This window comes from Eretmochelys imbricata, chromosome 3, assembly GCF_965152235.1.
Source record: "Eretmochelys imbricata isolate rEreImb1 chromosome 3, rEreImb1.hap1, whole genome shotgun sequence".
Taxonomy (NCBI): Eukaryota; Metazoa; Chordata; order Testudines; family Cheloniidae; genus Eretmochelys; species Eretmochelys imbricata.
Window position 1 is genome coordinate 195,954,553 of NC_135574.1, and position 243,793 is coordinate 196,198,345.

The following is a 243,793-nucleotide window of genomic DNA, read 5'->3' on the forward strand; positions in this document are numbered from 1 at the left end:
ACACAGACCTGAACTGCAGACGAGAGCCAAACTATAGGTAAAAACCATGGGATTTTTGCTCCTGTTCTGTGTGTGGGTGTGTTTGGGAGGGGTACGTGTGTGTATATATATATGAGAAAAGCAAGGGGATGGGTTAATGTTGTATGATTTTTTATTTAAAATCGCTCGGTATTTGATACCCTTTGGAACAGAAATTAATTTGAAATGTTTTATTGTTAGTCAAGTGCTCTATTGACATGGGATGATAGAAACAAAGAGATTCTAAGAGCTTTGTTACGAAGGATCTGATCCTGCCCTCATTGGCCAAACGCCCATTGACTCCAATGAGTCAGGCCTGACAATGATTTTTATAGCTACATATGTAGTTGCGAAAGTTTATATATAGGGGAGTGTGTGTGTGTGTGTGTATGCAAAAACTCTTAAATTACAGAGGGCCTTGTGGTCTCCTCTGCCACATATAGCAGTGGGAGCAAAATGGAACAAGAAATTCTCCAGGTATGCAATGGGGAAAAGTGGGGCCAGCAGCGCTTCTGTAGCATGTCCTTTCTGACTCCAGAGATTGTGCAAGCCCCTATTTGTGGGAACTGTACTGTCAGGGCTCTGTGGATCTGGAGGGAATGGACTGAGACAGGAGGAGGTGAGACAAAGGAGACCGTCATTCTGCACCCCATCATTCCCATGAACTGGGCAGGTGTTTCCCACTACGATTATAATGACAACATCAGCATTAGTTTGTCCTGGTTGTTTCTGCTGTGGTAAGAACTTCTCAGATGGTGCAGCTGGTTGTGTTCAGAGGCAACTACAAATGGGTAGGCCGTGTTAGCCTGGATGCTGAAGGTATGAGCTGGCAACTAATTAAGAGGCATAGGGCCTTGGAATGAATAGCTATTGACGTTTTCTGTTCCCAAAATACTTGGCTGGTTGCACTGTGGTAGCAGATGTGTGTGTGCGGGGGCAGAGCTGGAAAAGTTCTCTCTTAACTTTGAAGCATCACTCAGACAATTTTCAGAAGCAGGTTATTGGATTAGTCAGTGCTGTGCACTGGTATGACTGGCACTCCCTTTGCTCCTATGCAATTTGTCCCACTGTACTGAGTTGCACAGCCATTTTCTATAATAGGTTCCCAATCTGCACCCCCAATGAGGTCACCGGCAATTGCCTGGGAGCCATGAGCCAGTTTACACTCCCAAACCCAAGACATCCTCTGAAGCCGAGGGAAGTGGATTAATGTGGTATCACAGTGGGATAAAGGGCGGGGAATGTGATATGTGTTTACCAAGAGGTCCTTTTGTAGACAAAAAAATTCTGGGATTAAATAAAGGGTTTTGCAGTGATAACATCTTTTTGGCAACTGTACAAAAGTCCCTTGCATTGGACAGTCATTCCTAAGAGATAACGTGTTGCATGATGTCAAAGTAAATAAATCATGCACTGCAATGGGGCAATACAGCATGCACAATAGGAAAAGCGTTTGAGAGAGAGCACTATGAATCAAAAAGTGAAGAACAACAATTTTCTACTTAGATAGGACCAAGCAGTAATCGTGATTTTTGGAACCTTTCACAAATAAAAGCATTGAGTTGTGGAGACGAGGTGGGTGAGGTAATATCTTCCGAGACTTGAAGAAGACCTCTGTATAAGCCTGAAAACTTGTGTCTCTCACTAACAGAAGTTGGTCCAATAATAGATATTACCTCACCCACCTTGTCTTTCTAATATCCTGGGACTAACATGGATACAACACTGCACATAACAATGGATGATGCTGAATTTTGACTTGAGTCATATTGTACATTTTTCATACACATTCAGGGAACTGCTTGGTATTCAGGAAAACATGTAGGAATCCCCAAAATGTTATGAATTCTAGGAAGAATTAAATCAGAAAATATATACCTGAAGCGTCATATTTATTCATGATTTCCTTTTAAAAACGTGTCAGTCCTCTGATCACAAAGTAGAAAAGATACAGTGAGATGTAAGTAACCAACCATTTTACCATGAATAATGAATATCAAATGGTCAAAGTGCCATTCACAAACAAAGCTTAATCTGATAATAATTCATCTGAACTCTTTGGTAAATACTTAAAGAACAATAAATACAGACAAAGAAAATGAGGATCTGTTCACAAAATATTCACTTGCTCCAATAAGGGGATACATGCACAAGATATTATTCATAAAAAGTATCTCAACCAGCTCTACTTAGGCTAAAGATTTGCCACTTTGACTATGTAAAAATGCATTTTGGGATAGGAATAAGTAAAAATCATATACATCTTTGCCTATATTTTAAACAGTCAATGACATACTCTAGTTAGAGAATAACTGGTCCCTGCTAGTAGAATCCGTACAGTGAATGTATTGTTGAATTTCATTTACAAAACAATATACAGTATTCATAAAAGTAACATGCAAGGAAAAAATTTTCAATAATAACCAGTATCTGGGAAAATTGCTCACTAGTCAAGCTGAAATTACAGTACAATGTTCTTTCAAGCCTGTAGAGGATGATGATTGAGATCTCACAGATTAACAAACATTACTTATTGTTGTGGCATCTTTAACTACAAATCAGCATCGGCCTACTTGTCCTTTCTTCTGCTTTTATTTGCAGTGTTAGCCCGGTAATCTGCTTTGACAAATATCGCTGAAAGATTTCTTTCCATGTTTTCTGCACAACAGTGTAACTAGTAAAAATGAGACTAGCAGCTTGTAAACAATAAAATAAACCATGAATGGGGTGCAGAGGAATCCTGAATCATAATATCTTACTATCTTTGTGTCTGTGATCTTACTGGGCATTTTTTCATAGTCTCCTTTTGTTGAGAGTAAATTGGATGGTAATAGGCCAGCTGGCCATTCCTCTCAGGTCTAATCCATAGCCTGAGTATGCTCATTACTATCCAGGATAAAGCTTCATTCACTAATGGACAATGGGCCTGATTCTTCTCACACCAATTTCACTCCAGTGTAATTCCGTTAGCATTACTCCTAATTTACAGTCCTTTACTTATTTGTTGTAATGTGGGTGCATGGAACTCGTGACTTGAATAACTACTTGGAGTTTCCAAATAAATCTTGGTTCATTTCCTTAAAAAATCAGGTCCCTACATTAATTGGAAATAGGCGAACAACCAGCAAGCAGACCCTTGTCTGGTCTGCGGCCACTTAAAAAGCCCTGTTGGCAGACATCCATGCAGGAATGGCCCTAGGCATTTTTTCTGCAGCCTCCCTGGAATGGTTGAGGGAGAGGGAAAAAAAAGGCCCTGTAGCCATGGAAGGATTAGCCCAAACCAGATCCTCTGATGGCATAGAACTGGAGTAGAGGCACTTGTGGTACCCTCTTCCTAGGTGCTGCTATTGTAGGAGATGAGACTGGGGAAAGGATGTGTTCTCATGCTTTCTGGCAATCCTCCATTCCTAAATCAGGCCCTCGGGGAGTGGGGACACTTGGCAGCTGGCCCCGGGTGGCATCCAGAAAGAGATCTCTTCCTCCCTGAAGCTGACTATAACTACAGTGTGTACCGTCAGACTTGGATCTGCTGCTTAAGTCTCTTTGGAAGATCCTTCCCGAAGAGAGCACAGATATGTAGTCTCCCAACTGAGTTTACTCATAGATTATTTAAAGAAGACCGTTATATCTCTGGCATCTAGAAGTCACAGTGTTTAATGGAGGTTGATGTTAGATGTCCGCATCAAAGTGATTAATATAATCAATAGGGCAGAGAAATGGCAACATAGCTGTGACCCAGCAGTCCCATGGTAAAGGATCCCGTTCTGTAAAAACAACTCTCGTCACAGACCTCACAAACTCACTACACCAAACACATATCTTGAAGGGTATTTATGCACAAGAGGTGATTTTCTGTAGATAGCTTACAAGTTATGAGGATTCATAATCAGTGTGAAATGTATGTATGGGGAATATTTAAGGAATAATGTTAATATTGAAAATGTGCTTTATGGTCTTAGAGTAAAAGTTGGTCACCAGGGAATAACAGTTCTCCGTGATGGCCCATTCAAGCAGGAGGGAGTTGTCACCCCTCCCTGGTTATCTAGTGATGCAATACAAGGCTCAGTTGCACAGGCAGCGGGTGGAGCTCCACTTCAGGGAGGCTAGCCCCCCCAGCTCCACCCCATCCACCCATAACCCCCTGTTCCCCCCACAGTTGGAACCCCAAGACCCTCTGCTCCCCCTACGGCCGTAGCCTTGAGACTCCCTGCCCCCTCCCCCATGGCTGGAACCACAAGCCCCCTCCCCTGCCCAGAGAAGCCCAGAGCACCCCGCCCTTGGCCAGAAGAGTGCCGGGATGGCCAAATCCCCAAGCCCCACCCCCACCTGCCTGGAAGTGCCCTAAGGCTGCTCCCCCGCCCCAGCCTGGAGGAGCCTGCACCAGCCATAGCTGTGCTGTACCTCCTTTCCCCAGACCCCAAGCCTTCCCAGGGAAAAGCGTCTCTTTCTAAGGATGCTTTTGATATGCCCCATGCAGGTTCCGGGGCAGCCGAGGAGGCAGTATTTGCTACTCAGCTTCCTGGGTTCACCATTAATCTCTCTGGAGTCCAAGGAGATTACTGAGGTACCCAAGAAGCTGAATAGCACATACCACCTCCTCAGCCACCCTGGAACCTGCATGGAGCATAATAAAGCCAAAACTTCATTGCCAAACCCCTGAACTGGGGGTCTGGGTCCGGTGGCCTCCAGTAGACCAGGCCAATAGGCCTGGCCTATTATACCCGCCGCCCATGCTTAGCTGTCTAGCTTTGCTCCATCCCAAGACTATCAATGGAAAGCCATCGGAGACAAATGCAAACAGTCAAAACCACTTGGATGTAAAAAGGGAACACTACAACAGACAGGGGATCGTCCTGTCTATGAACAGAGAAAATAGGATGTTTCTGTATAACAAGAGGGAGAAGCACTCTTTGTCCATTCACCGAGAAAACAGCCTGTGGAGTAGGGGTGTTTTCATGAAAGTTTGGATCCTGGTTCCTGGGAAGCCAGCCAGCTCTGCAACAGACTTATCTTTGGGGTGGGGACTGGGGACCTACTTTATTAGACAAGAAAGGTAACTCGTAATAACAGTAGGCCCTAGTTCATGACCTGTGATTTTTGTTTTATATTGTTACCATTTTTTTCCATCACTCTTATTTCTAGTAGAATCTCTAGCCTTTCTTAAATAAACCTACTTTTGTTTTATTTTAAGTGCTCTGTGTTATACAGGAGCGGTGATTGAAGGTAAAACTAGTAAACTGGGACACACTGCTCATTTGGGAACAGAGGATCTGGGATTTCTGTGAGTAGCCCATGATAAGGGCTGGATATCACAGGGGATCACTTCAAGGACATTATGGTGCACCTCTTGTTAACCTGCAAGGCAAAGACAGGACTGGCACAACCCAGAGGAGAGTGCATGAGCGGCTAACAGGCTGGTGGTGTTAGGGAGCTAACACCTAGCTACCACAGGCAAGGCTCCCTCTCACAAGAGGAAGGAAGTACCATGGTAACTCACAGTCCTGGGTACTCTGAGAACTGTCACAATGGCCAATAGAAAAATCCCTCTGACCTGGGGAACAACTGAGATGTTTTCATTGGACTGGACTGGGAACAGGCCACTTCCTTACAGTCTCTGCATGTCCTGATTCACTGGTTGGTTGGTTGTTTTTTCCTGCATGAACTCTCTTTTCTCTGGTGCCGTCTCTGAGTGTGTAAGGCTGGGGCCTTTTCCTGCAGCCATATTAGGAAAGCAGAGACATGAGCCAAAAAGCAGGAAGTCACATCCTCACATTCCATCTAAATTACATTAAAACAATGTAATATTGGGCTGTTCAGAAGGCGATCCTATCCTAATACCATATAAAGAAACAGATGGTAAGATGGTTAAGGAAAACTTTGTTTGATAGCATTCTGTCTGGCAAGAAGCCACTGATCAACAGTTGTGGTTGTGAAATCCCTACTTCTTTACTGTTTTCTGTTTACGGTCCCCACTTCTCTAGTGTTTATCTGTAGGGTCTTTGTGGTTCTGTGATTGTTTCTGTCTGTTACATAACTAATTTTGCTAGGTGTAAATCAACTATGGTGTTGAGGTCTGATTGGTTAAAGAACTGTTTCATAATGGGCTAGAATGGGTGAAAAATACTGGTTTGCAGGACTGTAGTTTACAATGATTGGTTAAGGCACAGCTCAGCAAGACTCAAGTTTCACTATATAAACTGGGATCCAAAAGGAAGTTCTTTGGAACCAACTCCAGGACACAGCCCCAAGATCAGAGCTGCTAGAGCTCAACACCCTGCCAATCATACCAGGCAGAAGCTGGAGTCCCCGCATGACCTGATCCTGACTGGCCAGCAGGAAAAGTTCATCTGCCTTATTGGGAGTGGTGAGAATTGTATGCTTAGCATGTGCATTCTGTTTTGGTGATTGCTAATAAATAGAGGGTAAGTAGGATATTACTGTGTAAGGCTCTTTCACTGGTAAAAGATCCTGTGAACCCACAGAAGATTACACCCTGAGCCCTAGGAACTGCATATGGGTATTATACCCTGAGCCTACGGAGGGGTAAAGCCCTGAGCCCATGGTGGAGTAGAGCCCAGAGCCCATGGAGGGATAAAGCTGGGTGCCTTATACCCATAGCCCTAGGAACTGGGAAAGGGTGGGGGTGCCTAAATTAACAGGGTTATGGTTTGAGCCCACGGAAGGGTAAAGGTGGGTTCCCTAGGGAGAGTGCGGGTAACAAGTGCTGCTTTTAAGTGTTTTGGCAATCACTCTTCCAAGGCGGTGTTATTTGCTTCTTTTCTGGTACTGCTGGGGCGGGGATGTGTTTCCCATGAGGTGAAATGGGTAAGCACATTATTTCACTTAACAGGAACAGTGAACAACAAGGATTTCCTGAGGAGAAAACAGATGCTACGTGAGGTTTCTCTCTTCCCTCACCCCCCTTCTCTTATGACTACAGTAAGATTTCTCAACTCTACCAATTATACTGTCATCCTGGTAGAATCCCTCCCACCCCCAAAATCCTGGCAGCAGAGTTATACATCTTTCAGTGGGAGTTAGTTTGTACACATTTTCTATCTTGAATGTATGATAAAAATCAGCTGAAAAACTTCATATCAGTGCTTTCCTGGGGCCTGATCTAAAGCCCACAGAAATATATGGAAGATTTTCAGTGAGTTTTGAATCAGCCTCCCGAGGCCTTTTATTATGGCCCCGCAGTGGAACAATGTGAGAGAAGCTTGATGTGTATACTGTATGAGGGAAAGAGAAGGAAAAAATGGCCTGAACGCACTGCTAGGAACCAGGAGTTTTGGCTTTTGAATCCTAATTCTGACGCTGTGACCTTGAACAAGTCACTTTATCTCACTTTTTGCAATCCATAAAATGAGAATGAAAACATTTAGCTTGCTCCCTGACGGGGTGTTGTGAAGATTAATATTTCTCATGTGCTTTGAAAACAGCCAAGTATTGTTGTTATTACATAACAACTGTTGCTAGGTAGGGAAAACTTATGGTGACCAGATCCAGACGCAGACACTAGGCCTGTGTTTGATGTCCTTTGACAGGTCAAAGTGGTTCTAGCACGGATATAGAAAGATCCCAATTTTGTATTTTCTTCCTCTTTATTTATATGCATTTTTTATTTTCCTGTACAACCATTTGTATGGCAGGACATAGCATGCAGCCAGCTGAACATACAAGATACACTGTGTACCAGCTAGAATGTGGCCATCTGTGTGCTTGAGTGCAGATTTCAAATAGGAGAATCCTCCCAATGCACAGCACTTGCTGTCTGTAATCATCTTCAAAGCACTGTACAGACATTAACTAATTAGTCCTCACAACACCCCTTTGAAGTTGGTAAGTGTTCTCTTACTTCAAGAGCTTCTGCTCCAATCCTGTGTGCAGGTTGCCATCCATGCACCCCACTTTTTTGGGAACATGTCTATTCAGACTCCTTCAGGCTGCTAAGCAACTGGAGTGACAGCTTCCACCAGTGGTAGTGCCCCGGAAGTAGCTAGTTTCACTGTATAGGAGGCCTCCTTCAGCAGTTTGTACATGCTGATATTCCCTGTGCGGCCGCTTCATGGGCCATGAAAGAGGCCCCATCTGCACTGGGAAATTGGCTGAATTCAGAAACTGTTTTCGACATCTGGTCTTGAAGACTGTTTCAGCTCATATAGCTGAGCCAGAAAAGGCAGATCAAACTAATCTAGATAGTTTCTTATACCATCTGAATGCCTCACAAACAGCTCAAGGGTGGGGGGTGAGAGCAGAGGGGAGAGGTCATTGAATTTCTCTTCCCCCTTTCCTCACAGTTGGGACTATGCTTTTAAAAAAATGATAATTTTCCTCTCTATTTTTGTCTATTTCCTTCAGTTTTGTCTTCTCCTTCTCCCTTTCTCTTCACTCTTGGCTTCATCCCTTTCTCTATTTCTAAGTATTATGGATTAAGAGAGTATTTAATACAGACAGATTTTGCTACATCTGCTGCCTTGCGCCTCCCTTGGAAGCATCTGGTGTTGGCAACTATCCTGATAGAGACAGGACATTAGACTAGCTGGCTCCTGGATCTGGTCCAGTATGGCAATACCTCTGTTCCTATGGCTATGTCTACACTGCAGAGTTTTGTCGCCAAAAGTGATGCCGCTTTAATTAAAGCGTTTTAATTAAACCGCTGTTGCATGTCCACACTATGCTCCTTGTGTCGGCAGAGTGCATCCACACTAGCAGCTCTTGCGTCGACACAGAGACCAATGCACTGTGAGTAGCTATCCCACTGTGCACCTGGCCTCAGGGTGCTTTGGGAAGGGTTTGCAATGCCTCATGGGGCAGGTACAGTGTCACATGATGCAGGTTTCTCAATCCCATCGTTCCATGGGCATCCTACTAAACTACCAGCCACTTTTCAACTGAAGTGGGGTAAGAGTGTGACAGGGAGCATATGTGGCGGGGAGAGACAAAGTGTGTGTTGGGGGAGAGTGAGAGTGTTGGCGTGCTGTCTCTAAGTTCAGACAGCAGCTGAAAGAAACCAATCCTGAGGCAGGGCAGGGAAAAGGGAACACACCAACATCAGCCCCCGCCTCCTTCCCGGGCTCTGCACAGCACAGCAATCTCTCTCATACACATACATCCACCCCAGCCTCTGTGTGTTCCTAGTGTGGGACGGACAGTCCCATTTTGGGGGACTTTTTCTTATATTGGCGCCTATTACCCCTCAACCCCTGTCCCATTTTTTCACAGTTGCTATCTGGTAACCCTAGGAAGAGAGCAGGAGCATTCCACATTGATGATTTGCTCTTGGTTCCCCGAGCAGAGCCCCATGCACGGCTGTCGGAGCTTCAAAAGGGGAGGGGTGCTGAGTCCAAAACAGTGAGCAGCGTGGCCACGGCGGGCATTGTGGGATACTGGGGGAGGCCAGTTCTGGTGATATAACAAATGGCAACGTCTACACTGATGCTTTGTCGTTTTAATTTTGCTGCAAAAAGCCCTGTGCCCCTCGTGGAAGTGGTTTTATTTTGTCGCCAAACCTGAAGAGTTTTGTTGCCAAAAATGGCATTGCAGTGTTTTGCAAAACTCCACTGTTTTGCCGCCATAAGCTGCCTTTTGCCGACAAATCTCTGCAGTGTAGACAAGGCCGATATCACTTCATTTTACCCCGTTTCAGTGTTTGCCTGCTGTCCTTCATCCAAGTGGTGATCTCAGACAAGCCAGGGGATGGCGTTGCTTGCATTAGCAGTAAAGGAGAGGTAGAGCTGGGTACCACCTGCATAGACCCGGCATTTGAGGCCCTGGCATCCCACAATCCATACCCCAAAAAGTCTCATGCTTAAAAAAATTAGCATGATATAAAATTAACATGGAACCCATTAAATGAATTAAAGACAAAGTAACTGATAGGTCTCAAAATGTAATTGTAACTGGGGAATTGTCATTTAGCGGGCGTGTTTCCATGGGGGTCCCACAGGGATCGGTTCTTGGCCCTATGTTATTTTTATTTTTATCAATGATCTGGAAGAAAACATAAAATCATCACTGATAAAAGTTTGCCGATGATACACAAATTGTGGGGAGAGGTGAATCATGAAGAGGACTGGTCACTGATTCAGAATGATCTGGATTGCTTTGTAAACTGGGTGCAAGCACACAATATGCATTTTAATATGGCTAAATGTAAATACATCTAGGAACAAAGAATGTAAGCCATATGTACAGAATGAGGGATTCTATCCTGGGAAGCAGAGACTCTGAAAAAGATTTGGGGGTAAATGTGGATAATCAGCTGAACATGAGCTCCCAATATGATGCTGTGGCCAAAAGAGCTAATGCAATCCTAGGATGCATAAACAGGGGAACATTGAGTATTTTACCTCTGTATTTGGCACTGGTGTGACCACTGCTGGAATATTGCATCCAGTTCTGGTGCCCACAGTTCAAGAAGGATATTGATAAATTGGAGAGGGTTCAGAGAAGAGCTATGAGAATGATTATGGGGTTAGAAAACATGCCTTATAGTGACAGACTGAAAGAGCTCAATCTATTTAACTTAACAAAGAGAAAGTTAAGGGGTGACTTGATTATAGTCTCTAAGTATCTACATGGGGAAACAAATATGTAATAATGGGCTCATCTGTCTAGCAGGGAAAGGTATAACACTATCCAGTGGCTGGAAGTTGAAGCTAGACATAGTCAGGCTTGAAATAAGGTGTACATTTTTGACAGTGAGTGTAATTAACCCTTGGAACATGGGTAATGGTGGATTCTCCATCACTGAACATTTTTAAATCAAGATTGTGTGTTTTGCTAAAATATCTGCTCTAGGATTTATTTGGGGAAATTCTATGGCCTGTGTTATACAGGAAGTCAGACTAGATGATCACAATGGTTCCTTCTGGACTTAAAATCTGTTTATGCAGATAGGTGTTAAAATGTTGGTGAGAGAATCAAGCCTTGTGGTACCCCGCAAGCAAAGGTGCAGTTAGTTATCCATCACCACTTGCTGAAAGCATCCTGAGAGAAAGGACTGGACCAATTTCAGAGCGTTCTCATTACTCCCTGCTATTAGTATTATTGTTATTTATTTGTATTTCAGTAGCACCTAGAGGTCTTTATTGCAATCAGGGCCTGATTGTGTTAGGCACTGTACAAATACTTAGTAAGTAACATTCCTTGACATAAAGAGCTTCCAATGTACACAGATCAGACTTACATAAGATGGAAGGGGAAAGAAAGGCAGAGAGAAAGGAAATAACTAGCCCAGGGTCACAGAGCAGGTTAGTTCATAGCTGGACATTTGCTTGGTTTTCTTAAAGCCTAAATCTTGCATTTGCAAATTTGTGCCAACTCCCCATTTAGGACTTGATCCAAAGCATATCGAAGTCAATGGGAATCTTTCCATTCTGCTATAAATTACACCTGTGTAATTCCATCAAAACACCCCAACCACATGTAAGCCCCAACTCATGTGGAATCATTGAACCTCAATGAAAAGCTATGGAACTCAATCCCAAATGGGACTGCACAGGTTTGACTGAGGGCAGAATTTGTCCATTACGGTGTAATCCCATAGGCCTGATCCAAAGCCTATTGAAGTCAATGGAAGTTCCTCTTATAGAAGAACTACAAGATCAGTCCTGTAATTGAAGTCATTCTTATTTTCCTTTTAGCTGTACACATGCCGCCAGAGTCATCCCAACCAAATAAGCATTAAGAGCCTGATCTGAAAACCAGGGAAGTCCATTATTTCCTTGGGCTTTGAATCAGGCACAAAGTGGAAAAACTATTGATTTTATGTTTTTGGCAAGAGAGTCCATTTTTGCTGGAAAGAAAGAAATGCATCCTTATTGGGACATAGATTCTATAGAACAGAGCCCTAAGTCTTTGAGTCATAAAGGTTTAGCTGTCTTATCAGAGCAAGCTTCTTCAGGCCACTTAAACATGAGTACTTTAACTGCATTCCCTTTCGTCCTTCCAACACACCCTATTGCCTTTGCTCGGACAAGGAAAAGAGAGTTCTGAAGGCTCCCAGCCCCCTCAGCTGAACTAAACTTGCAGTATTTGGTGAGCATTTGAAAGCCTCATTTTCTGCAGTCACATGATCGGTTAAGACTCTCAACTTTCTTTTTTTTTTTTTAAGTACATTTCTAGCCTCCGTGGTTCAGAGAAAAGTTTGGAAATGTGAACTCTCCCACCCAAGAACCAGAAGACCAAAAAAAAAAAAAGCCAACATTTATTATTTTCAAATCTCATGATTGTTAAGCAAATCTCTTAAGTTTTAGGGCCTGCTCATGATTTCTGAACCTTTGGCAAAGCTGTAAAATGAGCACTGAAAAGCCAGTGGATATGGTGTGGTCAGCTGTTGATATCCTTGTCAGTTTACCACAAGCCATAATTTCAACCAAGCAGTTAGCTCGTTCCTTTTCTGCCTTGCCAACCAAAGAAATGCAATGATTCTGTTTACAAGTGTAATCAGGATTGAAATAAACTAAATCTGTTTTCAGAAACCGATTATTGGCCTCCTTGTCTTTAACTACTTTCCTTGAGGTAGCACCTGCTTCCCCTTTGTAAATTCAACCAGCCAGAGGATGTCGTGTTAGTCATATTTTGGAGTAAAAAACGAGTATTACTCTGTTACTGTTCAGCCAAATCCCATGGCTTAAAATCATAGTTTTAACAGGCCTTCTGCCATATGAGGTCTCAGGCTGAGCGTACAAGGTTTTTTCCAAAATATGAAGAAAAAAATGTCTTTGGCTGCTTGTAAATTGAATTCAAACAAAAAACATGTAATAGTCTGATTTCATGTGCTTTCTTGGGATTCTAGAACTCAGAAGCAGCTTTGTTACTTTAACTTTGCACAGAGTGGGCTCCATTATTGTGACACTCCATACCTCAATGTAATACCCTGGAACCTCCATTTTCACTGCTGTGATATGATTAGGATATGTTTTGTACAAAGTATGCCTTGTGAAGTATCATTTTGTAAATCTCGATCTGTTGAACAATAATCTGTTGGATTGTATGTGCTGTCATTGTATGTGAAGTTATGAAGTTTTGCTATGTGTGTGTTACTGAAATATGTTGTGAGGTTGGGAACACCCACAACCAGCCTTTCAGCTACAACAAAGGAGTAGCCATCTATAGCCAGACCTTCATTAATGGCTCATCAACAAACAATCCACTATCCCAGAGGCATCTTGGAAAAGGCGCAATGGAGACTGCTTGACCAAAGCGGACTGCCTGACTCCCACCTCTCCGGATCTTTCTAGCAGCTGGAGGAAGGCATAAAAAGAGAGACAATGACATCATCACTTGGCCTATCTCTCTCCTCCACCCCCGTAAATCTCAACACCTGGAAGAAGGTCTGGAAGAAAAAGACTTTGAACTGAGGGAGTTTGGTCCCAGACTGGAAAAGGGTTCAGCCTGTGTACTGAAGAACTGTAAGCTTCTTGTACCATCTGTTGGGGTGAGAAAAACTGTTTGATTCAGCTCTCGCTTAGTCTAAAAGTTTAGGATTTAGAATGCGTGTTTATTTTTTATTTTCTTTTGGTAACTATTTCTTAAGGTAACCTTTGTGCCTACCACTTATAATCACATAGTCTATCTTTCTGTAGTTGTTACTTATTTTAATGTTTTGTCCTTACCAGTGAGTTTGTCTAAAGTGCTTGGGAAATCAGTGAAGGTTACAAAGGCTGGTGCATGTCCATTTTCATCGGATGCCGATGAAGTGAGCTGTAGCTCACGAAAGCTTATGCTCAAATAAATTTGTTAGTCTCTAAGGTGCCACAAGTGCTCCATTTCTTTTTGCGGATACAGACTAACCCAGCTGCTACTCTGATCCCTATTGATGGTTCATGAGTGGCTGGGAGTTCATTCATGCGACTCGGTTGGGTGTGTCCCTGCCTGTGGATGTCTGTGTGAGTGCAGTGCCTGTCAGAGGCTTGTAGCTTGACATCAGCATCACAGTGTGAGAGACAGCCCAGGTTGGTGGGTTGGGAGGGCTCAGCTGTCCAACAGTCCAGGTTGCACCCCAGCGACCCAGTGACAATTACATAAACAATGGACCAGTATATCAGCTTAAATTCATTTGGCTCCCTCAACTTCAATGAAGCGACTGCAAATTATATCAGCTGAAGATCATCCCCTTTTCTTTGCTATTTTCAAAAACTGAAGGCTAAGCAGAGTGAAGATTAAAAATCATCCGTACTGTGCGCACAGCCCAAATGTCTTCATTAATTTTCATAACATTTTAAAATACAGATAATACACAGCATCATGGCTTTAATTCATGATAGAGGCACGCCTAGTCATCTGAACAGAGGATTTCCTGTATTCCTATCTGGGCTCTGAAACTCACTCGCTGTGTGGTATTGGACTAAGTCATTTCACTTCTTTGTGCTTTGGTTTTCCCATCTCTGAAAGAGGGGTAATTCTTGCCAAATGTATACTTCCTATAAGTATGGTGAGGATTCATTAGTTAATGTTTATGAAGTGACTTGATTATAAGTGCTAAGTATTATTACATAACACAGCAGGCTGATATGATAACTCAGAGGCATAATATGTGGTTTTTATTTCACCTATTATACTTCTTAAGGATGACTTATTGAAGTCACACCTGCCCCTTCCACTCTGCCTGGGGTGCTGTGGGTTGTGTGAGAACATTATCAGCATGTCCTCATCTCCTGTGGTTCATTCTCTGAGGGAGGATGTGTGGAAATGCAGTAAGCCAATTCCACACATTCAAAAGTCATGCGTCAGGCCCCCCAGAAACCTAAGACTGGCTTAAAAATTAACAGAGTTTAAAAGAAATAACCACTTCTCCCCCCCAATTTTATTGTTTGTTTTCAGGTATTTTGAGCCTTTAGTGTTTACATTTTCAAGCTTTTCTCTGCAATCTTGGGGGCTAGAAACTTACTTTTAAAAAAACCTGAGTCTCATGGAATCACATGACTCCAGGAGCTGGGTCCTTAGAAAAACACCAAATATTGCAGGACTCTCAATAAAATCATGAGTTGGCAACACTGTTTGGTCTGTCTCTAAAGACATGTTCTGTTCCCAGGCCTGTCCTTGGGACACTTACTACAAAGAGGTTCTCTTTCTCAAACTCTGAGATACACCTAAGATATGTTCATCAGTGGATTCCTCTGCTGTTGCTGTATGTACATGATGCACACCTACTACTCCCATGCAAATTATCCCTCCTGGCGGCTAGGTGTTATAGAATCTACACTAGGCATTACATCACCCAGGTGACTTGCATACTGACGCTCTAGCTGGGGAGGCTAATTGTGGCTTGTCATGGCCTGTGGCACATGTGCAGTTCACCCAGCGCATGCCAGCGAGGTGATTGATGGCCAAGCCCCTCCCCATTCTGAATCATTTTTATAGTGTAATGAGTGTAACATACAGATGGTGTGAGGCAAGCTGACTGTGTGTGATGAGACAGATGGTTGCAGTCCATTGAAAGAAAGTGTGACCCTTGAATAAACTTTAGATCTGTGCCCACGTGACAATGAAATGTACTCGCAGGCCTTTGAGGGCATACTCTACACAGCCTGTGGCAGTGAGCCTCCCAACCCAGACTGGGGCTTGTGCTTCTGTGCTAAAAAGAACTGGGTAGACAGCACTTTTAGGTTGCGGCTCGGGCTGGGGCTCAGACTCTGAAGCTCACCGCCACCCTCCCAGGTGTCAGCACCCGAGCCGCAACATCAACACAGCCATTTTTAGCGTGAGCTCTGCGAGCCTGAGTCTGTGGATCCAGGCTCGGAGGCTCACTGCCCTGGGCTGTGTAAACATACGGCAGTCTGCAAAGGGGCAATCAACATGCCCATTATTCTATGCACTCTAGGTGAAATTCATCTCTCTGCACAAAGCCAAATAACCATTTAAGCCCTACTTGGCCCCTGTTTTGAAGTGGAAGAATGCAGCCACTGAGTAGCTGCACAGAGTAGCAATGATTCATGGGAGCTTGTCTATACTTGAAGTAAACTGAGCTGGTACAAATTGCGGCTTTCCATGACTATGTTTGGAGCCTGCATCAGTACACAGACACTGTTTGCTGGCCACCAAGGACTGAATCCCAGGTATCGGCAGAGCTTTAATTCAACCTGCTGTAACTCCCAGGCAGATTTCCAAATAAAAATCCACCCCAACATGAAGGGAGCAAAGTGTGGGAAATGTGGCCCCCGGAATCTTCTTTGCAGCTCTGTCCCTACCCCCTTCCCTTTCCTATGGATGTGAAGCCTTGAGTACAGAGCTGAACTTCCATGGTGCCTGGGCTGAGTGAAGAGAACACAGAGGAGCCACAGCACTCCCCACTCAATGGGTTTGGGGAAGTGTCCACCTCAATTTGCTACCTCCCCACCACATGGTGTGTAGGCCTTCGTGTGTGTTTTTGTGAGTGGTTTATTACATTTCCCAGTACTGTGAGAGCCTGGGCTAGATGATCCAATGTATTGCAAAATTAACCCACTCACTGTACTTTGCAACTGTGTGTGAGTTACAACCAAAGGCCAGTCCTGGTGTTTTTAAAGGGAAAAGATTAGGATTTGACTTATATATTGTGGGTAGGGTGACCAGATGTCCTGATTGTATGGGGACAGTCCTGATTTTTGGGTCTTTTTCTTATATAGGCTCCTATTAACCCCCAACCCCCGTCCCGATTTTTCACACTTGCTGTCTGGTCACCCTAATTGTGATTTAGGCAGTCAGGAGCCTAAGGCTAATTGAAAATCAACACAACTTAGATGCCGAAGTGCCTCAGGGCCAAATATTTAAAGGCATTTAGGCACCTAGTGGGATTTTTAAAAGCACCTAGGTTCCTAACTCCCTTTGATTTCAGTGGGGGTTAGGTGCCCGTGAAAATCCCAGTAGGCACCTCTAGGGGCTGCTGTGGCCAGCTAACCCTGCTCTATGACACGGCCCCTTTAAGGAACAGGTGTTTAGGGGCGCAGCAGACAAGCTGGTGAATGGGGTCAGGTGTTAACCAGCGAGCTATCTCCTGAACAGGGTAAAAACTCTGGGGAGAGAGAAGGGAGGCTCTGTGAAGCAGGGCTGGAATGTGGCTACTGCTGGGTTGGAAAAGCTGGCTTCAAACAGTACACAGCCCCAGAAGGAAAGGCTGTGGAATACCTTGACCGGGAGAAGGGTCTGGGCCTGAGAGGCCACAGGGGACTGCATCTTTGTAGAGAGTTTAATAAATGGGATCCCAGGAAGGGGAATATTACTATAAGTCCTTTGGGCTGTGAACAGGTTTGTTGAGAGAAGCAAGAGGGAATGGAGGGTACTGTGCCTGCAGGGTCATGTTGTCCCATGACCGGGAGTGCTCTGGGTTAGCACCCTGCTACAGCACCAATCAAATACCTTTAAAAATCTGGCCCTTGAGCACTTTTGAAAATGCGATTCATCCCCACCTCCATTTTTTTTGCTTGAAAGAGTTCTGGAGGCACTGTGGTAATGATGGCCACTGTGGTAATGATGGCCACAGCCAGCAGAAATGGCAGGCACGATCTCCACATACTATGATGATGGGTGCTATATAAAATGCTTAAACAGCAGACATTTCCCACTTCTGCCTTTTCCTCTAAGGACCCATCTTGGGGAGGAAATGGGAGCCATTGTTATGTTCACACAGAGAGAATAAATTAACAGTGTCGTGGAATGTAGGGATTCTTGCAGCAGAATTTGGTCCCATTGTGAATTAGGACTTCAGCATCATGCCCCAACTTTCTGACTAATGTACATTGAAATGGCTGAAGTATTATTCACCCAGCAGACTAACAGTTTCCAATGCAAATGCCAGCACAACTGTAACTAAATGCTACTGATGGCACAGCAGCAGAATATACGTGCATTGCTCTCTCAATCATTGCAATTTTCCATCATAAAGTTCCCTTTGAATTCATATCTCTGCAAATAGACCTCAAGAGGTTGGATGTTTGCTTATTAACTTACAGCAAATTACACTTCTAACAAGTTGAGAAGAACGTAATTTAATCCTCATTTGTGACCAGACTGATTGATTGCAATGATTACACATCCACCTACTTACCGGGTATGAACACTGCCACAGCTGCGGTACACATTCACGTCTGCTAAAAAGTAATGGTAAAGATGAGATTGACTCGTTGGTTTGGTGTGATTTCTAGTTATGAAGTTGAACTGTTAAGGGACCACATACTCTTTTGGGTTTATAATATACTCTCTGAGTCAGGCAGTATCATATTTTTTAAACCAAATATCTGATAACCATTGTAATTACTGTGCTCCTTAGCTAGCCTTTTGTTACAAAGCTGCAACCTTACACCAGCCAACTGTACTGTAAATCGTGACTTGCATGATGACACCTCTATTAAAGAGTTCATCTTTTACTTGCAAAGTAAAATATTTTCTTGCATCTGAACTCTGACTAATGATTTAATTACAGATCACCATGTAGAACTGAGGTGATTATCTAGTTAAGCATGAATTGCAGAACATCACTATAATGGGAGCAGTTGTCCACTACGTCAGAATATTTAGTTTCAAAGTTTCAGCTCCTCATAAAATGTTTTCTGTAAACTTGGTTTAGATTTGTGCTGTTTTAAATAGAAAATCAATTAATATAAAATAAGGCAGGCAACTCGAAGCTCCCCTGGGGAGCTGCAGGGGTCCCTTTTGAAGTAGAAAGGGTATGTTTCCACAGCACGAGGCGGAGGCTGGATTGAGGGAGCTGCAGGAGGGTCTGTGTACTCCCATGGTAGTGTGAAGTTCAGTTCCAGAAGAATGACCGCTATAGCATTGCACAGGGGGTGAATAGGGGCTGTGCCAGGGAAGAAGTAGGGGCTGCATGATCTGGGCAGTGCAGTGGAGAAGTGTTGAGGCCATACAGGGTTACCTCAGCCCTTAAACTGAATTAGTGGAACCACTTAAGGTGTATCTACACAGGGATGATAAACTGTGACAGGCCCAGGTCAGATGACTGGGACTCTCAGGGCTTGGACTCCAGGGCTGAAAAATCGCTGTGTACACATTTGAGCTCAGGACCCCGTAAGGTGGGAGGGTCCCAGACCTCGGGCTCCAGCCCAAGCCCAAATGTCTACACAGTGAATTTTAGCCATGCCACAGGGCTTTTATCCCCATGTAGACATACCCTAAGTGGTATGTCTAATACTGCAATTAGACATCCCAGTTCCCTACCTCACAGGGTCCTAGAGCCTGGGTGCCAGCCTGAGCCCAAATGTCTACATTGCAATTAAACTGCCCCTCAGCTTGAGCCCAAGTCAACTGGCACAGGCCAGACCCGGGTTTTTAATTGCAGTGTAGACATACCCTTAGTGACTTGAGATGAGGACTCCTTTCCTCTAGCCCCCTCTGGCATCCAGTGCCTGGTCTACTACTCAGAGTTTGTACTGGGTCCCAGATTCTGAGTTGTAAAGCAGTTTAGAAAGACATAATAGCTGAACAATAGTCCTTACTGCTTCTTACTCACCCTCTGTAGCTGCAGAAAGATCATAGAAACATATGTTCTTTGCTGGGAACAATAGAGGCTTCCATGTGTCATTTTATGTTGCCTCTGACTCAAAAAGCCTGTTAGACACAAATGCCCGAACAGTATGTGGCTGTCAGAAAACAGAAACTGTTCATTTAAATATCAAAGACAATTTCAGTGCAGTGTTTTCCCATGTAACAACTTTATATTCCAATGCTGCAAGGCAAATGGGTCCCAGATGAAATGGCTCAGCAGACAGGGTATTCCATATAAGAGAGCTGGTCTAAAATTAGACCCACAGAACCAACTTTATTTTGGTTCTGGGTGTGCTCATCTTGTCTGTTTTGTTCCTGGACAAGAAAGATTCTTATATATTATGGCACCATGCTGTCTAGCCAGAGTGGAGCAGGCTGGGGGGGGGGGAAATAATGTGAAATGTACCACGATTACAGAGAAAATCAGCCCCCCAGGCTTGTTGCTGGCAGGTAGCTCAGTTAAGACGTTGGACTTTAGCGATGACTTCCATTGAACTTAGTGGTAGTTTTACCATGGACTGCAAGCTTCTTTTTCAGGGGGAAGTTGTTAGGTGTTTTTCATGGTTAGGGAGACGTCTTTAAAAGAATGAAAGAAACCCCATTTTGGGACTGCCAAACTTGACTATATCCTCAGTTTCTTTTAAGCCTCTATAGAAAACCCTTTTGAGGATTAGGACTGAAACTGTTCCTCTTAGAACAAGAAAAGTTCTGGAAAGTTGACTGGTTCTTAAGAAAATGAATAAGCAAATTGCCAGGACAATGGAATCAAACTGATGAATGAATAAGGGTTTTTTTTAGGCTGATACAAAGGCAAATGAAAGGTAGCAGTGATGAAGTTCACCTAAAACTTAACCATAAACTATTTGCTATCTAATAGGGAATTAACCCAGAACAGAACTGTGAGCCATATGTTCCTGTGGCTTGTAGACTGAAAACATAGCAGAAGTTACTACAAAACCCAAAATTCTATGCACAAGATGATAATTTTTACTTGGTCTGGCTGCCAAAGCAACTTCCAGCATAAAACTGTCCCCATCCAGAAAATCAGAAAACTCTCCAAAAAGGGATGCGAGTTGAATAAAGTGTGTGGGGAGTCTAGCAAAGGCCAAAGTGCCACTTTGATACATTATACAGAAAAGTGACAGCAAATCAGCGATGCTCTGAGCAGCAATGTGCTGTCAAAATCCACACTCACTGTGGCAAGATATAAGTAATTAATTCGGTGGATACCTAAGCATGCAGGGGCCATTTGACAATGGTGTGTGTATAGGGGTGCAAACATCACAGATTGGAGGGGTCAAGGAAAAGATCTGTCCCCCTACTATAGACACGACATGCTGGATCTTCCCACACACACAATAAGCAGGTTTCTTTAAATCTCTTCTGTGGCTGAGATTTTACTTACTAGAGCATCTCAACTACTAGTTACTATATGGTCTAGCAGACTGAGCACAGGACTGGAATCTGGGATCTCCTTAATTCTTGCTAAGGTTCTGCCCCTGAATTGCCTAGGGACGGTTTTCAACTCTCTTTGCCTCGGTTTCCCCTGCATAAATTGGGGGTGATAATACTATATGTTCATGTATCTACTTCACAGGTATACGGTGAATGATTCATTATTTAAGGTATGTGCAGTGCTTTGAACTCAGATTATTATATAAGCCCTAAGTATTACGAATAGTTATTATAACAACACAAGCATTATTTTCCCATGCTGCAAACTAACTTATTCAGCAGATTTTTGCAGCTTCTAATCTTTCCCTTACCTGTTTACCACAGAGAGAAGCACATAGCCCAGTGTAAAGAACAGGGGAAGTTGTCTACTTAATATTTTGCCACTGCCCACTTTTTCCTGTCCTGGTGGCAGCACTTAATACAACAATCTCTCCCTACCCCTGCCTGACTGCAATCATCCTGGTGTCACACGGACACACACATGTTCATTCAGTTAGTCACATACATTTTGTTCTTCCTCAGTTGCACATGTGTCTCTCCCTGACAAGATAGAGAGGCATGTTCTCCATGGAGTTAATGGGAGTTTTGTCACAGACTTCACTGGGAACTGGGAACTGGGAACTGGTCCCATAAAAACAGGAAGTGAGCCCTGTGGAAGATATGGAAGTATATCATCTCTAGGTCTCTCAGCCTCTCTTTAAAAAATCCAACACAAAGTAAATTCAAGATCACAATCATTAGGACTGTGTCTACCCTAGTTTATGTCCTGAAATATGATCCACAAACGCTAACTCCAGTGGTAGCAAAATAGGAGTACTAGTACAGAGAAGATACCACTGGCCACAGGTGTTTTCAATACTATGGGATCAGTCCTGCAAGGTGCTGAGTAAACTGGCTCAATCTAGCCAAGCACTTAAGCATAACTTAATTTTAAAGGGACTAATCAAGTGCATAAAATTAAGCATGTGCTTAAGTACCTTGTTGGATCAGAGCCAGACTGCTCAAACCAAAGGGTCCCACTGATTTTTATGGGCGTGGGTCCAATGTCATCTAATCTCCCTGGTCAGTTCTACACAACATGGTGCTAAAAATACATGTGGCCACCATGTCAATACCAGCCCTCTGCTGCTGCTACATCAAGTGCTAGCAAAGATGGACATTTTTTAGGAAAAAGCCCACTGTAGAAAAGGCCCATAATAAAAGGCACACCTGTATATTTGTTCCCATATACAGTACCAAATTGCACAGTTAGTTTCACTGTGTAATTCACAGTTATCAAATCATAATAATTTAGTATACAATATATTACATATAATATACTAAAATAATTATTTGTGGTGCACCTAGGAGCCCAAGTCTTGGACCAGAACCAATTTGTGCTATAACCAGGGTAGTAAACATGTAGTGGGGAGATAAATAAGTGCTATATACTGTTTAATTTCCCCCCTCCCTTCAATTATTCCATCAGGCGTTTCCTTCAGACAAAATAAAACATGTTATTTGAAATTAATTATAAAACAAAATGTTCCAAGGAATTTTATTTTTTTTTTATTCAGATTTTGGTAGTGGTTTTCTACATATGAAAAAAATCTGGTCCATTGAAATTTATTTATATATATTTAAATATATACAAGAAAGAGAAAATAAGATCAGAGGCCACATTCAGTTCATGATTTCCCGTAAGCTGGGGAAAAAAATAGAACAAAGTAAACTGATGTGTTCTTTTTTTCCACAACCACAAGGGTACTTCAGGTGAAATAGTACTCTAGTCATTCAGAGTATGAATTTTGCCCAGACCAAGTGATCTATGAAAACTGATATAATAATCATCAGCAATAATGCTAGAGTAGTGGTGTGATATACAAAGGCAGAGACCTTTAATCTCTCTCTCTCTCTGTACTTTCTGTATGTATGTCCCTGTGTATATATATACACACACACATATACACAGACACATTTGGGCAGGATTTGGCAGCCTGCCATCGCCATGATATCCACCATTATTCATTTCGCTCATGAAAAGAAGTAAGATTGGGAAAATACAAAACTACAGGTCCCAGTTCATTGTGTCTTAACATGAAATGCGTTAAGCTTTTTTCATTTTTCATGGTAGTTGCTCTGTTCAGTGTGTAGATTTGAATCACAAAAAGAACTTTCAACTCTACTACATAGCTCCATTTAGGAAAAGGTGAGGAAAGTATCTATATTTATTTGGTCATAAGGAAACACTCCCTCGTTGTCTATGCAAGACTCTAGTGAACATTTTAATGTAGAATCCATGCAATTTTGTACACAGTAACATCAGTGAAAGAGGAAACAAAAGCTCTGCCATGTAAATAGCCCACAGAAATCAGAATCTCCCTCACTAACCTAACCAATGCATACAACAAAGTAGGGTGTAGCAGCTGAAATCTAAAGATTTTCACCTACTTTATCTTTCTGGGTCTGTCAGCCACCCTCACACACCCCAGCCCTCACTCCTGACTTCAAATATATCTGCCATATGTAACCCAAGTTCCTCCTCTGTATCTGTAGCAACATGCTAGAATCCTCCCTCTTCCTCCCATCTTTGGGATGAGAGTAAACCAAAGGTCTTAACTGTTTATGCAAAAACAAAAGGAGTTCTTGTGGCACCTTAGAGACTAACAAATGTATTTGAGCATAAGCTTTGTGAGCTACAGCTCACTTCATCACTGTTTACGGTAATTAAAGACCCTAAGGCACTTTTTACACAAAAGAGAGGGTTTAACCTCAACCAAATTACAGCTTGGGTAAGTTTCAGAGTAGCAGCCGTGTTAGTCTGTATCCGCAAAAATAAAAGGAGTACTTGTTAGTCTCTAAAGTGCCACAAGTATTCCTTTTCTTTTAGCTTGGGTAAGGATAGTCTTCCTACCTACTTTTCCCCCTGTAGTTTCAAATGAATAAAATATCCTTCACTTCTCTCCCAAACTGCTGTGTAGTGTAACTCTGTGCTTTGGCACAGTTGATATATTTTGTCTGAGGGATAGTTATATTTAACTGGTGGAAGAAGTGATTCCTATACATGGCATGTACTAGTTCAGTTCAGTTTGCTCTGGGATAAAAAATGCTATACAAATACGGGTTAAAGTATAAAGGAAAGTGAAAACAATGCTTCCCCACTCATTGTGTGTTTGTACAGCATCTAGTACAATGAGATCTCAACTAGGCACTCTGGCTACTGTACTATACGTAATTATTAATAATTGATATTCATACATCGGTAGTTGGTATGTACATATTGCTCTCCAACACGAGTTTCTACAAGCCATTACCCTATGATCCCACTGAGAGTTACCAAAAGCAACTACAGCATTTGCTCAAGAAACTTCCTGAAAAAGCACAAGATCAAATCCGCACAGACACACCCCTGGAACCCCGACCTGGGATATTCTATCTACTACCCAAGATCCATAAACCTGGAACTCCTGGGCGCCCCATCATTTCAGGCATTGGCACCCTGACAGCAGGATTGTCTGGCTATGTAGACTCCCTCCTCAGGCCCTACGCTACCAGCACTCCCAGCTACCTTCGAGACACCACTGACTTCCTGAGGAAACTTCAATCCATCGGTGATCTTCCTGATAACACCATCCTGGCCACTATGGATGTAGAAGCCCTCTACACCAACATTCCACACAAAGATGGACTACAAGCCGTCAGGAACACTATCCCCGATAATGTCACGGCTAACCTGGTGGCTGAACTTTGTGACTTTGTCCTTACCCATAACTATTTCACATTTGGGGACAATGTATACCTTCAGATCAGCGGCACTGCTATGGGTACCCGCATGGCCCCACAGTATGCCAACATTTTTATGGCTGATTTAGAACAACGCTTCCTCAGCTCTCGTCCCCTAAAGCCCCTACTCTACTTGCGCTATATTGATGACATCTTCATCATCTGGACCCATGGAAAAGAAGCCCTTGAGGAATTCCACCATGATTTCAACAATTTCCATCCCACCACCAACCTCAGCCTGGTCCAGTCCACACAAGAGATCCACTTCCTGGACACTACAGTGCTAATAAACAATGGTCACATAAACACCACCCTATACCGGAAACCTACTGACCGCTATTCCTACCTGCATGCCTCCAGCTTTCACCCTGACCACACCACACGATCCATCGTCTACAGCCAAGCTCTGCGATACAACCGCATTTGCTCCAACCCCTCAGACAGAGACAAACACCTACAAGATCTCTGTCAAGCTTTCTTACAACTACAATACCCACCTGCGGAAGTAAAGAAACAGATTGATAGAGCCAGAAGAGTTCCCAGAAGTTACCTACTACAGGACAGGCCTAACAAAGAAAATAACAGAACGCCACTAGCCGTCACCTTCAGCCCCCAACTAAAACCCCTCCAACGCATTATTAAGGATCTACAACCTATCCTAAAGGATGACCCAACACTCTCACAAATCTTGGGAGACAGGCCAGTCCTTGCCTACAGACAGCCCCGCAACCTGAAGCAAATACTCACCAACAACCACATACCACACAACAGAACCACTAACCCAGGAACTTATCCTTGCAACAAAGCCCGTTGCCAATTATGCCCACATATCTATTCAGGGGACACCATCACAGGGCCTAATAACATCAGCCACACTATCAGAGGCTCGTTCACCTGCACATCCACCAATGTGATTTATGCCATCATGTGCCAGCAATGCCCCTCTGCCATGTACATTGGTCAAACTGGACAGTCTCTACGTAAAAGAATAAATGGACACAAATCAGATGTCAAGAATTATAACATTCATAAACCAGTCGGAGAACACTTCAATCTCTCTGGTCACGCAATCACAGACATGAAGGTCGCTATCTTAAAACAAAAAAACTTCAAATCCAGACTCCAGCGAGAAACTGCTGAATTGGAATTCATTTGCAAATTGGATACTATTAATTTAGGCTTAAATAGAGACTGGGAGTGGCTAAGTCATTATGCAAGGTAGCCTATTTCCTCTTGTTTTTTCCTACCCCCCGCCCCCCCCAGATGTTCTGGTTTAACTTGGATTTAAACTTGGAGAGTGGTCAGTTTGGATGAGCTATTACCAGCAGGAGAGTGAGTTGTGTGTGTATGGGGGTGGGTTTTTGGAGGGGGGTGAGGGAGTGAGAGAACCTGGATTTGTGCAGGAAATGGCCTAACTTCATTATCATGCACATTGTGTAAAGAGTTGTCACTTTGGATGGGCTATCACCAGCAGGAGAGTGAATTTGTGTGGGGGGGTGGAGGGTGAGAAAACCTGGATTTGTGCTGGAAATGGCCTAACCTGAAGATTACTTTAGATAAGCTATTACCAGCAGGACAGTGGGGTGGGAGGAGGTATTGTTTCATATTCTCTGTGTATATATAAAGTCTGCTGCAGTTTCCACGGTATGCATCTGATGAAGTGAGCTGTAGCTCACGAAAGCTCATGCTCAAATAAATTGGTTAGTCTCTAAGGTGCCACAAGTACTCCTTTTCTTTTTGCGAATACAGACTAACACGGCTGTTACTCTGAAACCTGATATTTGTGAGTGTGTATCATCGTTCCCACTACAATGATCAGTTACTTGTCATATCATACCACCATCTCAGGTGTATCTCATGGGAATTCTCATACATCACTGAATAATCATTTAATAATTTCACTCTCTCTGTTTAAATATGTAAGTCGCTGAAGCTGTTGTCGATGAATTACAGCTGGTGCCTTTTGTATCTGAGTCAATTCTTTTCCTACCTTCTATTTCATTGCTTCATTGTGGGGTGCCTAACCTATGTAATGCTGAAGGGTCTATTAGTAGCATTCCAGGATCCCAAAAATCATGCCTAATTTTTATATACATATACATCCATTTAAACCAATTACAGATACGCACAATCATTGTATTTACTTGTATGTTCCTTGATGGAAAAAGGGAAAAGTTAGTTGTTTGTGTTCACCAGGAATAAAAATCTGGAGTTGATCAGCTTTTTATTTTCTCTCTATAACTATAGGGAGATGAGAGTCATGGTGGGATGTATTTTAAGACTTCATAGACCATACCGGGCCTTGGGATGCACACTGTGTCTCTGATTAATTGGATGGGGGAAGGAACCTATAAAATCGAATCATAATATTTTGCATTTATATAGGGCCTTTTGTCTGAGGATCTCCAAGCTCAAACATTTACTAAGACTCATAACCCCTCTGTCAGGCAGGTAAGTTGTTCTCCTCAGCTGTGGGTGAATTGTGGCACTGATAAATTAAATGACCAGCTGCTGTTCTGGATTTTTTTCTCTGGAATTGTCCAAATTCAGCAAAAGCAACCCAGGGCTCAACAGAGTCCTAACTTTACTTTTGAGAGTCACACAGCATCATCATCACATGATTAAGTTTGTATCATAGCGTGGCATTTGCCTCAGATGTGACTAGGTTGTTTTACATCCAATCCTTGTGGCTCAGCAGCTGGATTCGTAGCTCTGCCATGGACTTGTTGTATGACTTTGGACAAGTCAGTCTCTTTGTCCCTGTTTCCCACTCTATAAAATGGACATCGGAGCAATAATACCCGCACCCAGGGCTAAGACGACCGCCTTCTTTTCAAGGAAATTAATTACAACTGCACAAAAATATGAACCCTCCCCTCTCTGAGGCCAACCCCCACCCCTGATTTATTTATTTATTTTAAACATGATTATTAAGTCAATTGTGATTTTTTTTAGGCTTGTTTTGTGACTTTCAAGCGCTTGACTTTGGCAGTGCTACTCCAGTCAGGCATCCCCAATTGGTAGTTGCTTCACAGTGCATTGCTCTGAGACTCCCGTGGGCAGATGCACTCAGCTAGTGTGGCATCAGGCTTCTCAACCCACTGCCCTGGCTTCCCTGGGCAGATGCAGGTTGGATACAAACAAGAGGAAGTCTCCTTTTTCACTCAGTGCACAACTAACCGATGGAACGTATTTCCATGGGATGTTCAGAGGTGGATTAGGGATTTGTGGGGCCCTGGGTCAGAGCAAGTGGGGGGCCTCTCCCCCTCCCTTCTGCCTGCAATCCCCCCCCCCCCCGCCCACCTGTTGGGGAAATGGGGTCAAAGCACAGGGGCTTTCCCCACCCTGTCCCCTCACCCAGTGCTCCAGGTGGGGAGTGGGGTTGGGATGCAGGGATCTTTCCCAACAGGAGCGCTGGGTGGGTGGAGCTAGTCGCGGGGACACCCATTTTTCCAGGGGGCCCCAATTGGCCGGGGCCCCTGGGCACGGGCCCCGTTGGCCCAGTGGCTAATCCGCCACTGGGTGTCATGGCCAAAAAGCATAACTGGGTTCAGAAAAGAAGGAGATAAGCTCACAGAGGAGAGGTCCACCAAGAGCTGTTATGGTGTGGGGGACACCCAATGCAGGGGGATTGGGACGAGACCCTCCGCCTCTGACTGCCAGGAGCGGGGAGTGGAAGACGGGATGGATCACTCCATAGCTGCCCTGTTCTACAGGCTTTCCTGAAGCTCTGGCACGGGCCAGGGTGGGAGCCAGCCTGATGGGCTCCGCTGGCCCACGGCCTGCCCCACAGCCCGGCAGCTCCTGCACCCGCCACCCAAAGGGCTGGGAACCTCCTCTGGCAAAATCAACCCCCCCCCTCCTCCCCCCCGTGAGGGCAGAGACTAACCACCCAAGGGGTGGGGGAGAAAAAAAGAACTACAACTCCCACGACCCCCCGCGCGATGGCGCGGGCTGATGCGGTCACCGCGCCCCGCCCACCCGGTGGGGTGTTGGAGCCGCCGCCACCGCCGCCGCAGACCCAGAGCGCTGGAAGCTCGTTGGCGGTCGGCAGCTCGCGCTCGCGTCCGCCTCGAAGCCGGCCACAAAGGGAGCTCCCCGGTCCCTGCCGCAGCCCTGCCGGTTGAGCGGGAGGCGCTCTGGGCTCCGCGCCCCAGCCCGGAACTTCTCCGCCCTCCCCCCTTGCCGGGGGTCTGGACCCGTAGCGGCGGGGGCGCGCCTCCGGCCGCGGGGCTCTCTGCCGGGGTTCGAGCCGCGCGGAATCGCGACGGTGGGCGCCGCTGGTTTGGGCCGGGTGAGTGTGGCGCCTCTCGGCCGGTACGTGTTAGCTGGGGGTGGGGGGGCAGGGGGCAGAAATCCCCCCCTCCCCCCACCGCCGGCTGCCTCTGGTGCACCCCAGCCGTCCCGGGCACGGTGACGGGCGCGTGGGTCTGTGCCGACACCTACCTGCCTGGGGAGCGCTGTCAGTGCCGGTCCTCACGGGAAGTTCCCCAGGCACCAGAGCGTAGCCGCCCCCCGCCTCCCCTGGCCGAGCTGGGTGTGCTGCGGAGCGCGGCCCTTTGTCACGGAGTTGCCGCTGAGCCCAGCGCCTCCGGCTTTATTTGACTCTTTCTAAACTTGACTTGGTTTTTTTTGCCCCCAAAACGAGACGCGCCTGCTGAGCTCGGACTTCATTTCCTTTTGCACACATCCCGGTTTGAAGCCAGTTAGTGGAGTGGCATGGGAGCAGACGGGTGAAAACAAAACAAAGGGGGGTTTTGTTTGCGTGTGTTAAGCTGCAAGTCTTTATTTTCCTGTATGACAAAATATTTCGCCACTGTTTACTTGGGACGATTCCCCATAACCGATAGGGAAACTGAATTGGTATTCTATTCTTTCTATTGTTAAGCTTCCTGAGAACGACAATGTACAGACCTATTTTTCTGTGCCCTTCTCCTGTGTTTTATGGCTCGTTTACAAAGGATCTGTGATCCAACACAACTTTAGTTTGCTAGAAGAAACAAAATTGTGTGGCTTCCATCCTCACACTTTTTACAGGGGTAAGCAGTGTATTTGCAGAGGTAACATGATATCGGGGAGACTGGACACTATTATAAAAAAGGAGATAAATTTAAAAGGCAGAGAGGAAGAACAGCTATATTTTCAGATGTGATTCCTTCCCATTCTCTCCCCCCCCCCCGCCCCCAAAATATCTTTTAACAGGAAGAGTGGCCAATACTTTTATACTGATGATTTTTGGCTTTCGTTTAAGTAAATTTTACTCAAAACCTGCAGTTACCTTGATCTCTGCTACACACAGTCCCTCGCGTGTATACACGCCTGCTGATGTTTAACAGTAGTACTTTTTTTCCCCCCCTTCATATTACCTTCAAAGGTCTTGGATTTGTTTTTGTTTTATTGCTTGGACTGACAGTTTAAAATCCACCGCTTTGTAGTATTTTGTCATTTTAGTTGGCAATAGACAGAACTGCAAAGGTTGCCCCGAACATGCTCAGCAAAATGATGATTTTTCCCCCAAATCTTGAATTTGCAAGGTGGGGGAGGGAGAAGATTTGAGTTTCCTTTTTTTGTGCACATAAAATGTTGCAAAATAGAAAAGTTGTAGTGTCCTGCTACCATGATTGGATTTAGCACTTTGTATGCTGTAGATGTGTTTTGGGAAACCTACACTGAAGGTTTCCTGTGCAAGTTTCCTGGATTATTTATTTTTATGAGTAGAACATGGTTCATATTAAGAAATTAAAAAAAAAAAGTAATCTTTTATTTGTAAATCCTCTTCTAGGCCCAGATTTTCAAACGTGACTAGTGATTGTGGTTGTCTCAATTTTTGTGTGCCCAACATAAAATGTCTTTTAAAAAAGCCCAATTTTCAAAAATTGCTGAGTACCCACAGTTTGAAAATCAGGCCCCTTTGAGGCTCTCAAGTTGGACATCTAAAATAGTTAGTTACTCTTGACCGAAGTATATAATATGGTTAATAATGAATTTTAATAATCTAGAATTAGCCAGCAAAGAGACTTAGTTTTTATGCGCCAGGTTTTAAACTAATTTTATTTTAGAGGACGTAGAATATTATTACTGTTGTTTTTGGGAAGTGAATAATTGGGGGGCATTAAATCGGATATAACTTGATTTGATATCTTCCTTATGTAGCTAAAGTATTCAGGTCTAGGAGGTACAGCAAGTTAATGGTTTTCTCCTGTCAAGAAGCCCAAAACTGAAAACAGGACTGTTTAATGTCTGGGTTGAGGTACAGTGGTAGAGCTGTGTAGGACAAGTGAGCACAGCATCTGTTTCAGGCCAACAGTATTTGTACCTCCCTTTTGTGAGTAGTAAATCTAGTCCTAATATTTTTTCTATAAAAAGAAAAAAGCCTTGTTTAAAAAGAATTGTGGAATACAACAAGTAAGCCAGTTTGAAAATTAAGGCCATGTCTAAACTACAAAATTAAGTCGACCTAACTTACATTGGTTACTAAATCGCTCATATGGGTGCACACTGGGCTTCTTGTTTTGGTGGTTCATGCCTTCACCAGGAGCACTTGTATCGATTGTATTGTTGGTGTGGGGCATTGTGGGACAGCTCCTGAAAGCCAGTAACAGTTGACGTAATCAACACAATGTCAGCGTAGACACTGCATCGACCTAATTACATCGACCATGACCATATGCCGCTCAGGGAGGTAGTGTTACTAAATTGGCATAGAGAGCTTCTTACATCAGCGGGAGCCAAATTTAAGGGAAGACTCTTCCACAGCTAGGTTGAAGCAAAGCAGCGTATGTTGACCTAAACCTGTCGCGTAGACTAGTCCTAAAGCTGTTTACAGATACTGATCTCTTCATTGATTGAAAAATGGGATGGAGAGTTAACATTGATTTTTCTAGTTAGGGGCAGTGTCAAAAATCAAACTCCTCCAAACATTCATTTCAGAGTGCAGTAAAGTAGTATACAGCAGTTGCTTCAAGGCTTAAGCCTTTTGCAGGACATCAGCTATTATGAAGTACTGTGTTGTTTGTACAAAGAGGCTACTCTGGCACTGCGTACCTTATTGCTTAGATCACAAAAGCTCTCTGACTGTAGATGGTGTTAACAGAGAAAGCCCAGATCGTTTGTTTCCAAACTTTCATTCCTTAATCTCTATATTCACAACTGCACTGACAGATTGTCGAAGGAAATGACAGCAAAAAGCTGGTGTAGGAACTAGGTCAAGCACTGCTAAATACTGCTGAGCCAGTTTCAGTGGAACAAAATGAGCATGTTTCCATCTGATCTAGTTTTTCATTTCAATGTACTTGTCACAAGATACATGTGTATATTATATACTGCAACCAGAGGCCATTAGTTTCACTAAAATTGGTGTTGCACCCTTGATTTGGTACTTAGTGTATCTGGGTAGACAGAGTAATGGTGAAGGAGGTAAGAGTTTTTTCATTTGTCTTAAGGGCCAAATCTGATGAGATTCCAAGCACCCACAACTCCCGTCAGAGTTGAGGGTGCTCAGCAGCATACAGACTTGGACCATATGTTCCTTCTTTTTCTTCTCCTCTACGCTGCCACTACTCTTCTCCTTGATGTTACTAGATTCTGAGATATGTTAGTTGCGGGGAGGAGAGAGGGACAGGGAATTGACAAATACACACACCACCCTCATGTTTTCACCCCACCACAGAACAAAATATATTGGTATTCTAGATCTCTCTAACATTTTTCCAATAGACCTGACATAATTCATCAGCACAAACTGCTTTAAAACAGTGTTTCTAGTTTAACCTACAGCTAGTAATGATGCATTCAGAAATCATGTCTTGTGTTTTTATTCTGTTTTTGTTGGTTTTTTTTACTGGAAATTCCTGAAGAAACAAAAAACTCCTTTATGACAGGCCCAAAATAATATTAAAAAACTTAAAATATAATGATAAAAGAACCGAATCTTGGTCTGTTGCCTTTTTCAATTTAAATGGAGGAAGAATCCTATGTTTCCAACATAGAAAAATGATGGTCTTGAATGAACCCTTGGCAGATTCAGAAAAGAACATATTAAATATAATTTGAAAATAATTAAATGTATGGTAAGTCACTTTCAAAAACTGTGTATGCTGTCATGGATCCCATTGGTAGAGAGACATATGCCACCTGCATTCTAACCATCTTCCCTTTTGCTTCACTTGTCTCAAATCTGAATATGATTGGTCTGTGAGGAAGAGTATTTAGGAGTCAGTGTCTTGTTGGCTTTATAAAGTCTTACCAAACCTTTGATAGAACTGTTGTGGGGGAAAATAGTAATCTTCTTTAGAACCCAGCATGTTCTGTTTGACCTCCAATAGTGCTGAGCCAAATCAGGCCCTTGCTCTCAGTGGGAATGGTGCACCCCAGCCTCATGATGAAGTGTAGTGATGTGATATCCTTCCCAAGGGCACAGTTTACACACACACCTGTGATCTCTGACCCCATGCCAATATCTAGAATGTGGCCAGCTAGCTGAAGTAAACCACAAACACTCCCCTTCTGCTCTCTAGTGGAGCAGGCTGCAGCAAATTTCAGCTATGCATCTCACAGAGGCTGATGAGACTCTTGGTATGCCCCTCTGCATATTGGCAGTTCAGCAATTTCAGCCAAGTTGTGTTTTTTCCAAGTACTAATATTTAGGCCTGTAATTCATTAATCACATAAGCCTCCGTCTTATCAAAGAGAGGGTTAAGAGGTGACTTGATCATGGTCTGTAAGTACTGACATTTCTGATAGTAGAGAGCTATTTAACCTAGCAAACAAAAGCATAACAAAATCCAGTGTCTGAAGCTAGATAAATTCAGGCTAGAATTGAGGAGCAAATTCTTAATAGAGAAGGTAATGGACTATTGGGACAGTTTACCTCGGGAAGTCTTTAAATCAAGTTTGATTGTCTTTCTAAAATGATTGTCTAGCTCAACCACAGGGTGGTATGGCTTTGATACGGGAATTGCTGGGTGAAATTCTATGGTCTGTGTTATTCAGGAGGTTAGACCAGATAATCATAATCAGGGGTGGCCAACCTGAGCCTGAGAAGGAGCCAGAATTTACAAATGTACATTGCCAAAGAGCCACGGTAATACATCAGCAGTCCCCCAGCGCCTCTCACCCACTGGCACCCCCACTGATCAGCGCCTCCCCTTCCCTCCCTGTACCTCCTGGTCAGCCGTTTTGTGGCGTGCAGGAGGATCTTGGGGTGGGGGGGGAGGTGAAGGAGCGAGGGCACAGGAAGGGCTGGAGTGGGGGCAGGGCCTGTGACAGAGCCAGGGGTTGAGCAGTGAGCACCCCCTGGCACATTGGAAAGTTGGCACGTGGAGCTCCAGCCTCTGAGTTGGTGCCTATATGAGGAGCCGCATATTTACTTCTGAAGAGCCACAGGTTGGCCACCCCTGATCATAATGATCCCTTCTGGCCTTAAAAACTACTAATCTATAATGATCCTTGCTAATCAAACTTGTCCCTTTAAGCAACTCACCATAAATGATTATAGTCTCCCTTGTGCACTAATTCTTCCACTTGGACATATTTAGCCATTAGTCTTTCAAGTATACTTTACAAACATTAAAAATCCCCACCTTTTCCTTGAGATAGGCACCCCCATTTTACACATGAGGAAGGGGAGTGGAAACTGAGGCACAAAGAATAGGGGCCTGGTATTGTATCCATTAAAATCAGTATGTGCGTCCCCATTAATGGGGGTGTGGGGGGCAAACAGGGATAGGCCTTAAGTGCTTTACCTCAGACCATTCATTAAATTAGTGCCAGAGCCACTATTAGAATTTAAGGAACCAGAAACTCCAGATCTTGTTTGGATCACACCTCTCTGGGGAAGACTGTAAATTTGCACCATCTTTGACTGTTTTCTCCACCCTGAATCATTGTTCAATGTGTTTTTGTCGTCAGTAGGGCCTTAACACATTTGTGATTCATTTTGGTCAATTTCACAGTCATAGAATTTTTAAAACAGTAAATACCATGATTTCAGCTATTTAAATCTGAAATGTCATGGTGTTGTATCTGTAGGAGTCCCTGACCCAAAAGGGGGTTCTGTGGTTTGCAAAGTTATTGTAGGGGGGTTGCATTATTGTCACCCTTGCTTCTGTGCTGCTGGTGGCGGCAGCACTGGCTTCATAATTGGGCTGCCAGAAAGTGGCGGCTGCTGGGTGGGAGCCCAGCTCAAAAGGCAGACCTGTCAGCAGCAGCAACACAGAAGTAAGGATAGCATAGTATGGCCAGCAGCCGCTGATCTCCAACCACCCAACTCTTAAGGCAGTGCAGCCGCAGTGCCCCTACAAAAGCTTTGTGACACCCCTCCCCCCATAACCTCCTTTTGGGTCTGGACCCCCAGTTTGAGAGAGACTGATCTCTCCTGTGAAATCTGTATAGAATAGGGTAAAAGTACCGAGAAGACCAGATTTCATGGTCCGTGACACGTTTTTCACGGCCGCGAATTTGGTAGGGCCTTAGTCATCAGTAGTGTTAACAACTTAAATGCTGGGTTTGTAGCCAATATAGTTGTAAACTTGTCTGAGTACTTCACTTAGATCCTCTGCTTTTAAAAATAAAATTCATATTAAATTATAAAAGAAGTGGCCTCTAAGGAATTCCCAAGAAGGGTCGTGGGCTTTATTTCGGTTAGTGCACTTTCAGGTTCTCTGCACGTTGATTGCTACTCTTTTGTATCTTTAATGCTACCTTAATACACCCTTTCCATTTTTCTAATGTTTTTACATTTCACTGCCATTTATGCAAGGATGTGGATTGTTTTAACAGTGTTTTAACACAAGGTTCAACTGGGAAAATATGACAACAGAACTGTCACTTCATGTAGCTAAACCAAATGTCTGGTATGTGATTAGGAATCTTTTTAAAATGCATCACACATGTGGCTTACTATAGAGTAATTCACTTCCTTTTAAAGAACTTGTAGCTTATTTTCCTTCTATTATGCATCTCTTGGGATAAGCTGCTAATTCTAAAAATATGTCAGTTCTGCTGTTTCCCATCATCCGCTGTAACTTTTTGCTTCTCCTTCATTTGGCATTAGTTTGTTTTTGTCCCTGAGCTGCTTTAAATACTCTAAGGAATGCTTAAACATGGTAGAAAATAAAATGCAGCTTGTAATTCAAGTTGTTATGATTGGATCATTGTTACCTTTTATTGGATAATCAAAGGTAACTTTAAATGTTCATTGCTAAATGTGGGAGTGTACAGTATGTTTAGTGCAGTAGACATTACTTAACTTAAGTGAGGTATATTTTTGGTTCCTTTTTTAAATGGACTGCACAATACCTTTTTTTTTTTTTTGGAAGGCTAGGGCTTGACACTTGTTTCTGAGTTGGGGGTGAGACTGTTATGTTGTCCAATAACTCATGAGATTTTTAAAATCTGTAGCATTTGTTGTCGTATGGAAGAAAATCCTTGTATTTCCAGGTGTGAAACCAAAGTCCAGTATCCACTGAGCCATTGCTTCTGCATTAGTGTTACTGAGTAATCCATCATTGTAATTCAGCTGCAGTTTTAGAAAGCCAAACACCACTTTCAGAACTCCACAAAATACAGACAGCTTTCACAAATCCGTGTGATCATTCCATGGGCCAAACTTGTTGGTTGCATATCGACTTGGAAGGTAGTCTTCCTATCTCAGAAAATGAATATAGTCTGGCATTCTTTCTTCTGTAATTTATTTAGTAGATAACCTGAGCTCAATCCTAGGCTACAGCCTCACGCTCCTACCCCAATTTCTGCCATGAGTGAATTGTAATTAAGGGAGTTTTGTGTTTGGATGAAGGGTGGATTAAAAGGGAACTGTATATACTCGTTCATAAGCCGAATATTTTTGGTAAAAAAATGACGCATCAAAGTGGGAGTTGGCTTATAAACAGGTCTACACCAAAATCTGATGATTTTAAACTCTATGAAATCATCAGTTGGGAGCATTGGCTGGGAACGACGACCTGCAGCCACAGGGAGCTCAGGGGCTCTATGCCTGCAGACGCTCCAGGTAAACAAAACGTCCCAACCCACCAGCGGCTTACCCTGACAGGCCGGGAGCCAAAGTTTGCCAACCCCTGAAATATAGGGTCGACTTATGAAGGCGTCGTACAGTTTTTACTATTTTCACCTATCCATCTTGGGGGGTCGGCTTATAAATGAATGGGCTAATGAACGAGTATATACAGTAATCAATCTCAACCTCTGGTGAAAGCTCTAGAGTACATGGACTCATGTTTGCTGTGCCACCTTAAACAAATGTGTCTGTAGAGTGACATTTAAAGTGCTTTTGCCCCCTTTATTGCTTCATAAGAGTATAAAGAGAACCTCACACACCAGTGCTGCCTTTTTCCAGAGAAGTTATTTTCAATTTGTTTTTTACCTGAAAAATAACAGGTATTATCTACTCAATTTTTGAGAAAGGATTGGATTATTGGAGAACTAGTGAGATTATTACATCAATAGTGACGGAAAACAGAGCAATTGAGACTGGAAGGGATAGTAGCCAAACCAATTAAAATCTTTTTAATACCTATACATCAAACTTCTGAAATACATCTGTGAGGAAATACATTTGTTAAAGATTCACCCAGGCTCCTTCAGTTAAGGGCTAGGAGATATTCTCTGGACCTCCAAGGAGACCACAAGCAAAAACAGTGCAGACAATTTAATGTTCTCTATATATTTCTAAGATAAGATCTTTCAGGCCTTTTTTTAAGTAATCATTGACAATTCTTATGTTACCTGTTCTTCCAGCATGGGTCATAAAGGAGATCAAAATTCTTGAGCTGTCATAAAATGGGCTTGCAGAAAGAATGAATTTGCTTATCTGAACTATGTAGATAGGAGCCTCATCCTTTTCCTACCTCCGTCCCTTCCTTCCTTTCTGAGTAGTAATTTCAGTAATCATGCGATTAGAATGCTAACACTTATTGGATAATGACAATGTTTTATGTCATGTTTCTGTACATGCTAATATGAGTAAGCATATTATCATATGTAATTGTTCTCTTTTTATATTCTGGAGCTGGTAGAACAGGTTACATAATGTATCTACATTAAAATCCTAGACAAACAACTGATCACTCATTTCTTTCCCTGGTTCTGCCCACAGCTTTCTGAGTAGCAGATATGAAACAGAGTAGATTCTTGTAAATATCACACTGTTGCTGGGGAAAACTATAGGGACCCCATGAAGACAATCTAGTCAGCTTCAGTAAATATGTAGCTTTACTTGCTGCACCCGTTTGAGTCCTGCTGCCAATATTGGCAGTTTCGTAATTGTATTTTTCCTATTTATAATATTTCCTCGCTGCTCTGAAAGACCCACACATTCAGAACGGGAAACCCCTGACTATATAGGGGAAACTGTGTCTCTAAAAATAGGGAAACAATATCTTTTTCTGATGTTTCCGTTACTGAAATCTTGAGTTACACTAGGTTTTGGAGAGGAGCTGATTTAAGTTGGCAGTGTCTCTATGAACAGCAGCAGAAATACCTATCTGATCCAAGATGGTGGAAGGAGAGTTAATCCTTGCCTTTTCTTACAGCCAGGAGAGGCTGGGAAGACTAATAGAAGTGCATGTGTGGTAGGGAGAAGCAAAGAGCTCATATCTTCCAACAGGTAGGGTGACCAGATGTCCCGATTTTTATAGGGACAGTCCCGATTTTGGGGTCTTTTTCTAATATAGGCTCCTATTACCCCCCCACCCCGTCCCGATTTTTCACACTTGCCGTCTGGTCACCCTACCAACAGGCCATGTGAACACTAACACTCTGTGGCCTTAAAGGGCAAGGTTGGGTCTGGGTTGGCAAGGAGAGGGGATGGTTCAAAAAGCATCCTGTCTTGCATCTTTCCCACTCTGGCTAGGTACACAGGACCTGGTCTAAGCTAAAAAGTTAGGTTGACCGAGCTATGTTGCTAAAGGATGTGAAATCCACACCCCGAGTGGTGTAATTAAGCCAACCTAACCCCCCGATGCAGACAGTGCTAGGTCAATGGAAGAATTCTTACATCACCCTAGCTACCACTTGTCGAGGAGGTGGGTTACCTATTTCCATAGGAGAACCTCCCCCGTCAGGCTAGGTTGTGTGCACACTGAAGTGCTACAGGGGTGCTGATGCAGCTAACTCCTGTAGTGTTTCAAGTGCAGAGAAGCCCAGAGTCTCCTCACTTCTAGCACCCCCTGTGGTGCAAGGTACCCCAAAAGGAGGATTCTCTACACCTTGAAGTCTTTAAACCACGATTTGAGGACTTCAGTAGCTCAGACATAGGTTAGGGGTTTGTTACAGGAGCGGGTGGGTGAGGATTCTGTGGCCTGCGTTGTGCAGGAGGTCAGTCTAGATGATCATAATGGTCCCTTCTGACCTTAAAGTCTGTGATTCTATTTGGCCATGATATTTTCCTGTACTAGCCTCTTACGTTGGCTATGGTGACAGTGTGGACATGCTCCACTGTAATTCCCTGGGAGCTATCAGATGGATTGTTCTCTCCGTTCCTGTGTAAGCCACACTGAGCCCTATATATTTTTATCTCCACCTTACAGATGTGGAAACTGCGGTGCAGAGAGACTAGGTGACTTGACCTAAGTGCCTTGCTGTGTGATAACTTAGGGTTTGTCTACATTTAAAACTGTTAGTGCTTCAGTGTAGATACTACCTACGCCAGTGGGAGAATTCTCCCATTGGCGTAGGTAATCCACCTCTCCGAGAGGCAGTAGCTGGGTCAACAAAAGAATTCTTCCATAGCACTGTCTATGCCGGGGGTTAGGTCAGCTTAACTATGCTGCTCAGGGCTGTGTATTTTTCACAGTCCAGAGTAACACAATTAAGCCAATTTAATTTTCTAGTGTGAACTAGGCCTTAACCTTAGTGTGCCTCAGTTTCCTTATCTTTATTAAAATAAGGCTGATGGTAATTCCCTCAGGATGTTGAGGCTTAATTCACTAGCATTTGGAAGCTGAATAGAAATGCAAATTAGTATTCAATTATTAACTAATCTTCAGAGCACTGCTCTGAGGTATGTAAACTGAGGTACAGATGCATGAAACATGATATATGAACTGATAAAGCACTTTAATTGAGTGTCTTCGGCCGTGTCTACACTGCCACTTTCAGCGCTAAAACTTTAGTCATTCAGGGGTGTGAAAAAACACCCCCCTGAGCGACAAAAGGTTTAGCGCTGAAAAGCACCAGTATAGATAGTGCTTTATAAAGCTATCACCGCTCGTTCAGGGTGGGTTTTTTTAATCGCTGGGAGAGCTCTCCCCTGGCGATAAAGAGTGACTACACTGCCCACGTCACAGCGCTGGGCACAATGTGGGCAGTGTAGACATACCCTTGCATTCCAACTGTCTTTCTGTTTGCTCTGTTTTTCTTTTATATGCAGTACTAAACAATTGGTGGAATTTGTAGAAGTGTGTGCTAGATGCAAGCCAAAGCAGGGCACTGAGCTTCTGTTGAACATCTGCCTGATATTGGGAGGAAAACTGCATTTGTAATACGGTGAAGTTTAATATCTGTATATATAAGCTTTGTCACTATGGGAATGGATTATAAAATGGCAGGCGTTGATTCCCTTCCAATCAGCATGTATTCATTACAGCATTTACTAAAGCATGTCAGCTAGTTCTAATGCAGTCATGCCCGCAGAAGGATCACCTTGATTTAATTTTTTTTTAAGTGCATTGAACGGAAACAGATACTATTTGTTCTTCAAAGCCTAAGTGCTATATTTCTAGCTCTTGGCAGACATTGTGCACAAGTACTTTATGTTCCACTGGATTTATGCCAGAAACATACTGCATGTACTGAAAGCATCAAAACCAGACCTCCTTTAATTTTAGACTCTACAGCTAACGTTGATTTTTCTTAGAATTCCTACATCCTAACTACTATCATTTTAAATTCTTTCCTTGAAAGACTTTGGGAATGTTCTGTCAGTTCTTACTCAAGTGCCTTGCACCATAGAAGTCAATGGGGCTACTCATGTAAGTAATAGCTGCAGGATTGGGCACCAAATTACCTGCTTCCCAATTTGTAAAGTTAAATGAACGCAGTGAATTATTTTGTTTAACTCCTGTCTTTCATGATGAAGCTGGGTGCTTTGTGACTAAGGGTAGTCCTGGAGTCACAAGCCCATCAGCTATCCTGCATTCTGAAAATCTTGAGGGACCATTCTGATTACTTAATCCGACCTCCTTTCATTATTTTTATTGTAGTGCCTAGGAGAGAACCAAGAACAGGGCTCTGTGATGGTACCTTCACCCACTGTACAAATGTATAATGAGAGCCCCTACCCCAAAGAGCTTGCAATCTAGATAGACAGCACAAAGTATATGAGAAAGGGATAGCACATAAAAGTGGAGTGAACAGGGATTATGGTAGGAGGGGATTAGCTAGATGGACAGCCAAAGGTTGGGAAAGAGTAGTAGGGTTGGAACAGACAGCCAGTCTGTGCCAGAGATGAAGTGTTCTGAGTGAGAACTGCAGTCATCCTCCATGACTACTGGTCCCTGCTTCTCCAGCTGTTACTGCTGGGCGTAGTCTCTGACCAGTTCATCCCCCCAGTTTCATTCCTGAGGCCATGTGGCTGGGGGAAGTAGGGATGCCACCTGGCTCCTAGTGCCTGCAGGAGCAGGGGATCTCCCCTCCACAGTTCCAGGTCTGGCAGGGTTGTAGGGGAGAGGTTGTTTTAACTTGACCCCCTTTTTACAATGGTCCCTCAATGCAGCAGTATCTGCTTTCATGTACTCAGAGATGCTGTGCACCCTCAACTCTCATTAATGGAAAATGAGGGTACACAGCATCTCCTATGAGTAAGCCTTTAAAGAGGAGGCAGTTCAGTTTCTCGGTTCAGTGGTGGCTACAGGCCTGAGGATCCTACAGGCCTTATTAACACTAGTTATTGCAATTAAAGTGCATGGGAATGTATTGGCAGGAGTAAAGGATTGCAGTTTGGCCCCTAAGAGTTGTCACAGTGTACCATATTTTAAGCTATGAGGTGGTTTTATTAAGCTAACTAGAAAAAATTCCTACTGTGACAGGTTCGTTAATGTTAGTGGACAAATTCAGCTTAGACCAGTTTTCACAATTATTAGCCTCCAAATAATTTCTGGAAATTATTTGTCCCCCCTGAAAACCAGAATTGCTGCTGCAAGGTTTCAGAACTGATTAGGCTGGAAATGATTGTTTGCTTCGTCCCTCTTTCCCTTCCATCTCCTAAATTGAGATGTTCTTCAGAGCATCTAGTTATCCTGAACATGGCAAAATTTAACAGAATGATTAACATATGGGAAAAGCTTATAGGACATGACTGAAATCTGCAGAAGGCAGACTAAGAATCAAGACACAACAAATTCTGCATTTTGGCTGGGGATTAGACTAGATGACCCTTGCTGTCCCTTCTAACCTATGGTTCTATGATTCTAAGAGAACATTGTAATTACACTGCTGTAACCTAGAAACTGAATTCAAGAGTTTAGTTTACTGCAATACTTGAACATCTGTTTTTTGTTTAATTTGAACACTTTAACCCTTCAGATAAACTAAGTATTAACCTTGGTATGCATCCTGACTGTGTCTTTTAACTAAGTTCTTTACTTTAGTTACTCATTAAACTGCTAATAGAATATTTATGGTTGTACAATGAAGCAAGTAAGAGTAAATTAGAGTTAAGTTTACAAGCACAACCTTAACTCTGTCCCCTTGTATGCAAACTTGAGAGCAAGGTTTATAATTACGTGTTATTTCTCAAATAATGCAATAGAATTCTGTGATCTGTATGTCCTTGCACTGTGTGTGTTACCCGCATACATTTTAAAGTCCCAAACCAAAATGTTAAAAACATTTAGATTGCAAAGCCAAGCACTTAAAAGTTGGAAATGTCAGTTTTATGGTTGCAAAAGGAGAGAAAGGGAAATAGTGATTCTTAACAGTCTCTATCTCAGCCAAACCTGAACAGAATTTCATAGTACCAAGAAAAGGCACCATTCCCCTGCCAAGAATGGAAAACTTCTCCCCTGAAATTTTTTCTTGTAATAGTGCCTAGTGTTGGGCAAGCTAGGTATAAGACCTTATCTAAAGACAAAAGTTGCACTGATTGAATTATGGTTATTTTTGAAATAAAAGTTGTATAGACAAGGTCTTGGGGTCACTACCAGCTCCCTCTATAATGCCAGACCTGCTCAAGTATGTGTGGTAACACTGTACTGTCACAGCTGCAGTTTATAGAATGTATAAGCATTCCTATTACTACACAAGAAGGGATGCTTTCCATGTGACCAGCATTCATTCCCACCTCAGTTGTCCAGCACCTTGATGCTGTCCTATTTCCTGTGTGTGCCAAGCTTCTGTCAGGCCTGTATATGGAACCTGGATCTTTCGCATGGCCTTGCAAAAGCATTAGGCCATTGACTCTGCTGACAATATTTTAATTGTAATAGTTTTGTTGCATTTTCACATGTGTGAAGCTGTAACATGCCACTATTTCCTGTCTTTGAAAAATACTACTTATTGTAGAAACTGGAGTAGACTTAGTTACTCGGCATTATTAGGATTGGCAATCATTTTATGGCAGGGTTTTTAAGTTTCAGAGTCTGTTTGTAAATTGTTAGCATGTTGAAACTGTTTAATCAACTGAACCATTTTGGATAACTGAGCATTTGAGTTTGTGGAATACCACTGCACTAGACTAGTGATAGAACACAAGGCATATACCATGTTGGAAAAGACAAGCTAAGTACCAAAATGATGACTTTGTTTTCAAAGTCGTGTGTGTGTGTGTGTGTGTGTGTGTGTGTGTGTTAGCCTTCGGTTTTGTGAAACCTTAGGCCCCATTTGCACATAAGAGAACAGCTCCTTGCTGACCGTTTTGAACAACAGGCACCCCTAGCTGGTACTCCTCTCAACTGGTAGTTCTGTTTAGCTGCTAGAGTGGATGGGCATAACAGCGTGGATGGGCATAACAGCGCTTCCTGTTATGGTGTTGAAAATTATTTTCTTCTGTCTACACTAACTAAACTGAACTCAACAATAGAGGGGACCTATAGTTCAAAGTTTTTGTTATAACAGCAACAGGCCATTTTCCCAAAGCAGATGGGGCCTCAGATCACATACCCTAGATCCAACTGGAAGTGCAGTCTCCAGTCATATTGTTTTTGGACATGGTGAGTTTACATTCACATGCAGCCTAGCAGCATGCAGTGCTATAACATGTCAGCTAGCACCCACGCTTTTAATCTTTTCCTTCATTCAAGTTTTTAGTTTAATGTGATAGACATTATTATATTCATCCAAGATAAACAGTTTTGTCCATTAACTGCTGTCCAAGTACATATTAGAAATAATGCTCTCTGATTAAATGCACTCCTACAGCTCCATTGGCAACAAGTCTTTCTTTCAATTACCTCTTAGGATTTTAATTGAGATGGTATCATTTGTATACCAGTATAAGTGTTAGATCTACATGTATTTGTATTGCCTTATTACTTGTGGTCTTTAACCATACTTAATCCTTGGCAAATATTATAGTCCTGTATGAAAGGAGGGTGTGTGGGAAAACTAAATGGAGAAGCCAGGGGAAGTATCATTAAAGTTTATTCCTTTAAACTTAAGCTAGTATAATACAGCAGGTTCTATAAAGCATACAGTGTACCTGCAAGTGGAAGACCCCCCCCCACCCATGCTGATATACCCAAAAGATGAAAAGGGGAGGCATATTATGCTGAACAGGACTGACAACCCTCTGCTGCCCTCCTTTGTGCTTTGATAATGGACTGCCACGTAAATCTCCTACACTGGTTGACTATACAGTGGATCCCCTTTGCCAATCGTATTTGGTTCAAACTTCTTGCCCTTGCCTTCAAGGCCCTGTGCATCTCTGCCCCTGTCTGGATCTCTGGTTTCATTTCTTCCCATATCCCTCTGACCTCCTTGCTCTGCCAGTGATGCCAGCCTTTGCATCCCCTCTGTCCGATCTGTTTGCTTATAACTGTTCCACTTGCTATGGTATCTGAGAGCCTCCCAAAAGGGAACTAAAATCACAATAGGTCACAGGGCTGATCTGCAGCCTTAATTCCACTGGGGAAGTTGAGGTTACATGGTGATTTTGCCACCCTACACATTGAACTTGGCTCCAGTCTACCAGATTCCCTTTTTTCATTATTCAAATCACTCCTAAAGAATCACTTCTTTTCGAAGCCCACAAACCATAACCCATGTCGGTCAAAGAAGGAAGCAACAAGAGACGTGCAGATGAGAGTTAAAAATTACCCTAGTGGAACCATCATGGCAGGAACACAACAACTTTAATCCATGTGATCCTTTTATTGTAACCCCCTCCTTTGCTTTCCCTGGCCCTTTACCTTCTTTCCATCATTCTTTGCTCTTGCACAAATTAAACTCCTTGGAGAAGGATCAGCATGTAAAGCACCTACCATGTTTTTGGTAATGTACAAGTAATAGGACAGAGCCAGATTCTGCCCTACGTTTCTCTGTCTTTACATCAGTGTAATTGAAATCAGAATTTGGTCCACAGTGATCAGGTTAAATACTGTGGGCCAGATTCTGCTATCCTTACTCATGAGTAGGATCGTACTCAACGAGTAGTCCCATTGCTCAGGGTGAAGAAGGGTATTAGAATCAGGCTCTTAGTTATAAATGCAAAAACTTAAGACACTATCCTTCAAAGTCCAAGAAACTTAGTTATGGCTGGAACTCTAAGTTCACCCTCTTTTACTTACTATGCAGGGTACAGATACGTGCAATGACATGAGATCAGAGATACACCAGCTGTTTTTTTAACCTCAAGTTCCTGTTGAAATAAATGAGTTGTCTAGTAAGGATTCACTGCATGCTGTCACCTGTTATTTTTAATGTGACTCTCCCCGTTAAGACACTCCTACAAACCTCACTTTTCCCAATTTATGTTCCATTCCCTACTCTTATGCCTCACTAGATAATCGTTCAATTAATTTTTAATGTTTAATCATAGTTGACCTAAATTAATCAAACAAGTAAACTATGGGATGAACAAAGCAAGTATTATGTGTAACTTCTAAGTCTCTTTGGTGCATATTGCACCCTTTCTCTGCTTTTCCTAGTATTAGTGTGATCAGCCTAAGGCTCATCAGCTACCCTAGGAGAAACATGGAAATCAATGGGTTGGAGGTTAGGTTAGGCAGGTAATCCTTTTAGTGCATTATTTAAAGTTAATGGAAAGTGATAGCATGATAATGCTGAATTCTCTTCTTTTGAACTAGTTTTTACACCTGATTAATATTAATGAAAGTGAGAGAAGAATCATGCCTATTGTATTTGATCTCTTCTAGGATTGAAAATCTGTTTTGGGACACAATTTTGGAAACCTTTTTTTTGTTGATAGCGGTTTATTTTAAGTATCGGTGGACTAGAGCTGATAGGGCCCATAACGGTGGTGCAGATGAATTCTGAAAACCATCAGCTCTAATAATACTCCTTATCAATGTTGGAGTTTTTCCCTATTAGCTTTGGGGCAGGAGGAGGATGTGCAGGTACTTAACGCATAACATGGATTGTTTTTAAATTTGTAATTTTTTTTTTAATTTTTAGTCTCAGCAAATAATTAAATTGCTCCTTAATTGACACTTGCTGCACAACTGTCTTGAAGCTTATGCCTTGAAATGTTGTTGCAAAATACATAGCCCTGTGGTGCCTAAGTCGTCTTGAACAAGATGTGAGCAAAATAAAAAAAGCCCTCATTTACTTCAGATTTACAACCATGGAATGCCATTAACTTCAGTCTAGTTACCCCAATTTGCACCAGTGTAACTAAGACCAAATTTGGCCCCAAGGGTTACTGCTAGCACCAAATCTCATACTGGGAATTAAATGAGACATGATTAATGACTTATTTCATACCCAAGGTGACAACCCTGTTCTATAATTTTTTCCACACTGTGGATCGCTTCCTTAAACATAGGTCCTTTGTGGACTGTCTCCCTACCCCAGTCCTATACTGATCTCACACCTTTCTTGTGGCCACTACAAAACCTGTTTATAAACAAAAAGTAATGTTTAGATGGTCTGAAGGCCGGACAGAAGGAAGATAAACTTGTTCTAATGTGAATATGTTTACAGTACTGCATTTCCCCTGGTAACCTGCAGTCCCCACTGCTCTATTCTCTCTGGATCACTCAACGGTTTAGTTCTGCTCCTGTTTATTTTCTGCCTCTGCAGTTTGTCGTCTTTACATTGAAATGTACGCAGAAGAAAAGCAACAAAGACAGGATCAGCCAGAGAGGTGCTGTGAGTTGTTTTGATTTTAAAAGCCTTTTGGGGTAAAAGGGAATCCTGGACTGGGCTCCAACTATCAGGAAGCACCCTGTTTGAGGACCTGACCATTCCTTTTCCATTGTAACAGAAGCAGCTCAGTGGGCTGCTATTCTTCCATAGAAGACAGCTTTGAGAGCCACTGTTTTTAAACCATTCTCCAGAGTAAGTTTTCTGAGTCAGTGGTATGTCTGGAAATTGCTCTAGTTGCTGCTGCTTTGTTCAGCGAAGTACAGACAATATATATCGTGCTCTAATTGAGTTACAGTACTTGGAACATTTCCCCTCCCACCCCCCAACCATTTTTGTGAGGAGGGGAGGTGGAAGGATTTGAAAACCTGAAAATGTCTGCCATTATAGTCAAATTGTTTGCAACAAAGCCTTTGTCTACCCACAAGGTTACTGGTGTAGGTAAAGCAGAATATGTGCTTATCAGTAAGGTTTATTCCCCATACAGGAAGGGGAATAAACTACACCAGTATAAGGGACCTTTGTGTCAGGTTAACTACATCAACAATACAGTTATACCACTATAACTATACCATTTAAGAGAAAAAAATTGCATCCTAACCAGAATGTTTTTACCAGTGCAAACACTGTGTGTAGGTTAGGTCTCAATAGGAATGGTTTTTACCCTTCTATTCTTTTCCCCATGCCATATTTAAATGTGCTGTACTGCACTCATTTAAAAAACAAACAAAAAAACTTAGGGCTGTTGATTAATCGCAGTTAATTCACGATTAACTAAAAAATGAATCATAATTGCACTGTTAAACAATAGTTGATTGAAATTAAATATTTTTGAATGTTTTTCTACATTTTCAAATATATTGATTTCAGTTACAACACAGAATACTAAGTGTACAGTGCTCACTTTATATTTTTGATTAGATATTTGCTCCATAAAAATGATAAAAGCAATTGTATTTTTTCAGTTCACCTCATACAAGTACTGTAGTGCAATCTCTTTATCATGCAAGTGTAACTTACAAATAATTATTAGATATGTTTATGGAGGATAGGTTCATCAACAGCTATTAGCCAAGATGGTCAGAGATTCAGTCCCATGCTCTGGTTGTCCGTAGCTCTGAGTGGCAGAAGATGGGAGTGGATGATGGGATGGATCACTCAATATTGTCCTTTTCTATTAATTCCCTCTGAAGCACCTAGCATTGGCCACTGTCAGAAGACCAGATACTGGGCTAGATGGGTCATTGATCTGAGCTAGTATGGCTGTTACATTTTTGAGTGAATATCAGTTTTGATAAGAGCAGGCATTTTGCAAACAGTTTTACACAAATGTTTGTGAATAGTGAATAAAGATACAAATGTGTTCAAAGTGAGCAGCTGTTAGTGTTTAGAAACATTTTAATTTCAATTTACATATCATTCAACCAGCAGCGATGCTAAATTATCCCTGACAGAGGTGGTTTATCAAAATTTATTCCTCAAGAGCCTGTTTCTTGCCCTTGGAGTGGGTCAGATTGCAATAAATGGCTGACTTAAAAAAAAAAAATTAATTCCTAGGAGGAGAAACCTCCCCCCAAACCACCCTACAAGATCTACTCCCCAGCCCTTCCAGGTATACAACTTGGAAACCGTGCTGTTCTATCAATTTATACTCAGTGCAGTTTTCAGAAGCACAGTGTAATCATGTCCGTCAAATCACCTTAATATTTGCTTAGTGGTGTTGCCTGCTTCTGGTTATGAGAGCATTTTTTTTCTTTAAATGTGTGAGGGGAGTGTATAGATTTCCAAGTCATTGGCAACCCCCACCCCCAAGCAAAAGCTTCCCATGGACATGGAGTTCTATCACCAGCAGAGAGGGAATTTGTTGCAGCAATCCTTTGTACTACCAATATTTTAACATCACTGGGCCAGTTGCAGAGTTGGCAGGTGCTCCACAAACTTCACCGCACATCTCTGCTGATAAACTGCAGTCCTAACCTGTAATATGCCTTGGCCTCACTTGAGTTAACACTTTGAGGTAATTTTGATACAAGTGGATATCCATCAGGGCTGTCAAACTTAGCCACCTTGTGACTTAAAACATGTTTCAGTGGACCAATAGCCTAGTGAACTATCCTTAGGCTTAGCAGAATAAGATATGAATTTGATTTTTATTTTTTATAATTTTGATGGATGATATAGATTTTTATTAAGGATTTTTTCCTATTTTTATCTCTGGAAACTTTCACAGTTGTGCAAAATTCTGGTGGTGGGAGGGGTGTCAGGCTACAATTATTTAAAGACAGTAGACACTAGGATTCAAAAAGTTAAAGCTTTATAACCGTTAATACAAATTGTTGACATCACATGTCTAACTATACTAAGTAAATATCCTTAAATCAAACTCAGTTCTCAAGCAGTATTTTTCTGTCTGTGTATATTGATTATTATTATAGATGGAAATATTTTCAGTTTGTGTGCATGGTGAAATTGACATTGAAAATCAAATCCTTCTAAGTTTAACTATTCACTATGGCCACACCAGAAAACTTTCTATGGGTAACATAATTTGTAACCTAGGGTGGTGTGAAGTGTCATGTATCAGATGTTTGAAAAAGAGATTTGATCACTGCAACACCTTTTTTATTCTGAGGGCCAAGATGAGGTGGAAGAAGCACTGGACAAACCTGTTTACATTAGGTTCTTCACTGGGATTACATTTGCAACATGATCAGCTATTCTCATGAAAAGGACTGCATTCAAGCTCAGAGTTCTTAAAATTTACTGGCATCTAGGCCGAATCCTGGAATCTTCACTAAGGCAAAATTCCCAGTGAGTTCAATGGACTGAGTAGGGACTTTAGGATTTTTCTGTTTGAAAATAATGTATGTTAAATGGCTGTTTGAAAATGCTAAGGGCCAAATTCTGTTCTCACTTTGGATTTATGCAGTGTAATACTTCATATTTACATTGGTAATGGGAGCAGAATTTGGCCCTCATATGGGCTATTTGGAAAAGAGTGCTCTAATACAGTGTACCTGAACATCAGAGCGTACTGTTGCCTACAATGTCCCTCTATCTTAACATTCTGTACTAAGCATTTTCTGACTTGCTCTCTCCACCCACACATCCATGAAGACAAGTGAAGGCACAGCAATGAGACTAGTGGATTTTGAGAACATGATTTTTAAAAACAAACATGCCATTTTGTTGGAACAAAAAATACTCACTTTTGATGATTGCATTATTCCACTGTAAATGAAATGTACTCTTCAGTGAGTAAAGGGTAAACAAACCTTTGAAAACAGGAAAGCATCTGGACAGGCCTTCCCAAATCAGGGGCCTGGTCTCCATGGATGGTCGGTGGGGCACCTGGAGTATCTGGCCATGGAATGTTGGGTGTTTTTATCAGCTGTCCCATACACTTCTGGGATAAGTCTAGATTTGTGCTTTAGTGGTTTGGTGGCTTGAATTGCATGTGGAAAGTAAACATTGACTGTAATTAGAGATGGAGAAGGACTGGTGTCTGATCTGCATATGTGTGAAGGGGGCTCCTGAGTGGGGACAGTGCTGTCTCCTCACTTGGTTGCTGCCTCTTGGATTCTGGCCGCAAGTGAACATGGGGAGCAGCAAGAGAATCAGCTGTCTACTTGGCAAGTATCATTTCACTGCTGGTGGCCAGGAGGATGAATTGCACAGGGAGTCCTTGTTGGATGCACGAGATCCTAGCTGGGATGTGGCCTGGCATAATTGTGGCGCTGTGTGTGTCATTTGAGAAGCTGGTATCTTCACTTGGTATCCCTGAGTAAAAGTTTACAGTTTAAGGAAAAACATGGATTGTCAATTCCCACTTGAAACCCTAAATTCAGTTGTAAAAGTCCATGAAAAGTTGTATGTAACTGGTTTTAAAAAAAAGCATTCTCAGTCAGTTTTCAGAACTGGATTCAGTTCCCATAGCTGTTTGATGCTCGAAGATTTGCACCCTATGCAAGCAGTGTTTTTTGTGCTCATTTTTCATTCTAAGTGGCTGTTACTGCAGAAACACTTAAAAATATTCAAAAATTTGAATTGTTTAAGCTTTGCTGCACTAAAGCATTAGGGGAGTGGGAACCAACTCTACATTACTGAATCTCAGTTTGCATCTGAAAACAAGACTGGATTTTTGTCCCAAGTGTGTATAATTTAGGGATTAGAATCCGCCATTAAGATTTTCTTGCTACGGTTTGGTGATTTCTTTGTATTTTTTCTTAAGTTTGGATATGGCTAGACATTGTGTATAGGTGAACAAGTGGTTGCCACATCTTCTAGAATTCAGTAGTCTGTATATTTCTATATGCAGCAAACCTCTTATCCAAATCAGATTAGAAGGGTAGAAAGTAGTGTCATTTTTCTATACATGTGGTACATAAGTGAGCTGCCCATAAGGCAGTAGAGGTAAAGGACAGATGAGAGTAAAGAATCAGAGGCACAATAGTTCTTCTCTAACCCTTAATAGAAAGGGAGAAGGTAAATAATTGAGGGAAACATTTAAAACAGAGGTTCTCAAACAGTGGTCCATGGACCAAGTGGTCCGTGAGCTTCATTCAGGGGGTCTGCAGATAGTTCCCTCTAAGGTGCACGCCTGGGTGGCCACACACAAAAGAATAAAGAGCCACCCACCTAATTAGTGAAGCTGCGCAGGCGTGGCTCCACTAATTAGATGCCTGGATCCTGGAGAAGACGCACATGTAAGGTGAGGTGGGAGTCTTGGGGGGAATAAGGGGTAGGTGGGAGGGGGCAGTGCAGGGCGAAGAGGGGGGTGGGGGGAATTTGGGTTGTGCAGGGTGGCCAGAGAAAAGAGACAACTTTTCCCCGCTCCACGGCTTCGGCTACCAGGGAGAGACCCCTCCTCTCTCCCAGCCCCAGCTCGGGGGCTGCTGTGATGGGGGATAGAGGGAGAGACCCCACTTCTTCCCAGCCCCAGCTGGGGGGAGAGCGCACATCCATCACATTAGAAAGGTAAGACTACTGATATTAAAATATGAATTGTGTGCTTTTATTTGTAGAACCAAAAAAAGTTTGTTATATAGCACTTTTATCCAAAGCACTTTACGATAGTTAGCTAATGGTACAAACAACATTTGGAAAGAGCATTAAGTGGTGCGCCAAGACCCTCAGCAATTTTCAGGTGGTCTGTGGGGGGGGGACAGTTTGAGAACCACTGATTTAAAACATAGGCAGGTGCTGTTTGTAATCTGTTGGAGTCAACTGGTTGCCATGGAATGGTGGTCTGTTAACTTGGTAACTTCAATATGCAAGAGAATTTAGTCTTCACTAGTTAAATAATTGTGCATTACATAGAGACAGAGGATGCAGTACTAAAGACCATCCTTGTTAAGTAATCTCTTGCCTTGAGAGACACATACTTTGATTATCAGAAGGCCACCTCTGTTAAGCAGTCCATTTTTATTGCTCTCTGGAGGCATTGCTTAAGGCATACTTCTATGTGTTAGAACAACCTTAGAAAATATATGAATGATAGAATATTAAAAATCTAAATATTAGAAGAAACTTGGACAACAATTTTAGCTCTGCATTCAGGCCGCCCCATGCTGTGACCCATCTCTGTAACCTACATATGGATAGCTAGTAGCAATAGAAATGTATTTCTCTTTTGTAGAGAACTGAGCACTCTGTGGCCTGCAACGTGCAGTCAAGATCAAGGCAGATATCTGGAGTGTATATGGATAAATGGATCCTGCACTTGCATGTGGAGGGTGAATGAGTATGCCGATAGTCTGTCCAAAGAGGATGGATGGTGTTTTGGATTGTATGTGGAAGGTTAATGGAGAAATGTTGCCTGTTGCTGAAGGTGGGATTGAGGAGAACAGTTCGTTGGTTTACATACTGGGGGGAGACGTTTGTTGTGGCCATCTCACAAAAGGAGAGTGAATTGGAGGAGCGTATGTCATTGGGGAGTAGCTCATGTAGTGAACTGATCATACATTAGTAACTAAAATGGGAGACAGAGTGGTGGGGATATCTGGCTCCTACTGGAAATATACTTTCTCTCACACTGTAGTTTTTTGGTAAGGGGTATCTCCAGGGTGTCTACCCCAGGAGCAGTCAGACCATGTCCGCTCTTTTAGGGTGCCAAAACAGCCATGGATGTTTCTAAGACAGAAGTATCAAATGCATTCCGTGGAGAGGGCCATACTCCATTTTTAGGTATGGTCTGTGGGTGGGGTATAACTTAGGATGAAACACCAGCTTTGATCTCCAGAGGCATTTCCACTGGTGTCACTGGGAGGACCGCACAAAGAGCAAGGGTGGAGCAGGACTTTTATATAGCAATTAAAGGTGGGACTTTCAGAAGTTCTGACTAAGTGTTGGCCTAAACTCTGCAAGACTACAATCATTGGCTTCAATGGGAGTTTTACCATTGGCTTCAGTGCAGACAGGGTAAGTGCACAGAGCTGTAGAAAATCCCATCCTAAACTTTAGTCCTTGTGGTTATTTCTTTCTGTACCTTATTGTCACACTCAGTATCACTCAATGTAAACATGTTCTCCTTCAGGACCAGTGCAAATTCTGCCCTTTCTTTCATTTCCTTCTCTGTTCTCATTCCTCACCGTGTGGTCTTCCCCCCCCCCCCCCCCCCACCCCCACCACCTTCCTTCTGCGTTTCCTTCTCTGCAGCAACTCCCAACTTCTGGGCTTTGTTCCATTCCTTGTCCATCCATCTGCTAACATTGTCAAAAGCAGTGAAATAGTTTATCATTGGGTTTTAGAGTTAATATCTCTCCTTATCCCACTGTTAATCTCATTGAGAGTTCATACCTCTGGGAACCATTGTTTTCCTGCTGTCTGCCCCACAAGGGGAGATAACCACTTATTAGTTTGCCCTTGGTTCAGATATTCAAGGTTTTCTTACAACCTTGATGGCTAGAAACTTGTTACTTATAAAATGAAAGCCCCTCTTCTGAATTGGTCACATCACTCACAAAAGCAAATGTAAAAAAACCCACCTGAGCCAGCAGCAAAGCAATGGAGTCAGAACCACAAGGGTATATATCTGGGAGAGTTATTCAGTGTCCGGGCAAGACCCTTTCTCTGCAGTTAGGGTCCACTACACAGAAATGGCAGAGAGATCTTGTGTGGAGATTCTCCATTGTCCGCATCGCAAACAATTCACAGATTCTGGCCCCCTTGGTAGCATCTCTGCTCAGGGAAATATAAACGGGACAGGAGTGTGAAAAGTGAGGGCTGGTGGTATCTGTGGGGAGTGGAGTTGCACAAGAGAATTGCACTCCAACTAGTGCTGCAAATAGCCTTGCTTTCACGAGTGCCAGATTAATCAAAGGGCTGGTCTACACACAGATTTTGTACTGCTTTAACTATATCTGTTTGAAACTGGTACTGTTAAAGCTGTACAACTCCTTAATGTACATGAAATTACATCAATATAAAAGTGTGTTTAAGCTGTGCCATTATAAGGTAGCTTTATACCATATAGCAGCATCCACACGAGAGGCAGTCCTGATGCTATTTTGGTTTTTTAAATAAATCCCACAAAAACATTGTATAAAACTTTTGAGGATAATCATGAACCTGTGAGACCAGTTGAAAATGGGATTGGATTTTTCCCCCATGTCTCCTCATGCCAGAGGTAGACTGATCTATAACCATCAGTGAAAGATTATATTTATTTGACCAGGGAAGAAAGTTGGACTCTTTCCCTAAACAGATAAGAGACGTTGGGCCAAAGACTGAACTCTTACTGTGGTGCAAATCTGGTCTAACTGATTGGGTCTGAATCTCGCCCCAACTTTGCACCCTGTCTAGTCATTTACACGTGGGCAAAGAGACAGCCAAGTGAGCATTGAATGGTAGAGGCTACCAATGTCTTACACCCACTTTGCACTCACTTTTCTCAAATGTTAATAATCACTTGAGATGTAAGACAGTAAGGAATCAAGTCCATTGATTCAACAGGATTTGCTTCAGATTTACTAGAGTAAGTGTATGTCTGCACTGCGAAGTTGTCGACAAAACTTTTGTCTTTCACGGGTACACCCTCCCCCCGCAGTGAAAGACCAAAGTTTTGCTGACAGAAGTGGCAGTGTGAGTGCTCCTGCCGACAAAGCTAACGCCGCTCGCGGGGCTGGAAGTATTTTGTTGGCAAAAGTGCTGACAAAGAGCTTTTACACATGCTGACTTTTAGGTAAAAGCTGGGTGGTGTAGACAAACCCCAGAGAAGAGATCAGAGCCTGGCCCCATGTGTGTGCTATGAGTGAGCCCGTAAGAAGCAGCTGGCCGGCAGTGTCTGATGTCTGAAAGTGGATAGACACAAGTGGCATCTGTAGATGTGTTTAGAGCAGGTAAAGATCCAAATGTATCTGGTTTAAAATAGGATTGGCAATTGGCAAGGGCTCGTCTGCACTGCAAAATTAGGTCAATTTAACTACACTGCTGAGGGCTATGAAAAGTTTCAGGCCCTGTGGGATGTAATTAAGACTGCCTAAGCCCAGAGTAGACACTGCTAGATAGACAAAAGATTTCTTCCGACGGCCTAGCTATCGCCTAACTCCTGTAGCATCTGAACCATAGTGTCACAGCTGCAGTGACTCTGGTGTAGATGTACCCTAAGGATTTTCTATTGTTGCTGTCTTAGTAAGTACTATATTAGGGAATTGTTTTTGTTGTGGGAGGTGAGGAAAGCTAGTTTGGTTAAGAGCTAATTTAAAAAACAAGATCAAACCGTATAGTCTGTATCAATACAGTTATGTAAGTAAGACTGACCAGAAATAGGACAGTCTCTGAGATGCCAATCCAGAAGAATTGCTAGGGATCAGGCTTGTGTTTAAAAACTGTATTCTACACCTTCTACTTCCTTTTCTTCCTTTTGGGGCCACCAATTAATGTGAAGAGGGTTAAGTGGGATGTGAGCTCTGATTTCAGCCAATGGTGTGTCGGCAGTGGAGTGTTTTCCTAGATTGCGTAACTCTTCTGAGCCAGCCCCCGGTTCAGTCAGCATGCATTACCAAGTGCTTAAGTAAACGAACACACAGCAGAGGCAGTCAGAGCCTGCGAGTTGCTGCGGTTTGAAGGATACTCTTGAACTCTGTGGATTTCATCTTTATTTTAAAAAGACTGGCTTTTTTCACCCCCTTGCTCCCCTTTGTATAGCGTGTGGAAATACAGGAAGAATAAAGAGGTACTGGTAAGTGCCTGGATGTAGTAGTGCCTTTTGTTTTAATATCATGTTTCTCTGTCTTGTTGGATTTAGTAGGCGTTTTTTGATTTTTTGTAAACAAGATTAACGAATAAGTGAGTTTCCTTCTGTAAGTAGCTGTAGAATAATTCAAAGCATTTTATCTAACGTTTTTTGTTCAAATTGATGAGGGAATCTGAGATAATAGGCAGTGTGGTGTTTTTTAGCTCCTCTCCCTCCCAAAATAAGGAGAGGCTTTCAAAGTGTAGATTATACACTGCATGTCTTGTCCTTTGAAAATAGTTTAAGATGATTTTGGGGCATCTTGATCTACAATTTAGGAATGAGACGTGATTGAAGCATTTGGTGTTGTCAAAACAAATGACTATAAACAGCAGTCTCTTACCAAAGTCTGAATATTTAGCTTCTTTATCCTGTGCATTGGTCTAACCAACAGTTTAATATTAAAGGTGCTATGAATATGCCTTATTGGTATTAGAACATCTGTTGTCTAAAAAATATTATATGTTGCCATGTTATTAATTAATAGTCAAAAGCTTGTCAAGAATCAAAGCTTTCTGGTCCAAATCTGCAGAACAAACTGTCAGAGGTGGTTTTGTAGTGGGGCAGGGTCTGTCTTTTTCCATCTGTTTTAGCTAAAGGTGCATTATATGGTAGATCCCCCTCCCCCCAATGTGCTCAATCACAAAAACACGGGAAATCTCCATCCTGTATGCAAATGATTTGATAAATGGTCTTTAAAAAAATAAAAACGTATAAATCCTGTATTTTTGGCAAGTGTTTTAATAAACATGGCCAAAACTCTTGTGTACTAGAAGAGAGGCTTCGATCAATGACATAAAAACTGAAGAATTTTTTCAGGTGATATACTTTAGTTTCTAGGGTACTTTTCTCTTGCCTCAACACGGAAGACTCAATGAAGGCTATAAAGGGCACTATCCTGCGTAGTATGCAGCTCTTCCTGGTCTCTGCCTCTTGAAGAACCAGTCCCTAACTGTCAGTGTTAAATGGAAAAGCTCTACTTTTTAGCTGATAGCTTTCTGCCTAGGGTAAGGATATGTTAATGTCTTTACAAGCATGCCACCTGATATGTTGTCATTTACTGCTTGTTGGTTTTTTTTATTTAAAACATTTACATGGAATCATATATTTATGTAGCACTTTCATAGTTGTAAGTCTGAGTAACTGGTGCAAAGGAGAGATCTTCCAATTTTTTTGAAATTGGATGAACTAGACTACATTACAAGTGCAACCAAGGGCTGATTCAGAAAGCTGCGAGTTGAGAACCTGGTCCCATGCTCTTTACCTTCACAAGTCATTCATGAGTAATTTTTACTCGTGTGAGTAGTTCAACTGAATAAGGTTTGCAGTATTTGGTTGCAGAGAAAGCTCCATAGCCAACTTGTGGGCTTTGTGCAATGGTTACGTGGTTTATGTCATTATTTTATCTTGAGACTTAGGCCACGTCTACACTAGCAAGCTTATAGTGGCACAGCTCTTCTACTGACATAGCACTTGTCCACACTGGTGCTTCTGTCAGTGTAACTTATGTTGCTTAGGGGGCTGTTTGTGTCACTCAGAGGTGTGAAAAAAGTTATACCAACAAAAGTGGTATTGTAGACATGGTCTTATTTAATGGGCATGGGAAGGGAGGGGTAAACTGCATGTGAACATACCACCTTGCAAGTGGCAAAGACTTCTCCTAATTAATGAGGTTATATGGCAGTATCAAAGTTGCAGCTTTAAAATAGCCATCCTGTGCTAAAAGGTAATGTTCTCAGCTTCCCACACAGTGTCTCTGAATTACATCACTTCTCTGTGGGAGGACATCGTGGTTTCCTCAGAGGAGGATCAGCTGTTTCTGTTATGAAAAGTAAAATATAGCAGGGACTATTATGTAACTTTTTTCCCCCTTGAGTATAGTGTTAACATAGTTGATCAGATTCTGATCTCAGTGTAAATGCAGAGTAATGCTGATATGACTGTGAGTGGAATCTGACCCAGTGTGCTTAACCATCCTTTGAAGAGGAAGGTGCAGAAATTTTGTAAACAAGTATGTAATTCACATCTGCTAAAATGTTTGCCTTGTTCATCAGACAAAAATGTTTTGTTCTTTATGCTGTGGTCCCCTGAAGTCTCAAAGGGAATGTCTACACTGCAATAAAACAATCTGCAGCCCCAACGGAGAAGGGTCTCAGAGCCCTAATGTCTACACTGCAATTTGTAACCCTACAGCCTGCGCCCGGCGAGTCCAAGTCATCTAACTCAGTTAGTGGGTCTCTTAGTGCAGTGTAGACGTACCCAAAGACACTGATGCATCTTCAGATGCATTTATACAAATGGAACAAATTGTGGGGCTACAGCAGAGATTTGTCAACTCCAATGGAAATTAATGTTTAAACTGGAGAAAGTCAGATGTTCTGATCAAGACCAAGGCAATAAGTTTACTCTTCTGTGTAAAGTTACTTGTCTTTGTGTTTGCAGGTTTGGAGCCTTTGTTTGTGGTTTGACCATTTGTACCATAGTTTCAAGGCTAACAATCTACTAATAAATCTGTTTTACCGAAGATATTTTAGGTTTGTTACTCTAATAAATGAGATTGTAGTAAAGAGTCTCAGGGCACAGAAACAGACATACCTTGCGAATATCATATGTTATGCTCGTGGCCTGTGTAGAAAAGATTACACGCTGCCTAAGTTTGGCCTTGTGATTTTTTTTTATTAGGTTACTAATATTAAAATGTTTGAAAATAAAACTGAAATCCCTCCTGTGTGTACAATGGATGATTAAGCCTTTTTAGGGCCTTGAGGGGAAGCACAGACTTTAAGAAAGGGGATTAATTATTTGAAGGAAAGAACTGTCATTGACCTTAAAAAGGTGTACACCAAACTGCGGAGCTATTTTAAGTATTAAAAAGAAAATCAACATTTCCACAGAGAGAAGAAGGAAATATTCTTCCTTTAGAACAGTAAAATCATGCTACCAATGATGTCACCCCCATCTTTACTCCCTAATTGCCCAGTACAAAGGGGTGTGAGTTAAGGACAGTATCAGCCTCAAGTGTAAAGCAGAATATAACTTTAAAGCCAAATGCAATACAAAACCCACAGAAACTAATATTCAGTGTGTATATGGAAATGCATTTTTCATTTGGAGGAAAAGAGAAAAGCATTGAAAATAAACTGTAGGCCTAATAAATGCATACACCAGAGGATAGTATTTGTTATGTACTTTTTGAGCGCCATAATTACTTAAGTAAAGACAGTGGTGATATCAGTTTAAGCTCTCTGGAAAAAGATTTGAGCAGGAAATATATAATGTATTTAAGCTTAATATACGCTATTGCTTTTATACTATCCCGGATGGGCATTGTGCTTCACAGACTTTGTCGCTGCCTCAAAAAACTTTGTAGTCTAGGGGCCTGAGTCTTCTGTCACTTACACCAGTGTAGATCAGGAGTTAACACTATTGACTTTCATGATCAGGTTCGTGATATAAAGCAAACTGTCATCTTCATGAAGCAAAGCATCAGATGAAAAGATAAGTCTGTCAAAAACTGGATTTCATTTTTTTTAAATGAATGCATGGTATCCTAGATGACATTGTGCCTTCTACAATAAATATAGTCTGACAATCTCAGTAGCGTGATCTAGTCTTTTCATGTGTGTATAATAGGAAGTTATACTACACACGCCTCCCTCCTCTCCAACCCACTCATTGGATCTGGCAAATAGACTGACTGGCTTTTCCCGTCAATCAGGAAGGCAGGTAGTCTGTGGGAAATTAAATTTTTCATCTCACTAGACCTGCTTACCACTTTCTCTGCCTCTCTTCCTCCTAGACTTCACATTAAAAATGTCTTTTTGCTGAAAAAAGGCCAATGGTAGCATAGGAAAAAAACACATTGGAATCTTAATCGAGGTACATGGGCAGGAGAGAAACAGCCAGTTGCTTTTAAATCCAGAAAACAGGGCTGCTGCATCAGTGATTAGGGATGACATGAGAGCAAACACTATATTGGACTCCTTCATAAGAATTACTGGGAAAATGTGGAGTCCTGATCCTACAAATTTTGGGACTTTCCATGAATTTAAAGTTAAGCACGTGTGTAAGTGTTTTGTTTGCAAAATTGGGGCCTAATTGTGGGGTTTTTAGTCATGTAATCACATCACTTAACATGGAATTCCCTTTATTATAAGACCCTTTGTATTTTGGGACAGAGTAATTTTGTTTACTAAAACGTAGTATATTAACTTGATATATTTTACATTAGTGAAACTTCATTGATTTCAGTGTAATTGTCACCATTGTGATAGAATAGAATCAGACTGGTAAGTGTATAATTCACCAGTTAAATTTCAATTTAACTGGGTTTGGTGCTTGTAAATGAACCAGGATACCTAAACTGATTGACTGTCCTGTTGTCCTGCTCTAAATGAATGAGAGGAACGGGATAAGTAAGAGCTGAATGGTTTCCAGATACAGAATTAACATTTTCAAAAAGAAAAGGAGGACTTGTGGCACCTTGGAGACTAACCAATTTATTTGAGCATAAGCTTTCGTGAGCTACAGCTCAATGGCTGTAGCTCACGAAAGCTTATGCTCAAATAAATTGGTTAGTCTCCAAGGTGCCACAAGTCCTCCTTTTGTTTTTGCGGCTACAGACTAACACGGCTGCTACTCTGACACCTACATGATACAGAATTTATTGGGCTTGTCAATTGCAAGGTCTGTGGTGCTTTTTCATCTTTAGTGAGTAGAAATAAAGATTTAGAGCTTGTAGGTAGAACACGAAGAGGAAAATACTGCAAAGCTGAGTGACATCAGTTAAAACTTTCTGCTTTTGCTTCTGAATCAGCATATTTTTATTTTTAAAAGAGACCTCTGTCAATGAATATATTGTGTGGTGGTTTTTTTTTTAATCGCAGCATTTTAGAAAAGGCTAGTCTGGCATGAACTACAGTTGCTAACAGCCCATAATGCTAGCTCTGTGTTTAGAAAATGATGGTAATTTACTACAAAGAGACTTTTATTCTAGTATTTTTAGCTCACAGCAGAGTATTTAATGAATCTCTACTTAGGCTCATTGAACTCGCCATCCTCCCCCCTCACCCCCCCGCATGTTAACTGTTAAGATGCTGACAGTTTAATTTGCATTTTGTAAAGCTGAGTTTTGAGTTAGCAGTTCAGTAGACTTCATTAATTAACTCCTCAAGGTGCTGTGCACCAATCAGTTCGCCCTCTGGTGTCAGAATAAACCAAAAAATCCCAGGCAGGGTCTACAGACTTAATAGCAGCCACAGGAAAGACTAATGTATACGTGGTCCCATTTGATCAGAAAATACTGCGATAATCATGTGGCTGAGAACCGGACATCGAAGTACAACTGGTAGAAAAACCTCAGCACTTGGTTGTGCTTTTTCCCTCTGAATTTTCAAATAAAAGCTTTGTCAAATTTGGCAAACTTCAGCCAGGTCCCCTTCAAAGCATGAAAGCTTTTGTTCTATCACTTACATTACAGCCAAATTCTGCTTTCAGTATAAATGTAGTCAGTGAAGTTGTTGCAGGTTTCCATTGGTGTTTGCTTCTTGCATATATATTGCTTGTTCCCACAACATATCGTTTGATACAACTGTGTTGGTCCTTTATGTGGTTTGAAGTATTCCTAAGTGCCTGTATTGTCTAACAGAAGAGATGTGGAAATAACCTTTCCCCCTATCCCTTAGCCTAAGTATACCCAAAAATCTATGGGGACAAAGTGGGTGAGGTAAGATTTTTATCAGACTAACTTCTGAACACCAACAGAAGTTCTCTCTCTCCAAGAGAAGTTGGTCTAATAAAAGCTACTTTGTCTCTAATATCATGGGACCAATACAGCTACAACAACATTGCATATTAAAATCGGACTCTCTCTCTCTGCCTGTCACAGCAAGAGACAAACGTTTCCATGATTGAGATGAAGATGTAAAGAAGGGGAGGGTAGAGAACTCTTAGGAAAGTTGCTTTGTCTTTTCTAGACTGCATTTAAAAATATTCTGTTTTTGAGTTTGATCCGTTTGACAGCTTTGTGGACATGAGGTCCTCAATCTTTCCACAAAATGCATACACCCTGGACAGCAACAGTGAAAACTACCCGACCCTCCTGGCTCTTCCCTGCTCTGGAGGAACCAGTTCTAAGGGTGAAAGTATCCTCCATTCACCATGACTGTTCAGTAGTTAGGTTTTTCTGCTGAGACTGCCAATAAGGATGCAAATTAGTGTCTATTATGATGGTAACTTTTGTGGTAGTAACAGCTGTCCTTTAGGAGCTGACTGAGATCACCAGCTCATTACATGTAAATCACCAAACAGCCATAGAATAATGGTTTTCAGCCACTGCGAGCCTTGCTAATACTTATGCATGAGTCACTTTGCTTATATGAATAATCACATAGAGTTTAATAGAACTACTCGCATGCATAGGCGTATGCAAGATTTGGCCCCTTTGCTATATCTGAAGCAATGATCTTGAGGTGAAGACCTGTTCCCAGTGCTCTGAGTTGTCAAGTCACCTTCCCTTCTGAACTTCCAAAAATGTAAATGGACAAGGCTTTTGTTTTTGGAGTAAAAATTGTATTTGTTTGAGATCAAAGTTCTGCAATTGAGGAAGGAGCATGGCTGATGAGGAAGACACTAAGAATTTTAAACTCGCTTGATGTCTGTACAATATCTAACACAATGGGGTTGAACCAGCCATTAGGTACTACTGCGTTATAAATTGTTAGCTTTCATGTAAATCCTTCAACTGGTAGATTGGCTGGGCTAGTGGGTTCTGTCCCCTAAGACAGTGGCTCTCAACCTTTTCAGTCTACTGTACCCCCCTTCCTCTTGCCTACCCCCAAATTTCACCTCACTTTAAAACATCTTGCTAACAAAATTGGACATAAAAATACAAGTCTCACAGCACACTATTACTGAAAAATTGCTTGCTTTCTTTTGCCCTATAATTGTAAAATCAATTGGAATATAAATATTGTACTTATATTTCACTGTATAGTATATAGAGCAGTGTAAACAAGTCATTGTGTGAAATTTTAGTTTGTACTGACTTTGCTAGTTCTTTCTATGTAAGCTGTTGTAAAACTAGGCAAATATTTAGATCAGTTGTTGTACCCCTTGGAAAACCTCTGCATACTCCCAGTGGTACATGTATCCTGGTTGAGAACCACTGGCCTAAGAGCTGTGTATGGCATGTCTGACCATGCCTCCTTTTCAAAGGAGGAAACAATAGACTTTGAGAAGGGTGTTCAGCTAGGAAAGCTTAATAACATTCTCTCTCTAGTCTGATTAGTTGTTGGAAGTCTGAGAGGCTAGATCACCTCACAAGAACCTTTACAAGCTTAGAAAATAAAAAATTGCTTTCAGTTCCTTATTGAACTGTTCTAGATGGTAAAACTGAAGAAAGTTTCCTTGACATGGAAAAATTACTGACAAGGTTCTAGGGGCAGGAAATCTGATAACTACTGAGTTTTCAGCTGCTTGTGCTGAAGATCTTGACTACCATTGTGCCAAGATAATTGATCTTTTAGATGTGAGATTTCAAGGAGACTGCTGAATTGTATTTCTATAATCTTACATTAACCTTGTTTGACTCTTAAAGACTTTCTTGTCATATGAAAGATTAAAAAGGCACATTATACTGATCATAGAAATACAGGGAATTGAGAAAGAAAAGGCTTATTTAAATAAATCCAGTCTATTCTGCCAGATCAGGAGGGTTTCCTACAGTAAATCCTTAAGTACTTTGTCCAGTTCTAAATGATTGATACAAATAGGCCTCCACCACTTTCCTAGAAGACCCTATAATATAATATTGAGTGTAATTTTCAATTTTGTGAAATTCCAGTAAGACTACTTAGAAATTTCATTGGAAGACTTTTTATTTAAACTTGATTAAGGTTCTTGCAGTTCTTGGTGGGGAATCCACAAAAGGTCTGGGTAAAGGATTCTTTTAAAAAGTCATAAATGATTTTAAGAAAACATGATTGTCTATAACACTAAAAACAAAGACAAACCTGACAAAGGCTTTGTCTGTACTTCTCAGCCATTGGTGCAAACTCCCAGTGTAGAAATGACTTGCACTAGTGTGAATCGTGCTAGAGGACTGTAAGGGCTTAAACCAGTACGGCTGAAATTCCATTGTAGAGCATGCCCAGGTTTCATTGCAAACAGGGTAGGGAGGGGACATGTTCAGAGCTGACATAAATGGTGTATCATTTCAAAAAATTGGGAGTAATTACATATCAAGGGGATAGTGTCACAAGAAATGCAACTAACAAGGGCAGTGAGAAGGTACATGAGGAGGCTGAAGGCCTCCCCCTTGGATTCCTTAGCATGTGTTACACCCACTTATACTGACTTACCCATGTGTAACATATGTCAACATGTATGCCACCTCTGAATTTGTCACTGAGGGCCTGAGTTTTGTAGGTACTTGAGTTTGGAGTTGTTGGTGTTTAGTACTTCTGAAAATCAGGCCTTCCAATGCAATTGACATTGCATTCTGTGCAATTGACAGAATCTTATATGCTTGAATTTAGCATAAAAAGCTGGAGAATTTTAGTTCAAAAACGTTCATGTAAATTACTGCCTTCCTCTGGCAGTGGAGGAACAGTTGTTCCCATGATCACAATAATTGGTTTTGTAATTCTTGAATTTTCTCCTAGGGGAATAAGATCTTAATGTGGTTGTATCCCCCCAAAATGAGTTTGGTTTGGATTCCACTTAGCTTAACAAAAATTAATTAGTGTGTTTTAGATTTAGGTGTGAACAAAATCTTTTTGTACTGTGGTTTCCAAGTTAAAAGATAACTCTCTTTAGAAGTCTGAAGTGGTGCATCAAAAGAGGCTGTTGTCCTGGCTGAATTGGTGTTTAACATGAAACGTGATCCACTGTTTTGGTCAATGGTAAGAGTCTCTATGGGTCTCTGTTCTGTAGTCCTCTTCTCCAGAATGAGGTTGCTTGGCCGTCTGTTTATGTAATTCTTTAAAGAGGTTTATTCTCCTCTGAACGTGCATGTGTAATTCCCATTACAGCCAGTGAGAGGCAGAGGGTCAGAACCTGACTTTGGGGCTGGCAGCTGCATTTTTCCAGGGCTCTCCACAGAACAAATTTTTACCTGAAAAATAGCAAGGGGAGAACGTTCCAGACCTTTTCACACCAAAATCAAAACTGCATCTCTCAGATCTTTTCCTATATCCTCTGGTACTGCCAGCATGAGGCAGCTTTAAGTATACTGCTCAGTACTCTTACAAGTAAGCAAGGCACAGAAAAATCTTACTTACCACACCATTTTATTTACCGGTCTAATAGTATTCCCTAATGGACAGTATTGCAGATTCCATGGTAGTTAAATGACTGAGCGGCAAATGTCAAGATTTTAAGGACATCCAATGTACATTTCAGAAGAGGAAAAAGCAAAGTACTGACTATAAAATATGATGGCTAAGGCAAAAGTGGCAGTATGCAGAGAAGACTGAACTTTGATCTTTTCCGCAGCCTCTGTTCTTCCTATCTACATTTTATAAATGGGTTAGTCATTAAAGAGAGGACTAGAAATATAGGGGTGTCATTTTTGACATTTAAAGGCGATGAATAGTTGCTTGTAACATGCTTTGCCCAGACCAACATGGAGGTAAATCCATTTTATATTGAGCAATGCTTCAGTGTACTTGCATGGAGAAACACTAGAGAAAGCAAAACAGGAAATGCTGTTGCAGTTATGGCTAATAAAGAAAGATGGTGACAGGCTGTTGCAGGCCCATGTGCTTCAAGACACCCAATACAGGCCCAAACCTACAGGCTCTCCGTGCCTAGGCTGTATCTTGCTAATGAGCTCCATCACAGGGGAAGATGTGGCCCCAAGAAGTCCTTGGTAGTTTGTCTCCAGCAGAACTGCGCTGCCAGGTTGTAAGGGCAATCCCACTGGGGAGCAGAGCTGGTGTGTAGGCACAAAGAACGAGGAGTACTTTCTTTTTGCTGATATAGACTAACACGGCTACCACTCTGAAACCTGTGCAAGCACAGTGTCTCCATGGTGTTGGCTCTTGAATTCCTGGACTCAGTTCACCGTGGGCAGTGGGGGGGGCTGGTGATGTGGCCTGTTGATGTGATGTTTATGTAAATATTCTTCAGTGAGTAAGGGGTTCAGGACTGAGCCCTAAACTTGTAGGTTATTTAAAAAAAAACCTTCCCTTTTAATCTTTTGAGATAATAATTAAACACTCCCCACGTGCCTGCCTGTACTAACTTTGATCATCAAACCAACAGGCAGGTTTTCTTTCTGGATTGTGACTTCATTGCATGTGAATTCCTAAGGAGTCATGGCCAATAGTCTCAAACCTAAGTGCCTAAAATGAGCTCCTAAATCCATGCTTAGGCTCCTAAATAAAAGTGCCCTGATTTTCAAAAGGTGCTGAGCACCTGTAGCTCCAGTTGAAGCTAATGAGATCTGCTGGTGGTGCAAATTACTTAAGCACTTACGTTTTGAAATGTTTTGCCCTAAATTCTTTGGTCTCCCATAATTGGATGATTGACTCCAAGGACATATACTAGACATATGACCTTATGTTACTGGGCTGTGTGCAGGCAAAAATCAAGTAATTGAAAACATTAAGGTAAGGTTTTAAATCCATTATTTGTATATGGACTGAAAATGGACTGACTTTAATTTGACTCCTCACCTCCACCTCCAGAATAAATAAATACTGGATAATCTCTCAGTCCCAAATGTGAGAATTACCTGTAACATAATTTATGACACATATCAACAGGTGACTTGTGGGACTAGGTTAATTGGGCTTAATATCAAGAGCATCTAAATATTTGCCAGTAAGCTGTGAAAGGCACTCAAAGCTTTGTTTCGTTAGGGCCCAATCCTGCATTGCTGAGCATCACTTAAGTGCTGAACACCTGACTCCCATTCAGGGTTCATGGTATTTTGCAAGAGAGACTAAACGGCTACTGTGAGCATTCAAACAAGTCTTTAATTTAGCTGGCTTTGTCGCTACTATGTACGTACGTTCTACTTTGGGTCATTTTTTCACCCTGTGTTTCAGATTAAATATTCTGTCACAAGTTTTTTGCCTTCCTTTGTAGCTTTTCAAGTGAAAGATTTAAGGTCTCACCTGGGTCACCTTAGACAGTGTGGTCTAGTGGTTGGAACATGGGACCGTGAACCAGAACACCTGGGTTCTACACCAAGCTCTGCTGCTGACTTGCTGAATGGCTTTGTGCAAGTCATTTAATCCACTGTGCCAGAGTTTCCCCATCTGTTAAATGCAGATAACGGTTCCCTGTCTCAGGCATGTGAGGATTGATTTAGGGTTTGTAAGGAGCTTTTAAACATGTGAAGTTCTGTGGAAGTACCAAGGCTCCCATGTGCTACAGTAATACAAATAATTAATCATTTATTTTCTTGATTATTAACCGTAAGTTGTTTTGTTGGGATGGGAAGATAAAAAAGGTTGTTACCTGCACAAACGCCTACATCAAGTGCGTGAGTTGAGTTGAGCTATCATTGATTAGTGGATTGAGTTTAGCATGTGGAACTCTTGAGTTCAGATCCTTCTTCTGTTACTCAGTCTCTATGGGGCAAGTCACTTAACCTGTCTGTTTCCTTAGAAGTATGAGATCTGTACTACCGGAAATTATTCTCATTAACAGATGTGGGGGAATAATTCAGGGCTTTTTCTGCAAATAACAGGCTGTTCACTGTGTCTGCATTCATATCCCCTGTGCTCTGTCCAGAAGTAGCTCTAGTGAATAAGTTTACTGGAAGGGAAATTTCAAAAAAGCAACAAATTTTAAGGTAATTTTAGAGAATCTGTGGTAAAACAGTTGTGAAACTTTAATCACGGGTATTTACACTAAAAGTCAGGTTCTAAGAATTAAACTCATCCTGTCTGGAGACAGAAGCAATACCATGTGACCTCTGTGTCCAGTCAAAACTTACTGTAGTATCAAATACTTGCACTTAACTGCTCACACTCAACAGCGCAAGAATTATTATTCAGCAAATAATTTTGAATCCCAAATATATTTGATAAAACTTATGTGCTCATGGACAGTTAATGATCAGAAAATATATTCTTCATTCTAGTCTTCTTACTAGGCAACCTCCTGTCTTGAGGGTCTACCCTAAAGCATCACCAAGCATATCTAGTGCAGTCCTACATCACTTATGTTAAATAATCAGGAAGGGTAAATGAAAACTCTATTGCAGATTCATTCTGCCATGGCAACATTAGACCCTATCACCACACTTAAATTAGCCTCTTTCTAGGCTATATTTTGGTGATTCCAGGAGTTAGACTGCCTTCAAGTAACTGGAATTGTGTACGCTCTTTTATATACATGGCAGAAGCAGTTATTCAAGACCAACTGAAACATGGGAAAACAGTGTATATGAAATGATTCCACTAGTGCAGCAGGTCTGGCAGACCAAAAGATAGACATGTGGAACAGTATATGGTTATGCTGGATGTGCAGGCTCACTTAAGCCATTGTGTATAGCTGATTTGCAGACAGTAACTAATTTCTTTGGCATCTTCTAATTTGTTTTACCTTTATTTTTACAGGAAATAATGAAAAAAGTCTGCCAAGGCTCTTGATTAGAGAACTGGAATTTGAGAAGAAGTCACTAACTAAGCTCATGTTTTCTCCTGATCAAGAAAATCATCCATCTAAAACACCAGTAAAATATGGTGAACTGATTGTATTAGGGTAAGTGTCTTGTTTAGAAATGAGTGCATAGCAGTGAGGTCAAATGTTAGATTACTGCAGTGCCTCTGCAATGAAAAGTGAGCCAATCACATGAGGCTTTGATAGGGCTTTGAACTGTTGTGTGGAAGACCTGGGTTTGATTTCCAGCTCCATTCTCTTGCTTTCCAGGCCAGGCAATGACCTCTTCAGAGATCCCAGTCTGTGGCTGGAAAGACAGGATCTTTGATAACATAGAAGGAAATCCTCCTTTTTAAAGTCTTGTCTAGACTAGGATAAACAAGGTTTTATTAAAAGCACGCTAGCTAATGTATTTTAGAATCCTAGTGCAGACTAGGCAAATTGATCAGCCAATGTGTTACAGTACAATGTGATCTGTGGGGGCTGCTCCTGTCTACAGTAGGGTGTTAAAACATGTTAACAAACATACTTTGTAAAAAACATCTTTTCTCCTAGTCGAAGTAAGCCCTAACTAGAGGAAAGGGGTGTTTGTTATTTATCTGAGATCTTCTCTGGAAAAAATAGTCCTTTTGCAGTAAGTGTTACTCATAGGAGTCGTCCTTCTGTTATACAAGCAAATTGACGATAATGCTACTTGTAACAATAAATCTTACACATTTACCAGCTTAGGGCCTGCTCCTGCTCCCTTTGACGTTGGTGTGAGCAGGATTGGGCCCTAAACGTGCACACATGGTTTTCTCCATCTGTTTTTCTGACTGCACCATTTAATTCTGTACACCCAGAGAGATGTCTGTATACCATATTCATCTATTCTCAAGCTTATAGTCCTGTGCAGCTGTCTAGCAGCTTCTTTTTTCATAATACGTTATTTACCACAAAGATTGTTTACAGTGAAACTTGGTTTTTAGATTACAACACAATACTTGTTTAGCAGTTGGTCCAAATTAATTTAAAAACCATTATTTCTTCATATATTTTATCTGCATAATGGCTTTTTTCACAGGTATAATGGCTCTCTGCCAAATGGAGATCGAGGAAGAAGGAAAAGTAGGTTTGCTTTATTTAAAAGACCCAAGGCAAATGGGGTGAAACCCAGCACCGTGCATATTGCCTGCACTCCTCAAGCAGCAAAGGTAAGTTTGACAGTTTGTTAGTTGTAGGCCAGAGTCTGCTCTTTGACACCAGTGTACATCTACTGAGCTCAGTGTAATTACCCAGATATAAAACTGGTATTGGACGCATCAGGCTCTGTGTGGGAAATGGTTGGGAGGTGTCTGTCCCGTTGGTGCCTTTCACTTACTGAAAAAGAAACCATTTAACACAAATCCAGTGCCCAGTCCTCACCATATAACACAAATAACTACTAAGAGTTAAGCTGGTCATATTGTTTGGTTTTCCTCCAGAACATGCTACCAAGGTGTACTTCAGATTTCCTGTTTTCTCAGTCTGTCTAACTAGAGATAGGTCTGTGCTTCATCTGGAGCTGTGCACTTCGAATACACCTGCTACTCAGTCCACTGGTGGTGGTGGTCAGCCACAGATGGGGAAGGGGTGAAAGGAGCTGTTTCACAAAAAGTGTTGCAAGGGGCTTAAAAAAAGTGTAAGATTCTCCCTAGGAGGAAGAGCGGGGAAGGTTTCAAACCTAGGAAGGAGCACTGATGAAGCTTAAAGTGTAAAAGGTGATAACTACTGTGTCTGGGCTCCATGCGCACTTGCACTGGAACCAATCCTGCCAAATGCAGAATATTTTCAGCGAGCTGCCGAGTGCCCACTGCTCCCACTGAAATCTATGGGAACTGAAGATGCTTAGCAGCCTGGCAGGAGGTATTCGGCACGTTTCAGATTCAGGCCTATGACTAAACACAGTGGAGCCAATGTGGTCCCACTCTCATGTGTAAGGGCTATAGGATCTGACTCTGTTTAGTATCTCTAAATATGTATGCTCTGACAATGGGGAGTACCAGTTTATACCCCTTTAGCTCAGGGAATTACATAAAATAGCTGGGTGCTTTTTTAATTTGGGAGAAGTATAGAAGAGGGGTTTGGTTCTGATGCTGTAATCCAGTTGATGTGCTCACAGCTCCTATTGAGTTCACTATTTCTCCAGCCTCATAAGTACTTCATTCACAAGCAGACTATGAAGACCTACTTGTTCAGTTATAGACAACTAGCCATTGTTTTGCAAGTCAAAAATGGCACAAACCTCCAAAACCTCCACAGCCCTGGCTGACAAACTGAAAGTTTAATGTATTTTGCTAGATATCTTGCATCCTGTGTTGAGTAAATTTCCATTTCCTTTGCTTTGCTAGCAGTACTTACTGCTTTTTGTCCAGGTAGCTTACAAATCACCCCATGATATCACAGTGTATAAAAGGACTGTTAAAATAAAATCCACGCCTCCCACCCCTCCTTTGCTGTTGCAAAAGGTCAGGATGTGGAGGTTTTACAAATGCAATGCTAGTATTTTTAGCCTTTGCCATGCTTAATCATTCTTCGCATCTTTTGTATCTAGGCCAAAGTGTGTCTAACACTAGCCATGACTAATGTGTCTGTCACATAACACGTGTCTTGTTTCAGTGTGGTGAAGGGACCAGTTGGGTCTGTTTCTGGATCAGTCCTGCGTTATTTTATTTTTTAACTCTGGTGTATGAACAGTGACACACCTTTAGCAAATTTGCACCTGTGAGTTTGTGCAGTCATCAAGCACAACAGAAGGCTGGCTATATTCCTAGACCTGAGCACAGAGTTTGTATCCAGCCCACCAATGAGGGCAGTGCCAAGCTGCAGCAGCCAGGGGAAATTCTGGAGGGGTTGGGACTCAGAAGGCACTGCCCCTTCCAGAGCTCTGTAGATGTGCAGGAGGCGTGTTCGCAGTGTGCCATGCTCTGTTGTGGATTGTTCCTCCAGGGCTGCTAGAAGGGAGCAGACTTGCACTTCCCAGATTGCCGTGATTGTGATTGTGTCTGGAACTTGAACGGGGGAGAGTACATGGTAAAGAGAGTCCTTTGAACCCTCACTCCCCACCTTCCATGCCCCTACACAAGAGCCTGGCATAGTCTGGCCCTTAATGTTTGTTGTAAGCTACATAGCTTACTTACTATCTCTACAAGGTGTTGCAGAATTTCTAATCTGCTGGGGCAGCACCTCCTTATGGGGAGTGGGTAGCATGTACTTCCTTCCGCAGTTGGCTAACTCCACTAGATGAGGTGGAGGAGGAGGATCACAGCCCCACCACTTGTAACTGCGTTAACCGGGAGCATGCAAGGACTGCAACTGTCAGCAGCTATTGAGAGGAGGAATTAAACAGGGAAAGCTCCTTCCACACTTATGTCTGTACATATCCCTGTAAGAGGTGGCTTCAGTCTCCCCCAGAGCTCTAGATGTTGGTGTCTTGCATAGCCATGTAGTGAGGAGAGCATTTACCTAACGTCTCATATTGATTACTTCACCCTTTTTATCATAGCTTGGATAAATATCACCTCTTTGTTCCAAAGCTGAATAGTATTTGAAATAACTAAGTGGGTTGCAGGTGATAGTAAAACACTGAATTTTCTAGTTTGGGGGCCATATACAACTCTCATGGACTTAGCACAGCTCATGGAATGCACACTGATGCTTACTGTACTCCACTCACATTCTTTCTAGGGTGCCAGGTCTGGGAAATCTGAGTGCTGTGGTTTTTACCAGGATATCCTTGATTGCTTTTTAAAATGCAAAACCTCTAGATTGCTAAAAAATTAAATTAAGACCATTAAATTAAGACTCAGACGGTGTACTGTGTGAGTGTCATGTTTAAAATCAGTATCTGTCTACAGCGAAGCCACAATTTTTGTGCCTTTTTCTTGCGATCTTTTAACTTACAAAATAACACGAGCATTGACTTATCAGTCTAACTACTATAAGTCTACTTGGGTTGTTCCTCTTTGTCAATTGACTAGTGTTTGTTTTCATTTGTGATGCTCAGATATTCTTTATTTTTAATTTAATTTTCTATAGGCAATAAGCAACAAGGACCAACATAGCATATCGTATACCTTGTCTCGGGCCCAGACGGTGGTGGTTGAATATACACATGACAGCAACACTGATATGTTTCAGGTATGTAAAGCATGTGCAGTATATATTTTTCTTACCATTATAAGAAAATGGCACAAGACGTGCTCTCGCTCAAATTTTTTTCAGTGTTTGAAGGTAAAACGTTTTTGTGACTAATCCACCAGGACAAGGAGCACGGTTCTACTCTTCATTCTGCCACAGACATCCTTTATGGCTGTGGCCAGTCACTTCACTCATCTGTCTTCTGTAAAATGGAGACTAAGGGATAACTGTCTCACAGGGGGAGCTTGAAGCTAAGATCTTGCTTACAAAGTGCTTTGAGAATCAGTCACTAGTAGGTGCAGTGGAAATGCAAGTGTGACTAGTTGGACCAATAACTATTTTGTGCTATGAAAAAACAGCACAAACTTTTTCAAGAAAGTCTAATATTTGAGTGAGTTCTGTACTGTGAAATGTTGGCATGTAGGGCCCACTTCTGATACACCACTGTAAATCCGAAGTCATTCCATTGCCTTCAGTGGAGTCTGCGTATTCAAACAGAATTGGGCCCACAGCATACTTTTAATATCTCTTACAGCTTTCCTCAAAAGGAAAGGGTTCTGTTTTTAAAAATGAGGGTTTGTTCCTTCTCTCCAGTGATTGAATTCTGTGTTGAAGTTAAACTAATTTTCCATGACTGAGCTACCAAAACAGGGGTTTTTTTAACATAAGAACAGTCATACTGGGTCAGACCAAAGGTCCATACAGCCCAGTATCCTATCTTCCGACAGTGGCCAATGCCAGGTGTGCCAGAGGGAATGAACAGAACAGGCAGTCATCTAGTGATCCATCCCCTCTTGTCCATTCCCAACTTCTAGCAAACACAGGTGAGGGACACCATCCTTGCCCATCCTGGCTAATACCTATTGATGGATCTATCCTCCATGAACTTTATCTAGTTCTTTTTCGAACCCTGTTTTTGTCTTGGCCTTCACAACATCCTCTGGCAAAGTTCCACAGGTTGACTGCGTTGTGTGAAAAAGTACTTCCTTTTGTTTGTTTTAAATCTGCTGCCTATTAATTTCATTTGGTGGCCGCTTGTTCTTGTGTTAGGAGGAGGAGTAAATAACATTTCCTTATTTACTTTCTCCACACCAGTCATGATTTCATAGACCTCTATCATATTCCCTTATGTTCTCTTTTCCAAGCTGAAAAGTCCCAATCTTATTAATCTCTCCTCAAATGGCAGCTGTTCCATAACCCTAATAATTTTTGTTGACCTTTTCTGAACCTTTTCCAAGTCCAGTATATCTTTTTTTGAGATGGGGCGATGACATCTGTGTGCAGTATTCAAGATGTGGGCATACCATGGATTTATATAAAGGCAACATGGTATTTTCTGTCTTATCTATCCCTTTCTTAATGATTCCCAACACAGAATCATAGAAATGTAAGGCTGGAAGGGATCTCAAGAGGTCATCTAGTCCATCCCTTTGTGCTGAGGCAGGACCAAGAATACCTGACCGGTGTTTATCTAACCTGTTCTTAAACTTCCAATGACGGGGATTCTACAACCTTCCTACTCTATTCCAGTGTTTAACTATCTTTATAGTTAGGCTAGACATTAGGAAAAAAACTTCCTAACTTTTCCTTGCTGCTGCAGATTAAGCACATTACTTCTCGTCCTACCTTCAGTGCACATGAAGAACTGATCCCCGTCCTCTTTATAACGGCTCTTAATACGTTTGAAGACTATTCTCAGCTCCCTCTCCATTTGTCTTTCCTCAGGCTAAACATGCCTGGTTTTTTAACCTTTCCTCACAGGTCATGTTTTCTAAATCCTTCATAATTTTTGTTGCTCTCCTGTGGACTCTTTCTAGTTAGTTCACATCTTAGTGTGGTTCCCAAAACTGGACATGGTACTCCAGCTGAGGTCTGACCAGTGCTGAGTAGAGAGGAACAATTATCTTCAGTGTCTTAGATATAGCATTCCTGTTAATACCTCCTAGAATATTAGGCTTTTTTGTAACTGCATCACATTGTTGATTTATTTCTGATCCACTGTAACCCCCAGATCCTTTTCTGCAGTATTACTGCCTAGCCAGTTATTCCTCATTTTGTATTTGTGCATTTGATTATTTTCCTTCCAAACTGTAGTTCGTTGCACTTGTTTGTTGAATTTCATCTTGATGATTTCAGATCAGTTCTCTAAGGGCATTTTGAATTCTAATCCTGGCTTGCAATCCCTTCCAGTGTGGTGCTGTCCACAGATTTTATAAGCATACTCCACTCCATTATCCAAATCATTAGTGAAAATATTGACTAGTGCGGGACCCCACTAGATACATCCTCCCAGTTTGATAGTGAACCACTGATAAATACTGAGTGATGATTTTTTTTTCTCCTTTCCCCAACTAGGTACCTTATAATAATTCTTCACCTAGACCAGTGCTTCTCAAGCTGTCTGATGTGGGGGACCGGCAATTTTTTTTCCCAATGTGCACGGACCACCACTTGAGTAGCACTGACCTAGACCACATTTCCTTTGTTTGCTTATGAGATTGTCATTTGGGACTATAAAAAGCCTTACTAAAATCAAGGTACATCATGTCTACACCTCCCCCCTCCACTAGGCCGGTAACCCTATCAGAGAAGGAAATGAGGTCAATTTGGCATGACTTATCACCCTATGATCCTCTGGATGCTTGAAAATTGATTGTTTAGTCATTTGTTTCAGTATCTTTCTGGTATTGAAGTTAGTCTGATTGATTTTTGGTCTGTAATTCCACAGGTCATCTAAAGAGGGGGAACAAATAAGCTATCTTTGTAAAAATGTTCTTCAGGCAGGCTTCTTTAAAATCACCTGTGGCAGTCCATGTGGACTGATGAGTTATCCTGCCTAGAAAGCAGAGTACATGCAATAGAAGAAATATATTGACTCCCCACATCCCCTACAGCAAACCCCTCCATTCCCCACCAAAAACTACCCCCAAGTGCCTAGTCTTTCTTTCGCTTTTGTAGTAATGTAATCCACTATACCATGAAAATTGGGAGAGAGGGGTCGTCTGTCAGTTCCATAAATGGGTATGGAATAGGAGAGCTCAGGCAGCAAGTTGTCGAATTCAGTAGCACCCCAGTCATTTGGATCTGGCTATCTGAACATCCTGGATGCAATAGGGTAAAAACTTCCCTTTAAACTCTTCAAGCATTGTAACAAACCCAATGACTTGTTTGACAGGATAGTCAGTTTCATGCAATCCCACCATACTCAGGTGTGTTGAATAGGTCTGCACTGAAGACCTAATTCAGCCAATTGTTTGCAACCAGAAGAGGGGGAACTACCTTGTCAGCAAATGCACTGAAGGTAGATTCCCTCCCTCCCCCCCCGCCCCAAATGTTTTTTCTGTTATGGCAGGGATTTCATTGTAAACGCAAGCTTTTTGTACCTTGTCTCTCCTAACAAGAAGGACCCTGCTTTCCAATGCCCCATCAGAACTGGAGGGCGAACTCACATGTTCCAGGTATTCTTTCTAATCTGTATTTCCAATAGGTCCTAAACCTGGCGTCAAGAATTGGAACATATGGTGGGTTCATGCAGCCATTAGGGGCTCAATCATTCCCCTCCCACCATGATTAAAGGGATCACTTTCCCACTATTTTGACATTGCAGCTGCTGATCTGCTGACTTAGATAATGGGACTCACCTTTCTGATGCGACTGCCCCCAGGGGGAAGTTCTGTCACATCTGACTTCACTACAGTTTTTTATTCTATTGGCTGCTTTCTGCCTCCTGAATAAACCAAATTTTAGAGGTCGTCAAGGAACCATCTCCTGCACCTTACATACTCCAGAAGGGACTATCTCAAACGAAAACAAAAATCTCACACTGGAAGGGGAAAAAATCCCAAGAAACGTACCTGAAGATCATGCAGAAAACCCAAAATGATGATGATGAAGAAAAAGCTGACAGCCATCCAACAGAGGAACAGCTACAACAACTCCAGAGAACCCAAGACAGCAGGTCCCAGCACGTGGATGCTACACAGCCCCTCAGCATCCTCAACCTATCAGACTCTACCTAATTGAAACTAAAGTATCATTCTCTAAAGGACTAAATTCTGCCCCAACATAGAACGTGATGCCACACTAACATGTGGAGAACTAGAAGAATTCTTCCGCTGACTGTGCCTCAAGGAATTCTTTCACAGTGAAGATGACGCCACCCACAACTATCACATCCCCCACCGAATAAGATAAGAAAAAGAAATAATCTGACTGGATGTCCCACAGCAGAGGAAACTACACACTAAATCATTAGATTGGTTGCTTCAGGAAAAGATACTCTGAAATCCTCAACAAATATTGCAGTTCACCCAATCTTTCTACTGCTGAGAAGATAGTAATACAGTATCTGAAATCCAGCCACCAGAAAGTGATCAAACCTGCAACCAAAGGGGATACCATTGTAGTCTTTAATCATGGCCAACAGACAACTCTAACACCACTTTTTATAATGAATTCTAAGATGCCACACCACAATTCGTACAGGAATTTAAAATTACCATCAAATCCTTCCCCAAACAACTCCAAGAAAAACTCTCCAACTTCATCCCTCACAAACCACCCCAGATTCTACATGTTTCCCAGGCAGACCCATCGTATCTCGCCATAGAACTCTTACTGAAGAAGTATCAGGACTCATAGAAACAGCCTTTAAACCACACCACACACACAACCAACTTCCTCCAAGACACTACAGACTTCCTCCAGTAACTCCATGACATTAACGACCCCCCAGAACACACACACTCTGCCATGTGAATGTCACCTCCCTGTACACCAACATCCCTCACCATGATTGCATTGCTGCCTGCCTCAAATGCCTAGAAGACAATGCACAACACTCAAAAATCCACCCTAAACACTTTGCCAAACTCATCCTTTTCCTTCTCACCCACAACTGCACATTTAACAACGAACATGTTAGTCCAAACCAGGGGAGCAGCCATGAATTCTAGGATGACTCCCCAGCATGCCAGCCTCTTCATGGACCACCTCAGAGAAGAATTTCTGGAATAATATGCCATGAAACTAATGATATACCTGAGATACACTGATGTGTTCATCTTCCGGACAGATAACCTAAACACCCTCAGAAATTTCCCATCACCCATTGCGACATGGGCCCATTTGTGATTCACTACTGTGTCAGCAATTCTTATCCAGCATGACTTACTCACTACACCTCCCACACTAGTGTCATGATATTTATTTAAAAGGTGATGTAATATATTTGAAATTTAATAACACACTGGTCATTAATGTCATTGTGAAATGGAGTAAAACTTCAGTTATGAACACCAGAGTTACGAACTGACCAGTCAATCACACATCTCATTTGGAACTAGAAGTACACAAACAGGCAGGAGCAGACACACAAAAAGCAAATACAGTACAGTATTGTTAAACGTAAACTATACATTTATTTTTCTTCTGCATAGTAAAGTTTCAAAGCTGTATTAAGTCCAATGTTCAGTTGTAAACTTTTGAAAAAACAACCATAACGTTTTGTTTACAGTTACGAACAACCTCCATTCCCGAGGTGCTCATAACTCTGAGGTTCTACTGTGTATGTATTAACACTATATAAGAAATTATGGGTACTCACTGATATTCAGCTTTACAGTTTGTGCCCAAACAAAGGGGTAACACGTCTCTCCCAGACAGGAGGCAATGTCACAGCTATATACCTGTCTCCTATGTAAATTAAGTATGGTGGAATCAAAACAGTGGAAGCCCCATTTATGTACAGGAGAATCGGAATTGCATAGGAAGGGGAAAACAGCATGAGGTCATCCTGTCTCTTGAACTTTGGAAGACATAAGCAAGACAGAAGTCATGTCTGGTATCTATCACTAGACAGACACAAGGGGCAGGCTCTTGCAAGCTGAGAAAGATGGTTTCTTCAACCAACAAGTTGAAATACCTGGAAATGGAATATAGGTGAGAAACCTGCTTAGGTAAAGATCTTTTATGAAGGAAGACAAGGGAAATGAGCCCCTTGTGTTTCTGTGGAAGGTCCTGATTGATAGAAAGTCAGCCACCTGAAGTGTGACACCCGTCCATCAGTCTCTTTCTAGAACACTCCCACAGTAGCATCAACTTTCTGGACACCATGATCAGCTTCAACAATGGAACCCCACATATGACTATATACAAGAAATCCCTGGATCACCACACTTACCTTCATGGATCCAGCAACCATTCGAGACACGTTAAGAAATCTATCTACAGCCAGGCACACAATATACAGGACTTGCTCCAGACAAAGTCTGGGATACACACCTAAACATACTTGCAACCTTCACTTAACAAGGGCACTCCACTGGAGAAGTAGATTGCATCATGGAAAGGGTCACCAAAATACCCTGGGAGAACCTGCTTCAGTACAAAGAGGGGAACCCACTGACCACATAGAACCATATAACTGGAAGGGACCTCAAGAGATCATCTGATCCAGGCCCGTGCACTCAAGGCAGGACTAAGTATTACCCCTAGTTTCCCCTAAAGCCCCACACTAGAATCCATATGGGGTATCATCAAACAGTTATAACCCATATTTGATGGGGACCACATCCTAACGAAATCTTTCCCAAACCCTGCTTCTGGCCTTCAAACAACCGTCCAACTTTGTCTTGCTCATCCAGTAGCTAGCTCCCCACCAATCGGGACACACCAACTCAAAGTGACAACAGATGCAAAACCATCAGACATATCTCCACTGCTACAATGGTTAATATCACCCACAATACACCTGTCTGGCACATATAAAACCCATGAATCTTATCGCAACTTGTGGTGTACCTCGACTATTCTGTGCATGAAATCAATTGCTACGCTCTCAAATGAACTCCAACAGAAAAATAAGACACAAATACCATATCACCTGTGGGCAAACACTTTTCATAAAGCAATCACTTCATATCTGACCTCTCAATCTTCATCCTCAAAGGAAACCTGCACACCTTCAAAAGGCAAACCTGGGAACTTAAATGCATAACTCTGCTAGATGCTAAAGTCCATGGACTCTGAGAGACTGCTTTACAACAATTTGTAACACACTGCACTGCCTGCCAACTCTTAATTGCCTCCTACTTTTTAAGAAGTCTCCTACAGCATGTGTGAACCTGTTATGCTTAACAATCTGCCCCAACTTGTATTTGGGTTAGCCACTTCTGTTACCTTCCCTAGACTTGAAGATGAGCTCTGTGAAGCTCGAAATCTTGTAGTCTGCACCAACAGAAGCTGATCCAATAAAAGATACCTTACTTTACTTACACTGGTCCCATTTTATGAGACAGTATGGCTACAGCAACGCTACAATCAAATTAGAGGTGGAATAACTTACCAGTTCAGAGGGGGTTAGTCTCAGGTGGTAAAATGTCTTTAGTCTCTGAAAGGTCATGGTTTATTCTTGACCACTTTAAAATGTTTAAGTTTTAAATATTTTGTACTGTAGCTTCTAAGTCATGTGTGTTTTTCCCTCCTCAGATTGGCCGGTCAACAGAAAGCCCTATAGACTTCGTAGTGACAGATACTGTTCCTGGAAGTCAGAGTAATTCAGATACACAGTCCGTACAGAGCACTATATCAAGGTTTGCTTGCAGAATCATATGTGAACGGAACCCTCCTTTTACAGCAAGAATATACGCTGCGGGATTTGACTCATCGAAAAACATCTTTCTTGGGGTAAAGAGACACATTCTCTTCCCAGCTCAGTGCAGGCTTATATTTAAACTAGTTTATACCTCAGAATAACAGATGAATGGAAGTTCTGTCTTTGTCATTCCTCATAGGAAAAAGCTGCCAAGTGGAAGACATCCGATGGACAGATGGATGGGTTAACCACAAATGGAGTTCTTGTTATGCATCCGCGCAATGGATTTACTGAAGACTCCAAACCAGGGGTATGGAGGGAGATATCTGTGTGTGGAAATGTGTTCAGCCTCCGTGAAACCAGATCAGCTCAGCAGAGGGGAAAAATGGTAAGTGTAGTGAATAACATTTTATGCTGCATAATTGATACAGATACATTGTTTAAGGCTGTACCTAGGGCTACATAAGGGCCAGAGTATGCTTGATTGACTTAAACAGTATAGGGCCTTACTCTGTTTTTAGTGACTGCTCATGGAGTAAGATGCTACTCAACCCGAGTAAGACTGGCAGAATCTGGCCCTAAATCATTCATTTATTGTATGTCTACACTGCTGTGCTAAATTTAGTGGCCCAGTCTAGCATGTTGGTCTGTGAGCAGTGGAAGCTTTGCTACATCATGATGTGGGCTTTTTAAAAGTTTTTAAAATTATTTCCTAACCCTCCCTTTTCACTTGCATCTTTACTCACATTTTTCTCATTTTGTGGGGGAGGGGAATTCCCACAGTTCTTTGGATGTTTCAGAGTTAATGTAATGTAAACCTTGCTCTAGAAAGATGCATGAGATATAAAACCAGACTTGTCTTGATATGACTTTTTTTTTTCCTGAGTAAAAATTTTTTTAAATCAGATGTTTTACTTGTTTTAAGTTGTGGTGCATTTGTTTAGGAAAGATGGTGTGCTGATTGTGTGTGTGTTTGTTTGCATACACTACTACTAACTTAAAACTAATGTTGCTTGCTCCCATGGCAAACTATTGCTCTTTCTTTAATCGACTTAGCTGGATGCATGATCAGGAAGGAGCTCATGATGATTAGGCATGTGGGTGCTTTTGTTGGCTTCAGTTTTAGGGTCCTGAACTTGAGACATAGTTAAAGGTGCCTGATTTTCAAATAATTCTGAGCACCTACCCTCTAAATATCAAGCTCTTTCAGATCTCAGATTGAGCACCCAAAATCACTGCTAGTTGAAACTCTTGGCCGGAGCTCCCTAGCCAGGTTTTACAGTTGTTTTCTTCAAAATCTATACAGCCAGTTTGAGTAACTTTGTGATCTGTGTGCATTTCCATCCCAGGTTGAGAATGAAACCAACCAACTCCAAGATGGTTCATTAATCGATCTGTGTGGAGCAACGATGCTGTGGCGAACTGCCGAAGGCCTTTCACGCACTCCTACGGTGAAGCACTTGGAAGCTCTAAGACAAGAAATAAATGCCGCCAGGCCTCAGTGCCCTGTAGGGTTTAACACATTAGCATTTCCTAGTATGAAGAGGAAAGATGTTGTAGATGAAAAGCAACCGTGGGTGTATCTGAACTGTGGCCACGTACACGGCTATCACAACTGGGGAAACAAAGAGGAAAGAGATGGGAAGGATAGAGAATGTCCCATGTGCCGCTCTATTGGCCCCTATGTGCCTCTGTGGCTTGGATGTGAAGCTGGATTTTATGTAGATGCAGGACCTCCAACTCATGCGTTCAGCCCATGTGGACATGTGTGCTCAGAAAAAACAACTGCATATTGGTCCCAAATTCCTCTTCCTCATGGTACTCACACTTTTCATGCAGCCTGTCCGTTCTGTGCACATCAGCTGGCTGGCGAACAGGGTTACATCAGACTTATTTTCCAAGGACCTCTTGACTAATACGCGTGTCTCTCAGGACTTCATTAAATTTATAAGCTAAGCAATTCTGATTTTAAACAAACTGTCTATTTCATATTCTCTGGGTTTTGACAGTTTGCATTAAAATGAAGATTTTTTTGTTTTGTTTTGTTATAGCAGCTAAATCCCTTTCTAGATGAGGAAAAGCCTGGAAACAACGAGATTATGGGGAGGAAAGGGAAAGTTCCTGACTTTGTTTAATGTCTACTTTTGGAGAAGGGGAGGGAATTTATGCATAGCGAAATTCAATGCCTTCAATTTAATGTTTTTGAATGACATGTCCTTGGTGTGTTAAAAGTTGCTTTTGGGGGGGGGCGGTGTATAACTGTGGGTAAATGTGGTCAGTTCAAAGGACATTAGTTTACAGCTTGGATGCAAACATTGTAAAATATAGCAACATGTATATTAACTTTTTCTATTTATCTTTATTATTGAAATTATCTTATGGCATTTTGATAGAGGAGGAGCATGGTAGTAGTGTGTGAAATCCATTGACTGGATGCATAGAATAGTCCTTGATGGAGGAAGGTTAGAAGAAAACTGTAGAAGTACCTTTTTAAAATCTAGAGTACTATTGAGTTCTTAGAGTAGCCGAATGCTTTTTAAACAAAATTAATGCAAATTACATTGGTGTAAAAATATGCTTTAAACTCACACAAGATAATTATGATGGACTTTTTAAAATGTCTGTCCATTGGGTAGGACTATAATAAAAGAACTGGTCACAGGAAAACATTTACCTGATTCTTTGAATATGCAATTTTAAACTAGTTTAAGGATTTTTCTCCTTCTGTTAACTAATCTTTTATTTACCATTAGCAATGTTTGAGGTTTTTTATTTATTTAAACAACAAAAAACGAACAGCCAAGACTCATCTGTTCTTCACTGTTAGAATAGAAAAAAGCCATGAATTAGCCAGAAAGCTGTGTTCAATTTAAAGAAAATTATTCATTCTGCTTTTAGTCTAATCCCTTAATTTGTATGCAGGGTGGGTAGATGGCACACTGGCTTCATACACTTTGCCTTTCAGCTCCACGGAGCTGGGTACAAATATGTATTTAGGTGACAATTGAAGACATTGCAGCCTTGGAGCTAAGATGTTTGTCCACATCCCCAAACCATCATGTAAACTGGCACAATTGGCAGTCTGTGCTCAGGAAGAGCTCCGATTGAGTTGTATTCATGGCGCTTGAGGTGGAGGAAGCTTGCAGAAAAGTTACTCACACCATGGCTGATTAAGTCCGTTTTTAGTCTCACTTTCAATATCCCTCCCTCAAAATGCTCCTCTTTCTTTGCCCCTCCACCCTCCCCGCCACCACCACCAATCCCTTACCAGAAAAGGCCAGTGCATTACATGGAATTTGAGGCTAATCCACCATGCTTTGTGACAAACATTCAAATAATCCTTTTAGGATTGAGGTAAGCTTTTTTTTAAACTAGCTTTTTAAACTGGTTTCTCTACTTTGGATTGGAAATATGTACGGTATAAACTGATAGTAGCAAATTCCCGTACTCTGTAGCATAGCTTTAATTTATCCTATCACAAAGCTGTTCTGAACTTTCCTTGATAAAAACAAACTGAATTGTGTTTAGAAGTCATGAATTATTTACTGTCAAGAATTCTTTCTCCATTTTAAAAAGATACGTATATATATTGTTTGGTTCACTCAGGAAATGTATGTGTCAGGAAACCTGTATTATAAGTTCAAGTAGCTGTCATGTATAAGTAACTGCTGTTACACCATTTCAAAGAAATATAATTGATTTTGACATTTTTCCGGTTTCATGCATTAAGTAATGAGACTTATGCAACAAGGAATCCCTGTATTGTAGTTGTTCTAATCATTTATATTCAGACTATATATACTGTAGTTTAATTTTTATTTTCAAATTAATTTATTCAAACTATGTGAGTAAACACTTTTCAAAAATAGAAATTACAGAGTTGCCTATTGCTCTGTTGCATTTGTTTCTGCTCATATGGAAAAGATTTAACAAAGATGGAAAGGTTACAGTACTTTTAAAAATGACTGTTCAGAAAATATCTCCTTCACTTCAAGCATGTTAGTTTCACTTGTATTGAGAGCAGAGAAATCTGATGAGATGACCATCAGGGGTTTGAGATTTGGCATGTTCATGGCTTGACTAGCACCTCCCTCCCTCCCTCCACATGGAGGGGATCTCCCTCCAAATTTTGGCAAGGATGAGAAAGAGTGATAATTACTCGCCATCTTCCCTCCTTGGCACTTCATTCAGAGGAGGACAATATGGGCGGTACAGCTCTGCACTGCACCCAGACTCCAAAGTGGAAATCCAGGCAGAGGTAAAAAGGCATACCTCCCTCTGCATCTTCTTGGGCATATCTGACTGCTACCCCCAATGTGGTCTGAGTAAAAAGTAAAAGCCTAATTACAGCAAAACCAGCTTTTAAAATAAAACTGACAGGTTCTTCTGCCCCCTGGGGCACCAGCCTGGGCTCCCTTATACTGTCCTGCTGAGCCAGGCCCTCAAGCCTCCTCCAGCACACACACACAGGTAGGGACACACCCAGCTTCAGAACAGAAAGACACAGACACTGAAATCAGCTCTGCATGGAAAGGGGTCAGCTAAGGAACTGCCCAGATACTCCAGTGCACAAACCCCCTTGGAGTGCAAACCCAAAACTGCAGTCTTGCACGTTGTTTTCCAGTGGTGTTGTCTCTTCCTCTTCCCTTATCCCCACCCCCACCCCTTCCCCCGGGCCTGTGGAAGAATACTGGTATTCTATCATGGAGTCCAGTACCAGGTGACATGATCACATGACCCTGCAGTGTCAAAGCAGCCATGTGTCAAAGGCCATTTATAGTATCCCAGGAAGGTGGGAGATTAGCGTCTTCAAAGACCTATTGTTCTCCCTAATGGTCCATTGACTGGTCCCCATCTAGTCAGTCTAACCAGCCAGACTGATTGCATTCTGTCTGGTGGGCGTTCCCCAGGTGCAAACGCTTTTGTGGTACAGATGTATAGTCAATATTCCTAAATTTAGATACAGAAATCATGTATGCATACAAATAGGATAATCATATTCAGCAGATCATAACCATTCCAATGATATCTCTCATGCCTTATCGTGCACAAAACATCATAGTTTTGCTATAATCATATAATATTTCTATGAAGAATATGGGGTGTAGCGTCACAACAACAAAACTTTCATTTTCCACGTAATCAATAAGGATGATTGTTCCCTCTAGTCCTGATTCTGGTGCTGGCAGTGAGGATATGAAAATCGGAGAAGGAAACTATTGAAAAATTTAAAGAAGTTTGCCATTAAATCACTTTGTATAGGTACCTTTTTCAAAATCATTCCAAACTATAAAGGGAGCTGAGGGTGACATGTTCACCTTTGGTGACTACACTTGCAGTGTGGAGGATACACATAGCTACACACTGCAGTGAAAAGCAGGCTGTATCCACACTGGTATGTAGCCACACGGGGCAGTGAGAGGCTCTGGCAGGGGGAGGAGGTGGGGAAAGGCTCCTGCAGCTCTCAGCAGCTGGGAAAGGCTCCCGCCGTGGGACACTACACTGCTAAATATAGCAGTGTGGACAAGGGAGGCACTGTTTGGATTCATAGAGCGCCCTGTAGGGTGTGTACCCTATGGTTCTGGCATGTCTTTACTTGCCTGAGCAGTGCCTCACCATCTATGCTGCCGTTTATACCTCTGCTAGCTAAGTGTGCAGTGTGTGTACTTTACATGCTGCCGTAAGTGTCAGCATAGCCTTTGTGTTTTGTGGGAGAGAAGCTGGCAGTAGGGGCATTCACGATTACAGTAGCGCTTCCATATGCAATGGACTTTAATGTGTTTTGTTTGTTGCCCTGAATGTTACACATTGGCAGCAGCTTAGTTATGCTTATAGCTTTAAGAAGATCACATTTTTATCCACGCTGCTCTTCTGGTGTTGGGAGAAAACCCTTCTGAATGAGGATGAGAACTGCAGCTTGGGTAGAACAAACTCTTGCTGTGCAGCCTTATATTAAATCTATCGGAGACCCTGCGACAGGTTGCATGCTGTCTTTCCAACCTCCGAGAGTGTGTTGGCTTTTGCCACTCCTGTTCATGTGAGCAGGCAACGTGTTGACATGTGTCCTGTTCTCTAACTGCAGGATTCTTGTATGCTTCAGAACAATGAAGCAGATGACACAGTGCCCTAAATCTCATGCCTGTGAACCAAAACCTATTTGGTTGCTCTAGTTTTAGATGGAGCAGTCTTGACTGGTCTCTCTTTAGAGTCCTTTCAGAGGGCTTTACATTGTCCTTTGAAACCAATTTCTTAAGGTTTCACGTGCTGTGTAATCAAATTGTAAAATGAATGTGGAATTGGGCCTGATTCATTGGGGGTAAAATTTTCAAAAGTGCCTAAGTGACTTAGGATCCTTCCAAATGCATATCGGCACCAATGCCCATTGACTTGAAATGAGATTTATGTTCTGAAGTCACGTGGGCACTTTTCAAAACTTTACCCCCTGGAACCTTGGTTCTTAACACAATCTGTTTGGAGGCAAGGGAATGTATTTGTTAGTAACAGCCAATGGAGTGTTGTCATTAAGGGTATGTCTACACCACAATTAAAAACAGTCAGCTGACCCATCCCAGCTAAGGGGCTGTTTAACTGTGATGTTGACACTCTGGCTCAGGATGGAGCCTGGGCTCTAGGACCCTACAAAGTGGGAGGGTCCCAGAGCTCTGCCCAAACATCTGCACTTTAATTAAACAGCCTCTTAGCCCATGCCCTGCAAGTCCAAGTCAGCTGGCATGGGCCAGCTGCAGATTTTTAACAGTGAAGACATACACTTAGTTTCATTTTTGGTGTTGTGTCCCTAAACCAATCCCTGTTGCCCATGATAGCCAGGCACAAATTGTGTGTGTGGGTCAGTGGCTCTGAACCTTTTCAGACTACTGCACCCCTTTCAGGAGTCTGATTTTGTCTTCGGTAACACCCACCACTTCACCTCACTTAAAAACTACATGCTTACAAAATCAGACATACCAGTACAAGAGAGTCACCGCTCACTATTACTGACAAATTGCTTTTCTCATTTTTCCATACAATTATAAAATTGATTGGAATACAAATATTGTACTTATATTTCAGTGTCTAGTACATAGAGCAATATAACACGTCGTATTAAAATTGTTTTTGTACTGACTTTGCTAGTGCTTTTTATGTAGTCTGTTGTAATACTAGGCAAATACCTAGATGAGTTGAGAACCACTGGTGTAGGTGTTTTCTAGTGCATACTTCTAAAGGCTAGCACAAGGGGAAAGAAGCATTGAAAAGGCAAACCGTCACCCCGATGGTGCGCCCCAAATCTGCTGTTTTTATAAGGAGTTGGACGCTATCCTAGGTGGTGACCCCACCTCCACTGAAAAGAGCACCGTGGATACTTTGGCGGGTCTGGAGCCAGTGGAAAGTGGACCTAACCCAGAGGAGGAAGTCATTGATGAAGATGTGAGGCTGAAGAAAATGTGGAGCCCTGTGACACATCCAGTCAGGAGCTGTTCTCTACTCCAGAGGTGTTTAGCCAGTCTCTGCAATCGCTCTCTGGTGAGCCAGAAGCAGGAGAGGAGACCCCCGGTAAGTGGTTTTGCTTTGTGATGTTCTGAAGCAGGTTAAGGGCAGAGAAATGTAGACGGCTGGCTTTGTTTCTGTGTGCTGGGCATTTTCCTACACAGCTAGGCAGTATGGTGGAACAGGGAGTTGATGCATTCCAAGATTTCACAGGAATCCTCCAGAGAGATCTCTAGGAAACTTTCCTGGAGGTACTCAGCAATTCTTTGCCAGAGGTTCCTTGGCAGAGCTGCTTTGTTCCTTCCCCCATTGAGAGACACTTTCGCACGCCACTCTGCAATTACTTGAGCAGGGACCAAAGCTGCACGCAGGCAAGCAACAGAGGGACCAGGGCAGAAGCCGCAAGCATGTAGCAGATATACCCTTTCTTCCCTGCTTACCCTCAGGAGTGAGATCTTCCATAGTGACCACTGCCTGTGGAAAACAGTGGGAAAGTTAGAGTGTTGCCCCCCATAAGTGCCCCGCGACCTTTTCAGATTGCTTTTCTGCAATACACAAGGTCTCTGCCCCTGGGTTCACTCGCTATTCTTTGGGGTCTTCTGCCCCGTGTGTGCTTGCCTATGGTCACAGAGAAAGTGATAGTTTTGTTACCAGCAGTGTATTAATGTTACTGTTTCAATGCTGTGTGTGTAATTGACAATAGCACTTCTGTTTGTTGTGAATTATGCCTCTCCAGACTTCACCTTGAGAACCAACCCCTCAACAGCAGCAGAGCATCTGCGCAAGATAAGAAAACAGCTAAGATGGACCAAGGAAGATAAATTCTGGGTGGTGTTGCAGCGGTCAGAGGTAGAAAACGCTGAATGCAAAGCGAAAAGCAGGAAAGAGAAGGATTCTTACAACAGGGATGCCACAGAGAGGCTGATTAAAGTTCTGGAGCATCAAACCAACATGCTCCAGACTCTCATAACACTGCAGACTGAGCAGATGCATACCCGCCTTCCCCTTCAGCACATTCCCTCCCCAAACGCCCTGTGCGCATTCCTTTCCACCTTCTGGCACTTTGCACTTTTCTCTACACTCCACCCCCACAGACAGCTTTTCAAATGAAAGCTGGACCTATACTCAACTATGAAAATCAGCTCTCCCTCTCCCCACCCCTTGTACCTTCTCCCCCACCAACTGTGTGTTTTTCTGTGTGGTGTTGTGGTTTATTTGGCAATAAAAGCAAAGTTTTTTTTAAATTATAAGCACTCTTTATTTGTTTCCAAGCAAGGTATGCTCCCTCATGGCACCTGCAAATCAATAGGCACTTTCATTAGTTCCTTACATTGAATCTGAGGCCTTAACAATCACAACTGCTTTCTAGCCTACCAAATGTAATTAACCATTGCAGTCCCAAGCATAGCAACAAACATTACTGGTTTTCATCTTTGAAGCATTGCCTCAAGGCATCTCAGATTCTTATTGCCCCATGTTGCACCCCTTTAATAGCCCCGGTAGCTGGCTGCTCAAAATCAGCAGCCAGGCGTTGTGCCTTGGCAGTACACCCCTGAGTAGACCATTTGCCCTTCCCTTCACAAATATTATGCAGCATACGACATGTGACTATAACCATGGGTATATTTTCCTCATTCAGGTCTAACCTGCCATATAGGCATCACCAGCGTGCCTTTAATTGGCCAAACCCATATTCAATGGTTATTCTACACTTACTCGGCCTGTTGTTGAACAGCTCCTTACTGCTATCTAGGTTTCCTGTGTGCGGCTTCATGATCCATGGCATTGAGGGGTATGCCGAGTTTCCCATGGGCATTTTGACTTCCCCTATGGTGATCTTCTTTCTGTACAGGCCAATGTTCCTAAAGATGTGTCATGCACCTCTCCGGACCACCCTGCATTAATGTCAGTGAAATGCCCATGGTGATACACCATTGCCTGCAAAACCATGGAGAAGTACCCCCTTCCAATTGATGTACTCAGTCGCAAGGTGGTCTGGTGCCAGAATTGGAATATGCGTGCCATCTATCACCCCTCCACAATTAGGGTAACCCATGTCTGCAAAACTATCCACAATGTCATGCACATTCACAAGAGTCTCGGTCTTTCGCAGGAGGATGCAATTAATGGCCTTGCTCATTTGCATTAATGCAGCCCCAACGGTCGACTTCCCCACTCCAAACTGGTTTGCAACTGGCCGGTAGCAGTCTGGAGTCACCAGCTTCCACGCGCTTCTCCACCGAGAGGGCAGCTCTCATTCAGGTGGTGGTGTGCTGCAGGGCTGGGGTGAGCTCAGCACACGGTTCCAGGAAGGTGGCTTTCTGCATCTGAAAGTTCTATAGCCGCTGTTCGTCATCCCAGACCTGCATAATGATGCTATTCTACCACTCTGTGCTAGTTTTCCAAGCCCAAAAGAGACATTCCACTGTGTTCAGCTCCTCCATGAATGCCAAAAGCAATCTGTTACTGCTTTCCATGTTGGATGCCATGTCAGGCAGCTGTGACTGCCGTTGCCTTTGTAACTTCAAGAATAACTCAACTGCCACTTGCGATGTGCTACTGAGAGCTAGCAGAGAATGGAGAGCAGTGTGGGATCCATTCCTGCACGTAGATGTGGTGGGGAAAGCAGAAAACAAGGAACTTTGAAAAATGCCACAGACTGAAGATGGAAGCACGTAGAATGCTAGGATGGAAACAGTGCATCACGGGGCATTGAGCTCGGACCATGATGCACCATGATCCCCTCTGCCTTCCCACAAGACCTAGTGGCAGAAGGGAGAGAGCTGCACTGTAGGATAGCTACCCACAGTGCACTGCTCTCATTGGTGATGCAAGTGTGAACACACTATGCCACCAGTGGAAGACAATGTGAATACACAACAGCAGTTTTCTTTAAGCGCATTTTTAATTAGCGACTAAACTCTTGGCGAAAAAATTCTGCCAGTGTAGACATACTCTAAGTCCTTCCAGTCCTCCGTTTCTACAATTCTAGTACTGTCTTCAGTCCTGCTGGGGGCAGTCTTCCCTACCTAGTAACTGTGGTGAAGCACGAAAACACAGCTAAGGCCCATGTAAGACCCCATCATAGTGGAAGGGCATGAGTGCCTGTTTCTTTCTTTAGTCCCCTGGGAGCTGCTGTGTCCTGTCTGCTGCGTTCTGCATGTGGCCAGGGCCTATGCTCAGCCCTGGCTTCCGCAAATCTGTTCAGCAACTGCAACTTCCAGGAAATCATGCAAAGGCACCTCTAGCTAGGTCACCATCTAGTTTGTCTCGCTCACCTACATGCTGCAAGGGGCCAGGTAACCCAGATGATTATGCAGCACCATCTGAGGATGTGCTTGTGGGATTGTGAATGGCTGGAGGCAAACTACCAACTCTGGCCGTAATGAGCTCCCAGCCCACTCCCTGACTTCAACCCTCTGCTCCCAACCCCCTCCATAGCTCTCCTGCTGTCAATTGTAACAGGAAGCAAATAAGGGCATTGCAGGGGAAGGAATAACAGGAGGAGAGGAGGCAGGAACAAATAAAGGGGACAGAATAGGGATGAACAGGCAATTGGAAATCACAGAAACAGCATTAAAAGGTGAGAGAATAAGAATGAGAGTAATCAACATCAGCTGGGTAGAGGCTAGGGAAGGTGGGAAAACACCAAACTTTTATATGCTTAAGCTGAAAAAGCAGCTGAATCCTAAAAGTTCTTCCCCTCCCCTCTGCGTGTCAGTATTTATTTGGTGCCTATCCTTACATTCTAGCCTAGGCGCCCAGTTCTGCTGGCGCCGGTGGGTGCTCGACCCTCCCAGCCCCACCCCCATTCCAACCCCTTCCCCCAAATCCCAGCCCCACCTCTTCCTGGCCTCCTCCCCTGAGCACGCCATGTTCCCGCTCCTCCCTTCCTCCTGGAGCTTGCTACAGCTGTTTGGCGGCAGCAAGCGCTGGGAGGTAGGCAGAGGAGCGGGGACGTGGCATGCTCAGGGGAGGAGGCAGAGGTGAGGTGGGGCAGGGAGGAGAGCTTGGCTGCTGGTGGGTGCAGAGCACCCACTAATTTTTCCCTGTGGGTGCTCCAGCCCCGGACCACCCACAGAGTCAGCACCTATGCATTCTGGGGCCTACGAAGAGCACTGTAGCTTACAGCAGGGGTTCTCAACCCTAAACACCTGTCAGAGGGTTCCCATATTGTTAAATGGGAAGGAGGTTGTGGTGGTGGGAGTCCTGGTATGGAGAAGGGGTCAGAGTACAGAAAGGGTTGGAAACTAACACATTTAGAACTTCAAATTGTACCAGAACTTTCTCAAAGTCCAAGCCATTTCTTTGTCTTGCCCACAAGCTGAGGGTCTAACTGATCGCCGTATCTGGGGTCGGGAAGGGATTTTCCCTCAGTAAATTTGGCAGACTCTGGAGGGTTTTCACCTTCCTCTGCAGCATGGGACACGGGTCACTTGCAGGTTTAAACTACTGTAAATGGTGGGTTCTCTGTAACTTGATTTGAGGACTTCAGTAACTCAGCCAGAGGTTAGGGGTCTATTACAGGAGTGGGTGGGTGAGGTTCTGTGGACTGCAAGGTGCAGGACGCCAGACTAGATGATCATGATGGTCCCTTCTGGCCTTAAAGTCTCTGATTCTCTGAGCTTGGACAATCTTAGAGTGGGCAACAGGGCAAACATTATTAAGCTGTAGGGGTGAGGAATGTTCCCCTACTGGAGAAGCAAATAAATTGTCCCTCAGCATGTCCTGTAATGTGCCATTTTTGTTTTTAGAATCTCCAAATATCATTGCGGTTAGTGGCACCTGCACTGACCCTAAACTCTTGGTCGCTAGTAATCCATTAGTTCCCTTTCCTTTACTCTTCCACTGCTGTACATCTGCAACTATACCAAAGATTGACAGACAGCCCTAAGCTGAGTATATGGCTAGGTTCCTAGGAAGGATCTGCTGCCTTTCATAACAATGCCAACAGTGGGGCTCCTCTAATGAGTCGTAGCCTCGTATTCACACCAGGATTGTCTGTTTCTCAGCAAAAGACTAGCTTCTCCTGCTGCATTTACACTCAGAGAGAGAATCCTTAGGAGGGTGGGCAGAGCGGGGCAAGCCCCTGCGTCCCAACTGTGCTCCCTGGCAGGAGCGTGGGAGGATGGGATTGCAGATGGAAGGTGTAGGGAGGGGCCCCCATTTGCTCTGGTCCAGGGCCCCGCAAAACCCTAATCCACCTCTGAGTTGAAGGGGCACTATCTAATTAAAACCCCCACAGGTAACATTTCATCTGTAACTAATATCACCTTAAATTATCCAGTTTAGTGTTTATTTACATTGCACTGTTCACTGTACTGCTTGCATTTCAGAGTAGCAGCCGTGTTAGTCTGTATTCGCAAAAAGAAAAGGAGGATTTGTGGCACCTTAGAGACTAACCAATTTATTTGAGCATAAGCTTTCATGAGCTACAGCTCACTTCATCGGATCCGCTGATTATATTTGTCCAAGCTAAGTCAGTTTCGCTTTGGTTTGCTATCTATATAACTGTCAGGTTCTTCCTTGTACACATTGCAGGGAAATGTTTATTTAAAAAACAAAACAAATAGGTTTTCTTCCAAACATTTTATTTTTAAAAGCATGGAAACACGTCTATTGAATATAAGACTTGCCAAACCCTTTTTTTACATTAATAACATTTCAGGCCAAATTGAGATGTTTTTTCAGGCTCCAGTGGGTAATGCTGGCTATTATAGAAACATGAGCGAACAAAGAAAGTGAGAGGTTTAAGTTCTTATACTGCGAGGAAATGGCTACATAAAGGTCCAATCCTGTGAAGTGCTGAGTATCCTTATTTCCCATTAACTTCATGTAATGAAGTGATTACAGTTATTTCAAGGGGAACTGAGGGTGATCAGGAGCGACTCGGTGCTTCACAGGACTGGGCCATAAAGCAGTTTTAGTGACCTCTTGATTTAAATAACTTTTAATGTAGCGATACGTGACAGTGTACAAATGCTGTGCTAGGTAGGAAGGGGTTCATGAGAACTTGTGGGTTCAATTAGCTCTGCCCCTCTCCAGCTGTAAAGTGCCAGGCCTGGAGGGAGGGGTTAAAAGGCTCAGCAGGGGGCTGAGTGGGAATAGGCGAGGGCCTCTTGTGTTAGCCCCTTGAAAAGGCGGCTAGCTGGTGGCCCTGGGGCCTATCCCAGGACTGCCTGAAGGAAGGCCTGGCCAGGGCTGGATGATAACTAGACACCAGGGCTTCTAGGGGCAGGTAGGCCCGGCAAGGGACTTTTATCTGTACTTTGTTCCCCGGAACTCCAGGGTCTTCCCTTTTGGGGATCTGCGAAGGAGCATGCCCAGGAAGGGGCTGGTGGAAGGCCTAGAGGGTAGCCTGTGGTAGGAAGTGGCCCAGGGAGGGAGCTTCTGGAACCCACAGAGAGGGGGCCTAGGTTCCCCTACTACCAGCCCCCGGGCAAAGTGGGTATGGCAGCCCTGGAGATAGGGGCTGGAAAGGACTTGTGTTTGTGAAGCTGCTTCATGACACATGTACGAGGCTCAGTTCACCCTTACAGGGTTGAGACTCTGTGTGACCCTGTCGGAGGGTCATGTCATGAGAAGAGGCAAAGCCGGACACCAGATGAAGAGAGCCGTTGCCCCACGCCCAGCCATGAGTGGACGTGCCAGCGAGTCGACTCACTGACACAGAATTACAAGTTACTTTTACTTTCATCCCTACTATTGGCTGATGAGATTTAGATCTTCAATTTACATTAATACTTTGCGATCACAAAATCCTTAATTAAAAGTTGCAACTATAAAATGTTTTTGTTGTTTTTTTTTTAACTGAGAAACCAAATCTTACATGGCGGGGGCAGGGGGCAAGAATTTGGATACATACGCTGATCCTTGACACTTGATTAGATGGCAAAGCTAAAAAGTTCGCTCCAGTGCAATGGTAAAGAGAAAATGTTTCAGTGAAATCATCCTTGCCAAAAACCCACAGTTTGCTCTGTACCGTGGGAGGAAGAGAGAATTACTTAGTCAGAGGAATGAATGTGACTAAAGCAGATGCAGCCTCCAGCAATGCCGTCATCTCTTCAGCAAACTTTAAAGAACATGTAAAATACCTTACTTAATTGGTCGATGTCAATATCCTTTATTTCCAGTTGGCTCTGTGGATAACTGTTTCAAAAGCACCTACATGACTTAAGCTCCTAAATCCCATTGACCCTGGCTCCCCATCCCACCAGGTTTAGGAGCTTAAGTTACTTAGATTCAGGCTAAAATTTTCAAAAGCACATCTGACGTTTTAATATTTTATCATTTTGAAATGTTGTAGTTAATCCTATCAAATATTGGGTGTGTGTGTGAGAGAGAGAGAGAGAGAGATCTCCTAAGAACAAAGGGTGTCTCTATTCTGTAGCTAGGAGCAAACCCTCCAGCTCAGGGAGAAGGACGCACACTAGGAGGGCTTGCGCATGGCAAATAGCCATGTGGACATTGTAGCGTGAGCCTGAGCTGCAACATCCAACTGCTCCTTTTAGCCCACTAGCTCCAGCCCCCCTACCACGAATTTGTCTACCTGGGCTGGAGGGCTCGCTCCCAGCATCTGGGTAGACATACCCCAAGAGGACAGTGCACCCCATGTTTTCTTTTAAAAGGGTGCTGCTGAAATGGATCATGTTTAAAGCTGTGAGCAGTTTGCAGACCGAGGAGGCTGGGATTAGTGTCTCCATGGGAGCACTAATATATTCATAGACTTTGGAAATCTGCATGCTATATTTTTATCTTTCGAGGCTAATGGTTAATAAGTCAAGTATATTTATCATCCTGCAGTAACAACATGTCTAAGTCTATGTTGCATGAGGTTTAGATCACTGCTAGCCAAAGTGTAACCCAGCAAGGGTTAGTACTACAGTGTAAGTTTTCATACGTAGTGTGAAAACGAAGGGTCAGATTCTGGCTGGCTCCTCCCATACAGGGTGGTGAGAGGATGCAGGGAGCCCTTCCCAGCATACACAGGGGGGTGATCAGAACGCTAGTGCTTGTGCGACTGAGTACAACAAGGTGGGTGGGAATCCTAGAACTGGCCACAAGGCTACTTAACCCATAACCCTGCCTCACCACCTCCCCCTGTGTCCTGCTGGTTGGAAGAGCAGTTCCTTAGTGAGGCATTCTGTCCGTCTTAGCACTCTGCTGGCAGAATGCTTCTGCCCACAGCTCCTAGGGCCTGATCCAAAGCTCACTGAATTGAGGGAGCCTTTCCCTTGCTTTAGTGGGCTTTGGGTCAGCGCCCCTCAGTGCTCCTCAGGCACAAACTCAGCAACAGCTTTAAATGCCAGGATGCAGCTGTGATTGTCCCTACATGTGATGAGGATGGAAGGAAGTGACAAACGTAGCAGGGAATTTCAGGGCCGGCTCTAGGCTTTTTGCTGCTCCAAGAGCACAACTGCCCAAGCAAAAAAACAAAAAACAAAAAAAATAAAAGGGTGGCCAGAATGCTGCCCCTGGGATTGTACCGCCCCAAGCCCGTGCTTGCTTTGCTGGTGCCTAGAGCCAGCCCTGGGGAATTCAGGGTGTGGGCCAGACCACAGCAGGATTGCAAAGCGGAGAAGCCAGTCTTGGGACAGTGACGTGGCTGGAGAGTGGCAAAGCTTGGTGACCCCCAATTTAGAGACTGGACAAAAATGTCAAGGATGTCTAGTCTCCATGGGGATAGTCTTTCTTTGTTGCAGAGCCCTGGGGAGGGTAGGATGCGAAGCTGTCATGTTCATCTAGACCTTTGCCAGACTATGCAGCATATACAATGTGAGACTACAACTTAGTTGCAGGTCTCTACTTCTTAAAGAGACTGGAATTTGTGGTGATGGCCACATAACCGCTCCCCCTTCCTCAGGAAAGAAGATGGGTTTAGAAGGTACATTTTCATTGTTTAGAGACACAAAGTTGTCTGGGCTGTCGGCATGCACTCAGCAATGGCTTCCAAGGAATACACAGGAGAGTATGGATGGCTCCGAGCAGAACCACCAAGGGCCTGGTAACAATCAGAGTTCCAAGGAAGGGAGAGCATATAGCAGTGCTGCCCCAGCAGGAGTCCAGCGACTGAATTGTATGTGAGTTAGCCACAGAATGATGGTAATGGTGGTCCAGATCATTTGCCTCTATGATCCATGCAGAGCCGGGACCCTCGACAGTTGGCTCCACACTCTCTTGTACCAAAAGTGCGGGTCAGCCCCTTCCCCTGGGCTGACCGAGAGGTTTCTCCACGGAGCTAGGGTCTATGCAGGGAAGGTTGTAAAGACACTGTGGACTGGAGAAGAGTGGGTAGGCTAAGAGTTGAGCCATTCGGGGGACACGTGCTCCCACTCTGTCCTCAGAGAAGGCCCAGTAAAAGTGTTCTCTTTAGCCTCTGAAGACAGGACAAGAAGTAGAGGGCTTAAATTGAAGCAAGGGCAGTTTAGGTTAGATGTTAGGAAAAACTTCCTAACTGTCAGGGTGGTTAAGCACTGGAATAAATTGCCTAGAGAGGTTGTGGAATCTCTGTAATTGGAGCAAATTAGCCAAACACCTGTCAGGGATGGTCTAGAGAATACTTAGTCCTGCCTTGAGTGCAGGGGACTGGACTAGAAGACCTCTTGAGATCCCTTCCAACAGAGGTGAAAGTAAGCCGGTATGGTACAGAGTACTGGCAAGAGCCAGTACACAGCCGACCGTACCGGCAGGCAGCAGCTTCCCTAGGCCAGCAATTTAAAAGGGGCCTGGGCTCCGGGCAGTGGCCGGAGCCCTGGGCCCTTTAAATCGCTGCCAAAGCCCCGCCGCCGGAGCCCCGGGCCCTTTAAATTGCCGCTGGAGCCCCGGGGTAGAGGTGGTGGCCAGGAGCCCCAAGGTTCCGGCGGCGATTTAAAGGGCCTGGGGTTCCCAGCCACCGCAGCCAGAGGGCTCCAGCAGTGATTTAAAGGGCCCGGGGCCCATGGGGCTCCAGCGGTGATTTAAAGGGCCAGGGTTTGGGTTCTGTAGTTTCCACATCGGACTGTTGCTCTTTTAAGACTTCTGAAAGCATGCTCTACACCTCGTCCCTCTCAGATTTTGGAAGGCATTTCAGATTCTTAAACCTAGGGTCGAATGCTGTAGCTACTTTTAGAAATTTCACATTGGTACCTTCTTTGCATTTTGTCAAATCTGCAGTGGAAGTATTCTTAAAATGAACAACATGTGCTGGGTTGTCATCCAAGATTGCCATAACACGAAATATATGGCAGAATGCAGATAAAACAGAGCAGGAGACGTACGATTCTCCCCCAGGAGTTCAGTCGCAAATTCAGTTAATGCATTATTTTTTTAACTAGCATCGTTGGGATGGAAGCATGTCCTCTGGAATGGTGGCCAAAACATGAAGGGGCAAACGAATGTTTAGCATACCTGGCACGTAAATACCTAGCAATGCCGTGGTGCCATGCAAACACCTATTCTCATTTTCAGGTGACATTGTAAATAAGCGGGCAGCATTATCTCCCATAAATGTAAACAAACTTGTTTGTCTTAGTGATTGGCTGAACAAGAAGTAGTGGACTGGTAGGCTCTGAAGTTTTATATTTTGTTTTTGAGTGCAGTTATGTAACAAAAAATCTAAATTTGTAAATTGCACTACAGTACTTGCATGAGGTGAATTGAAAAATATTTCTAAAAAATAATAAAAAAATAATATAAAGTGAGCACTGTACACTTAGCATTCTGTGTTGTAAATTGAAATCAGCATATTTAAAAATGTAGAAAAACATCCAAAATATTTAATAAATTTCAATTGGTATTCTATTGTGTAACAATGTGATTAAAACTGCAATTAATCACAATTAATTTTTTAAATTGCAATTAATTTTGTTGAGTTAATTGCGTGAGTTAACTGTGATTAATTGACAGCCCTCGTTCAACATACTATATAAACACTGATTAGCTAATCTACCAACACACCTATGAGGAAAGTAAATGGGTGCTATTGCCTCCCCTTTAAAGATGGGGAAATTCAGGCCAAGCAGTGACTTCCCAAGTCCACACACCAAATCAGTGTCAGAGCCAGGATGAGAAATCCAGGACTACCTGATTTCCAGGTAGATGTTCATTTCCCAAACTCATGTTGCCGCCCAGTAAGATGCCATTCTCTCCTCACCCCTCCCCCAATTTATTTTAATAAGAGAGAAAGCCATGCTGCAACCTTCACATCTGGATCCAAAGGTTTGGGGGCATTGAGATCTGGTATTTGGTTTGAGGCACAGCTTTGCTTTTGATAACTGATGCTCGTGATTTTTGTTTGCGTTGCTCCGAATTTTGGGATGGAGAAATGGCAATAAGGCACAGACGCGCTTGCCATTCTATTTCTGTGCTACAAAAGATCCGCAGTTAATTTTTATGAGAGGAATAACTACACACCTGCTTACCCATCCCTCCAAGGGTATTTGTGTAGTTTAGTTAATGTCTTAAAAGTGCTTTGAAATTCCCCTATGGAATGACAAAGTAGCATTCTGGTGAGACAGTTGTCTATTCATAATTAAGTCTGGAACTAGCTTTTGCTTAAAAAAACCCACCAGTCTCAGAACACAGACTAACCCCAGGCAGTAAGTGCTTAGCGAGAAGCTTCCCCCATACATATGTCATTGCTTAATCATCCATTATGCATATCTTACCCCCTCCTCTGAAGCATGAGGTATTAGCCACTGCTGGAGCCAGGATAGTGGACTAGATGGACCGCTGGTCTAATCCAGCCTGGCCGTTCCTATGGTTCCTGTGAAGTTAGCTAACTAAGGAATGCTGTTCTAAAGGAGAGACTCTGTCTGCAAAGCAGAACGGACAAATATGAAGGAAAAACAGGATGAGCTCGAAACAAGGGGGGGGGGGGGAACCCAAGTTTCATATTCAGAGTATTCTCAAAGGGTTTGAAGATAAAGCTTTTCTGCAAAAGATGCTTCCATATCTCCTCCCACTAGACCAACAGCTTTCCCTGCTCTGTTGTGAGAAAGCACACCCAAGAACTGCACCTGGAAAAATGAACGTGTCTAACCAGCCTAAACCTCTGGTCTTTAATTGATTAAAATTTAATGACAAGCTATTAATAATGAATGCAGCCAGGAAGATGGGAGAACTGCATTATAATGGCCTTGAGAGTTCTATTTAGCTAGAGTTCTCAGCGGAGCTCGAGAAAGAAGAGGGCAGCTTTCAAAAGGATGAAACAAATCTTCAAAGGAACAGATATAAGAAGCGGTCTTGGGCAGAGCCAGCCTTGCTATTGAACAGTGGGCCTGGGAAGCAGTTTTTCACCTCCTTTTCCATTAAAAACTTAGCTGCTGTGTAATATAAGGAAGGATGGTTTTGTGGTTAAGGCCCTGCATTAGGATACAGGGGATCTTGGTCTGATTGCCAGGTCTGCTAGTGATATTTTGTGTGATCTTAATTAATTGAACTGTCTGTGCCTGTCAATAAGGAGAAAACTTCCCTACCTTGTGGAAGTGTTGTCATTAGTTGTGTTAATGCTTGTGAGGTGCTCAAATGTGATGGGGGTTGTATAAGGGCTGGTATGATGAGTCTATGGGGCAATCCTTCCCCCAAACGTAATTGACTCTCTAAAAAAGCTGGATGGGAGAATCTTGAAGTAACCATCAGCTGCCTGTTCTTGGGTCTACACAACCTTGCCAACCCTGCTCTTCGGTGCATCAGTTTCTGAGTGACTGATTTAAAACACCTTGGGCCGGACTGTTAGAAATCCTGCATGCCACAGCTCCAGATGAAATCCACTGGCACAACAACTAATGCTCAGCTCCTCTGAAAACCAGGCTTCTCTACAGCGTTTCAAGTTGGGCACCCTAAAGTCGAAGCACGTTCAATCCATGGCCATGTTTGAAAATGTGGCTGCATACAGGTAGGACCATATTATCCCTTAAGATCCATGACCTACTCTCCTTTTTTCCATGTGGAAGGGAAGGCAGGGGATACTGCCTCCCCTCTCCTCCAGCCCCCACAGTTAGGGTTGCCACCTGTCCAATTGCACAAACCCAAACATCCTTGCTTTGCCCCTTTCCTAGGGCCCCGCCTCTGTCCCACCCTTTTTCTGAGGCTCCACCCCCACACACTCCAGTCCCCCTCCCTCTGTCGCTCTCTCCCAACCCTCACGGACTTTGACCGGGCAGGGGGTTGGGGTGTGGGCTGGGGGGTCAGGCTGAGGGTTCAGAGTGTGGGAGGGGGCTCTGGGCTGATCCTGGGGCAGGGGATGGAGGATGGGAAGGCGTTTGGGTTTCAGGCTTTGGGAGGGAATTTGGGTGTGGGAGCAGGTTGTGGTGCAGGAAGGGGTTCAGGGTGCCAGCTCTGGGAGGGAGTTTGGGTGTGGGAGGGGGTTCTGACCTGGGTCAGGGGGGTCAGGGTGCAGGCTCTGGGAGGGAGTTTGGGTGCAGGAGGGGGTTGGGGTAGGGGGTTGGGTTGCGGGAAAGTGTTAGGGTGCAGGCTCCGGCTGGACGGCGCTTATCTCAGGTGGCTCCCGGAAGCGGCAGCATGTCCAGCAGTGGCTTCTAGGCTCACTGGTGGCCAGGCAGCTCTGCGCACCGCCCCTGCCTGCAAGCACCGCCCCTACGGCTCCCATTGGCCACGGTTTTCCATTCCTGGCCAATGGGAGCTGCAGAGTCGGCGCTCAGGGTGGGGGCAGTGCGCAGAGACCCCCTGGCTGTGCCTCCTCCTAGGAGCCACTGCTGAACATGCTGGACACTTCCAGGAATGGCGCGGAGCAGGTAGGGAGCCTGCCTTAGCCCTGCTGCACCGCCAGACTTTTAGCGGCCTAAAATCTCCCAGATTGGCTTCAATAGCCTCCAGAAGATTGAGCCTGATTCCAGGAGACTCCCGGCCAAACCGGGAGTGTTGGCAACCCTACTCACAGTGTCAGGAATCAATATATGTGGAAGAGAGGAGGCAAGGGGAAAGGTACGTTCAGGCAACATGTCCTTGCCCCATCCTAGAAGGGAATCTATTTAAAATTTTGTGGGGAGGAGACTCCAGGGCCTGTTGCAGGCAGAGGAGTCTCTGGGAGCAAGCAGTTCAAGCAGGGAAGCCATGCTGTTAAGAAGCTAGAAGATGAATGAGGAGCTCAAGAGCTGGTGGGGAAGTACTGAGGCTCCACACAGTTGAGTCTGACTTCTAGTGGGAGTTGTGGGAGCCAGCCAGTGTCTCTCCTGCGTCTCCCCTGCCCTGTTTGTTCCATGTAGGGCAGGGGTCGGCAACCTTCGGCACGCGGCCCATCAGAGTAATCTGCTGGCGGGCCGCAAGACATTATGTTTACGGTGACCGTCCGCAGGCACAGCCCCCCGCAGCTTCCAGTGGCTGTGGTTCACCATTCCCGGCCAATGGGAGCTGCAGGAAGAGGCGGCCAGCACGTCCCTCCAGCCCATGCCACTTCCCGCAGCTCCCATTGGCTGGGAACGGTGAACTGTGGCCACTGGGAGATAAGGGGGGCCGTGCCTGTGGACGGTCAATGTCAGCAAAACATCTCGTGGCCTGCCAGCAGATTACCCTGTTGGGATGCGTGCCGAAGATTGCCAATACCTGATGTAGAGCAAACCGCACTGCCTTGAGTGGAATAATTTGGTGACAACTAACTCTGTATGTGGAGCCTCGCGGTTTTCTTCTGGTCTGGCCCCTTCCCACCTGGTTTTCCATGGCAGCAGACAGTCTGGCCCACAGATCACACCTCCTCTTTCACTCTGTGTAAGCTCAAAAGCTTGTCTCTCAACCAACAGAAGTTGGTGCAGTAAAAGATATTCTCACCCAGCTTGTCTCACTCATAATAGCCTTTTGAAGCTGTCTTGGAGGCCCAAAGCAAAATGCAATGTCCATCTGCCACTTCTTACCCTACTGTTTGAGCAGTATATCAATGAAGAAGGCAACTAGCTAACCTTATTAATACAGGGTGACCCATGAAATCTTGACCTGCCAACAAAAAGTATTGTAACTTGCAAAGCTTGAGCTGTCCATATCTGACAAAAAGAAAAGGAGGACTTGCGGCACCTTAGAGACGAACAAATTTATTTGAGCATAAGCTTTTGTGAGTTCACAAAAGCTTATGCTCAAATAAATTTGTTCGTCTCTAAGGTGCCACAAGTCCTCCTTTTTTTTTTTTTTTTTTTGTGGATACAGACTAACACGGCTGCTACTCTGAAACCTGTCATATCTGACAAGTTACTCAATTTTTTATGTTCCTGCATGCGGCTTTGCAACTACTAATCATACATCATGAGTCAGCTAGGCCCTTTGGCAACGAGAGATTTCACCAACAGCACAGTCATTGACTGTGACTGCACTTAGACAAGTAGTTTCTTTCACATCATCAAATCAGACTGTGGTGTACAGTGTAAGGGACATCTTCCCTTCTCCTTGTTAGCTCTGTTTTTGTTAGTGTCTGGAATGAAGGCATGAGCTGCAGCTCCCTGAGAACTTCTGGTGCTGGGTTAGAGACAGGCATATTCACACAGTGCTCGCCTGTCTCTTTGCAAAGTGTACAATTTGTTTGTGTTTTGACCCAAAAACATTCTGCTCCGCAAGGGAGACAGGTGCTGCGAGACACTGAGGATCATGAGTTATGAATGTCATGCGGCTTCGCTATGGTAACAATGAAATTTGACACAGCCTTGACTGGGACTTTGCAGCCAGGTGCATGACAACACAGGTCCCCAGACACAGCTTTCTGTCTGGATTGTGAGCGAGAATTTCAGATTCCCTTCCTCAGTGGAACCAGCAAGAGGGATTTCTTTTCCCTGCTGGAGCCGAGCAGCAAGTGGCTTTTTTTGTTTATCTAGAGCATCTTAAATGGGGAAATGGTAACATGGCTCAAGGGACTGGTAACTAGATTTTCATCTCTATATTAAAGTGAACTGGGTATGAACCAACAATAGCTACATTATTACTATCTAATTGCCGATTTGTGGTCTGTGTGAAATTGTACAGTGATCTCAGGGAGATTATGTCATCTGGACACTTGTCCAGTGGCAATTTGGCAGCACAATTGTTGGCTCTGGAGAGCAGACATGGAAACAGAACTACTGCTATATCCATAGAGTTAGTCCAATCAGATCATGGATGATGTGGAGAAGCGGGAGCTATTTCTGCTTGTTCTATATCTATGGCTTCATCTTCCAGTCCTGCTAATTCTTTGGGCGCTTGGTTTGCTTTATTTTACGAGACTACTGGACAAGATTTTTACGGATAATAAAAATAACGTTGCTAGTGAAGCCTGTAAAATTGTGCAGAAAGGCCACATGATTTAAGATCAATGTAGAGCAATCCAGATGCCTTCTCTGATCTTGCTCATATTGCAAATTTGTTAAGGTTCTGGATGTGTATTGTGATATTGATTACAGTGCAAGAAAATTGTGGTCAGATTATCTGACTACAAACCTGACTAACTAGGCTGTGTCCCTGAAATCCTTATAACAGTGTTAGACTGGAAAAAAAGTAAATACTTGCCAAACTCCATTCCACTTGTGATTCCAAAATAAGTTGCTACTCACAGTAGTTCTTCAGAACATTGTCCATTTTCTTTCTTGTAGGTTATGATCAGCAGTGAAATAGTTAACACTGCTGCCATTTTAGTAATCATTAGATTTCAAATGAATAGGGCAGTTCACACCTCTCAGACCAATTGTTTTAGGCGGTCTGCAGCCTCAACTAGACATGACTGCATCCATTTACATCTGGCTCCTATTTTGAAGATTTATTTTCATAGCTGTGGTCTTTTTTTAAAGAAACAAATAATGAAAGCTTAGATTCTTGAGCATAAGAAGTGGCACTAATCTGCCATTAGCCAGGCTAGTTTGACCCCTAGTGTTTGTATGTCACTCAGTAAAATTCAAATGATGGTCTTCATGGCTAATGTATGGGATCTGAGTTTGAGATTAAAATCCAGCCATTCATGCCTGAGCTAGAAGTACCAGAGAAGACAGCATGTTCGACTCCATGTCCTTCTGGCCTAACCTGAAGCAATATTAAAATGCCCTACTATGGAGAACTGATAATCACTAGGACAGTCAGCACAAGATAGGACTGGAGGACCTCACCCTGCAGAGTAAAAAAAACAAAAACAAACCCAACTTACTCAGTCTTTGTAAAGTAATTAGTCTTGATGATGAGATATTAGATCCTGTCATGACCGTGCACTAACTCTGTCTGTAGAAAGTTCCTGCATGACACCCATCAGAAGTGGATACTAGTGTGGAGTGCTCTTGAAAAACCTTAATTGGTTAGATCACAGAAGTGCCCAGGCACCATTCAGTCTAGTTTGCTACATTGCCCACACCCTCTGTGCCCATAGATTCAGAAAAACAGCTTTCCAAATCTAATAGACCAACTTCTAGCTTCATACAAAAATCTTATCATAACGGGCTAACTGTCTGCCCTGTATTTGGCCAGTTTGTTAAAGAAAGCAGAAGGCTCTGATGCCATCTTTGGAAAATTGTTTCGTTACCTGTCCAGAGGACTAATCAAAGCCATTTCTCAACTTCAGAAAACCTGGAGAGAATTAGCAGTGTATTCAACTATTGTTAATAACACGCCTCATATTGATACCTACCATTTCTGACAAATCTGTAGTTCACCTGCAGTACTAGCATTCCTGCCAATTACTGTAGAAATACAGTCTTCAATTTCATATTTCATATGGTCACATAAACACCACCCTATACCGGAAACCTACTGACCGCTATTCCTACCTGCATGCCTCCAGCTTTCACCCTGACCACACCACACGATCCATCGTCTACAGCCAAGCTCTGCGATACAACCGCATTTGCTCCAACCCCTCAGACAGAGACAAACACCTACAAGATCTCTGTCAAGCTTTCTTACAACTACAATACCCACCTGCGGAAGTAAAGAAACAGATTGATAGAGCCAGAAGAGTTCCCAGAAGTTACCTACTACAGGACAGGCCTAACAAAGAAAATAACAGAACGCCACTAGCCGTCACCTTCAGCCCCCAACTAAAACCCCTCCAACGCATTATTAAGGATCTACAACCTATCCTAAAGGATGACCCAACACTCTCACAAATCTTGGGAGACAGGCCAGTCCTTGCCTACAGACAGCCCCGCAACCTGAAGCAAATACTCACCAACAACCACATACCACACAACAGAACCACTAACCCAGGAACTTATCCTTGCAACAAAGCCCGTTGCCAATTGTGCCCACATATCTATTCAGGGGACACCATCACAGGGCCTAATAACATCAGCCACACTATCAGAGGCTCGTTCACCTGCACATCCACCAATGTGATTTATGCCATCATGTGCCAGCAATGCCCCTCTGCCATGTACATTGGTCAAACTGGACAGTCTCTACGTAAAAGAATAAATGGACACAAATCAGATGTCAAGAATTATAACATTCATAAACCAGTCGGAGAACACTTCAATCTCTCTGGTCACGCAATCACAGACATGAAGGTCGCTATCTTAAAACAAAAAAACTTCAAATCCAGACTCCAGCGAGAAACTGCTGAATTGGAATTCATTTGCAAATTGGATACTATTAATTTAGGCTTAAATAGAGACTGGGAGTGGCTAAGTCATTATGCAAGGTAGCCTATTTCCTCTTGTTTTTTCCACCCCCCCCCCCCAGATGTTCTGGTTTAACTTGGATTTAAACTTGGAGAGTGGTCAGTTTGGATGAGCTATTACCAGCAGGAGAGTGAGTTTGTGTGTGTATGGGGGTGGTTTTTGGAGGGGGGTGAGGGAGTGAGAGAACCTGGATTTGTGCAGGAAATGGCCTAACTTCATTATCATGCACATTGTGTAAAGAGTTGTCACTTTGGATGGGCTATCACCAGCAGGAGAGTGAATTTGTGTGGGGGGGTGGAGGGTGAGAAAACCTGGATTTGTGCTGGAAATGGCCTAACCTGACGATTACTTTAGATAAGCTATTACCAGCAGGACAGTGGGGTGGGAGGAGGTATTGTTTCATATTCTCTGTGTATATATAAAGTCTGCTGCAGTTTCCACGGTATGCATCTGATGAAGTGAGCTGTGGCTCACGAAAGCTCATGCTCAAATAAATTGGTTAGTCTCTAAGGTGCCACAAGAACTCCTTTTCTTTTTGCGAATACAGACTAACACGGCTGTTACTCTGAAACCAGTCTTCAATTTGTTGGGGGTGGTGGAGGACGTGCCTTGTATCAATGGGATAGAATATGCTTCCAACTGATCTCTTTAGTAGATGTGTAAATGTTGTGTGATTCTAATATCATTTACACGATCATAACTCCACTCCTGATACTCCTGATTTACACTGGTATAAACAAGATAGAATCAGGCCATTAAATATATTGTCCTACCCTGACTAAGATTTTGCTATGCTATGTCATGTGTGCCTGACAATTAGTCTAGGTGTTGTGGTAGAGGAGAAACTCATCTAGAGTGAGTACATCCAGGCATAAAAGAATTGAATGCAGTGGGGGGATTGAAGAAACTTGCAGAAACTGTGTCCTCTTGATAAGGACCAGTTTGTTAATCTCTTAACCGTATTGGTGAGCATTTACTCATTCAAGTAGCACTACACACATGTGACCGGCTCGCCAGTGGGAGCAAGGCATTCAGAACCTGGCCCTAACTGACGCTGAATTTAGAAATCATGTTATCTTTCTGACATTCCCTCTTTCCATGTCATTCTTCCATATCTGAGTGCTCACTTTAGTGTGTGCTACTGTAACTATGATTGCAAAACAATTTCAGTTCTCATGCACTCATGATTTTCTCAGAATTTCTTCTTTTGGGCTGAACATGTCCAGGTTTAGTCTTCGTCTAAAGGTGATTTTTTTTATTTTTATTTTGTTAAGCCTTTGAAAGTGATCAGTTTGGTCTCAACTCCCATGAAGGTGAGGAAAGCCACACTTTACTGTAAATTAATCATTATAGCCACATTGTTTTCACACAGCTAATTCAAAACTGGACAAACTTTCAAACCTGAAATGTGATGTGTAAACAACTGTGACCAAGTTTGAAAAGAATCGTTTGGATCATTGTCATAAGTGAGGACTGGAAAAAATCACATCTGCACAGGTACACCTTTATAAAATCTGCCCCTTTTGGCTGTATCTGTGGAACCCAAACTACAAAAATGTGGGTCTTTGTGCCCCCTCCATCAGTGGCTGACCCCATAACACATTTGAGTCTGCTACTGCTTCCAGCCAGAGGACTTAGGGCCAGATTTTTCAAAGGTACTTAGGTGCCTAAAGATGCAGATGGTGCCTCTTTCGGCTTTCAAAAGCGCCTAGGTGCCTAACTCCCATTGAATTCTCCATTAAATGACCTAAGGGTTGTGAATAAAGGGTAGTGGGCAGGAACACAGTGCCAATCACCATATCTCTATGCATTGCAATAAAGAGTACATTCATAAAATTTGTCCGAGGCTTAATTCCCAAGTGTGCATAATCAGCTGGGGGCAATTGTGGTCTTGCACCCACAATTAGCTGAGCCAGCAACTGGAGTGCTTTAAACCAAGGTAGTGTATGCCCTCAGCTCCCTATTAAATTCAGCATTAAAGAATTTCACTGGAGCTAATATGCCACCTGAAAACTAAAATGGATTTCCTGTCCTTCACTGAAATTAAGGTGAGGCAGATTAGTCAGAACTGAGTAAACGGTCAGGAATAGTAGCTTTGAGGGTGGGGAAAACAAAATGCCAATCAAATACAGAATTGGTTCAATATGTGTTCAGTCCTCTCTTGGAGACCGATATCCTGCACTTGCAAGGAGAGAAACTTAGTCAAGTAGGTTTTTTTCCATCTTTAACTTCTATGATCCCATATTTCATTCCTATCTTAAATTCACCTACGGGGAAAGTAGAAGCTACAAAACAGGAAAAGGAGAGGCTTTCCAGGTGGTTTCTGGAAATTTGGGGAAAGGCTGCCATCTGCTGTAAATTATGGTTGTTGCTGGAGATAAAAGAAGCAACATCACATCCTCAGCATAAAACACATGTACACTGAGCCCCATCTACTTTAGTTTCCAAAATTTCAGGCTTAAAATCAAGAAGTCCCATTCTCAGAACAAATCATAGGAGAAGGGAGAGGAAATTGTCATTGTTTATTTTGTTAAATATCAACAATATGCTCAGCACACAACTGGAGACAGCCCTTGCCCTGAGGAGATTACAATCAAGAGAAAGGTTTCAGAGTAGCAGCCGTGTTAGTCTGTATTCACAAAAAGAAAAGGAGTACTAGTGGCACCTTAGAGACTAACCAATTTATTTGAGCATAAACTTTCGTGAGCTACAGCTCACTTCATCGGATTCATGAAAGCTTATGCTCAAATAAATTGGTTAGTCTCTAAGGTGCCACTAGTACTCCTTTTCTTTTAGTCAAGAGAAAGAAACACCATCACCACTCCTTGTCTCCCAGTTTCTTTCTTACCTTAATCTTGGTATCTGGTACTTACTCTGGTGATGGAGGCCACAGACCTTAACAATCACAATCGTTAATGTATTTATCCTCACAACACCCCTAGGTGGTAGGGACATGCTATTATTTGCCTTGTCCAGATGGAGAACTGAGGTACAGAGAAGCTAAGTGACTTGTGCAAGGTCACACAAGAAGCCTGTCATGGAGCAGGGAATTAAACGCAGCTCTCTCAAGTCTGTGGATAGCATTGTAACCACTGGACCAATCTTCCTCTCTTAAGACATTGCTGTTTTTTTTTCTGTGTATCACTCCTCCCTCCCCCAAGTCTATTCCATTGGAACAGAGAGGGCATGACAGACAGGGGCCTTGCAAATATAAGGCCAAGAATAGCTTGAATAAGGAAAAGGTGTGAGTCATGGAAGATTGTTCCAAGGAGAAGGGGCATGTGATGAGAAACAAGGCCTGAGATGTAGGTAGAGCAGAACTGTGGAGGGCCTGAAGGCTAGCAGGAGAGATCTACATTTACTGTTCAAAGCAGCAGGGGGGAGTGATGTAATCTGACTGGTGGATCAAGAAGATAATCGTAGCAGCTGGACCTTGGATGGAGTGGGAAAGGAGTGATATGTGGTTATCAGGGAGGCCAGGGAGAAGGTTCTAATAAGCAAGGGCAGGAAGTGACCAAAATTTGGATGAGGGCTTAAAGCCCAGGATGGAGCAGAGCTCCCTCTTCACTGCTAGAAGCAAGAGAGCAGCTCCCACCTCTTTTCCCTGGGCTGGCTAAGCAGCAGCTCCACTCCTGGTTCAATCCCCTTTAACACTGATCTAGACAAGTGCTTTTAGCTATAAGCAAAGATAGGAAGAAGTGGCAGTGCTTGTTAAAAGTCTAGATTCCCCCCTTCTGGTGGTGTCATGTGGGGCAGGAGCTCACATCATCTCCTGGGGCAGGGCAGAATCCTCCAGAAACAGGGACTTCCCCTGACTGCAGCCAGAGCAGCTGTAATGCAGGGAGCGGGCTTTTAAAGGCCACACAACCATCTCTGCTGATGGCAGCAGGGGTGAGAGACCAGGGAATTCTATAGGTCTCTGCTTATTTTGTAGTGTGAAACTCTTGCTGTGGGGTTGGCTGGGTGACAGAAGGCCATGTTAGGTCAGCAGTGGCAGAGAAGGTTGGCTGGGGTGTCTGCATTTCTTAGGGAAATTAATACAACCTCACAAAAAGAAAGGAAAAAATGCATCTAAGAGCTTTTGTACTTTGTAGCATTCCGCTTGTATGTTTTCTGTTGCTGTTTGCTTATCTGGTCTGTTTGGACTGTAAGCTCTTTGAGGCAGGGACTTTGTGCATCTCTCTGGCATGCAGCACCTAACAACTGGGCTCCTATTATAATCAGGGCATTTAGATGCTATTGTAATATAAATAATCATGGATGCATTAGCAGGAAGAGTGAGAGTCTGAGATACCTCCAGGAGGTTAGGAGTCTGAATGATGGGGAAGATGATGGTGGCCACGGCAATGGAAAAAGATTGAAGTGGAAAGGGTCTGGGCGAAAAATAAGGAGCTTGATTTTTGTCCTTGTTTTGCTTCAGCTAGTGCCAAGCCATCCAGAATTGTCAGTTGGAGACAGGGTCAGATATGCGGGACTGGACAGAAGGAGATAGGCCAATGGTAGAGAGGTAGATTTTTTTTTTGAGTCATCAGCATAAACATAATGATTGAATCTATGCTAATGGTTATGTTCACCCAGGGGTAAGGTGTGGGTGTGGTGAGGACAAAGGAGAGAGCCCTGACAGATGTTGACAGAGAAAAAGCAAGGAAACTCCAGGTGAGACACTGAAAGAGCACTCGGAGCGTTAGGAGAAGAAGGGGACCTATATTGCAAAAGGATATGGTCCTGTTTATTAATCACAAAGCCCGAGGGTCCTGCTAGTGCAAGTGAATCCATGTTTAGAGGTTGGAGCAGATTCTATAGCCTGGCTTCGTATTCGGCCCTCTTTCACAGCTAGAAATCGATTTCCTTATCGCAGAATTCCCAGTCAACGTTTTTGTCCGCTTCCTACGTTGCTATTGAATTCAACAAAGTATACCGTAGCACCATTTGTATTCATGTCTGACAGTTGAGCTGTCACTCGGAACTGACCATTTACTGTTCTATTTTCCTGAAAGTACCCCAGGAGAATCCCGCTTTTTGTAATGACTAAGTTTGGTGGTGAATGAATTCAGATAGCGCTCTGTGCAAAACAAAACCTGACAAAACCAGCTCGCTACATGAGGACTAGTGATCATGATGACTCATATATTAAATTGCTCCACTTCATCAGACTAAGTAGTTATCCAATAAAATGTATTCATTTTAAATACAAAACCAAACTTTCATTATTCTATGCAACCAGGGAGTAGACAGTGCAAGGGAACGTTAGTAGAAACCTATTTACACCACAATATATCTGTACCATGTCTAATATGCTGAGGATTGAATTACCTGCCAAAAGAAATAAAAAATGAAACCCTAGTTCAATTTCAGACATGGAGGACTAAATGCTACTTAACATGCGAGGAGCTAGTGACTTCACATCCTGTTTTTCAGGGGAAATCCTGGTTTTATGGGGACATCTTGACTGACTGTTAAAACCCATGTTTGTCCAAGATCCATAACAATCAGCCGAACATGCCCTGTCCAATGATTCCCCACTCAAATCCTACTTTATTATCCTTTTCCACGTTAAAGATAAACTCAGGACTCAATAATCTCTGTAATGGGTCACAACACAGTGCCTCATTGTTGGACTGTGTGCACTCGGAAGATCATGGACACCATTGCATGTCAATTTTTCAGAGTAGGGACATAGGAATTGCCATTCTGGGTCAGACCAGTGGTCCATCTAGTCCAGGGTCCTGTCTCTGAATGTTGCCAGAACCAGATGCTGCAGTATTCCACAGTAGACAGCGGTGGGATAATCTACCCCCTATATTAAGCCTCATCCTGATCTCTAATAATTAGAGATTGGATTACGTCCTAAAGGACAAGGTTTAATATCCTTTCCAAAATGTTTATTGTTAAATATGACAATTTTGGATATCTATATAAATATCCAATCCTTTTTTGAAATTTAAGGTTTTTTTGGCCTCAATAACTTCCTGTGTCAGTAACTTCCACTGTTTAATTACACGTTGTGCGAGAAAGTGTTTCCTTATATCAGTATTGGACTCTCTACCTTGGAGTTCCATTGAATGTCCCCTTGTGCTGGAGTTATGAAAGAAGGAGTTTCTGTTCTCCCAGTCTCCCTTTTTAGGCCATTTGTTGTTTTGTATAACTTTATGATGTCCCATCTGATTCATCATAGGTTACATCCTGCAATATTTCAAGGTACTGTTTTATTTTCTTTATAGATTATGTGCCTTTTTTCTTCACTATTATGTATACTGTGAAGGCCTAAAAGCTTTTCATTCTCTTCTGCTTACTTACTACATAACCAAATTCATTCTTCTATTTCCTGTTTTTCCTGGAAGACTCTATAGAGGCTAAGGAACTGGCAGGTTTATGGTATCAGAAATATCATGCAAGCAAAACTGGATGAGTAGGAATGACTTTTATTCAAGCAGTTTAAAATTCTTTGTTTTTCTTGTTTTGTGTGAACAGCAATTTAACTCAACAGTCCTACTAAGTAGTGGGAGAAATGCGGTCTCTATTAAATATTTAACATCCTACCGCTGCATTTTAGGGATGAGGAAGCAGATGGTCTATGCCACAAACCTCCAGTAAGTCTTCCAGCAAAACCAGCGAACATCAGACATGGATATTTCTAAAGTAAACAATAAAACAGGGGTAGGAGCTGTACTGCTCCCCTCCTCCCTAATACCTTTCAGGGCTTCTTTAGAAGCAAAAGCCAAAATAAACAAAAAGGCATGAATCATTTATTTTGTTTTCTTGGGTAAGTCACCTTTAACCAAAATACAAACCATTTTACTACTGAAATGCAACTGCCTCTGGATGATACCGCATGCAACTGAAATTGGATGGGGACGTTAGATTGGCAGACTGTGACTACCCAATCTAGAATTTTGGCTAGGACACTAGGGTTAAAATCCCTAACTCTTGCCAAAAGTGCCCTGGGATCTACAATAATCAGAAGTAGCATGGACCTCTGTTTTATATTTGATCCAGAAGTTAGCGTGACATCTTGAAGACAGCAACATAAAAACTTGACATCTCCTGAGACTTGAAGCAGTTGCTTTGCGTGTCCCGTTGGGAAGCTGGGAATCTCTCTCTTTGAACTGTACAAAGCTCTTCTTTCCCTCTTTGTGGTGTCGCTCAGGCTACAGGGCACCAGCACAGATGCTACTATAGGCCATGGGTTGCTGTTGTGGCCCTATCCTGGAGCTCCTTCCCGCCATATATTAGACCAGTAGATTTGTGCAGCTGTGGATCAGCTGGCCTGTGGCTCCCCTGGACACCCCTAAAATCTCCCTCTGCACTGCCATGGAACAATACTCTGCGGCAGGCAGGGGCTGTTGCACAGGTGCTGGAACTCAGAGTGCTGGGGATGCTGCTGCACCCCCTGGCTTGAAATGGTTTCCATCATATAGAGGGTTTACAGTCTGGTTCAATGGCTCTCAGGGCCCCCACTACACAAATTATACCTGCACCCCTGGGAGGCTGAAACCTCTCCATGGCTTGCCCATGCCACAAAGCCACCCTCCTCATGATATGAAACCACAGTGGTTCTGTTGTGTTTAGGGACTTCTGCATTTTGAGTGGGAGAAGGGCAGATTCTATCCAGGAGAAATGACAACTCTTAGCACTTTATAGCACCCAAGCACTGCACAGAGCAGACAGCACGGAGTCACACTCTCCAACTCAGCAGGACTCTTGGAAGTCTGTGTCTTGGATGCCAGGATAACTATAGCATTACAATCAGTAGAACTACTGAAATAGAAAGGCAAATGGATCTAAACTGCAAGCATTGTGGTCCAAGAAATAGACAAATAGCTTATGAAATGAACTATGGTTTATTGACTTCAGTTTTCATGCCAACCGTTTGCTGCTAAAGAATGTGTTTATATCATTTTTATCTCCAGTGAAGAACTATTGCTCCTGTCAGAATTATCACCAGGTTGCAAATACAACAAACAACTGATGAAAACAGCCAATCAATGCACCCAGGAGAACTCTGATGCTGACAAGAACAGCATTCTCTGCAAAGCTGCTAGAAAGCATTCCTTCGATAATCACACAGTCTGTGGAGAAGGGAAATATTTTTGTTTGGACAGGATTAGTTACTGCTGCAGTGATGCTTACTCAAATAATTAATTAACAGAAAAGCAGACAAATTACATACAATCAGTCCCTGCTCTGAAAATACAATGTGATTATGAGACAGTATACACATCTGCATGTGCATCCTTCACCCCAGCTGAGCACTGCTTTGAAAGTGCTCAATGCAAGAAGTCATGACTGAGATCAGTGTGGACTGGCCACATCATGAACTGGCTAGTGAATTTTGGGAAGCACTATAGAGCTGAGTGGCAGGCAGTGCAGTAGTACAGACTACAAATAATATTTAAACATTAGTTTAGTTTTTATATTTTACCGAGGGGTTGTTTTGCAGCTGCTATGAAAATGCAATGTAGCGTTAAAACAGCTAATTAAATGATAATGTCAATGGAACACAACGTAGTCAGAGAATAATGGTTATTCATTCATTATTTCCTACTGTGTAGGCAATAGCAGTATTACCACTAAAACTGGATAGAACCAAGCACTAGCTAAAAGGCTACATGAGGATGTGCCTATCCCATACACCTTTGGCTGGTCTAGTGACCATGGATCTGACCGTATTTTTTGTTGAAGGAAACCTAATAGAAACAAAGAAGCCACAATACTGACTCTGTTCAGTACTTCTCCTGTGTAAAGTTACCTAGGGACCAGATCCTGCCCTATATAAATGTCACTTTGTGCTGCTGGAGTGGTGCAAAGTCACATGTAAAAGCTTTCCTAAATGGGCAGTTGAGAATTCCCCTGGAATGGGAGAATCTCCAGCTGGCATAACCTCCTGTCCTCACTTTCGCATAATTGGTGGGCCAGGGCAGGAAGTATCGGCAGTATGCCATCCCCCAGCAATCCAAGTTTGCAGCCGCATTACAGGCCAGCACAAATTGGAGCAGGGCATTGGTTCAGCCTCTAGCTAGTCCCTGAAGCAAGAGATGCAAAAAGGTGGCTTATGCCCAGATCTTCAAAGGAAATTAGGTTCCTAACTTCCATTGAAATCAATAGGAATTAAGTGCTTAAATACCGTTTGAGAATCTGGGCTGTAGAGCTTAGAGGATAACAACAGGAAAACAAAACAGCAACAGATGTAGCAAGTAAGCACAGGGAGTGGGTCCTTATACCACCCACTTCATTTCTGATTTCAGGGTCTAGCTTAGTCTCAGCTACAAATGCTGCCAGCTGACAAATCTTTTGAATTTTGTCACACAGCGTGTTAAAACTCTGAAAATTTCAGGAATCATCCCACCATTTTAAAGCACCATACAACACAATCTGCTATCTCCATTACATCCAGGGACTTCCAGGTCCAACTTTTCATTTGCATGTCAATGTAGCTCTGCCACAAGGTGTTGTCAGGACTCCTTTTGCATTTCAAAGGCAAATGTTAACTGGATAATAGGCAGAGTAGTTTTGACTAGGAAAAGAAGATATATATAGAACAATAATATTGCCCAATCCTCAATTAAAGACTCACTTAAAATCTATTGTTGAGTAAGTTATGAACATGCTTAAGTGTTTGTGCAATCAGGACTTAATTGTGTCAGTCAGTGATAATGAGTTACAAACTTCTACATTGTATCCATTTATACCAAAGATCTCTCCTCTTGTTGTAACTGTCGCTCTGAAGATTAAAAGACATAGTCTTATCTTAATTAGGGCACGTCTACACTGGCAGAGTTCCAGCACCGCTCAGAGAGCACTGAAGGGAAACCGCTGTTGTGTGTTCACACTGTCAGCTGCCTTCGCAATAGCATGTTCACACTTGTGGGCACTTGCAGCAGTATTCGGAGCAGTGCACTCTGGGCAGCTATCCCACAGAGCACCTCCTTCTCTTCTGCCGCTAAGTCTTGTGGGAAGGTGGAGGGGGTCGTGGGGCATCCTGGGCCCTGTCCCAATGACCTGTGAAGCATTGCTTCACATCCCAGCAATCCCTGTGCTTCCGTCTGCATTTGTTGCCATCTTTCAACCTCTTTGGGCTGCAGGAATGGATCCTGAGCTGCTGACCAGTATGCTGCTCGCTCTAACACGTCACGAATGGCAGTGGAGTTATTCCTTAAACTACAAAGGCAAGAGGAGTGCGACATTGATCTCGCCACACATAGTAGCTATGCCACGAGATTGCTTGTGACATTCACGGAGGTGCTGACCACAGTGGAACACCGCTTTTGGGCTCGGGAAACAAGCACTGAGTGGTGAGATCACACTGTGATGCATGTCTGGGATGATGAGCAGTGGCTGCAGAACTTTTGCATGAGGAAAGCCACCTTCATGGGACTGTGTGATGAGCTCACCACAGCCCTGCGGCGCAAGGACATGAGAATGAGAGCTGCCCTGTCATTGGAGAAATGAATGGCGCTTGCACTGTGGAAGCTGGCTACTCCAGACTGCTACCGATTGGTCGCTAACCAGTTGGGAGTGGGAAAGTCGACCGTTGGACTCATGTTGACGGAACTGTGCAAGGCCATTAATCGTATCCTGCTCCAAAAGACTGTGACTTTGAACAATGTGTGTGAAATTGTGGATGGCTTTGCACAAATGGGCTTCCATAACTGTGGAGGGGCAATAGATAGCATACATATTCCAATTCTGGCACCAGACCACCTAGCCACCGAGTACATTAATCGCAAGGGGTATCTCTTAATGGTTCTCCAGGTGCTTGTGGATCACTGTGCGTGTTTCACAGGCATTAACACAGGCTGGTCCAGAAAGGTGCATGACGCACGCATCTTTCTGAACACTGGCCTGTTCAGGAAGCTGCAAGCAGTGACTTTCTTCCTGGACCAGAAGAACACCTTTGGGGAAGTCAAAGTGCCCATTGTGATCCTGGGAGACCCCGCCTACCCCTTAATACCGTGGCTTATGAAGCCATACATGGGGCAGCTTGACAGCAGCAAGGAGTGGTTCAACAACAGGCTGAGCAAGTTCAGAATGACTGTTGAGTGTGCTTTTGGCCATTTAAAAGCCCGCTGGCGCTGCCTGTATGGGAAGTTGGACCTGGCCGATGACCATATTCCTATGCTTATAGCTGCACGCTGCACACTCCATAATATTTGTGAGGGGGAAGGGTGAAAGCTTCACTCAGGGCTGGACCACAGAGGCTCAGCACCTGGAGGCTGAGTTTGAACAGCCAGAGACCAGGGATATTAGAGGGGCACAGCGCAGAGCCATAAGGATCAGGGATGCCTTGAGGCAGCAATTTGAAGCTGAAAGCCACAAATATTTTTTGCTATGCTCAGGATTGCAGTGCTTGTAATGCTAGGAGGTGATTCTTGCACATGATGCAAGAAGGGGGTTTAACATAATTGTATGTTGCTTTGCATTGCTCTTTTTGCTTTCAATTAATAGAATAAAGATGGCTTTCAAGCCAACACAATTCTTTTATTAAAAGATAACCGGAGGAGAGAGTCAAACAAAAACAAAAAAATCAACAGGGACGGGAAGGTCCCAGGAGGAGGAATCCTGGGATGGCTAAAGATTTGTGTATGTTCAGGGATCATATCCAACCTTCTCCTTTGGAGTACAATGCAGCAGGTACTGTACTTCAGCAGGGCCAAACTGCAGAGGGGTAGGTGTTGAGTGCAGCAGGTAGTGGGAGTCCTCAGTGCTGGACTGTGAGGGGGGAGGAGTGGAATGCCGCAGGTATAGACTGGAGCTAGGAGGTTGTTTAGAGTGTGTTGGCGGTGTCTGGGGGGTGCATGGGAAAGAGTGTTGCAACAGCGGCTGCAGGGGATCAAGTATTGTGTCCAGCTCTTTGTAGAACTGGCAGCTCATGGGTGCAGCACCTTGTGGTAGGCCTCCCGCAGCTCCTTCACTTTGACCCTGCACTGCAGTGTGTCCTGGTCCTGGCCCCTTTCTGTCATGCATCGTGAAATCTATCTGTAGGTATCCTAATTCCTATAGCTGGAGCGCAGCTGGGACTGGACAGCCTCCTTTCCCCAAATGCTGATGAGGTGCAGCAGCTCGGCATTGCTCCAAGCGAGGGAATGCCTGGTGCGTGGAGCAGGCATGGCCACCTGGAAAGATGCGCTGAGACCACTGCACGCATCACCGAGCACACAGGAAGGGGACTTTCAAATTTCAAAAGGAATTTACGGGGTGGGGATGACGGTTGGTCACCTGAGGGCAGGGCGGCAGAGTTCAAACTGACGAAGAGAGAGGTGAGAACAGGCATTGTGGGACACCTCCCGGAGGCCAGTCGCAGCACTGTAATCGCCACGGTGTCTACGCTGGGACTGCAGCGCTTTAGCCCCAGCACAGAAAGTTGTACCCCTCTCGTTGGGGTGGGTTTTTTTACAGCGCTACAACTGCACAGTTTCTGCACTAAGTCGCTTGGCAGTGTGTACACCTTGGGAGTTACAGTGCAGAAACTTGCCAATGTAGACAGGGCCTTAGTCTCTCTAGACAATATACAAATTATAGGAGAACGTCAAAGTTCTGTACTTGCAGTTTGAATACAACTGTGGCTGTTGGGGATTTCTGCCACGTAGCAGTAAATATAATATGAAAAAATTATGAGTGAAGTTTACAGATAGTTTGAGTGAAAATCCTGTAGGCTCCATCACAAGCATTTAATATTAAACACATTTATTTACCAATTTCTCTGTTGTAACCTCCAATAAATACCTTTTGTTTTATGTGTTGAGTTGCTGCCGACTCAAATATTGGGAGAAATCCTGGTTGGTGTTTTAAGGAGACTAGATGTATTGGAGCATAAGCTTTCGTGGGTGAATACCCATACATCCGACTAAGTGGGTATTCACCCACGAAAGCTTATGCTCCAATATGTCTGTCAGTCTGTAAGGTGCCACAGGACTCTTTGCCACTTTTACAGATTCAGATTAACACAGCTACCCCTCTGATACTTAAGGAGAATGTTATCTTTGGTCATCTTAAAGTGGCAAGGAGAGTGGCCCGAGTTGTGGTTGCTGGGCAGAACAGGACTGCAGTCTTTTCTTCATAGTAATGCCTAAAGAGAACATAGTGATAGTGTTGTGAACAAGAGGACTAACCACCTGGAGCTACCAGCAGGAGTGGTGGAAACATGTCCTCTGGAATGGCGCCTGAAGCATGAAGGAGCCTATGAATGTTTAGCGTATCTGGCACGTACATACCTTGCAATGCCGGCTACAAAAGTGCCATGTGAATGCCTGTTCTCACTTTCTGGTGACATAGTAAATAAGAAGTGGTCAACATTATCTCCCGTAAATGTAAACAAACTTGTTTGTCTTAGTGATTGGCTGAACAAGAAGTAGGACTGAGTGGACTTGTAGGCTCTAAAGTTTTACATTGTTTTGGTTTTGAGTGCAGTTATGTAACAAAAAAATCTACATTTGTAAGTTGCATTTTCATGATAAAGAGATTGCACTACAGTACTTGTATGAGGTGAATTGAAAAAATACTATTTATTTTGTTTATCATTTTAGAGTGCAAATATTAGTAATCAAAAATAATATAAAGTGAGTACTGTACACTTTGTATTCTGTGTTGTAATTTAAATCAACATATTTGAAAATGTTGAAAAACATCTAAAAATATTTAAAAAATTTCACTTGGTATTCTATTACTTAACAGCGTGATTTAAAACAGATTAATCGTGATTTTTTTTAAATCACAATTAATTTTTTTGAGTTCATCATGTGAGTTAACTGCGATTAATCGACAGCCCTACTCTAAATGCATTCCTCACTCTCCATCATCAAAGAAAGAACAAGGTGGGTAGTGACCCTGTCAGCATGTTTTCTGAGAGAATGTGACAGGGTGTACCAGGCCCTGAGGCCCCCTGCTGGAGGCCCTGCAGTCTTACCACACCCCATCCCAGAAAGAACAGTAAAGGTGAGTCCTCCAGGCTGCCTAAAGTGTCTGTGGACAAAAACAGACAATCGGAGAGAAGCTGCAAAGAGCAGCCAATCAGAATGCACCAACTAAAAGGAGCTGCAGGGCCTGAGCAGAGTCCGTTGTAAAGGAGCAAGGATGGTGCTCCTAGCTGGCTGAATGAGCTGCAGTACCAGATAAAGAGCAGTTGCTGACTAGAACCAGTAGAAGATTGCTGGGGCTTAAGCTAGAAGAACCCTGAAGTAAGAGCAAAGCTGAAGGGGCTGTGTGGGAAGTGGCCCAGGGAACAGTAGCAGCAGCAAATAGTTAAAAGGGATGCAACATGAGGCTACTATTTATACAGTCCCTTGGTTGGGACCCGAAATAGTGGAGGGTGGGAGTTGAACCAGACCCAAAGAGGGCTGGAGACCCTGAAGAGAGCTAGCAGTTAATTGAACTGCTTCCACAACTTCAGGTAAAGCCACAGAAAGCTGCTTGAAATTCATCCACCTTCTCTCCCTGCTCCTGCAGCAGTCCCTAGTGCAGCCTGCTTTCCACTCAAGCTCTTTTCTCCTGCCACAAGCCCCACAGAGCCACCAAATGACATGGACTGCTCACTCCAAGGAGAATAGAGCCTTGTGATGAGTGGGGGAAAGAGGGTGAGCAAAAATAAGAGCAAGAGGGTCTACTGGAAGCAGGGGTGAGAGGGAGGACCCACAAGAATAAACAACAGAAGAAAATAAAAGGACCAGATAGGCAAAGACATATAAGCCACAGAAAATGTAAAGAGGGGAGGGGGAGAAGCAAGATGTCAACTTTGCAAAACTAGGGGACCTATTAAGTCCACCTCTTAAGTCATTGCATGGTGAGGCTGCACCAAGCTCCAACAAAAAACACCCATGCACTTCTCCAATGACAGGGCAGCTCTCATTCTCATGTCCTTGCACTGCAGGGCTCGGGCAAGCTCATCATACAGTCCCATGAATGTGGCTTTCTTCATCCGAAAGTTCTGAGGCCACTGCTCGTCATCCCAGATGTGCATGACTATGTGATTCCACCACTTAGTGCTTGTTTCCTGAGCCCAAAAGCAGCGTTCCACTGTGGTCAGCACCTCCGTGAATGCCACAAGCAATCTCATGTCATAGCTACTACGCATGACGAGATCAATGTCGCACTCCTCTTCGCTTTGTAGTTTAAGGAATAACTCCACTGCCACTCGTGACATGTTAGTGAAAGCAACCAGCATATTGGTCAACAGTGCTGGATTCATTCCTGCAGACCAAAAAGGCAGAGCGTGCAGTATACAAACCATTGACAGATGGTGCCAAATGCGGATGGAAGCACAGGGATTTCTGTGATGCGAAGCAATGCATCGCGGGGAATTGGGACAGGACCCACAATGCCCTGAGACCTCCTCTGCCTTCCCACAACTCTTAGCAGCAGAAGAGGAAGAGGTGCTCTGTCTGGTAGCTGCCCAGAGCGCACCGCTCCAAATACTGATGCAAGTGCGAACATGCTATTGCACAGGCAGCTGACAGTGTGAACACACAACAGTGGTTTCCCTTCAGCGCTCTCTGAGCGGCGATGTAACTGCTGGCGATGTAACTCTGCCAGTGTAGACATACCCTAGGTTGTATCACTATTCTGGTAAATTCCCGTGTTTAGATAAGCCTTTAGAACCTCACTGCTTCAGTCTAAGTCATTATGGTCAGTCCAGAGCTTGTTCTAAAATGGTTATGGCCTATTTGCATTAGCCAGTCAAACTATGTTAAAATCCTATTTGCTGACAGCAGTTTAAACCAAAGTTAATTAGCCTAATATATAACCAGGGCCCTGCAGTATTCTCTAATTTGGCAGCATTCATCCCTTATCACAGAATTATGGTCCAGAATCTAAACTTTCATTTGTTAAAAATTATTATGCTAATAACTGCCATCAAGGGGGCCTTTCATCCGAAAGCAGTCACAGACCTTATTTAAAACCAATGTATGTGCCTAGCACCCTCTTTCAGGCTCAATGGAAGGAACTATTAAACCCCTTGATGTAGCCAAACAGCAGCAGACAATGCTCGAGCACTAAACCACATGGCCAGGTTTGAGCAGAGCTATCCCAGGCAGATTAACACTATCAGTATTTAGCTGGTTGCAGATACAGGGGCTGGAATGCTGATCTGAAGGCTGTGTACTTTGGATAGTGGAAGCCTGGAGAAGAAGCTGTGACTTGATGGTGACCCTGAGAGGAAGCAGAGAAAGAGATTCCTAGGCACATAGTTCATTGGAGTGGCAACCCTGCAAGACCTGGAATGCTCTCCAACAACTTGCCTCAAAGAGATAATGTTACATAACTATCATTCTAGGTTTTCATAAAGTAATGAATCATCATAGTATCTGACTCCCCTTGATGAAAAGTACACAAAAATCTCTGTCAGCCAGCAAGAACAAGTTTAAGGTTACTAGTAGTATAAAATATATGTATACAGTGTGAAGATTATATGAGTTTGACAGAGTGATTATAGGAAAACTAAACTGAAGAGAATAATTTTGTATTTAATTCTCAATGCCTCATCTGCCATTATGTTGCCCATTTGATTAGCTTTGTTAGATCCCTCTGAAGTTCATGAGTCTTCTGTCCTGATGTGAACCTAAAGAATGTCATCTGCAATTTTGCCAGTGTTCACCCTGTTTTCCAGATTAATAAATTGTATTAATAGTATGAACCCGGTGGTCCCACACTAATTAACTTTACCCAGATTAAAACTGACCACTGATTCTTACTTTTTCTCTTCTCCTAGCCAGTGTCTCATCCATGACCATATTTTACCTGAATCCTTGACTGCTTGATTTCATTGGCAGCTTCTTGTGTGGGTTTTGTCAACAGTTCTTTCTGACAGTGCAAATAAATTAAATCAATTTATTTTATCTGCTATTTTGTTGACAATCTTAAAAAAATCTAATGGATTATTAGTGAAGCACAGTTTTCATTGCAAATATATATCTACTGTGTTACAAAAAATGAAATATGTTACCTATCCCAATTTAGCCTCATTTTTACTGGGGGTAGACTCACTTGCAAAGAATAATGTCCATCTTGGCTAAAAGCAGCCTCTGGCTTCAGTCCATTTGCAAACAATGGAATATAGTAGCCATTTTAATAAGGGCAAAATTTATGAGCACATCCCAGTTCTATCATGACATTACAAACAGATTAAAATAAAAAAAATATTTGAGACACACAATTATATTAAAATATGGCAACTCTGTCTTCTAAGGAACTGCTACTCTGAAACCTGTCAGCTAAGTATTTCACCCCACAAGCAGTCTAGACTGGCCTGATTGCATTCCTACAACCAGCTTGGTGCTGTCAGCTGTGTACCTGGCTTGGCCAGTCCTCCTTCCTTCCATCTCATGGTGTGGCAGAGCACAGGAGTGCACTACCCCAGGCATTGCTGAGGCCTGTGTGTATTTGCGTTAAGTACTTTATCTGTGCTTGTTGAGGCACTAAGGGACAGCTGTCCAGATTTTCCCAGAAGGCACTGATGCATGCAAACAGGATTAGGCAACATTGCCAATGCCAATTGTTCAAAAATCATGGGAGAAAAGGTGGGTGAGGTCATATCTTTTACTGGACAACTTCTGTAGGTGACAGGTTTCAGGGTGGTAGCCGTGTTAGTCTGTATCAGCAAAAACAACGAGGAGTCCTTGTGGCACCTTAGAGACTAACACATTTATTTGGGCATAAGCTTTCATGGGCTAGTTTATGCCCAAATAAATTTGTTAGTCGCTAAGGTGCCACGACGACTCCTTGTTTTTTCTGTAGGTGAGAGAGACAAGCTTTCAAGCTTACACAGAGCTCTTCTTTGTGTCCCTGGGGGAGTGCAGCTGACTCAGGACTTGAAGACATGCTCTGTGCAAGCTCAAAAGCTTGTCTCTTTCACCTATTAAAGTTGGTCCAATAAAATATATAACCTCACCCTCCTTGTCACTCTAATATCTTGGGACCAACACAGCTACGACACAGCATACACAAATCATGAGCCAGGCCTCCCAAAAATCATGTGAGTTTAAATATATATGTACATATATTTTTTTATGGGCCTTTGGAGTTCTGAGACTTTAGCGTACCCTCAGGTCATGTTTTCAAGACATTCTCCGCAGCCAGAGGGGCTAGAAACTTAGCTTTTGGTTTCGTTTTATAATGAAAGCTGAGATTCTCACATAGGCACTGGATTCCAGGAGCTGGGGTTTAGAGGAAACACCCCCCAGCATGGCATGACTGGTGATTAAAATTGCCAGTGTCCGCAACGCTGCAACTGGGGATGGACACAGGGGACCCCGACTTCAAGCATCTTTATCCAGGGGGAGCTGTGGGGTGAGTCCTCTTTTCTTTGTGAGCCGCTGAAGGAGTGTCCCAAAGGGTTGCAGAAAGAAACCCAGCACTTGCAGTGTGTCCAGGGCCTTCCCTGCTCTGCTCTGCCCCAGGATCGAGCCCAGCCTCACAGGGGTTGGGGCAGGGCCTGCCTGCACCCCGGAGAAGGGGGCCCCGGCTGGGCACGGTGCCGTGAGGGATGCTCGGACGCTGCTGAGGCAGGATTTGGCGGAGGCTCCTGTGTAACCCCCTGCCCAGGCCTCCGCCCCGCTGCCGCTGCCCCCGGCCCTGGCAGCCCCGCTCCCCATCCGGCGGCTCCTCCCCGTCTCCGGCGGGGCTGCGGGGAGAGGCGGCGCCTGAGCGCGTCCTGCCCGCCGCCGGCCCGGCACAGCTCCCTGAGCCTAGCGGGGGGGCGGCGCTGGGCAGACGGTGGCGGCGACGTGTCGCTGCGGAGGCGCTGGGGACGCGCTAGGCCGCGCCGGCTGTTCCGGTGCCCGCCCGAGCCGCGGCCGGGGATCCCGCAGGTACAGAACGGCGCCGGCCCCACGGAGGCCCCGCGGCGGGACGGGGAACCGGGCCTGAGCCCCGCGTTCCTGGCCTGCTCCGGCTGCACTCCCCGAAAGCGGGGCAGGCTGGACACCGTGTCCCCCCGGGCACAGGCTGTGTCTGCCCCCGCTCCCTCCGGTGCATAGGCTGGACACCAGGTCCCTCCCCTCCACCGCCCAGGGCAGGGCACATGCTGGACTCCATGTCCCCCCTTCCCCTCCACCGCCCAGGGCAGGGCACAGGCTGGACTCCATGTCCCCCCTTCCCCTCCACCGCCCAGGGCAGGGCACAGGCTGGACTCCATGTCCCCCCTTCCCCTCCACCGCCCAGGGCAGGGCACAGGCTGGACTCCATGTCCCCCCTTCCCCTCCACCGCCCAGGGCAGGGCACAGGCTGGACTCCATGTCCCCCCTTCCCCTCCACCGCCCAGGGCACAGGCTGGACACCGTGTCCCCCCCGGCACGGGCTGGCTCCTTAACCTTTCCTCCAGTGGAGCTGCACTTTGCCAAGGCCCAGGCCAGCCAGCTTTTCCCCTTCTTGCACTGCACCGGGAGACAAGTGCAGTGTCTCTCCTCCACCATCATAAGTCCTAGACCCCAGACACGATCCTTTTCCTCCCTTCTCACAACCAGCCCTCAGCCAGGCAGCTCCTTCTCTCCTAACGTGCCATGCAACTCCACTGTCCCAGAGGAAAGGCTGGTTCCTTCTCTTCTCCCCTCCTTCTCCTGCCAGGTACAACATGATCCCTGGGGTCGGGCTGGCTTATCAGCTTACAAAAGTTACGTTTTTCCAAAATGTCATTTTCAGGTGCTTTTGGTGTGTTTGTTTTGACTTAGTGTTTCCCAATGTGTGTGTGGTTGGGCGGGGTGGGGTGGAGGGAGTTGGAGTTTCACTATTGTATTTCCCTAGCCCTCCATACACGCTGTCTTCTAGTCTGAGGATGACTTTCTGTGATTCTTTTTGGAGCCTTTCAATGCTGATCTTGATTGGCTGAGAGAGGTTATGCTTCCGGACCCTTTCAGTCTAGTAGTCACAAAGAACCAAGTTAAACTATAAGCTTGAATGTTGCACGTGATGTTATCACACATGCGGACTTTTACTAGCTACCAAGCAAACCCACTCATAAACAGTTTTGTTTCCAAGACCATGTGCTGAGTGGTTTGTTTTTGGTAATGGGGGGGGGGGGAAAAGAGGTAAAATAGAGTAAGCATTAAGGTGAAGTTATAAAGTAATGGGCATACTATATATGTTGCAAAGATTTGCATTCTGCATTGCATATGCCTTATTTGTATTTCCATGTTAAAATCTGAATATCACCTTAGAGAGAAACTGACAATTCTGAACTATTGTGCTTTCCCCCTCCTTACCACAAGGTTGAGTTAAGCATGGAAATGTCAACTTTAATTTTGAATTTCCTGGATGTTATTCACCTTTGCCTTAGTTTAATGTGGAGTTCTTCATTTAGGTCATCAACATATTTTCGTGAGTTACAAAACAGAATTTTTTTTCTGTATGATGGAACTGGAAGAGATATGAAGACTGCCTTCTTGAGATATTCTTGGAGTATTGTCACTAAGGTACTGTAGAGTTAATGGCATAATTTATCAGATGTGTATTTTATAAGTAACTGCCCCCTGTGTAAAGAAATAACATGCTTATATTTGTGACAAATGCAATGGGTTTTCCTAGAGATAGTCTCTGTCCTAATAGCAATTATGGGAATAAGGAAATAGAAGCAAAAAAAGTTTGTTTCTGTAATGCGATAAGGATTTGATGGCCTATTGGAGCCATACATTTGATTTATAAATACTTATGGGCTCAGGTGGCAAAAACCAGGATTTAAAAAAAGGGGTTAACGTGATATGAGAAAATGGGGAATAACTCTTTCCTTGATATAGTAGGTCTTGCTTATGTATGGGAGATACCTATATACCATAGCATGGTGTTATCCTGCTATTATATTTTTGTAGGAAGATTGCCTTCTATCCCTTTGACTTCTCAGTTTCTTTCTACTATTGGCATCTTGCAGGGATTTCTTTCTACTTGTTGGCATTTTGTAGGTTTTTTCTGGTTTTAAATTTCAGTGAACCTAATCCTGTAATTTATTAACTTTTAGATTTAAGTGTACAGAAATTTGTATTTGTCTGGGGATCTATCCACCACCATTTGTCAGCTTTTCAGGGCTTTAAGTGTGGATGATGGTTGATCAATTGATTGATTTATTATTACTCTAGTTATATCATGGCTGAGGAAGACTATCTTAACAAGAGGCAGTCCTGTAGAGCATGAAAATGTAATGTAGACACAGGGCCTGTTCCTGTTCCCATGAAAGCCTTTGGGAGTAGGTTGCTGCCTCTAGAGGGTATATGAATAAAATGCCTAGAGCTTACTAATTTACCAGACACCTACTGCCATCTAGTCAGAGGCTGACGGGAATTATGAGAGTGGCCTCCATGGAGAAGTCTGGGGGTAATTCACTATGAGAGGCTGAGGTTCTTCCATCGCACTCTCAGCTGTTGAGAAGAGTGCTGGGATTCCTACTGAATTCTCTCCTCCTCCCCGAGGCTCTGTCTTTTATCACCTGTATGAAGCACGTGTCTGATAAATATGAAGTCATATCCCCCACCCCTCTTTCCTTCACCTCCAGCTAAGTCTTAACAAAACACTTGCTCCTGGTAAAATTTTGCTTGTGTGCATAAAGCTGGAGAGCCGCTGATTCCTGGAGGGGTTGGGGAAGGCAGGGAGCAGAGTGACCTAGGCACTACTTGCTCTTTTTTAGGAGCACAGGGAGGGGTAGGGACTAGGACTGCACAAGCACCATTTTTCCTTTAAGAGGAACTGCACAATTGTGGAAACCACTTCTGTTATTCCTGTTGAGGCTTTGGGGGAGCAAGGCATAGTGGGTCCCTTGTAAAGAAGGGGAACTCAGAGGCCTCCTTCATATCTAGCGTGGGTGGCAGCTCCAGAGGAAACTTGCAAAGAAATAGGGAGGCCCAGTATTCATTATTTGGATGATCCCAAAATTCATTAATGGGAGAGCCCCAAATTAAAGAGGGTAGAATGGAGGGAGAGCTGAGAATTCATCAGTTGAGGGCAGTACGACAAGAAGAGATTCTGCCTGTGTGTGAAGTATGCATTTTTCACAGGCTCATAATTCAGTTAAATCAAAAGTGACTTTCAGCAGAACATTCAAAGGTGCTTCTTCTCATTGAGGGATATTTACCTGCCAAATTTTAACTTTCTGATCCTAGCCATTTCCATTGTAGAATATATTGTGACTTTCTTTTAAACAACTCTTTTTATAATGGGGAAAGAGTCATTTCTGTATGTGCCTCCTATTCAAAAAAAGGCAGAACCATTTTTGTTCAAATGTTCCAAAATATTAACTTTCAGACAGAGACCAAGCCTAGAACATTTCAGCCTGAAAACTGGGATTTGCAGAAATTTGAGTGTTTTAAAACAGTGGGTGAGAATGGAAATGCTTATACAGTCTTCAATAAGCAGTTGCTGCTTCTCCGAGATAAATGTGGCACAGAATCCCTTTTTATTATAAAAAGTGTTTTAAACTTTTGGGGACATATATTTTGAAAAAGAATATTGTAAAGAGTGATGTGATATCATCTGCTTTAAACATTGTCATAATTGTATTGTTCTGAAACATGACAAGCTCATGTTCTGTTTTTTAAATTTATATAAGTACATCCATTTATTATTTTAGAAAATGGAAACCATCTGATGGTTGTTCAGTGGTTTATGTGAACAGAATTGATCCTCTCACTTGAGCGCCTAGGGGTCAGGCGTTCATATCACAAAAGCTACCATCAGAACTGACATTTATTGGTGTCCTTGTGGATGGTCAGCAGAGAAGCGAAGGATTGAATGGTCTTTTCTGCTATCTAGCTACTTACCCTTAGAGGTAACTTCCTGTCTAACCTCTCCCATAAATGGGTTGAGGCCCATTGTTGAGGCAGTGTGATTAATGCTGAAATGCTACAGAGCATGCTGTACCTGTTTGTGGGTATAAGCTCTTTTGAAAACCTGGCCATTCTTTTTAGAAAGTTAGGGTTGGATTCCCCAGTCTGCTGTGGGCACTTTGCACTGCATAAGCCGCACAAATTGGCCCTGAAATGGCTGAAGATAGTTGGTGGAGAATTCCCTTTCCACAGGGGAACTCTCTTTGGCATAAGCATGACCTCTGTGCAGCCCTAATTTGTACAAGGGTTGGGTAGGCCTCAAGCAGCTCTTAACCTGCCATGAAAATCAAGGCCTGAATATTTTAATCTTTTTGCCATGTCTGGAGTATTTTCTCATTCCCTCCTTAAAATACCCCATTCTACAGCTACTTTCTTTAGCTGAGCTCTAGGTGAAACTCCTAATGAAGCTCATCAGTATTGCTCTTTGTTCAGCTACAGGTGTTTCTGTGAAGCGACGTGAGCTGCTCCTCTCTCACTCCTTTTCCAAGCAGACCGTGTACCACATCTGTAGTACTACCGGTCCCTATCAGCTGAGGGAGCAATGTATTTTACCCAGAAATTAAACCAGGGTCTCTCGTGTAGCAGTGTGGACTACTAACCACGAGGCCTGTTCTTATAGATTAATATAATATTTTTATGCTTCGTTACTTGTTTCAGAATAATTCCATCAGAGCTGACATTTGAAGAACTTGCTGTACAATGACCTAAATAGCTATATGTATTCAGAGTGTGTCCACTTGGCATTAATTACAGAAGTATCAAAGAGCCAACTGTCAGTGGCCCATAATTGTGTCATGTTTTTAGAGTCAAAGAAGCTATCTAGTTATGGTCTCTACATAGGGTTGCCGACCCTCCCAGTTTGGCCGGAAGTCTCCCGGAATTGGGGTCGATCTCCCGGAGGCTACTGAAGCCAATCCCAGAGAACTGAGGCTGCTAAAAGTCCAGCACTGCAGCAGGGCTAAGGCAGCTCCCTACCTGTCCGGGCTCCGCACGCCCCCCGGAAGCGGCTGGCACCATGTTCCTGCAGTCCCTTGGCTCTGTGCACTGCCCCCCACCCCGAGTGCCAACTCTGCAGCTCTCATTGTCCAGGAGCGGGGAACCTTGGCCAATGGGAGCTGCAGGGGCAGTGCCTGCAGATGGGGTAGCGCGCAGAGCGGCCAGGCTACCCCTGAGCCTAGGAGCCGCTGCCGGACATGTCGCCGCTTCCAGGAGCCACCCAAGGGAAGCACCTCCCAGCCAGAGCCTGCACCCCGAACCCCTTCCTGCATTCCAACCCCCTGCCCCAGTCCCCTCCCACAACCAAAGTCCCTCCCAGAGTCTGCACTCCAAACCTCTCCTGCACCCCAACCACCTGCCCCAGCCCTGAGCCCCCTCCCGCACCCAAACTCCCTCTTAGAGCTCGAACCCCTTCCTGCACCCCAACCCCCTGCCCCAGTCCTCTCCTTCACCAAAACTCCCTCCCAGAGCCTGCACCCCAAACCCCCTCCTGCATCTCAACCCCCTGCCCCAGCCCTGATCCCCCTCCCGCACCCAAACTCCCTCCCAGAGCCTGCACCCCAAACACCCTCCCACACGCCAACCCCCTGTCCCAGGCTCAGTCCGGAGCCCCCTCCTGCACCCAAACTCCCTCCCAGAGTCCAAACCCCCTCCTGTACTCCAACCCCCTGCCCCAGGCTCAGCCCGGAGCTTGCTCCCACACTCTGAACCCCTTGGCCCCAGCCCAGAGCCCGCACCCCAGCGTCCTGCCCAAGCCAGTGAAAGTGAGTGAGGGTGGGGGAGAGCGAGCGACTGAGGGAAGGGGGCTGGAGTGTGTGTGTGTGGGGGTGTCTCGGAGAAGGGGCCGGGCAGGGGTGTGGCCTTGGGGAAGGGGCGGGGCAAGGGTGTTTGGGTTTGTGCGATTAGACAGTTAGTAACCCTATCTTGGCACCTGAAACAAAATGGGCATGAAAAAGTCTGCCGTTAAGTACAATAGCCACATCCTGATTTCAGGTTAGTGCTGTTTGTTGTTGAGAACTAAAATTGCAGCAGATAAGAGGAAATTTGTATGTTACAGATGTTCTCACAATTCATGTGGTACGTGCATAAACTGTGAAATTTCAGTTTGGAATAGGATACTAAAATATCCCTACAATTCTTCTGGTAGTATCTGTAGATTTCTTCTGCCCTGTGTGTGGTTGTGTGTATACATATATATATATATATACACACACACACACACATACCTGCAGAATATACAGTGAAGTTTTTATTTTAGTCTTTTCATTTTCTATTCTATCCTATCCTACTCTTATATTTTAAAGGGGTGACATCAATTTAAAAATCATATTTAACTGTTTTTACTTGCTGTTACTAAGATTATTTCAACTGAAAAATGAGAGATGTGGTTTGGGGTTTTTTGTTTGTTTATTTTCTGTTTGACAACAACTGCATAAAATTAGTTTCCTCTGAGATTGTGCAGGTTTTTCAGACAAACAAAAGGGAGAGAAAAACATTTTTTTTCAATTAAAAAATGGCAGTAGAACTACAGAAATCGGCTGGGGCAGTTTTACCTCAAATGGTTTCTAACTCATTTCTTATATTCATAAGCAAAAAGAAAAGGAGGACTTGTGGCACCTTAGAGACTAACAAATTTATTTGAGCCTAAGCTTTCGTGAGCTACGGCTCACTTCATCGCTTGATTTCAAGTTGACATTGTCACTCACTTATTGTGAGACATAAGGAAGGTAATTTTAAAATAATATTCACTGGTGTATTTAAACTGAGCTGCCTCTGCTGCTGCTGGTCCATTTTTTATAGAAAGGCATATCAGTCCTGCACAAGGTCCTCCAAATCACCCTGCACTGCAGCACTGCTTTTATCCAAGTGAAAGCCCATAGCATTAGTTTCAGTTATCCAAAATAGAGCATATTTGATAAATATTTGACTATAATATTAATTCACCTGATTCCAGCAGAAGCTTAATTACAAAATTGCCAATATACCATTTGAGGTGTGTATGATCTGCTAATTAGAACGTGGTTATAGGCACATAGGCAAGCACATAAATCTGATGCATTCATTTAGAGAAGCCGAGAGGCTAAGTGGATGAGACTTTGGGGCTACTGTGTTAGAAACCTTGATTCTATTCCCAGTTTTGACCTTGTGCAGTTTGTGCATCCTGATCTACCCTTAAAAGTTAGGTCAACATAGCTACAGTGCTTAGGGGTTTGAAAAATTTTCACCGTGAGTGCTGCAGCTATGCTGACGTAGCCTCCAGCCTAGATGCATTTGGAAGAATGCTTCCGTTGACCTAGCTGCCATCCCTTGGGGAGGTGGAATTCCTACAGCGAAGGTTCTGGAACCATAGCTGTGCTGTTGTAACACATGCAGTGTAGACATCTCCTCTCTTGTTTCATTTATAAAAGAAGTTGGGGAAATGATACTTGGCTGCTTCTTAGGGTATGTCCTTACTGCAGCATTAACTTGGGCTCTTACTTGGGTGTTATCCATAATGCCCCTCCAATCCACACACACACAACCCTCTCCCCTGAATTTGGTAGTGCTTTAAAACTGGGCTAACTGATGGTCTAGGCTAGAATTTGGGTGGCACTTTCACTCGGGGTGGTAAGCTGCCCACCTTGCAGTGAGGGCACAGGCTAAGTCACTTGAGTGCCCATAGTCCTCCAATGCCTTCCCATGATTCCCCCTACCTCCACCCCATCCTTCCATCTTCCTGGAAGGACAGACAAGTTCTCCCACAATTCACTGGGAAAGTCTGACTGGCTCAGCGTATAATACACTGAACACAATAAAACATGGGGTATGCCACCAGAAGTCCTAGCACACACGGGTGAGTGTAACATCAGTGAGGACTTTGTGGCGTGGCTTCTCAGACTCACTGGGCTAGCCCAAGTGCTGATTACCTGAGTTAACTCTGCAGTGAAGACCTACCCTTAGTTTAGGCCTATGAGACTTAGGTCACTGTTAAGGGATGTGAAGCTCATAAAAATATTAATACTTGTCAGCAAAAGAAGTGAGATTTCAATCTCCTGGCTTGTAGAGTGGGGAGGCTGGGTACAGCCACCACCATGAGGCTTGGGATAGTGCACAGTGCAGTTGGTACGCACATAAAATCTGGCTGGATTTTCCTGGAGATTATAAAGGCACCTCTCTGACTCCAGGTCTAAGTGTGACACTAAGCACCCCTGAATTCACACCTTACACATTGTTGTAATAATCTTTCTACAAAATATGCCTTGTGTGGGGTCATTTGAAAACTAATAACTTACTGAACATTAATATTCATGTGTGATGGATGTACGCAGTGGGTATTAGGAGTTATAGGTACATGCTAGACTTACGGCTAAAGTGTGTTTAAACTAGGCATGTCAGGGGGAGTTGTTAAACAAATCAATCCTAAACTTACATATAAGCAGTAAACAGGACCATCAAGACAGCATGGGGAAGAGATGGCAGGAAACAGAAAATTTCAGCAAACAGCCATTGGGGAAGAAAGAGCATGGAGCTTCGTTCACCACGAGACTCCATCTCATTCTCCTGATAGGTTGAATAAATTTTACTCAGAAGAATCATTTCAGAGGTTTACTGCGGGTCTGAACCTCAAGTGATAAGCAATTGAATCAACTGATTATATTGTATAAGAGTGCAGAGAGTGAGATCTTTTCTGAAAGCTAATGACACATTGGTGATTAATATCACTATGAAATGTAGGTATCAACACGAAATGAGAAACTATGGATATTTAATGAAGTGAGCTGTAGCTCACGAAAGCTCATGCTCAGATAAATTGGTTAGTCTCTAAGGTGCCACAAGTACTCCTTTTCTTTTTGCGAATACAGACTAACACGGCTGTTACTCTGAAACCTATGGATATTTAATGATACTATGTTTTAAAGTCTGTGGCAAAACAGGGAGAAACAAGTTCCCTCCCTGCCAGGAAGAAGGTCGCTATTTACCTTCCTCCTATGTAAATTAAGCATGGTGGAATCCAAACAGTTCAAGCCCCATTTAGGTACAGGGGCTGGGAAGCCCACAGGAAGAGACAAACTGCATGAGGCCATCCTGCCTCTTAAAGCAACATCATTGAACTTTGGAAGATATAAGCAAAGACAAAAGCTGTCTTTGGTATTGATCACAAGACAGATACAAGGGAACAGAACTCTTACAAGCTGAGAAATATGGGCCCATCAACCAAGGGGGGTTGAAGTCTCTGGGAACTGCATATAGGTGAGGAAAAAAATCTCAAACAAAGCCTATACTTGGCTAGATTAAGTTTTAGACTTTTTAGAAGCGTGTTTTGTGTTGGTTTGTTTTACCTGTAATTCTATCTTCGTTCTTGATACTTGAACTCACTTAATCCTATATATATTGTGATAATAAATTTCTTGTATTTTTACCGTCAACCAACTCAGTGCTGTATTTAAAGGGAAGGGTGTATTCACCCCAGTTAAATTAATAAGCTGGTAGGTTTTGTGTCTTTAGAGGAACAAAAAAAAAGATAGTTTCTCTGAACTATCCAGGAGAGGGCCTGGACATTACAGAGCACACGGTTTAGAGAAAAATTCAGAACTGGGAGTATGTTGCTGTCACCCTGCAAGTTGTAACCCAGGTTGGTGGAAGCCAGAGTGGGGCTGTAGGATGAGACACAGGCTGTTGAACCAGGGCTGTCTACATGCTGGTAGGTTGGCAATGAGCATCCTAGGCTGGGAGCTATAACAACAAAGAGTTGTGAGTCACACAGAGTTGCAGAGCAAGTGGTAACACAACCCCTTACTGACCTGGATTGGACCCCAAACTGCTGTCACATTAATTCCCTGCCAAATTTGAACTTCCTAGTCTAAAATCCTGGAGTGTTAAAACTATTCAAAAAATGGTCAGAAACAATTTTCATTTTGGCCAAATGACTGATTTTTCCCTAACCTCATTCTCCCAAACAGCTTAACCATTTTTGCTAAAACTTAGAGCATGGAAAATTTCAGGCAAAGAGTTAGTCTGTTATAAGCAACTGAAAACAAGACTTGTAATGGGAAGTGTAATACAGTCTTAATATAGATGTTGCTACGCACTCCATCTATAATAGTTTTTGTATTATGAAATTAGAAAGATGTTATGTTAACCAGACTTTGTATGATAATGCAGTGACTAATTTAGACACTGCCTAGCCAGAAGGCTAAATCTACCAGCACAGCAATAGATAAGGGGGCCATGAGTGAGGTCACAGGACATCCTGTGGGAAGCTCAACTCCTTGCCATCAGCTGGTGAGAAACAGGAAGACTCTGGAATTTCTACCAGGGTGCTGTCTCTGGACTCTGTTAGAGGTTCCTCCGTTTGTTTGTGTCTCTGGCTAGTCGGTGTCCTTACATATTTGTAGCTGCTACCCCACCCTCACCCTAAACTTTCCCAAATTTCTAGGGTAAGACAAAGCTTTTTCTCTCTCTTCCTTCTCCAGTTCTTCTTGGCTGCTGCAAGGAAGAAGGGGTGGTCTATTTTCTACCTTTCCTCTTGCCTTTATTTTTTTGGGTCCTGTTCTCTAATGCAGTGGTTTTCAACCTGTGGTCCATGGACACCTCAGGGTCTGTAGACTATGCCTAAGGGGTCTGTGAAAGATGACTATGAAAATAAAGTTTCAGATCTCAGAAAAGGCATTCTGTTTTTCTGATCAATCAAAAGTGTGTGAATACTCCCACCTACAGGTCAAAACCCAGAAGTGAGCTGTAGCTCACGAAAGCTCATGCTCAAATAAATTGGTTAGTCTCTAAGGTGCCACAAGGACTCCTTTTCTTTTTGAGAAGTATTGTTGTTACCATAGAAGCTCACAGTTACTGCCCTTTCTCATGCTGTGTCAAATGCTGTGCTAAGCACATGCAACATTTATAGCTGAATTCTGTTCAGTCAGTTTTCAGTCTAAGACTTCTATGGTAGGGGTCTGCGGACCACAGGTTCAATTTCCAGAGGGGTCTGCACCTCCATTCAGAATTTTTTAGGGCCCTGCAAATGAAAAAAGGTTGAAAACCATTGCTCTAATGAATATCTCTAGTGCATACCTTTTCTATTAATAGCTTTGGTAAGCTGCTGCTGCAGCAGCATGAAACTAACATAATTTTTGACAGTTCCATTTCTGCCCATGGAACTCCAAATAGCAATAGTGATACTGATCAGAGTCTCGCTGTTTTCACCTATTGCTGCTTGACAGAGCTGTGAGTGGCAGCAGAGGCCCTGGAGCTGTCTTTCTTCAGACACAGGAAGAGAACACTGAATCAATTTACACTGGTTCCATAGGCGCCGACTTCTGCTCGCGCTGGTGTGCTCGATCCCACTCTGCCCCCGGCCCCACTCCTACTCCACCCCTGCCCGCCCCCCAAACCCCTTCCACAAAGTCTCCGCCCCCTCCCTGCCCCAATTCCGACGACTCCTCCAAATCCCCGCCCCACCTCTTCCCCGCCTCCTCCCCTGAGCATGCCACGTTCCCACTCCTCCCCCTCCCTCCCGGAGCGTGCTACACTGCCAAACAGCTGTTTGGTGGCGGCAAGTGCTGGAGGTAGGTGGAGGAGCGGGGACGTGGCACGCTCGGGGAGGAGGGGGAGTGGAGGTGAGGTGGGGTGGGGAGGGGAACTTGGGTGCCAGTGGGTGCAGAGCACCCACTGATTTTTTCCCGTGGGTGCTCCAGCCCCAGAGCACCCATAGAGTCGGCGCCTATGACTGGTTCATGTTTGGAAAGTTATCGTTTTCTACCGGAAAGGCTAGGATCGTATTCTTTTAAATGAAATCTGAGATTCTGTCCAGGGTGGATGGAGTTTTCAAGTCGTATATAGGATATGTGAGAATTGTGCCAAGGATTTAACCTTTTTTTCTTGGTTTTAACTTAAACAAACTAGAGATACTCTGTTAACTGAAAAGCAACAGAGCAGCTTGTAAAGTGCCAGGATGTGTCTTGGTCCCTCCACAGGGATCTCAGTCTGTGAACTGTATACTTCAACTTGTTGAAGGACCCAGGACCCAGTTTAGTGAATTCTGGTTAACTGTAAAAAAAGTGAACTGCAGTTGTGCTTCTCTTTTTGTGATACTTCTGTAATTTCATCAGTAGGGCAATTGCACTTTATTTGAATGGCCTGAGACTGCTGGAAAAGTGGGTTGCATTTTTATTCCACTTCTAAACCTGTATTTTCGGTCTAATCCATGTAATGATTTGTCATACTGAAGCTTGGTTATACAAATTGTCAGCCAAAATGCGATTAAATTATTTTTTTTAGACATATTATTACTCTAATCCAGTACTTAGTTGCAGAGCACCTGAAATATTAATGTCATTAACTTGCACAGTTGCATGTAGTTATTGCAGCACATATTCTCTTGTGACTTGGAAGCTCCGGAGACTGGGCACTTTACAGTTTGTATTGCACAACTCCCACACAATGGAATGAATTAATGTAATCTGTAGAGGCAATCGTCCACTCTCTTTATTTACTTGGTTTTGTTTCATGTTAAATTTGAGTTTAGTTTTCCATGAGATTTAAACTGGAGGATGTATGCATCACTGCGTATTTTAAGAAATGTTTATAAAGTGCTTAGTATGCTAGTACAATAAAGGCTATTTTATAGGTAAACTAGAACAGTGGTTCTTAATCAGGGTATGCGTACCCTTGAGGGTACGCAGAGGTCTTCCAGGGGGAACATCGACTCATCTATATTTGCCTAGTTTTACAGCAAGCTTCATAAAAAGCACGAGCAAAGTCAGTACTAACTAAAATTTCATACAATGACTTGTTTTTGCTGCTCTATATACTATACACTGAAATGTAAGTACAATATTTAAATTCCAATTAATTTATTTTATAATTATATGGTATAAATGAGAACGTAAGCAATTTTTCAATAATAGTGTGCTGTGACACTTTTGTATTTTTATGTCTGATTTTCTAAGCAAGTAGTTTTTAAGTAAGATGAAACTTGGGGGTACGCAAGAGAAATCAGTTTCCTGAGAGAGATACAGTAGTCTGGAAAGGTTGAGAGCCACTGAACTAGTAAATCACAGTAACTTTCAGTGGTCAATTAGATTAACATACTTGGGAGGTTAGGTGCTAGTAGGGATTCTCATCCATTCATTGAATACTTGTTAATCTCTTTTGTGACTTGGAAGGAATTCAGGACAACAAATATTGCATTTCTTTTTCATTCCTTAATCTGTTCTTATTTGCCTGATTTTAAAATGTTTTGTTAAACCACAGTTCTGTTTCATAGGTAGGTTTTTGCCTTTACGAATGTGGCAGCTCGTTGAAGTAAGTTATCTATAAGGTCTTAAATTATGACTACTAGAGTAGCTGTTATCTATGAATAATTTAGTACAGCATCATATTGCAGGCCATTTAGAAGACCTCTGCCTGAGATTCTTGTTGAAATCAACTCGATGATATGAAAGTTCTTTGCTGCACTGATATTTTAGTGCTCCCTTTTTGTTCGGTTCTAAGGTTTTGTTAAGACTGGAATAAGGGCACAAAGGTAATGTGAGTATTTGACAATGATTAACAATAAAAATAACTAAGAAATAAACAATGTTTGGTTTTGAAAACAAACATTTGATATGTGTGTGTCTTCAGTGTTAAAATGTGTTCCTTAAATTTTATTTTAAATCTTGTACTGGTTAAATGCAGTTAGCATTTATTCCAATTACCAAAACCGAAATGAACTTCTTATTTTAGAAAGCACTTTGTTTTGCTGGCATCTTAATTTATTGTTTTAAATAAATTATCAGAATAGGGGAAAACAATGGCTCACAAAATGCTTGATTTCAAGAGCAAAATTTTTCATTGCATGTATAATTTTAAGAAGGGCTTCAGTTAATAGAAAGCATTAATACAGATACAACGGATGTATATTCATGTAACATGAGATTTCTCAGGAGACACTGATAATGTAGTTGCTGGAGCTCCTAATACACTACTTTGTATATTCCTTTAGGAGGCTTGATTTTTACTATTGAATGCATGATGTTTATTTTTCAAAAAGTGCTAAAATAATGTTTTTCCCCCCTCAGCATTCTAGTTCATGAACCAGTTTGATTAGTGACAAAACCCTAGCAGTAGTAAACGCTAGTATCTGGTGAGGAGCTGCTGAAGGAAGGAAGAAACATACCTACATTAGAAATATGACAAGGGAAGAACAAACATGTGAGAGCATACAAATCTCTTAGTGGTGGAGACAACAGCAAGAGAAAATAAATAAGCAGATTAAAAACTTTAAACAAAGTATTTTCTCCAAATGGTTATGTTTGGAAACATATTGGAAACATAACATATTAATATTCTGGAAAGCTGTAATCTGACACAGTGATCTCATAGTTTTGCTGTGTGGCTGACTACTTCAGAAACACTTTAGATGCTAAAGATAACAAGTACCCAGGAACACCCATTTGGATTTTAAGATTGTCATGAAGTAAGCTTAAAGGGAGGGTCTAAATAAAATAAATAAATAAATCACTGCAAGTAAGGGAACCTGAAAATAGAAAATAAAACTCCTGACTTTGTTCTTTGTTCATATCCAGAAGGCCTGAAACTTGGTTAATTGAGAGAGGAAGTGATTGTTTTTCCACACACAGATTAAAACTCTTTTATTTGTTTTTATTAACATATGTTTAATTCTAAATGAAGAAATATATACCTAGAAGAAAAGGTCTGTCTTTTAAAGATTAACAAATGGTCTAACTGCCAATAAAGCCAAAACGCACACTTGACACCTCCAGCCCTCCCCCCCACACACACACACACAAAAAAAGAGGGACAAGATTTGACGTTCCTGATGTTTCTCAGGTTAGAGACAAATGCAGGAAAAATATATTTTGAGGGAGGAGTTAGTTATTAGACAAACAATTGAGCCAGTATTTCATGAAAAAATTACAGGTAACATAAAGATTGTTATTGTAATAGCTAATGTTAATATTCACGTGAACAGAATTTTATTAGAGTATAGTGAACTGTAAGGTTATCTACCGCTATAGTTGCATAAACTTGCTAGTTCCATGATTTTTAATGGCTAGATAATTTAAACTGTAAAATTCTTTTCTAATGTTTATTACTGTAGCAACTTTACCTTTTTATTAATATTTTTATTCATTTATTAATTTATTTTGTCTAGAATAGATTTTGAGCAAAACCAGTTAAGTATATTTTAGTGGTATTTGGTAGTTCTGGAAGTGGTGTTTGCCTTTCTGAATAGAGTAGCTCAGAGGGGTCTGTTGGAGGTGGGCAGGGAAAATTCTTGCCAAGTATCGTGCTTGGGGTTTGCATACCCATTTCCAAGGACCTGAGCCCTGGTCTACGCTACAAGTTTAGGTCGAATTTAGCAGCGTTAGATCGATTTAACCCTGCACCCGTCCACACGACGAAGCCATTTTTGTCGATTTAAGGGGCTCTTAAAATCGATTTCTGTACTCCTCCCTGATGAGATTAGCGCTGAAATCGACATCGCTGGGTTGAATTTGGGGTAGCGTGGATGCAATTCAACGGTATTGGCCTCCAGGAGCTATCCCAGAGGGCTCCATTGTGTCCGCTCTGGACAGCACTTTCAACTCAGATGCACTAGCCAGGTACACAGGAAAAGCACCGGGAACTTTTGAATTTCATTTCCTGTTTGGCCAGTGTGGCAAGCTCATCAGCAGAGGTGACCATGCAGAGCTCATCAGCACAGGTGACCATGCAGTCCCAGAATCGCAAAAGAGCTTCAGCATGGACCGAACGGGTGGTACTGGATCTGATCGCTGTATGGGGAGATGAATCCGTGCTATCAGAACTCCATTCCAAAGACAAAATGCCAATATATTTGAAAAAATCTACAAGGGCATGATGGACAGAGGCTATAACAGGGACCCGCAGCAGTGCCTTGTGAAAATTAAGATGCTCTAGCAAGCCTACCAAAAAACCAAACCGGCAAATGGCCTCTCCGTGTCAGAGCCCCAGACATGCCGCTTTTATGATGAGCTGCATGCCATTCTAGGGGGTGCCCCTACCACTACCCCACCCCTGTCCGTGGACACCTGCAAGGGGGGAGCCTCATGCAACAGGGATGAGGATTTTGGGGATGAGAATGATGAGGAGGAGGATAGCGCACAACAGGCAAGCAGAGAAACCATTCTCCCCGACAGCCAGGAACTGTTTATCACCCTGGACCCAATACCCTCACAACCCTCCCAAGGCGGGCTACTGGACTATGAAGCCGAAGAAGGCACCTCTGGTGAGTGTACCTTTGTAAATATAATACGTGGTTTAAAAGCAGGCGTGTTTAATGATTAATTTGCCTTGAAGACTTGGGACGCATTCGCAGCCAGCACAGCTACTGGAAAAGTCTGTTAATGTGTCTGGGGATGGAGTGGAAATCCTTCAGGGACATTATTAAGGGGACAGTCAGAGGTGGCTATTCCTGCTGAGCTGTTTCCCTGTGGCTGAAAAGAAATCATCCCCACTTTTAGCCATGCGGTGGGAGGGGCCCCTTCACGCTGAGCTGTTCCCATTTGGCTGGCGGCGATCTTCCTTGATACTACTCACGCGGTGGGAGGAGGGGTGCAGCGATCATCCCAGAGAATTGGGTGCAGGGCGGGGTTTAGTTGGGTTTGTGCTGCACGTTAACCTGAAAACTGCAGCCTCTCCTTTTAAATGGCCAACCCAACAGGTGCTTGGTATGGGAAAGGAGGGCGTTGCTGTTTGAAACCATTCCCACGTTATGAAGGTTGAAGAATCTGAAAGACTGTGGCTTACTATGGCTGCCTGCAAGTCGAATTCTGTTGCCTGGCCCTGCGTGTGTGATCTCTCACACCAAACTGGCAGGCCCTCAATATAAGAGGCAAAATGTGACCTTGTACCGAAAGCACATGTGCTATGTAATGTTAGCAGCTTGGTTCACCGTGAAAGGGTCTACCCAGTGTTCTCTAAAATGTGTCTTTTTAAATACTACTCTCCCTTTTTTTCCTCCTGCAGCTGCAAATGTTTCAACGCTCCCCCTATCATCTCTGTCCCAGAGGCTAGCACAGATAAGAAGGTGAAAAAAACACACTTGTGATGAAATGTTCTCTGAGCTCATGCAGTCCTCCCGCACTGAAAGAGCTCAGCAGAATGCGTGGAGGCAAACAATGGCAGAGTCCAGGAAAGCAGAAAATGAACACGAGGACAGGAGGGATGAACAAGATGAGAGGTTGCGGGAGAAAGAGGAGAGGTGGCGGCAGTGTGATGAGAGGAGGCAGGATGCAACGCTGAGGCTACTGGGGGATCAAACTAATATGCTCCAGCGTCTGGTGGAGCTGCAGGAAAAGCAGCAGGAGCACAGACCACCGCTGCAGCCCCTGTGTAACCACCCGCCCTCCTCCCCAAGTTCCATAGCCTCCTCACCCAGACGCCCAAGAACGCGGGGGGGAGAGGTGGGGGCGGTGCTCCGAGCACCCAACCATTCCACCCCAGAGGACTGCCCAAGTAACAGAAGGCTGGCATTCAATAAGTTTTGAAGTGCAGAGAAGTAGAGTGAACCAAGGGGGTGGGTTTTCATCAAGGAGAAACAAACAGAACTGTCACACTGTAGCCTGGCTAGTCATGAAACTGGTTTTCAAAGCTTCTCTGATGCGCAGCGCGCCCTGCTGTGCTCTTCTAATTGCCCTGGTGTCTGGCTGTGCGTAATCAGCAGCCAGGTGGTTTGCCTCAACCTCCCACCCTTCCATAAATGTCTCCCCCTTACTCTCACAGATATTGTGGAGCACACAGGAAGCAGCAATAACAATGGGAATATTGATTTTGCTGAGGTCTAACCAAGTCAGTAAACTGCACCAGCACACTTTTAAACATCCAAATGCACATTCTACCACCATTCTGCACTTGCTCAGCCTATAGTTGAACAGCTCCTTACTACTGTCCAGGGTGCCTGTGTATGGCTTCATTAAGGGGTAGGCTGGGTTCCCAAGGATAACTACAGGCATTTCAACATCCCCAATAGTTATTTTCTGGTCTGGGAAGTAGGTCCCTTGCTGCAGCCGTTCCCACAGACCAAAGTTCCTAAAGATGTGAGCGTCATGTACCTTTCCCAGCCATCCCACGTTGATGTCAGTGAAACGTCCCTTGTGATCCACCAGTGCTTGCAGCACCATTGAAAAGTACCCCTTGCGGTTTACGTATTGGCTGCCAAGGTGGTCCGGTCCCAAGATAGGGATATGCATTCTGTCTATCGCCCCACCACTACCCTTGAGAGCAGCAGCTCAGTGATTGTGTTGGCTACTTGGATCACAGCAGTCCCCACAGTAGAATTGCCCACTCCAAATTGATTCCCAACTGACCGGTAGCTGTCTGGCATTGCAGGCTTCCAGAGGGCTATTGCCACTCGCTTGTGAACTGTGAGGGCTGCTCTCATCTTGGTATTCTTGCGCTTCAGGGCAGGGGAAAGCAAGTCACAAAGTTCCATGAAAGTGCCCTTACGCATGCGAAAGTTTTGCAGCCACTGGGAATCATCCCAGACCTGCAACACTATGCGGTCCCACCAGTCTGTGCTTGTTTCCTGGGCCCAGAATCGGCGTTCCATGGCATGAGCCTGCCCCATTGCCACGAGGATGTCCAAATTGCCAGGGCCCATACTTTGAGAGAAGTCCATGTCCATGTCCTCATCTCTGTCATCACCGCGCTGCCGTTGCCTCATCGCCTGCTTTTGCAGGTTCTGGTTCTGCACATACTGCAGGATAATGCGCGAGGTGTTTACAATGCTCATAACAGCTGCGGTGATCTGAGCGGGCTCCATGCTTGCTGTGGTATGCCATCTGCAGGGGAGCAGAATTGCAGTGGAAGCGATGGCTGACAATGGATGCCACAAGAACAGATATTTATAGAGAAGGACGAGAGGATCTGTGAGGTGGATTCAGGAGAGCAGAGTTGCAGCAGAAGCGGTGGAGGACGTCGGTTAGTACTGCGCACATTTCCTGAGGAAGAATACACGTACCTGGTAGCCCATGACAGACAACATGGAGAAATTCACTATTGAGACAATAGCAGCAGAGCAGAGTTGCAGCGGAAGTGGTGGATGATGACGGTTAGCAGTCCTACTGCACCACCTGCTGAAAGCAGTATGGTGCCCGCACGGAAAAAAGGCGTGAAACGATTGTCTGCCATTGCTTTCATGGAGGGAGGGGCGACTGACGACATGTATCCAAAACCACCCGTAACCATGTTTCTGCCCCGTCAGGCATTGGGAGCTTAACCCAGAATTCCAATGGGCGGCGGAGACTGCGGGAACTGTGGGATAGCTACCCACATTGCACTGCTCTGTAAGTCGATGCTAGCCACGGTAGTGAGGACGCACTCCGCCGACTTAATGCTCTTAGTGTGGACATACGCAATCGACTGTATAAAATTGATTTCTAAAAATCGACTTCTATCATCTGACCTAATTTCGTAGTGTACACATACCCTGAGTCCTGGCCAATGTCGTGGTGCAGCTGGTAGCTAGATTTTAAAAACAGGTTGACTTCCTGCCAATAGCTGCTGCTGCAGGGAATAAATGGGAGGATTGGGGTTGCCTGTGCTTTCTCTTCTTCCTGCCTGAGCTGTTCTGCCTTCCAAGTGCTTTGAAAGTAGGGCTGTAGGGGAGTAGATACACCAGAGTAGGTGGCCATAAAGACCACAGAAACCACGCTAGCTCCTGCAATCAGTGAGTGGGAGGGGTAGCCGCCCAAGTCTTCCCTCGTCCCAGTGCTTAGAGGGAGAGAGATTGACCACACAAGACAGAGGAGAGACCTATGATGGGTGATGAATATGCAATACAGATGGACATTGAAGAACCGTGAGGGGAGATGTGAGGATGCATCTGGGAATGGAGATGTACAGACGCGGGGCCACAAAGAATGAGACCACAGTGCACAGTCAACCTGTGGAACTTGTTGCCAGTGGATGTTGTGAAGGCCAAATTTACAACTGCAGTGAAAAAAAGAATTAGATAAGTTCATGGTTCATCAGTGGCTAGTAGCCAAGATGGTCAGGGATGTGACTCCATGCTCTGGGGGACCCTGAGCCTCTGACTGCTAGATGCTGGGACCGAATGACAGGGAATGGATCACTTGATGATTGCCCTGTCTGTTCATTCCCTTTGAAACATCTGGCATTGGCCACTGTTGGATGACAGATTTGGGGCCAGATGGACCATTGATCTAACCCAGTATGGTCATTCTTATGTTCTTATATCCTTATGATGAAGAAAAGCCTCAAAATCTTCAACTGGCATGAGTGAGAGAAGAAGGGAGAAGGCTGAAGGGGACTGCTACAGAGAGGCCCTAACACCCCACATCCCAGTAGAGAGTAAGTGTAGGAGATTCCCCTGAATATTCAGGGGAATGATCCTGTGGTCCTTCCTGGAAAACACTGGGCTGCCTCCACCTATAAAGGCAGGAGCGGGCAGAAAGGGGGCGACTTTGAGATTGAGGGAAGAGTTCAAAAGGGAGGAGTAGAAGAAAGGAAGTGTAATAGCAATGGGGCTAATGAAAAGGCAGAAAGGAAGAGTCATAGGAGGGACAAGAGCAAGACATGGAGACAGAGGTGACATAGATTGAGCTCTGTGTGTGCAGAGAAAGCAACCTTTTAAAAAAGGGGTATTTCTCATGTAAGATGCGGTGGGGGCACAGTAGGGTTTTATATCTATTCTAGTGAATATTAATTTTTCTGTGCCTTTTTCTTTTTTTGTGCTTCTAAGAAAAAAAGAGTTTAAAATTCCCATGTGTACACACAACACCCCAGTGGCTGGGAGCCGGATGGCCCCCCCCCCCACCTGTGGCTTGCTTAGAAAATAGTACCAATCACTTGGCCCTTATGTAGGGAAGTATGAATTTCACACGTTTAGTAGAGGTTCAGTATAAATAAAATTGCAGTTTGCACAATACAAAGTATCGAAACAACTCGGGACATGCATTATGTTACAGTCTGGAAACAGATGTTCACTGCGAATGGATTCCAGTATATTGTAAAATGGTAGAACCCTCCCCTAGAGTGAATGCATCACAGGATAAAGATTTTCCTTGCTATCCATATTTTGCACACAACACAAATCATTCTCTTTAAATACTCTGCAAATAAATCTTTCAACCCTCACTACCAAAAAAGAAAAAACATTCAGGGAAAAATAAACCAAATTGTGCTTGTGTGGCAGAATGAATGAAATTTGCTGCTCATGTAATTCTACTTCAGTCAATGGAATTAAATTAACAGAGAATTTGGCCCTTTATCTGCACAGAAGAGACTTTCGACAAGTCTGTGGACTTGTACAACATAGCTCCCATCGGTAGATTAAACAAAATTCCCCATAAAACACTGGCATGTTTTGTCATTCACAAACCTTCAGAATTTGGCATGCTATTTCTGAGAGGAAATATTTCTTTGATAATGCTTCAGTAATTATGGAAACAGAACGATATAATGTGTTTGGGCATTTTTATGTACAATATTTTTGTGAGTGTGTATAAAAATTAGCCCTTTCTGTGTGTTTCAGATATAAAATATTTTTCATACCATGGGTTGAAAGATAACTAGTATTGTTTTAAACTGTTTAGTTTTATGTAGGTGAGCTGTTAAATAAATGCCATTGTTATGGTACAATCAATAATCAGAGCTGCATTGAAGACTTTGTGTTTATTTTTTCTTTCTTAGCTTCTATCAAGTGGTGATTTTATGCAATGGCATCAAGCCACAGTTCTTCACCAGTGCCTCAGTCAAACAGTAGAGATGCTTTCTTTAAAAAGGAAATGGATTCTGCTAAACGCTTTCGACCTGTGCAGTCACTGCCTGATGTATGTCCCAAGGAACCTACAGGTAATTTTGGCTTGTAAGGCAGATGAAAATACTGTTACAGTCAGTGGTCTGAAAATTAACCTGAAAATAGTCAATAAAGTTCTCTTGTTTTCTGGATAATACTATGAAATAAAATGATATATTTATAGTTAGAGTGGGATTCTACTTACTCCACCTCAAAAGCACCTCATTTTCTTTTTGGAGCACTGGAGATCTCCGCCTCACATTGAAGTCACCATCCTTATTATGAAGGAGAAGAGGATGAGACTTCTTTCAGAGCCTGTGAAAGATCAGCCAGAGTATAGTTGCGAGACAGGCAATTCTCGCCCTGCGGGGCTAACTGCTTTGCTTCTGTGACACTCCCCAATCCTTCTGACGTGGGGAGCAAGAGATCAAGATGGGTAACTCTGGCACTCCCATAAGGCGGTTTCTTGGTTGTATTGATAGCTGTCATATGGAATGCTGAGGGTAAGGGGTGTAAAGTGGGGGAAATAGTGGGATTTTGAGAATTCCCTAAAGAAGCATGTGACTGTAGTTCTAGGCTGGTGGGTGCAGTAGTTCTTCAATTTGATATATTTAGTATATCAAGTCTACAGACTTCTGTCTTTCAAAGGGTGCCAGAAGAATTGATTTTTGTGTGAAGATATTGAAAGAATATACCTCTAATTGCATATTTATGACTTGGTTTGAGCGATCTAAACACAAAAATGTGAGTGTGTTAGATGGTTGGGGAAGGGGATTATGTGTCTTGGTACACAATCCTTTCTGTAGATAAATTTTTGAAATTTGTTGTTTGCTTCAAGAATTACATTGAGTTTACTATGAAAAAAGTGCTTTCAAGTTTTTGTCTTAATGGACTGTCTTATCTTTTGTGCTTATAGGTGATCCTAATAGTTTAGGTGACAGCCCATCTCTAGTTGCAGATCAGCATAGATGGACAATTTATCATTCCAAAGTAAATCTTCCAGCGGCGCTAAATGATCCTAGGTTAGCAAAAAGGGAATCCGATTTTTTTACAAAAACATGGGGACAGGACTTTGTGGACACAGAAGTCGCACCTTCATTCTACCTCCCACAGATAAACAAGGAAAATTTTGCATTATATCAACAGGAAATCATTCAGGTAAAGTACCAAAGTTAGGTACATTATGAGTTAAAAAAGATATTTCAGAGCCATTTGAGTTTGACACCACTAACTAACTGTATCCGTTAATAGTACATCATATTATTACCTAATAACTACCTGTCTAGTTCTATGGTAGTTGACTCTTCTCTTGACCTTGGTATGGTGTGCTGTAAGTTCACTGTTCTCAGCATTAAAAGCATTGTCTAAATTCTCTCTCCCTGCTATTTCATTATTTTTAGTTCCTGAGTGCTATACTTTTGTTTTAAATGTACAGACCATATAATTGCTATTCATCTTTGCTATTTCCTTTTGGTTATTGAAAACTTCACTGATTATTCTTAAAGGATTATTCAGCAGTTACACTCTATAATGTAAAAAAAAAATCCAGTCACCTGATCAAATGTAAAACACGACTAAATTGTTGCTAAGAATGTCTTTAAAATGGCCTATGTACAAAACGCTTAAATATAAAATAATGAAGTAGGAAACAGACCTATTGTCAGCTGGTGAAAGCCAGAGCTGTTTTTAAGTTTTGAAAAAAGAACACAGCCTAAAAGAAGATGTGGAAATCTGCTGTGTTCTCTGTTTCTTTGGCTGTAGCTTCCTTTAACTTTTGGCTGCTGTGATGACCTGATTGTCAATGCTTCCTGGTGAGTGTAGTGCTTACTCTTGTGAAGTCAATAGGACTGTTTATGTCAGAGAGCATTATGCTTGGTTGCATTTGCAGGATTGGGCCCCAGAATGGTAGCCTTGAAGTGTTATACAATTGCCCAGTTCTGATTATTGAACATTTTAAAGGTATTTTTAAACACTGCCACCTATATATACTTTATGTATTCAGATTAGGTGAATTATTCTGTATTCATGTTTCTGCAGGTTTTTTTAGTCCTCTTTTCCCCTACAAATACATGTTATTTGGGTACAAGCTACAAAATTACAAGAGAGAGGGCGTTAATGCAGATGCAGGTTTAAAACAATCTTCGTTATTATTTGTATTATTGTAGCACCTGGGAGCTCTACTCATGGTTCAGGACCCCACTGCAGCAGTCACGGTGCAAACACAGAACAGAACGTACTGAACAAACTTGGTTTAAGAACCAATAACAAATATTGAAATTTTTCAGCATCATAAACCCTTAAAACACTTGTTTGGGGAGTATAAAAAGGTGTAACTGCATCAAAATGGTATTAGTACTGGTAAAATATGGGGGGAAGAATTGTTTTTAGAGCCATATGTTTGTATAGCCAATATTAAAAAAAATAAATAAGCTGTTGCATTAAAGTGAAATGTAACTATTTGATTGTGAAAATAAACAGGGTATTGGAAGAAGAGGCATGAGTTGCCATGAAAGAATTTCTGATGGATCTTGCAGCTTCAGCCTGCTATGAAAAAATAATCTCTGAAGAAGAGGACAAAATAGAAGAGTCTTATAAGATGTGGAACCCATGTTTAAGCTTTATAAGTAAAAATAGAAGCTTAGCTTAGCTAAATGGAGTGTAAGGTTTCATTGTGGTGCATCTAAGTAAGGTGGGAGAAGGTCAGTAAAAGGATGTTTTTATTTTAGTGTAGGATAATTTGCAGATTAGACTGCAAATAAATAATGGCTGTAAGTGTGTTACTGCAGTCAGTGGATATGTATATTTCATTTTGTGGGGAGGAGAATTTAGATCATATGTCTTAAATAGTTTCATTATCTCCCTTTCCGTGATGTAAAATCAACAAAGAAATAACATACCAACCAAATAACAAACAAGGATTTCAACCGCCAGAGTTGTCATTCTGGCATCTTTCACATGCACTTAAAATTTTAAGAGGGAAAAATATCTTAGATTAAAAATGTTCTGAATATTCCCTTTAAAAGAAAAAAAAGATTTTTTTCATTATTGTATTAGTGTCAGACTAGTTCTTTAATATCTTTTCTCTTTATAGAGAGAGAAGATCCATGAAAGATGCAAGAATATTTGTCCTCCTAAAGATACCTTTGACAGGACTCTCTTACATACTCATGGTAAACACCTCATCTTCTCTTACTTGTTAAAAAGTCATTTTCTTTTCTATAATAGATAATGTAACATACTAATCATCTCCTTTTGTTGTTCCGAAGATATTAGCTGTAGAAATAGCTGCTGTTGATTTATTTATAATGATCACTGAAAATCTAGGCATGATTGGATAGAGACATTGTAGGTCAAAAAACTAGTGATTCCTGCTCCTGAATTCTTCCTTGGCATCTCTGCATTCACAATTTGACATTACATCCGTGACAGTGTTTCCTTTAACTTCCTCTTATTAAAAAAAAAAAAAAGAAGAAGAAAAAGAAACTAGATTATGCGATTGTATTGAGTTTCTGGTTACTGTTCATGTTCTGAGTAATGAAGAATGCCTGCCCCCCCCCCCAATGGAGAACAAAAATTGGAATTTGTGACATTGTGGCATCCCTGACATATTGAAAGATCATCATTAGGAAAGGTTGCTTGCATGGTTCTTTTAATGGAGTCTGCAGCTGTAATAAGACTGTTTCTCCTGATATATTTTGGCTTTGTAGTGAGATATCTCAGGTGATCAAGGATTGGGAACTGGCAAAAAAGACGGGCAGAGAAAGTATAATGGACAATCTGAAGTTAGCTTGTATTACTTAATTCTTTCAGTTTCACTGGCAAAGCACTGCTCATTGAATGAAAGTTTGTCTGCATCACCTGTTCCTAGTAATTACAGAATGCTTCCCTGTTTTTATTTACTCCGCTGGATTCAGCTCATCTTGTCAGGCTTTCTAATACCTCTATTACCTCCATTTTTTTTCCCTTCCATGAAAAATGAAGTCCAACTTTTTTGTCTTTCATAGTTTAAGTTCTTGAGAACTAACTCTTATATTTAGCTATGCTTTACCTTTGTCAGCACAGTAATATCCTTCCTCTGTTAACTGCCCGTAGTACTACACAGGGGATCTTGAAAGTGTAATATTATTGAACAATATCACAGCTTTTGAATGGATAGCCTTTATTGTAAATGAGTACTGTACTTGTTAAAATGTCTGTTTAAGGACTGTATCTAGCCCAAAACATGCACCCCAGAAGGCTTGAGTAAGAATAACTATCGTGAGGAAAGGTTGGTCTGCTGTGCAAAGCCAAACAGGATAAAAATCTCTGCACCAGGGAGCTGGAGAGTAGTTTTGGGAGAACAGATCTTCAGTAAACTAGCTCTCCACCCACTGCAGCTCCCAGTGTTGGGGTTGCCTATCTTTCTCCAGTCTTAGAAAACGCAACCTGGGGTCTCTCAGCTAAAGGAGTTGCTACAGCCTGAGACTGAGGACAGAAGGCTGAGGGATGGTTCCTGGGCTGCATTGTCTTTTGTGTTTAATACAAATAAAGTAACAACTCTGCAGGCGAGAGAAGTGCTGGAGATGGTAAAAGCTCCCTTTCACCATGGTGATTGTGAGGGGAGGAGGGGACCCTCCAAGTGAGCTATGGATTTCTTATTTCATCTGCCTCCCTTTTTGGCCTGATGAGACTCTGTACACTCTGATTGAGCTCCTTTTATGTGATTGAATTAGGGTGGATGGAGCCCTAAGAGTGTGAAATCATCCCGCTTCCAAATGGGGCCAGGGCATGGAGCTCCAGTGCAGCTCTTCTCCTGTCCTGATTCTTTCCTTCCCTCTGCAACCACCCCCTGTGACCATCACTTCAGCTTATGGACTGGAACAGTACTACCTCTATGTCAGTTGCACAGAGTGATAGGGTCACTGAGTCGGTGTGGATCCTGTGGTCCCTCCCCATCACCACCCTGTGTGCATCTACCCTCTGGGTTTAACCCAATGTGACTGCTCCACCAGCAACCTCCCTAGAGAGCACCAGTGGGAAGCGGAAGTGATGCAGAGAGCCTTACACTGGTCCTCACCAGCAAGGTGAATTTCACCCTGAGTGAGTTGGAAGCACTGGGTTTCTGTTATGGTACGAATAATACATTTACTTTTAAAGCAGTCAGAGTCGGACACATCTGAGTGCTGCACAGAAACTGTAGCTAAACCCCCCCAAAATTACCAAGGGCAACGAGGCCTTTAATCGCTGATTATTGAAATCAATTGGTTTAATAATTTGGCTGATGACTGACTATAGAAGACTGCAATGAAATCTTATAATTGTCATGCTAGTTTACTGATATTTTATTTATTTTTAGATAAATCCAGGACAGATCTGGAACAAGTACCTAAGGTATGACTGCAGTACAGCATAGGCTTTATTAAGGAAAAACGTGCTTGTCAGATTTCTAGTGTAAGACTTAAGAGTGTGTGAGTGCGCACACGCATATGTGTGAGGGAGAACTATTTTAATAGGTACCCTCTGACCCCCCTAAATTGTCGTGGTGCATGTGGGACTTAGACAATGTAATCCAAGTGGATAATACTTACCGTTGTTTGCTATTTTTGTCTCCTGAGCTGTATTTATTCTTTTAGTGGATATTGAAGGTAAAACACAACGGCCATTATTTTCAGGCCTTAGTCACTCAACAATCCTAGAACCATGTACAAATAGACAACCACGCTGCTTTCTACTGAAGCGTGGCCGTGGTCTGCTGGGTACATTTTCCAGAAAAGAAACTCCGGAGGAAGGAGGATTTGAAGGTTTGGAGGGGCGTGGGAGGGAGTTTGATACAAGTTTCTGAAGTTACTGTGTAGACCTGAGTTTATTACTATTTATTGTAGCACCTAGGAACCCCAGTTAAGGATTAGGGACCCATTGTGTTAGACACTGTACAGACAAGTCACAAAGAAGACCATTCGTGCCCCAATCAGTTCACAGTCTACGTGACAGATACGTCGTAACAAATGGTCAAAACAGACAAACCTACATTTCATTTTATTCAAACTGAAAAAATTGTCCAGTTGATAAGTTATTAGCAGGTAAACGGTTTAATGTTGATCACTGCATGTCCTGAGGGTTTGTAGAGGTGTAGCTAAAGTAGCTTTCACTGTAACTTTTAAAGTTAAGGCCAAGGAACAGACGGTGCTTGATATTGATTTCTCGCTGTTGAATCCTTTGATGTCATGTGTGGTGCTTGGGGTGAATGGGAAGGAGATGGTTCAGTTCTCCTGGAAGTTCCAGGCATTATAGCAGTTTTAAGGAGTTAAAACTAAGCCAGATGCAGATGCTTCAGAGACAATGCTTCACTGAGATGAACAGAAGTAGGGACAAAATTATTTGGCTTTTTTGTGGCCAGAGTTTTATAGATTCATAGATATTAACTATTAATTATGGGACCATTATGATCATCTAGTCTGACCTCCTGCACAATGCAGGCCACAGAATCTCACCCACCCACTCCTGCGATAAACCTCTCACCTATGTCTGAGCTATTGAAGTCCTCAAATCATGGTTTAAAGACTTCAAGGTGCAGAGAATCCTCCAACAAGTGACCTGTGCCCCATGCTACAGAGGAAGATGAAAAACCCCCAGGGCCTCTTCCAGTCTGCCTTGGAGGAAAATTCCTTCCTGACCCCAAATATGGCGATCAGCTGAACCTTGAGCATATGGGCAAGATTCACCAGCCAGATACCAAGGAAAGTAACTCATATCCCACCCCATCTAACATCCCATCACAGGCCATTGGGTCTATTTACCATGAATATTTAAAGATCAATTAATTGCCAAAATCATGTTATCCCATCATACCGTCTCTTCCATAAACTTATCAAGTTTAATCTTGAAGCCAGATAGGTCTTTTGCCCCCACTGCTTCCCTTGGAAGGCTATTCCAGAACTTTACTCCTCTGATCATTAGAAACCTTAGTCTGATTTCAAGTCTAAACTTCCTGATGGCCAGTTTATATCCATTTGTTCTTGTGTCCACCTTGGTACTGAGCTTAAATAATTCCTCTCCCTCTCTGGTATTTATCCCTCTGATATATTTATAGAGAGCAATCATATCTCCGCTCAACCTTCTTTTGGTTAGGCTAAACAAGCCAAGCTCCTTGAGTCTGCTTTCATAAGACAGGCTTTCCATTCCTCGGATCATTCTAGTAGCCTTTCTCTGTACCTGTTCCAGTTTGAATTCATCCTTCTTAAACATGGGAGACCAGAACTGCACACAGTATTCCAGGTGAGGTCTCACCAGTGCCTTGTATAACGGGTACTAACACCTCCATATCTCTACTGGATACTTCACCTGAGGCATCCCAAGACTGCATTAGTTTTTTCATGGCCATATCACATTGGCGGCTCATAGTCATCCTGTGATCAACCAGTACTCCAAGGTTGTTCTCCTCCTCCGTTACTTCTAATTGATGCGTCCCCAGCTTATAACTAAAATTCTTGTTATTAATCCCTAAATGCATGACCTTACACTTCTCACTATTAAATTTCATCCTATTGCTATTACTCCAGTTTACAAGGTCATCCAGATCCTCCTGTATGATATCCCGGTCCTTCTCTAAATTGGCAATACCTCCCAGCTTTGTATCATCCGCAAACTTTATTAGAACACTCCCACTTTTTGTGCCGAGGTCAGTAATAAAAAGATTAAATAAGATTGGTCCCCAAACCGATCCCTGAGGAACTCCGTTGGTAACCTCCCTCCAGCCTGACAGTTCACCTTTCAGTATGACCCGCTACAGTCTCCCTTTTAACCAATTCCTTATCCACCTTTCAATTTTCATATTGATCCCCATCTTTTCCAATTTAACTAATAATTCCCCATGTGGCACAGTATCGAACGCCTTACTGAAATCTAGGTAAATTAGATCCTCTGCGTTTCCTTTGTCTAAAATATCTGTTACTTTCTCAAAGGAGGAGATCAGGTTGGTTTGGCACGATCTACCTTTTGCAAAACCATGTTGTATTTTGTCCCATTTACCATTGACCTCAATGTCCTTAACTACGTTCTCCTTCAAAATTTTTTCCAAGACCTTGCATACTACAGATGTCAAACTAACAGGCCTGTAGTTACCCAGATCACATTTTTTCCCTTTCTTAAAAATAGGAACTATGTTAGCAATTCTCCAGTCATACGGTACAACCCCTGAGTTTACAAATTCACTAAAAATTCTTGCTAATGGGCTTGCAATTTCATGTGCCAATTCCTTTAATATTCTTGGATGAAGATTATCTGGGCCCCCCCGATTTAGTCCCATTAAGCTGTTCGAGTTTCGCTTCTACCTCAGATGTGGTAATATCTACCTCCATATCCTCATTCCCATTTGTCATGCTACCATTATCCCTAAGATCCTCATTAGTCTCATTAAAGACTGAGGCAAAGTATTTGTTTAGATATTGGGCCATGCCTAGATTATCCTTAACCTCCGCTCCATCCTCAGTGTTTAGCGGTCCCACTTCTTCTTTCTTTGTTTTCTTCTTATTTATATAGATAAGCTGTAGAACCTTTTACTGTTGGTTTTAATTCCCTTTGCAAGGTCCAATTCTACTTGAGTTTTAGCCTTTCTCACTTTATCCCTACAAGTTTTGACCTCAGTAAGGTAGCTTTCCTTGCTGATCTCTCCCATCTTCCACTCCCTGTATGCATTCTGCTTTTCTTAATCACCTCTCTGAGATGCTTGCTCATCCAGCTTGGACTACAACTCCTGCCTATGAAGTGCTGTGCTGTACCTGGGGAGAAAGGTGTTGGAGCTGTGCAGGGGTTGTGCACCCACATCCTGTATTCTGTGGAGTCCAGTTCTGCAGGGACTTCAGGTGTGCTGTTCCACAGTGGGAATCTAAGAGCCGGATTCAGTGAATTAATTGCAAGACGGATCCACCACCTGGGGGAAGCATGAAGGATGTGGGGCCTACTCCAACTTTAAGGATGGAGTACCAGCAATGGAGCATTTCCACTGCTGAAAAATGTCCCAAAGAAGGATTCATTCCTGTCCCATGGAGGACCTCCCCTGAGTACAGCTCAGGATTTGGGGCTTGGGCAGTCTGTACTTCTGTACTATCAGGCTGTTTACCTGCAGATTCAGGAAGACAATCCTGCACTGGGTCACATTCACTTTGCAGCTGGAAAGTTGGTCACACTCATAAGGGCTAGATTGATTATTTATTTATTTTTGTAAATGAAAATGTAGCTTTTAGAGAAACTGATGAATAGAGCCCCCAGAGGATATGTCAAGCCTGGGTTTGTTTGTGTGCTCTTTGTTTTAGAAGGGTGGGGAATAGTGACAAGGAAAGGAGAACAGAGACGAGAGTAAAATGCGTTTATTTCTTTTTGTTTCAGATTTTTATGAAACCAGATTTTGCCTTGGAAGATTCCTTAACGTTTAATGCCGTTTTACCATGGTCTCACTTTAATACTTCTGGAGGAAAAGGAAGTCGTGATGCAGCTTCCTCAAAGTTGCTGCAAGAAAAGGTAAATCTCAATAAAGGATGCTGTTATTCAGTGCAGCTGTCCACTGATTACAGAGAAAACTGTTCTAGACAAGTCCACTGCCGCTGTTTCTGCAAGTTACGTGACACATTAATTTTACAGCCCAGATATTACTTCAGTCAGCCTAAGAATTTTTAGTAAATGCCAGTGGGGGCCACCTTTCTGAGAGGAGAATTTTTTTTAAATAAAGAAGGGTAGGGCCAACAAGTGACCATTGTTATATGCAATATAAAGATATTCTAGTAGGAACTGCTAAAACAATCAAAGAAGACAATGCTCATTAAGAACTTCTGTTATGGCTGTTCTGAATAGGAATAGTGACTGCAGGAGGAATATGTGCATGATTTGTATGTTGACAATCCAGTAATGGTACAACTTTCTCAAAACTTTCAGGAAAACCCCAGATTTAAGGCAGGGTGTGCTGTGCACTGCAAGGAAATATTAAACCTTCCTGGTAGCTTCCTGTTATCTTTCAGGCATCATACCATAGGTACTGCTCCCTTTTTTACAGTTTCTATTGTAGCTGAATCACACATGCCTTGGGAGCACTGTAGAGCTTGATGGCAGAGTATTTTCATCTACATGAAAAATATGGGTCTTTGGGTTAATCACACTCAGAGTTGTTATTATTTTAAAAATTATATATTTGCAATGGAAAAAGAAAAAAAGCAGACACCTGTTTTGTTGTTATAGATACTCTTCAGATCCTTCCAAAAGTTTACATCATTGTGATGTGTTTTGTTTTAAACATTTTCCCTCTTAAGTGCAACAGCTTTTAGGAGCATACCCGTAAGTCTGTAGGTGGTGATCAGATAAAACAGCATTAGCCTCTCTGTCACTAAAAAGTTCTTGTCAGCTGCTGGAAATGGCCCACCTTGATTATCACTACAAAAGGTCGTGTGTCAACCACTTCCCCCCCTCCCCCCCCCGCTCTCCTGCTGGTAATAGCTCACCTTACCTGATCACTCTCGTTACAGTGTGTATGGTAACACCCATTGTTTCATGTTCTCTATGTATATAAATCTCCTCACTGTATTTTCCACTGAATGCATCCGATGAAGTGAGCTGTAGCTCACGAAACCTTATGCTCAAATAAATTTATTAGACTCTAAGGTGCCACTAGTACTCCTTTTCTCTTTACGAATACAGACTAACACGGCTGTTACTCTGAAACCTGTTAAAAAGTTCTTGCAACTCTGCCTTTCCTTACCATGGCAGTGGACGTGAGATTGCAACAAACTGTGTAAGATGCCATTGAAGTGATTCCTGTCTGACAACTAAACCCCAGTTTTAAGAATGCATGTAACTTGCAGAAAGTGACTGGGCTAGGATCTTAGGCAGTTGGACAGAAATGAAGCAGGAGTTCTGAGTTAAGAAGAGAGAAGCCTCTCTGGTGCTTCAGGGTTTTTTTCTCCCTAGTGCAACTAAAATAAGAACAAGCACAGTCTTTATCCACGTTTCCTTCCTGCAGCTTAGCAGACTCGAAACACTAAAACAGGCAATAGAATATTAATGGGGCAGCTCTGATGCCTTCAGAGCCGCATTCCTGGCTTTCTAATAATTACGCTGCTCTGTTCATTACATGAGCCCCAAATCTTTTTAAGGCTCTGAGCCTACCTAGGCTCAGCTCCACCTAATTATATCTGGTGCAGATAAGATGCCTAGTGCCCTCTCTGTAGTCACCCTCAGGTCAGGGAGCTGTTCCCAGGTGGGACTCAGAAACCCAGTCTGGACCCATTGCTTGGAATTTAAACCCCCCAAAATACCCATGGCACTGTCTAGGTCAGTGGGCCTTTCCTATGGGCATACTGCATTACGGCTGCTGGCTGGAAAGAATTTGTAAATAAGCCTATTGTACTTAGACCAAGATTTGTATAGTCCGTTGAGACTGTAACTCCTAAATGAAATAGTTGTGAGAAGGAACAGCATTTTGGGGCTGATTTTTCAGAAGTGTTTAGCAGCCATAGCTCCTGTTGAAATCATGATCTTCAGGTGTTCAGCACCTCTAAAAATCAGGCCATTTGGGTATTAGCATTCAGATGACTATTTTAATGTCCCACTTAGAGTTGACTATTCAGAACACCGAGTTGTTTCAATTTGAATAAAGTAGGGCCAGACCAGCAGTCTGGTAACAGTGCAGCAAAGGAAATTAGGAGTTCAGGTTCCAAACATGAACCCTGGCACCAGGTCTTGACTGACAAGAAAGGGCTTTGCTTCACTAGAGAGTGACTTCCATGGCTGGCTGAGGGCAACTGTGTCCAAACCCCCCTTCAGAGGGAACTTCTCTACAAAAGAGTGAGTTAAAGTGGATATCCTAGAGAACTCTGCCCTCTTTTGAAACCTCCATCTCCCTACACTCCCCTTCCTCCTCAAGAAGCAGGAGCTACCTAGGTCAGACTATCAATCACAGTCAAGTTTCATCCTGTTGGACACAGGCACTGACTTCTAGTTTTCCCTGGGGGTACTCCAGCCCCGTCCCTGCTCCACCCCTTCCCCTGCAGCCCCAGCTTTGTCCTGCCTCTTCCCACCCCGCTCCACCCCCTCCCTGAAACCCTCATCTGCTCGCTGCTCTCTGTCCTCTCCCAAGCCCTAGCCGCCGATCAGCCTTTTGGCAGTGTGGCCAAACAGCTGTGGCTGATGAGTGCTGAGCACCCACTATTTTTTTTACCGTGAGTGCTCCAGCATCCGAGCAGCCACGAAGTCAGCGCCTCTGTTGTTGGAGGTCCCCACCATGGTGTAGCAGCCTTAGTGCATGATAGAGTTAAGTACATGTGCTATTCTCATTTGCAGGCCAATACCCAGCACACCCTTTCAGCTAGTGGCTGTATGTAGGGGTGTTAATGTCTGACCTCTGAGATATAAAGCCTTGGGCAGGCTTGTTTAATTGCTTGCTTTTCAGCAAGCAGTACTTTGCAAGCATGCTTCTACCAGGGAGGTAAACTCGCTCAACCTTCCCAATGCTTTCTGAACTCGCTAACAAAACTGGGTAGTTATTCATTTGCCACCATGACAACAGCTTTTAATCCAGTGTTATATTGGCCACAGTCAGGTGATCATTATAGCACAAAGAAATGTACTAGTAGAAATAATGTAAATTATACCCACAAAATGCATTTTAGTGTTTTTGTAGTGTGATATATTTGCCAGGTGTTACAACATACGGTTGTTGTTGTTTTTTCTCTCTCTCTTTCAAGCTGAGCCATTATTTGGATATTGTGGAAGTAAATATTGCTCATCAAATTTCTCTACGCTCAGAAGCATTTTTTCATGCAATGACTTCTCAGCATGAATTGCAGGACTACCTCAGGAAAACCTCCCAGGCTGTAAAAATACTTCGAGATAAAATCGCCCAAATTGATAAAGTAATGTGTGAAGGATCGCTTCAAGTTTTACGACTATCGCTCACCAGAAATAACTGTGTGAAAGCATACAATAAACTGAAGTTAATGGCTACTGTACACCAAACGCAGCCTACAGTACAGCTGTTGTTGTCCACTTCTGAATTTGTTGGCGCATTGGACTTAATAGCAACAACGCAGGAGGTATTGCAGCAGGAACTCCAGGGCATTCACAGTTTCCGGTAGGTACCATTCACAAAACCATTGGAAGTAATAAAATGAAGTATAAATCATGTTGTTATATTATCCTAAGAACATTAGACCATACTGGGTCAGGCCAAAGGTCCATCTAGCTCAGTATCCTGTCTTCTGACCGTGGCCAATGCCAGATGCCCCAGAGGGAATGAACAGAACAAATAATCATCAAGTGATCCATCCGCTGTCTCTCATTCCCAGCTTCTGGCAACCAGAGGCTAGGGACACCATCCCTGCCCATCCTGGCTAATAGCCGTTGATGGACCTATCCTCCATGAATTTATCTAGTTCTTTTTTGAAACCTGTTATAGTCTTGGCCTTCACAACATCCTCTGGCAAAGAGTTCCACAGACTGACTGTGCATTGTGTGAAGAAATACTTCCTTTTGTTTGTTTTAAACCTGCTGCCTATTAATTTCATTTGGTGACCCCTAGTCCTTGTGCTATGAGAAGGAGTAGATAACACTTCCTTATTCACTTTCTCCACACCAGTCATGATTTTATAGACCTTAATCATATCTCCCCTTAGCTGTCTCTTTTCCAGGCTGAAAAGTCCCAGTTCTATTAATCTCTCCTCATCCGGAAGCCATTCCATACCCCTAATCCATTTTTGTTGCCCTTTTCTGAACCTTTTCCAATTCCAATATATCTTTTTTGAGATGGGGCAACTACATCTGCATGCAGTATTCAAGATGTGAGCGTACCATGGATTTATATAGAGACAATATGATATTTTATGCCTTATTATCTATCCCTTTCTTAATGATTCCCAACATTCTGTTTGCTTTTTTGACTGCCGCTGCACATGGAGTGGATGTTTTCAGAGAACTATCCACAGTGACTCATAGAATCATAGAATCATAGAATATCAGGGTTGGAAGGGACCTCAGGAGGCCATCTAGTCCAACCCCCTGCTCAAAGCAGGACCAATCCCCAATTAAATCATCCCAGCCAGGGCTTTGTCAAGCCTGACCTTAAAAACTTCTAAGGAAGGAGATTCTACCACCTCCCTAGGTAACGCATTCCAGTGTTTCACCACCCTCCTAGTGAAAAAGTTTTTCCTAATATCCAACCTAAACGTCCCCCACTGCAACTTGTGACCATTACTCCTTGTCCTGTCCTCTTCTACCACTGAGAATAGTCTAGAACCATCCTCTTTGGAACCACCTCTCAGGTAGTTGAAAGCAGCTATCAAATCCCCCCCATTCTTCTCTTCTGCAGACTAAACAATCCCAGTTCCCTCAGCCTCTCCTCATAAGTCATGCGTTCCAGACCCCTAATCATTTTTGTTGCCCTTCGCTGCACTCTCTCCAATTTATCCACATCCTTCTTGTAGTGCGGGGCCCAAAACTGGACACAGTACTCCAGATGAGGCCTCACCAGTGTCGAATAGAGGGGAACGATCACGTCCCTCGATCTGCTGGCTATGCCCCTCCTTATACATCCCAAAATGCCATTGGCCTTCTTGGCAACAAGGGCACACTGTTGAGTCATATCCAGCTTCTCGTCCACTGTCAACCCTAGGTCCTTTTCCGCAGAACTGCTGCCTAGCCATTTGGTCCCTAGTCTGTAGCGGTGCATTGGGTTCTTCCATCCTAAGTGCAGGATGCTGCACTTATCCTTGTTGAACCTCATCAGATTTCTTTTGGCCCAATCCTCCAATTTGTCTATCCCTGCCCTCCAGCGTATCTACCACTCCTCCTAGTTTAGTATCGTCCGCAAATTTGCTGAGAGTGCAATCCACACCATCCTCCAGATCATTTATGAAGATATTGAAAAAAACCAGCCCCAGGACCGACCCTTGAGGCACTCCACTTGATACCAGCTGCCAACTAGACATGGAGCCATTGATCACTACCCGTTGAGCCCGACAATCTAGCCAACTTTCTACCCACCTTATAGTGCATTCATCTAGCCCATATTTCTTTAACTTGCTGATAAGAATACTGTGGGAGACCGTGTCAAAAGCTTTGCTAAAGTCAAGAAACAATACATCCACTGCTTTTCCTTCATCCACAGAACCAGTAATCTCATCATAGAAGGCGATTAGATTAGTCAGGCATGACCTTCCCTTGGTGAATCCATGCTGACTGTTCCTGATCACTTTCCTCTTGTGTAAGTGCTTCAGGATTGATTCCTTGAGGACCTGCTCCATGATTTTTCCGGGGACTGAGGTGAGGCTGACTGGCCTGTAGTTCCCAGGATCCTCCTTCTTCCCTTTTTTAAAGATGGACACTACATTAGCCTTTTTCCAGTCATCCGGGACTTCCCCCGTTCGCCACGAGTTTTCAAAGATAATGGCCAATGGCTCTGCAATCACAGCCGCCAATTCCTTTAGCACTCTCGGATGCAACGCTTCCGGCCCCATGGACTTGTGCACGTCCAGCTTTTCTAAATAGTCCCTAACCATCTCTTTCTCCACAGAGGGCTAGCCACCTACTCCCCATGCTGTGATTCCCAGCGCAGCAGTCTGGGAGCTGACCTTGTTAGTGAAGACAGAGGCAAAAAAAGCATTGATTACATTAGCTTTTTCCACATCCTCTGTCACTAGGTTGCCTCCCTCATTCAGTAAGGGGCCCACACTTTCCTTGGCTTTCTTCTTGTTGCCAACATACCTGAAGAAACCCTTCTTGTTACTCTTAACATCTCTTGCTAGCTGCGGCTCCAGGTGTGATTTGGCCCTCCTGACTCCAAGATCTTTTCTTGGGTGGTAACAGCTAATTTAGACCCCATCATTTTATATGTATAGTTGGAATTATGTTTTCCAATGTGCATTACTTTGCATTTATCGACATTGAATTTCATCTGCCATTTTGTTGCCCTGTCACTCAGTTTTGAGAGATTCTTTTGTAGCTCTTCGCAGTCTGCCTGGGACTAAATTTTACATGCTCAGACTGAATCTGCTCTTATTCCTGTTCCTTCTTGGGAAACACCATTTAGAAAAATACTATATAATTATTCTGTAGTGTAACCGATCAGTGGAGTCCATAAATGATAGGTGAGTGTGTATTGGGGAGAAGGATTTTTTTAAGGTACTTGAATATCTATATGCTTTTTATTACATATAGGGGCCCCAATCAGAACAGAAGCTGCATTATACGAGGTGCTGTATGACATGCAGAGACATAATCTCTATCCTGACCTGCATAAGAAATGTCAATATAACAGGATGCCTTTCAGAATATGACATGCCGCTAAAGAATATTTCCTATGATATATATGATAAATTAGTTCATCTAATAAAACTGTATAATGTACAAAGTTACAATTTTGGTGGACTATAACCAGAAATAATCTACACTAAATTTGTACTGAAATTGAATAGTGTCAGCCAGAGTGCTGGGAGTCTATATTTTGCGTTCCGTACTTTTATAGTTTTTCCTAGTTATGCAGTTCCTGTATTTTGGGGTTTGTGGATGTCTGATTTGCATAGTAACTATATGTTATTACTAAGGCTGAAAGTCTTCCATAGAAGTCACGTATTCCATGATTTTCCGGGACCTCCAGGACTTCCACGGCTGGTACAGCTGACCCCAAGCTGGGGCGGCCCTGGGGCCAGCCGCGCCGGCCGCTGCTCTGGCGGCCCCAGGCAACTGGTCCCAGGCCCTGCCCCAGAGCAGTAGGCCAGGAGCAGCAGCGGTGGGGTCCCGGGCCGCCCCCGCCTAGAGGAGCAGCAGTGGCGGCGGGGCCATGGGCCGCCCCCTGACCAGGAGGAGCAGCGGTGGGACCCTGGGCCGCCCCCCCATGCCCAGGAGCAGCAGCGACCACCGGAGCACCTCCCCTGCCTCAGCACCTAAGATTTAGTTAGGGGATTTTTAGTCAAAGTCACTGACCATAACTTTTTGGTTATTGCCCTTGACTTTTACTAAAAATACCGGTGACTAAATAGTGTAACCATAGTTATTACTCAGTAACTGTACTCTGAATATGCAAAACTTTCTACTTGGGCTACTGTAATCCCTCAGCTCTGATTTGCTTCTCTACTCAGAATTTTTAAGATTTTTTACTAGCAACAAAAATGGCTAGCTCCATAATTCCCTTCCAACTGATGCAGAAAAACTCATAAAATGTACATAGAAGAGAAGAATGTGACAAAATAAAGAGAGCAGGGCTGCCAAACTACTAGAAGGGAAAGTGGTTTTTTTAAATGTGTTCGTTGAATTCCCCCACACCGCTGGGAGGGCTGGGGGTGGCACAGCCATTCCGGAGGAGCTGCCTGGGCTGGGCACTGTCTCCTGCGCGCGGTGGCATGACATACTGCTGCTTTTGCTGCTGTGATTCCTGGTAGAGCCCTGCAACTCTGCGGATATCCACTTAATATCCGCGGACATCTGCTGATATAAATTTTGTATCCGTGCAGGGTTCTAGCTATCAGGCTTCCTTTCGAGGACCTCCTCGGAAGGCCTGGTGGAGGGGAAGTGCTGGAAGTAGGAGATAGTGCTGCAGCCAACGCTTAATTTGGAATGAAAGAGGTGCTGGGGCTCAAGCAATTAAGTGCTGGGGCTCAAGCAATTTTTTTACTTTCATAACTGATGTGCCAAGCCTACAGGTGCCAGGGCTCAGCCCTGGCAAGCCCTAGCAGAAATTAGGCACTGACTGTGGCCCATAGGCCCATAATTTGACCTCTGGTGCTGTCTAAGCTACACTGGCGACCTCTCTAACCCCCAGAGCAGCCTAAGATCAGGAAGGTTCAAAGGTGGCTTTTAAAGCCACAATAGCCGCCCTCCCCCTCACTTATACACCTCAGTTGTGAGTTCTGTGCTGTACCTCTTAGAGGCACAGCACATAATCTTATGCATAATCTCTGATTGGCATGCAAACGTTTCACTGTGTACTAAGGAAAAACATGTTGCCAAAAGACCAGAATCTTCAAGAAAGCTGTGATAGAAGCTAATTTTAAAAATCCCCTCATCACACAAAGACTTTAGCTTATTCACAGAAATATTGAATGGATGTTCCAATTTTGTCTTCAGTAATAAGCTGCAACAGTCAAGTGAAACAAAATCAGCAAAGCAGGTTTACCTCTGAGTTTAAACGAAGGCTAACTTGTAAGCAGACAGTGGTGGTTTAAAATAAACTTGTGCATACTCTGGTATATTGTCGCTTACAGCTCATGGAGTTTGCCTCTTGTATTGGAGAGCATCAATTTAAATTTAGCAGCATTGCAGAATAATTTGTTGTAAAACAATTAACAGTACCCAAAGCAAACATACATAACAAAATGACTCTGCTTTTATAATGTGACATCCAGACCGCAGTCATGTAAACTGGCTTCTGGTTATAACACAAAATAAAAGCTCCTTAACTCTGCCATGTTAGAAGAGCGGCAGGAAAGGGACGCCACAAGCATATAATGTGATGTGTTGAAAAACTAGTTTAATCTAATTTGGGACCATGAGCATTTATATGTGTAATCATAGTTGTATGGTTATTGTATGACATTACAATAGGGCAAAATTGAATTTGTGTGGATGCCTTAAATATGCATTCCTATACTTTGAAAAGTGTAAATGACTTTTAAGTGTAACCTTAACTCTGAATTTCCTGGGTTTATAAAGCTTGCTTTTGTAATGTAGTGGTTTTTTTACCCAAAATTACTGATATGTACTCTGAGCCTTACCACTGTCTTTGTTTTTTGGGGGAGGGGAATTTTAGATAGTATTTTGTCTTTACTCCTCTTTACTAAGTTTCTCTACATGTGTATAAATAATTTGCTATTTATACAGAGAGTACTTAGAAATGTCTGGAAAAAGACATCTAGATTTAGAATAGTTGTAATTTCAATGTCTAATGGTTACACAGTCCACATTGTGATGTAATTCTCCCTTAATATTGGTGAGGTCATAGTTCAGGTTTTTTTTTTATTATTCTTGAATGTCTGTTGAAGATGGAAGTGATTTCACTGTTAAGGTCCAGAGTGTGTCATAAATAGCAGTGAAGGTGATGTGCAAGTGGCTAAAAATGCTGGAAACTTTCCCTTTACCTGGCATTTCTGTTACTGGGGTACGTGGGTTGGTTATGCCCAGGTGTGCAAGTGGAATCCATTTCTTACCAGTACAGGGTGTGGGGGGGCACGTGATCCTCCATGTGACTCCTCCCCAGCCTGGGGTCCCCACGCTCTCTCCGTCCCCTCCTCATGATCCACCCCCCTTACCTGGGGAGGTGTGGTCTCTGTCCTCCTCCAGCTGCACCAGAGATTTCGAACGGCGGAGGTGAAAGGAGCACAACATGGGGCCACCGGACGGCACCACGCCCGCAGCTCCCCTGGTGCAGTTCTACTACCCCAGCCCTTCCATGCAGAGTCTCCTCCATCTGTACAGCAGCCCCGTCGGAGGAGCTGCCGGCGTGGGGCTGCTTGATGGCCCCATGTTCTGCTCCTTTCCCCGCTGCGGCTCCTGCAAGAGCCCTGCAGTTCAACTGTACTGCCTCCTGGCCCCCCCGCCCCCCAGCCCTGTCCTCCAGCAGCTCAGGGGGCAGGGCTGCTGGAGGAGCTGCCAGCGTTCTGTGGGGAAAGGAGCAGTATCCCCAGTCCCACCCCCTGCCCTGTATATTTCTAATAAAATAAATATAAAGTGAGCACTGTACACTTTGTATTCTGTGTTGTAATCGAAATCAATGTATTTGAAAATGTAGAAAACATCCAAAACTATTTAAATAAATGGTATTCTATTATTGTTTAACAGTGCGAGTAATCGCGATTAATTTTTTTTAATCACTTGACAGCCCTAGTTTTGTTTATTTTTTAGATAAGGGAAATACAATAGATCTGATAAATCTGAATTTCAGTAAAGCATTTGACATGGTACCACATGGAAATTTTAGTTATATTAGAGAAGATGGGGTGTAGTACAAGAATTGTAGGATGGAAGGACAATCAGTGTCCAGGCATCCCAAGGTGAGAACAGAAGGTTTAACCCCACAAATAAGCAGTTAAACGAATTGATTGCATAGTGTGTTATTGTACTTAAAAATATATCAGATGAAGACCATTATGAAAGCTTGCAGTGTTCTGAATTAGATGGTCATTAGAGATATGTGTACAGACCATGGTTATGATTTTATGTAATTGTGCATATATAAAACACTGTGCTCATAAATGTCAGCTCCACCTCAGAACAGGGCAGCGAGCAGTCGGGCAGGGAGGGACACCTCTCAAGCCAATTGTTTACACAAAACCAACTTCAAGTAACTATTCGTTGGCCAGGCCAAGAAAGGACAATGTAGACCATTAAAATTAATGAAAAGATATTGAAATGACTCAAAATTGAAAAGAACATCCTGGTTCCCAAGCATTAAGTCAAGAGGGAATTTCCCTGGTCTGAATAACCATGAGTCACCATGGACTGAGGCTATGTCTATTCTACAAATTAGTTCAGAATAATTTATGTCACTCAGGGGTGTGAATAATTCACACGCCTTGAGCAACGTGTGGAATATGTATGTCAAAGTGTGCTGGTATCTGTGGGGGCTGGTTTCAAGACTTCTGGGGGTGACAAAACATATGGGAAAATTCTGAGGGTCTGGCAGTTTAGAACTTGGGCAAAACATATTTGGAGAGACTTCGGACTTGAGAGCTGTTGGTGTCACGCTTTAGAGAGTAACTGGGCTTATGAGAGCTGGAGTGACACCTTATTCTTGTGGGTTGGCTACTGGTTGCAGGGATCTGAACCATAGCTGCACAGCACAAAGGCCCCCAGTGTTACAGGGCAGGTGGTGACAGAAATCCTTACTGATCTGGGTGAACCCCAAAACATCATAGGTGGGTAAGGAACTGGCTAAAGGGGAGATAGCAATGGGTTGTGCTGAAAGGTGAACTGTCGGACTGGATGGAGGTTACTAGTGGAGTTATTCAAGGGTCAGTCTTGGGACCAATCTTTTTCAATCATCTGATTAATGAACTTGGCACAAAAAGTAGGAATATACTAATGAAATTTGCTGATGATGCAAAGTTGGGAGGCATCGTCCATACAGAAGAGGATCTGAATATCATACAGGAAGAACTGCATGACCTTGAAGACTGGACAGAAGTGGAATTAAGTGTAATAATACAGAGTGCAAGGTCATGCAGTTGGGGTCTGATAATAAGCATTTCTGCTATAAACGGGGCTCAGAGGAGAAGAGGTACCTGAATGTGCTGGTGTCTATGACTGTGAGCCATCAGTGTGATGTGGCTATGAAAAAAGGCAAATGTGATCGATTCTAGGACGCATCAGGTGAGGCATTTCCAGTAGAGATAGAGAAGTATTAATGCCATTCTACAAGGCACTGCTGGGACCTCCTTTGGAATACTGCCTACAGTTCTGGTCACCCATGTTCAAGAAAGATGAATTCAAACTGGAGCAGGTTCAGAGAGGAGCTACTAGGATGAATAAGGGAATGGAATGTCTGTCTTATGAGAGGAGACTGAAAGAGCTTAGTGTGTTTAGCCACTCAAAATCTAGGCTCAGAGGGGCTGTAATTGTTTTCTTTAAATACATCGGGGATAAACACCAAGAGGGTGAAGAGCTATTTAAACTAACGGACCATGTTGGCATAAGAACAAATTGGTATAAATTGGCCATGAACAAATTCAGGATGGAAATTAGAAGAAGGTTTCCTCCCATCAGAGGGGTGAGATTTTTGGAACACCCTCCCATTCGGAGCCATTAGAGGGCAAACAATTAGTTTTAAGAGAAGTGGACAAGTTTGAGTGGGATTGTATGATGGGGTTGCCTGTGATGGTGGGGCACAGGGCTCTGGAGCCCTGGGGGTCTCTTCTGGTTCATATCTGATTATTTTAAATCTCGTGCTTCAAGGCTTCAGCTGGTCACCTGCAGGGGTCAGGAAGGAGGGGTTGTTTGCTTCTTATGAAACATCAGAGATGGCCATAGCTGGAGATGGGACACTGGATGAGGTGGGCCTGTTCTCTTAGGTGGAACAGAGCATTCTCTCTCAGGTGCTTGGCTGGTTGGTACTTGCTCATGTGCTTGGGGTCTAACTTGGGGTGGGCAAACTTTTTGGCCCAATGGTCACATCTTGGTGGGGAAATTGCATGCAGGGCCATGAATATAGGGCTAGGGCAGGGGGTCGGGGTGTGGGAGGGGGTGCGGTGTGCAGGAAGGGGCTCAGGGCAAGGGGTTGGGGTGGAAGAGGGGTGTGAGATACGGTGGGGGGCTCAGGGCACGGGGTTGGGGGTGCGGGATGCAGGAGGGGTTTGGGGTGCAGACTCCAGCCCAGCACTGCTTACCTTGAGCGGCTCTGGGGTGGCAGCAGTGCGCAGCGGGGCTCAGGCAGGCTCCCTGCCTTCCTGGCCCCTGTGCTGCTCCTGGAAGCGGCCGGCACCGTGTCCCTGGGGGCGGGGACAGAGGGCTCCATGCACTGCCCTCGCCTGCAGGTACCTTTCCTGAAGCTCCCATTGGCTGCGGTTCCCCGTTCCTGGCCAATGGGAGCTGTGGGGAGCAGTGCCTGCAGGCGAGGGCAGCGTGCAGAGCCCTTTGTCCCCGCACCCCACGGGTCGCAGGGACATGGTGCCAGCCACTTCTGGGAGCTGTGTGGGGGCCACAAGGGTGGCAATCCCGCAGGCCAGATCCAAAGCCCTGACGGGCTGGATCCGGCCTGTGGGCCATAGTTTGCCCACCCCTGGTCTAACTGATTGCTATATATGGGGTCAGGAAGGAATTTTCTCCCAGTTCAGATTGGCAGTGATGGTTTTTGCCTGCCTTTGCAGCACAAGGTGCAGATCACTTTGCCAGGATCAGTTAGGTATACCTCAAATAATCAATTCCCTGCCATTGTGTGGGCCTTGGGCATTGGTGTACCTTGGTCCCTCCTGTTCTCTGCCTGTGGCACATAATAGTTTAGTCTCCTGAGGGCTGATCTAATTCTGGTTGTTGGGCAACTGCTGGGTGGTGTTGGTGGCCTGTGATATACAGAAAGTCAGGTCAGATGATCTGGTGGTCCCTTCTGGTCTTAAACTCTGACGCTGTTTATAGAAGCACTATAATGGTTGCAGCTTGAAAACCCTTGTGCTCTCTGAAAGCCACTCTGTCTCTGAAAGCTATCTGTATCGCTCACTCGTACGAATTAACTCTTCCATGTTTGTATGATCTACTTAAATGTTTGAAATTAATGCACTTCAAGACTGAATGGTTGAGGCACTGGAATAACAATGAAACAATCTTTCTTCCTTAAAGACCAAGACCTTGATACTACTAAGTACCGGTACTAAGTATCCTCAACTTCTGTTGGTTTCAGTGGGAGATTGAGGTGGACAGCACTTCCTAGGATAAAGCCCAAAAGCGGCTCTTATCTACTTTGATGCAAATTCTTAACCTCCATTATATTTTTGCTTCAAGGAGAAAATACACACTCAAATGCACCATTTCGGCTAGTCTAAGACATGAAAGTGTTGAACCTCATATTAAGCCTGAATTGATTGCATAGAAATTATTCACTGCGTGGCTGTTTTCCTTGGTCTTGAACTAATAATTAATTTGCAGGTTTTTCTGATTATTCAACTTATAGCTCAATCACTGTTTTTCTTAAACAGGCATCTTGGATCACAGCTTTGTGAGTTAGAAAAACTCATAGATAAAATGATGATTGCAGAGTTTTCCACTTATGCTCGTAGTGATTTAAATAGACCATTTGAAGAGGACTGTCAGATTCTAGAAGAGGTACGTTTCTTATAGAAAGTAGAAGCCATCTGACTAATATGACATTTTTCATCTTCAAAGTACTTTATAAGTACTAACATTCATCCTCTCATTGCCACTATAGCAACATTATCATTTTATACCATTTTTCTTTTCGTTCAAATTTCTCCTTATCCTTTTTTTGTTTTGAATAATAACATTTTCCTGTTTCTTGTACCTAAATCCACAGAATTTTATTCCAATCACTTTTTTTCTTTAAAAATAAATCAATTTATTGATCTTTTTTAAAATGTTGCCAGTTATTAGTTCTGACGCATGATACAACTGAATGTGTAACTCTTGAAATAGTACAGAAAAGCATGTGTTCTCATACCTTGTAGTTAGAGAAAATACAGTAAGCAAATAGATGATTATGTATATTATTCTCATTCTGTCTTCCTTATGATTTTATCTTGCATATGGATAATTGTTCCAAGCATATTGCTTGCTGCAAGTTTAGTCCCACAGAGCTGTTAAATATTTTTTCGCTGTGTATTCTTAATTTACTTTAAGACCTTTGAGGTTAAGCTATCATGATCAGTATCCTTCTGGCCACTGTTAACTGACTACAGCCAGGTCTTCACTGAAAAGTTAGGTTGGAAGGAATTTTCCCCTGGGTCAGATTAGCAGAGACCCTGATTTTTTGTTGTTGTTTTTTGCTGTTCTTTGCAGCATGGGTCAGGGGTCACTTGCAGGTTTAAACTAGTGTAAATGATGGTTCTCTGTAATTTGAAGTCTTTAAACCAAGATTGGAGGACTTCAGTAACTCAGCCAGAGGTTAGGGTCTATTACAGGAGTGGGTGGGTGAGGTTCTGTGACCTGCAATGTGCAGGAGGTCAGACTAGATGATCATGATGGTACCTTCTGACTTTAAAGTCTATGAGTCTGTGAGACCCAGCAGTGTTGCTCAGAGATGTGAAAAATCCACACCCTTGAGCGACATAGTTAAGCCGACCTAAATCCAGGTGTAGACAGTGCTAGGTCGACAGAAGAATTCTTCAGTTGATTTAGCTATTGCCTCTCTGAGAGGTGGATTAACTACAGGGATGGGAGACAACTCTTGCTGTCGTGAGTGTCTACGCTGAAGTGCTACAGTGGCACGACTGCAGTGGTTGAAGTGTAGACATAGCCTAAAAGTAATCCCACTCAGTCTCATGCGTGGAAAGGTGTGGTTTAAACATAGGATGTTTGGACTTGAGCACTAGCAGTAGGCCATCAGGCCATTCCACACACACTGCATTTTGATACATGAATAAGTTTTTACTATTGTATGTTTTAAGTATCTTTTTCTTCTCCCTGCCCCTTTGGTGTTTTTAATAGGAAAGACTTGTGTCACTAGTATTTGGACTTTTAAAACAAAGAAAGCTAAATTTTTTTGAAATATATGGTGATGAAATGATTATTACAGCAAAGAGCATAATTAAACAGGTAAGCAAATCACTTCTAGCTTATGTCAAAGACTTGCCCATCTTTTAGAAATATTTTTGTTTCAGTTGTTATAAGAATGTATTTAATATAATTTCATAACATCACATTTTCTCTTATTGTGAAAAGTTGTACTTTAAAAAGATAATAATTAATCCTGTTGTATTAGTGACCTCATATCTGTAGATCTGATCTCCCAATGGCCTTCCCCAGCCATTGTGTGGCATCAGTGTAGAGGAAGAACACATCTTTCTCTGTGCCTTGGTACACAGATACTTACCTTCACCTTTCTCTGCCTGCTGTGAGTTAGTTTGTTTTTTTCTTTTTCCATTAGCCTGTAACTTCCCCAGATAAGATGGCTACACAATTCCATTTAGTTTCAACAAGGCCAGTATCTATTGGCAATTTTACAGAAATAGGAAGAGAACCATAAAATAAAGCTTATTAACACACACACACTTCCCCGGTCACTTGAAAATCTTAGGAACAATCCTGCATTTGTAGGGAGGAGGGCTAGATGATGTCCATCTGTCGGAATTCCGTGATGTTTAATACGTAAATATTCCTTGCCTGGATTGTCGTGGTCTCTTGTCTGTTACGGGACAGACAGTAAAGTCAGGGTACTGTGCTATCCCTTCAGTTAAGGCGCTGGGCTTCTCACCAGCCCAGGAGAAGAAACCAATGTAATAAGCGAGACTGTTTCAGCCTTTGCCTCAGGGCACAAAAAATTCATGTGGAACACCAAAACGAAGCAATTCCCCTGCCCAGCGTGGACTGCAGTCCCCAGATGCCTTTCCCTTGCCTTTCTCAGTTGTCATGTCACCCTTGGTAACAAACAAAATATAATCAGTTTCAGATATAAATTTCTGCCAGATAGTGTGCCATCTTGTTACACACCTGGGGAGTAAAAAAAACAAAACGAGGAGTACTTGTGGCACCTTAGAGACTAACAAATTTATTTGGGCATAATCTTTCGTGGGCTAAAACCCACTTTGTCAGATGCATGCAGTGGAAAATACAGTAGGAAGATATATATATACACAGAGAACATGAAAAAATGGGTGTTGCCATACCCATGCATGGGGAGTAGGTAATCTGGAAATATCCTTTAAACCATTATTTTCCAACTCCCAGTTTCCTTCTCTGTGGTATTTGGATCATGTTTACATGTTGCATATTTCTTGTAGACCCTTGCAGATAATGGTTACTCCTGGGGGAATTCTGTGTCAAAAAATTAAAAATTCTGCGCACAATATTTTAAAAATATGCAAAATTCTGCATATTTTTGTCAAAATAACGTAATATAATACAGCTGGTTTCAATTTTGTTTGTAATTTATTTAAACTACAATACAATGGATGGAGAATGGGAGTGGAGAGCACTGGAGGAAATCACCAAACCCCCTCTTTCTAATAGTAATGTAGCTAGTATTGACCATTTACTTCTAGTTATTAGTCAACAGATATATGCATCTATATGGTTAGTGTTACATTATAGGCAACTGAAGAGCAAGTGAGGGCTGGGGGCTCAAATTCACAGTTTATACTGGCTACTGACCATCTCTAAAAAGGTCAGTAGCACACAGTTCCTGGAGCACATTTTGATAGGAAATTTTTTCAGTCCAAAAATTTAGACCAGTTCTAATCACTAAAGTACCATAAGCATTTATAAGGCCAGACTGTCCTTTACACCACTCTGGCAATGTAAAAGGAGTGTAAAATGTAAATGTAAAATTTTTTAGACCTGTTGTATACTCCTGGGGGAATTCAATAAGAACATTGGGAACAATTCACTCTGTAGGCCGTCTGTTACATTCTCCTCTGCCTGAGGGAACAGAATGTGCCCCATGCCTACCTCTTCAGAAACACCCCAAAGCCCCGCCCTTCCATGCCGAGCATGCCACAACAGCAAGTGAGAGGGACAGTGTCTCTCTCTCATATGCACAACTACCCAGCCGCCACCACCCCAGTGGTGGTTTACATCTCTACCGGCTGCTCTGGGTACCCATTCTGACTTGCCTGCACTGCTGGGGAGTGGGTGAAAGACCATTCTTGCGGTTTCCCTTTTCTTCCCCGTCAGAAGTAATTTTTCTGCAGGGAAGCAAAGAAATATGCGGGGGCCATGAATTCTGTGCACACAAAATTCCCCCAGAAGTAAACTGTTTTTCTGCAAAGAAGGAATACTGTTCTCCACCCAAGTCTTGCGTGTGTCCATCCACACTCCTTTGTAGGGCTGCCCGCTTGCACCCGCACTTGTAGTACTTTGTGACCATGCAAACAGAGGAACAGAGGTGTAGTTCCTTAGCATTCAGCATAGCTCATGAAGAAATGTATCTTTAAGAAGCGTCTGTGTAGAACACCAGTTATTAATGTCTCCAATATTTAAACAACAGGACACCATCTGGCATCACTGTGGTTTATAGAAATCTACTTACAGACCAGACGAGTTCATATGCTGTTGAATCATTTTGTGCATCTAAGCGATTCTTGATCACATTGGAGAAAGTCTCTAATTTAGTCTAAGTGGAGTTGCTTTGTTTCTAGGTTTAACAAACCCGTAATAACAAAGATGCCTCAATAAACTCTCTCTAAAACAATGGAAAAGTTTGGAATAAAAATTGGTTTGGGAGAGCTAGAAATTTGACTGAATGGCCATTTTCTTTCCATCCGCTCTTCAGCTGGAGGATATTTTGTGGTGATAATGGGCCTCAAGGATGAGGATATACTGTAATAGGAAATAAGGATGTGGGGAAATTTTCTGGGCTGAGATCAATACAGACAGTCCCTTGGGGAATCTGTTTGGTACCCATAGCCCACTTCTTACAGTAATGCCATCATAGTACTGTTGTTCACATTGTTAGTTTTTGTGAATCCTCTGTTTAAATAAATATAAAATCTTCATCCCAGACAAAATATTCAAATGATTGGGCATTTTGGGGGCCTCAATTTTTGGGCACTTTTAAAGGAGATTTTCAGAAAGTGCTCAGAGAAAATCAGGCCTCTTTCAGGTGTGTCAAGTTGGGCATCCAAAATCACTAGTCCCTTTCAAAAATCGTGGGTCCCATGTTTTGCAATTAAAAGAAAAAAGCTGTAAGAATGTTAAATGACCCAAATGCCTGTCTTTCTTTTCTTTTTTCTTGTTTAACTTGAGGTTCTTTTAAATTATGGAACTCAGAAGGGTTGGAAAGACGCTAAGACACTTTTTTTCTTAAACTTCACAGTGTGTGGTTAGCACGGTATCGCAGATAGAAGAAATAGATACAGAAGTTGTCATTAAGTAAGTATATGCTATGGGTCTGTTGTGGCAGGTTGGGTGGGGAATGTGTGCTTTAGCACAGATGATCAACTGTTTTTTAATTTGTTTTTAAAGTGGTGAATAATTAAGTATCATCTTGTTCTTCTGTTTCTTCCCAACGGTCCTCTTCAGGAGCCCTGAGTATTTCCCTTCTTCTTGCAGATCTTAACAATTATACTTCTGTATTTTTAACCTTACTTTTGAAATTTGTTTTTAAAAACATGTTAATTCCATTGCATATTATATACAGGGTTAGGAAAAGCACAGGCTAAAATATTTAGGCATTTGTTTCCTGACTATGTAAGGGGAAAGGCAGGCATTCCCTCTGATAATATTCTAGTGCTGTAATAAAATGTGTCTGTAGGTCAGTACCTCCTGCATGAAAGAGATTAGAGGCACATCTTACTACTCCAATGGAAGGACACTGAACAACGTAAGCTCTCTTGGCTCTGAGCCGCATGTATGTGCCTAAGACAGCCTACCCCAGAAGAGCACGATTAGATTCACAGCCTACCCCAGAAGAGCACAATTAGACCCACAGATAAGGCCAAACCAGAAGCCATTATTGCTGTCAATTTGAGAATTGGGGCCAATTTATTTTTTAAAATCAGATCTTGAAAGCAAGTAACCACCCCTTTGCTGCTAGCGTTCAGACACACAGAGGATTCAGTAAAGGTTGAAAAGCTGCATTTCATAGAAATAGTGACTAATTCTGTTCGGAGACAAATTGTATATTATGAGATTTTACTTTGGTTTTGGCAATGCATTTTCCTGCCTCTTGCCAGAAATCTGTCTTACCTCCTTGCGGTGCAGCAAAAAAGGAGCATAACCCCAGTATTTTTGCTTTGCCAGCAATAATGTGTCTTCATAGTCAATCTTGGTTATTTTTGCTTTGTGCTTGATGACGATGGTCATTAACGTGCATCCTGACTGTAATGGAGGCTAAGCAGCACCTTCTGGTCTTACGGAACAAGGACATTGTTGCTTTAAAAAGCTGTGAATGTTAACTGAGGCATTCACTTTTCTGGCGTGATATGTTTTTAGCCCTCCCATTTATTTCTTAATCAAGACTATGCTGCTTATAGTATTGTCTGTTTTCTTGACTAGACAGCTATTACCATGCGGTCTGCTTTTTTGTAAATTTACAATGGTTTTGACTGTCCGCTTTCTCTTTAAATGCCAGTAGTCAGCCTTGTCAGTAGATCACTTCAAAGGTAAATAATTGTCGTCTCCAAAATGCTGTTCTTTTTGTAGGCTTGCAGATCAAATGAGGATGATGAATTTTCCTCAGTGGTTTGATCTACTGAAGAATATTTTTTCTAAATTTACTATCTTTCTCAAAAGAATTAAGGTAAGTATGTTCATTTCTCAAGGGCTTCACATCCTCCTTTCAGACACTGATGCAGAATTGAGCTAGAGTTATTTTCTAGTTGAAATGTAAGATGTTGATCTTGACTACAGAGTCCTAAACTTTAATTTCAAGAGAGGTTGGATCTATATGGTTAACAGAGAGTGGGTTGGAAAGTAGATAAAACTTCTTGTTTCATGATTTATGTATGTCAGGCTCTAATTATTAAGATTAGGATGAGATCTTCCTGGGGGACAGATTAATCCACATGTGGGGTTTCTTGCATCTTTCTCAGAAGCATCTGGTGCTGGCTGCTGTTGGAGATCGGCTCCTGTGATTTGAACTAATGATTACACAACATTAAAAAAATAAATAAAAACAATATTTAAATGTTCTTGTTTCTTATCAAAAGAAAACGTCTGTTTGTCAAAGTAAAATGGTGTTAAGTTTTTTGTTAATAAACTTTATATTTGGTTCTAGGCAACCTTAAATATTATTCGTAGCATGGTTCTCTTGGTTCTAGACAAGAACCAAAGGACCAGGGAACTGGAGGAAACTTCAGTACAGAAGAACCCTGCAAAAGACAATACTGTCGATACTGAAGTAGCTTATCTGACTCACGAAGGCATGTTTATAAGTGATGCATTCAGTGAGGAAGACCTCCCATCTGTAGCAGTTGACACTACCTCTCAAAGAAATACTTCTCCAAACAGTGAGCCCTGCAGCAGTGATTCAGTATCTGAGCCAGAATGCACTACTGACTCTTCATCCAGCAAAGAACAGATGCCGTCTTCTGTTATACCAGGGGGAGTAGAGATTATGTAAGTAAACATCACTGCTAGAGTATTTATCCAGTGTTGACTCCTGTCCTACCAATGTTAATGTTATAATGTACCATTCAGACATTGGCAGTTTTTGGTGACATGACGTTACAACGTAAAATTCACTCTGGTTCAGTTTGCTTATCTAGTTATTGGATGAACTGGCTTCCAGAGGCTCTTAGGCAGGATGCCATGGGAGGACGGCAGGAACCACAGACTGCACTTCCTTTGGCTCCTCCCAGGGCCACCTGTTGCCCAACGTGTGCAGCTGCATGGGGACCTTGCACGCCAACCCTTGTGCAGCAGAAACCCACTGCTTTTCCTGCCTGGGGAGTCTCTGCACCTGTGGAGGAATGGGGTGCATAACCTCCTCTGGCCTTGTCTGCATTAGAGACACTAGTTGATCATAGTATCTCTCAACTGTTTGGAAGTTCCCAGGTGTCCATACACATTTGCTACAGTTGATTGTTTGCTGGCTGTCTGTTGATTAAAGTTGCCTCGATAAGTTATAGGGGTAAGTCTGAATCAGTGCAGTTCATTGAATGGCTGAGTGGATGCACTTCCACTACTGTGATAACACAATCCATGCAAATAGTCCTCCCACTGCTGTCCCACAGTTCGCCAGCCACTGCAGAAATAGCCTTTCTGGTCACCTTCTGTGTTCCATTGTTCGAGGCTCTACTCGGTTGGAAGCTACCTACTTTATAGCTCTGCACAGTGTGCAGAACTCAGCTGCAAGCCATTTTCATAGCAAGCAGCTCTAGATGCAGATCTTTATCAAGCAGTCCATTTTAAATGCCACAGCATGCAGCTGCCTGATAGCTAGAAGACATCCACAACTTCATCTCTCAGTAGGATGAGGAGCTTGTTCAGTTCCAGCTGCAGAAATACAGCAGGAACTCCAAGATCTATACATGTGTGTTTGAGCAGCCATCCATGCTTGGTGTAGAGCACTCCGAAGCATAGGGATGGCCAGAGGGAAAGGATTTGAGACAACTATCCTAAAAAACCCACAAAACAAACAAGGACTAAGGTCCAGTGATGACTCCCTGATGTATCAGGGAGCAAGCAACAGGACAGGGTCTTCAGCAAGGACCTCGCCACCCAACTTAACCTCGTGGTGGACATGACTGGAGCTCCCGGAAGAGAGAGGCACCATGATGAGGACAACAGCCAGGAGAATTAAATCCAGATACAAGCAGGAGGGGAAGGAACTGGACACCAGTCTAGAGCTGTTTGCTCAAATGGTCAATGGATATGGTGGCCTTGCTGGAGGTGGAGGACTTCAGTGGCAAAGAACCTTCTACAGCTGATTGAACAGCTTTTTATTATAAAATGTGCTATTGTATCCCTATATGCTTGTTTGGCAACTCTCTTTTGGGTTCACACAGCCTCCTTTTAGCATTTGTAATAGGGCACATATAACTACGTGAGAGTGTCCACCCTCTTGCTGCTCCCACCTCACCTCCTTCACGGCACCCTCCCATTTCAGTCTCCCTGTCCTGCAGGTTCTCTCTCTCCGCACACACTGTCAACACCTACAACCCTTGTAGCAGCCACACCAGACCAGCAAATTACAGACTTGATTTGCTAAGCACTGGCAGAGCTGTGCCATGCAGTGGGCTCAAAACGGTGGCCAGGCCAAAAACAGTTTTCAGAAAGGCACAAACCTAAGTAGCAAGGAGCAGAAGGCAAGAGAGGACACTGATGGAGTCATGGAACCGGTGGCCCCTCAGAAAGCTTACAAGCTGAAGGAGAAAAAGCTGCAGAACATTTATTGCAGGCATTGCGTGTCACTTTGGAAAAAGCAGAGTGTGTATCTGTCACAAAGCGATGTGTAAATAATGACATGGGCTGGGTAACTTTTAACCAACAGCAGTAAAAAATAAAATAATAAGCTCTGTGCAGTGGTCTGCCTGAAATACCTAATTTGAGTGGATTTTAAAAAAAGTATAGAACAGAACCATGCATTCGCTAGTTATGGAGACTGATACGACATTGACAGCGGGTTAGAAAGCTCCAACTGTCCAAAGTTATATAGTAAAGATAACTTGCGATATCAGACCACTTTGCTGCTGCAGTGTTCTTTCCTCCCTCAGCAAGTGATTGGAAACTGCATGTAAAGCATAATATTTGTGAAATCATTTGCAAACAAACATTTCTGTCATTTTCAGGATCAGCGAAGATATGAAACTGACTGATCTGGAGCTGGAAAAACTGGCAAATAACATTCAAGAGCTACTTTACAGTGCCTCTGACATCTGCCATGATCGTTCTGTCAAGTTCCTCATGGCAAGAGCAAAGGTAAGGAGCTTGGCTCATCCGGCTGTTGCTAGAATCAGCATCCATAATAAAAAAACTTCGAAAATCTATTTGCTATTTTTTTTTAATATTGAGCAGTATTTTTTTTTTTTTGGTAGACTTTAGACTTTTGAAGTTGCATGCTTATTGAAATCAAGAAACTGCTCATGCCATCAAAGGAACTTCACGTTACCTAATGCCCAGGAGATCACTGGTATTAACATAACACACCATTTGTAATGTACTGCCTAAATAATGCGTACTTCTACTTTCCGCTGAAATGAGCTGCCCTGAAATTGGCTTTGTTAACAGTAGGGTTGTTTCCCTATAATTTCCCACCTGTGCAGCTCTCACCTATCATAGCAATGATGGGAGCATTAACATAGACAAGCTGCTAGCACCTGGCAGTATTTTAACCTGTCTAGACCTACTTCGAGCAGAGTAAAGTGACACAGTGTTTTAAAATGCCAGCAGCCCCTACATTTAGGACTTCCCTGTCTCCAGAGACATTGAACCAGTGTTAGCAATGGTGGGAAATTTTAGGGAAAAAGTCTTTGTCTAGGCAGAGCCATAGATACCAATGTTAACATTTTAAATAGTTCTCGTGAGGCATGAGTATTCACATTTCAGACTAACAAGGGTGAGACACAGCTGCTTTAGAGCTGTTTTTTGTGTCTTTCTCTGCAGACCAGGTAAGACAGCTGTGCCTTGGGTCACATTTGGGAGATTAGCTTCAAACCAGAAAGGTCAAAAACTTAAATTCTGTAGAAATGGATGCCGCTGTCACAGAAGTGATGAAACAGCATTCTGGCCCAGCTGGTTCACTTCAAGACCTAGCCTAGGGATTGTCCTTTCCAATAAATCATGATCCAGGGGGGCAGCTAGGCCAAATAACCAACAGTGAGCTTAGTCAAGGAAAAGTCATGTTTGTCATGTCAGATAGTCAAGGTTACACCTGGGTCTCATTAATTTTTATGGTTTAAACACAGTAAAACTCCCTAATGTAGATGTGGCTTTAGTGAGCCTGTGCTATATGGCTTAAGTCCACTACCAGGGTTTGAAGCTTCACCATTTACAACATCTGGAAGGGTGCACCTGTGTGGAGGCCCAGCATGCCAAGTTGTGCCATTCAGGACACAGGCGGGCAGCACCTGGATGACACTAGCCAGTGGTACAGGTCACGATGCAAGTTGTGGTGACACACTGGTGTGGCACAGACTTGATGGAGATGTCTTCCCTGCGGTTTAGATTCGGTTCATTTTTAGATTATTAATAACAGCTGTCCCACTGCCCTGTCTCTGTCTTTAGCTATGCCTGTGACTTTTGGGGTGTTCCATCTCCTAATACCAGTTTCCCTTGCATTTAGGATGGGTTCCTGGAGAAGCTGAATTCCAACGAGTTTGTTGCCCTGTCTCGATTAATGGAAGGATTTATCTTAGACACTGAACAGATCTGTGGCAGAAAAAGTATGTCATTGCGAGGAGCACTTCAGAGTCAAGCCAATAGATTTGTGAATAGATTTCATGAGGAGAGAAAAACAAAACTCAGGTACACACCCTGCTTCCGTGTTTTTAAAGGAATAATTTTAACAATCGTGCCTGAGACAAATGGAGATCTTTTACTTCCTGGCACACAGTAGCCCAAATTTTATTTATAAGTGAAAAATTGTTTTTGAAATCTATTATAATGGTTTGTTGTAGACTGCTCTGTTCCCTCTGTATATCTGCTCTTTATGCATAGTTTGATCCCATTGAGCTGGACTGCCCAAACATGGTCCAATTGAGGACTGTATTAGCTACCAGAAGGACTGAAGACGACCTGCAACAACTTCTTTGTGTTACAGCTTGGCCCACTTGTCATGCACAATCATCAGGGTCTGGTAACACCTGGAAATGAGCCCTTTAAAAAGTCATCCCTTCTTTAGAGCTCTGAGGAGAGCCATCTGTTACTGATGTCCACGGCAGCTGCTTCCGGGTGTTACCAGTCTCTGATGATGGTGTAGGGCAACCCTTCTCAAGGATGTGTGTTAAAGGGGTCAACCCTTAGACATTACCAATCCCCAGTAATAGAGAAGGTAACTGACTGCTATCAGGCTATACCTAATTTGCATTAAATGGAAAAGATGGTAGTTACTTTCATCTTCCGTTTGTAGGTGTGGCCTATGTAGACAAGAAGTCCCAGCCAGTCATATTGTGGTTTGGTCGTTGGGGTCAAACTGATCTCCTGACTGCTCCATTTTTCTTCATCACCCACTCATTTCTTCCATGCTTTCTTTGGTATGTGTTTAGGTTTTCTCTGACATGAACTCATGGAACCGTTTTCAAGTTAATGTACAGCAAGCACCTTTCCTGTCGTTCATTCAAAACCACATCATTTCTGCAAAGCATTGCAGCTGCAGTGATCCCACAGCACTCTGTATTGCCCATCAGATACTTCTTCAGTTTCTTGTGTTTTGCGTGCTGTTTCATTTACTCGGTCTATGTATTCTTCAGGCAAGAACAGGGGTGTCTGACTTACTGTTGTAAAGCACCGTGCACCCCTATCTAAATGTTGATTGCTAATAACATTTCAGGCCATTGAGTCTTTTCCGACTTCGAATCCTTTTTCACCCAATGCAGCTTTGACTCCATTGCAGTAGAGGCAAGAGAGTCTTCAGGGCGACGCATTTTATTTACTTAACCTCCTTTCTTTTATGTTTATAAATAGTTTGCTGCTAGATAACGAGCGCTGGAAGCAAGCTGATGTTCCTGCTGAGTTTCAGGATCTTGTTGATTCTGTATCAGATGGCAAAATTATTCTACCTGAAAAAAAAGCCGGTGGTGTGTATTTTGTGTTCTAATATTCTCTCCATTTTTTTTTGTAGTGTAAGTGCTACAATTAAATGTTGCAAAAATTCTGCTCTAACTCCTTTAGTCACAAGTTCCTTGTGTTCTGGGGGGGAAACAAATACTTCTTTAAGGCTGAAATGTTCTAGGCTTCATCTCAGCCTAAAAGATTTTTTGGGAAAGTTTAAGCCATTCAGCCATTTGTGAATTGAGAGCCTAGGAAGAAACCCTAACTTTAACACAGGGATTCCCATCTTAAGGGTTGCAGCCCCTTACAGGACGCCAGAACCCCCCCCCCACCCCCCCCAGGATATATCGCTGACATGTCAGAGGAAACTGCTAAGCGTGTATGCTCTCAGCATATCCCCTCTGTCAAATAGTTCGCACTCCTCCAGCCAGCAATGTGCAGGGTAAGGCACTGGGTAGCCACTGGCATAAGTGGAGACCTGGGTTCAGTTTTCTACTCCACCCCAGACTTGTTGTGTGACCTTGGGCGAGTCACCTTATCTCTTAGTGCCTCTGGTTTCCCATCTGTAAAATAATAGTCCTTCCCTATTTCTCAGGGGTCTTGTGAGGAAAAATACAGTAAAGATGGTGAGGCGGGGCCCATATAAATATCTAAGACAGAAAACAAGCACATGAGATGAAGAAAAATGGCCAAAGACAAAAAAGGACAAGAGAGAGGCACGATTACGTAACCTCACTGGGGTAAGGCATGACATAGGGGACATAATGGATGCAAAGGACATCCTCGGACCCAATGAGTGCAAGGGCTGGCTCACCAAGGTTGGAAAACCACTGCTTTTGAAAGAAGTATTTTTAGCTTCCCTCAATAAAACAGGATCGTGGCGATGTCAAATTTATCATAGGAGCAGTGTCAGTGAGGACTTGTATTGTTGGGCTTGAAGAAATAGGTTTGGAGCTAAAATAGTGGTGGCCACTGAAAATCTGTTAGAGATTTTCTACTGTGCCCCCTCAACTTTTTTCTGACGTTGTTTTAACCTTTCGTACTCAGATAATCCCATCATGCTGCTCTTTGCCTCTCAATCACTGCAGTGTATAAATATAGAATAAATAATTACAGTAATTATGGTAGGTAGCCAAGTGGACTTTGCATAAAAGAAAGGATTGGTGCTCTGGAGAGTGATTACTTTTCCGACCTCAGCAAGGGAATAGTTTGTTTTTCGAGATTACAGTTTTCTGCGCTTGTTTTTGGTTCAACTCACCTCACTTTTCTGATTAAAAATCTCTAGCTGCTGAAGAAAGAAAGCCAGCTGACTTCCTTACTGTTGAAGGACAAAAGTATGCTGTGGTCGGGTAAGAGGCACTTTTTTCCCCTGAATGATGAGTGAGTTGGTTGCGCTTTGAGCAGAAATGTATTGAAGACTAACAGCTTTAGCAATCTTGCCTGAATCAAGACAAGCCTCCTCCTTGCTAAATACGTTTCTTTTCAGTTCTGGAGCAGTTATATAATATTAGATGTTATGTATCTTTTAAAGATGCTACATCTGCTTAAAACATCAAGCTGAAATTTAATTATTATTTTTTACTTGTAATTCTTACACCAAGGTGTGCACGCACCAGTATTTTTGGTCCCTGCATAAGTTTCTACTCTTGTTGCCCCAGTGGTGTTTCAAAATAATATCAGCTATCTCTATTCCCATATGTGGACAAGTATATATGGGTCAATGGTGAATAATAATTACTCTAAGCTCAGTAAAATTCCCTTTAAAAGCAAAAAAGGAGGTAAAGCAAGTAAATCAATACATCTTTGGTGTTTTGTTCTTGGGTACATCTGACTTCCTGATATTTCTGGATTGATGGGGGAGAGGTAGGTATGCTGGAGGGTAGGGATAGCTTCCAGAGTGACCTAGCCAAATTGGAGGCCAAAAGAAACCTGATGAGGTTCAACAAGGACAAGTGCAGAGTCCTGCACTTAGGAAGGAAGAATCCCATGCACCGCTACAGGCTGGGGACCAACTGGCTAAGAGGCAGTTCTGCAGGAAAGGACCTGGGGATTACAGTGGATGAGAAGCTGGATATGGGTCAGCACTGTGCCCTTGTCGCCAAGAAGGCTATTGGCATATTGGGCTGCATTAGTAGGAGCATAGCCAGCAGTTCGAGGGAAGTGATTATTCCCCTCTATTCGGCACTGGTGAGGCCACATCTGGAGTATTCCGTCCAGTTTTGGGGCCCTCACTACAGAAAGGATGTGGACAAATCGGAGAGAGTCCAGCGGAGGGCAATGAAAATGATCAGGGGGCTGGGGCACATGACTTACGAGGAGAGGCTGAGGGAAGTCGGCTTGTTTAGTCTGCAGAAAAGAAGAGTGAGGGGGGATTTGATAGCAGTCTTCAAGTACCTGAAGGGGGGTTCCAAAGAGGATGGAGCTTGGCTGTTCTCAGCGGTGGCAGATGACAGAACAAGGAGCAATGGTTTCAAGTTGCAATGGGGAAGGTCTAGGTTGGATATTAGGAAACACTATTTCACTAGGAGGGTGGTGAAGCACTGGAATGGGTTTTCCTATCCTTAGAGGTTTTTAAGACCCAGCTTGACAAAGCCCTGGTTGGGATGATTTAGTTGGTGTTGGTCCTGCTTTGAGCAAGGGGTTGGATTAGATGACCTCTTCCAACCCTAATGTTCTATGATGTCACCGTTTTTAAGAAACTAAATTTAAAACTAAAACAAAAAAATTGTTAAAAATGTTTCCGGGTTATTATAAAATGTTTTTCTCCCACAAAGTCATTGTGTAAAGATATTTTGTACTTTCAAATCCTGAGAAATAAATAAGAGCTATGTGTAGCTTGAAAGCTTATACTTTCCACAAACAGAAGTTGGTCCAGTGAAAGATATGGCCTCGCCTATCTCATTCCTCAGAATACCCTAAACTCAAATGAAAATTTTGTAACCAGCTGTCATCTTTTGTGGGCTGCCTGATGATGATATGCCACTGATTACTCAAAAATGAGTGGCTCAATTTTTTAACAGCAGCCTGAAGAACAAGCCTTAAGTTGGTCTTTGAGGATTTTCACCGTGCCTCCGTGGGTCACAACTGAGAATACCAAATTCAGAACAAACTGCTGAGAAATAGGGCCAGAACTGGTGGTTATTCTCTCATAAGATATACCAAACCAGCAACAAAAGTAAACTTCTGTCTCGCCACACTGGCTGACAAGAAGTCAGAAAAGCCATCTCCTTAGGAATTCCAGTCCTTGTATCACCACCAAAAACACTAGACATAATGATGAGTGGTTATTTAAAACCAATTTCATCAAACAAAAGGGTTCTTCTGATCCCAAAGGACAAGCCACATACCCTGGTAAATGTGTAAGTCAGATCTTACCCAGTTATCATGCTATTGCCAATCCTTTAGTATCTAAAATCTAAAGGTTTATTTAAACAAAAAAAGAAAGAAAGAAAGGTCAGAGTTAAAATTGGTTTAAGGAATCAAATACATACAATAATTGCAAAGTTCTTGGATCAGGCTTGGATCAGTGATAGAATAAACTGCTGGCTTAAGTTAAGTCACTGGTTGCTTCCAAATCATTGAAAGGTCCCCAGTCCTTTGGTTAGAATGCTCCCATTAGTATAAGTCCATAGTCCAGAGGTTTGAGCAGGCAAGAGGAAAATGGAGATGTCTCCAGGGCCTTTTATAACTTCTGCCAAATGAAGGGAATCCCATTGTTCTCACTGTGGAAAATTACAGGTAACAAGATGGTGTTTCGAGTCACATGGGCAGGTCACATGTCCATGCATCATTTCGCTTAGTCATAGCAAAAGCCATCACAGAAAAGTCCATTAAGTGTAAATAGGCGTCTCCCATGGTCCATTGTGAGTTAAGTGTTCTTTGATGGGCCATTCAACTTGAATAGTTCCTTCACAGTGTTCTGGCTAAATACCTTGTTGTACTATGCATTGAAGTTGCATTTGATAATCTAGGTCTGGTCATTTGAAGAAGAAATATGTTTTATTTATTTTTTAGCTCCTTGAAGAAATCAACTTCAGTATTAACTAGAACATTTTAATTCTACAGATTTCTACAGATATTTTTATTCTTCTGTTTCACCTGATTTTTTAAAAAATACAGATGAAACAAAAAATAACCCCCAAATCAGATGGCCTACAAATATCACACAAATGCCTGTTCTGGATGTCTGTCCATCTTCTTTCTGTATCCCGTTGTGTGGAAAGAAGATTTTTGCTTTGCAATGTCAGGATACCTGTTTGGAATACTAGCCTTGCTTGACATGGATGGCCTGGACTGTATTTTCTTGCCTTCTTCATATTTGAGTTCAAAGGATTGCAGATGCTCTATATGGGTGAAGTCTGATGCTGACAAATACCGGGTACTTGCAACTACTGTTAAAGTCAGTTGGAATTATGGGTGCTCAGCGTCTCTGAGCACTTCGTGCTGTGTGTATAAAGCCGCTCAGTCTCTTACTGATTGTGCATTCATTACAGCCTCTTCAATGCCCGTCATTGTCTGTGTGCTACGGACTTTTTTTTTTCTTGTAGCACTTGCTCAAAATTGGCAAGGATTACACAGTGTTTTAAGACTGGAGCTTTATATTTTCCTACTGATGTGTGAATAGATCCCTCCATTCATACAATAATTATTTCTATAAAATATAAAATAACTTTATCAAACTCCAGGAACTATTATTCTTGCACCAGTTAAGTATTTTTATAAGAATTTTTTTTACCCATCTTTACATATCCTTTTGCATTCTAGTTATTTTACTGATCTGGAGAAAACATTTCAAAAGCCCCTAAATTTCATGTTCTCAAAAGTGATTTAGGAACCTAAGTCCATTGATTTTCAGTGATATAAGACCCACTTACATCATCAGGCCTGTACTGCTCCTGCAGTGAGTCACTTGTGCCTCCTTTACAACCCCTTTATGCTGGAGCAAGGGCCAGAATTGGCCCTGCGATCTCCTGCGATGTCATCATTTTACTGTTTCCTTAGTCACCATCAGGTCTTCCAGGATGGACAAGACCTTGATTACTAGTGTAAAAAATCAAACAGAAACAAGTAATGTTCTAAGACAAAAACTTTCATCATGAAGCAGCAGCAAAAAAGGCATAAATCTGTTTTCATGTCAGTCCACTTTACCGTCTTTAAATTTGCGTGAGGGGGTTTTCAGAGGAAAAATAGTACTTAATACGGTAATCTCGAGTACTAGGGGGAAACGGTGTCTGGTAAACCTTTTTTTATTCTTTTAAAAATTTAGATTGGCAGCTGCACACAACCCTTAACAGAGCAAATGGGAAAGGAAAGCATATGAAGACTATGTTAGAACTATCCCTGCTGTCTACAAACCTGTGTTGTTGGTGTGATTTATCAACTGAAATTGCATATTTGACTCCGTTTCTTTTCTTATAGGACAGTGTTGCTATTAATAAAAATAATACTTGAGTACTGCCAGTGTGTGGATAACATCCCTTCTGTTACTACTGACATGCTTACTCGCCTGTCTGATTTACTGAAGGTATGACTGTCAAATTTGTAGCCCAAACTATATTAAGATCATCAGGGCAGGGAATATGTCTTACTGTCTCTAATACTCCATGAAAATGTATGATTCCATATCAATGATTAATAATAATATTGAAAAATAGCTTGACTGTGATCTTTGCTGTAATTGTAGGAATCACAAGGCACATATTGCAGGGTGTAGTTGGGTAACACTGTGAACTCATCTAAATACAATTCAGAGTAGATACGTTATGTGAAATAACTAAAGGAAAGCCATTTGTCCTCTTGTTCACCGGCACATTAGAGACCCCTGGTAGCCAGCCAAAGAGATGTTTTGATGTTGATTTTTGGAGTCAGTCAGTCATTTGTCCTTCAGGCTGGATGGATAGTGTTGTGAAGGAGAGGACTGTGGCTAGGAAAGAGCAATGTGAGCCAAAATGTCATTGGGAGTGTATGTATGCAGGGAGGAAACCAATTCCTTGATTTGTACAAGTCATCTTATAGTGGTTAGAAGGATGAAAAATTGTTTTCTGCTGAAGCCATTGCTGTAAAATGGAAATTAAATTAAAATCTGTGACCCCTTCATCAACTGTTTATTGCTAGAGGAGTTAATAGGAGTACATGAGTGACCTTAAAAATGTCATTGCTGTGATCTAAGCCCAAACCTGCCAGTTAATTCAATCTGGGGCTTTGGCTGCTAAGTTTGTCTACAAAGGATTTCTTATGCGTTAAAGTATTGAAAATAGAAATTTATAATCAAAATAGCAGCCAGCTGAGAGCTGCAAATGGAAGAGTTTGTTTTAAACTTTATTTTTATGGTTTTATATAAAATATAAACACATAAGGAAACTATATATATAGTACATATATGCACAAGATGGAAATAGCATATGAATAACAAAATTCACTGTTCTTTATTTGTAAAACCTGGGAAAAACAAAAACCCTGAGTCTGTAGAGGTCACATGGGGCATCGGTTATTACAGTGACTAAATAGATAAATAAGTGAGACCATAACCTTATGAGTATCAGGGACTAACATATACTAAACTGCAAAGGTATGCAATAGTTTCATGTGTGACCAGACAGCCTCATATCTTTTCCAAGTTTTTCTATTAAACCAAGTCATTTTTTCCATGAATGCAAGAGAGCTCACTGAGCCAGTCTGTGTATGAGGGAGAAATTACAGATTTCTATTTTCCATATTTCTTAATATGCTCTTCTAGAGGTGAGAGTTGAAAAAGACCAATTGTCGCTTTCCTTTGCATGAATCCTTGAGTGTAGCCATTGAAAGAAGAAACTGGGAGACAGGGGTAGCTGATGTTTGTTACGCTTATGATCGAAGGAGGCCAGTCTGTCAAGGCCAGCTCCACGCTTAAGACAATTTGGATAGAAAAAGGATTAACAAAAATTAAAGATATAATAGAAATGGAAGTTTACCAAATTACTAGGTTACAGACCTTCTAAATCAGTGGTTCTCAAACTTTTGTACTGGTGACCCCTTTCACATAGCAAGCCTCTGAGTGTGACCCCCCTAATCAATTAAAAACATGTTCTTACATATTTAACACCATTATAAATGCTGGAGGCAAAGTGGGGCTTGGGGTGGAGGCTGACAGCTCGCGACCCCCGAGGTAATAACCTTGCAACTCCCTGAGGGGTCCCGACCCCCTGTTTGAGAACCTCTATTCTAAATATTCCTTTCTAGGTTACAGACCTTTTTAAATACTTTTTTATAGAGGGGCTTTTCTTTCCTTGGAATCATAATTCAAGTTCATCTTTAAAACTTTCCATTAACAGATAAATTATGAGCATTTCTGTTGGTATATTTCTTTTTTCATTGCCAAAATGGCTTGTGCATTTTATTAATTTTTGTAGTTCCTATCTCTGTGGCAGCTAGGCAGGCTTCATCTGTAGTCAGTGTTATCTGAGGTATAGGGTGCAAAGTGTTTCTCAAATAATCAGGTCCCAAACCATTTTGGGCTTTGAAAATGACCACCAACACCTTGAATTGCACTTGGCAGTGAACAGGAAGCCAGTGTGTGGACGTATGCACAGGTGTCAGGGTTGGACTGTGCAGTTTTGCTGGTCTAACCTTCACAGATAATATAGCCCCAGAAGAGAGACCAGTCACTTCCACAGCACAGAAATTCCGAAGTTCTCTGTTATAAATTGTCAGACTTAGAGAGTCTTACTCCACTAGCTTTTCAGCCTTCTTCCTTGTCTCATTGCTTGTCAGGCCATCTGATACCCGGATGACCAGCAAAGTTGATACAGGGAAGGAGTATTGAGGCGTCAGTCTGTCAGGAGTCCTGGATAGGAGATGGTTACGAATCCAGCGCTCTGCTAGGCAATCAATGAACTGACTCAAAAGCTGAATAACAAATTCCCTTAGAGCAGCCTGAAACGCCAGGTTTCTACATTTCTGTGCTTGTACCACAGAAGTAGGTAGAGACAGACTAGATTTGGTCAAGAGGCTCCAGGGCTTGGCAGTGTTCCTTCCATTCCCACTTCACATTCTCTTGTCTCTGGCAGCACTGGTTGTAGATGGTGGTCCAGTGCTCATGTCTTCTCCATTGCAGTCCTGCTTGGGATAGCTATGTGTAGGTAGCTACACGAAGAATCTTTTTTCACACTCGCTACTCTCTTTGGAGACGGAGGCCTTGATCTCTGAACGGGATCATGGATCAGTGGGATCATTAGTACTGCTGAGAAAAATGTTGCTCCTCTCTCAGTGCTGATTAACTCTTTCTCTCTAACTGATTTTTTCATACTGCTCTCTGTTCCCAAATGTGCCAGGTTTGGTGGGGTCGGGATGGGGGATAGGTCAGACTCTAAATCAGAAAATCAGTTGCTTGATGATTTCCATAGGACTAACCTTTCCCGCAGGCTGCCCCATCCAGCCAAGTTCTATGGCACTATACCTATTCACCTCCTCTGAGGGCCCTGTGCAAGAAGTATTTATTTAGTCTTCCAGTAAGAATTCACTATTCCCATGCATTCATCTGGAGTTAGGATGGAAGTACCTTAGCCGCACCCTATGACAAGTCAGAGCTGCCTTCAGTATTTTCAGAAGGAGAAGCACAACCCAAATACTTCAGACCGAGGGAGAGGTCAGTCCCAGAAATAATTGGGAAATAATTGTCCATTCTTAATGCCCTCTATTTCCATTCCTATCCTAGAAATCAATCCAGAGAGCCCTCATTGGCATGAACTGATTCAAGAAACACCAAGACCTGATTCAAAGCCCAGTGAAGTCAGTGGAATGACTCCTAATGACTTCAGTGGGCTCTAGATCAGGTCCCGAGTAAGTCCTGTGTGAATTATGAGATCCTGAGTAAACACCCAAGAGGAATCATTAGAAAGAGCATGGGACTCTCCTAGAATGAGAAATCTGGGTAACTTCAGTACCAAGCCCGATCATCTGTCAGTGATTAAAGTCTTGCTCACTTTTATCTATAGCATTTCTAAGGTACCTATCGTCCCCATGTTACATATAGATCTTCAACTCTTACTTTTTTCTTTCTCTGATAGTATTTCAACTCCAGAAGCTGCCAGCTAGTTCTCGGAGCAGGTGCATTGCAAGTTGTTGGTTTGAAAACAATAACTACAAAAAATTTAGGTATGGATTTCTACTTTTCAAATCTCATTCCTCAGTCTAATAAAACACTAAATATTCAAGATAAGCCATCTCCAAGTTGTAGTGCTCTGGAAAAGACGTGAAAAGATAAGAAAGGGTTACTATGGTGTGTTTACTTTGAATATAGAATTTGTATAAGAGTCTCTGAATTGTAGTATTGAAGAAGTGTGCTGCAGTGTGTGTCAAATATGTTACTTGGAAGTAGAAGAAATTAATCTGTTAGCCAAACATGGTCTTCAGTCAAAAGAAGTGACTTTGGAAGCTGGAATTACTTCTTAAATCGTGACCTTGTCACAGATGGGGTTTGCTATTTGGAGTTTGAAATTTGGAATACTCAGTACTTCCATTTTTACAACTAGCAGCATCCTGCCTATCTTAAATCAACCCTTGTATTTCAGCTGAATATAGTACTCTCTGCTTCCTGTCCTAAGCTGTTGTGAAAGGTTGCTGCACTCTGTTAAATAGCTGCCAAATTCAGCTCCAGAGGTGACTGCATTTCACTAGCGGGCGAAAGGGTTTCTTTGTGTAGCTCCATATACTACAGTCAGTCTTTACTTAGCTAAAACTCCCATTCCAATCAATGAATTAAGGACTGTGTGAGTTGGTACACTCAGTGTGAAGTGCTCTGGATCCTTGACATGAATATAGTAATATAGTAATATAATAGAATATAGATGTTTGTATTTTCACTAAATGACTTTGTAAATTTTCACTTCCAGTTTATCTTCTAGCTTGTTTTTGAGTGTTGGATCTGTATTCTGTTTTTTAGAGAAGGTGCAGGCTAGGCTGTACAAAATGGCTATACTTGTATAATAATTAAGCTGTTTTTTTTCCCCTTCTCTTACTTCTGGGTTTACAGCTCTCTCTTCACGCTGCCTGCAGCTAATTGTACACTACATTCCTATTATCAGGGCTCATTTTGAAGCTCGACTGCAGCCTAAACAATTTAGTATGCTCAGGCATTTTGACCACATTACTAAGGTAATTCTTTGCGTATCTTCTAATTAAACTCTATATATGCTCTTTCTCAATTATGCTGTGAAGAATATGAATGTCATTAGATGGTAAATAAAACTCTATTTTTCCATTACAGGATTATCATGACCACATAGCTGAAATTTCAGCAAAGCTTGTAGCCATAATGGATAGCTTATTTGACAAACTGTTATCAAAGGTAATGATTTATGGAAATAATTATACTCTACATTGCATTTGGGTGTTTCGTTATGTGCAGAATCTTAGACTAGATGTTTCAAACAGAGTCTACATTTTCCCTATCTAGGCATTGTTTAAATTGGTTTAAACCTATATACATAAGGCCCTACGCTGGACTTAAGAAAATATATTCTTTAAGAGTCAATGCATGTATGTCATTAACCTTTATGAAATCAGCATTGGTCATATCTTGAATCTCTTTTTGATGCAATAAATTGTTACACTTTCCTTGGTGCAGTAGATACTGTGAATATAGTAGCTCCCATGCTTTACCCAGATGCCTGGCTACTCTGCTTCCTTGGACAGTCTTATCCAGCTCATGGCTGTTGTGGCTAGCATTTCCAGTCATGCTGCTGGATCCCAGTCTCATCCCTGAGAGCAACTCCGATTTTTTGCTCTTCTGCAGTGAAGAGCCTGGATGTGGCTGCCTATAGAAGCAGCTGGAAGCAAGAAGGAGCCAGTGCCATGTGACCTCCCAGTGCAATGTGTACCCCAGGTTGAAAACTGATGAGCTATAGGAAATTGGCATGAGAGAAAGGATGGTCCAGTGGCTGGACCACCAGCCTAGAGCTTGAGAGATCCGGGACCTATTCCATGCTCCGCCACACGCTTCATGTGTGAGCTTGGGCAAGTCATTTAGTCACCCTGTGCCACAGTTCCTTATCTGCAAAGTAGGGATAATAGCAGGGTCCTACCTCACAAAGGTGCTCTGAGGATAAATTCATTTAAGTAAGTGAGGTACTCAGGTGCGGTGGTAATGGGGGTGTATAAGTACCAAAGATAGATAGATTGTATCTATTTGTTGAAATCTGTGTCAAGTGATCAGTTTGGCTAAACCTTATGGGCCAGATTCTGCCACCTTTACTCACAATGAGTAGTACTTTACTCTGCAAAGCGTTCCATTGGTCCCATTGGGACTGCTGATGGTCTGAGGGACTACTCAGCAATAGTAAAGGTGACAGAAGTGGGCTGTCAGTTTTGATAATTAACGTACACCTTACATAAACCTTCAGCCTGTTTTGTTTGTTTTTTAAAGCTGCTTCATAAGGAAATGCTACCGTAGGGAAAAATGAACCTTTGAGTGACCAATTTGACTGGTTCATGCAAACACATTTATTATAGAAGCCAGTTAGAATTCAGACGTTCATTGTCCAGGATGAAGTGGGTTGGAGAAATCTAGTTATGTGATTGGTCATTGGCACAATTACATAAACAGCACCTGCACTCTGTTTCAGAAAAAGTAAAATACCAGGGACAGGGAGAATCTGGGAATATATTATGTTCTCCCTCTCTCTCCCCACTCGACATTTCGTTAGGCTAGCAAGAATTGCTGCTGATGGGGAGTGCGGGGTCAGATTGCCACAGAGAGAGAATGGGAGAAGGGTTTATTTTTTTCTGTCATGTTACAATATCTTTTCATCGATTAAGTGTGTTTTAAAAGGCCAACGCTGGCAAGGTGACAAAGTCCAAAATAGTGTTCTAGACACCAAAGACCAAATAAACTTCCAGTTTGTCAAATGTCTTCCCTGTCACTTTTATTCTCATCTCTTGAAAATGAGCATTTAATTCCTGGCCCCTCAAGTGGGAGGTGCACAACAACACACTCCTAGTGCAGGGCTTGTCTGGATTGTGACTAACATGCATCTGCCATGCCGTCCTTCCATCTTCCCTGCCCACTCTTTCTCATGAGCTGGCAGAAGATTTAAACTGGCAAGATTCCTGCTTTCTGAAGCTCTTGAAGGTGAGGATTGTTTTCAGTTTCAGCAGCTGGCTTACATGACTACAGCCAGCAGGGATAGGGGAGGAATATTATGACATGTGCTAGCTTGCCTACCTTACCAGTAAACCCAGTCCCTTTGGTTGTTTGGTACCTAATAGAGCCGAGGATCTGGGATCTTAACATTACTGCTACTCTCCTCTTGGGTGAAAACACTGAAGGACCTCTTAAAACAGAAAATATGCAACAGCTAGGGGACAGAAGTATAGGTCATTAGTTGTAGCCTTGTTAGCATTGCTTTTTAGGGGTATGTGTCAGAGTCTCAAGGCTTGACTACCCCATAAATAAAAATGATCACTGGCTTTAAGTGTGTAAATCTGAAAGAATGAGCAAGTCATTCTAATGGCAGTGTTCTGGAGCTTGGCAGTGTGGTGTTAAGTGCATTTAACAAAAATTGATATGGTCTAGAAATCACGGACTGAATGTTGGGTGACAGGCTCCTCTTCACGAAACAGTCAGCCTGGTCCAGTGGACAGGGTACTAGACTGGGGCCCAGAGCCCTCGGTTCTCTTGCTGGCTTTGTAGTTGATCTGCTGTGACTGCAAACCATTTCATGCCTCTGTGTCCCCTCCTTCTCTTGTTTAGATTGAGAGCAGTTTGGGGCAGGAGCCTGTCTCTTACTACATGTGTGTACAGTGTCTAGAGCAGTGGGGCCCTGGTCTCAGTTGGGCTCTGGAGGCACTGGTGTGACACAGTTGTGTTAGTTGTAGAGGTGCAGGTGGAAGACAAGCAGAGGTACTGTATTAGTGAAAATAATATAGTCCCCTAAGATGCCATGGCTCTCTTTGAACCTGTACTTTTTGTTGCCATTTGGAAGCAGCAATAAAAGCTCTGAGCCTGCTCTGGCGAGGTGCTGAGCACGATGGAGGCTGGAAATGCTGAGCAACTTGCAGGATTGCAACCCATGATACTTGGGCTGAACAGCCACAGGTTTAGCTTGCATGTTTTCTATGAATTTTCCACTTCACAGATACATACAATACAATACAACCATTTCTAAACCATTCAAGTCGTCACTTGGAGCCCATTCCTGCCAATATTCCCATATATAGTACTCATTACCTAAGTAGTCCAATTAGCCTTAGTGGTAATGAATCTTTGGTAGGCCATGTTTGCAGAATTGGGTCCTTTGTCTCCAAGACTTATTTCTCAGCTACAATTAAACTGTTGGCATTCCTTTCCCTCAGGACTTGACAGGGAACGCCAATGTTTCTCTTTCAAGCAGTGGCCAAGCAGAGTTCTCCAAATTCACACCTACTGCAAGCAGATGTAACTCCTTTTAGTTCAGCAACGTTTATAAATTAATAATAATCTTGGGTAATTCATCCATAGACCTCAAAGCTCTTTACTAATTAGAGTAAGTATCATGATCACCTTTTCCAAGAAGGGGGGCACTCTGGGGCCTAAACCTGCTTAACCAGGCCTAGACTTGGAACCTACCCTTGGCCATGAAACTACAGATCAAGCTTTACTGAGGACAGTATTGCAGCTAGGACGTTGCTTTGAAAATCACAGTACGATCTTTCCTTCTGGGTGGGGGAATGTAAGAATTTTGTTCCCTTGCAGCAAAATCTCCTTTAATAGCTTGTTTCTCAGATATCAGCTGTGCTCAAGGAAAGGTACCACTCATCCTATTCACCCCCGGTACTTTTCCTCTTTCCTGAGGAGGAGTCTGTACTGTCAGCGACTGACAGTTCAGCTGTATTTTTACCTGTTCTTTGCCACGTGCTGTACTTGGTTTTCAGCAGCTTTCGTCTTTCCTTGTGTCAGAATTATGTGTTCTTGAAGGACTTGCTTGTTTTCTTTTTTCAACTATTTGTACTGGAATGAGAAGTGGTGCATACATCATAGACAGAATTATTTCCTGTTACCTGAGGAGAGCGAGGGGGAGAGGAGGCTCGTATAAGGCATGGCATATGCACATTTAACTGTCATGGCAATCATTCTCTCCCTGAAATAGAATTGAGAGGTGTAACGTAAGCCAGCTAAAAATAATGAGCAATTAAAATTAATCAAGACAAATGGATCGGGTGGGGGGGATGCTGCTTTGATCCCTGTTTGATTTGAATTGCCCTGTTTGATTATAAAATGTAAAGTGCCAATGATTCTATAATGCAAGCTGCCCGTGGATCAATAACAGCTTTTAGCTGATGATATCTGAAGGCCTAGCAGCATAGGAGGCAGCCAAGAACGTTTTCCTTTTGACCATTTTCTAAAAACAAGTGACCAATGTTGTCTTTATTACCAGTATGAGGTGAAAGCTCCTGTTCCTTCAGCCTGCTTCAGGAATATTTGTAAGCAGATGGCAAAGATGCATGAAGCTATATGTGATCTCCTCCCTGAGGAGCAAACGCAGGTGAGCATTTTAAGTTGTTTTGTAGCTGTTGTAACACTTCCATCATAAACCACACGTCGTTACCAGTACTTCGGACACTTCTGCTTTCCACAGACAAAAAAAAAATATCGAGTGAATATAGTCGTGTTGTGAACAACAAATGGGATTGCAAATACCATTGCAGTGAGTTCAGTTCGAATCGAATCTTTTTTCTCTTTTGGGGGGGGGTTCTTTTTCACAATAATTGCTCAGCTCTAGTTCCCCAGGGCAAGACGGAGCTGACTCACTTCCCTTTTGAATCAATCTTGTGCTTAATATCTAGATGTAGATATCCTAAATACAGGAGTTAGGGGGGAAATTCTACACAAGGGCAATAACTTGGCTATTGTGGGTGGTCATGTTGAGAATCTCCCAGAATTATTACTGAAATCTACACTAGAACAGCCATTTTATGTGTCTGTAATGCAATTCAAATTTAAGTACAGCACTGGATTATTCATGTCACTAAATCTGCTATGAGCCCAATCTTTTCTAGGTGTGCTCATTATATTATTAGGCTACAGTCAGTGCTTTTATAGATGGCCAGGAAGGACCATTCTGTCACCTAATGCATTGGATTGCAGTCTACCTCCTATGTCAGTAAGAATTGTGCTAAAAAACCCATAGCTGATAACTGATCTTTTTGTTTTATGTAAGGGTTACAGTACAAGAAAGAGAGTTTATTATTTTAGAGCACCTACAAGTGTGCTGGGTGCCTGCCAGACAGAGAAGACAGGTCCCCGTCCCAAAGAGTTTACAATGTCAATACTGGGCTTGATAGACAAGAGAGAACAGACCGTCCAACAGGAGTAGAGAGGGTACGGAGGGAAAGATGCATTATAAAAAACGCTAGTTTAGGCATGCACCCATCCTAGAGGTTCAAATGGTTGTACTTCATTAGTGTTAGTGCACTTCTAATTTTTTTGCTGGCCGTGCTACAGAAGAGAGTTTTGGGGAAATATGATATGAATGAAGTGAAGTTCCTTATTCTGATGCTATGACACACAGGTTACTGGGTTTTATGGTTTGTTCTAGATGTTGTTTTTAAGAATTAATGCAAGCTACAAACTTCATTTGAAGAGGCAGCTGGCCCACCTAAATGTAGTCAATGATGGAGGACCTCAGAATGGGTATGTATGGACACTTGTTTTAATACGAATTTCCGCAGAAGCGACAATGCTTAGTTCTCTCATAAATCCACCTGCTGTAATCAAAACGCCACTATGCACTGTGTTTAGAATGCAAGATCTATTTGGGGCCCTGTCCTGCTTAAAAGGTGCAACATAAACAGGGCTCTGCTTTTAGAGAAAATAGGGGAGGGAGAGGGAACGTAGTCTGTTGAGTAAAGAAAAGTATTGGGAGGCAATAAATCTGGGTAATATTCCTTGCGCTGTCACAGGTTTGAGAGACCTTGGATGTGTTGTTTCATCTGCCTGTGCCCATTTTCCAGTGGTGACAATCGTTACTTACCTCATGTCACGTGACGCTTAAAGCACCTTGGAAACATGAGTTAATTCAGATGCGGGGCCGGAAGGTGCTAACTATTATCAAGAAGTAGTGTTTTATCTGTCTACAGGGAGCTCCCCGACAGGAAATGTTTTTAAAGCAGAACCAGCAGTAGGGCATTTTTCTCCATAAAGAATTCTGATTCTTTTTAAACAGAGCCTATTCCAACAGGTCTCACGTACTGCTTTTTTGCCCTCCCCCAAATACATTGATAGGAATTACCATACTGGATTAGATCAGTGATAGTTCTGCTGCCGGGTCTCCTATCTGACAGTGGCCAGCACCAGGTACTTCACAGAAAAGTGCAAACAACCTCCTCGTGGACAATTATTGAATAATCTACCTATAGTGGAAGTTTCTCCCTAACTCCTCTTACAAGATTCCTCTTGAAACTTCAGGGTTTATTCTCCTCTTTCTTTAACCAGTCCAATGAATTGAGGACGTTTTTGTTACCCATATAAATGTTTAATTCCTTGGCTTCAGTGAGACGTAGTTGCAGTGAATTCTATAGGCTAATTGTGCTTTGTGTAAAGTATTTCATTAGATTGCTTTTTCAACTTTGTTACTTTTTAATTTCATCAAATGTCCCTTTGTTCTGATATGATAACAGGATTAATAGGAGTGCTGTTCGTCATCACCAACCAGTTTTTTATGTTGTACACCACTCTTATGTCTCCACTTATTCATCTCCTTTCCATAAATTAAACAATCCCATAGGAAGAGAGTGTGAACTTTTTCCATGCCTGACACCAAACCCCTTCCATTTCTGCCAGTGCCACTCAGTAGTCAAGGCTTAATTGTCTTCCAGGTGAGGGTGTACCACTAATTTATTGACTAGCATTTTATCAACATTCTCTCTCTCATCCTTTATGCATCTTAAAATTGTGGTTGATGATTGCTACTACTCACTAGAGCTGGCCAAAACGCGGGGATTTCAGCTCACCTGGAGTTTTGGTATTTTTGAATTTGCTTTTGTTCTGATTTGGAATGAAAGCAGATTTACCAAAATTTTCCAGCCTCTCAGCAATGCCTGAATATTTTGTTTCAGAAACACCGGAATATGGTGTCCCTGAAACTAAGTGTGAAACTTACATTCCTGTTCACTGAACAGCAGCTGTAACATTAATAGCTGTAGGCAGTGCTCCCACCATAGAGTGGAAACCCTGCCAGAGCTCCAGCTGTACAGAAAGGAAACCTGCCTGTGTTCTGGTGAAGGTTTGGTCAAATCTGTTACAGATCTGGTGAAACATTTTGGTTCAGTGAATTTCTGACTAGCTCTTACTGCTCACGCAGATGCCAACATCTCATCCTCTGTTACTTTAGAACTCAGAAATGCGTATGAGTAGGTTCATTAATGCCCACTGACTTTCACCTGCCACATGCACTTACCTTTGATAGGTCTTCCTGAAGTTCATAATCAGTCTGACTGCTCTAATTTTTACCTACAAATTTTTCCAAGTCACTTATCGTACATTTTAAAATCCAGTTCTACTGTGAATGTTTGGACACCCCACTATTAATTTTACCATTTATTCTTGTATCTTAGCCAGTTTCTAACTCATGACAGGACTACAATCCAATTCACCCCAATTAGTTCCCATGGTAGCTGCTTATGAGAAATTATATCAAATGCTTTTTGAAGTCTAAATTGTCAAGGTGTTCTGCTTTGTCCATTTTGTTGATGTGCTTAAAGAACAGATGAGGGAAGCATGATTTTTCCTTATTATATCAAGCTCCTCTAGGGACTTCAATTCAGCGAGTTAATATTGCACATTACTGTAGGAGTCAGGATTTTTAGGCTGGGATTATCAAAGGGGCCTAAAGGGAGTTAATGTCCAATTTCCTTTGAGTTATCTGACCCTAGATCTATCTTAAACTGGGTAGAAAAGGAAAATGGAACCAGACATCTACCTAGACAAAGATATTAGTAACTTTGTTGGTAAGTAGTGTAACATTACTCCTGTCACATAGGCAAATATTAACCCCTTTTATCCCAGTTCAGAATTGCATAATGGAGAGGCATTAAGTTACCTCAACCTAGCTCAAGACCACAGCGATGGGCTGTGTTTGAACTGATGTGCTCAAATCAGATCCTGTTTCAACTAGTGCTTTAGTATCAGAATTGTAACAAAAATCTATTTCACTACAGATTGGTTACAGCAGATGTCGCTTTTTACACTGGAAACCTTCAAGCTTTGAGAGGCCTTAAAAATCTGGACCTAAACATGGCTGAGATCTGGGATCAGAAGAGGTGATAATCTACTGGAAAGAGTCGGTTGGTTCTGACCACCAGATGTCTTGCTTTCAAGAAGCTTGAGGTGAATACTTATGAGTGGAGTCCATGAGAGGATGCTATTGATATTTGGGGGAACTAGATTCAGAGTGAGCTGCAGGGAGTGAGTGACCTTCAGCAAGAAACAAGGGATCAGCTGTCTGGGCAATTTTTTTTTTCATTCTCTCTGGAAACAGACTCAGGTTTCTTTGGACCAAATGCAAACACACACACAGCTGTAACACAGCTGTAGTTGTCTAGAATGCTCTGTATATCTTTATATTAAAAAAGATGCTTTACATTTCCTCTAGTGCAATGAAAGTCACATGGTGTCCCACCTTATTTAATGATGGTATAATATAAAATCTTGCAGTTGAACTCTGTAGAAAATGTTTTTCTCTATGAAACTGCGGTTCTAAAATTTATTTTTTTACAGATCTTTATAAGAAATAAATGGCTCAGTTGCTTGCATGGAGGGAGCAGATGTTTCAGGGTATTTCTTCCAGCTAGGCTCCGTACTGACACCAGAAGATACAATTTTAGTAAACAGTATGTTCACTTAAGCCATTATCTACTGGATAGATTTTAAAATCAGTAGTGCTGATAGATACTTCAAACTGATACCAAACCAGTGATTTAGCTCTGCCACAGAGTTTGTGGCCTCTACCCATCCCCCTCCCACAATTTTAATAAAGGTGTAACGGAGTGCATCTATTAAGGAGGGTGGGGTAAAAAGAGTAGAATAAAAAGTTCTAGTGTTACGCTACCGCAGTAGCTGGGAGAGGTGATGGCTGAAACTAGTTTAGGCTGATCGAATGAAGACTCTCTAATACTACCTTTTAAGTCTGGAAGCTGCCAGTACTAAGTAAAAGTGCCTGTGTATTTCACCTCCACAACTTTTTACCTAAACATAGTCTGAGTGCCTAACCTTGTAATGATTACATATGATGGAGTGGTCTACAGTGTTTGTGTGCCTATCTGTTAGCATAACAGATGTCAATCAAAATAAAGCTATAAAAATCACCCTTGTTTTTAAAGACCAACTTTTTTAATGATACATTTCAGTCTTATACTAAACATATAAAATAAGTTGCTTACAGGTAAATACTACAGAATTGAGAGAATGATCATCAGGACAGGGAACTGATCCTTATGTAGGACACCACCATTGAACAACATGTGATTTTTCCCTTTTACTACAAAGAAGGGCAGATTAAGGATGCACCAGAAAACATACACCCAGATGTATTTTTTTTAAAAAAATTAGATTTGGGTAAATTTACAACAGTTTATTCCAGCTTGAGCACAAGATCATAATGACCACCTTACCTCTCAATGTTTGTTAAGCTATACTGTCATATCACAAATGTATTCCTAACTATTAACTTATGTGGTGTGAAGTGACTAGGTTAAGTATGGTTTGTGAACACAAACAATTTCTAACATCTTATTTCACTTAGTAACAGTAGTGAAACGTTTAAATTTGATCATACCTGTCATTTACACTTCATAAAAAAATTACATGAAGGAGCTATCTGTTGCTTCACAGCTTTATTTTTGCAGTTACAAGCAATTCAAAACTATTGACTATCAGAGGCAAGCCTCTTAACTTCTTATAGAGAAGTTATGTCCATCTTGTCTCAAGACAAACAGTATTGCACTTTAAGGTTATATTATCTGAGTTACAGAATCCTTTAAAAGACTAAAGCATTACTTCGGCACATCCTTTGCACTGTGTTTAGTTAAAAAGGGAAGCACAGAAAGCTATTTAAAATTAATACTGCAGGGTACAGTGACAAAGCATAGGCCTTGTGTGCCACTTATTTTAATGCCTACAGGTTCTTCCATCATAAGGTTGTTTTAGCAGGATCTACAAACTGAACATTGACTCAGTGGTCAAGGATCCTAAGATTGCCAGATACAATTTTGTTCTCTAATACTGCTCCAGGCGGGATGTCAATCCGGTCACCGTGATTTGCAATGATGATAACTGTTCCCTAGATAGAAAAATGCACATTAAGGTCCATTTAAAAACATACCATAAGCATCTGTAAGAAAGCAAGGCTTCTCATGTTAACTGTGCAACAAAACAGCTAGCCGCCTTCCTAAACTGTGTTATGCTGGGCTGTCATACACATCTTATTTTCTCAGACAACAGAGTAGGAGAGTAAGCTTAGTTTTTTAAATTTTGTCTAACACAGATAGTAAAACCTTTTCACTAACTATGCAATTGTTTGGTGAGCAGAATTTCACTCCCATTTAAGTGCTATTATGGGCAGAGTTATCCTTATTCAAAGGACCTGCTTCCTGTGTGTATTCTGAGTCATACCTGCCTACTTAAGGGTTGACCAAATTCTCTGCTTATTCCGTGTCACACCCCAGAGTGTGCTGAACTCACACCTCCTGATTAGAATATAAGTTCTACTTCCACAATTGTTTACTGCTAATACATGGGCAGAAAAACAGTGAGTTTGAGGTTTTAAAACATACTGCAAGTATGCTCACTTGTGGAAATCAGAGAGAAATCTAGAACCTGATGACTAGAGGGGAGAGAAAGACTGGTCCAGCAGTTAGGGCACTAGCATGAGTCTTGGGAGACCTAGGTTCATCTCTCCCAGACTTCCCATAAGCTCTTGGGTTAAGTCTCTGTGCCTCTGTACTCCATCTTACAGATGGAAGTTATATAGTGCTCCTCTACCTCAGAGATGTTGTGAAATACTTATACTAGAGTAAGGGGAAGTAGATAAGTGGCTTAGCTGCTTAGTTTGCAAAACACTTTGTAGATAAAAATGCTAACCACTAGTTGTTTCAATTTGAGTTTTTTCTAAATGCTACAGTAACTCCACGTTTAACGTTGTAGTGATGTTCCTGAAAAATGCGACTTTAAACGAAGCGATGTTAAGCGAATCCAATTTCCCCATAAGAATTAATGTAAAGGGGGGGGTTTGGTGAAAAAAATTTCCCTGGAACCTACCTGCCTCTGTGTGTGTGTGTGTGTGTGTGTGTCTCTCTCTCTCTCTGTATATATACACACACACACACACACACACACACACACACAGTATAAGTTTTAAACAAACAATTTAATACTATATACAGCAATGATGATTGTGAAGCTTGGTTGAGGTGGTGAAGTCAGTGGGTGGGATATTTCCCAGGGAATGCCTTACTGGCTAAATGATGAACTAGCACTTGGCTGAGCCCTCAAGGGTTAACACATTGTTAATGTTGCCTCACACTCTACAAGGCAGAACAAATGGAGGGAGGGGAGACAGCATGGCAGACAGAGAGAGACACACCCAGTGTGAGAGAGATGCGTATTGCCCCTTTAAGTACATTGCCTTTTTAAGTAGATCAGCAAGTTGAGAGAGCCACTGCTGCCAGAAAGCTCCCTCCTTCCTGAGTACTGTCATGTGTCCCCCCTTCTCTATGGAGATGGGGTAAGTGGTGGGCAGGAGCGGGGGAAGGGGACACCTTGACATTAGCACTCCTTTCTCTCTCCCCTCCACTGCACAGCAAGCAGGAGGCTCCCGGGAGCAGCTCCAAGGCAGAGGGCAGGAGCAGCTCCAAGGCAGAGGGCAGGAGCAGCACATGCCAGTGCGGGGAGGGACACCTGAACTGCTGGCAAATTGGTAGCTTGCTGGGTGGCTGCTGCACAGGGAACTTAGGAGAGCTAATAGTGGGGCTGCCGGTCCACGCTGGTTCCAAGCTCCAACGGGTCACTTTTTCTGCAATCAGTGGACAAGCAGGCAGCTGCCAAACAACATTATAAGGGAGCATTGCACAACTTTAAACGAGCCATGTTCTCTAATTGATCCACAATGTAACACCGAAACAACGTTAACGAGGATGACTTTAAGTAAGGAGTTAGTGTACTTATATTAGTACCTTGACACCTTCATACATTAACCTCTGCAGTCACTGGACCAGTTTCTAACTCAAAATATGAATGGTTGACAGTCAAATTTTCCATGAGATACTTTATGCATGCATATGGTTTTGTGATAAAATTTAGATGGGCTCAACTCTTCTAGTTTGTTAGAATGGCATACATAAAATTTTATCATGTTATGCAAGTCAGCCTCATTGGCATACACACCTTTAATGCAACGTTCTTGCCAAATGTAACATCACCCGAAACTGTGAGATGATCCAGTTCAAGCATATCTGGTATACTTTCAAACCTCGTCAGGTAATCTTGAACCTTTCCAAAAAACAAACAGCAATAGTTTAGAGGATGCATTTGCTTATGTATTTTTTCCCCAAAACTAAGGGTTTAATGCTAGAAGAAAGCACTGAAAGTACTTAAACAAGTTATGAAAGGATGAAACAAAAGCAAAATCTGTTCTTGAATCTACATCACACAGCGCCATAAGTCACCAACTATCCCCATGATAGCAGTGTGAGAGCTAGTTTCAACATAAAGTTATGGGAAACTAATTATGGACAAAAGTAACAGTAATACACGCTGTCTAGAAATTAGGCAGTTTAAAGAAAACCTGAACTTTAGATTTCAGAGTAACAGCCGTGTTAGTCTGTATTCGCAAAAAGAAAAGGAGTACTTGTGGCACCTTAGAGACTAACCAATTTATTTGAGCATGAGCTTTTGTGAGCTACAGCTCACTTCATCAGATGCATACCATCTGAACTTTAGAATGGACAAAACACTATTCTCATCTTTACTATCCCCAAGTAAAGAGGATAAGGAAGTGTGAGATAGCTATTACAATGCTGTGAATATTCAGATGTTTTTAAGATGTGTGCCTGCAAGACTGCAACTATTTCATGACTCAAGGGAGCAGTCATAATTTGCACAGTTGGAAGTAATTACAGTAACTGTCCTTGTAACCTAGTCTCCTCTTAGTGGTATGTTAATGTATGAAGGGCATCAGTCTTTTCTTGAGAAAAATATGCAACTATGAGGGTTTACCTTGGTGAAAGAGCTTCCCAGTTTGACGAGAGGCACAGTTGGAAATTCACGTTTCTCACTCATAGTTAAGGATCCAGCATTAAGGCTATACAGGTTGGACATCACAAGCAAAAGATCTGATGTGGTCTTGACAGGTAGAAAACGACTACGAGGTACATTTATCCCCAAAGAATTCTCAAAACTTTTAACAGCAGCACCAACTGCAGTCTCCAGTTGAATAACATTTAAACCTCCATCCAAAGTCTGAAAAAGAAAGTTGTAGCATGAACATGACCCAACAGACAAATACGTGTTCACCATCAGACCTTTAAATAGTCAGAAGCAAGAACATTGTTTTAAAAGGGGACAGTTATGCAGAATATGAAGACATTCAGGAAACAAAGGTGAAGTTGGAGAAGTCAGCACAGTTGGACACCTCTGCACAGTCTGCTGTTTTCCCTCTGAAGTCCTGCCATGAGCTTACCTTTGGATTAACGATGATCTCCATATCAATAGCATTTTCCTCTTGCAGTCGTTTAATTGCAAGCAAAGAAATCCACAAGTTGTTTGTATTGAATATTTTGAATTTTGACACAGACTTGAATTCATCAACATGTGCTTTTGGAACCTGAGCTATTTCTACCAGTCTCAGTTTGTTATCATATTGTGTGAGTGTACCACCCTGCAAAGGCAGAACAGATCTAAGTACTATAATACATGTAACAGCATGCTATACATATATATATTCTTTATAATAACATGCAATATATATCTTCTTAAAACACACTGTGAAGTGAGGTGCAGTTGGAAGTGTTTTGCCTATCACATTCTAATACCAAATCTTATATAAAACTTGTTTAACTTGTGGTAGAAACTGACTGGAACACTAGCATTGTTAATGCCAGTTATTGATACTGGAAAACACTAAGTTTTTTTATGGTGCATTTAAATAGTGGAAAAAATTTTCAAAAGCATCTAAGTGACTTAGATGCCTAAATCACCTAGGCACTTATGGAAAGTTTTAGTTAATTTACAAGTCACCTTTAGCTTGTGATGGATAATTAAACAATGGAAAATTCTATAAGGTTACATGTCAGGATCTAAATTAAACCTTTTCACAAAAGGAAATTCAAAAGTTGTGGTTGAAGTATAAGATACTCCAGCTGACTGTGTACTGTAGGCTATGTGGCACTTACTACAGTATCAGTTAACTTTCCCCATTAGACTTCAAAGGATAAAAGGCCCTGATCTTACATTACATTTCCTTCCTTTTATGGGTTGAATCAGATCCTTTACAATAATATCAAATGAATGGGGCACTAGCAGTATTTTTCATGGTTAAAAAACATGGGCCAAGACCCTTACAGGTGGTGGTACAAATCACTGTGTGTTAAAAATGCTTACAGCATGTACCATTGTTCTGGTTTAAATTTTGGCCAACAATTGGTCAGATACCCCAACTTCACCACCTGAAACTGGTTAGGGCAGGATGCTGGGTCAAGACTGCCAGAAATTTAGGCTCTAGAGCATTATATATTGTATTTTTAAAATACAGAAGTGGGTTAGGCAGTCCTGAACCAGCAAGAGATGCTATTACTGTAGCACGGTGGTTCTCAGCTTCTTCCACATTAAGAGTCCTCTAAGATATTGCTATATGGGAAGGGAAGGGAAGGGAAGGGAGTCATGACCCCCAGGCTGAAAACCCAAGTGGCCTATACAATAGGCTGCACTGTCTAGTAGTTCAAGCCCAGAACATGTATTTATTTGTAATACTTGCATATGAGTGACCAAAACGGCATGCTATACTGCACTCCATGCCACAAAACCTGCTGACTTTACATTTCTTTTTCAGGTTAGATCTACAGCTGACTGTTGGGTTGTGGTATATAAGCCTTAAAGATATTTGAAGTGATATTTAACATCTGCTTGAAACTACTGATTCAAAAGAAAATGAGACTAAAATTTTACAAAAACAGTGAGTGGATGAATCGATTTGAACAAATACATTTTTACCTTAACATCTGCCCTGGTTTTATTTGTGACCTCCATGACAAATTCACAGCATTTTCCATTTGGTGGATTCATAAGATGGTTAAGAATGTAAAGATCCACAGTTGCTCCTAAGTTATCTATATTGGACACAAAAATGTACTCTTTCCCCTCTCCTATCAGTGTGTCAAGCAGACCAGAGTTATAGAAACTGGAGTAGATATCACCGTGACCTGGAGGATACCACGCCTCAGTATTCTCTCCTGAATAAGATACGTCCTTGGCTATTGGCAGTAGAGACTCCTTATTAATTCTAGGATACCTGCAAAATGACAATTATTAGATTTCTGATACAGATCTTAGTGCAGTAATAATGCAGTCACAGGGGATACTCCAGACTTGATGTGGCTTTAAAATTATTACTTCTTAGGCCAGTTAATCAGATACACAGAAACGGGAGGAGATTGTCTACGTTCATACTTGGATATTGGGGCAGAAACTGCAAGTTAATATTTAATTAAGTATGTACTTAAATGAATCATCCCTTTGGAGCCAGAGGTAATGCAAGTTTCTTCTTCCACAAGGGTTCAGAACATGTTATGTGCAGTCACTGGAGCCACAGGAATTCACTTTTTAAAAAGCAGGACCCTCCAGAATTTCACATGACCAATTCAGGGCAAACGTTGTTGGTGGTCAGCCTACAAATTACTCCATACCTACTTCTGACAGTCCCAACCTTGTGGTTTCACAGCCAAGACAGTTCAGAAGTCAAACCCCACGTTCCTGCGTTCCACTGCAAGTCTGAACTTGAAACACAGATTTCTTCCACCCATTTATTTTTAGTTATTAATTTTATCTGGCTGTTCTTGGGCCTTCTCACTTTTTAAACTTCCAGTTTTAATCCTAAAAACTAGCAAAAATATTTAATATGCACAACAAGGAAGAGCTTTGCTTGTTTCTTTTACCCCAAACAGAAGAAAACAATCTCTGATACCTGCTTTGATTAAAAGTATATATTTTCACACGACTGTGACTGTACTTCTGCAAGATTTTCTTTGTGTCTTCATCAGTGTTAAAGGAGTTCATTAGAACAAGAGGAACATCTGTGTTGTAGGTTTTGTTTAGATGCTGGGGAGAAAAAAAGATCATATTCAGCAAGAGTTACAGGGTTTTATTTCTGCCACCTAAACAATGAGACTTTAGATACTATTTGTAGACTGTGTCAAACAATGGTTATGAAAAAAATCTCTTAAAGACATCTACACAAATGTAACAGTTAACTAAAGACAAACTTCATAGCTACAAAGCATTTATGATGAAACAACAACAATGATTGAAGGCCTAAATTAAATGTGCATTGTGCGTGCACACATACAAATCATTCAGAGCTAACATAACAATTCTGTTCTTAACTCTTCAGTTCTAACTGGACAGTGCAGCAGGGTAGGCTAATGCATACAAGATGTGCTACTAAATGGTTATGTTGAAGGGACTCTTAGCTTTCTTTGAATTTCAGACGTACATACACCCAGAAAACCGTTTGTCCTTCTGCACGATATTGTATCCCAATAGGCAATTTGAAGGTTTTACAATCCACTCTGTATTTAGGATTCTTTATAAAGATCAATGGTAGATCTTTAAGCTAGAGCTTCTTTTAGCTGAAGCCACAGATGTCTGTTAAAGTCATGGAATCTGACCTCGGGACTAAATCCTATCCTTAATAATAGTCTAATGTACACAGAGCACACAGTATAAAGTATTAAAAAATTCAGAACCCAAAATGAAGTGGCTCCTCCCTTAACTACATGAAGGGTGAAAATGGGCATTATTCTATTGCAATAAGATGTGAATCAAATCAGCTTCATTGGGACTGTTCTGGAAAGAAGAGTATTCACTCCAGATTTCGTTTGAGGCACTCACTTGTGTAATTTTTAACTGCTGATACATTCAAAAAGGTGTGGGCACATTCTCGGTGTCTTTAACCCTACTCTATGTGTTAGGATCTATTAAAATAATCTTTAAAGGGAAAAAAAATGATTAAAAGACAAGTTTTGTAATATGCTCCTTCCCATGGATCTCCAAGAACTTCTGTTAAGTGCAGCTTTCATGTCAGCAATGGAGCAGCTATTAAGAATTTACATTTCCAAACCTCTGTGTGTGTGTGTGAGAGAGAGAGAGATGGGGACCAAAAAGTGGGCGCATTAACCTCCACATCAACAATCAAAGATCCTCAAAAGAGAACACCTGAAGCACCCTCTTGGATATCACACAATGCAAGAATCGGGCACAAGACTAAATCTTTGTATGGGACTGCAGCTCATCTTCCTAGCCCTTGGGGAAAGTACCACCAGACACACCAATATATGTACTCCAAACTAAAATACTTCGGTAAGCACCTAAAACTAGAATGAACTGCATGAGGAAATTAGGGCAAGCCAATTTCCTACCCTTTCATGCCCATCTTAATTATCTACTGTAAGAACAACTAACTAAGTAGCACTGTAAAGAGGTAAATCCATAACAGCCAAAATACCCTCCCAAAACCTGTAGCTGCAATTTTTCATTTGCTTTTTGGAGGAATGAATGCCAATCACTTCTAAAATCTGGACTTTACTCAGAAGAGAGTATATTTGGAATGATGCTAAAAACATTTGGTGTGGCAAGAGGGAGGGTTAAAACAAAGCTTTGAAAGCTACTCTTGGGACTCGCATTTGGGGAAAAAAAATCAAAAGTTTACCTGGGATTTTGCTGCTTAAGGCCCTGCTAAATTATGCATTTTGATCTATGATACTTTAGAAGTACTAGCACTGTCTGGGTTTGCATGCATACTGATTTAACTTTGTCCAGAATGGCATGAACCAGCGGTTCTCAAACTTTAGCACCTGAGGACCCCCATTTTGATTTAAAAATTTTCAGGGACCCCTAACACACACCCGCTCAGCCCCAGGCCCAGCGCCCACTATATCCCTTCCCCCAAGGCCCCACCCCCTGCTCACTCCATCTCCCCTCCCTCCATCACTCACTCTCCCCTACCCTCACTCATTTTCACCAGGCTGGGGTACGGGTGCAAGCTCTGGGAGGGAGTTTGCGTGTGGGAGGGAGTTCCAGGAGTTGTGCAGAGCCAAGGGCAGGCAGGGAGCCTTAGGCCCGACGGACTTTTAGCACCTAAAATCTCCCAGTTTGGCTTCAGTAGTCTCTGGGAGATAGAGGGAGGGGGAGGAGTTGATCAGTGGGGTCCGCAGATCCCAGATTTGAGAAATGCTGGTGTGGACAAAAGAATTCAATTATTTAAGGTTCTCCACACATTCCATCCACATAGCATATGCAATACTTTATTTTTATCCACTCTTTTCAGTGCAATTCTCTGCATCCCAGTGCATGGGGTTCTTCCATTTCCCCGCCTGTCTTCTTTTGGGAAGCTTCCATCATAGTCACCATCTAAGGACCATATGGGATTCCCTTCCATCTCTGTTAATGCTGCTACTTACTCAGCCATGGTAGGAGTGGCAGTGTGCATCACTACTAAGTGGTGCTCACAATCCAGTCCAGGTGCAATAACTCACAGCACTCCCAATCACTAGTGACACAGAGAGCAGAACAGGGATCTGATTCGTTTCCTACCCAGTAGCGCAGAGCAGTACCACTCAGATGGCCCAGTTTCAATTTTTTATTGAGTCAGATTAGTCAGTGGAAGTGTTTCTATATTAGCAAGAATTTCAGTAAGAGTTTTAGTCTACACTCTGATTCACAAAGCATGTAGTTTCCACAGTGGCTTTCAGAGCAGATCAAGTTTCTTACCTCAATCTGCTGAACTGTCAGGTCCAAGAAGGTGTTTTCATTCCGCACCCCGATAAGACTTTTTGGGCCTTTACAGCCCATGCTGGTGCCCAAGCCACCATTTAGTTTCACTACAACCAGTTTGTTCAAGACTGAGGTGATGTTAACAGGCAACCCCCTGGCCTTTATCTTCTCATAGGGCTGAATCTGTAAGGAAGCAGCAATTTTAGAAGGTATTCAAGTAAGTCTGTCAGAGGTGATGGAAATAAACCTCTAAAATCTTTTTCTAGCTCTTGTTAGTGGTGAGGAAGGGTAAGAAAGGATTTCTAGCAGAACAGACAGACAGACACACACACACCCCTTCTCATATTTTAGAAGTTAATTTAATCTTCACCAATACCCAAATTTATTTGTGAGGCATCACTAGAGTGCCCAGCACATTATAGACATGCAGGAAGATAAGGTTCCTACCCTAGACAGCTTAAAACAACAAATACAATACAGTTTGTTAAATAATCTCTCCTCTTGCAAAATTTTTTTTTGTTTTTTATATAGACAAAAGTGTCAAGGAAAGTTAAAGCCTTATTTAAATGCAGATACTCCTCATCACTTTCCCTGTGGGATGGAAGAGGGAAGTGGGCTGGGTATGAACAGAAATAAGGAGTAGATCAGGATGGCATTCCCCCACTTACAGTGGTCCACCCGAGGTCAGCAAGAGAATTTTTGTTTTTTAAAAGCTCACAAAGTCCAACCCACCCACCCCAATAGCAAGCCTGCCTACCAATCAAGTCAAGTCTTTCTCTGTGCAAGAAAAAGGATTGACTTTTTCTTCCTTTTAAAAGTAGCTTACTCTTGCTGCAGTTTCTTGATGTTCTGTACTAAGGTCACCAGAGTAAACAAGCAGAGCAGGCTAAGTTTCAAAAACTCTTGCAAATAATTTTTAAATCAGATTAATGTTGGTTCCGGCTACTAAGTCCAGTTAATTTTTTTCCACCTTGCAGCAAAAGTTCCAAAATTCTTCTAACCCTTCTATTTTCAGACTATTCTCAGCCAATTCACTTCAAATTTTGCAGAAAAAGTTCTATCAATTTTAAAGGTGATAGGACTTTTCTGGATTCTGGAGTGGGTCAGTATGTATACAAAATTAGGCCTTCTAAAAAAAACCTCAGTTGTAACTTCACTAGAGAATGCCTACACACACACACGAAAATGGGAAGGAATTGTTACAGTGACGTTGTTTTAATAGTTCTGGATTGATCTAATACAATAAGGCTATCGAATGTTTTTCTACATTTTTTTCTTTTGAAGGAAGCTTTTTAGAGGATTAAAACATTACACAGATTATTTATGGCATTTGAAAAAAAATCCAAATGCTTCAAAAACTTCCAGCACAATGACACAAATTACTTCAGTTCTGGTTGGAATGTAGCAGAACTGCATCTGATTTATAACAAGACATGGACTAAATAAACTTGAGGACTTCACATTCATTTTGGGTATGCTGGAGGAAGAGGGGGGGAAAAAATGGAAAACCACATTACACGAGAACAAAAAGTTCATGTTCTGGTTGAGTGCAGAGGAAAAACACTGTATTGCACAACTGATATTCCTGACCTATACAACAAAATGGTAGATTAGAAGGAAACTCTTACATCAGTTAAATTCTGCCATGTACAACTAGGAAGGAGCTTGCTTTCCATTAAATGAACTTATCTTTTCTCAAAAAAACCAAACAAACAAAAAGAACAGGAGTACTTGTGGCTCCTTAGAGACTAACAAATTTATTAGAGCCCACAGCTACACAGAGCCCACAGTGGGCTACAGCCCACTTCATCAGATGCATAGAATGGAACATACAGTGAGAAGATAGATATATATACACCCACAGAGAAAGTGGAAGTAATGACCCAGCCACTCCCAGTCTCTTATTCAGACCCAAGTTAATGGTATTAGTTTGCATATTAATTCAAGCTCAGCAGTTTCTCCTTGGAGTCTGTTTTTGAATAGTCTTGGGTTTAAACAGAGACTAGAGTGGCTGGGTCATTACACATATTGAATCTATTTCCCCATGTTAAGTATCCTCACACCTTCTTGTCAACTGTCTAAATGGGCCATCTTGATTATCACTATAAAAGTTTTTTTCTCCTGCTGATAATAGCTCATCTTAATTAATTAGCCTCTTACAGTTTGCAACTGTACAGTTTGCAACAGGTGGCAACTTCCACCTTCTCTGTATGTGTGTATATATCTTCTTACTATTTGTTCCATTCTATGCATCCGATGAAGTGGGCCGTAGCCCACAAAAGCTTATGCTCTAATAAATTTGTTAGTCTCTAAGGTGCCACAAGTACTCCTGTTCTTTTTGCAAATACAGACTAACAGGGCTGCTACTTTTAAACTTATCTTTTCTTAGGCCTGGTCTACACTGTGGGGGGGGGGGGGGGAGGGAGGAGAAATCTATCTAAGATATGCAACTTCAGCTATGAGAATAGTGTAGCTGAAGTCGACGTACCTTAGATCGACTTAGAATCACTTACTTCGCATCCTCGCAGCGCGGGATCGACAGCGGCCACTCACCGAGGTGGAGTTCCGGAGTCGATGGCAGAGCGATTGGGGATCGATTTATTGCGTCTACACTAGACGCGATAAATCGATCCCAGATAGATAGATCACTACCCGCCGAGCCAGCGTGTAGTGTAGACATGGCCGTAGTTGTCTAGTTAGTCATTGTGCCATTGCAACCTCGTTATTCAAATAGTGGAAGTTTGCCTAACAGAAGTATCATAGTGCAATCTATTGTAGTTACTCCATTACCTTAGAACACTGGCCCCAGGCACAAAGTGTTTATTAACATAAGTAACTGACTAATCACCTTTAAGGCAACATGCCAGTTTCCATTCCTTCAAAAACTTTTAATAATGAAGATTTGATTTGCGTTTAATATGCATGGTATTTCAGTGGAAGAAACTGATAGTTTTAATGGATTTTTACAAAAAATGGCATTTTAAATTTTCCTGCAAGATTAGGAAGTTTACAAATGAGGGTGGCCAGTGTCCTATATCCTAACACTAGGACACATTACAGAACAACCGTAGCTACTTAATGGGCTAGGTTTTGGAGCGTAAATAACATATCTCAAACTTAAATTAAATTATGAAGTTTACCAAATGCAAACAGAAGTAATCTTTGTAACACTACGGGCTCGCATTTTACTTCTATAAATAAGAAACCTTAGATTTTCCTGCATAGTACCATCAGTTGTAGAGTTTCCTACTTGCCCTGGGTGTGTGGATTTTCCAGAGACTTGGGGGTAGTGCTCCCCCACACCCTTTCCTGCATGAAGGGAAGATCCAGGGAACAAGCCAACCCGCTCAAACAAAATTTTTATAAAAATATTCTGAAATAAGTTCCTCCTTACTTACCTAACAAAATGAGAGTCCAGAGTTTATTACTTGTATAGCACCATATACGTATATGCTGCATTTACACCACAAGTAATTATAGGCTTCTGAGTCTGACATTAATCCCAGGCCAAGATAATGGAGTGGCTGATATGGTCCTCAATTAGTAAAGAATTAAAGGAGGGTAATAAAATTAATGCCAATCAACATGGGTTTATGGAAAATAGATCCTGTCAATCTTGTTTTTATAAGGTGGAAAGTTTGTTTGATAAAGGAATAGTGTTGATGTAATAGACTTAGATTTATGTAAGCCATCTGACATGGACACACATGACATTTTGATTAAAATAGTGGAACAATATAAAATTAACACAGTCAGTTTTTAATCCATTTAATATGTACTGACAGGTCTAAAAATGTAATTGTAAACAGGGGAATCATCTCAAAGCGGGTGTGTTTTGTGACAGGGTCAGGCCAAATGGCTACAAGAGAGTGATAGAAGGCAGATATATTAGCCCCAGGTTAAGTAGGTCCCTTTTCCCTGGATAAGGTAACAGGGAAGGTTCCAGAACTATCAGGAACTTTCTGGAAACAATTAAGGCGGACAGGCTGATTAGAACACCTGCAGCCAATCAAGAAGCTGCTAAAATCAATTAAGACAGGCGGACTAATCAGGGCACCTGGGTTTTAAAAAGGAGCTCACTTCAGTTTGTGGTGTGCATGCGAGGAGCTGGGAGCAAGAGGCGCAAGAAGCTGAGAGTGAGAAGGCGTACTACTGGAAGACTGAGAAGTACAAGCATTATCAGACATCAGGAGGAAGGTCTTGTGGTGAGACTAAGACGGTGTTGGGAGGAGACCATGGGGAAGTAGCCCAGGGAGTTGTAGCTGTCACGCAGCTGTTACAGGAGCCACTGTAGAGAGCTGCAATCCACAGGGCTCTGGGCTGGAACTTGGAGTAGAGGGTGGGCCCGGGTTCCCTCCATCCCCCCAACTCTCTACTTGATACTGGAGGACTTGATCTGGACTGTGGGTTCCATCAGAAGGGAAGGTCTCTGGCCTGTTCCCTAATCCACTAGGTGGATCAGCAGAGACTGCGGGGATTGTTGTTCTTCCTTTTCCCCATGCTGGCGAGTGATGAGGCTAACTGAGCGAACAGCAGATTTGAGCTGTGAAAGTGGCCAAACTGAGGACTGCCACGAACCTCTGAGGTGAGCAAATCCGCCAATAAGCGCAGGACCCACTAAAGCAGAGGACAAACTTTGTCACAGTTTCTAGTGGGGTCCTACAGGTATCAGTTCTTGGCCCTATGCTATTTTACATTTTTATTAGTGACCTGGAAAAAAATATAAAATCATAACTGATAACGTTTGCAGATAGCACACAAATTAAGGGAGCAGTAAATAACAAAAAGGACAGGTCACCGACAGAGGGATCTGGATTGCTTGGAAAACTGGGTGCAACAAAATAATATGCATTTTAATATGGCTAAATGTATATGTATACATTTAGGAACAAAGAATACAGGCCACGCTTACAGGATGTGGGATTCTATCCTGGGAAGCAGTAACTGAAAAAGATTTTAGGGTTGTGGTGGATAACAGCTGAAGATGAGCTCCCAGAGCAATACTGCAACCAAAAGGGCGAATGCAATCTTTGGATATATAAACATGGGAATCTCAAGTTGGAGTAGAGAGGTTATTTTACCTCTGTATTTGGCACGAGTGCAACCACTGCTAGAATACTGTGTCCAGTTCTGGTGTCCACAGTTCAAGAAGGATAAATTGGAGAGTGTTCAGAGAAGAAGCATGAGAATGATTAGAAAACATGCCATACAGTGATAGATTGAGCTTCTTGAGTCTGTTCATCTTAACAAAGAGAAGGTTAAGGGGTGACATGATTATGTAAATACGTACACTGGAACAAATATTTAATAATGGGCTCTTCATTCTAATAGAAAAAGATAGAACACTGTCCAATGGCTGAGAGCTGAATTCAGATGACTGGAAATAAGGCCTACATTTTTAAGTTAGGGTAATTAACTGCAACAATTTACCAAGGGTCATGGTAGAGTCTCCATCACTGACTATTTTTAAATCCAGATTGGATGTTTCTTCTAAAAGATCTGCTATAGGAATTATCTGGGGGAAATTCTATGGCCTGTACTTTACAGGAGGTCAGACTAGATTATCACAGTGGTACCTTCTGGCTTTGGAATCTAAAAAGTCAAGATGGAAACGGTCTCCCAAAGATTTTAATGTACGTTTTCTCTTTCAGTTCTTGAGTTAACATATAGAGTGGTGAAGGGGTTGAGGAATCAGTAAAGTAATACATACACACATCCTGAGTTACAAAGGCTTCATTGCATGCAAAGTCTAAATAAATTTAGTTTATAAGTTTCCTTAGAGAAGTAATTTTGAGGAAGAGAGGGTAGTATACTTCTTGCTCTCTAAACAGTAAGAGCAAAGAAAGAATCAAACTATATTCTATTTCAGTCATTAACGAGTAAAGACAGAGCATTACTGAAGAAACTGGACCCTAAACTCAGGTCCTCGAAGGGAAAGGGAAACTTCTGTTGCATTAGAGATTTTAGACTGAACTACCAACGTTAGGATAAAAAAACTTCTCTCTCTTACAAGTGTACCCATGTTACCTCCCATAATACTGCTTCACACTGCTGATGTGCAAAAACATTCAAACAAGATCTCAGGATGTCCAGCACTTTGACACTAGCCAACTAATGAACAGATCCTCAGTGACTCTGCAGTGTGAAATTAGGAAATCAAATACCAGCTCTCAAAGTTTCAACCTGGAGATGCTGAGGCTCAGCTACTACTACTCTATTAGATCAGTAATAAATCTGGAGTAACTCCATTATCAGAGATGTGTCAAATTAACATTGCTGCTCCAGATTTCCACCTCCCTCCCCCAATATAAATGAAAACTGAATCTGGCCAAATACTTTACCTTACCTTGTTAATAAGCTTGTTTAAAGCAGTTATCCAGGAAAACAAACCTTAACCCCCCTCTCCCCCAACACCTTTTTAAGAAAGAAAGATTAAGATGAATTTACTTAACTTTCCATTATAAATTAACTAAAGATGTTACCAAAATGAAGTTTAAATTTGACTAATTGGCTAGTCAGATTGAACAGTGATTGCAACAAACATCAAGACTAACTATCCCATGCCTTCTTATCCCAGGAAGTAATAGGGCCCAAAGAAGATTCTCTACCTAGCAATACCGAGAGATCATACATCTATTTTAGTTATTTAAAAAAACAGGTCTTCAGAAGCTAGTCACATCCTACACGCTAGAGAAAAAAGAATTGTTCCTCAGAGGAACCCACAGCATACACTTCTAGAACCTGCTGTTACTCCACAAAGATGGCTGTTTGATATTGCAAATATAAACCCAATGAATCTTCATCAAGATTCCTTTTAAGAAAGTTAGCATTTAATTTAATGCCTCCATTATGTAGTACAGCTACCTAATGTAAGTGATGTAAAGATTAAAATAGTCGTACCCCCCAAATCTTATGTGAAGTGATAAGCTTCAGATTCTAGGTACACTGCCTTAAAACAATTAGACAAACTGATTGTTTCAGTTGTCTTTCCAAGGAGCTTGCAAATAAAACCACAAGCTGAATACTCAAACTTGTCAAATAAAACAAGCCTTTACATCTATGCCAGAGCATAGTATCCTGATTTGTATTACTATAATCCGACATTTCACACACTTAAATTAATGAACTCTGTAAGCTACAGTAAAATCTTGAGACTATACATTTAACCAGAAGAATGAACCCACCTTTGTATGATCAGTCCTATAACAGGTTTAAACAAATCTAATACTCTTTTTACACCATCGTCTAGAAGAGATCTGTGGGAAGTTTGGCTTTTTAAACTATATCAAAGACAGTCATTTATGTACCCATTGAACCTAAAAAGGACATATTACGTACTCTGGAAGGTCTAGTAAGTAGCATCCTGGATTTTTGTGCATAATAATATATGTAATTAGTAAATAGAGGAAATATCTGTTCCTACATCAAGTCAGTAGGTGGAAAATGGGGTAAACATGCAAGGAAAGCGATAGGTAAGCTTTCTAAAAAGAATGTGTGTGCACTATCCCCTAATGGTTTTAAGGATACTATTATGTAATCTGAGATTCAATTTCCATAGTGTCAAATAAAATCCCATACATTAGCCCTGATGTTTCCCTCCCCTTAAGCATGGCAAAGGGAGTGGAAGCAGGCTCAAAACAGCACTAATTCCCCTCTAGGACTTCTACCCTTACTTCCCCTTTCCCTCCCCAGAAATGGCAGTGGAGGTGGATGGGAAAATACAGATAACCTTCAGCCTATTGCAGCTTGGCTTCTAAAGGAGGTATATGCCACGGAGGGAGAAATTGGGGACTTTTACATAAGTGGGGTCTTCAGAAACCACCCCTGCTCACCCAGTGAGATTTTGGAGAACTCTGAGAAATTCAGGTTCCTAAATTATTCTTCTCCCATAGGTGTGGGGCAAACTCATTTTAAACACCCACAATCCTAGACTGTCACCATGTGATTCAGAGATTACAGCAAAGATTCAAATGTTGGTAATCTGGAATTTAGTCTGAGTTCCAATCCAACTCAACTATTAGCACCAACACAGAGGGCTGGGGGAGTACAAATCAAGTAAAAGGTCACTAGAACGTGCCTCAGCCAACCTAGTGTAACATCAATATCAAGTCTCCATGAAAGAGACAGCTCCAAGAACAAACTGTAAAAATAAAAAGGGCCTTTTCATATTGCCTGTACAAGTACTTTATGTTGCAGAGTAACAGTACAGTTCTTCTTCAACAGGAATGTAACTGCCAATACCTAGGGTTATTCAACGAAAATTATGACAGAGGAGGCTTTCAAGTTCCATACAGTTGTTTTATTTATAGCCTAGGAAGAGAAGCTCATTTATTCCAGGAAGAGAGGTGCAGAGAATTAAGAGATTGATATTAGAAGTCCAAATTCACTTTTTTTTTAAACGTAATTTAAAAAAGAGCTACAGCCAGCTCACTGTAACGTACATGGTAAAAGACAGCTTTTTAAACCAGCACCACTCAAGGAATGAATGATGGGGAAAGAAAGTTATATATCGTCATGTTGCATTATTTTATGTTTATATTTAAATAGACATACCACACACTGCTCCACATAATCCAGCAAAAGAGAGTAAGGCATTCTTGGTGGCAATGCTATTTGAGTCAAGCAGGAGGAGAATTTTTGTAGATTTTGAGAGCCATGGAATTTTACCCAGTAACTCCTGCATCAAGCCCATGGCTTTGGGTCAAGTTAAAGGAGAGAGTTTGAATGCCAAGCATGATTACTCAGTTACTGCAGTTACACTTCAAAGGAAAAGAGAATTTGGATGCTTTAGAACAGGGGTGGGCAATAACTTTCATAGGAGGGCCACTCCATGAATTTTGGTAAGTTATCATGGGCCGCACATTTCTACAATATTAATGGTGGGGGTGCAGGGTCTGGGAGGGAGTTTGGGTGCAGGAAGGAGCTCCAGGCTGGTGCAGAGTGTTGGGGTGCAGGAGAGGGAGATGGGTTTGGGCTCTGGGAGGAAGTTTGGTGCAGGAAGGGGCTCCAGGCTGGGGCAGGGGATTGAGGTGTAGGGTCTGGGAATAAGTTTGAGTGTAGGAGGGGGTTCTGACCTGGCACAGGGATTTGGGGTGCGGTGTGAGGTGCAGGCTCTGGCCAGGAGGCACTTACCACAGGCGGCTCCTGGCGAGCAGCACGGCTCAGGCTGGCTGCCTGCATTCCGTGGCCCCATGCCGCTCCCAGAAGCGGTTGCGGCCGGCTGCTGCTGGCACATCTCTACGTGCCCCTTGGGGGGGACAGCGGGTCTCCATGCACTGCCCACACCCACAAACACTGCCCCCACGGGCCATATTTTGCCCACCCCTTCTTTAGAATGAACTTCAAAGAAAACTGCCATCTAGCCATCCTGGTCAAACAAAAGAATCACTACAAGTGATCCATTTGTTGGGAGGAAAATGTCATAAACAAGTCCATGAACTCTAAAATATTGGAAATACACAGTTTTCACAAGTCAAGCAACCAAGCTTTCAGAAACAACATTTGACCTTCGGCATTATCATACTGTATCAGGCCAGTAGTTCATCTACTCCAGTACTATAACAGTGACCAGTATTAGATGCTTCACAGTAGGTTTGAAACAAAATGCATACAAGCCTGGCGTAAGACAAGTTTCACACAATATACCAGCACAATTAAAAATCCCTTACATCTTTTTTCCCCTTGCAGACTTTCCAGTATAACTGGTTACTTGAGAAACCAGACACTCTTCTCCCCAGCACACTCCTCGGAGCTAGAGTCTCCCATAAGGGGACAAATTACCAGCCAAAAGTTATAAGGACACAGAAGATGTGGGGGGAATTAACTGAAACACATTGTTCCCCTTCCCCAGAACTCATTCCACAGGGAGTGGCAAAGTCCAGAGATTGCCATCCCCTTAAAAGCCATGGGAATCACCCAGTATACAACAATGACTAGCATATTAGCATTATCCCTTATAAAAATCTCCACCTCCTCCAGAGAAAAGGGTTCAAGGACAGCTGAAGACAGGGCCTCAGTACAGTCTGTGGTATTAGCTCCACACAGACAAAAAAAAGCCATGCATGTGCTTCAATGACACCTGAGTGCTCTGCATTGTCTTTTTAATGCTATCCCCCTGCATGGGAGAATGCCATCCCTCCCCTTGCCAGAGGGTGATTTGGAAACTGCACAATTTGAAACTAACAGAGGTTCCAATCAATTTTGCAGAAAAGATAAGCTGGCTACAGCTATCAAAGCTCAGCACCAGAATGCCCCACATTTGGGAGCAAACCACAAGGATTGGCCAGAAAGCAGTTGCATGGCATGGGGAAGGTCTCTTCTGTTGAGCAGATAATGACCAAAGCTAGAGAAACACCACCAATATGTTTGGAGCTTATATAAAAGAGCGTATGTGCAGGGAAATCCTTTAGCAATGTTATTCGGGAGCTAGGTGGCATAAGTAAGATCCTGGCAAGGGTCTTTGTTATGAGCAGGTTTTGAAAACATTAACATGCCAAACCATGGACAGAATGAGATCTTTATCCTGATGGCAGTCCCTCTGTGCTATTTCAAATGCACATCCGTTCAGGAATACCATCTGTTCATAGCAAATTTATTCTATCTACAGTTCATCTATTCTGCTATATTTTCAAGAGGAAGCACACAGAATACATACAAGATGCAGGACTCAGGATACAGTAACTTCACCGCATGCAAGATGTATCTGAATGAACTACAAATGGGAGGAAAGCCTGAAGGTTGCAAGTATGGATTTGTCAAAAAAGCATGAGTGACTTATACAGCATAAGAGGGCATTTATATAGGAAAGTGGAAAGAATGAGAGGACAGCTACCTGATTCTGAATGTGTGTTTAGGAAAGGCAGCAAGCAGACATCTGCTTTCTGCAATTCTTACCTCAATGACTTGTCAAAAATGCTGCATCCTTTAGATCATTTCACTCAGCTCTTATACACAGCACCCAAAAGAACTGTCTTATTACCCACCCATGAGCATACTAAGTGCTTCACTGAAATGCACAGGAAATCAATTCCTGCTCTAAGGAGCTTACATTATAAACATTGGATATGACAGATAAGTGAAGACAGACATATTGAGAAACAGAAGGGACAAGGAAGGACATGATTTACAGAAATAAGATTAGTGTTACTCATTTTAGACATATATACTTCTTGGCAATGCAAGAGTTGGGGCACATTTAAGCTACATTTATTTTTTGTAGGCAATGCTAATGTGCATTTTTTTAGGAGTAATGTAAAATCTATTAGTCAAACTCCAAGCCTCACCTCATTCACAAGTTTGTTCCAGGTGTAAGGGGCAATGTGGATGAAGGCATAAAGATTTGTGGGAGACAAAGGGAGCACAGACTGGCATCACAGGCAGAGTGGAGAGGAACACAGCACCCATATTGATCAATATGTACACAAGACATTGAGATTTAAAAAAAAAATAGGGTATAATAATGTGTTAATGATTCAACTCTAGAGGACTGCTTGAGTAATAGCACAAGATGGATACAATAGACTATCTTGTCCTCAACCCTGGGAAACATAAGACTACTTGCTTGTGGGTAGGTGGTGTTGAAATTGTTTTTTTTCCTTCGTAACTCAATTTACTGAGATGAATCCAAGTAGCAGGCAAGTTTAAGAATTTTTTTGATAAGGGCATGACAATATCAAAATCCATGTATTACACAAGCCCCTCCCATGCCTGAATCATGCAGGCTGCTCCCCTCACGCCCCAGGTGACCTCACCATATCAACATAACACCTCAGGACTCCATTACCGCAATTCCCTCCCAGTAGATTTTCCATCAGACCTTTTCGATCATTTGCAATTTATGCAGAATGACGTGCCAGGCTTACTCAAGTAGGATTAAGTTACATCCCTCTCTTCCCTCCCTCCCAGGTTCTTTACTTTGGCTTTCTAAAAAGGGCCAGACTAATGTTAAGTTGATTCTCTTCTTCCTTAAGGCTCCAAATAGGAATAGGTCCTAGCTGTAACACTGGAGCCCTCTGACGGAACTCTAAGAAAAAACACTTTTATTCATTTCATCTAAAATTGGTGACCTTTACTGTTATGGCCCCTAGGGTGTTAATTTTTCCCAAAATTGGTGTTTGTTTCATCCCTGGCCTCCATATTTTTAATGCCGCCTCATCCCTGGGAGTTTATTATAAAGCTATCATCATCCTGTTTGATTTATAAACAAGTTTAATATTGCTTTCGTATATTTTTTATAAAATGTACTGTTTTGGAACATTCCAGACACGCTGGCAGAGGGAACTGAATACCCACCAATGCAACCCAAACTCCTGGGCAACAAATGAGTTCCCCAGGCTAGACAGCACATGGAAGCTCAATTAGAAGTTCTGCTCCTGTTAGCTCAGCTATGCTATTAAGCTGAAGCTCTCATTGAAATGTCATTTTTACAGAGCTGGTGAGCTTTGTAAGCTTCCTTGCTGTCATGGCTCTACTCCTTTTGGAAATTTCAAAACCCATCCAAGTAGCTGGAAAAATTAAACCACCACAAAGGCATATGACATTTGAATTGTTTACAGGCTTTTAAGTCATTTAAAAACTCATGCACTCAAGTTTTCCAGCTCTGCACAGCTTGAACTCCATCAAATATGGGTCAAGATTATAAATGCCAGAGTTCTCATATGTTTAAAAAAAGACCACATACTAAATTGATTCAACAATAATCAAAGGCACCAGTTCTCATTAGGGACACTATGATAAACTGTATTTGAAGTTTTGAGGTCACAGTGTTTGAGATATAACATTCCCAAGTCAAAAGTCAGGAATTTTCAAGAAACTGATAGTTTGAAAAATCAGAAACTGTCGTAACTAATGCTTTGTCCGATTTCCAACAAACTTCCCAAAAAGACAGCCTCTACATGAGCAGCTCTGGCAAAATGTGGGGTTTGTGTGTTAAAATACGAGTTGGACATAACAGAAAGTTAGTCACAATCTTAGCTATGGCAAGACTCTTATTTCTGGAAGAAAGGAGATCAATGAAAGAGGAGAGCATAACAGTGCTAAAGACACAAAGATTTCCCCCTTTCTCCACAAGTAAACATTACTCATGAAGAACTCAGTGTTCAAGTCTGTATTCTGAGGCCTTTCTAAAATTATAATTCTTCATTCCTGCTTATGAGTTACCTAATGTTCCACTGCTTAGATCAACTTCTATAAGAACAGAATTATCAATATTTATCTAACAAATGCCCTAGTCATGCTCACCAGCACAGAACATCACTATAGAAGTGATATTGGACATCAGTAGAAATGTGTTTTATATGAGCAGCTTTCATTCTCTGTGTATCTGAAAGTGCTTTAGAAAAAAGTAATGGGTTAAACACTGAAGTGTACCAAGAGGGTCGGCAAACAGAAAATAGGTCACAGCCTTGGACAGTAGAACTCTAATTTAGAAAGTCAGGGTACTGAATTTATTTCCTCTATCTTTTTGAACATGCTGAGAGATTTAGATTCCACTTAGCCCATCACATATCAACACAAGAGAGCTCTGTGACCCATTTTATCCCAAGGATCGCAGCTATCACATAGCATTGTTAGCACTTAACATTAGCACTGGATGACTCCAAGTTTTTATAGATTCCAAGGGCAGAAGGAACTATTATGATGATTTAGTCCAGCCTGCATTCTACAGGACGTCATAGAACAACCCCAAGATAATTCCTAGGGCAGATCTTTTAGGAAAACATCCAATCCTAATTTTAAAATGGTCAGTGACTGAGAATCCACCATAACGCTGGGTAAGTTGTTACAATGATTAATTTACCCTCATTTAAAAATGTAGGCCTTATTTCCAGTCTTCTGAATTCAGCTTCCTGATACTGGATCACAGTATACCTTTCTCTGCGAGATTGAAGAGTCCATTCTTGATATTTGTTCCCTGTATAGTTATTTATAGACTGTATTCAAATCACCCCTTAACCGTCTCATTGTTAAACTAAATAGATTGAATCACTATATGGTAGATTTTCTAATCCTTTGATCATTCTCATGGGTCTTCTCTGAACCCTCTCCAATTTATCAACGTTTTTCTTGAACTGTGGAAACCAGAACTGGACACAGTATTCCAGCAGCAGTTGCACCTGTGCCAAATACAGAGGTAAAATAAACTCTCTACTCCTACCCAAGATTCCCTGTTTATGTATCCAAGGATTGCATTTGCACTTTTGGCCACAGCATTGCACTGGGAGCTCATCTTCAGCTGTTATCCACCAGGACCCCCAAATCTTTTTCAGAATCACTGTTTCTCCCATCCTGTAAGTATGGCCTACATTCTGTGTTCCTAGATGTATACATTTAGCCATATTAAAACTTATATTGTTTGCTTGCATCCAGATCTCTCTGTATCAGTGATCTGTCCTCTTCATTATTTACCGCTTCCCCCAATTTGTGTGTGATCTCCAAACTTCATCAGTAATAATTTTATGTTTTCTTCCAGGTCATTGATAAAAATATTAAACAGCATAGGGCAAAGAACTGATACCTGCAGGACCCCACTAGAAACACACCTGTTCAGTGGTGGTACTCCATTCACAATTATGTTTAGAGACCTATCAGTTAGCCAGTTTTTAATCCATTTAATGTGTGCCATGTTAATTTTATATCATTCTAGTTTTTTAATCAATGTCATGTGGTACCAACTAAAATGCCTTACAGAAGTCTAAGTCTATTACATCAACATTATTACCTTTATCAACAAAACTTGTAATCTTATAAAAAAATCAAGTTAGTTCAACAAGATCTATTTTCTATAAACCCATGTTGATTGGCATTAATTATATTACCCTCCTTTAATTCTTTATTATTCAAGTCCCATATCAGCCACTCCATTATCTTGCTCAGGATTGATATCAGATTGACAGTTCTCTAACTACCCAGTTGTCCCATATATCCTCTTTATATATTGGCACAACATTCACTGTCTTTCAGTCTTCAGGAACTTCCTGGTGACTTATTGGAAAAAAAAAAAATTAACTGTCTAGTGAGCTCCTGAATCAGCTCTTTGAAAACTCTTGGATACAAGTTTTCCAGACCTGCAGATTTAAAAATGTCCAACTTTAGTAGCTGCTGTTTAACATCTTCCTAAATTACTTGTGGAATGGAGACAGTTGTTCCCTCTCTCCAAACAGAGAACAGAAATGTACTGAACACTTTGCTTTTCTCCTCTATTATTGATAATTCTACCATTTCTATCTAGTAATGAACCAATACCATAATTGAGATTCTTTTTGTTCCTTATACACTTAAACTCTGTGTTGTCCTTAACTCTGCTGGCCATAGATTTCTCATGTCCCTTTGCTTCCCTTATCAATTCTCAGCTTCTGATTTATATTCATTACTCACTACTTCCCCTTTCTTCCATTTGTTTGTTTTTATAGCGGCCTTCATTTGCACTCTAAGCCACATTGATGTTTTAACCAATATGGCTGTCTTCCTTGATTGTGTTTTTTTGGCATCTAGTAAAGTGTTCTTAAACAATTTCCAGTTATTCATATTTATCGGATTTAAATTCTTCCTCTTAGCTGATTTAGCTCATAGTTGTTTCCAGCTTTGTGAAATTGGCCATATTAAAGCACAAAGTACGTATAACTGGTCTGCACTTCATTCTGTTTGCACATTAAAAATATGATCAGGTCACAACCACTTGTACCTACTATAAATTTTTAGTTCTGTGTTCAGTTCCTCTTTCTCGGTCAAGATAAGGTGTAATGTAGAATTCCTCTGTGTTGGATACAATACTTTTTGAGTTAGGAAACTATCATCTATAATATTTAGAAATTTCAAGGATGTTTTAGTACCAGCAACATGAGACATCCAGCATAGATCACTCATATTGAAGTCCCCCATAATCGTGTAGCTTTTTTTCCCTTCACATTGTAAATAGGTGAGTAAGGAGCCAATCACCCTTTCTTTATTGTGATTTGGTGGTCTGTCCTCCACTAACACATCTTGTGCTTAGGACACTGATCCATAAGCATTCAAGAATCACTTTCTTCCGAGTTATCAGTGACTTGGAAACTCATAATGCCACCTTTGACAGAGAGCCACTCCCCCTCTCCTTTTGCCCATCCAATCCTTCCTAAATAGATTACCATGGATTTTAACATTCCAATCACAGGAACTATCCCACCAGGTTTCAACAACAACAACTAGATCAAATTTCTGCTCACAGATCAGCAATTCCAATTCTTCTTGTTTGTTACCTAGGCTCCTAGCACTGGCACATAAGAAATTATTTGATTGCCTCTCCATGTCCTCTGGTTCCTTAATTAATTTAGTTCTCAATATCTTGATTTTGTGATGACAGCTCATATCTTCCCTTTGTTTACTGTCCTCTTTTGTTATTACTTTAAGACCCTCCTATTACTACTACTTTAATTTGGGACTTGTACACATTACCTAAGGGACAAAGCCATGAGTGACAGAACTCCAGCCATAAAGATATCAGATCTCAGCAATCATGCTTTGGACAAACTTAGAGTTCAGCTTTACACGCATTATTAATATGCGGTTATTATTAGAATATTAACTGACAATGTAGGTGCAGGTAACTGTCATACGACAGATTAGATATTCAATATGTCACAAGCTGTAAAAGCTTGAGCTCTCCTTTGTTGTGACAGCAATTGGGTTTTGAGCCTTTAATACCAAACTTAAGGCAAGATACTTTTATACACACAATTTTTATAAGATTTTTTCCTTGGATACAAATAGAAAATGAATTTCAAGGGGTAACATGAGACAGTTTTACCATCATTCATATGCAAGAAAAAATATTGGAATGAAGCTATAAGCTTCATGCAAGCTCCAAACAAACCTGGTGGAGAAAATAAAGCTGTTTATTAGAGCAATAAGGTACAACTATTATACCATGACACCAGAGACAAATTTATTTAACTAAGAATAATTATGTAGTAGTAGGAACAGGGAAGGAGGATTTTTTCCCCCTAAAAATTGTTTGTTTACCTCAATGGTATTTATAAAGTAAGTAGTGTAGTTTGATTCAGAGTTCATGGTAGGTAAGGGGATAATAGCTATGGTTTTTGAGCAAGGCACCTGAATAATCTAAGTGGCATGATGATGCAGAGCTATGGAATGAAACAATTTAAAAAAAAAAAGTGATCATAGGTCACATGGACAGGCTGTATGGCTGAAGGATGTTTAGTCACCAGGTGAAGAACCAGCGAAGCAGAAGACACGTGAGATACTCATTTCCCTCCCCCAACATAGCCCTTCTTTCAGCCACAAGCTAAAATGACCCTTCTATTTGTGCTTTGAGAACAGACACTGAAATTTATATCATAGCCCTCCAACTGCTAAATATTAATCAGCAATGACTAAGATATTGCTGAATTGACATTTTATTTTATAACTGCCTCCAGAAGTCATACCAGACCCAAACTGAAGAATAATCATACTGGTACTGGCCTCTGCACTGTATACAGCTATTTTTCTACAGTACTGGTATCTGGTACATGGGGCAATACTGGAGGTACATTCTTCTCCCACCAGAGAGACTTCACACAAAGTAGGACAGAGTCTCCTAGACTTTAAGGCCAGAAGGGACCACTGAGATCATCTAGTCTGACCCCCTCCACACTACAGGCCACAGAACCTCACCCACCCACACCTGTAATAGAACCATAGCCTCTGGCTGAGTTACTGAAGTCCTCAAATCATGAAAATAAATTTTCAAGTTAAGATTTGGAAGAAACGTAGGGCTTGTCTACACTTAAAATGCTGTAGCGACGCAGCTGCACTGCTGTAGCACTTCAGTGAAGACACTACCTATGCCAACGGGAGACATTCTCCCATTGGCATAGGTACGCTAGCTCCCTGAGAGGCAGTAACTAAGTTGACAGGAGAATTCTCCCATTGATCTAGTGCCGTCTATACCGGGGTTAAGTCCGTTTAACTGCGTTCCTTAGGTGGGTGGATTTTTCACACCCCCGAGCAACGTCGTTATACTGACCTAATTTCCTAGTGTAGACCAGACCTGAGACTCACTAAAAGGGTATACCTACACTGCAAAGTTGTCAACAAAACCTGTGTCTTTCATGGGTACTTAACACCCCCACCCCCCCTGCAAAAGACAAAAGTTTTGCCGACGCAAGTGGCAGTGTGAATGCGCCTTTGTCGGCAGGCCGACAAAGCTAACGCCGCTCACAGGGCTGGAAGTATTTTGTTGGCAGAAGTGCCGACAGAGTACCGACAAACAACATTTACACACGCTGACTTTTAGCGACCAGGCTTGTCGCTAAAAGCTGCGTGACGTAGACAAGCCCCAAGACGTCATCATTTTTCACCACCACTTTGGACAGCAGCTTCAGCATCTATTTCGCAGGCAGCTGAACAGCCTGCTTTTCAGTTGCAAAGTGAATCTTTAATTCAATCACTGCTGACAAATAGCATAGGGGCAAACAATGCCAGTCAACTCATGAGGATACTAACATCTCGTGACTGCAGTTCAGTTTTAATAGACCAGGTTACTGTTCTGGGAGAGCAAAAATTCTCGCATTTATAACTAAAGGTTAGATGTGTAAACAGCCAAGAAAGCGCCTAGGGCCACAGATGAATTGATTAAAAACAGGGTTTGGTTCAGTGAACAATGCTTACCTTTATAGAAACACTTCTGGAGAAAATCTGTTGTTTTTTGTTGCACCCTCTCACTTCAAAAGTTAATTTTTTCCCCTACTTTATACAATACTGCAGGGAAATTGTACTCTTTAAACAACATTAACTGTATTCCTAATTCTTTGATTTTATATAAACTAAACTACTGTAAAGCAGAAAAAGTTTTGAGCTATAAAATCCAGGCCACTTACCATATATCTCTTTCAAAATATTTAGTAAAAACTGATTGTCAGAGACAATCTCATCTGGGATTTGCAACACGTTTTCATTTGGGGAAGGGGTGGGATGGAGACTCTAGATGCCCTACATAATCCCGACATAACAAATTACCTTTCATTGCAAAGCATCAGATTAAACACAAAAGTTATATTTATTACCATTTTCTTTAGGCAATGGACAAGTCAACAGAATAATACTAGGGGAGAACTTATGTACATATGTTAAGCAGGACCTTATTCATGATGTTCATGAATATGTACAACATAGACCCATGTTTTAGTTCTCTCTGCAATAAAGATTTATTTAAATTGTTATTCCACTTTACCTTAAACAAACACAGCAATTATTTGTTTTGTATTGTTGACAATATATTTCAGTGCAAGCAGTGATTACTAATTTTAAGATCCCATTGGCTGTTGTCATTTTATTGCAACTTACAGAGTCTTCTGGAGGTCTCTGAATCTTCCCCCAGTCCACAGAAGGTCCCTTTTCTTGCAAGAATCTGTGGAATAGCTTCTTAAACCCTTCGAGGTCTTTTTTAGTGTGCTACAAGAGGGAGAGAGTGGATGAGTTTTAGAAATAATGGTATTTTGTGTTTACATATTTTATCACAAAAGCATTTTACAAACCTGATGTACAATCTGTTCATAAGAATCATTCATCCAACATTTAAATGCAGCCAACTTTGGGGTGAAACAGAGCAACACTGCGTAACACCTTAGGACAGGAACCACAGAACACCTTATCCCTGAAACTGCAGGGAGAATTTAGGTGGGAAAAAATGGCCAAAGTTTTCAAACCTAAGTGCCTATAGTGCAGATCCTAAATAAGTACTAAATCTCACTTAGTTAATGGTTCTGAGTATCTACAGCTCCCACCAAAAAAATCAGGACACTTATTTGAAAATGTTGGCAAATACATAATTACCTAAATTAAGTTTGACCAGGACCTCAAGGTATAATGTTCCTATTCCTTTGAGCATGTAGGATCTTTAATAACCAGAAATGGTGAAAAGTTCAGCAATAACTCAGAGGCAAGTGCAACCCTCTGAGTCACCAGCATCACTTCCTTCAATAACCTAAGTTTTCTTGGAAGTTGCTCCTCCACATAGGGTCCAGGCCTAACCCTACTCTTTTCAAGATTACACAGAATCACAGCACATTCTAAAAGTAGGAATTATATTAGTCTGAGTACACAACTGCAGTCATATACCAAGCATATTGTCCTTACACTAAAGATCCATTTAAAAAAAAAAAAAAAAAACTTGAGGGAAAGACTACAAAGTCATCCTCAGAAATTTCAGAGAACAGTCAACTTTGTGTGTGCCTTGCTAAAATTCTCAGTTTCGATCAACAATCGCTGAATAAAAACGTGTTCACGTTGACTACTTTGTCACATTTCAACAGCTTGACTGTTACTCTACTTCTGTTCTCTTCTAAAATTGGCTCAGTTTTTAAAAAATTCAGAGTAAATTCAGGTGCTCTTCCAAGCACCATGAGAAGTGATTAAATTCTCTAAACTAAGTGAACATTTTATGTTCTTGGACATGTTTATGTGGACTATTATAAACATTTACATATTTTTATAATTTCAGTTTCAATTTGATTGGGGAGGGAAAATATTACAACTTGAACACCTTCACTTTTTCAAATTCTTCATATTCTTTCAATTGAAATTTAAGTTTTATGTACAGTATGGAACCACTAGCAATTAGACTATTGGTTAGTTTATGTAGTGTATGATTTAAAAAAATTTAACAGAGAGGGATAGTCTTATTTTTGTATCCATTGAAGACATGCTTTTTCAAACTGTGGAGCAGGAGAGGGGGAAAAGGTGTGGAGAAACAGGTTTTATTTGTGAACGTTTCCAGCTACCAATTCAATAATTCATTAGCTTGGTGGCCAAAAACCTTGAGTACTAGTCCACCACATTCAACCTTTAAACTAAGAATCCTCTCTCTTCCCCGTCTTCCTATTTTGTACCATCTCTTCCCTATTATGTATTTTGGCCAGTCTCTCTCTCTACAAAATGAATTTAAACAAGAGAAGTTATATAGAGGCATTTTCAGAGTTATATCTTTTGTAGTCCTTACCTCTAGCTCATTCTGAGGTGCAGTTGCAAGTATTTTGTCAAGTTCCACTTTCATTGAATATTCCAGTTCTTGTCGAATCACTTCTTGAAACTGGGATGTGCCAGCTTGAGACATTGCTTTTCTGTAATCTTTTTTAAAAAGATAAGAAAGAAGTTGAAGGGTGGGAAAAATCATACGCTCACTAAACTCCAAGCAACTTGTTTAATGCATCTAAAAGCAGCAATGCTGTAGACATCTTTAAAAAAAAAAACAAAAAAAACATATAATCCAGACTTGTTTTGTTGCTGTATTAGTGTACCCAGAAAAATACAAGTGGCCCATCAGAAATCTCTTATGTATAAATACCAAGTAGTTTGGAAGAGAACAAAAGGCATAGAAAAGCAAGAATAATTTCAAGAAATAAAATTCTGGAAGACCCACAATCTAGATACAAATTTCTGTGAAGAGAAACTTGGACTCAGTCAACTGCATCATGATATTGTACTAGAATAGCAAAGAAAATATAATAATGCTCTTCAGCAATACGTTTGTTTTCCACAGTGTGCATTTAATAAAGACTAACCTGTCTGACCAAAAATAAAAAATATGTTGCAGTAATCTAGACAGTAAACTTTCAGGCTGTCCCCAGTTAGTCAGTTCCAGGTATCTGTCTACATAACCTGTCTTTATCATGAGCATTTTCATACTGTAATATGTTACTAAGCAACCTAAAGAAATAGTTTGCCTATCACTTCAGCATGCACTTTGCTGCTGAAAGCTGATCATTATTCATATTTACAGAGAAATAAATGATCAATAAGGTCTGCAAATATTGATCCATAGTAAGTCAAAGGGTAAATCAGAAAATAGTTACTGCCACCTTTTCCCCCCTTCACTGTTACCAAAGTAAGCATCTTGGACATGAGTGTAATCTCAGAAAAGTCTGTTTAATTTAATTTCTGCGGATTCCCTTAAGCAATCACTTCTCTGTAACAGAGAGAAAAACTATTGCCAAATATAACGGGGATTTAGAAACATCCTGAACAGTTGTTTAAGGAGGAATAGGAAAAAGCTGCTTCAAATGAAGTGAGTTGTATTTACAAAGATTCTTTAGCGAGGAAGCGGTGCTTAAAAGAAAAGTTTATATAGACTAGTCATTAAAATAAAATATTCCACTGAAATATTTTTGTAATAATGCAAGAGGCACATTTATTTTAATAGTGAAATTGTTTATACAACTCTAAACTGTGTCAGAATTCAGTGACTGTGTAATTACAACTTGGAAGCTCACAGTAGCCATTTTCCTGACTGCACTGTCTTGCAGGTAGGAAAAAAAGAGTGCTGCAATGCACATACTGTGGTGCAACATGGGGGAAATGTAAGTCCAGGACACCTGCTACAATTCCTAATCACTAAAAACAAACATTTAATTTTATAGAAAAAGAATAAAATAGCCTTTTAGAACCTATTAACTACATTTTCCCCTTTTTAATAATTTTCAAATGTGCATGCAGCTCTTCTTTTAAAAGGAATTCTAGTATTTATTCCTACAATAAAATAATTGTCTACCAGTTTATTACTTTTTTAAAAACAACTGAAAGTGTTATTTTTTCATTCGCAGTTTGAGTTGATGTAGCAGGTTCCTTTACAGAAGCTTAAGCAGCATCCCAAGATGCAACACACTTTGTAAGTGTTTGTAGTCTTTGATACATGTTGTAACATATGTCTCCAAATTCAGCAACAACTTTAGGACCCAATCTGTACAAATCAGGATCCCATATATCACATATCAGAAAAAACAATGCAATTACCAAATTCCCAAAACAGAGTACTGTTCTTGTGAAATACTAACTGCGTTTAAAAAAGCAAGTTAACTTATCCAACCTTATCCTTATGTTAGAAAACCCTGTTAATTCACATTGAATGGGAGACCCATTGCAAGTCACTGAGTATTACGACTTTGCACATAAGGGAATAAAACAAATTTTGTGATTGATTTATTTGTGATAATACTTCTAATCAGTGTTTTGTAATATATTACTAAAATGTAATTACTCTTACAGAATGAGACCTCACTAAAGTACTAGGCTATTAATTTTTTTGCTGAAAAGTTAGGTCAAGCTGTTGCTTTGTGCATGTGCGACCTATGAAATGCGGAGATTAGCAGAATCCTGACTACACAGCCTTTCTTCATTCTAAGTCTAAGCACCCAGAATCACTGACTTTGAAGGCCTTGTCTTCATACACTAAATTTATTTTAAAAAAAAAGAAACACATTTAAATCCGAATATAGATGACACTAGTTGTAGTTTTAGCATGTTAGCTGGTCAGGATAAACCCCAGGCTTTACTCAAGCAGCAAGTAAGTGCCAAAATCACAACTTGGCTTATCCACATTAGAATTTTAATGTGTGGTAGTGTTTTGGGATGGAGGGTGGAAGGCAGAAGGGGTTAAGTGCACACATAGTCCAAAATTATTATACTTTTAAAGAAAAAAGTTATGGAAGTGGAAAAGTTATTTTTAAAATTTAGCCTATTAATAGTCTTGTCAAAACAGAAAAAAGGCCATAGTATGTTGTTTGTTGAAAAGACAAATACATGTAGGTCCAAAACTGAATCCAACTCAGAATCATAGAATATCAGGGTTGGAAGGGACCTCAGGAGGTCATCTAGTCCAACCCCTTACTCAAAGCAGGGCCAATCCCCAATTTTTGCCCCAGATCCCTAAATGGCCCCCTCAAGGATTGAATTCACAACCCTGCGTTTAGCAGGCCAATGCTCAAACCACTGAGCTATCCCTCCCCCCTTTAACTGAAGTTAAACAAGTCTGGTAAGATATTACAGGTGAAATGGCAAGGATTCCTAAAGAGTGCAGAGTTATAAGAGAAATAGTTGTGTGAATTTCAGCTCCATTCCATTAACATTAAGCTATAAGTGAAAGCTGAGATTTTTGTCAATACGTAGTCTTTTTAAAGCAATGTATATATGTTTAATGCAGCATCAACAAGATTTTTTTTTTTCTTGGTAATTGGTGCATAGAGATGTATAAGTGCACTTGTTTAAGGGAAACATATATAATTATTCATTCAGATGAAGAGTGGCCTTTATGTTGGACTACATATGTGTTTAAATGCTTTGCTGAATAAACGCCATAACCCTATATTTTCTGCCAAATGGTCTGTAAAAGTTTATTACCCTGTGTTATTTAATCAAAAATAATGGAATTATCAAAAGAATGTTGTTTAAATGTACAATATGACAAAATAAAAGAACACCTTCACGTTCTACTGCTTTAAGTATTTAATTGCAAGCCACAAGATTTCTCTCATTGTTACTAAGGAAGTTTAAGAGCCTAACAGGATTTAGCGTGAGCAGGAGAAAGCCATAATTTCCTATGCTTCTAAGACAGGGGTAGGCAACCTATGGCACGCGTGCCAAAGGCGGCACGCAAGCTGATTTTCAGTGGCACTCACACTGCCCGGGTCCTGCCCACTGGTCTGGGGGCTCTGCATTTTAATTTAATTTTAAATGAAGCTTCTTAAACATTTTAAAAACCTTATTTACTTTACATACAATAATAGTTTAGTTATATATTATAGACTTATAGAAAGAGACCTTCTAAAAATGTTAATGTATTACTGGCACGCGAAACCTTAAATTAGAGTGAATAAATGAAGACTCAGCACACCACTTCTGAAAGGTTGCCAACCCCTGCTCTAAGACCTTCCCACAAAGAGAATTATATTAAAGTGTCTGCAACACCACTGCCCAAAGCAGAGTGAAATAAACACACTGCTTGTCAGTTTCATGTTGCTGCTCATGCTAGAAAACTGGTGGGAGGGAAGGAAGGAGGGAGACCTACTGTTGCTAATTGCTACCATATTTCATGATCTTGTCTTTTTGTTCTGTGTTTGTACGGCACCTAGCACAAGGGAGTCCTTGCCCATGACTAGGGCTCCTAAGAGCTACTGCAATACAAATAAATAATCCATTTTCTTTGGTATATAACTGTTCATTTCCAACTTTAACTTCTATAAAGCTAGAGCCCTAATCATGCAAACACATACAAGAGTAACTCTACATATAAGTAGATCATCACAGGGTTACTCCTGTGATTCAAGTTACTCACCTATCGATGCCTCAATCCTGCAGGCATTTGGGCTAATCTAATCCAACACTAAACCCAAGCAATTGTTAAATTTACCAGCCCAGGCTCATGGCTGCTCCCCCATATTGATAACAATGACAGAGAAAAATAATTTTACTTGCCTATCTAAACATAGTTAATAGCCACAGATAAAAAATTTTCAGGACTATAATGAAAGGTAATAACCATAAAATGAGTTGCATAAAATGAGATTGCACACAAAAGCACCTGATAATTGCAAAAGCAATCTATTAAGACTACATTGTCAGATGTCCCAATTACAAATAAACACAAGAGGGAAAAGAATTCTTGTCTTCCAAGTCATCTGCAGCTACCTCATACTTTAGTGGGCATGCTCTGTTTAAACAGTTGTCTGAGGTCAGACTGGGGTGAGATTAAAAAGTGAATGACTGTTCACAGGAGTGGTCAATGTAGAAAATGAGTGACGCAATATGAAAGTCACAGTAAGGGTTTGGAGTTTCAGAGAAAACTAAGTTTTGAAGGTTAACTGGCTGAGATCTTATTTTATTAAAATTCTTTAGTTATGATACAGCAAAAAGCTCACCCCCAAATACCTCCTGCATGCATGAGTGGCCTTTTATCGTGTAAATTAGTAAAGTGGTTGAAAGGTGGAGAGTCCCAACTCAAGGCGTATTTATCCCTAATTCCTAGTATATTTTTAATCTTTGTTGTTTTCATTTGTGATCCTTTTCAGCAACCCCCAAATGTAACTACTGCATGTAATGACAGTTATTTTAACTGCCAGGAAACCTTGTATGTGCTACAGACCAAAAAAGTAGTTTAGACATTGACACTTGCCTAAACCTTAGTGATAAATTAGGCAAAAATAGTAAACAATAGGTTTTATTACCCTGCCAAAAATCAGAATAAAGACACACACTCATTTAGGAAATAGTTTGGACTAAAATTCCAGTCCAATCTCAACACTAACTACTTTTTATATTGGAAAGCCTGTCACTAGTGCCTGTTTGTTTAGTTTTTTAAGGGTTCACAATTCAGCCAAAAAAGAGAATGTTTATAGTGGCTTGGAACTTGGCATACAATGTCCCAGGAGGAAACCATGGTTCAAGAAACTTGTTGTGGCTAATATCTACTTTTAAGAATCTTTTAAATCCGTTTGGTGTTATGAATTTAGATGATTGCTTGTTCAGATTATGCACAGTGAAGGCTGTCCATCAGGGTGGATTTGATTTAAATCACTAGTCAGGAAGACTAGATTTAATCATGAATTTCTACATAAAAGTGCATTCTTGTTGGTTGTTGTAAGCTTAATACATATTCTTCACAACTCAGAGAAAAATGAGATAGATGAGACCCAAACTGGGTCTCTTTTACAGCCTGCTGCTATTATTGGTTTTCCCTTCTAGTGAGAGAATGGTATAGTAGATCTCAAATCAATGAAGGCTACACTCCGAAAGACCTCAAGACTCCTGGAATATGCTGCTCAATTTCACTTTTGTTTCTACTGCCTGTCCCTCCCTTCTCACATTTATCTCCAGACTTCTTCTCCTTGTCCAGATCTATTCCACCCCCAACAATCTTCTATTCATTAAACTTTTTGAAACTTTGCACTTTTAGAGAGGTAAGGGATTGACTCTGTGTACACTAATTTGCAGAGGGACAACAGGGTTGAGGTCTGTTATTTCTCACCTCTATATATTTATTTTAAAACATTTTTGCTCTTAACAAGCATGTTATCTCTGGAGACACAAATCCACAGTTTGAGAACTGCAAAACTAAGCTTCTCTGATGGTAACTTCTAGACTTAGCACGGAGTCTCATTGGGTAGATAGAAAAATTACCTAAATAATCTATACAGAAGCCCCTGGAACCCCATAAGATTGGGTCCCTAATCCATGAACTACTGGAACTCATTTACAAAGCTTTTCTTAAACATTACATGAATATATTGTCTCATATTATAGAATTAGAATTTGTAATCCCTATTCCATTATGAAATATCTTTGAGCTATAATGTATCTTTCTTTAGATATGCTTTTTGAGGAAAAAAGCTTTTATCAAAAAAATCCAATTTAAATTAAAAGAAATCAGATTTTTTTTCCACCCTGCTGTCCATGTGAATTAAGTAAAGAACAACTAAACCTCAAAAGCACTCTCAGGAGTTCAGGGCACTCTATCTCACAGGATGAGATTTTAATAATGTGCATTCTCTAATATAGTAAAATAACCTTGTATTAGTTCATTCCATTTTTTTAAAAGCCTTCCATATCCACCCACTCCTCACAACCATCTTCTTTGATTTTCTTTTTTATATTGCTAAAAATAACATGTGTTTTAAGGATGTAAGCGAACATTCCACCCATTATAAGATATATGAAGCCATTCTGCTCAGGCTAATACTCTGTGTTCACGAGCTAAGAAGCAGTTTTGCTATTAACATATAGACAGTTTAGATTTTAAGCTTAGACACAAAGATTTCTAAGCCTAGTGCTGATATTATCATAGTGAAAAAAAATTTGACATTAGCAGCGCAGACTAAATTTCCAAGTGTTTTAATATTGATTTAAACAGCAGAAAAAAAAATTTTTTAAATAAGAATTTGTTTAGATTGTCAAATTCTAGGCAAATAGTTTTTAAAACCTGTTTATAGAATTAGAGAGGTTTCTAAAGTTATCAGTTTCATAAATGATACCACTTTTCTACAAGATGGCCATTTCCAGCAGTAGGCTGAGAAATGTCAATTGTAATTTTAAGACACTTTTTAAAAAAAAGTATGAGTGGCACCTTAGAGACTAACCAATTTATTTGAGCATAAGCTTTAGTGAGCTGTAGCTTACGAAAGCTTATGCTCAAATAAACTGGTTAGTCTCTAAGGTGCCACTAGTACTCCTTTTCTTTTTGCAAATACAGACTAACACGGCTGCTACTCTGAAACCTTTTAAAAAGAGATACATTTTGCAGTTTATTAATGGTGAAAAGTGGCTTATCACAGTAATTCTCAGACTGCTGACTTGAGGAAAATGACTAGGTTTCCCCCTTTAATTCACCACATTCTGCTGGGATGTCACAGGGTGACTGCAAACAGTAGATGCATTTACATAGTAAGTGTTCTGCAATGCCTAGGCACACATGCAGAGTTAATAAGACTTGTTTTCAAAGCCAATTTTTTTACTCAGTCTTCTGTACAACACATTTATACATACATACAGAAGACAGGGTTATCACTATTACCTTTACTATAGGAGGCTTATTTTGTTGACAGGCCTGAATTTGCTATGTACTTAAAGCACAGACATGCGATTTGTTTTTATTTTCAAAAATCTTCTTAAGAATCAGTTCAAAGGAGGAAAAAATGCAACAGCAATGCGAAGTAATTTCGCCTCCTGAAGTGACCTCTCCTGATCTAGCCTTGTTTCGCAATAAATGAATCTGAAACTGACAGACCACGTATCCGCACAGAGCGAGGAGACGGCCAGAGCCTACCCGAACCTCCCAAAAGGGAGAACAGACACACAAGCTCAATAAATAAATGAAGGGGAGACATTTGAGCATTGCGATACTCCTCCGTGGAGCTCAGATCTCGTCTGTTATTCACTACAGATACAGCGGCAGCTGCCTCAACTCGGTTTGACTGTCGCTGCAGTAAAACGGAAAAGAAACATACACAGATAAGCGAGCCCAGCCAGGACATATTGGCCGGCTCCTATCGTCAAATTTAGCAACCACCAAAATCTTGCAAAGGGTAACTCTACAACCGATCAAACTGACGCGTCCAAGCCCCCACCAACTATGCTGCCAGGACTACAGGGAGCTATTGAAAAAATAAATCAGCCAACATGCAGAGCTGAAGCTGCTCAGAAAAATAAAAACACACCCACTTACCTTGTGCAAGTGACATTTTTTCCGTTCTTTAATAAAATTAATATTTTCCTTTTATAAATAGAGAATTTACCAAAATTACACTATCAACGCCAGGAGAGGCAATTTTCCCCGTCGCCCCCTCGTGTAGAAGAGGTTTCCCTGTCTGGTTTAGTCAACCAGTTATACAGTATCAATAATTTAAAAAGGTATTTAATCACTCCCTTGGGGGAAGAAAACTCCCACCAGAGAAGCCGCCCACACACTCAAAAAGAAAATTAATAAAGGAACTGGGGGGGGGATTTTTCCTCCGCTCGGTTCCTCCCAGCTTCTTCCTACACTTGTCCCCTGCAATATATGGCTCTTAGTCTTGGAAAACTGCTTAAAGGTAAACGCACAAGAATTTAAATTTCATCAATGAGAGAGGCGGATCTAAAAGCCTCTCCGCTTCAGCACCCCGCCCCCCGGGGGCAGGACTGCAGCAGGAATGGGGCGGCCGCCGGCTCAGGCTGTTGCTTTCGCACTGCCCCCGCCCCCGCCCCCCGGGGACTCACTACAGCCTCCTTCCAATAGCAGGTTCCCCAGAAAACCCCCAGCAAACAGCAGCAGCTGCTCCTGAGTCCCCCAAGGAACCCGCCCCGCCCCTTCCCGTTCAACCAACCCTCCCACCCCACCCCAGGTTAGCGAGAGGGCTCCTTCCATTTACTAGCCGGATTCCCCGCCTGTCCCCACACACCCCCCCCCATGCTGCTGTGTGGGGCTGCTAGTGGCTGACGGGTCTGTCGCTCCTTCCCAGCCCATAGTTTCAGTGAAACCGGAGCGGGCGGCGGCTGGGCTCGGCCTTTCCTTTGCCCTAAAGGGCAGGGGGGGGGGGGGCTCACGTATCACACTTGGCTTGGCCCATGCATCTCCTCAGCTGTCCCCCCACAACCCCTCCCCCACAGCCGCCCTTTGCAGGGGGAGAACAGTGGGGTGGCTTCCTCAGGCAGGCCCCCTTCCTGCCAGCTTCCTGGGGGAGGGGAGGGCAGACAGAGGCAGGGCTGGGTCCCCACAGCTGAGAAGAGAAGAGAAGGAAAGGGGTGTGGGGGGGGAGGTAGCCGCAGCCCCTCCCCCCCAGCTGTGGGGGGGAAGGAGAAGCGTGCCTGGCCCCTGGCCCGCCCCAACACGCCCCAGGTCTGTACGGCTCCCGCTAACTCCACCTCCCCAGCCCGGCAGGGAGGAGCGCGCTGCGGCTAGGGCCACACCCGGAAACCGCAGCGCGGCGGCGGGCTGGGGGAGGCAGCCGGGGACACGCTCGGGGCAGCCTCTCCCGGCTCCCCCGACACAGGCGATGGGGACGGACCCTCCCCCGCCAGGATTACGTCACGTGTCTCCCGGCCGGCTAGCGCCCCCCGCCATGCCGCGGGCTCCCAGCGCGGCGCCCCCGACAGTGACCCAGGCGCCGGGTCGAGGCGCAGCAGCCCCGAAGCCAGCCCGAGATACGCACCTCGTTGCGGCACAGCCGCGCGGGGTGGGGGCTAACGCTCAGCCTAGGGCGACTCCCTGAGGGGTGTATTGCACAAGAGGGGTTCTCGCTCCCGGGTGGGGGGGGCGTCACGCACTCACTTCGCTCCGGGCGCCGCCGCCAAGCGGAAGTGCCGCCTCCGGGTCCGGCCCAGGCAGGCCACAGGCCGCGTCGGCCGCCAATCAGCGCGCGGGGCGATGGCGGGTGCCCGCCGCCGCGCGCGCGCGCGCGCGTGGGGGGGGGGGCGTGCACGAGCCTCCGCTGTACCTGGCAGGCGCTGGTGTGTCCCGCCGCGAGCGAGGGGCCCCGGCGCAGCCAGCGCGAGCCGGATTGTGCGTCTCACGCGCCAGCGACTGGAGCCGGCGGGGCTGGGGTGGGAGAGGCAGGACAGGGCGAAACACCGGCTGGGGGAGGCGGGGGGTTGAGAAGCGGGTGTCGCACGAGCCATCCCCGCCACGGCTCGTGCATTGAGGAGGGCCAGCAAGGGCCGCACCTGGGCGTGTGCGGCGGGGGGGGTCACAGCCGCAGTCACTGAGCCAGATTCATTAATGGGGGCTCGTGGCAACAATGAGGGATAGGGTAGCAAGTGGTGACAGTTCACAGGGGCGGAGTAAATGATCCGATGAGTATCAACAAAGTTCTCTGTAGCCTCCTGTTTCAAGATTTAACATTGCTAATGTAAGTAATTTATAGGCATTAACAGCCCACCATCTGGGTTGCCCCATATGCAAGTTTCTTGGGCATTGCATTTGTCATAAATATAAAGGGAAGGGTAACAACCTTCCTGTATACAGTGCTATAAAAATCCCTCCTGGCCAGAGGCCCAATATCCTTTTACCTGTAAAGGGTTAAGAAGTTCAGGTAACCTGGCTGGCACCTGACCAAAGGGGACAAGATACTTTCAAATCCGGGGGCAGGGCTTTTATCTGTCTGTTCTGTGTGCTTGCTGGAGAGAGATCAAGAAAGCAAGCAATCCAATTCCATTAGAATTAGTAAGTACCAGCAAGGAAATGCTTTAGTTTACTTTTTTTTGGCTTGTGATTTTCTCTGTGCTGAGAGGAAGGTGTATGCCTGGTTTTCTTTTTGTAATTTTAAAGTTTTTTAATCCTCTGTGTTTTAAATCTGATTGCCCTGTGAGATTAGCTTCCCTTCTAATTTTACAGAGGTGCTTCTTTTACCTTTTCTCTTTCTAATAAAGTTCTGTTTCTTTTAAGAGCCTGACTGATTTCTCTATTGTCCTAAGACCCAGGGGTTTGGGTCTGTGATCACTTTGTAACCAATTGGTTAGGATATTATTCTCAAGCCTCCCCAGGAAATGGGGTGTAAGGGCTTGGGGGGATATTTTGGGGGAATAGGAACTCCAAGTGGTCCTTTCCCTGATTCTTTGTTAAATCGCTTGGT

General features: G+C 42.4%; 3 protein-coding genes across 10 annotated transcripts; 2 read left to right on the forward strand and 1 right to left on the reverse strand.

Moving 5' to 3' along the window:
• Positions 1–28,720: 28,720 nt before the first annotated feature.
• PELI1 (pellino E3 ubiquitin protein ligase 1) lies at positions 28,721–84,310 on the forward strand. 2 transcript variants are annotated; one of them, XM_077814043.1, is made up of 7 exons: positions 28,721–29,014; positions 68,809–68,953; positions 69,915–70,044; positions 72,908–73,009; positions 80,498–80,695; positions 80,803–80,991; positions 81,953–84,310. In XM_077814043.1, the coding sequence occupies exons 2-7, from the start codon at positions 68,883–68,885 to the stop codon at positions 82,517–82,519; spliced, it is 1,257 nt and encodes a 418-aa protein (XP_077670169.1). In that variant the 5' UTR covers positions 28,721–29,014; positions 68,809–68,882; the 3' UTR covers positions 82,520–84,310. The 2 variants fall into 2 exon arrangements, with proteins under 2 accessions (XP_077670169.1, XP_077670170.1); XM_077814044.1 differs by lacking the exon at positions 28,721–29,014 and adding an exon at positions 49,752–49,809.
• Positions 84,311–124,765: 40,455 nt separating this feature from the next.
• Positions 124,766–208,176, forward strand: VPS54 (VPS54 subunit of GARP complex). Of its 5 annotated transcripts, none has more exons than XR_013345772.1 (25): positions 125,317–125,442; positions 126,930–127,041; positions 147,088–147,249; positions 148,110–148,351; positions 150,285–150,363; positions 152,529–152,563; positions 156,557–156,688; positions 159,901–160,286; positions 170,827–170,953; positions 172,292–172,399; positions 175,617–175,672; positions 176,945–177,041; positions 177,519–177,859; positions 180,034–180,163; positions 181,527–181,708; positions 182,867–182,979; positions 184,239–184,302; positions 188,372–188,477; positions 191,998–192,085; positions 192,963–193,084; positions 193,197–193,277; positions 197,344–197,451; positions 198,505–198,599; positions 201,125–201,293; positions 208,009–208,176. XR_013345772.1 is itself a non-coding variant. In XM_077814047.1 (25 exons), exons 4-25 carry the CDS (start codon positions 147,114–147,116, stop codon positions 201,228–201,230), a joined length of 2,934 nt encoding a protein of 977 aa, XP_077670173.1. In that variant the 5' UTR covers positions 125,317–125,442; positions 126,930–127,041; positions 145,646–145,746; positions 147,088–147,113; the 3' UTR covers positions 201,231–202,270. The 5 variants fall into 5 exon arrangements, 4 of the variants coding, with proteins under 4 accessions (XP_077670172.1, XP_077670173.1, XP_077670171.1 ...); XM_077814047.1 differs by lacking the exon at positions 208,009–208,176 and adding an exon at positions 145,646–145,746 and having other exon boundaries at positions 201,125–202,270; XM_077814046.1 differs by lacking the exons at positions 125,317–125,442; positions 208,009–208,176 and adding an exon at positions 124,766–124,921 and having other exon boundaries at positions 201,125–202,270.
• UGP2 (UDP-glucose pyrophosphorylase 2) lies at positions 202,274–242,580 on the reverse strand. 3 transcript variants are annotated; one of them, XM_077814052.1, is made up of 10 exons: positions 242,494–242,580; positions 232,924–233,051; positions 231,270–231,377; positions 211,944–212,129; positions 209,140–209,273; positions 208,170–208,467; positions 206,641–206,838; positions 206,178–206,420; positions 205,347–205,451; positions 202,274–203,244 (listed from the first exon to the last, which is right to left on the reverse strand). In XM_077814052.1, exons 2-10 carry the CDS (start codon positions 233,035–233,037, stop codon positions 203,137–203,139), a joined length of 1,494 nt encoding a protein of 497 aa, XP_077670178.1. In that variant the 5' UTR covers positions 233,038–233,051; positions 242,494–242,580; the 3' UTR covers positions 202,274–203,136. The 3 variants fall into 3 exon arrangements, with proteins under 3 accessions (XP_077670178.1, XP_077670177.1, XP_077670176.1); XM_077814051.1 differs by having other exon boundaries at positions 242,375–242,512; XM_077814050.1 differs by lacking the exon at positions 242,494–242,580 and adding an exon at positions 240,913–241,242.
• Between the last annotated feature and the right edge of the window lie 1,213 nt (positions 242,581–243,793).

Coding starts and splice junctions, on each gene's coding strand:
- PELI1 (XM_077814043.1), top strand. CDS start 68,883: ATGTTTTCTCCTGATCAAGAAAATCATCCATCTAAAACACCAGTAAAA. Junction 70,045..72,907: donor GCACTCCTCAAGCAGCAAAG/GTAAGTTTGACA, acceptor AATTTTCTATAG/GCAATAAGCAACAAGGACCA. Junction 80,696..80,802: donor CGAAAAACATCTTTCTTGGG/GTAAAGAGACAC, acceptor CATTCCTCATAG/GAAAAAGCTGCCAAGTGGAA.
- VPS54 (XM_077814046.1), top strand. CDS start 147,114: ATGGCATCAAGCCACAGTTCTTCACCAGTGCCTCAGTCAAACAGTAGA. Junction 170,954..172,291: donor ACTGTCAGATTCTAGAAGAG/GTACGTTTCTTA, acceptor TGTTTTTAATAG/GAAAGACTTGTGTCACTAGT. Junction 184,303..188,371: donor CAAAAGTATGCTGTGGTCGG/GTAAGAGGCACT, acceptor CTTTTCTTATAG/GACAGTGTTGCTATTAATAA.
- UGP2 (XM_077814050.1), bottom strand. Junction 208,468..209,139: donor TATACTTTTAATCAAAGCAG/GTATCAGAGATT, acceptor GTCATTTTGCAG/GTATCCTAGAATTAATAAGG. Junction 205,452..206,177: donor TGGGAAGCTCTTTCACCAAG/GTAAACCCTCAT, acceptor TTTTTTGGAAAG/GTTCAAGATTACCTGACGAG.